Raw genomic sequence first — 288,358 nt, 5'->3', positions numbered from 1 at the left:
TCATACAGTTTTTAGTCAGGTACAATGGAAATGAATGAGAACTTAATGGAGTAATTTTTATTGTGTAATCTTTCATCACTGAAAAGACAAAAATAAAGGTATAAAGAATTGAAAATATGCTTAGGATTTTTCATTCTATATGAAGACTTATGTGAGCAGAGATGCTAAAAAAATAAGCTTTTTATGTGACAGAAACGATTCTCAGATAGGTGAGTTATCTCTGAAATACAAGAAATCTTTTCATATGCAAATAAAGTAAAATTTGGCAGCTGTACCATCTGTGAAAATGTGAGAATTCTGGGGAAATGAGTCATTCAGTAACACAAAGAGATGAAACCACATTTGAATGTAGAGAAGTGAGAGCCATATACAGTCCAGGATGCCAAGAACAGCACATACTCCCAACAGTAGAACATTTCATAGACATAGGGTCATTGAGAAATTAAAAATACTATAGCAGTAAACGAAGGCAGTTGTAACTAGTGAATACTGCTCTTTGACATAGGTTCAATTTCATATGCAGAATTAAAATTCAAGTACTCAATAGAGATCCTTAAATTCTATACCATTTGTAGGCTAAAAAGACCTAGGGTCCAGGGATGGCTAGTGATTTGTCAGTGACATGGAGAGATGAGGCACAGGCAGAGCTGGATGGTTAGTGTGATGACACCCAGTGCTCATGTCTTTCTTCTGGGTGTGACACCACTTTACTCCTGACTTCTGAGAAGAATACTGTACCAAATTTAATGTATTTCTAAAGTGCTTAAGGCTCCAAATAAACCTGTGCAGACTCAGTTGACTACTTCTGAGACACTAAAATTTTAACAATAATATTATAAATGACACTATTTACTAACTTCTAATTGTCCTTGAATTAAAATTTATTCACACTTTATTTGAAAATCCATAACCTTCAGTATCCAAGATCCTTAATGATGCAAATATAGAATCTCCTTAGGATGGCAGCTTGGTAGGAGGTAAAGGGACTGTTGGTATCTATCCATTCTCAGGCCAAAGTCTGGCTATAACCACCCCACAAGCAACTCCACGTCAGGTTCTGAGATTTTCTCCTGTGTGCAAGTGGGCACTAATATCTCCCCCCGCACAAAGACAGACATAATATACACATTGAATTTACAAGATAATTAACTCCCAAGAATTTAGCTTAGTTATTACAAAGATACTGAAGTAATGGCATACTAACGCATTATGCTGGGAGTTTATTTTTTATATATATAAAAACCCAAATATCTATATTATCAGATTACCAACTTCTGTTCAAAAAATTACACTTGAAAGAGAATAATATTAGATTAAAGTGGGGAAAGTAGAATAGTTACCATATCCATTTTTGTTTTTATTGAGTTGCTTTTGCACGTGCGCATGCACACGTGTGTGTGTGTGTGATTTGTGAATCTATGTGTGTGCATGCAGGTGTACATGTATATTGGCATGCATGCAAGTATGTGCATATGCTTGTAGAAGTCAGAGGACAACCTTGGATATTGTTCCTCCAAAATGCTGCTCACCTCTTTTTTGAGACAGGTCTGGAGCATGCCAATTAGGTCTGAATTGCTGGGCATTGAGCCCTGGAGATTCATCTCTCACCATCTTCCCAGTGTTGAGATTACAAATGTGCACAAACATTTCTGACAATCTTATGTGGGTTCTAGGGATTGAATTTAGGTCTTCATTTATTGCCTGAGCTATCCCCCTAGCTCTGGGCTAGGTTCAAAGTAATTTGTAAACTATCATTTCTCTCTGTCTTTTCTTTATGCTGTTTTTAGAATGACTTTTTGAACTAGCAATAGCATCTTCCAATTTCCACATGAACTAATTAATTAAATAAAGTCATTGACATGTTTATTTGAAATGTATATAGGAATAATTATCTTCCCCTTTAATAAATTATGATTTAGGGTTTGGAAGATGGCTCACTGATTAAACAAACTTGCTTGCAAGCCTGACATCTTGACTTCAATTCTTTAGTACCCACTTACATCTGGATGAAAGTGGCACATGTGTCTGTAATCTCAATGAAGCCATAGCAATGCGAAGCAGTGTTAGGGGAATCTGGAAGCTTGACAGGTGCACATTCAATAGCAAAAACACTGGAGACCCTGTGTCAAAAAGAAGGCTTAAGTAAGGGACAAACACCTTGCTTGTTCTGACCTCTGCAATGCTCCATGGCATGCACAGCCACCAACACACACACTCCACAAACCATATATATATATGGCCCATACAAACATTAAAACATAATTTAACAATCACACTTAATATCATGTTTTCTAATTTGATAAAAATAAGAAATAAGAAAAAATATCATGATTGGATTCTGTTCAAGTGTTAAAAAATATGTTTTTCTGTACTCTTGCATCACTCCAAATTAAACGGTGAAGTCATAATTATAAACAGGAAGATGATACAATTTTATTTGTCTTCTGAGTTCAGTGTTCATATATGAGTTATGTTGCATGTAACTTTGTAGATATTCAATACATTTAATATCAACACTACGAATTTCTAACACAAACAGGAGGCCTCGCATGCCACTCAGCACACAGTGTAAGGTGTACTAGTCAGTAGTTCTGTAGTTCAAATGGATTTCTGGCTTTATGTCACACACCATGCTCAAAAGCTGTTGAATCACACTTTCCATGCACTTGTTGTAGCTTCCACTCAGTTCCTTTATCTTTTCTTGTGTCTGTCCTTCTATTTCGTCTGAGAGATTGCTCTGAGAGCCCATTATCTAGAAAGACAAAAGATAGAATTCATTATGCCGTATGTTAGGTTAAAATTGCTAAATTGCATTATTTTAGAGAATTCAGTCTATTATACTGATGGTTTAAATATTATATATGCTTTTGCATAAATTTTTTCAAAGAACAAGTAAGATCTGCAAGATCATCCATGTTAATGATGAATTTCCTAAAAATATAAATTAGACATATCATCCTTTTCTAAACTTCATGCAAGTTTCTAACTATTATACAATGCAGGGAAGTTATTTTCATGTATTTATAACAATTTCCATTCTATTCTCATAGCTTTCATTTTTAGTCTGGAAAATAATTGTAAAACTATTAAAACCACATTTCCTAGTATTTGAAGAGAAAAGGTATTGATTTTCTATTGCATTTTCTAAAATTCTCCAACTTCATTTTCTTTTCAGAAAGCTGTAGCCAAAATAGCCATCTAAGGTGAATAAATAAATATATATATGTATATAACATAAATATAATTATATTTATATTTACATATATAATATATATCATAAAAATATATATGTATATATGTATACAAATAAACATAATCTAGAATAACAGATCTTGAGAGTTGTAGTACAAACTGATTTCTTTTAGATAGAGATGAAGTTGTCTGTCTATTTACACCTTAATGGCTAAGCCATCTCTCTAGCCCTGAGTATTTTTTTAAAATACAAAATGCTTCAATATTTTCAAGAAAATCCCAATCAGTTCTTTTTTTTTTTCAATTTATTTATTTGAGAGCGACAGACACAGAGAGAAAGACAGATAGAGGGAGAGAGAGAGAATGGGCGCACCAGGGCTTCCAGCCTCTGCAAAGGAACTCCAGACGCATGCGCCCCCTTGTGCATCTGGCTAACGTGGGACCTGGGGAACCGAGCCTCGAACCAGGGTCCTTAGGCTTCACAGGCAAGCGCTTAACCGCTAAGCCATCTCTCCAGCCCCAATCAGTTCTTTTGTTTAGATTCATGGTCTAACTTTTATTTGTATTCATAAGATAGCACTTTCTGAGGTCAAGATTCATTTTTGCACTATAAATTCTGCTTCATTTAAAAAAAAGTTGTCTCGGGTAGCAATGATTAGTGAGGGAACAATGGATAAATAAATCTTTGAAGAACTCTTTGAAGAAGTAATATTAGTTGAAATATAATCCACATTGGGATGCTCACTATGTTAAGGGAAAGACACATATATTATCAACAGCTAAAATGCAATGACACAAAGAATCATGAAGGGTCGAAGAGGAAGATGGATCACCAGTTAAGAGCACTTGACATGCAAACATGAGGGCTTGAAAGGGTGTCTGAGACTGAGTTTGATTCCCCTGCCCTCACAAAAACAACAGGGCATGGCTATGCATTTCTGTAACTGAAGCCCTTTGGGAAATGGAGAGCTGAAAATTGCTGAGGTTTGCAAAATAAAACTGCAGCTTCAGGTTCAGCAAGAGACTCTGACTTAAGTGAACATGCAGGTGAGCAATAGAGGGAACATACAACTTCTCTTTTGGCCTCCAAATACGCTCTCAAAGTGTACAGGCACCTGTACATAAGTGCATGTACCGCATTCACACTCTACCACAGACATACACTGCACCACACATATTACATACACATACACATTCAAGAGAAGAAGGAGGAGTAGGAAAGAAGAAGGAACAAATAATGAACAGGCAGAAAACTGCTTTCTTAGGTCTCCTTCCAGACCTCCTAGTTTCCTTGGATTAATGATAATGAGATCCAGGGGCAATAGCCTGACATTGGAGACAATGCTTGGGGAGATGGTCTATATACGTAGCTCTACAGTGTGCTTGCAGTAGCACAGGCTGAAACATGGTGACTTTCCTGTGCATGCATATGGTTAACTATAAAATTGACTTGCAACTTTCATTATGAGAGTATAAAGAGTTTTAATTATTATACAAAGCAGAGAACAAATCCTGAACCAGACTTACATTTGGTAGAATTCTTTATGGTTAATAAAATTTCAAAAGGTTTAACCAAACCACCTTATGATCAGTTTTGTTATGACTTAGCAATTAGGATTAGTTGTCATATCAGAAACATCTTACACAGGACAACAAGAACTGGCTGTTGTTAATAATGGCTTTCTTGGTTCTAATACATCACAGTCTGACAGGGTCCTGTGAGAAGGCTAAGGTCACAGAGAAAGGCTCAGTGATTCGTAATTTCATCAAGTGTTTGCTGAGTGCCTACTATGGATCAGGCACAGCGTTAGATTTTGAATTTTCCTTTTCTAAATATAGATAGGAGGAAGTGATTTTTTTTTCTGACTGAGTCACTTTACCTAAGTACTTGTTATTTGAAGAAAGAGCCCATTTGATTTTTCTCTACAATTAGACCCTAGTTCTATCTGTGTTCTGGGTGTATAGGCACTAAGATAAAAGTTGTGTATGAAGCAATTTTCAAACTCCCATTCTTCATTTAGCAATGCCAGACTTGTAAATAGAGCTTTATTCAATTTTTAATGACACAAAAATATCACCTAAAGTTTGTTATTTACTTTAATCATGGTATATGAAGCCTATTGCTTTCTTTTATCCCTGTTGCAACTCATAAGGGAGAATGTTTTCTCTAAAATTTTTTTTGCAGTATCTTTTGTTGCTAAAAGCTTGATAAAATCTTTAAAAAGTGTTAGTGTAGAGCTGGAGAGATGGTTTAGCAGTTCAAGGCGCTTGCTTTCAAAGCCTGATGGACTGGGTTCAATTCATTGGCACCCATATAAAGCAAGATACACAAAGTAATGCATGCATCTGGAGTTTGTTTGCAGTGACCGGAGGCCCTGACACCCATCCTCACTATCTCTTAAATAAATAAATAAATAAATAAATAAATAAATAAATAAATAAATAAATAATGTTAGTAGTGGGCTGGGGAGATGGCACAGTGATTAAAGCACTCACCTGCAAAGTACTGGTTCCATTCTTCAGTACATAAAGACACATGAACAAGGTGGCACATACATCTGGTATTAGTAGCTAGATTCCCTGGTGTACCCTCCCTTCATTTTAAATAAATAAATAAAAACATTTACAAATGATAGTGTGGAAAAAACTATTTCCTGAAGTTTATTTTCATGGGGCTGTTTGTTCAGTAGGCATGCCTGTATGTACTCATGTGAGTGCATGTTTGTATGTAGGTGTGCGTGCATATGAGTGTGCATGCAGTGTAGTCCAGAGGCCCATGTCAGCTTGCCTTCCTCTATTGCTCTCCACCATATTTATTGAGTCTAGGGCTCTCATTGAACCCAGAGTTTTCCAATTAGGCTAATATAACTAGCCCATGACCCCTAGGGATACCCCTGCCTCTGCCTCCCAGTGTTGGGGCTTCAGGGGCACACCACTATGAACACTCAGCATTTATGTGGGTTCTGGAAATATGAGCACAGGTCTTCAGGCTTGCTGTGTTCTTAACAGAGTAGCCATCTTCCCAGCCCTGTTTCTTCATAGTTGAATGAAAGTTCTGCTGCTGATGGTTCCCAGGAACAAAGGAGATCAGGAGTTACTGGAGGAGTTGACTACTTTGTAGGTTTCTTTGAAGCAGGCTCTTCTATGTAGGCTGGATGGCCTTGAAGTCCTGGTCTCCTTCCTCCATTGCTGCAGCTCTTGCTGGGGTTCCAGGTTTGCACCGCACCAGAGAACTTGAAGCAGTATCATCTTTGGTAATTTGTATATCTTGGGTCCACTGAAGGAGACTTAGCCTAATGAATTTTCCTACATCTTAGCATAAATAGAATTTATTGATTCCACTAACAAATGATAATACATAAAAATATTTTTTCTTATTAAAATGTCTGTTGATAATCCATGCTAAGAATATTTTAACAAATCCTTTCAACTTGTACATCTGAGATTGTGATCGTGAATACTTACTATATATAAGATAGAAACTGTTAATTGGCTTTGTGTATGACAAAAATGCCTTGGAACTGAACACTGTGAGCCACCATATTTCAGACTTAGTTGGACGCCCAGCCTGGGCTACACTGCAGCTGCTGAGCCCCAGCACTACTCTCCTATATTCTCCCTTGTACCTGTGTCTCAGCACTTAACCTGCCTGTGCCTTGGAGCAGACCTCCCCCTCACCTTGGATTGCCTCAGTCGGAACTCCTTCTCCCTCTGCATTCTGTACTGGTCCGTTTCTGCCATGGCTTCTTCCTTTGCTTGCTTCAGTCTCTTCACCTTTCCTGAAATTTCACAACAGCAGCATAGAAGGAATGATAGTTCTTTTTACAACATACAAAATTTGCAAATAGTTTAAAAATCATTGGAGAGTTTTTTTTTTGAGACTATTTAGCATGTCAGACTTCATTAAAACTATATTAAACCTTTTCTTATTTTTTTCTATTGTATTCTTTAGAGTATGGAAATGACAACTTTCTTTCACACTTACGTGTTTAAATAAAATATCTTCCCATTTACTCACAGCAGTAACAGTCAGAGAACAGATTTTAGCTGTCACTTACTTGAAAAAGACATTATTTGGTCAGATTTTCTGTCCTGACTTGTTGCCAGGAATCCCTCAGCCCACACCAACTGTATCTGATTTACCTCTGGCAGGTCTCCAAACGCTGCAAACGTGCTGATCAGACTGTATGCAATGACTTTGAATGCTTTAAAGCATTTTATTGGATTTTTTTTCCTTACCATTTGTTACTCTAGAAAGTCTGATTAAGCTCCACAACACATCAAAGTAGATCTTTTTTCTTTTCTTTTTTGCAGTAGCATTCTCAGAGAGGGACTTGAAAGAGGCTGTAAAAGCAATTGTTTTTAATGGTTGGGAGCTTTAGCTAAATAGCTGCCTTTTCCTTTTATTAAGAGCAAAGGTATAAACCTTCAGCCAGCAGAGACAGGGCAGATGAAAGTTTTAGACAAATACAATTATACTGGGGTCATTAGCTATGCACCAGAAGACATTTCTGACTTCTGGAATAAGTTTTGGGGCCTAAAGACTACTATTAATTTCTGCTGTGTACCCACACTGTCCGTCTTCAGGGGATTAGGTACTGATGCTTTAGAATCAGTAAAATGCCAAGGAAACTCTGAAGTGTATTGATTTGTTTCTCTGAATCTATTGTCTTTGGATTTCAGTAAGCTACCCCATTCTTTTGCTTATTGACAGATATTGAAATTGATAATGTCTTAAATTTTTATTTATTTTATTTTTAAAGATGGGGTCTAACTCTAGTCCAGGTTGACCTGAAAATCACTCTGTAGTCCCAGGCTGGCCTTGAACTCACAGTGATCCTCCTACTCTGCCTTTCTGAGTGCTGGATTAAAGGCTTGTGCCAACACACCTGGCTTAGTTAAGATTTTTATTAACAGTGACATGGCGCAAACATTGAATTAGATAAGTACCATTCATTAAGTAGCAGGAAAGAAAGTAAATAAAAACTTCTGTCACCTGTATTTTGTATTTGTCACCGTGGCATTTCTGTTATATGTAGATTGCTTTTAAATTTCTCTCCCTGCTAAGGATGAATTGCTTTGATAATCACTGAGTGTGTGTTTGCAATAAAGAGATTCACTAAGTAATACCATGATTTCATCTCTCTTCATTCCTATCAACCTTGAATAGAATGAGATAACCCTTCTTAGAACAGATAATTAGTTAGCTCTATCTTCACTCTTTTTTTAACAAAAAAAAAAAATACTTATTTATTTTTTATTTGAGACAGAAAGAAAGGGGGAGAGAGAGAGAGAGAGAGAGTGACAGAGCCTGCCAGGGCCTCTAGCCATTGCAGATGAATTCCAGACATGTGCACCACCTTGTGAATCTGGCTTACATGCGACCTGCAAAATCAGACTTGGGTCCTTAGGCTTTGCAGGTAAACACCTGAAACATTAAGCCATCTCTCCAGCCCTATGTCTTTACTCTTTGAAAATATTTTGGTCAGTATTTATTCATGTGTGCAAGTGCCAAAGCCTGTATGGAAATCAGGGAATTTTATTTTATTTGGGGGAGGTGAATGGGCACACCAGGGCCTCAACCACTGCATTAGAACTTCAGAGGCATCACCACCTAATGGGCATGTGAAACCTTTTACTTGCCTCACCTTTATGCATCTGGCTAATGTGGGATCTGGAAAGTAGAATATGGGGCCTTAGGCTTCCCAGACAAGCACCTTAACTGCTAAGTCATCTCTCCAGCCTCAGGAAATCTTTTGGAGGTCCTCTTCTATCTCATTTGAAGTGGAGTCTCATCCAAGTGAGACCTCATCTCACTTGACCCCTGTGTTCACCAGGCTGGCTGGTTCATGAGCTTTTGCAAATTGTTCTTGCCTCTGCCTCCCATCTTGCCGTCAGTGTTCTAGGATTATAGAAGCCTTTCATGGCTTCCAGCTTTATGTGGGGCCCAGGGATCTGAACTCAGATACTTAAACTTGTGGCAAGTGCTTTATCCAGTGAGCCATCTCCCCAGCCAATCTTGATTCTCTCTCTCTCTCTTTGATCCAAAGTCCAAGACTTGAGGGTTACTAACTAATAACAATGCTTAACTTTTACCCACTGACTTCAAGCTGTCTTATAGACTGTGATTCCTTTAGGACCTTCTACTTCTAAGAATTTTGCATCAATGAATGTACCCTAGTCACAGAGACTTTTCACAGAGAAGACCATTCCTGAATCCTTGGTTTCTTTCTTATCATGCCTTGTAATATCAATAAAATTAGAACAAAAATACCAAATGTTAATATACTAACACTTTTTCTAGTAATAGTCAGTTGTACCTACAATAATCTTACATAATATACCATGCATAATATTATGACTCCCCACCTTCATTGCACAATATGTTAAAGTACTAGACTCAAAGTCATGACTATGGTGTATTAAAAAAATAATAAAAGAAAAAGCTCTGTGAGCCCTCCTTCTGAGCAGAATCCCATGCTCACTAAGAGGCTTCTCACACAGTGACAGGCTCAGAGTGTGTCTGAATCCCCTGTTATGGCACCAGTCACCTGCTGGTTTTCATTCGGTTAAAGAGGAGAGCCACAGGGAAATTGCTGCTGGCACAGCAATTTTCTGGATAGACTCGGCAGCTGCTGCTGTGTGAGAGCCTGCATATGCTACACCTGATTTAATCCAGTGGAAGAAATGGGAGCCTAAAGCCAACTGTTTGCTTAGAGGTGGAGCAAAATGCAAGTGTCAAATCCACTCGTATTAACCTCTCACTTGATTCCTTCTGTGTGTAGGAAGATTGCCAAATTTTGAAATTATACCTACTTTTTGTTAAGGACAAAAAATATAGTTGCTGTAACCCCAGAATGGTTCAAGTTTTTTATTCCCAATATATTCTTTAGCCAACATAGAAGTAATCATATAGAACAGTCCAGATTTTATGTATAATGGTTGAATTTATGGGCCCAAATTATCTGTAAGGAAACAGGATTATCAGACCAAATGTTCTAAAGTTTTGTTTGCATTATGATTTTGTATAAGGCTTGAAAAGGTGCTACAGAGTGGTCCAAAAGAGGATGGCTTTCCTTTATTCCATCTTTATTCATTCAGCATTTACTTAACATCTTTTGTATAAGCAGAGAGCCAGAAAAAGATGGACAAATGCATATTACATGGTTCTTATTATGAAAAAGAAAGCAGAGATTCAGTACATATTTTAGAAATATGCATATGCTGCCCCAGCTCCAAGATGAGTACTGGCTTTAAATAAATAAAATTGCCAAGCATACAAAATCCACTGTGGGAATAATGAAACAGAAATGTTGTCTCTGCTTGTTCTGCAACCATTGAAAATGATATCTGTGGAAATTTCTACTGTTAAGGTTGCAGATCACTTTTGCGTCTCCTCTACTCCATTCTTATTGTCATGTCTTATTTTAGCAGTGTAAACAGATCTAAAAAGGATAGTTCCATTATAGAACTCTCTGGTGGGGAAGGTCAGGAAGAACTGAGGAGGCAGCCCAGAGTACTAGAGAAATGGATAAGACATTCTGAGGACTGGAAAATAGCAAGAAGGTCTGATATAACTAATTTTGGAGGCTTTGCAAATAACTCCACCTGGATAAAGACACAGCCATTTTTTTTTTTAATGACTGCCCTTTGTTTTACAGTTCTGTTCCACTCTCAACCCATCATTATTCAGTGACATCCTATAGAGTATTTTGTGGGGTAGGAAAGGGAGGGAAAGTATAGGGGCTAATGTCCAGAATATTTGTGGAGAAAGGATTTAAAAACTCAATCAGGAACAAGTGAAAACTGAATTCTGAGTAAGATATAGAGGCTGATGTTAAAAGACAAACTCTAGTTTCCTGCCTAGAATAGGCCAGGGAACAGTGTGTCCCTGGAAGCAAATCTGCTTGGGATATAGACAGTCCTCCTTTGCTGTTTCAGTTGTGAAATGTCCCTTAAATCTTTTTGTTTTCTGATGGAGAAGATGGAATTTCTTTTTATCATTATAAAAAAGCATCATAATTGCACATTAGGCATTACTTGGAATAAGAAAGAGCTCTGTAACCTTGGGCAAGTTAGAATTTCTAATTTCTCATCTATAAAACAGAAATAATAATCTATGACATAGGATCCTTGGAAGGATTAGCAAATACTTGACAGATAGACGACAGCTAGCATGCTAGCTAAAGAAGGAGAGAGAAGCAAGGGCTTGACAATGAATACTTCTTTAGGGAGTCTGAACCGTTTTTAGAAAAAAGGTGGAGAAAGAAGGTGGCAAGTAAGCCATGAATTTGAAGAAAAGTGCTCAGGCTGTCACCAGGGAGGCTCCTGAGCACCTTCCCAAGGAAATCTAAGGAAAGGTAGTCAAAGAGCATCTGGAGTGCCAGGTCTGCAATCTGGAAGAGAGGCAGAATTGCATGTCAGTTATCTGGGTCTGCATATGTGCTGACCCAGCACTGAAGTTTAGAAAACAAATATCAAGGTAGAATATAGAAAGAGGAGAAAAGGGGGCTAAGGTCTTAACTTGGGGAAATAGCTAGACATGACATTGAAGAAAATACAGAAGATAGAGAGCTAAGGAAACTGAGCGAGAATTGAAAGGTTCAGCCAATAGGAAAAAAGCTCCAAAGAACTGAAATGAGGCATTTGGTCAATTAACATTATTTTATATCTTACATATGATGAGACCATTCTAGATCTCTGGATATGGCATGTTGTCATGGACTCTACATTTTGAGTATAGCTTAGGAGAAAAATCTAGAAAATATGAAGATGACATAGCAGGAATGTTAAGACCTATGGAGAAATAGTAAATTGAAATTAATATGGACACAGTCTTTTGGATAAATAATAAGCAAGCAGAAACTTGAAGGCATATGGCCATGCTGATACTTAAATGGAAGTCTAATCTGGGCAGAAGGAACAGAAAGAATCCTGAGAGGTGAGGTATAATCAGAAAATAACAAAATCAAGATGGCTAAATTTTTTATGATATCAAAGAGGTATCTTAGATCTTTGAGATGCAAGAGCCATGCAGGATTCTTAGCTAAGTTATGACACAGCAGTGAATATGATTTCTAGGACTGTTTGCTAGGTAGAGTGGAAGTTAACATGAGGATAACCTTTAGCAGATAAGGGGTATAAAGGGTCTATGTACTTTGAAGGGGATGAGAGAAAGAGAAGAATCTATGGTGATCTGAACATTTTTCATTGTGGGTAGAGCCAAGAAGGTGATTTTGTTGAGATACCTATTCAGGAGTGATGCTCAGAAAGCTGGTGTTTATCAAATTTTGAAGTTCAGAGAAACAACTAAGTCTGCAAGAAGTTGAAGATCATTAGCACTAGACTAAGATGTAAACTGGGTCTTAAAGCAGATCACCTAGGAAGTATGTACAGATATAGAGGATAAAAGTGGAGACCTAGTGCTAGTTATTGAGAAGATATGGGTTAACCATGATGTAGGTATCCCAAAGCCAATTTAAGGAAGAGTTTTGAAGACGAAAGAGAATCTGACTGCAAGTTATTGAACTAATACCAGGTTGCATGGCTCTGGTGTTCTAATAAGAAGAGCTTTGGTGGCACTGTGGGAACAAAGGTTCAGGGGAAACTGAAATGAAAAATGTAGACCTAGCAAACTACCTTGGCAAGTTTTCATCAACAAAGTAGAGGGAAAAAAGTAATATAAGGACTTAAGGTGGTCAAGCGAATTTGAAATTTGAGGGCATTACTGGTGTCATTTGTTCTCTCACCCCAGGATATGTCAAAGACCGCATTTTATAAGCCTGTGATATTTTTTTGGGGGGGATGGGGTTATGCAGATATGATCAAGCTAAATTTAAGTTTCAATGGATTATGTTGGGTCTTAAATTTCATGTCTGGTGACCTTGCAAGGAAAGAGATTTGACAAAAAGATACAGAGACAGAACATAGGAAGGGAGATCATGGAGGCAGAAATTAGAATGCTGCAGCTACAAGACAATGCCTGGTAAGGTTGGCTGGTACTACCAGCAACTAGAAGGGAGGCATGGATGGCTTTGCTTCAGAGTATCCAGAAAGCTCATCCCTGGTGGCCCTTTGCTCTTGGACTTCTGGCCTCTGGGACTGTGAAATACTATTTCTGTTTCTTAAAGATACCTATCTTGGGACTGAAGGGATGGCTTAATTGCTAAGGTGTTTGCCTGCAAAGCCAAAGAACTCAGGTTTGATTCCTCAGGACCCATGTTAGCCAGATGCACAAGGGGGCTCACACATCTGGAGTTCATTTACAGTGGCTGGAGTCTCTGGCGTGCCCATTCATTTTCTCTCTCTCTCCCTCTTTCTCTGTCAAATACATAAAGAAACAAAAAGTACCCAGTTTGTTGTGATCTGTTACAGCAGTGCTAGGAAACTAATTCAAAAGTGCAATGGCTGGCATAGGAGCAAAGGCAGCTGGGTACTGGTGGTAAGTGCAGGCACTACAGCTAAGTGGAAGGAGTATGCTCCCAAATGAATGGCGCTGCCTAACACATCCACGCATCAACAGACTGTGGGCACCTGATAGGGTATGGGGAAATTGATACTTTGGGAATATTTGGTGATTTCTGTGACTAATAATAAGTTTGGTTCTGTTCTACTTAGAAAAACTGGTTTCTTAAGGTTGGTAACATTATGCTAAAGCCGACCTAATTTGAAGAAGGCTATTATTGTATCGATTTTTAAAACTAAACCAAACAACACCCTCTTTGTGACTGTGGTTACTATTGAGCCTCCCTTCTGACTCTTTCCCTTCATGTCCCTGTTTTCCTTGATGTCTTAAGCTACTTTTCCTTTCTTTATATTTTCCCTCAAAAATTGTAATAAATGATTTTGTGTAGGCCCTGGAATAAATATAACCAAATGCTATTCATAGTCAAAAATGTCCTGCAGTTCATTTATTATTACCCACTAAAGAGGAAAATGCCCTGTTAGTATATGGACTGTAAAGAAACAGGAAGAATTTACAGGCCTGCAAAACGTATAAGACATGACCATGAAACTCTAATGTAACAAATTTCATTTTATTAGTTTATTAAGAGTCATGTCTTCACCAATGAAAACATCAACTTGGAGAGTGAAGAATTTATTAATTCAAGGTGCTTGTTTAAACAATCCTGATCAACTGCAGATTTGGAAACAAATGGGTGATTTGATGACTTAAAAATTACTGGTAGATGATATCTTACATACAAACAAAACTAGACTAAATGAGTATGTTAACCAGTGTATTAGCTAATTGGAAAGCAGAAATCTTTCTTGTATGTCTGTTTGGCCAGGAAATAATTCAATGAGAGGTTTAGGTCAAAAGAGGCCATGCTTAAGAATCATCAAGATTACCAGTTTGCTATTCTCTAGAGTGGAATTCTGTTTATGATTTGGAGGAATATTAATAGATTGGATTTTCTAGTTACTGTCATGCACAAAGTGGTACCTTTAGTAATTGGTAAGTATTAACTCAGTCACTTATGGCCCCATTGAGGTAAGAAGGTTTATAACTCTCATTTCTACACAAACACCATTTTCTATAGTTTGAGAAGCAGGTGACTTGAATGTTTATCTGTGGTAGAGGTCACAGTACAGATTAGGAAATGGTTCAAACACATAGGTTCCTCATGTTCTTTATATTTTTAAATATATTTATTTATAAGAAAAAGCGTGGGAGAGCGCCAGGACTTCCAGACACTGCATACTCCAGATGGATGCACCACCTTGTGATTCTGGCTTATGTAGGTACTGAGGAATTGAACCTGGATCTTTAGGCTTTGCAGACAATTTTCTTAACCACAAAGCCATCTTTCCTGCCATTTATGAGCTTTAAAAATATTTTTATCTATTTATTTTCAAGGGGAGAGAGAGAGAGAGAGAGAGGGAGAGAGAGAGAGAGAGAGAGAAAGAGAGGGAGAGAGAATGGGTATGTCAGGGCCTCCAGCCACTGCAAACTCCATATACATGTGTCACCTAGTGCTTGTGCATCTGGCTTATGTGGGTACTAGGAAATTGAAGCTGGGTCCTTAGGCTTTGTAGGGAAGTGCCTTAACCACTATGTCATCTCTCCAGCCCCTTTATTTGCTTTTGAACATCATGCATTTGCACATTTCAAATGAGCAGGGTTTGTGTAGAGCTCCAGAGTTACTTGCTCATATTTGCAGTTGTATTAATCTTATAAAATTATCCCACATTTTAGTCAAGAATATCTCTAATCCCCCTGTTGATGACAGAAGTTGAGTTTCTAATCTAATTCTGACTGAAGTTCACTACCCAGATCTGGACCTTGGGGCATGTCTATAATGTTCCCTTGTAAAAATGTAATGTGGCTTGCAGTAAAACACTACTTTTGTGGTTCGATTAATGAATAATTTTGTGGGCAAAAGATATTAACTCCAAAAAAGATAATTTAAAATAGTGTAAGCCGACTTGATGCCATCTACATGCAGAGAGGCTGATTAGCAGGTGTGTAAGAGTTTTAACTAATTAACATGACCATCTATGTTCAGTGAACAGAAGCAAATATCTGAGCTGTCTAGTCATCTTGGCAGAATCTGTCAAAGTCTCCTGGTATAAAAAAATGTACATTCATGGGCTGGAGAGATGGCTTAGTGGCTAAGTGCTTGCCTGTGAAGCCTAAGGACCCTGGTTCGAAGCTCAACTCCCCAAAACCCACGTTAACCAGAGATGCACAAGGGGGCGTATGCTCCTGGAGTTAGTTTGCAGTGGCTGGAGGCTGGAGACCCTGGTGCACCCATTCTCTCTCTCTCTCTCTTTCTCTCTCTATCTATCTGCCTCTTTCTCTCTCTGTCTGTCACTCTCAAATAAATAAGTAAAAATAACAATTTTTTAAGAAGTACATCCAGAACTTGTAGCAGCAGTAAAAAGAATGAACTCAGATGGTTTTCCTCTACTCCATACCATTCTTCTATTAATATGTGTAACATATACATTATAATGCATATTAAAATAACTATAGTTTGCACTGTATACATAGTTTTCTTATCCTTTAGTTATCACCATTGGCAATTGTACCATAAAATTCTACTTCCTAAAAGGCAGACCAAATGGCTGAACCTTCACCAGGCCCTTACAGGAAACACCTGAACCACAAGACACTGGAGAGGGTAGGATCAAGTCTAACCTAAATCCTCTATATCTTCCCTCCCTCCCTGTCCCTCTCCCTCCCTCTCTCTCTCCTCTCTAACTCCTATATATTTTGTTGATATAGCTCTCTTAACAGATTTTCTTTTGAGGTAGGGTCTTACTCTAGCCCAGAGTGACCTGGAATTCACTATCTAGTCTCAGGGTGGCCTTGAACTCACAGTGATCCTCCTACCTCTGCCTCCTGAATGCTGGGATTAGAGACATGTGCCAACATTCTTGGCTTTCTTAACAGATTTCTAAATCTACTTGCAGACACAAAAGTATATATAGGGCAAAAATCGGGAAGATGAATGAAAGTCTTAATTATTATAAATTAAACAATGAATTGATGTGATATAGAATAGTAGAGAAATATAGGGCTTAGATAGCCAGAGTTCAAGATGTAGATCTATAACACACATGCAAATTATGTAAATTCATATTCTTCATTGGTGGGAAGTCAGACCTTATTCAACTTTTGTCTCTACCACTACTCCTATGTGACCTTGAGTAGACTGAATAATGTCTCTGAGCATCAATCCCTTCCTTTTCAATGAAGGTCATTATGAACAGGAAAAAAAAAAAATTAGCATGGTGACTGACACCATATTTGCTATTTTCTAAATATAACCTTGGGCTAAGCTAAAATGTCAGTTTCTGTACACTTGAACAAGAAATAGTGTCAATATCTTATTTATATAGCTGATGTAAGTATCAAGGAGAGTATGAAGTTCAAGTTTATTGATGACATTCACATGTAAATATATAGATATATGTATGAAAGAGAGAATATAATATAAACATTTAAAGTACTGAGATTGGAAAGCTATAAAGAGAGGGATGAAAATGCACTACTAAATTCTAGTACCCCATTTTCATGGAAATAGAAATTGATGCCTACACAGAATTAGTAATCAGCACCAGTTTACTCTCTAGAAGCAAATTCAGTCTAGATGATGTTTGCTTCTTAAACACTTCACACTTTTGTGAAGCTGAGCATGGCAGCATTGGAGGCATTGCTGAGCCACGCTTAAGACCAAATTTCCACTACCTTAATGTCTATGAGCTGCTCATGTAGCACATGGCTCCCAGAAGTATGGAAAGTAGGAACTTCATCCTGCTACAGTGGTGAGGGACATATGGCTGGCTGGCTGTACTGAACAGTCTGTGATTTCACAAGGAAGGTGGAAACCCCAGAGTGTAAACTCTGCTTGCTAGAGAGACCCACATTGTCTCCTCCCCCTCAGCCCACTGCCATGTTTTGTGCTCTGCCCCTCACAGGTGACACTTACTCTTCTTGGCTTCTTCCAGCTTGTCCTTGGCCCGCTTTTCCGCCTGAAGAAGCTGTTGAATGCCCTGAGACTGACTGGTCATGGTGGCTCTCTCTGTCAAGTGTCCTCTGTGGAAACTGGCCCAGTTATCCCCTGAGGATCAGCACACAACTCATTTTGTTGTGTCAACAGTGAACACATAGGTATTTGGTCCAAACTGGTCTGACTGTGCCAGGTAGTTGGGTGTCAAGGAGAGTCCAAGGTGGCATCTAGAAAAACAAGTTATGACAATATTAAAAGTTGATAACTCACTATTTCTGTAACTTTCCTTTCCATATAACAAGGTGATTTGAATCAATTAATAAGAATTGTGTAAACTGTCTTTAGGAATACTAGTTTCCATTATCTTCCTAGAAATACTGACTTGATTACTGACTTTGTCTTTTATGTCACAGCATTTTTCTCACTCATTGTGCATGTAGTCCTTGTCTCAGTCTTTGTGTTCCTAGTTATTGAATTGTCTGCTTTTGGGGAAATTTATCAGGAAAGATTTTCTGTCTTTATGTATAGCAGGTGGCTAAGAGATATATGCTTTCCTTTCTTGGGCCTCAAGAGACAAAAGGCAGGAAAGAAAAGATTGGTTTGTATTTGTGCTGCTGTCTTATAATGCTTTCTTGAAGTTCTAAGGAAATCTTAGTACCAGAGACTAAATATATAATAAAGGAAAGTGTTATTACATATTATGTGGTTAAATTCAAATAATTTAGATGTGCCTTTTATAGTATCCAGTAATTGTGGTGGAGATTGTCCAAAATTGTACAATGAAATCAACATATCATATCTGATTCTACTTAACAAGAATGAATGGAAATATGATAATTCTGGCCATAGTGAAGAATTATATCATAACATTTTATGTATCTAAAACTTTTACTTGAAATGAGGAGTGAAATGTTTGACTTAGAGTGAAGGCTTTTTTTTTTCTGAAATGATGGACAGATTGGAGCTTTATAGAGCATTGCTTTTGACAGCCTCAACTCTGTCACCTCATCTATAAGTATCAGGTTCATGTTATTTCAATAGACCCCTTGGATTTAAAAACAATTTAAAAATAATCTGAGAAATAAATCTTTTAAGGTGATATAGATCTTTTTCTCCTAATCTTTTGAAGTTGTCTCATCCATATTGTGTTAAGAGCATGTCACCCTTAATACATTTTTCCAAAAGTATAAGATTATTTTTCTTACAGAGTATTTTTTTTTCTTTTTTTTGAGCACTCCTATTGAATCAGTTTCTATAGTGCTTAATTTTATGACATAATTACAATCAAAACAGTCTTGTGAGTAATCATTGTCCTTAGTAAAAATGTATTTCTACAGAATTTTTGCTGCTAGGATACTGACACTTTTATTGATTAAAGGGTCAGAAAACATCAGTTATTTTTATTAGTTATTAAGAGGAGATTGTTCTAAAAAGCCCATTTTAGGGCTAGGGAGATTGCTCAGTGGTTAAAGTTGTTTAATTGCAAATCATACTGGCCTGAGTTCAATTCCAAAGCACCCAGTTGTGTCTGGGGTTCGTCCGCAGTGTCGAGAGACATTGGCACACACATGCATACACACACACACACAAATAATAAAATTAAAAAAGAAAGAAATGTGCATTGCTCTTGTGCCAACAGTGTGATTGAGTGCAGTGTGGAATCTTGCACAAAATTACAGTGGAAGAGTACTTCCTGGAGATTAATGATTGTCTAGAGGTAGTTGTTGATAGGACTTTGTAGGAATGATCTTGATGCTGTCTAGAACATGCAGTGTGTCCTAAAGATTTCCCCAGTTCATAGTACACTCCTTAGTGGTCAAGCTCTAACCCTTCCTGTATATTTCATTTTGCTCACAGAGATCAATTTTTCATACATAATTTAACATCAATGCGTATGTATTTTAATATCTGAAGGAAAATTATACTTTCTGATCTATATTGTAAATATAAATATTGTGTGAAATACATTACTTTCTGCTATTGCCACTAAGTCATATGCATTGATGTTTCACTTTAAGACTAGTTATACTGTAAGCAAATTTGAAAAATCAGAACTCAGCAATGCCATTATTAAATTTTGTTTGTTTTGTTTTGTTTTGTTTTTCGAGGTAGGGTCTCACTCTGGTTCAGGCTGACCTGGAATTCACTTTGTAGTCTCAGGGTGGCCTCGAACTCATGGCGATCCTCCTACCTCTGCCTCCCGAGTGCTGGGATTAAAGGCGTGCGCCACCATGCCCAGCCCATTATTAAATTTTGGCCTTGCAAATTTGTCAAACTTCAACCATAATTCCATGCTTATGCTCCAAGACTAGTAATGACAACTTTTGAAAAACATAGATGCTCAACTAGAAGAAAGAAATTTTAAAGAAAGCTGTTGAACTCTTTTGAATTATCTAAAACTTGCAGGTATCACATCAATGGCAATGATCAGCAAGCATGTCTCCTGTAAACTTTCCCATGCAACCCATTTTTTATTTTGTTTCTAATTTTCATACAAGTATATAATGCATTTTGATCCTCCCTCCCCAAGCCCTTTAAACCAAACCGTTGTTCTTCCTAATTAGTCTCTCTTTTCCTTTGAAGCTGCTGTTGCTACTGTTTCGTGTGTGTGTGTGTGTGTGTGTGTGTGTGTGTGTATAGTGGGTATATGTACACATATGTATCCAGAGCTCCATGTACTTGCTTGTGTCTGGTGCCATTGTCCTGGCTGGACTGGGAGGTCCAGTGTCCCAGTCCACAACTCTTCTGGCACACTCATTCTTTGATCTGCAATCTCTCACTGATATTGGGGCTTGCTATTTTCTTTTTAGCCAGCTCTGACAAATCCTACATCTCTGCTTCCCTCAGGACTGGGCTATAGATGCATGAAGCCATGCCTTGCTGTTTACTTGAGTATTGGAGATTCATACTATCATTGTTTTAGACTTCATGCAGGCACAGAAATTATACTTCACCACTGAGCCATTTCTCCAGTCCATTTTTTCATAAATATATATTTGGGAGGGGAGTTGAACAGGGTTTTACATAGTCCAGGCTGGCCTTGAACATGCTCTGTGGCTAAAGATAACCTTTAATTTTTTATCCTCTAGCTTCAGCCTCCTGAATGTTGGGAATTCATGTGCGTGCCACCACACCTGGTTTATAAGGTTATCTTTGGTATGACTTTTCCGTTATAAAGTCAAACATTTTCAGAATAACAATACTTGTGTATTTCTGATCATAACCTAAAGGTTGAGTATGTTTCTTGAATATATGGTACTCATGAGGGATCAGTGGACATAGATTTATTTTTGTATTCAGTAATAAAATACCAACTAAGTGCCAAAACAGTAAAATATTTGCAATGTATAATATATTTCCATACTTAACTTATTTGATTTTCACAAATCACTTCACATATCTCACCCAATGCTCTGGACATGGCTGGTGCTAGCATGGGTCACACTGATGTCAGAAAAGTAACTAAGACTCTATACTAGTCACTTATATTGTAGCTCTGACCATCTAATGGATAAAAATATGTAAGGAAGGGGCTGGAAAGATGGCTTAGTGGTTAAGGTGCTTGTCTGAAAAGCCTAAGGACCCTGGTTTGACTCTCCAGTATCTACGTAAGCCAGATGCACATGGTGGCACATGTGTCTGAAGTTCATTTGTAGTGGCTTGATGCCTGGGTGTGCCCATTCTTTCTCTCTCTACCTCTTTTGCATATCGAGTTTACTTGAAGTGGCTAAAGGCCATGGTGCTCCTATTCTCTCTCTCTCTATCCGCCCCTTCCTCCAGTTTAAATAAATAAATAAATATTTTTAAGTAAGGAAGGAGAGGTTTATTTTGGCTCACACTTTAAGGGACACAATTCATTATGGTACAGAGGGCATGGCTACTGGGCTAGACTTAGTCTATGGTGGGAAAAGCTTGAATCCAGTTGGAAAGCAAAGAGAACTCTGCTGGAAGTTGAGCTCAGCTCCATTCTCAACCTCTCTGCCCTTTCCTCTTCTCACTTTCTCCAGCTAAGCCCCACTTCCTAAGTTCCCAGCATCCCCTTATAGCACCACCAGCTAGGGACCAGGTTTTCAAACACACAGCTTATTGGGTGGGGAACATTTTACATTTAAGCCATAATAGCCTCCACAAAACAGACAAAACTATGTCACAGAAAACTTGGCTGACAGGCCCTTAAATGAAGGACAGACACTTGCAGTCAATGATCACATTGCTTACAGTTTCTCAGGAACAATTTCCCTCTAAGATTTTCTCCTGATGAGAAATATGACAAAAAAACCCCAAAGATTAACAATTGACACATAACTAGAATATTACTAAAAGTGTTTATCAAACTTCATAAAACATTTTAAATAAAATTTTATGTGATGTGCTGTATGAGTCAGTTTCCTATCACTATGAAACAATCTAAGATAATGAACTTTTAGAACTAGTAAGTCAGGGAAATGTGGTGGTGAAAGAGAGCAGAGTTCCACCCCATGCCCTTCAAGGTCACATGATTAAGAACCTATGCCTTCCTACTAGACTCCATCCCTTCAAGATTCCACCACCATCCAACAACACTAAGCACTAAGCTGGAGATCAAGCCTTAACAAATGGCTCAATTCTTGAGTAAGTGTAATACAAATATCAAAATTAAAAACAAAACGAGGCTTGTTTAAGATCAGCCACATGATTATTGACTATTCCTCAATATCAGCACTATAAACATATATGATTTTTAATGCTATTTATTTAATACCATTAGTTCTATTTTTATATTTTTTAAAAATTTATCATTTTTAATGTTTTATTATTATTATTATTATTAACAAGATGTTTTATACAGATACATCATGTGTTGGAACCCTCTATTTCATTGTCCCTGACCCCATTCCATTGGGGATGCTCCTCAGTAGGGTTGAAGGTATTCCCGGTATTCCCCATGGGGTTGTAGTTTATGCATTGTGGGAGTTATGTTGGGGGGAGGGAGTACCTAATGGGCATGATGTCTCAACCTGTGGCCCTTACAATCTTTCTGCCCCCTCTTCCACAAAATTCCCTGAGCCATGGTGGATAAGTTTTAAGTCTACTTCAATGATGAGCTCTTAGGAGCCTCTGGCTCTCTGTTTGGGTATTTGTTGAGTATCCTCAGGGTCTGTCTCCTACACCCTTGCACTGACTATCAGGTTCAGCATGGAAGCAGCACTCTTGCTCTCTCCAATTTCTCTGTGCATTTAGCATTTAGCTGTGGCTTGGTGCTCAGCATATCCAGGAATACAGTTCTTGTTTTACCATGTATTATATTTTATCTTTTTCACATATACACCAAGAAATGAAATTAGTAAAATTTTCTTTAATTGAAATGACACAAGTAATTTTTAGTTTATGTATTCATGGATGGTTAGTGTTGGCAGTTTTTATGTGTTAGAATATTAAAAAACACAAGTTAATGCTATTATTGTATATTATGGATATTTATTATTTATTATCTTAAGTGATGAAGTGAGTACTTAGCAATACATTTTTATAACATTCTCAAGGAGTAAGTTTTTTTCAGATGATATGGAAAATGCTTATGTTAGTCTTGCTAACTTTGTAAGAATGAAGTATAAGTATCAGTACAATATATATTTAGATCCTTGCTTTTTGGTTTGCTTTTTACATCCTTTCACACTTTATTTTGTTAATGCATAACACAAGTGTTTCTAAAAATGATACAATTTCTTAATCAAAATATATGCCCTTTGTGGAATGTTAAAGAATTTATAGCAAACTACCTCCTTTGTGTTTATTGTTCACTTGGGAACTGAGTCTTGAAAGTTTTGAATAGCTATAAATACAAATTTAGCAAATTATCACTATATGTTTTCAGGTTTCTCTCTTCTGAAGTTTCATTTCTACTCAGACTTCCTCTTATCTCTTCCATCATGACCGGAGCATTTTAGCTCATCACATGAACCTTTTTTTTGTTTTGTTTTGTTTTCGTGTGCATTGGTTTGGTCCTTGAGTGTAAATTAAGTGAAAATGGGATTAATTCCTAGGTTTCAGAAGGCCTGAAATTTCTAGGTATCACAAAGCTGTAAACTTCACTCATTTGTTTTGCTTTCCTTCTTTCTATTTTTTTCCCATTTCTTTCTTCCTTCCTTCTTTTCTTTCTTCTTTCTTTCTCTTATTTTTGAGGTAGGAGTCTCACTATAGCCCAGGGTTAATATGTAGTCTCAGGCTGGCCTCAAACTCACAGCAGTCCTCCTACCTCTGCCTCCCACATGCTGGGATTAAAGGCATGCACCACCACTCTTAAAACAACAATAATAACAAAATCCCAGAGACTCGATAAGGGTGCAGAGCACAACATTCGTATTTGCTTCATGTGCTGGTTGCTGCTAAGTAGTTACATATAAAAATATCAGTCAGGCACTGATGTTGTCATATCCTACATGCATATCTCTGACTAAGCACAGAAGTAGCAGTCCTCATTCCAACTCTTCCTCTGATTCCCTTCACCCCTGTCTCTCCTGGGCCTATTCACCAACCTAGTCACAGTTGCTTCAGTCCCAGGAGCATTCTTCTATACTTTTTTTCACTTGGAATCTTCTTTCTGCCTAGAATACCTTCTTCATTCTTTATTTGCCTCAAAAGTAAATCTAATTTTCGATTACTACTTTAAAGAATGATATTTTCCAATTTTTCTCTGTAAAGTTGGTTCCTTCTTCATGTACATGTCATAGCACTTTGTATATCCTTGTCAGAGGGCATTTCTGAAAACACACTGACCTCTCCTTTCACTTACAAACTATGAACTCTTTGAGTATAACTGGGAAAAATTCCAGTTAAAACTTACATAGATTATAGGAAGAGGGGGAGTATTGGACAAAAGAATATGTGTGATATGTAAACATAATGAAACAAAATTCAGGAAGAAGGGAATGGGGAAAAGAGAAGGAGGGACTGGAATCAATAAAAATTTTACATGAAAATGCTATAAATTAAAAAAAAAATCCATTGAGGGGTTGGAAAGATGGTTCAAAAGTTAAGTCACTTGCCTGCAAAGCCTAAAGACCTGAGTTCTATTCTCTAGTACCAAAATAAAGCCAGGTGCACAATGTGGTGCATATTTCTAGAGTTTGTAGTGGCTAGAGACCCTAGAACACTATTTTCTCTCTCCTCTCTTTTTCTTTCTCATCTGCCTATTTCTCTCTTGCACGTGCTCTATAAAATAAAATATATGCAGTAAATATTTCCAAAAACCTGATACTTTCAGGTAATATAACCACAGGGAGCTCATTGGCATGTGGGAAATGCACTTCTAAAAAGAGTAAAGGAATGCACATGCATTCAGCAATTATTGTGGCAAAAAGGCAGAAAGGCAAACATATTTTAGTGAAATCTGGTAGGTTCTTAGAATTGAAAGAAAATATCCTAGGTATGGTCAAGTTTTAAAAATTCTTAAATAGATTTTAACATTTGCTGTTCTCAGGATTACGTTATTTAGACCCTCCGTCTTTCTTTTTAACTTCCTTGAAGAATTTGTTACTTTGTTAAATTTTTTTTTTGTCTCAGTGCCTCAAGAAGTTGATAGTGATTTATGCCTTCCACAAAAAATTAAATGCCTGTTTCTTGCTAGATTACCTGAGGATTACAAAGTTGAAAATTCTGTTCCTGTCTTCAACTTCACATCTTACACAAATAATTTCAGTTGAAGATGCAACATAGGCATTAAAGCATGATTTCAAATTTAGTAGAGTATGTGGACCAGTCAAGTGACAAAGACTCATCTTTGACAATATTTCCTTATTGTTTCCATAAAAGTGACAGAAAGCCATCCCTTTGAGGACAGCTGTGCAGCTGTGCATCTCTTAAGGGTGTCTGTGTCTCTGGTGAGCTGTTTTTTTTTTTTTTTTTTTTGGTTGTTGTTGGTGGTGTTTGTTTATTTGTTTTGGGGACATGGGCTGTATAATCTAGGTAGGTGAATCCTATAGAAGATGGTCAGGGATTTTTACACAATCTCATACAGTGTATTCTAATTCTGTTCTGCCACATAGTGGTACCAGTTTCCAGTTGAAGTATCTGTGTATTTGCAGGAGGAAAGCTAGGATTCTAAATAAACTGTGCTATTTGAAAGTAGGCAACTACACACCTGTAACCTCATATCCATTTCATATGCCCACACCTACCTGAATGACCTGAAATGTTCCTTTCATATGCCTTATAGTGTGTCAAATACATGATTTTTTTCATTTTGCATCTTGGGGTACTTTCTGTCAGCCTACTTTTTTTTGTTCCATATATTTATTTGTTTTACAAATTATGGAGTTACCCAAGAATCAATCTATTGACCATCCTATTTTCTCTCTGTATTTCTTCCTGGGTCATCTTAGCTAGTTCTGTGAGTTAGGCACCATCTTTGTCTTGATGATTCACAAATCAAATCTCTACTTTGAACTTATTCCTGGAATGCTAGATTCATATCCCCTTGGATGTCTTTATGCATCTCTTACTCTACAAAACTTAGTATGAATTAGCATGAATGTTGCAGCATCCCTTCTAACCTCATTTTAAAAGAAAGTTTTGTACTTTCCTTCAAAGCAAAACTCTTGGAGTTATTTTTTTTCTCATTTGCCTTAACCATTCCTCCAGATGATACCATCTAATTGTTGTTATTGTTTATTTCAGAAAAAATTCAAATATGACTTCACGTCCCTCATTACAACTTTTGTCATAGCCACCACAATCTCTTCAATGGAGGATATGCTATGATCTTTGAACCACTGTTCCACTTGTTCTTGCCCTATTCAGATTTGTTTTAATATAGCAGAGAGTAAACCACAGATAATTTCACATTTATGTTCAGAGCTTAGGACAATTGCCCAGCCTATATGTTATATAAATTGTATCCTTACCAAAACACTGAAGGTCTTCACTGGTCATTCCACTCAAGTTATACTGGCTTCCTTGCTCTTATTCACTATAATGGATATTCCAATTTCAATTGTAAGTGCTTTTCCTTGGTGTCCACAAGGCTTACTTTCTCCCTACCCTCATGTCTAGAAGCAGACAGATGTCCCTGTGATTCTACCCAAGATTGTAAGCTCCTCATCTCTGTGTGCCCCATCCAGACACTCATCATCTTGCTTCTCTGTGAATTTTACTCCATAGCTAATATTACCATTTAACATTTTATCTCAGTTATTATTCCTGTCATCTCTCATACAAAAATGAATGTTATAAAGGCATACGATTTTTTCCTATTTAATATATTGATTATCTTCAATATTTTGAGCAAAGTGTTCAAAATGTTAGGGGCCCAATAAGTACTGCTGAATGAACAAGTAAATCAGAGGCCACCTAGAAATACAGGTAGTGATCACACAGCTAATATATCTGGCAAGAAATGTAGACATTAGTGGGCATGAGACCTGTATTGCCCGGTATTTGAATACATTCACCACCACTTTTTTTTTTTTAATGTTTTACTTATTTATTTATGAGAGAGAGAGAGGGAGAGAGAGAAAGAGGGGGGGATGGTCACACAAGAACCTCTAATTTCTATAATTCAACTTCAGATACAAGTGGCAATTTGTGCTTCTGGCTAATGTGGATCCATAGGAATTAAACCTGGGCCCTTTGGCAAGTTCCTTAACGGCTAAGTCATCTCTCCAGCTCCCATGTTAGTTTTTTTTACCTTTCTTATGCATACACTTTGAATAATTCCAAAAGTTTCATGTGGCAGAAAAGAGGGCAGGAAAGAAAGAAAGAAGGTTTAAATGGAGGGCAGATATTTTTAATACTAGTTGCTTTAAGGTTTCTGTTACTAGAGGGAACATAATCTTCTAATGCTTTCCATGTAATTTATTCTTTGGAAGAATTTTTAGTAGCTTGAAACTGTATTCCAAAATTATTGTACCAGTCACTAAGTGGGACTACCTTAATTCTCATGTCTTTCAGTATGATCATTTACTGTCATAAATGAGAACAACACAGGGCTTCATAAGATGCTGGGCTCTGGAGGGGTTGGCATAGGTGTCCCAGCTCAACTGGTTTTCTAGCTGTTTGCTCCACTTTCTGAAGAAAACCAGTGCCAACCTCACTTGAAGGAGAAGAGTAAACTTAACGTTTATAAAGCACTCAGTATCTCAAAGAGACTAGTACTGAATTTTAAAAAGGATATAACTCAATGAGTATCCCAAACCTTTTATACAGCCTGCTACCATGTTACTCTCTCTGCTTGGGTCTTGTGATTTTTTTCCATCTGTTCAAGAGACTCTACAAGGTACTATTGCTTTTAGTCAAATACATTATCTCAAGTAATAGCTTTTATTTTTAAGACAAACCTCTGGATAAGTAGAATTGCCTATGGAATAGTGCTGTGAAGAAAAATGTTTTATTTTGTAATTTATAATGAAACTATAAAGTCACATTTTGGCCTAATTTTGTTGTTAAATCTTCTATAGATTTTTCAATTATGAAAAATTGTGCTTTGTATGGCCTAAGGTAACAACAAAATTATATTATCAGTTGATAAATCTCATAATCCCAAACTCAAGGCCTTTAAACATTAATCAGAAGGGGGTCTGAGAAAAGACAAATGCAATAAACTTTCTAATCCTTAGCTTTTACAAACATCGTAACTAAAGGGGCAGCTAGCTAGAAGTCCTCACAAGAAAATGCTTCATGTCTTTTTACTTCAGAATTTACTTCAAAAAACATATAGCTCCTAATAGCCATTACTTTGACAAGATGCATGAAAGGGTCATTATCAACTTGTGTTTCATCCACTATTGCCCTGTATAGGCTAAGCCTATGACTTCACAGACCTTTCGGGGCCCAAAGACCAAGAGAGTGAGTTCACTCTACTGGTCACTGGTAAGTTGTTTGATTATGTGTCAAATGCTCAGTAAATATCCAATGCTATAATTAGACATTGGAAAAACAGAGATGATAAAAAAATTACATATCTTTATTGACTTTCATATGACATAGTTATTGCAGGAATTTTATTTAGAAAACTGTGAAGCTTTTTTCTTCCAAGTCACTATCACATAATATAATAATATAATTTGATGTAATATAATGTAAAAGCAAATTTTTATTGAGCTGGTAAAGATTTCTCTTTGCCCGGTAGTGCTGAGGAAGGACCAGGTCCACTGGTTCCTCCCAAGGGGTTGAGGAGGAGGATGACTGTCGATGGCCAGGAGCACACCACCAAGCTGGGAGTCTCATCAAAGCAGGAACTCACTTTATTGTTACAGGTGGTTGCCTATATAGTGTTGAGAACAAGGGTGGGGATTCTAGGATGGGGGGAGAGGTAAGGGCCAATAGTATATTGCGACTTTTGAAATGATTGGTTCTAAGTGCACGTGGGAATTCCAACTTCTATGTGGAAGTAACAGGCCAGAGGCCATTAGGCATCATGCTGAGTCATAGCTGGCCAGAGGCAGATTGACAAATTTTAGCTAGGCTCAGGAAGTTCCACTAGGCCTTGCGTCTGGGCCTTTCAAGGCCCAACATCTCCCCGTTTTGTTTTTGTAAGAGCATTAGTCACCATGGCCCCTGTCTTAGGTTGTCCCCCCTATAGGGATCTTACCCATCACTGGGTACCAGTGTTTAGCTCAGTGAGAACCCACTCCATGGCCTATCTTAGGTTGTCTCAGTCAGTCTGAGATCTTACCTGTAATCAGTCACATGGAGGGCAGAGGAGATGGTAGTGGGTCATCTGAGGAACTAAATTCCTGAGTTGCCAGCCTGTGATAATGTATCTCAAACTGATAGATTTTCATTGCCTCTAGCCTCTGGTGAATGAATTGTGTAATTTTGTTAATTACACAAGCCCTGACAGTGAAGAGAAGGAGAAGGAGAAGAAGGAGGGACCCATGTAGGGGGAGGAAGTAAGGTAAGAAGCCATGTAGGCCCGTCCACAGTTGGTTGTCCTGGAGGTCCTGCCATCTCTTGTCCAGGTATTCTTGAAGTCTTTTAATTTTGTCTTGAATGATTCCTGATCTATTGGCATAGAAACAGCATTTTTCCTGTAAAAACAAGCATATGCCTCCCATTTCGGTGGTTAATAGGCCTAGTCCCTTCCTGTTTTGTAGGACTACCTCAGCCAGGGAATCTTGCTGTTCTTGGAGATCAAGGATAGTACTGGACACGGATTTTATGTCACTGATCAGCTTGAGAGAAAGCTTTTTGTAGAGATGGACTGCCATGCCTGTGGTTACTCCCAGCCAAACAAGTAAAGGTATCATTTGTTTAGCTCGCTTATGTCTCCCTCTGATATAATCAAAAGAGGGTATAGGGAGGGTTTCATCTCCAGGAATGATTTCTACCTCTGGGATTAAGGTGGCTGTGACACAAAGGCCCTTCCAATTGGCAGGCAGAAAGTCATAGAACATCCTGCCCCCACAAACAAAGACCATCATGTCAGGAGGTGGGCAAAGCTGGGTATTGGACTTATAATTAGTAACCACTGCTAGTTGCCGGGGTGGTTCAGTTTGGAGGCAGAGCCAGCAGTCCTTTGCAAGAGAAGGGTTTGTTTGATTAAGCAAGGCAAAGACTGATTATAAAAAGGTCTCCATAAGGGAGTCAAGTTTTAGGTCTCTTCGGACCTCAGGGAGGGCTATAGGATGATAGTTAAGCTCTGGGTACTGGGTCAAAATAATTTGTTTGATTTTTTTTTTTTTTTTTTTTGGGTTTTCGAGGTAGGGTCTCACTCTGGCTCAGGCTGACCTGGAATTCACTCTGTAGTCTCAGGTTGGCCTTGAACTCATGGCGATCCTCCTACCTCTGCCTCCCGAGTGCTGGGATTAAAGGCGTGCACCACCATGCCCGGCTTGTTTGATTTTTTTTATTGACCTGTTGTTCTCTAATTTTATCTTGAAATCCCCCTCCATCTGAATAGCTGATAGGGGGTTGAAAGTTCCAGCAAATTGTGTGGCCCGTTTCACTGGAGCTGGGTGCAGAGGCATATCCCATTCACTTATTATCCACATACTAGCACCTCCAGAGTACTCTCTGGTCCTAATACCAGTCCAATAGGGTTTCCCACTGAAGGTGCATTGTTGCATAGCAGTATAGCAAGGGCAGGGTCCTGGCTTGCTATCCACTTGAGGTATAATTTTGGGTTTCTGTATGCATACCCACGTATTAGAATGGGAATGTAGGGGGAGATGTCGGTTCTCAGAGAGATCAATAAGCTGGTATGCTATTTTGTTACCATAGTCTACCCTTTGGATTTTTTTTTCCATTAAAAGGAAGTGTTTTATGTGTTCCTCCCCAACATCCACAAGGTTTTCCCATCTGTTTGGCCAAGATAGCTGTGGCATCATGTGGGTTTCCAAACCCTTCATCACTGGGCAGAGTAAACATCTCCAGCATCAAGAAGAGCGGTAGCATTCACATCTCCAGTCATTTCTGTGGAAAAAACAGAGGAACAATCCTCAGGGGTGAAACACTCCCTAGAGGGGTGATTATCAGTGTCCCCTTGTTGGGTTAAATATTTTAGGTCCCTCACTGTTATCCAAATGGATCTTTTTTCGTCTTGAGGGAAGACACATCCAAACCCTCTCCATGATGTGAGGAGTGGGTCTGGTCCTCTCCAGGCCCCAGTCAATGAGTCTCTCCATCTGACCTTAATCATGCTGTATGTGACAGAAGATGACCAATGTTTTTGGAATGGAGACATTTTTTTCATTTCTAGCAAAATTTAAAATATTTAAGGTGAACAATGCTTTCTTTAGCTGATCATGAGGGGGTAGTGATTCCCCTTTGTTTTGGTAATTTGATTTAAGTGTTTGGTTATATCTTTCCATGATGGTTTGGCCTCGAGGGTTATATTGAATGCCTGTGGCATGTGTAATTTGCCATGTCTGGAGGAAACTTGTAAAGTTTTTACATACAAAGCAGGGGCCATTATCAGTTTTTAATTGGTCAGGCAGCCCAAGAGTGGCAAAACATTGGAGCATATGACTAATGGCATGTTTAGATTTCTCACTGGCATGTGCAGATGCCCAACAAGCATGGGAGAAAGTATCAACTGATAAGAAGATATATTTAAGTTTTCCAAAGGGGGACTAATGAGTAACATCTATTTGCCAAAGATGGTTGGGGTGAAGGCCCCAAGGCCTGCTCCTGGAAGTTTGGGAGGGGGGGGGACCCGGAGGAAGGGTTGTCAAGACTTGCATGACCTAATAATCTTTTTAAGATCTTTAATTGGTATTTGGGGGAATCTTTGTTTAAGGTCTCTCCAGTTGGTGTGGGTTAGGGAATGAAATTGGATAGCCTCTTAGACAGTGTGACAGTGAGCTGCAGAGGCCAATTGATCAGTCAAGCTCTTTCCTTCAGACGGGAAACCTGGTAAATTCTGATGGCCTCGAGGATGTAATATGAAGATAGGGTGGACTCTTTGTTTGAGTAGGGTGTGAGCCTGGATCATTAAGGGGGCTATAGGGTTGAAATCAAATTTAATGTGAGCTTCAGTGAGATTGGGCAATAGATTTACCACATAGAGGCTGTCAGAAAATAAGTTGAATAGTTCTTGAATGGTATCCAGGGCCAGAACAACTGCAAAAAGCTCTTTGTACTGTGCTGATCCCTAGGATCCCTCTATTTCCTGAGAGATAGACTTAATGGGCTGAGGTTTGACCCCCAATTTTATGGGGGAATACACAACCAGGGAAGCCCCCAGATGTCCCCCATCTGTAAAGGCAATGAGGAAGTCAGGGTTGGGTTGAGGTAGGAAAAGCCTGGGGGGGTCTCCACTCCAACCTAGATAAGGAGCTCATCCACTTATGAGGGCCATAATGGCAGTCCATAGTGCCCAGGAACCCCTCAAGTGCCATAGTGACTCTTGTATTATTTCTTTGGAGCCAAGTTAAATCAGTTATCTTATATGGGGTAATAATGGAGTGAGGCTCAATACCCATGAGTCTAATGGCAGTTTTCCTTCCTTTAATGATGCAATCAGCTACTTAGTTACTTAAAGAATAGACCGTAGGGGCCCCACCAATCGAGAGGTGAATCCACTGAAGAGGTTCACCCGTTTGAGCCAACAGGGCAGAGGTCAGGGTCTCCCCAGGGAAAAGGTAGAGGGAAAGAGGGAGATAAAGGTCAAATCATTTGAGATTAGAATTATCTATGGCCTCCTGGACTCTATGGAGGACTTGTCTCTTCCCAGGTACTAGGGTTACTTGGTGCAAAAGATCAAGGCCCCATAGTAGGTCAAACAAGGGGGATAGTTCCTCAGTGGTTATAGGTATTCAGGGCCTCATCCACTTAATTTCTCCCAAGAGCTTCTGGAATTGAGGCAAGGTGTAATAATCCTGAATATAAAGTTGTGGTTTAACAGGTGAAACTGTATCTAGGGTAAGGATTGAGCCCAAGATCCTAAAGGGAGGCACAGTTTGAACTTTCTCAGGAGCTACTTTAAAGCTGTGAATATGAAGGATAGTTAAACATTGGTGGGTAAGTCCTGGATTGTGGAGGAATCTAGGCACCCTAGAATAATATCATCCATGTAAATATAAAACAGAGTTTTGTGGAGATTGATAAGAGAAGAGAAAATGGATGACAGGTAATATTGACAAATGGGTGGGCTATTAGCCATGCCATGAGGTAAGACAGTCCACTCAAATCTCCTATCTGCACCACAAAAGTTAACAGCGGGTACAGAGAATGCAAATTTTTCCATGTCTCATAGATGGAGAGGGATAGAGAAGAAGTAATCTTTAATGTTAATGATAGTAATGTGGTACATATTAGGAATAGCTGGTATCCATGGGAGTCCCCTCTGGGCGGGGGGGGGGGGGGAGTTCCGAAGGGGATTGTGCATTCATTGATCTTCCTTAAATCATGTAAAAATCTCCAGGACCCATTAGGCTTTTTTATGACGAAGACAGGAGAGTTCCAGGGACTAGTGGAGGGACAGATATGTCCAGCCTCCAACTGTTGATCAATAAGTATGTGGAATTGGTGTAACTTAGAAGAAAGGAGAGGCCACTGCTCAACCCATATAGGATCCCCCAGTCTCCACTGGGTTTTAAATGGGAGGGAGGGGTGCTGGGCAGTGGCCCTAGAATTGGGGGTGTTCATTGGAATACTTTTGTCTGAATTGCTCAAAGTGAGGGTTATCTCTATAATTGGGATGGCATTCCCTCCCTTCCTCAAACTGTTGTTGATATTCTTCATCTAACAAATCATTATAAAAAGGCCTTATGGTAAGTAGTGATGAAAGCATTGGCATCTCCAAGGATGTCTTGTCCCAGTAAGTTAGCAATGAGCCCAGTCACCATGAGAGGGCAGACTTCTCCCCTGCCCCCACCTGGGTCAGTCCAAGGGAGCCACGTGGCAGTCTCCCAGGAGGTGGACTGCCTGCCAACTCCCAGTAGTACAGGGCCAGGCACAAGCTGCCAGGAGGGGGCCACTTCCACCTTTCTCATGACCATTCAGTCCGCTCCAGTGTTGATGAGAAGTTTGAATCTTTTATTGCCAATATTTAAAATAATTTTGGGTCTAAGGCCAGGGACCAGAGGGATGGTCCAATGGGCTTTGATGGTCTCTTTCCCCTTATTTAACAGGGCTGGGGGGAGCCCCGGGAGGAGTTTAAAGGCTTTCCTATATTTCAAATTCGACTGACACTCCCTAGCCCAATGAAACCCCTTATTGCATTTAGGGCAGTGGGTGCGAGGGGCATTGGTCATTCTCCCAGAGGATGGGGGAGGCTTTGTCTTGTTGGGGCACTTCTTTTTAAAATGGCCCTCATCCCCACACCTGAAACATGTTGACTTTTTCAGATTTAACTCTAATGTGCAGATTGTAGTGGCCAAATCTCTCTGTTTATTTTCCTGAAGGGCAGCAGCCATGGCCCTAGCCTGATGGGAGATAGTGCCAACGTCCTTGGCGGCTATAATCCATCTACTCATGGAGTTGTCCTTGAGACCCACACAGGCAACGCAATGATCGGCTGTCATCCCTTCCCAGACCAACATTTTAGTAAACTGATTCCCATAATGCCCCTGGGGGAAATTTTCTTTGGAGACTTTTTTCCACCCTATCTATAAATGTAGACAAGTTCTCAGATGGTTTTTGAGTAATACGCACAAGGGGGGGGGGTTCAGAGGGTCCCTCATCAAGCCTTTTCCATGCCGCCAAGCCCAGTGTCCTGACCTGGTCCCTATAAAGGTCAGGTATAATGGCCTGTTGAGTGCCTGTAGCATATTGATCAGAGGTACCAGACAGCATCCAAAAGTTATTGGCACAGGGGGCTGTTGACTTCGGTTTCACTCTACCTGTGTATGGCACTCATGTTTTAAAAAGGCACACCACTTAATGTATAGGGGACCCAACAAGACAGCCCTGACTAGATTTTTCCAATCTTAGGTTGTACAAGGTTGATGGGAAAGTCCCTGTAACAGGGTCTCAGCCCAAGGAGAGTTAGGTCCATCATCCAAGACCGACTTTATAAGTTCCTTAAGATCCTGAACTTCCCATGGATACTAGGCAGTAGGGCAATTAACCCCAGGATTTAGATTGATGGGAAATAAAAATGTAGCTTTATTTTCTGGTGGCTTGATGGCCGAATATAAAGGAGGGATCTAGGGTGTCCAGAAAGGATTAGCTGATAGAGGAGGTGGGGGTGGTCCCCTGGAAGGCCAAGGAGCACTCCCAAAGGGATCGTGTGAGGGAAATAAGGATCCACCCTTTTCTGGAGTTTTTAAAGCTGTATCTTCAGGAGGAGTAGCCAAATCAGGCTGTATACTATCTTTTTCCTCTGTCTTTTGTTTTGTTTTGTTGGCCTTGGAGGGAAGCAGCCCTTAAGGGCCGAGATCATAGGGAAGACTCCTAAGGGGGGGTATCTGACCCTTCTCCACATGTGCCTGATGAACAAGGGCCTCTACCTTATCCCAAGTATCCCAATCAAAGAGATGTCCTTCCAGCAGCCAGCTTAAGAAGGCAATCCCAGGTCTGTTGAGCCTGATTATGAGTCAAATCAAGCCCTCTACTCTTTAGGAGTGCCCTGAGATATTCTAAGGCAGGATTGGATTTAGAGGTAGACTGTGCCATATTATAAAGTCGAGAAAGAAATGTCCATAAAATTAGGGCAATAGCAACCCACAGACACATGAGTACAACACAAACACAAGGACACAAAAGATAGGTAAACATGCTGTAGATTTAAGTTCAGATTTAGATCCATGGTGGCCAGATGCGTCTGTGTCCTTTGGGGATGGCTCTGTGATACCAAACATGGTGTGGATGGGAGCAGGTCTCCCCTATAGATTTGCTTTGTCTTCCAAGAGAGAGCCCTCACCCAAATGAGGGGGCAATACACCTTGAGTATCCTCCAGGTCTGCCCACATGGTGTGTCCACTAGGGACATATGACCCATTCAGAAATACAAAATCTGCAGATGCAGCTTTCTGGAGAACCAACAGTGAAAGAAAAGTGAAAAAGAATGAGGAGATGTTGACAAGCAAGCACAGCTTATAGACGCAAAGTTTAGCACATTAAATATGAAGATTGCGTTATAACTTATGAGGGTACACTCACCCGCACACGCACACCAATTGACCTCCTCAATGAGAATGCCTCACACTGGGCAACAGTCTGTCTGGTTCCTGTAGCCTCACATTGGGCGCCAGACTGCCAGGCTCCCCCCACAGGTAGTGCTGAGGAGGGACCAGGCCCACTGGTTCCTCCCAAAGGGTTGAGTAGGAGGTTAGGTGTCGATGGCCAGGAACACACCACCAAGCCAGGAGTCTTGTCAAAGCAGGAACTCACTTTATTGTTAGAGGTGGTTGCCTATATAGCATTGAGAATGAGGGTGGGGAATTCTAGGATGGGGGGGGGAGAAGTAAGGGCCAACAGTATACTGCGATTTTTGAAATGACTGGTTCTAAGCATGCATGAGAGGGAATTCCAACTCCTATGTGGAAGTAACAGGCCAGAGGCCATTAGGTGTCTTGCTGAGTCATAGTTGGCCAGAGACAGATCACCAAACTTTAGCTAGGCTCAGGAAGTTCCACTAGGCCTCATGTCTGGGCCTTTCAAAGCCCAACAGTTCCTATTAAGCATTGGCTATTGGCATTGTCCTTATAAGTTCCTGACCAATCCTGGGAAGGAGACTGTGAGGAAATACAACTAAATGCTTTTGCCTCTTTTTCCATCATTGTTATATAGTTTTGAACAGCTCTGTAGTGTTCTGGGTCTCAAACAGCAGATCCAGCAGTTGCTCTTCAAACAGCCCCCATCAAGGTTTGCTTAACTTAAACATATGATGGATTTTTTTTTTAATTTTATTTATTTATTTAATTGAGAGCGACAGACAGAGAGAAAGACAGAGAGAAGGAGAGAGAGAGAATGGGCGCGCCAGGGCTTCCAGCCTCTGCAAACGAACTCCAGACGTGTGTGCCCCCTTGTGCATCTGGCTAACGTGGGACCTGGGGAACCGAGCCTCGAACCGGGGTCCTTAGGCTTCACAGGCAAGCGCTTAACCACTAAGCCATCTCTCCAGCCCCATATGATGGATTTTTATTTGAAGATTTTAGTTATTATTTTGTTTTAATATAGACACCCACAGAGAAACACACACACACACACACACACACACACACACACACACACACACAGGATTCACATTGGGCTTAAGTTTTTTTTTTTTTTAATTTTTGTTCATTTTTATTTAGTTATTTGAGAGTGACAGAGAGAGAAAGAGGCAGATAGAGAGAGTGAGATTGAGAATGGGCGCGCCAGGGCTTCCAGCCACTGCAAACGAACTCCAGACATGTGCGCCCCCTTGTGCATCTGGCTAACGTGTGTCCTGGGGAATCGAGCCTCGAACTGGGGTCCTTAGGCTTCATAGGCAAGCACCTAAGCCATTTCTCCAGCCCAGGCTTAAGGTTTTTATTACACTGTACTATAGCATCTTCTGAGATTCTATTTTTCCATCTGTAGCATTTCACATTTTCATCTTTTGCAATTATCACGATAATAGATAACTGATGCCTATTTTAATAGCAGACACACTGAGAATTCACAACAAATGGCATTTATTCATTTCAGTTGTTGGAGTGGCAGATATGAGGGTTATGTAGTGGCAGCAGTCTAGGTGCATACTGGTTCTACTGGGATTGACCTGAAGCTCACAGAGGCACTCTCAGTTCTAAAGCCCATAACTAAAATGCCCTGTCACATAATGGATAGCACATTGGAGTGTCAAGTTCATAGCTTGCTGATGTCAAGACCTAAGTGAAAGCTCTTTGAGGCTTTACAGAATCTGGTAGTCTTGAACTTGTTAATTAAAAGTTGTGACCAAAAATTCCATGAATCCTAAACTATGGATACCACTTGTGTAGAACAAATAAAGGAACAATAGGTAAAGGAATTCTGGATAATCCATCCTTTCTGGTTCTCTAGTTATCAATGTTTACTGGCCAATAGGATGCATTGGAGAGTAGGAACATGTTCCTGGTGGGTTGGACTTTTTACTTCATTATGTTTTGATTTCAAACTATATACTAGAATAATCTACAATAGTAGTTAATGCTACTAAATGTGTTCTTTAAAAAAAAAAAAAAAACAAGATGAGAGAAGTAACAACTCACCCTAGCCTTTAATGTCAACATTATAAATTTATGTTGAGATTTTATCCCTGATCTTTAAGAGCTACATATTATTAAAAGAAATTGTTAGGAAATGCTGGGCGTGGTGATGCACACTTTTAATCCCAGCACTCGGGAGGCAGAGGTAGGAGGATCATCGTGAGTTCAAGGCCACCCTGAGACTACATAGTGAATTCCAGGTCAGCCTGGGCTAGAGTGAGACCCTACCTTGAAAAACCAAAAAAAAAAAAAAAAAAAAAAAAAAAAAAAAAAAAGAAATTGTTAGGAAATGTATTTTTAATTTGACAATTTTAGATCAATCTAGAGGTTATAAGTTCCATAAAAATCAATGTTTACTGTATAGCACTTTTTGTTATACAACGTAGCTGAATTGAATGTCCATGTTACAGTGGCTTTGGCAACAGTGCGAAAATCACTTGTTCACATGATTCTAAAATGAATAAACAGCTTTTGCCACAACAGCAACATATCAGTGCAGCAGCTGACACTTTGGAAGGCAATGACATATGTGCTTTCTAGTTGGAATACCACAAAATGCTATGAGATAGGTAGAATGAGTGCAAAAATGTCCATTTTATAGAAGAATTTCAGAGTCCACATATGGATTTGTCAGAGTAATTTGGCTTTTATAAGTTATTGAGATTAGGACTTGATATTTACTCTGACTATTAAATCTCATGAAATTGCAGAGAAAATACTCAGCTATTCTTCAGTTATGTTGGATTTTGGGAATATACTAAGGATGGTTCGGGGCATCCAAACCTCTCTTGTGGACATGAGTCATCCCTAGCAATAAGAGCCATCTTCTTCCTGCCTTTTCCAGTCAGATCAATGCGAAGGTACCAACCAGAAAATCCTGGTTTGGAGGCTGAGAATACTTAGTTACAGAGGTGTTTCCTTCATGCTAAGTGGTCTTGAGACTTTTCATTGGTGGAATTATTGGTAAGGTATTAATTTGACAGTTTCTAGGGGCACCATGCTCTCAGTTTGGGTAGAAGTTGTTCTTGGGTGACTTATGGCAGCACAAGTGTGGGAGGAATGGGTGTTTCCCAGGGTACCTAAAGAGAACTGAGACTGCTTTACATGCCATTGGCCCATAACCTCCCTCACTAGAAACTCTTTCTGGGGAGGGAAAGAGGGGGTGGTGTTCCCCACCTAGGCTACTCTTTCACGATTCTTTTTATGTTTTAGAACAGCACCAAAGGATACATTTAATGTAGTTCCATTTTATAGGTGTATGGGAGACAGTAAGAGGGAACAGTTGGCCTTTGGTGACCCTAACGATGTTCAAGACACCACATGAACAAGAACACAATGCAGCTCTGGGACAGGTCCTGTCTATGTATACTTTTCCTTTTCCTGAGCATTCACCTCACACTTTGGCCAAAGAACTACCAGAGTGGGTACAAGAATGTCTATTAGAAGGATGTTGCAAAATATTGGGGAACCTAAGAGTCATTTGAAGCTTTAGAAGGTCCTTTGAAGAGTAGGTACAAGAATGTCTATTAGAAGGATGTGGCAAAATATTGGGGAGACCTAAGAGTCATTTGAAGTTTTAGAAGATCCTTTGAAAAATGAATTTAAAATGTGTGTGTGTGTGATAGAGAGAGAATAAGAATAGATGGCACACATGCCAAGGCCCACATGTTAGGTTAGAGGAAACCTTGGGTGTTGGCTCATGCCTCCCACCTTGTTTTGGCAGCAGTAATGTCTCTTGCTTGGTTCATGGCTGTTTTCACCAGGCTAGATGGCCCACAAGTTTCTGGAAATTCTTTTGTTTCTACTTCCCAACTTGCCATAGGTCTGCTAGGATTACAAACCTTCACACTCACGTTTGGCTGTACTTGGGGTTCTGGGTATCTGACCTCAGATATCAGGCTTGGGTGGTATTGTAGTCAGCTTCATGTTGCTGAGATGAGCATATAAACCAGGCACAGATTAGTGGAGGAAGGGTTCTATTTGAAACTTACAGATCCAGCAGAAGTTCCACAATGGCAGAAAAAACGTGCCCTCTTTCATAGATCCAAGCAGAGACACCACTACATCGCCAGCACACACCAAAAACAAGCACACATGGGCAGCAAAACAGCAGGGAACAAGCACCCAGCAGCAAGGACCCAGACAGTGCTCAAACTGCTCTCTTACATTTTTAAGATGGAATTCAGATCTTTCCCCTACCAGAGACCCCTAACCCATAGCAGGAGTCTGCTTGTGAGGGGTTGAAGCTATACACTCAATTTTAATAAATGTCCTTAGTCTTTAGGAGACATACATTCAAACTACCACTTGTGGCAAATGCTTTGACCCATGAAACCCCCTCTCAAGCCCCTTCAGAAAGTCTTTGGTTTAGTAGGTCACATGAAAAGTATATATGGTTTGTAATTTTAGTGATGTGCAAAGGCCTATATAGTAAGCTTGGTCTTCAGTAATGGCACCATTGGGAAGTGGTAGAACCTTTAAGAGGTGGGGCTTATATCCACTGGGGTCTTGTCCTTTGTAGGGGATATTGGATCCCTGCCCTCCCTCCCTCTTCTGTTTCTGCTTCTGAGTTGCCAAGAGGTAAGCATTTTTGCTCTGTCACGCATTATCCACCATAATTCCCTGCTTCACTATAGGCCCAAAGGCAAAAAGTGCCTTTGGCAAAGCAGCCATGGGCTTAACCTTGAATTGCTGAGCCAAAGTAAGCTTTTCTTCTTTGTAAGTTGCTTGCCTCAGGTATTTTGCCACAATGATGACAAGTGGACTAACAGAGATATTTAGTGAAAGGACAGTCTGTAGCAAGGGAAGCTATACCCACAAGCATGTGGATGTGGACCGTAGTAGGGAAGGAGAGGGAAACTGATTATGGGGACAGAACTGGAGATCATGGGAAATGTGAGCAGCTTGTTCAGGGACAGGCTTATCTGCATGAGCTTGCTTTCTAGATTTGTCAAAAGTGGCAATATTTGTCAGCTTGAGTACATAAAACATTTGTTTAATTATTCAAACATGAGGCATAGTCATATGATCTTAATCTTCCAATGTCATTAGCAAGATTCACCATTGTAAAACCTGAGATTGACATGTACCAGGCACTGAAGGAAACACCCCCATTTCAGCAGAGGGAGCCACTTGCCGCACCTGCAAGGGCGCTCCTTGAGATGTGCCTGGCTAGTGTGAAGTGAGATATTCTATAAATGCGAATATACACTCAGAAATTAAAATACTGTAACCTCTCTTTTAAATTAATTATATCATAACACAATCTATTTTAGATGGATGTAATCAAATAAAATGAGTTAGTATTTGACCCATCTCTTTACTTTTTACATTTTTTACTTATTTATTTTTATTAAAGAGAAAGAATTGGTGTGCCAGGGTCTGCAACCACTGCAATCAAACTCCAGACATGTGTGCCACCTTGTGCACATGTGCCACCTTGCATCTGTTTCACCCTGTGCACCTGACTTCAGTAGGATCTGGGTCCTTAGGCTTCACAGGCAAATGCCTTAACAGCTATCAATTTATCCATCCCCCATCTCTTTATTTTATAATGTGACTTCTAAAGACTTGACAATCATGTCTATGGCTTCTATTACATTTCTAGTGGGCAGTGTTCCTTCCTTTACCAAGTACAGTTTGAATCCTTGCTTAAAAATCACTTAGTCACTCATTATTCTTATACTGTAAACCCACTGTTCTGTGCAAATGACATAATGTGATATATGAAAAGCCCAAAGAAAATATCTCAGATGTGGAAAATTTAGTTACCATCTCTGACCTGTCCATCTACCCATTCATCTGTACTGTCAGTGTGACGTGCATATGTATTATTACAGTGCCACCAGAGAGACACAGAAGAGAATTGATTAATAAAAGTACTTTTATGAATATTCCACACTTTTAAGTAAAAATGCTTTGATAATCTACAGTTACAATTAGAAATAAACTCCTATAGCTACTAAAAACCCTTCTAATATATTTTGCTGACAGTTTGCAATAATAATTCAACTATTTTCAAAATAGCTTCACAATGTTTTATAACTGTGGATTACCTTAAAAGCATGTTTATTTTATAAATACCATAACAGGAAATACACAATGCAGGTCCCAGCAGGTAGTCAGGCACTTATATCTAAACAGACAAATGTTGTTGGTTGTTTCCTGTAAATAATAAAAAACACTGGTATGCTTAATTAGGATCTGCAGCTTGTGTATTCCTTTATTATTTTTTCCTGCTAAACTTCCTTTAATTATTGTGTAAGTGAACCTGAAACCTACAACATAGAGATTCATAAAGATTGGAAGAATTAAATCATTCTGGTTTGAACTGAATGACAATAATTTAAAAGAGAAAAGGAAAGCTAAAAGTTGCACTTAAGTGTAATTATATTATTGATTTAAAGGCCTAAGAAATTTAGATGTGATTAAACACTTGCTTGTAGACTCCAGACATTTGTTTTCATTTGATTTTTGAATATTTGCTATCCTTGCTGGGGCATTGTGGAATCTTATAGTTGTTTCAATTTGCATTTACTTAATGGTTAGGGATGTTGAACATTTTCTTAAGTGTGTGATAGCCATTTGTAATTCTTCCTCTACTAACTCCTTATTTAGTTCTCTGCCCCACTTCTGGAGTGTGTTGTTTGATTTTTTATTGTTTAGTTTTATGAGTTGTTTGTAGATTCTAGATATTAGGTGTCTGTCAGTGGTATAACTGGCAAAGATTTTCTCCCATTTAGTGGGTAATCTATTGGCTCTGCTTGTGGTATGCTTGTCTTTATAGCCTTATGCAATCCCAATGGTTGAATGCTTATTTAATTTCCTTGGCTACTGGGGTTTTGTTCAAGAAGTCTTTTCCCAGTCCTACATCATGAAGAGTGCTTTCTATTTTTTCTTCTAGTAGTTGAAGAGTTTTAGGTCTTATATTGAGGTCTCTAATCCATTTGGACTTGATTTTTTGTGTATGACAAAATGAGTGGGTATAAGTTCATTTTTCTACATATGGTCATCTAATTTGTCCAACAAGATTTGTTGAAGATACTATCTTTTCTCTGGTCTATATTATTGGCACCTATGTCAAATATCAAGCAGCTGTAGTAGCTTGCCCTAAAGTCTGGAGTCTGGGGGTCTTAAATTCTGTTCCACTGGTCTATGTTTCTGTTTTTATCCCAGTACCATGCTGTTTTTGTCAGTATGGCATTGTAATATAGCTTTAAATCAGGTATGGTGATACCAGCAGAGGTGTTTCTTTTTTTTTTTATTTATTTTTAAATTTTTATTAACATTTTCCATGATTATAAAATATATCCCATGGTAATTCCCTCCATCCCCACCCCCACACTTTCCCATTTGCAATTCCATTCTCCATCATATTACCTCCCCATTACAATCATTGTAATTACATATATACAATATCAACCTATTAAGTATCCTCCTCCCTTTCTTTCTCTACCCTTTATGTCTCCTTTTTAACTTACTGGCCTCTGCTACTAAGTATTTTCATTCTCACGCAGAAGCCCAGTCATCTGTAGCTAGGATCCACATATGAGAGAGAACATGTGGTGCTTGGCTTTCTGGGCCTGGGTTAGCTGACTTAGTATAATACTTTCCAGGTCCATCCATTTTTCTGCAAATTTCATAACTTCATTTTTCTTTACTGCTGAGTAGAACTCCATTGTATAAATGTGCCACATCTTCATTATCCACTCATCTGTTGAGGGACATCTAGGCTGGTTCCATTTCCCAGCTATTATAAATTGAGCAGCAATAAACATGGTTGAGCATGTACTTCTAAGGTAATGAGATGAGTCCTTTGGACATATGCCTAGGAGTGCTATAGCTGGGTCATATGGTAGATCAATGTTTAACTGTTTTAGGAACCTCCACACTGTTTTCCACAATGGCTGGACCAGATTGCATTCCCACCAGCAGTGTAGAAGGGTTCCTTTTATTCCACATCCCCACCAACATTTATGATCATTTGTTTTCATGATGGTGTCCAATCTGACAGGAGTGAGATGGAATCTCAATGTAGTTTTAATCTGCATTTCCCTGATGACTAGTGACGTAGAACATTTTTTTAGATGCTTATATGCCATTCGTATTTCTTCCTTTGAGAACTCTCTATTTAGCTCCATAACCCATTTTTTTGATTGGCTTATTTGATTCCTTATTATTTAACTTTTTGAGTTCTTTGTATATCCTAGATATTAATCCTCCATCAGATATATAGCTGGCGAAGAGTTTTTCCCATTCTGTAGTTTGCCTCTTTGCTTTTTTCACTGTGTCCTTTGCAGTGCAAAATCTTTGTAATTTCATGAGGTCCCAGTGATTAATCTGTGGTTTTATTGCCTGAGCAATTGGGGTTGTTTTCAGAAAGTCTTTGCCATGACCAATATGTTGAAGGGTTTCCCCTACTTTTTCCTCTAGCAGTTTCAGAGTTTCAGGTCTGATGGTAAGGTCTTTAATCCATTTGGACTTAATTCTTGTGCATGACGAGAGAGAAGAATCTATTTTCATCCTTCTGCAGATATATATCCAGTTTTTCCAACACCATTTGCTGAAGAGACTGTCTCTTCTCCAATGAGTATTTTTGGCATTTTTATCGAATATAAGGTGGCTATAGCTACTTGGGCTTACATCTGGGTCCTCTATTCTGTTCCACTGATCTACATGTCTGTTTTTGTGCCAGTACCATGCTGTTTTTGTTACTATGGCTCTGTAGTATAGGTTAAAATCAGGTATGGTGATACCACCAGCCTCATTTTTGTTGCTCAGTATTATTTTAGATATTCGAGGTTTTTTGTGATTCCAAATGAATTTTTGGATTGTTTTTTCTATTTCCATGAAGAAAGCCTTTGGAATTTTGATAGGGATGGCATTAAATGTGTAGATTGCTTTAGGTAAGCTTGCCATTTTCACAATATTGATTCTTCCAATCCAGGAACAAGGGATGTTTCTCCACTTTCTAGTGTCTTCTGCAATTTCTCGCTTTAGTGTTTTAAAGTTCTCATTGTAGAGATTCTTTACTTCCTTGGTTAGGTTTATTCCAAGGTACTTTATTTTTTTTTGATGCAATTGTGAACGGGAGTGATTTTCTGATTTCATCCTCTGTGTTTTTGTTGTTAGCATATATGAAGGCTACTGATTTCTGTGTATTTATTTGTATCCTGCTACATTGCTGTAGGTTTTGATCAGCTCTAACAGTTTGATAGTAGAATCTTTAGGGTCCTTTATGTATAGAATCATGTCATCTGCAAATAATGATAACTTGATCTCTTCCTTTCCAATTTGTATCCCTTTTATGTGTGTCTCTTGCCTTATTGCTATGGCTAAGACTTCCAAAACTATATTAAATAAAAGTGGGGAGAGTGGACACCCTTGTCTTGTTCCTGATTTTAGTGGAAAAGCTTCCAGTTTTTCCCATTTAGTAATATGTTGACTGTAGGCTTGTCATAAATAGCCTTTATTATATTGAGATATGTTCCTTCTATTCCCAGTCTCTGTAGGACTTTTATCATGAAGGGATGTTGGATTTTGTCAAATGCTTTCTCTGCATCTAATGAGATGATCATGTGATTTTTGTCCTTCAACCCGTTTATGTAATGTATTACATTTATAGATTTGCATATGTTGAACCATCCTTGCGTCTCTGGGATAAAGCCTACTTGGTCAGGGTGAATGATCTTTTTGATATATTCTTGTATTCTGTTTGCTGATATTTTGTTGATAATTTTTGCATCTATGTTCATGAGCTAGATTGGTCTGTAATTTTCTTTTTTTTGTTCTATCTTTGCCTGGTTTTGGTATCAGGGTGATGCTGGCCTCATAGAAGGAGTTTGGTAGAATTCCTTCTTTTTCTATTTCCTGGAAAAGCTTAAGAAGCAATGGTGTTAGCTCTTCCTTAAAAGTCTGGTAAAATTCAGCAGTGAATCCATCTGGGCCTGGGCTTCTTTTAGTTGGGAGATTATTGATAACTGTTCGGATCTCCATGTTTGTTATAGGTCTATTTAAGTGATTAATCCCATTTTGATTTAATTTAGGTAGGTCATATAGATCATGGAAATCATCCATTTCTTTCATATTTTCATACTTTGTGTAGTATATGCTTTTATAGTATGTCCCTATGATTTTTTGAATTTCTCTGGAATCTGTTGTGATGTTACCTTGTTCATCCCTGATTTTATTAATACGTGTCTCTTCTCTCTTTCTTTTGGTCAGATTTGCTAAGGGTTTATCAATCTTGCTTATCCTTTCAAAGAACCAACTCTTTGTTTCATTAATTCTTTGGATTGTTCTTTTTGTTTCTATTTCATTAATTTCTGCCCTAATCTTTATTATTTCTTCCCGTCTACTGATTTTTGGTTTACCTTGTTCTTCTTTTTCTAAGGCTTTAAGGCAAAGCATTAGGTCGTTTACTTGCGACCTTTCTAATTTCTTAATATAGGCACTCAAGGCTATAAATTTACCTCTTAGAACTGCCTTCATTGTGTCCCAGAGATTTTGGTATGTTGTGTTCTCATTATCATTTGACTCTATAAATTTTTTGATTTCCTTTTTGATTTCTTCATTGACCCATTCATCATTTAGTAGTGTATTGTTTAGTTTCCATGATTTTGTGTATGCTCTATAGCCTTTCTTGCTACTGATTTGTAGTTTAATTCCATTGTGGTCAGATAGAATGCAAGGAATTATTTCAATTTTCCTGAATTTGTTAAGATTTGTTTTGTGTCCTAATATATGGTCTATTTTAGAGAATGCTCCATGTGCTGCTGAAAAGAATGTATATTCTGCAGCCTTAGGATGAAATGTCCTGTATATATCTGTTAGGTCCATTCCTTCTATGACCTCATTTAGTCCAGATGCCTCTCTGTTTATTCTTTCCCGGGATGACCTGTCAATTGACGAGAGTGGGGTGTTAAAGTCACCCATCACCACTGTGTTTGGTGTTATCTGTGACCTTAGTTCTAATAGTGTTTTTTTGACGAATTTGGGAGCCCCCTTGTTAGGTGCATATATGTTTAGGATTGTAATGTCCTCCTGTTGGAGTGTGCCCTTAATCAATATAAAGTGACCTTCCTTATCTTTCTTGACTAACGTTGGAGTAAAGTCTCCCCTGTCTGATATTAGGATAGCAACCTCCTAGCAGAGGTGTTTCTTTTGCTGAGGATATGTTTGGATATACAAGGCCTTCTACCATTCTGTATGCTTTGAAATCATTTTTCAGTCTCAGTGAAGAATGATGCTGGTATTTTTATTGGTATTGTGTTAAATATGTATATTGCCTTTGGTAGAATTGCCTATTTTCGCAATATTAATTCTACATATCTAGGAACATGGGAGGTCCTTCCATCTTCCTAAGTCCTCCTCTTTTTCTGAGGGTTTTTCATGTTTCCATTATAAAGTTACTTTCACACCCTTTGTTAGTGTTATTCCAAGGTAATTAATTTTTTTTTTGTTGCTATTGAAAATGGGGCAGTCTCGTTGTTTTTTCTCTGTAAGTTTGTCATTTGCATATAAAGAAGCTACTGCCTTTTGTGCATTGATTTTGGGTTCTGCCACTTTGCTTAAGGAATTTATCACCTTTAGAAGTTTTGGGATGTAGACCTATGGGTCACTTATATATAGGATCATGTCATCTGTAAATAGGGCTAACTTTACTTCTTTCTTTCTTATTTGAATCCCTTTATTTCTTTCTCCTATCTTATTGCTTAGGCTAGTACTTCTAGTACTATGCTGAAGAGCAGTGGTGAGAGTGGGCACCCCTGTCTTGTTCCTGATCTCAGTGAGAACTCCTTAAGTTTTTCCCCATTAAGAATTATTTGTGCATTAGGAGCTTTATATATACCCTTTATTGTGTTGAGATATAAACCCTCCATGCCTATTTTTTCCAGTGTTTTGATTACAAAGTGGTGTTTTATTTTGTCAAAGGCCTTCTCTTCATCAATTGAGATGATAATATGGTTCTTATGGTTCAGTTTATTTATGTCATGTATTATGTTGACTGATTTCCATATGTTAAACCATCCCTGCATCCCAGGGATGAAGTCTACTTGATCACGGTGTATAATACCTTTGATGTGTTGTATCCAACCAAAAGAGCTCCACATGGAAACAAAAAATCAAGATTGGGGCAGAAATTAATGAATTAGAAACTAGGAAAACAATTTAAAGCATCAAGGAAATCAAAGAGTTGGTTCTTTGAAAAAATAAACAAAATTGACAAACCCCTGGCCAAAGTGACGAAGCAAAAAAGAGAGAAGTCTCAAATTAACAAAATCAAAAATGAAAAAGGAAAGATCACTACAGACATCAATGAAATTGGAAGAATCATCAGGGCATATTTCCAAAACCTCTATTCCTCAAAATTAAATAATCTGGAAGAAATGGATGAATTCCTAGACACATACAACCTACCAAAATTAAACTCAGAGCATCTCCTAAACAAACCTATCACATCCATGGAGATTGAAAAGGTAATCAAAAACTTCCCTCCAAAGAAAAGTCCAGGACTGGATGGCTTCTCACATGATGTCTATCAAACCTTAATAGAAGAACCGAAACCAATTTTTCTCAAACTATTCCACATAATTTGATATCAGGGAATCCTCCCTGACTCTTTGTATGAAGCTAGCATCACCCTAGTACCAAAACCAGACAGAGATGCAACAAGGAAAGAAAATTATAGGCCTATATCCCTAATGAATTTAGCTGCAAAGATCCTGAACAAAATCCTTGCAAACCAAATCCAACAACACACCATTCACTTTTAAAACAAGTATTTATAACAGTACAAGGACTTTCTTAAGTGTTAAGAATGGAACTGCAAACAGGCCATTAACATCTGAATATGTTACATCTTAGGAAAAACTGACTATCCCATGAAGTTCTGTGTTCCATTCCCAGGATGCTATTTCCTGGGCTGCTATTATGGATGGGCAGACACTGTAATGCAAAATGTTGGGATGGTAGGTTACTGTCCATCTTCCTATAATTAGAAGAATTTTTGAGAACAGTAGTCTACCATATAACTCCAAAGAGCACCTACATACCTCTGTCTGACTTCTTTATCTTAGATGCACAGAAAAATACTTCATAAAGGTGTATCAGCCTTGTTTAATCCTTTCAAAGAACCAACTCTTTGTTTCATTGATTCTTTGGATTTTTTTTGTTTCTATTTCATTAGTTTATGCTCTAATCTTTATTATTTCTTCCCATCTACTGATTTTCGGTTTGCCTTGTTCTTCTTTTTTTCCAAGGCTTTAAGGTGATGCAATAAGTTGTTTACATGTGACCTTTCTAATTTCTTTCTTTTTTAAAAAAAATACTGAATTTATTTCTTCCAGGACAGAACCACACTTAATTGTATCAGTAAACTGTAAGTTTTTTCAAACAAAAAGAACATCTAGCTAAAGTAGTTTCTGATTGATTGAAACACAAGGCAGATTTCCTCTTTAAAGCACTTGGGAGAAAGGGTGATAAGCAGCCTTCACTCTGCTATGCAAACACTCTACAAGGGTGAGTAAGTCACCAGCTGTAACAAGGGGGTACAGTTAAGTCACTAAACAGAGTGGCTCCATGAAGTTGGCCTTTAAGAACACCTTAACCTCATTGCGTCATTCAGGCAGGTGCAGGAGGCCATTATCTTAGCACAAGCTTCTCTTCCACTGACATCTTTGGCATGTTCTCACTTAATTGCAGTGTTCTGTGCTTCCCCAGTCTTCCTCTCTAGTCAGTGTGCAATTTAGGAGCATCATGGGCATGCAACACCAAGAACAGCTCCCATAGCCCTTCAGGTGCACTGTCAGCAGGAGTGGCTAGAAACAGGTCCTTTCTGTCTCAGCTTCTGCTTCAACAACTCTTTACGTTTTGCACAAAAAACAACAACAACAACAACAAAAAACAAAACAAAACAAAAAAAACACTGGATACAAAACCTCTGGCTCCTGCCTCTCCAGACTACTTCTCAGCTGTTCAAAGATGCAGCGCTAGGTTTATTGTGCACCAACAGGCTTGAAGAGTGGCCCGGCTGCTGGGGGTCAGGGACTCCTGCTTTGGCAGGATGATGTTAGTGAACACAATGCAGTGGCACCAGGGGCCCTCATGGGCATCCAAGGCTTCTGGATCGATGGCTTTTCCTTGGCCCAGCGGTGACACACCATCACAATACTCAGTGATAAAGTCCCTGCTTCATTAGTATGTCAATTTTGAAGCTCTCCTGTGGTAGCAAGGCCTTTCAATCTGAACAGAAAATTATTTTCACTCATCATTAGACCCATTTCCAGCTCCTGCAAGTCTTGGAGTCCATCAACATCTCTGTACTTTCTTAACAGTGTGTTGGGGAACTTTCTGATCGTCTACACTTGATCCTGGTCGACACCCAACTCTCCACCAGTTTCTGCACCTCCCGAATGTCCTCCAAGGCCGCAGCTGGCAGCTTCCCGCAGCCTCTCCTGCTGCTCCTTCTGCTCTAGGAGGGCGCATATCTTCCCCTAGGCTCAGGAACACCCCTGGCCTCCTTGCCCTGCCTGGAGCCCGTCAGCACTGCCCCGACCCCGGGGCCACTGGGGAAGAGGAGCGCAGGGACCTGCACCCAGTTCGTGCCACCACCTGCTCCCTGCTGACGACCTTTCTAGTTTCTTTCTTTTTTTTTTTTTATAGATTTTTATTTATTTATTTGAGAGTGACAGAGAGAGAAAGAGGCAGATAGAGAGTGAGAGAGAGAATGGGCGCGCCAGGGCTTCCAGCCACTGCAAACGAACTCCAGACGCGTGCGCCCCCTTGTGCATCTGGCTAACGTGGGTCCTGGGGAATCGAGCCTCGAACCGGGGTCCTTAGGCTTCACAGGCAAGCGCTTAACCGCTACGCCATCTCTCCAGCCCTCTAGTTTCTTAATATAGGTCCCTAAAGCTATAAATTTCCCTTTTAGGACTGCCTTCATTGTGTCCCAAAGGTTTTGGTATGTTGTGTTCTCATTATCATTTGAATCTATGAATTTTTTTGATTTCCTACTTGATTTCTTCATTGACCCATTCGTCATTTAGCACTGTATTATTTAGTGATTTTGTGTATGCTCTATAGCTTTTATTGCTATTGACTTGTAGTTTTATCCCATTGTGATTAGATAGAGTGCAAGGAATTATTTGTTTCCCTGTATTTGTTAATATTTGTTTTGTGTCCTAATATATGGTCTATTTTAGAGAATGTTCTATGTGCTACTGTAAAGAATGTGTATTCTGCAGTGTTTTGATGAAATGTCCTGTATATATCTGTTAGGTCCATTTGTTCTATGACCTCATTTAATCCAATTTTCTGATATGCCCTGTTAACTTGTGTCTCTTGATGGGTGAATTAAGGCCATTAATATTTAGGGTAGTAATGGTGATGTTTGTTTTAATCCCTGCCATATTGTCCTGCTTTAAGGCGTTTGGTGTCTTCTTGGACTTTGTAGTTTTTGAGCCTTTTCTACGTTTTGTTATGGTGGTCTGCTTCTTGTAGGCTCTTGAGTTTGGTTGACCCTTCTGGGTGGAGAATTTCCTGAAGTACACTCTTTAGGCTTGTCTTTGTGTTCATACAGTTGTAGAGCTGACTTTTACAACGTTTTTCTTTCACCATCTATTATGAAGGATTCTTTTGTTGGGTACAGTGTTTTGAGTTGGAAGCCATAGGTTCTTAGACTTTGCAGTGTTCCATTCCAGGCCTTCTATCTTTCAGGATTTCCATTGAGAAATCACTGATAATTCTGATGGGGTTAGCTTCATATGTAATTGTTTTCTCTCTTGTTGCTTTTAGGAGTTTATCTTTGTTTTTTTTTTATTTTTTATTTTATAGTCATATTGATAACATGTCTTGGAGGGTTTGTCCTTTGGTCCAGTCTGTTTGAAGTTTTTTTAGCTTCTTGTATCTTGATGGGACTGTCTTTGAGAGGGTGGGAAAGTTTTCTTCAATATTCATGTTGAATAAGTTCTTCATGCCTTTGGTCTGAATTTCTTACACTTCTAGTATACCCATGGTCTGTATTTTGGGATGTTTAAGGGTATCCCATAGTTCCCTTATGTTCTGTTCACAAAAAGTTTTGAACTTATTCAAGGTTTTGGACTTGTGAGCTGTTTCTTCTGTCTTGTCTTCCAGTTCTGAGGTTCTCTCCTCCACATGACAAACTTTGTTCTCGAGTGTTTCTAGAGAGGTTTGGACTTAATCAATGTGGTTTATATTTTCTATCACCTTTCTCTGTATAGTATCCATCCCTCTGTTGAGATCCCTTTTCAGGTCATTTTTCTGACTTTCCTAATGCTTCTTGGAATTCATCCTTGCATTTATTTCATGTTTTCATTGAGCTTGGCCAGCTTATTATTGAGGTTTTATTTATTTATTTTTTAATTATTATTATTATTATTATTTTGGCTCTCCTTCAGATCACTTAACTCTCTTTGGAAATCTCTCTCTCTCTCTTTTTTTCCATTAGGTCCAACCTAGCAAGGGCAGCATTCACACAATTGTTGGTCTTTTGTTGGTTTTCTGCATGTTCTGCCAATTGCTTTGTCAGGGTTATAAACTTTGTGTCTTCATTTGGGGTTCTGTTCCTGTTGTCTCTTATGTGTTTTGAATAGAGACTTCTACTGTGGGACTAGGCAACCTTGTTGGGGTTCCTTTCATTTGATGTTTCTTATTGTTCTTTTTGAGCTCTGATCTGCCCGTCACAGTGTGGGAATCTTATTTAATTCAGGAGGAGGCTGTAGTTTATCCTTGAAGTGTCTTCATGATGGTTTCCTTTTATATTTGACTAGATTAAGATTTTAATGGCAAGGGAGTCTGTTTGCTCAGGTGGGAGTGTCTGTGTGGCCCTAGTGTGAATCCCAAGACCTGGTGGCTGGGCAGGGAGAGGAGCCTGGAGACTGCCTGGTCTTGGAGGCAGGTGGTGGGATGTGGGGGATGGGACTGCACAGACATGGTGGTAAATTGGGGTGAGGGGATGGGATGATGCAGATCTGGTGGCGCCATCTGGTGGTGTGGACCCGGTGGCACAATGGAGTGGGGGATGGGATAGCGCAGTGGCATGGCAGGATACTGGGATGGGAAGGTGCAGCCCTGATGGTGTGGAAAAGGGAGGAAATTTGCAGGAGGGAGGGAGGAATGAGAGCCAGTTGGTGCAGGGAAAGGTGAATGGCACCTGGCCTGGATCCACAGAACCTGCAGCCATAAGCAAATATGGTCTGCAGTGTGGTGGTTGGGACATCTGCTTGAGGGGTCTGGGGGACTAGTGGGCTACCTGAGAGCTTGAGAATCAGTGATTCCCTACTGTCTTCCTCTACACCCTCCCAATTGAGGTCTGCTAGGACCCACTGAACCTGGTACAGGTCTTGCCTGTATTATCCTGGGAGGTAAAGCGTGGTTAATCACATGCCATCTTGACAGAAGGTCTTCTCTTGGTTTACAGTTTTGAGAGGAAGTTTCAAAATGGAAGGAAAGCATGTCACCAGCAGAAAGCTAGCTCACATGGTCACATTATCAGCAGGGGAATAGTAGAGTGAGCTGAGATATCTAAACACTGGTAAGCAGGGTGGGCCTATGAAATCCATTTCCACCAGCTAAGGACTAAGTATACCAAACACATTAGAATTATACTTACTGTCCAACATTGCAGCCTGCCATACCCATGAGCATAGTTTGTCATTAACTGTGTACCACTGCCAATCTCTGAACTTTGAAAACTGCTACCTTAAGGCTCATATAGTGAGTGGCTTCAGGGTAATGAGAATAAAAATAACATTCCATTCAAATCACCACAGGGAGATTTGTGTTGATATGTATTAGTGATTTCATTGGATACATAAGATGAGTGACAGAAGTCTTCTCTCTCTGCATATATATATATATAGATATATCTATCTATCTATCTATCTATCTATCTATCTATCTATATATATATAGATAGATAGATACACTATCTATCTATCATCTATCTATTTATCTGCCTATCATCTATGTGTGTATGTATGTATGTATCTATTTTTCTACCTATTCCTTCTCCTGGCTCAGTTATAGGATGACATAGGCCCTGGAATTCTTGGCTGGGCTGGAAATGAAAGGGAGCTGAGCAGGTTCTTCTATATTGGAGAGCATCTGTGTGTAATACTTTGGCTAACCTGCAACAGATGAAAAGATGTGCCAGTGGAATATACAACAGGAGGAAAGAAAATTGCCTGGTAATCTTGCCAGCTACCAGCTACTGTGCTGGAAACTGTGTATACTTCATGCCCTTGTGCTCCTAATCTTTCTAAACAACTGGATTGGAGGCTCAGTTGTTAAGAGCACTTGCTATTTAACCATGAGGAGTCCCTCTAAAGCTAGAGATGGCCAAATTGATCTCTCCAGAGACCCACATTAAAAAGGTAGGTATGGCCACACATATCTGTAACCTCAGTCTATAGAGGTTGAAGCTTGGAGAATCATTAGTTCTCACTTGTAGACAACAACTCTCAGTTGAGGTAAAGACCCTATCTCAAGGAAATATTAGTAGGAGAGAATGACACCAAAAGTTCTCCTTTGTCCTCCACGTGTATTCATTTGGTGCATGCGCATCAGCACACATACACTAAAAAATTAACTATATTGATTGTGATCCCTTGTTAGTGAAAGAAATCATTGTTCAATTTATTCTTAAGGTGACACATTCTTTTGAAGAGTATTACTAGAGGACTCTGGTCACATTCTTGTCTGATCCAGAGTCAAGGCGATTTTCATTTCTCAGGCTGACACTTGAATGACTTCCCTGTGATTCTTTCTTGGTTTCCCTTAAGATCTAAAACATGTTTTGAAATCCTGCAGAATGAATTTCCCAGATGCAGTGGTATAAGGAGTCCCAGAATTTGGGCTAGGTTGTTTAGCATAGCAAACCCAAAGCTGGGTCAGGGAATATTTGTGCAGCAAACCTAGGGAATCCCATGTAGATGAGTATAACATACACCCTCGCTAAGCTCAACCTGCAGTTGGGGATCTACAGCACACACAAACAGTTTTGCCTTTCTAGGGAGCAACATGGAAATGAAGAAGAAATTGCTCTGGTATGTGGTAGAATAAAATTCCCACAACTGAACAAGACTCAAAGAGCTTGAAACTCAGGGTGAAAAAATCAAACACAGTTCATAACAAAAGACTGAGTGATTTACATTGTAATATTCCCTTGAATTTAAAGTAAATATTTCCAAATTAGCCGTTTTTTTCTGTGCTATAATTCATAGATGTGGAGTGGAATTGTGAAAGTACATGAGGAAAGCCTATGGTATTCAAGGTTTTCATGACAGAAAACTCCACTTGTTGGAGTAGTGGCATTAATCAATTACTTGGAGAAACCTTACTGAAATTTAATTAAGTGAGTGCCAGTTGTCCTTTTGCCAAAGGACAACTCCAGGGTAGGACTAGATTTTTATTTTTATTTTTATTTATTTATTTGCTATTGTGAGAAGCTAAGGTTGAAATAGAAGATGGAAATAGAAGGACACTAGAATTACTCAACAGGGGATTTTTTTGCCTTACACTAGCCTTCCCAGTTCATCAGCCTGTCTCAATGGCAACTACTTGGCTACAAAGGGCACAGATAAAAAATACCTACAACCAACCCAAACTGCTCAGAGGCACAGGGGGTGTGGTCACCTCATCTATGCTAGTAGTGCTGGCAGCTTCCTGACCTCTTGAGAAAAAGGAAGTGCAGAAGTGAGTGAGTGAGTGAGTGTGTGGTGTGTGTGTGTGTGTGTGTGTGTGTGTGTGTGTGTGTGTGTGTTATCTGTTTGTGTGAGTTGCCATATGAATTTCTGGGAAAGGAAATAAAGAGGTTTGGAGGCTAAGTATAGTGAGTCAGCCTTCCTAGGAGCTAGTGAAGGCTTCAAGGTGCCAGATACCATTCTCCATTCTCCAGGTCTGGGAATGATTGACTTTAATTACCTATTTGGTTTTACTCCCAGATTTCTGGACTACCACATCTGCTTTTAATTTTCTCTCAGTTAGGAAAGTAATGTATATTTCATGTTGAAAATCTATGAGTGATAGAGGACAGGGAAAATACATAAAACTGGCTTGTAATGATGGCATCCCAGAACTGCATTCATATTTTTCAGTGTGTTCTGAGTAGTTAATTTTACAAAAATGGGATGATGTTCTTTATTGTGCTTTATGACTTATTTATTTCCCTTCACCTTGATGTCTACTTCTGTGTGCCAAACCCTCATACATTTTTCACACTTTAGCAACCATTCAGCAGGGTTCTATCCTCCCACTGCCTGCCCTCCATCCATTGGCCTTTTTCATTCTCTTGTACAATGGCCTCCCCATGTCTTCCTTAGACTTGATGATCAATAAAGCCGCTTCTTTATATTTAAATCCCCTTTTGTGACCTAAATAAAAATCTACTTTATTTTTCACATTAAACATTCCTGGAGGAAAAAAAATACAACTGTGCAGCTCCTCAAAATGCTTTTCAATATAATATCCCACTTTCAAATGAGCTGTGTTCATGCCTCTGGGTCTCTAGTGTTCCTTCAGTCCAGGAATCTGCATTGACTATCTTCTGAGGTGCTCCTTTAGTTCAGACATGTCCTTTTCACGTGTCTTCAGTAAATGTAGCACACACATCTGTCATTGGATTCCAACACTGCACAGAATCAGTAGAGCCATTTCCTTTTTGTTTTGCATGTGTCTATTATGTGTGGTGTGTGTGAACATATAGATGTGTGTGCAATGTATGCGCATGTATATGAAGATAAGCTGAAAGATTCATAGAAATCAGAGGAGCATGCTGGGTTTACTTCCTTTATTGCTTATCCATATATTTCCTTGAGTCAGAGTCTTTCTCTGAAAAAGTCCTAGTGATTCTGCAGTCTTTGATCCTAGCAGGACTGGATTTACAGATATTCATGTCCATGCCCAACTAGTTATGTGATTCCTGGGGAGGGAGCCAAACTCAGGGTAGTCTCAGACCCTTCTGGCCATCCTGCTTGCTGCAAGTGCTTTTTCCATCCCCAATTAAATCATTTCTGTCTTCTTCCTGTTTGTAAAGTGGTATCATACCCAGCAGTCATACTTTGTTACATAGTAACATAGACTCAGTAAATATCTGCTACATGAAAGAATCAATAATGAAAAGACAATGTACTTTTTTCTTCTTTTCTATCCAACAAAGGAGGGCTCTATCTATATTATCATATTTTACATGGTTTTAAAGATACTTCTCAAATTTCACCCAAAAGTGATTCCCCCACAGCAGAAGAAAACATCCACTCTGAGAATGTGGGATGCTGCACTTGAACACATACTGTGATACATGACATTTTCGCCACATATCCAAAATCCCTTTACCTCAAAATTTATTATTGTACAAGTTTAGTGTGCTATTCTGTTGTGCATGCAAACAATTGTGAACTATTTTATTAATTCCTAGTTAATTTAATTAAAATTGTTGTACTATCCCCCTCCTGGAGGAAAGTTGCCACATTACAAAATGCCTTGCCTCATGTTCATCCTCTGGCTTTTTAAGTACTCCCCAAAGTCAATGTCTCCAAGTCCTGTGTAAACTCAATTTTTGAAATTACATGCTGTGACACCAAGCCTTCCCCAGCTGTGGGTCTAAGGCAGGACTTGATAGTGTGATACTTATATATTGGGAAGCTAAATGAGAAGTAACAACTTCCTTAAGAATCCTGCATTTCCCATAAAGATTTGCTGAGTGACATCCTGGCTCCATGGGTGCTCAGAGATGTATGATATCTGCTTGTGCTTTAAAGTCATTGCACAGTGCAGATGGAGAGAGCCCCCCGTCTGCCTCCACAGAGCCACAGTCTTGTTTCCTGTGGACAACTATGAATTTTGTGGAAAATATTTGGAAAACATAATGTTCCCCAGAGATAAAAATATTAATAAATGCTTATATGACTAAAATGAGAAATGGTAACAAGAGAAGACAAAGTCTCATTTACTAGATACACCTGCTCAACTTTGCAGAGACCTGAGTCATAATAAAGGGTTATGAGAAGGCAATATGAGAACTATCAGTGCATATTTTGATTGTACTACTGAGCAATTTCCATTGTAAAATGAGACAGGAAACCCATTACTCATGGAAGATTATTTATAGGGGGTAGAATTCTTAGCAATCTGGCTTCCTGCTTAAAAAATTGTCTTCAAATATAATAATAATATATAAACACTCTTTCCTATGGCTACTCATAATAGCCACTTTGGTAAATATTTTCTGCCATCAATAAAAGGTATCTATATAGGAAATTTGGATTTATTTGTTGAAAAATTATTTTAAAATAACAAGAATATTTTTGTGAGGATATAAAAGCAAGTATGTGGCAAGAAAGTGAGTGTTAAAGGTTCAATTCAGATTCCAAAACTTGAATTTATTTTACTAGTCATCTCAATTTAATTATCTTCTATTTTCCTGGGTTTTGATATATAAAAACTAAATCACCCTTAGCTGAAGTTATTGCACATGCTGCAAAGTCACCTAGGAGTAGTGAATTCACAATTTTAGAGTATAGTAAACATTTAAGTTCAGGAGCCAAATGTTTGAGATCTAATATCACTATAGGGTTGATGACTTGTTCAGGCTTATGATGTACACAGGGAGATTACGGACTTCAGGGAGGGATTTTTTTTACCAAAAGCACCCTCAACAATAAAATGACATTCTAGGAGTCCTGACCCTAAGGGTTCTACATTTACAGCTTTCTTCTAACATTGCATTGGTACAGCAAACCATACAGATGTATAGACTCCAGAGAGGACAAGACATCTGCTCCCTTCCTCTAGCGCCAGTCTTCATTTGGCCCTGTGACATGGCTGCTAGCCAATTCCCATGTAAGGCATTTAAAAACAACTTTGTGGCTCCATATTGATTGGCAACATGCAAGTTGGCTCCATAAAGTCTGCCAAAGGAATCAGCAGCTTATGTGGTTACCTGCCTGACTTCAATATATCTTTGTTTGCTTACTGCCGGAAAAAACAATACAGTAATAGGCGGTTTACAGGCTTGATTATAGTGGTGAAGTTCTTTCCTCCCTGCACTGGTGAAACTCAGCCAACAGATTTGGTGGTTTAATTTATTTATTATTTATTTTACAAACAGGCTTTAATGGCCTATTTGTGATTGAATCCAGAATTTCATAGTTTATACTACCAAAGTCTGGTGTGCCCCCTGAGCTCCAGACAACCAAGAACTGTGGGTCATGTCCACAATGTCCAGAGGATGCCATGACTATGTTGTCTGTATACAGGTTCTGGGAGGCTGGAAATATGGCTCAGCTGTTACGGCACTTGTCTGTGAAGCCTAAGGACGCAGGTTGGATTCCCCAGTACCCACGTAAGCCAAATTCACATAGTGGCACAAGCGTCTGGAATTTGTTTGCAGCTACTGGAGGCCCTGGTGTGCCCATCCTTTCTCTCTATATGTCTCTTCTTCTGTGTCTTTCCCTATCTAAAGTATATATAATTAAAAAAAAAAGTTCTAAGGTTGGTTCTTTCCAAAAATATACCTATCGATTTAGCACAACTATTAATTAATACTGACACAACTATACAATATATAGTATCTGTTTGAAAATTTACCTTGGTGAATTTGTAAGATCTATAGCAGAGAATACTTGAAAGTATTGAATTTTTGTGGAATAAGCAGTTTTATTTTGATATCTTCTTTTCCCCAGGCAACAGAGAAAATTTCTATTTCTTGCTCAATGAAAAGTAAATAATGTAATTTGTACTAGGATTTGGTAACATTTATGGCAACATAATAAAAAAGCTGAACTAGAAGTAAGGCATAAGGCATAGGAATACTTCAGAAACCTACTTCGTCAGTCTCTAAGTGTTTCATTTCCCAAGCTCTCGTCCGCCTTTCTTCCTGCAGGTCTTTAAATCAGCCTGAGTTACTGTGGCTTTCTGTCATGATCTTTGCCTTCCTCTCACACCACCAGCATGTTTATTTTAACACCAGCCTGTCTTGCTACTTTTACTTGCCTAACTTTATAATGCCTTTCCACTTTTAAAAAAATGTAGAAAGAACTGGGGAGATGTGATTATCTTCTTTTCCTCCTTTTTTCCTTACCATCACACTCTCAGGATAACACAGGGGAAGGTAGTTAATTAAGCTCTGCATGAACTGTTGGCCCCAGTGTGAAGCCACACTTTCTGTTCTAGTTTGGAACATGCCATAACATCTTCCTCTCATTTGGGATACAAGAAAGCAAGCTTTGAATGTCTTGCCACGAAACATAATGCTTCACATAGTTTTGTTTCCTAAATTAATAAAATTTCCTCAGCTTTAATGTAGTAAGAGTAGATGTTTATATTTATATCCCTGCAGTTTTGTATGCATTGTAATGATTACATAACTTTATTTTTTTCTTTCTTATATCAATAAGGTGAATTACCTTGGCTTTTGAGTGTGATTTTCCTTTGGACACCAACATCTCTAGCAGAGACATCTTTTTTGTTCCTAATATTAGCTACTTAATAACTCCTTTTAAGAGTTTATTAGATATCACATGTTTATTTCATAAGATTATTTTCTGAGGAAACATTTGAATTTGTTGATTTATCCTATAATACATGTACTTTCATTCTGCTTTCTTTCATTATTTTCATGATGGCTAGTTTATTCTTCAATGTTTTAAAATGGATTATTAGATCAATGAAAAACTTTCACTAATTTTCAGGCTTTCCACTTTGTTTACATATCCACAATGTTACAGATTTTCCTCAAAGTATAACTTTTGATACTTCATGATGTTTTTGTTGTCATAATTTAGCTCTTTTCTCCATTGCCATTTTGAAATTGTATTTGAACCATGTATTATGAGAATTGTTGTCTAACTTCTGACCATTTATGGATTTTCTAGCTATTACTTTGTTATTGATGTCTAGTTTGACAACATAATCAAGGAGTATTCTTTTTTAATTTATTTATTTGAGAATGACAGAGAGAGAGAGAGAGAGAGAGAGAGAGAGAGAGAGAGAGAGAGAGAGAGAGAGGGAGAGAAAGAAAGAGAGGCAGAAAAGGAGAGAAAGAGAGAGAGAGAATGGGCGTGCCAGAGCCTTCAGCCATTGCAAATGAACTCCAGATGCTTGGGCCCTCTTGTGTACCTGGCTAACATGGGTCTTGGGGAATCGAGCCTTGAACGGGGGTCCTTAGGCTTCACAGGCCAGCATTTAACTGCTAAGCCATCTCTCCAGGCCAAGGAGTATTCTTTAATTTAAATCCTTTGCAATTGTCCAGTTTTCTACTTGGTCCCTTTGGTGGGCCTTTTCCTCATTCAGCATATGCTGTCACAGAAACAATTATCATGCTTTTATCTGCACCCTCTTCACTCCCTCTGCAGGTGTTTAATTTTTGAAATGCTTATCATTTTCCAAAAATTTAAGTTTTTATATAATCATATTTAGCATTTTTATTTATGTCACATTTCAGGATATTGCTTCTGATCTTGACATCCTACAGATTTTTTAGACATTTTATGGTTTTGAAGTTTCTGTTATACTGAAAGATCATACTAATTAAATAAGATCCATAGGCAAACTAGAACTGGTTTAGACAAACTGATATACACCATTATTTTACAAGTAGCTCATTTGTTGAATCCCTAGCCTTTCCTTATTTGTCCAAATTGATAGAAGCCTCAGTAACAACAGTAGCATGATTCTGTTGGGCATTGTTCTCTGTGCTCCACAGCTACATTTTATCTAATTCCTAGAAAACCTATAAGATGGGTGGTGTTATCGTTCCTAGCAGAAAAATGAAGAGACCTGGCAAGCTCCAGAAGCAGTATGTGAATTTGAGAAGCCCCATTTCAGACCTTGCTTCTTAATATAGCACACAAAGGACTGTGATCATTACACTCTGCCTTCAGGTTTTCTCTTAGTTCTATATTTTCTCATTCTCATCTGGTTTTCCTTGTTTCATAGGTTAGTTTTGACTTAGATTCTTGCTTTTTACATAGGTCCTTTGGACAGACAAATGTTCTCAGGGTCCCTTCAGTTGTGAGTTACATATTTTTCACTGCTATTTATATGCACTGTGTTTTGCTCCCAATGCATAGCTGTCCCTTGGGTTTTCACTCCACCCATGGCTCAGGGCTGAGTCTATTGCTTGGTGCCTAGGGGATGCAAGGGATTTGTCTTTTCAAGTTCTGTTAAGCTTCTAATAACAACTTACAAGGCACCTACCACACCCTCCAAATGCCACTTATATGCACATGTCCTTTCCATTTTGTTTTCTTTGTTCTTTCTTTCTTTATTCCTCTACATCCTTTCGTCTATTTTTGTCTTCCCTGTTTCAGAATCTGTCAACATATTGTCCTGCGCATATGGTGATGAATAGGGCATTTGCCTTGCCTTGCCTAGCTCAGATCCCAACAGAGAAGAAGGAACCCTAGATGTATTGATGACAACTGAGTGACAACAGTACATGCAGCTCTACAGACCTGTGGTTGTGGCCCTAGCAGAGACTGTGAGGGAGCTGAGCCTCTGAAATTCTTTCTAGGTATCTGGGGACAAGTTTGTAAGGAGTGAAATCATGCATCATAGTGATGGTGCATACATTTTTCCTTTAAAATTTAGTGAATTAGCCTGAGGGAAAGAGAAATGATGATCCTGAAAGAGGTGCTATGGTCTCAGACAAGCATGGAAAACAGTATGTTTATAACATTAGAATCTTTCATTATACTCCACTTTCCTTACTATCTCCCTCCTTTTCTTTTTCATATTTCTCAGGGTGGTTTCATAATTACAAAGCTGGTGATAATATTTCAATTGCTCATTTGTCATGTACAGCATAGGGTAGAAGTTCATAGCCAACTTTGAAGCTCCAGGATGCCACAGACATCCCTTAGGGCCTGTCATAATTACATAGGTCAGCCAATGGGGTGTAACTCACTGAGCCATTATAAATGCTTTTTCCATGCTTCATTTTATCAGGACTTTTATTTCTAAAAGGCTTTAATAAACTCAGTTTAGTTGGGTTGAAAAATCATTTCTGTTGCATCTCTCTTTCATAGAAAAGTAATAGTCAACAGTAAATTTAGATTACTGAAGCATTTTCCTTAATTACACTTAATTGTCTTACAAATGTGGTCTAATTAGAAGAGACTATTTCATTTGTTATGACATTTTTAATCCATGTACTTATTAAGAAGACCTTAATATTTTATTTTTGGGGGGCTGAACTTCCACTAAGAAAAGGCCACATTTATGTACATTGCTAATCTTTATCTAGCTTCATGTAATTTCTAGTTGAACTTATTTCTCTTCAGCTCTAAAAAATTCACAGGAACTTTAAGGGACCTCAAGCTTTCCAGATTTCATTCTTTTTATCATCTACTATTTTCTGAATGTGTAAGTAGACTCTTTATTCCCAACCACAAACTAAAATGATTATTTTTGAAATTTGATTACCATGGTAAGGTAAAAGTAGGAAAAATTGACAAAAATGGTTAACTATTGAATTATAAGTGTTAGATCTACTTTTTCAAGATAGCAACAAATTTCAAGTTCAGAATTATAAATAATTGTTGTGGGTGTTTAAAAGGAAACAGTCTTAATCTATACTAGAAACGACTAACTGAGATACTAAAAGCACTGCTGAACTGTGCATTGTAAGAAAAGATAAAAGGTTTTCCACCAAAGATTGAAGCAAAATAATGGAGTTGGTGAGATGGATGGGAAGTTGTTGATCTGGGTCTGATTCTCCTACAACTACTGATAGTCAAATACAAAAATGTGATGCAAGCCTTTGGTGTTTGTTTGCACCAGCAGGAAACCCTGGCACACCACCCCTAGGAGTAAATATATATGTAAAAGTAGAAATATCAGAGGCTGAAGAGATGGTTTAGTGGTTAAGTGCCTGCCTATGAAACCTGAGGACCTAGGTTCAACGCTCAATTCCCCAGTACCCACGTAAGCCAGATGCACAAGGTGGCATACGCATCTGGAGTTGGTTTGCAGAGGCAGGTGGCCTTGGTACTCCCATTCATTCTCTCTCTGCACATGTGCCTCCTTCTTGCTCTATCTCTCTCTCTCAAACAAATAAATAAAAATATTTAAAAAATAGAAATACCAGAAAAAAGATGAATTATTCTGGTATGGATTTTCCAACTCAAATTCTTCTACAACACTTGGGAATCCCATCTTTCCAAAGAAGTAGTTTTGGGCGAGAGGGATGACTTAGTGGTTAAGGTGCTTGCCTGCAAAGTCTAAGGACCCATGTTCAACTCTCCAGATCCCACATTAGCCACACACACATAGGTGAGGCAAAGTGATAGATTGCACATGCCTACTAGGTGGTAGAAGCATTTGGAGTTCGATTGCAGTGGCTGAGGCTTGGTGTGCCATTTCTCTCTATCCCTCTTTTGTAAAAAAGAGAAATAGTTTCACTTGGAATAATAGAACTGTGGGAAACAAGAATGAGAAAAAAAAATGACAAAGAGCACTTGCTTTGTTTGGACTAAGTCATCATACCACTGAGAAGATAACTGTGCAGATCATTGAACACACACTTTTTCTTTCTCCCTTCCTTCCTTCCTTCCTTACTCCCTTCCTTCCTTCCTTCCTCCCTCCTTTCCTTCCTCCCTCCTTCCCCCTCCTCTCCCTCCCTCCATCCTTTCCTCCTTTCTTTTCTCTCTCTCCCTGTTTCTCACCTTCTGTCTCCTTCTGCATTTATCAGGTTACTTTTCATCTTGTGACCTTCCTCAGGGTCCAGAGCTACTGAGACTGTAAGTGTGCATCACTGTCCCTGGCTTGACTACACAGCTTTGCACATGATTATCAATGGAAACTAATCAGTAACCTCTGATATCTCAATAATTTTTAATTATAAATTGCATTTTAACTATAATCAACTTAATAAAATATTTACAATGTTAAAAGCAAGCAGGTAAACTGGGCTTGGTGGTACATGTCTTTAATAGCAGCACTCGGGAAGCAGAGGTAGGAGGATCACCATGAGCTGGAGGCCACCCAGAGACTACAGAGTGAGTTCCAGGTCAGCCTGAGCTAGAGTGAGACCCTACCTCAAAAACAACAGTAACAACAACAACAACAACAACAATAATAATAATAAATTTAAAAAATAAAAAATAAAATGTTAAACATTGAGCAAATATAAGTTATAAAACTTTTATTTATATTATAGATGTATTTATAACATTTGTTTATGAATAGTTCTAAACATCTACTATTTTTCTAAAATATTGTTGATATGTAAAGCAAAAAGATTAAAGTGTTTTGAAAAAGATATATGGCATACTTTTATGTACAAAAATATTATGTCAATATTCCATTTTCAAAACAATTTTTGCTAGAGTAATTCTGGTAGTGTGATATTGTGGTTGTGGTGACTGAAGAAATATATAATACATTGAACCATACATTAAGAAAAAGAGATGCATTCCTAGCTGTGTTTACTGACATGACACCATGTCTCATTCACAAACTCAGTAAGTATTCTTATGGAAAGCTATTGAATTCTTAGTATGCAAGATATCTTCTTCTTTTGTCTTATAGTTATTTGAAGATTTGATAACTTTATGGCATGAAATTGATTTTAAACCTTGGAAAAATTCCATGGGCAAATTTGTTTAGAAAATAATCCTAACAAGTTGTGAAAGTTGCTCTGATCTTTGTAGAGAACACTTCTTAAAATAGAAAGCATTCTCAACACCCTGTTTTTAAAATTAATTGTAATTTGCTAACTTCATTTTTAATTGATACATGAAAACAAACTTGTACATATCAATAGATTATGATGTGATGTTTCAATAGATGTGTATACTATGCAATGTTTAAATAACATTTAACATATATACTTATTGTCTCTTTGAAAGAAAACCTTCAAAATCTTCATGTAGCTTTCTGAAATATATGTAGCATATTATTGATAACAATAGTCACCATACTGTGTAGCAGCACAACAGAAATTTGGAGTCCTATTTAGCTGTAACTTGACATCCACTGACCAAACTTTCCATATCTTTGTCTTTCTGCCATTGTCATCAGTATTTGTACCATGCTACTTCAAACTCCCAATGGATCAATGCTTTCATATTCTGAGTCAAATCATGTGGTAATTGTCTTCCTCTACCTGGTGTATTGTACTTGAAATAATGGTCACAAATATGATTGTACCTTCTCATAAATAGCAGCATTTTATATTCTTTTTGAATCTGAATAATTCTGTTATATATTCCTATATCATATTTTCTTTTCCAAGTCATCCATTGATGGATATTTTGGTAGTTTTCATTTCATGGTGTTTTTCAATAGTGCTGCTATGAACCTGAAGGTATTTGTTGATATACTGATTCAATATTTTTAGACATATACCCAGTAGTGGGGTTGTTATATCTTATGGCAGATTTTATTTTCAATTTTTTTGATCAACTCTTGTAGCAGTAACTTTCTGGTTGCTGGGACAAAACACTGCAGCTTATGGAAGAAAGGGTTTAGTTTAGTGTTATAGTTTCAAGGAGAAATTGTTTCATTGTGGAGGAAACATGGCAGAGCAAGCAACTGACTCACCTCTTCATATATCAGTAGCAGAATAGGGGGTGCAAGAGTGACTTAGCTAGTGAACACCTCAGGGTGCATCCCCAGTGATACACCTCCTCTGGTAAGGCTCCATTTTTCAAAATGCCCTACCAGCTGAGGATTGACTATGAGGCTTAATCATAAACCCATGAGGCTATGGGGTGACAGTTCACATTTATTCCACCACAATCTTCATACTCTTTTCCATTATAGCAATAATAATTAACATTTATAATTAACAGCATTCATGAATACCTTCTTCTCCATATCTTCATGAGCATTTCTCATCTTGTGCTTTTTGATGGCAGCCTTTCTTACTTGGGTGATGTGATATGCCATTATGGCTCTGATTGCATTTACATGTTAATTAGTGGAATTGAATATTTTTTTTCATGCATCTCTTGACAATATATGTCTCTTTTTGAGAAATTATGTCTGTTTAGATAGAACACAATTTATTTTTTTCACCTTTTGTTATTTATTTGCACATTAGAAAGAGAGAGAGAGGGAGAGAGAGAGAGAGAGAGAAGAGAAGAGAGAACATTTTCACACCAGGGCCTCCTGTGACTGAAAACACACTCCAGATGCATGTGTCACTTTGTGCATTTGGCTTTACATGTGTACTGGATTGTCAAACCCAGGGCACCAGGCTTTACAAGCATGTCCCTTTAACTGCTGAGCCATTTCTCTAGCCCTATTGCCCATTATTATTGTTTTTAACTTTCATAACACAAAACTTTCTGGACTTTTAGCCCCTTGTTAGAAACTTAGTTTGCAAATATTTTCTGCAATTCTTGTTTCCTTTGCTGCACTGGAGCTTTGAAGTTTGATTTAATCCAGAGAAACATGTGAATGAAGGTGATTTCATCAGTTACCTGCTAAATTGTGAGGAAGATGAATATGTGCACACCTCTGCTGACTCCATGTGAAACTGCTACATGCCTTCAACACCCCAGCACCTGGGGCAGACAGAGGGCCAGTCTGATTGCTCTCCATTAGTTAATAGGTAACTATTAGCTCTTTCTGTTGAAATTTTGTGTCATATTGACGGACAGCTATGAGTAGGGGAAATGCTGCACTTTGTATACCACTAACCTAGATGCTGTAAGGTGAGCCCTCTGCTGTGGAGACTGAGTTGATAGTGGGCCTTCTAAGATATAGCTGATGCTTCTGCTTTGTTAGCAAATGTCTCCTAATAAATTACTAGCCTTCTTTCTTCAAAGCTACTGTTTACTCTTAGTGCTGCTTATTAAAAATGATTGTTAAAGAATCATGTCCAGGGCTGGAGAGATGGCTTAGCGGTTAAGCGCTTGCCTGTGAAGCCTAAGGACCCCAGTTCGGGGCTCAATTTCCAAGGACCCACATTAGTCAGATGCACAAGGGGGCGCACATGTCTGGAGTTTGTTGGCAGTGGCTGAAAGCCCTGGCGCGCCCATTCTCTCTCTCTCTGTCTCTCTCCCTTTCTCTCTCTCTGCCTCTTTCTCTCTCTCTATGTCTGTTGCTCTCAAATAAATGAATAAAATAAACAAAAAATTTAAAAAAAGAATCATGTCCAAATTTTGGGACTAGAAGTTACTCTAGAAATTATATTGCTCAGGTACCAAGTTAATGTAGGTGCAAATTTATGAGATTCACAAATAAAAACACAAGATACTCCATTAAATTTGAATTTCAAATGGGTAACCTATTTTAATATAAATATTTCTCAGATATTTGAAAATATAAGACACTCTGTGTTTTACTTGCCAACTCTATGTAGGTAAATTCTGCAGAATTTCTAGTGCAGAGTAGCCGTTTTTTCTGAATAAAAAGGAATATTTCTTCATATCTAGGGAAATTTCTTATAAAAGGGCTATATATTTATGTGAACACTGAAATAGGCCTGCTAGCTTTTAGTTTAATATTATCTACTCTGACATGGTAAGTTCTCAGATGCAATACAAAATATGCAGTTTAGATCTGGAAGACCCAGACCTAAAGCACACAAGTGTAGAAGCTGTATTATACACTCTTCAGGGAACTGACTAAGAGCACAAGACAGTGGTGGAATAGCTGGACAGACAAGGTGTATTTCTAGACATCTGGTCAGAGCTGTCTTCTTCATGGACCACAAAACATTATTCAAGATTCAAAGTAGGATAGGGAATCATCGACTTTGGAATTCAGCTTTGTGTCCTTAGAACTTAGATCATGAAATTTTGTTGCTTTTTGAGAGATGTAGATAAGGTTGGCCTTAAACTTGTTATCTGGCTTAAAATGGCCTTGGACTGTTGATTTTCCTATATCAGCCTCCCAAATGGTAGGATTATAGGCATGTTCCACCACAACTAGCTCCAATATAGAAAAATCCTCAATACCTTGCCTACAGCTATAAGTCTTACTTTTCCATTTCTATGTATTTATAAATTTCTTGAGAGGTTAACTGAATTGCTTTCCTATATGTCTGAACCAGTCACTCCTATCCCCTTATGTCTTATTTCCTTATCTGTATGATGAAATTGTACTCCTAAACACAACAGAGATTCATTATTATCAAATCTAATCTTTCCTGTGTTGAAATTTCTTTTTCATAGCTGAAACACTTGATGGCATTATATTTTCTAGAAAATAGTTCCTCTTTTTCCTTCTGTGACTTTTGCCATTTCCTGGTGTCCTCCCACCTCTGTAATACTTCTCTATTTTTGCATATGGTTCCTCTTCCATCTTTTGCTATTTGAGCTCAAATACTTTTGCAAGGTTCTGTCTTCATTTTGTCCTACTTCTGTATTCTTCAAGTTATCTTACCTCCTTCCTTCTATCACTTCAATTATCTAAGAAGTTGTTGATTTTTTGAATGATAGACTCTTTGAGTAGCTTACCAAAGCTATGAACCACCTCTTCAAATATGTATATAACAATACGTTGTGGTTTGATTGTGAAATGTCTTACATAAGCTTATGTATTTGAAAGTCTGGTGTCCAGTTGGTGCTGTTTGTCAAACCTTTTGGGGGTAGATTCTTATTGGAGGAACTCTGTCATGGGGTGGGCTTTGAAGTCTTATAGCTCAGCCCCACTTGCTTTTATTTGTGTCTTCCTGACTGGATGCAATGTGACCTGCCCACTTCCTATTCTTGCTTTCATGCCTTCCTTGCCGTGATGAACAGTAACCCCCAGTACAGTAAGGAAAAATAAACCCGAAATTCCTTCAAATGCTTCTTCTAATGCATTTGTGTATAGAAAAATGAACTATTAACTCATTTCAATAATTCTGTAAATAAAAACGATTGCCAATGAACTATATCTCCAGTTGTAGTTGAGGTAACAATCCTTCAAGGTTTATTTGTAAAAGCTTGATCCCCAGTGGCAGTACTTGGATGTGCTCTTGGATCTTTAAAAGGTGAGGTATTATGGAAAATCCTCATACTATTGAGGGCATGCTAGTTCTCAAAATATTGTGGGATTGTGAGATTTGCTCTATCTCTCTCTGTCTACTTCTCTCATTAGCACTCTGGCTGAAGATGTAAGCATTCATTCCAAAGCCTGCTTCTGCTACTGCAACTGCCATCCTGTACACTTATCAGAGGATAAACCAATGGACTTCCTCATTTGGGGATCTGAAGCTTCAAATTATAAGCTTCATAGCTTTCTATGAATTCATTGCCTCAGATATTTTTAATAAAATAAAATGAAGCTAACTAATATACTCCCAGCAGTTGAATATAAATAGTTATGGTCCTCACATTCTGCATAAATTATTAGGGGAAAACACAGACCCTGAATCATTTTTTTAGGTGCTACTGAACTTTCAACATTAAGGTGATGACTATAACATTTCTCTCTCTAATGAAAATCTGGATTCCATAAAACCTATCTTCAGAATAGACTTTTATTAAGGTATAATTAGAATAGAAGAAATAGTACATATTAAAGTGAGAATTTAATAAATTTTGACATACATATGTAACTGTGAAAACATTACCATCTTTACAATAATTAATATAGCCATAATCTCTAAAGTTCCTCTAGGAAATTCAAAGAGAATGAAATAAAATTCAATATAGAGTATAAAATAAGAATTAATGAAGATTTAGCAATGCTAAAGAAATAAAATTTAAATTTTATAAACTATCAGCTCAAAAAGACTAATAAAAATAACTAAATAGAAAGCTTCACCAAACAGAATGGATCAAGTATAAGGCAGGGAGCAGAATATCAGGAACAGAAGACAAGATAGATGGCTTAGAACACAGAAACATTAACGAAGACAAAAATACAAAGAAAATATGAACAGAACATCTGAGGTCTACCAGACACCATTAGAACACCAAATTTACAAACCATGGAGAGAGAAGGAGAATTTCAGGTTAAAGCTATGAATAATAAAGTCAATAAAATCATAGCATAAAACTTCTTAAATCTAGAAAAATATATGATCATCCAGATTCAGGAGGTATTTAGAACATCAAGTAGGAAAGACTGGAAAATAAATTTCCCCATGTCACATTATGATTAAAATACTAGAGAACAAGAAGCAGAGGAAAAAGTACTGAAAGCTGTAAAAGTAAAATACTAACTCATCTATAAGACAAACCCATCAGAATTAAAGAGGTTTTCCCATAGCAACCCTAAAAGCCAGGAGAGTATGGAAAGATGTACTTTAAGCATGGAAAGATAATGAATGCCAACTCAAAACTTGAAAATAAAGAACTTTCCATGATAAAAACAAACTGAAGACTTCCAGTCAAGATAGCATCCACCAAACCAGCCTCACCTCCTGGGGAGCAACAGGCAAGCTCTTTAGGGGGCATTAGGGTATCTTGGGGCTTATAGATCCTAATATACCGCCAATGGGAGGGCATGGAGGAGTAAAGTAAGGAATCCACTGATTCCCATGCCCTCAGGGTAGCCCACCAATCCCCCTATCCCCTCAAACAAACATCATACCTGCAGTCCCAGCCACAGGTTACTCCTGCACTAACTGCAGGCAAAGTGGACCCAGACAAGCAGGATAGAGATCCCCCTCGCTAGGCATTTCTGCCATCTGGGAGCTCCAGGCATGACTGCCATCCCACTTGCTGCTGCCTCTTCCTCCCTCCTCCCCCCCCATGGACCCAGGCCAGCAGGCTCGTGTCCCCTAGACTTTCCATCCACCATGGGGTCCCCACACATGAACTCCATCCCACTTGCCACCCCCAGCCCTGTGCCCCGTCCCAGGCCAGCAGACTAGTGTTCCTCAGACCTAGGCATTCCCTCCACCAGGGACCTCCATATGCTGCCACCCCTCCATCCCACTTGCCACCCCATGCACTGAACAAGACTAGCAGGCTAGCGTCCCCCCACCCTAGTCTTTCCCACCTCAGGGGACCTTCACCCATTACAGCCCTGCATGGACCAGGACCTGCTGTATATCCTGCAGGCTACAGGAAGAGGAAATCACGATCATCAATCTTTATGCGTCAAACACAGGTGCACCACAATTCATACAACAAACCTACTTGACAACAAAACAGAAATAACTATCGACACTATCATAATTGGGGAATTCAAGCCTGGTATGGTGGCGCATGCCTTTAATCCCAGCACTTGGGAGGCAGAGGTAGGAGGATCGCCATGAGTTTGAGGCCAGCCTGAGATTACATAGTGAATTCCAGGTTAGCCTGAGCTAGAGTGAGACCCTACCTCGAAAAACAAACAAACAAAAAATTGGGGAATTCAATACTCCCGTATCACCAATAGACTATTCAAACAGGAAATTAACAGGTTAACAGGGAAGTAAGAGAGCGCAACAAAACCATAGAACCATTACGCCTAATGGACATCTATGGAACATTCTGTCCCAAACCCACAGATTATACATTCTTCTCAGCAGCCCATGGTACCTTCTCTAAAATAGATCATATGCTGGGTCATAAAGCCTGCCCCCACATATTTAGGACAATCGACATAATTTCCTGCATGATACCAGATGATGCTGCATTGCTAGAAATTAACAACAAAAGACGCATCAAGAATTGTTGGGCCCTAAAAGGCCCAGGCGTGAGGCCTAGTGGAACTTCCTGAGCCTAGCTAAAGTTTGGCGACCTGTCTCTGGCCAGCTATGACTCAGCAAGATGTCTAATGGCTTCTGGACTGCTACCTGTGCATGGCAATTGTAATTACCATTTCAATAGTTAAAGTTTACTATTGGCCCTTACCTCTTCCCCCATCCTAAAATCCCCGCCTTCATCCCCAACATGATATAGGCAACTGCTCAGAGTAATAAAGCGAGTTGTTTCTGTAAGTTTCTGCATTGAAAAGACTCCCGACTCAGTGTGGTTTTTCTCCGGTGGCCAGGAGAGGTTTCTGAGTTGTTCGAAGCTCATCATCCTCCTCAACCCCTAGGGAGGAACCAGCAGGCCTGGTCCTTCCCTCGGCACTACCTGAGCAGGAAGGAGCCTGGCAAAGAATCTCTCCAGCTCCTAGAAATTGAATAGCACACTTTTAAACAGTAAATAGGTAATGGATGTATTAAAAATTGAAATTTCAAAATTTCTAGAAATGTATGACAATGAGAACACTATGTACCAAGTCTTATGGGACACAATGAAGTCAGTCCTTGGGGGGAAATTCATAGTACTAAATGCCTTCCTAACAAAGACAGAGAGATCCTAAATCAATAACCTAACCATCCACCTAAAGGCATTGGAAAAACAAGAAGAATCCAAGGCAAAAGCTCCAGATGGAAAGAAATAATTAAGATCAGAGCAGAAATTAATGAATTGGAAACTAAGAAAATAATTAAGAAAATTGATGAAAGAAAGAATTGGTTCTTTGAAAAAATAAACAAGATTGATAAACCCCTGGCCAATTAGATCAAGTGAAAAATAGACACACATCAAATTAACAAAATTAGTAATTAAAAAGGAGAGGTCATAACAGACATAAGTGAAATAGGAAGAATAATCAAGACTTATTTCAAAAACCTCTACTTCACAAAACTGCTTTCTTGGTGAATCTGGTATCAGCACAAGGGTGAAGGAGATAGACACAGAGAACACTCAACTTCTACCAAACCAGATATCCAGAGATAGGATCCCTAGACCTAATCACTGAAGTAGACCTCAAATGAACCCAACATGACACAGGGAAATTCACAGAAGAAGGGGTGAAAAGATTGTTAGAGCCACAACTTGGGACATTGTACACAGAAACATTGCCTCTTACCCATAACTGATGGCTACCCTCACGATGTACCACCCACATTCTCTAATGAGGAGTGTCTCTTTGGAGGGGGGAAGATAGGGAGGAGGCTAACAATGGTACCAACATGACTGTATACACACTGTGTACATAACTAATAAAAACAAAACAAAACAAAAACAAACTGAAGGAATCCATGGCAACTAAACCAGGTATACCTGAAATACTTAAAGAAATTCTGAGTGAAGAGGATAAACACATACATGATACCCCAGGATAGAATAAACCTTGATAGAAGTGTAAATGAGACTAAGGATAGGAAGACACCAGTGCCCCTGATCAACACACCTCTAATAATCAATACACATCTTCCAGTACTAACTTCAAATGCACTGGAGTAAAATTTTTAAATATTTTTTAAATTTTTATTTATTTATTTGAGAGTGACATACACAGAGAGAAAAACACCGAGAGAGAGAGAAGAGAGTGGGCACTCCAGGGCTTCTAGCCACTGCAAACAAACTCCAGATGCGTGCGCTCCCTTGTGCATCTGGCTAACGTGGGTCCTGGGGAATTGAGCCTTGAACCAGGGTCCTTAGGCCTCACAGGCAAGCGCTTAACTGCTAAGCCATCTCGCTAGCCCCAATGGATTAAATTTTATAATCAAAACACATAGGCTAGTAAAGATTAGATGGATAAACAGGATCCATCTGTTTTTAACCTGCAAGAAACACAATTTACCATCAAAGACTAATGCAAACATTGTGTGAAATGATGGATAAAAGGTACTCCAAACAAATGGAACTAGAAAACAAGCAGGGGTCACTGTTCTAAAATCAAGGTAGAATTGAAACCAAAATAATTGGCCCACTTTATAGTAACTAAAGGAAGAATTTATCTACAGCATAATTACAATTCTAAACATATGTATTCTAAATGCTGAAACATATATTTTCATTAATAAAAACTACCTGAAAGAAAAAAACATAAACACTACTTGATGTAAAGACACAGTTTTTTTCCAAGTAAAATTATAATTGGTGATTTAAATCTCCCACTTTCACACATGGGCAAGACACTCCAAAAAAAAAAAAAAAAAAAAAAAAAAAACAGAGAAACATAACATCTGAGTTAAACACCGCTGTATATCAAATGGACCTAATAGACCTCTATAGACTTTTCCATCCAATCACTATAGAATACACATTCTTCTTAGTGGCCCATGGAATCCTCTTGAAAATGGGTCATATGATAAGACCCAAAGCAAATCATATGAGATTCAGGACACAGGAATGATGTTTTGTATTTTATTTATTTATTTTTTTTTTTGGTTTTTCGAGGTAGGGTCTCACTCTGGCTCAGGCTGACCTGGAATTCACTATGTAGTCTCAGGGTGGCCTTGAACTCTCAGCGATCCTCCTACCTCTGCCTCCCTAGTGCTGGGATTAAAGGCGTGCACCACCATGCCCGGCCTTTGTTTTGTATTTTAATGGACCACAATGAAATAAGCATCAGGAGAATGTGCAGAATATTTAGAAAATCATGGGAACTGAACAGACATTATTAAAATGGAATAGTCACCAAAGAAATCAAGGAAATAAACATCACAAAATCAAGTGGAAATGAAAACTAACTATACCAAAACCTGTGGTACACGATAATAACTTTCTAAAAAGGACTCTAGTTGCTCAAGTAATATTTCCAACAATCAACAAAAGGTACCATATGAAATTAACAAAACCCTCTGTACAAGAAAGGAAAAGCTAATTAAGTGAAAATACAAGTTATCAAATGTTAGAAAAAATTGACAAAGGATTATTATCGAATATACAAAGAACTCAAAATACTAAATGTCTAGAAATCAAACAACTCAATCTGTCAATAGGGCAATGAAATGAACAGATAGCATATAGTAAAATATTCAACCTCACTAATCATAAGAGAAATGCAAATTGAAGCTCCAGTGCCATTCCATCTCACCCCAGTCATAATGGCAGCCATCAAACACAAATCACAAGTGCGGGTGAGGACATAGACAAGAGGAAACTCATATGCTGCTGGGGGGAATATGACTTCACCCAGTCACTGTGGAAGAAAGCCTAAAGGTTCCCAAAAAATAAAAGTAAAAATAGATCTACCAGATGACACAACTATACTAAATTCTACAATGTCTCAGTGTTTGCCAAATCACAGTAATACTGGCACATCCTATGTTGCCTGCAGCTCTAGTCACAAAGCTACATATGGATCCAAGCAAATAGCAGTGGAACAGATAAAGAAATTGTGGTTCACACACACAATGAAAATAGTTTACTGGCATAAAGAAGAATGAATTCGTATTACTTGCAGAAAAAGGCACGCATTTGGTGCTAATCATATGAATGAGTTCAGTCAGTTTTAGAAAGAAGTATGCTCTTAGTTGGGATTCCTAGGTTGCATATAGTTATAGAAACTTATGAATGTATATATGACATAAAAGTACAAGTCAAACTATTTAGTGGAACAAAGAGGACTAGTTGGAGGAGGAGGAGTGTTAAAGGGAGGGTAGAGGAATATGAGAGAATCTTGCTCAGTTCATAATATATACTTGTATGAAAGCTAGAATAAAAAAAAGTATATTGTTTAGTTTCAACATATATGCCAATTCTCAAGTTTTCCTTCTGTGATTACCAAATTTATCTTATTAAAATTGGGATAGATGCTTTTAATGGTATCTATTTTTATTATAATTATTAACACACAATAGTTGTATAAATGGATAGAATTCAGTGTGACTTCTCCATACCTCCATACATCATGTACTCATATATCCATCCATACTTCTCTGCTGCATCCCTTTTCCCTTCTCTCCTCTCCCCTTCCTCCTGATACTCTTGACAATCCTTCTGTTTCAGGTCATCTTTGACCATCTTTGAAAATTCACTGAAACCCAATCTGTGACACAAAATATGCTATATTGTGAAAAATCTTCCACATGCATTTGAAAGAATGCACATTCTAATGTTAAGATGAATGCTCACATACACATTTTCTCTTATGTGTTGGTTGTGCCAGTCATGGCCTTCATTCCCATACTGAACTTCTGCTAGGTGGTCCTGTCCTTGAATGAGAGCAGTATGTTACGTTCTTCAATTATTATTGTAGAACCATATTTCTTCCTTCAATAGCATCATTTTGTTTTATTTCATATAATGTGTCATAAACTTCCTTGTCTCTTGTGAGAATTTTGGATTTAGACTCCATTTTATCTCATATTAGCAAAACACCCTCACATTCTATTTTGGGAACTATTTGCATGAAATAACTTTTTTGCCCTTTAACTTTCAAGCTATTTATAGATTATAAACTGGATCACATTTAGACAGAATACAGTGGGTCATGTTTCTTTTTCACTTCATTCTTTTAATGAATGTCTTTCATGAGGGAGATTAACTCATCTGTATTTAAAGTAATTATGGTAAAATGAACTTATTTCTTTTATTTTTCTCTTCTTTAATGTATGTCTCAAAACCATTGCCTCTGCTTTCTTGCATTACAAAATCCCTTTATGCATATTTTATGAAATGCTTGAATTTGATTTTCTGTTATCTTGTATGTATTCTTTTGTTTTGTGTGTGTTTGTGTATGATTGCTGGTAATATTGTATTGAACCAATATGCCCCTTTCACAACACACCTAGATCTACCCTATTAGCTATTGATATTACAGAATTACATTTCTATAAATTTTTTGTCTAAAACTTAATGTTTTAATTCATTAGTCTCATAATTTATATAACAGAATGTGGAGTTATAATCCAAAGTTATAGGAGTGCTGTTTTAGGCTAATAATTATCTCTTAGGTAAGAGCTTCTATTAAATCACATGGAGAGCAAAAAGTAAATTTACAGATCATTTACTATAATACAATATACTGAAATTTCCCATTTTCATCTTTACTAGGATCTATTTCTCTTTTTGTTTGTAAGTTATTATCTGATGTACTTTCATTTCAAGCTAAAAGTTTCCCTTTAGCACTTACTGCAGGTCATGTCTTGGATCTTGTTTATTTGGACATATTCCTCTTTTCATTCACTTATTACTTCAGTTCTGATGGGTATAAGTAAACTCTGAGTTGACAGCTTTTAAAAATCATCTTCTTGTCTTCAAAGTTTAAGGAATCTGTTGATAATATTAAGAACTCCTTTTAGTAATGTCTGGGTTTTAGGGAATTTGACAATAATATGTCTCTTGAGGTTAATCCATTTGAGTTCATTGGATTTGGTGTGTTTCTTTTTATGTTTTTCATTAAATATGTGAGTTTTATTTCTTCAGATAAGTTTTCTTATACTTTCTTATCATGTGAGGATACTCATACTGTTCATGCACAGCTGGTCAATGATGCCTCACAAGTCCCTCAAGAAAATTTACCACTTCAGTCATGTTTCTTTTGTTTCTTAGACTTGATAATTTCCATTTTCCTCTCTTTGTCTCTTTCTTCTTCCCAATAGACAGATTCTGACCAAGTCCCTGTAATGTTTTGGTTTTCTAGGCTCACAGTAAAACTTTTGTCTATGGGAATGTTTGAATAGTTATGGGATTGGTAAAAACTATGGGGAGTTTTAAAGTTGGACAGAATATAAGTTTGTTTTCAATGTGGTCATGAGTCTTTGGGGGCCCAGGATGGAATTTGGTGGTTTGAATCAGATAACACCTATAATCTCATGTGTTCTGAAAACTTGGTCCCAACTGGTAGCAGTTTGGGAGGTAGATCCTTGGTGAAGGAGATGTGTTTCTGGAGACAGTGTTAGGGGTGTTATAGCCAGCTCCCATAGGTTGCTTTTGTTTGGGGATTTTTTCTCAGAAATGTGAAGGCAACTACATCACTTGATAAATATTATGCTGAATCCATAAAATGATCTATTTCATGTCTACAGATTCTTTTTCTTTTTGTTCGTCTTGTCTGTTCTCTCCTTCTCATCCATACCATCCTCCTTCTTCATGCAGCTCTATACGTTCCTGTGTTCTGTCCAGAATATACTAGCTATGCAAGTGTCACAGACTCTTGGCTCAATTTTTTCAACTATGGAAATTTTTGGTTCTACTGGGTGCCTTTCTCTAAAAGTCCATTTCTGTCAGTTAACAGAATGAATTTAAGACTCATATGGCTTGACTAATCTTTCAGGAATTGTTGTTCTTGTTGCCTTCCTTGGATGTTAGTGTTTCATTATTTTATCCTGTTTTGAACATTGGTGAAGAAATATATATCAGGGAAAGAGTAAAAAAGAACATTTTAGAGTAGACATAAGTAGGGTTGTCTGAAAATTTAAAATTAATAGTGACACTAACAAAAAGTGAGTCATGAAGTTATCTTAGGGTGAAATTTGAATTCAGAGAAATTGGTAAATTGAAGAAAAGCAATGTGAATGTTTTGGGGACACTGTGGTGGTCAGTTTGGCTTGAGACTGTGAACAGTGATGAGGAGGTGGGAATACAGAGAGAGAATGCTATGCTCAAATACATGAGCCTTGGGCTGGAGAGATGGCTTAGCTGTTAAGTGCTTGCCTGTGAAGCCTAAGGACCCTGGTTTGAGGCTCGATTCCCCAGGATCCATGTTAGCCAGATGCACAAGGGGGCGCATACATCTGGAGTTCAGTTTGTTTGCAGTGGCTAGAGGCCCTGGCATCATGCCCTTTCTTTCTTTCCTTTCCTTTCTTTCTTTCTTTCTTTCTTTCTTTCTTTCTTTCTTTCTTTCTTTCTTTCTTTCTTTCTTTCTTTCTTTCTCAATCTCTCTCTCTCTTTCTGCCTCCTTCTCTCTCTGTCTGTTGCTCTTAAATAAATAACTACCTAACTAAATAAATAAATAAATAAAAATTAAACAAAAAATGTGAGCCTCATAGGAAGGACTTGGCTTTATTTCATGTGTGAAGAGAAGCTATAAGGATTTCTAACAATGCTGTTTATTTAAGAAGGCAAGGCCCAACATTTCAGATGTTAGGATTAGATGCAATGTAAAAAACAGATTGAGAAAGGTTAATAGTGAGACCAGACATGAACAAGGTTAGCTTTTATGTGAAATGAATGTCCAGTTTCTTTAAATAGAGAGAAGGAGGTCAGGTCCTCTTTTAATAAGGTTTTGTGTAACACATGTAGGAACAAAAGTTAATTTCTTGATAGTATCAACATGAATTGGCAGGAAGACTTTTTCTTTTGACCCATTTTATTTCTTCAAAGTTTGGCTATTGAGCTGTATCCTTCATCAGATAGCAGGAAAATGTGAATTGATGACTTGTTCCAACCCTGGTTCTTAATGATGCCACCTAGAAAGAACCACATATCACTTTGCTTCGCTATTGCATTGGGTCAAGCTGCTATGATGACAGTACTATTCAAGCACAGAACAAACACATGTCCTTAAGCCACGAGATGACTCTCATAGTTCATGGAGCAGTTACTGCGCCAGGATCAGAAACACAGATGCCAATATCCATTAGTATAAAAACTATGGATATAAATCCAAAGCCAGGGATACAGGGTAAAAAAGCATCCCAACATGACCTTAGCTGCACCGTAACAGAAAGGAGTAGATGGGAGATGGCAGCCCCTTTCTGCAGTGTGTAGAATACGAATCTAGAAGCTGTAAATGTTCACTTCAACTTCCATTCAATATTGATTCAAATGTGTATTTAAATACACAAAAAGTACAATTATTTATTATCTTTGTTAATGTTGAGGTTAAGCTTAAATAGAATAGAATAGATTCTAATATTTTTCAAATTACTTCAGGAATTGTAATAGTGAACATTTAAATATCTTTATTTATTAGATACAGAGGGAGAGAAAGAGAGAGAAAGAGAGAGAATGTGTGTGCCAGGGCCTCTAGCCACTGCAGATGAACTCCAGATGCATGTGCCACAATGTGCAGCTGGCTAATGTGGGACCTGGAGAATCGAACCTGGGTCGTTATACTCCATAGGCAAATGCCTTAACCACGAAGCCATCTCTCCAGCTTCCCACAACACGGGCTGCAGACATCTGTGTCCGTGTTCATCTGTTTATGTATGTCCTAGCATTTAAACTCAAGTGGTCTCTCTTACCTTCTCAGGCCTTCATGCTTGTGCAGTAAGTGCTCTTATCAGCTGAGCCATTTCTCTAGCCCGATTTTTCTTTAATTCTTAACAAGAAGTCTACAATAAGTGATTTCAGCTCAGAGTCAGCAAAATCTTAAATTGGTATTTAGTGTTTATTTTGAACTTCTTGATTTTGTCATTCAGAAATTATGCATTTGCTACACCCCCATTTTATCATTTTCTGTAACATGAATGTTTCCGTTTTGAAAATTTGATCATCAATGGAGCAATACTGGTTGGTGTAGACTTTTGGGAGGAGTTTCAGATGTAAGGTATCTGCCTTCATGAGTGGGTCAATGCTCCTATATATTGGGTTTGTTGGGGTGCATTCAATTTCTCATTCTACTGCCCATTTCTCTATGTAAGGACATATAAAAAACTGTCACTATATGTACCTTGATCTTGGTCTTCCTGGTCTCCAAAAAATGTGAAGAAAAAAATCTCTGTTCTTTATAAAATTACCCAGTGCTGAGTATTCTGTTATGGTGGCACAAAACAGGGAAATTAATTAATTAATTAATTAATCCAAGTACATATAATATCATGATTATTCAAGCTTGAGTAGAAACTCCCAAGCCACATTATCAAGTCAGATGGCCCAAATCATGTACAAGATGGCATGGACAGGAAGTCAAGGCATATCCATGGTAGGATAAGGGAAGGAATAGGGAGGTAGAGTGAAGGGTATGAGGGAAGATAAAAGGGAGAGAGGAGAAGGGAGAGAACGAGTAAGAGGGAAAAGGTATCTCATCTCTTCTTGTCAGCCAGGAAGCTTCATTTCTTAAAGCCCACACAGCAGCAACCTGTCATCATTCACCAATCAGTGTTATAGCCAGTCTGCCTGTAAGGCTCAAGCTATGAGAGGGTCTATAAAAGAAAGTTTCTGGGTTTACATAATTTGTTGTGGGTGGCCAGAGAGACAGCAGTTAGGAAACTCTCACTAGATAGCTAAACCACCTGTGACTTCACATGCTCCCAACTGAACGTTCAACAGCTCAAAAGTCGTTTGTTAGTTCTGCCCTGGAATTCACCCATTTTAAATCACACCTAGCCTTCAATGAACAATTCAAACATTATGTTGCCCATTTACCAAGAACTCCTTGAAACTTTTATATTTTCTCCCTTTCTCTCTCCTTCTCTCTCTGTGTCTGCCTTACTCCATTTCTCTGTTTTTCTCTCTGTACTGGGGATTGTATGTATGGCAATATCCAGAGTAGCTAAGTGCTCTCCCACTGAGCTATATTACAGGCTCTTGATAGCTTTCTTTGGTTCTAATGTTAATGTACTATGAAATTATTTTTTTATTATAGCACAAAGAATTTTCCAGTTTTGTTCCTGTGTACCTTTAAATTTTATCCTTGTCTTATTGCCTGCCTTATGTCCTTTTAAATACAAAATTTTATTTGAAGCCTGTGTATTATCTTTAACCTTTTGCTTTTCAGTTTTCATGCTGCACTAGCATCCTATCTGATCTCCTCACTCTTATTCTAAGTTCTCTATACCACTTGCATAATACAATGAAAAGTAGTAAAAGGATTTTATTATAACACAGAGCAGGGAGCTATGGACTTGGTTTAGTGGCAGTGCACCAGCCTAGCTTGTATAAGGGCTTGGTTCTAACCTCAACATCAGCAAAAATAAAAGAATTTTAAAATTATAACAAAAAGAAAAGAAAAGAGAAAAAGGGAATCTCAAAAAGTAGGATTCAGATTTTACTTGTTCATATCTTTTCTTAAAACTCCTCTTACCTTCCCACTGGGCAACTCCCAAGCACCTTCCCATGCACCATCCTCCAGGAGATGAGGGGTTGTAGCTGTTTTGTTAACATTGCAAGGTAGTCAATAGAAAAATGTTTATTAACTATGTGCATGTGTCTAGTTAATGAAGGAAAGAGTGGTAGCATTGTTGGTTATGATGAAGTATTTATGAAGGAATTCTGAATAAGTCCTTTCTTTACATGGGAAACACATCCCAAAGGCTTCATTGATTGTTTGGATAATGTGATGATCTTGTCAAGGTGACAGAATGGAACTCACTGAAGTCACATGGTCACTGAAAATAATACATATGGAAGTGTGAAGTATCTACTGGAATATTTTCAATTTTGTGATTGTATAAACTCTTTTTATTTTAAAGGTTAAAATTTTGATTAAAAATTCTAGTTGGAGCTATGACTTTATAATTTTAAAGTGATAATGGGAGGGTTATCTTTTAACATTTGACCATATAAAACTAATTATGTCAGGACAATTATAGTCAGAAAAAAGCTCTTATATGAAATAATATATCTGGATTACTGAGCCAAATATATGAACATAAAAAGGTCTACTTTCTAGAAATCACATGCAATTTTAACAAATATGCTTTCTGTTTCAATTTTCACTAGAGTATTAACGAAAACTTTAGTCTAAAGAAATCAATTGGGTTTTATTATTTTGGGGTTTATATGATAATTTTCCTTTGACATCTTTCTGTTCACCTTTCTATGTTACTCTGGTCTTCTGGAACCCATGGTAAGCTAGTGTAATCCATGGAAACAATAATTTTCCTTAAAATTTATGGACTAATTGGAAACAATCCATTGTTACTACACTTACTCCAAGGACAGTTGTGTAAAGTACAATGTCTTAATTAACCTTGAATTCTGCTGTGAGAATTTTGCTCTCTTTATCCGTGAATAGCATTCTCAGACTCAAGCAATATCATCCCTAATTGCAATTGTCAGATACAAAATGTCTACAAACAAGCTTGCCTTTCTTTTATAATCTGCAAAGCAGGAGAGATTTTTACAGAAATTTCCAGATATCCCAGTGGCATCTAGAAGAATGTTTCCAGAAGTACTTAGAACCGTCTCATCCTATCTGGGCTACTGAATAACATAGGTTGCAGTACATAGCTATCCTTGCTCCAAGTACCAGGAATGCTTGCTAAAAGCTATTTGTTTTTTAAAATTTTCAATGGGATCTTGTTTTTACACTCTACACTGTAATAGCACAGATGTTCTCTAGATTGCAAGATTACTAAGTGAAAAATGCACTGCATTTTAAGACCCACTATTTCTCTTTAGTTTTCAATTTTTATAATTATTCATTTGTTACATATCAACTTCTATGGTCTCCACTAGAGCTTTACCTAAAGATTATAAGAGGTGACCCTTATTTTCACTTTATGTATCAAGGATAATACTTGCAAGATGAACTAGATAGGCTGTATTATAACTTTTCATTTCAGTTAAATCAGAAATTACTCATTTGCATTTATATCAGGACCATTTCTAAAATCAAAATGGATTTAGTTAAAAATATTAACAAGAAGTGCTGAGAAGATTTCTCAGTGGTTAAGAGCACTTCTGTTTAAGCATGAGATCTTCTTCCCTGGCTGGGTATCACTAAAATCAACTCTCCAGAACTCACCTAATGATCTGCTTATGATGATATATGTATGCATGACATTTATGGGGGTAGGGACTGAACACAGAGAATCACTAGGGCTCTCTGACTGACAGTAACTTTGAGTTTAAGTAAAGAGCACATCTCAAGTCTCGAGCAATATGGGTATTGAGTGATAAGGGAATAACTGACATCCTCCTCTGGTCTCTGCATTCATGGGTATGGGGTGCACACACATGTGTGTACACCACACATCACATACACCACATACATAACACCACACATATGCTCTACATACAAACTCATATGCAAAAAATAATAACAAATGTATGTTGTATGTAAAGAACTTATCAACTTAATTTTGAACACTTCTATGTGATATCATTTACCAGTTGTATTTTTAATATTTCCTTACTGAAAAATCTTGTCAGTCAGTTTTCTGTTTTTCATCAAAAATGAGTGATCAACCCCAGGTTTACCTTATCTCACTGCCCTGCCCTCTTCCCCCAACACTCTAAAGCAGAGGGGTTCTGATCCCATTGGAGGCATGTACATGAGTCATATGAAACCATCAAAGAAAATTGTCCTATTTGTCTTAACTATGAAATATTCACTTACTGTTTAAACACTCACAGTGAAATCTATGTCTTCCTACTAAAATGACTTATTTTAATTTCATAGATGTCAATATATTTGGAAAAACAAGTTATTCAGTACTTGAGAATTTTGTTTGTGGGATGAAGAGAAGCCTTCTGACTTTTTAGCTATAGTTCTTTCTAGATGTAAATATCCACTGCTCTCAAAGTGTCTAGCACCCTATCCAATGACGAATGTTTACTCTGTGATGTTTAGTTAGATTGGTGTTTCTCAATCAGGGACAGACAGTTTTACATGCAAGGGACATGTTAGTTGTCATACCTGGTGTAGGAGGGGCCTGCCACCAGGAGTTGGCAGGTAAATTTTGGAGTCACTGGTAACCATTTTGCCATGTTAAGTACAGATATCATAACAAAGAATTCCCCAACCCAAAGTGTCAATAATGAGAGGATAAATAATAGATGGAACAAAATATACCATGATAAGCCCTTAGCATGTGAAATTTATGTGTGAATACTTAAATTTAAGAATATTTTTCCTTTTCAGGTCTATCTAAAATTTCACTTGTCAATATCCATGTTAAAAGCTATTCTGAATGACCAAGCCTAATAAATAGAAAATAAGTTTGGCATAGGTGGCCGTAGGGGGTATACACACATAAAGCCCCCTGTGAGCTGCCTTTTGAAGAAGCAGAGACTGCATCAAGCTGAGTGTATGCAGCTCATTAGTTCCCTAAGTGGTCTCTGTTCTTTACAGGAGACACTTCCTCTGGGGTTGGCATGCGGGTAGGAGACCCTCAAGGGGTGGGAGCTGGTGGGCAGTTTGCATGTCTGAGAAATACAAATCGTTGAGGTGACTAAATTAAAAACATGCTATGAAGCTATAAACTCACTGCTGAACCTGTGGCCCTAGGTCAGAATCCCTGCCAAAGAGCTGTTTCCTCAATGCCTGTGCTTGTTAACATTTTCTGTAAGGAGCAGCCTGGAGCTAAGTCAGCTCTGAGCAGGACTCTGCTAAGCCACATCAAAAATGACAACAGGCGGGCCAGTGTGATAAGGCAGCGGTGGGAGGTTCACCCTGGGTGAGGATTCTGCCGTGGCACACCCCAGGAAAATAGCAAGGACAAATGTTAATGTTCTGTTTCAGTACAAATCACTCCGGATTACACAAAGCCTATTCTTTTTTACTTGAAAAGCTACCAATTTCTGTGTTCATATGTGTATGAGGTGAAGATTCTCGGTGGCCCACAGAACTCAGGGATGATGGCTGTGTGTGTTTTCTCCATATGGCTTATGGTGCACGGTAGTCACACTCCCTCCCCCATTCTGAGAACACAAAACAATCCTTCTTCATTGATCTGTAGCAAACTGTTTTACCTAGGTATGGGAAAAGAGCAGAAATGATGTCAGCGTTATCCTATGAAAACTGAAAGTGTTTTTAAGCCATTGCTAGCTATAATATTATAGCACTCTTCTTTAAAAAATCTAATTATTTTGGTTTTGGGAAATAAAGATTTAGTATACCGTCTCCTACTGAGTGATACCCACAGCTATGTATTTTTCTTAAAAAAATTCCTAATATGCATCTCAGTGGTTTCACCAGGAGGCATTGTTTTTTCTTCCCAGGAGGGTATTGGCAATATTTGGAGACAGTTTAGGTTGTCAGAACTGAAAGAGTTGGTACCATCTACTTGGTAGGGATTGTGGGTACTGCTGAATATAACTCCCAAGACAAGCCCACACAACTAAGAATTATGTGACTAAATTCAAACAGTGCTGAGACAACAACCCTGTGGTCTAATGTCATGTCAGGAGATTTGGTGCTTCTAGCTGCTTAGTGCTGTTAAATCACTGAAATGTCAATATTCCAACAACTTAAGGAAACTAAGACATACAATGAGAATCAAAGGATTTTCTTTAAATTTTCTAGACCTTTTGGATAATTATGCTATAGATTCTGAATATTAAATTTATAAAGAATCATTTCCATGTACACAAACTTGAATACACACCTTAATCCATACCCTAGAATGTCAACTTTACTATACAAATGAAATAAATTACAGGCTCTCATTAAAATAATGTTCATTTCTTTTGAACCAGATGTGATAGTTTTAACTATAATGCCAACAATTTCACCTTTATTACACAATTATCATGTTAAAAGTAAAACTACAATTGTACTTTAAGTTGTTTATGAAAATAAACAAACCTTATGAAAGTGTTATCTTAAAGATATGTGAATATCACAGCAGTTTATTTTGTTGTCATCTTTTTTTTACTAAAGTTATTGGCTCATTTCCTTATTATAAGATATCATATAGATGATCACACATTTTGAGCTCTTAATCTAGTATTATTCAAACTCACATTCTATCTCATTTTCACAAAAGACTCCTGTATTATTTTCCTGGGTCAAATCAAGGGTTTTGGTCCTATGAAATACAAAAATTAGTTCCATTGCCAGGGTCATTATACTTACATCAGTTTTGTTATTCCCAATATTGTCAATAACCTCAAAATATCCATTTTATCAAGCTTCTACCATGTTTAAACCTTTAAGCATTTATATTTTCTTTTATATTTGGTAGTGCCAAAATAAACAATCCATACATTTTTGTAGTATTTAGCCAGCTCCCAAATAACAGCTTCTGTTACACTATACAAATAAAGTGTTTGTGCCAGTGTGAGATATATATGCAGCAACTTTCAGATTCTTGCAGGAAGAGGAACATTATTCAACACAATTCTTGAAATTCTCATCTGATACTTGAAATTCTCATCTGCCAAATAAATGCATGCCATGCCCTTTAAAATACATGAAGCACTTGCTTTGAAAATTCAGGAGCAATTTCAACAGTACATGTTTCCTACAGACTTTGTTTTTAACATTCTTTTATATGTGTTGTTTTATTAGATGATTGTATGAGCAGTCAGTGAGCTGTGCTCCTTGGCTACGTCTACTCATCACTGACTCAAAGCTGGGACGCTCTACAAAGCAAGTGTCTTCATGCTCTCAGAGAGATATGGGCTGTTCCAGTGAAGTCATATTGATTAAAAAAGAAACACACACACACACACACATAATTTTATTTAGATGCAACACCAATGGGAATGTGACTTGACTTCTAGAGATGATTGCTAGGCACTACACATTTGCCACTACCCATGCTCCAGTACCCATGCATCTCCACCCATGTGCCTCCACCCATGTGCCACTACCCACATACCTTGGAGTAAACAAGCCAAGCACTTGGCCTCAGCTGCTTTCTGTGGAAAATGAAAAGGGCTTGGTAAATCTGTCACCTAATCTATCTTTTTGAAATGAAGTAGTTGAAAGAACTATTTACATTTGGTTGGGTTATTTGTGTTTTTGCTGGTATTACCTAGCAGAGCACAGTGGTTGTCTAATAAATATCATACTTTTGAATGACTAAATTACTGTTTAAATTTCACTATTCAAACTTTTAGGATTTCTATCATGCACTTAGAGATTAAGAAAATATTTCATATGTCCATGCAAATACCTGTGATCAAATATTTTATAAGAAGAAAAATTGCACTGAATAAAAATGTATGCAACCGGGCTGGAGAAATGGCATAGCAGTTAAGTGCTTGCCTGTGAAGCCTAAGGACCCCGGTTTGAGGCTCGATTCCCCAGGACCCACATTAGCCAGATGCACAAGGGGTGCATGCGTCTTGAGTTCGTTTGCAGTGGTTGGAGGCCCTGGTGCACTGATTCTCTCTCTGTCTCTCTCTCTGCCTCTTTCTTCCTCTGTCTGTCGCTCTCAAATAAATAAATAAATAATAACCAAAAAAAATGTATGCAACCCATTCACTTTAGCATTAAACTTATGCTAATAAAAGAACCTAATTTTGAATAGTGAGATAACCTTTACCTTTTATGTTTTTGAGTAAGAATTTTATGCTTGTTTTATGTTATTAGTTAATAAGAAATCCTGCAGTATTACTAAACATAAAACTGATTCATGAGAATTATTGGTTGTTCTGACATTAAGAAAGAATTAAAGGATGCAAACAAATGGCAGGAATATCAAAGGAAGGGGAGAAGGAAGGCCCTCCAGAGCTCCCACTTGGCTAGAAGGCTTCCATCACATCACAGATTCCAGCTGGAATCATTCAGATGTTTCTTTTTTCTTTCTTTCTTTCTTTCTTTCTTTCTTTCTTTCTTTCTTTCTTTCTTTCTTTCTTTTTCTTTTTCTTTTTCCTTATTTATTTATTTATTTATTTGAGAGCAACAGACACAGAGAGAAAGACAGATAGAGGGAGAGAGAGAGAATGGGCACGCCAGGGCTTCCAGCCTCTGCAAACGAACTCCAGATGCCTGCGCCCCCTTGTGCATCCGGCTAACGTGGGACCTGGGGAACCGAGCCTCGAACCTGGGTCCTTAGGCTTCACAGGCAAGCGCTTAACTGCTAAGCCATCTCTCCAGCCCCCCCCCCTCCTTTTTTTTTGTTTGTTTGAGAGTAACAGACAGGGAGAGAAAGGAGAGAGAGAGAGAGAGAGGGAGAGAGAGGGCACACCAGGGCCTCCAGCCACTGCAAACCAACTCCAGATGCATGTGACACCTTGTGTGTCTGGCTTACGCAGGTACTGGGGAATAGAGCCTGGAACCAGGGTCCTTAGGGTTCACAGGCAAGTGCTTAACTACTAAGCCATTTCTCCAGCCCCAGATGTTTCTTATTTACAGCAGCTTGGTGAAAATAGTTGGCATGGTTTGCTGAGGTCTCATCCCTGAATCCACCACCATTGGGTCCTCAGGTTTCTGAACATCTTTCACACTATGCGCAGGGATAAGGAGTATGGTCAGCTAACTTGAATTGGCTTCACCCTCCCTGTGACACATCTCATGTTCTGATGCCAAGTGGGTCAAACCTCTGTCTCAATTGACATCTGAAAATAATAGGATGGAAGAAACCTCCTCTTTTTATTTATTTATTTATTTTCATTTTTTGAAGTAGGGTCTCACTCTGGTCCAGCCTGACCTTGAATTAACTATGTAGTCTCATGGTGGCCTCAAACACATAGCAATCCTCCTACCTCTGCCTCCCGAATACTGGGATTAAAGGCATGCACCACCACGCCCAGCTCCTCTCTTTCCACATGTTCTTTTCAGCTTTCATGCCATATTTATTTTGTGAAAGGGCAAGGGGAACATCGGAGAAAAATACAATGAAGGGAAGAGAGAGGATGACATTTTCTTCAACTGTGATAACCTCACAGACCTCAGCGTAAAGCTCTTAACAGATAAAATGAATGGGACTGTACAAAGCCAGCCCAGGCCTCATGCCCTCCCATTCAAGTCTAAGCATGCCATCCTCTGCCAACCTGAGTCTAAATTCCACTTCTACCTTGTGCTAATGTTAAAGCATTCAGGAAAACCCCATACCATTATGGAGGAAAAGTGCTCATCCCAGGAACCTTTGAAAATGTCAGCTAGCTTAAGGATTTCCTTTATCTTGTTTTGCATATTGGTGGTTGAAGTTTGCATACATCACAAAGATCAAGGTGAGTTTCAACTGGCTGTTTTTGCTATCCAGGACCCTGAAGAGGGTGGGATGAAGCCTAAACTTAAAAAAAAAAAAATGCCTCTGGCCTGTAACTCCCATTACCAGAAATTGGTTACTATCCACAAAAAGCTGTTGATCAGAGAGACCCATGAGGTCCCCAAATCAAGACAGGATTCTGTCAAAGCACTTGATCATCTGCCTGAGGCAAAACATAGACCTATTTCTGAAGACACCATATGCTGCAACACAGAGCATGGAGAGACCTGGCTGGAATCTGGAAGAGAGCCAGTCCCCACATAGTCAGCCTGGCTAGTGTTGGAAAGTGCTACATAAGCTATTGGGGGAAAGTAGCTAACAATGGTCTGAGTAACCAGAGGTCTAAGCTACTCAGAAGCAAACACCCTGACAGGATATATGTGCCAGTGCAATACTGGCACACAGCGTCAGTGGGTAACCAATTACTTTCTGACTGCCTAAGAGATCCATCCACTCAGTGTAAGAAACCCCTATCTGGAATTGGGATCCAGATCAGAATCCTATGGAGACAATGATTATTTTCTCCAGGGTCAAGCTCTTACTAGTCTTTGGCTAAAAGAGGGGTTACATAGATCAAATCCTCCCTAAATTAATGATGCTTACTCCATTTAAAGTATGCTGACTTCACTCTCCATTGGAGAATCTATTCTTTTTCAGAAGGTAGCAAGGCCCAAGGAAATAAACTACTTCTTGCACTTCAGCCAAGCCAAAGCCGAAACCACAGAGGAATAGGGAGATGAGCATGAGTTATGCTTCCACACTGAACCTGACAATCAATGCCAGGGTGAAGGAGAGACCCCAAGGATCCTCAACACCTACCAAAGCAGAGATCCAGAGGCTCCTATGAGCTCACCACTGAAGTAGACTTAAAACTCACCCACCATGGCTCAGGGTGCTTTGCAGAAGAGGAGGTGGAAAGATTGTAAAAGCCCAGGTTGAGACATCATGTCCAGAGACATTGCCTACCCACCAGCCCCCAAATTACTGCTACTCTCACAATGCATAACCCACAACCCCACAGGGACTACCTGCAACCCCACTTTGGAAGGTTTCCACTGCAATGGAGGTAGTGACAAGGGAAAAGAGGATACCAACATAGGTTCTATCCATAAAAAATATGTTTAATAATAATAATAATAAATAAATAAAATAAATGATAAAAAATTAAAGGAAGTTGGAAAATGTGTTTTTATTTCCTTCTGCCATACAATATGATGATGTGTAATAGGAAAATAATTATAAATAGTGACTTATGATACCAAAAGAATACTCTATGCACATAGTTTAAGTTCTTAAATTCATAAATGTAGTGAGTTTTAAAAGCATTCAATTTTTTAAAAAAAGATTGCACTATTGTAATGTTTATTATTTCAGCTATCACTAGTTGTGTAAAACAAGTTATATAGATTAAAAATAGATTTATTAATGAAACATTTCTGACAGTTTATTTTAGTTAGATGTATAGAACCCAGGTCATTTGGGTAGCACTTGGCAATAATTTTGAAAAATATACATTTTCCCCTAAAGAATCATTGTAGCTATTATTGGAATGTGCCTACTTTCTTTATGGAATCTACCTTTAGGACATACCTGCTTTCAAAGCTACTCTTCAACTTTTTCTTGCTCCCTTGCTATCTCTTTTCATTTCACAGCAGGAGATTAAAACTTTCACGATTTGGCAATCCTCCTTATCAAAAGAAATATAGAAGGATCTTACTTTTGCAAATTTCATAAAGATAAGACCATATTAACACCTTCCTAGGACTTTGAAGAGGTCTTTGTGAGCCAAGGGCCCTGGAATACTTTAGTAGTGCACACAGAACTTTACCGTTGATATAGTATTGAACTTACAAACAGTGCAATCTAATGCCTGTCCTTATTCATTCATTGAGAAAGGAGGCTCATGTGGAGAATTACCCAGCTCCATAGAGTGATCTAGAAAGTGGATTCTGTTGATAAGTGTTGAGACCGAGGCTGGGTTCTGGCTTCTCCTTTTTCCTCTCCTGCACAGAACAACACATCTCTAGCTAAGTGACCTACTTAGGGTGTTGAGACACTAAGACAGACATCAATGGAGGCTCAGTGGGAAGGTTCTTTATTTCAGAATATATTATGAAGTCTCAGGTGGTTCTATCATAAATTCAATCTTGATCAGTATTGGAGGCACATAATCCATAACAAAATTCTATTCCAGTCTGAAGATAACCTTCCAAAAAGTAACAAAGAAAGAAAACACCATGATTACTTAAGTATGAAACAGACTGTGATATCATGATCAATTTTCTCAGTCTTAAGATCAAACAGAACAAAATTATATATCCAACTATATCCAGCCATTAAATACATGCTCTTCAAGTAAACTTAATAGGAATGACTCAAGATGATCTTTAAAATATAAAAACTTCAAATTATAAATTGATTCTTTTATTAAATGTCTTTGCTCTCTTCTTCCCTTAAAAATCCATTAGGCCCTGATGGCCTCAGGTGTCTGGGCTCAGATTACAATACATCAAAGGATGATGCCAGCCATGCTTCATATTTAAGCTAAAGGAGACAATAGGGCAGGAGAAGCAATACATCTCTGACCTTTACCTCTCTGTTTCTTGTCTCTCTTCCCTCTTTCTCCCACCAAACAAACCATAAAACGTACAAAGATCTTGTTGACCTACTTCTCCTGAAAGTAGGTCATAAGACCTTCATATGCCAGGTGTCCGTTCTATACCCAGAGGTAGGACTGTTACAGAGAAGCCATGGAGGACCCACACAGACATTTGCTGTGCCCAGCTCAACTTTATCACCTCTAGATCAGATTCCTTTTTGTCCTATCACATTGTTTCCTAGGTATACTCTTTGTCCACCACAGGCAGCCTAAAACTAGCTTTCCCTTGTCTGAAGCCTTTCATGCCACATAAAACAGCAATTTTTTTTAATGTATTTTTCTTCTGTTATTCTATCTTGTGTTATACAGGTGTCACGTCATCTTCTTTGCAAGGCATGAGGAAAAATAGTGATTCCTTATCTTCATTCTGGTAAGAAGTAACACTAATCTTACAGAAAGAAACTTATGGAGAAAACAGAAAAAAGGAAACACTTTCAATTTTATTATTCACTTATTATTATTTTTTCTATTGGTGCTGGGGTTTCAACCCAGTGAGTGGGTAAGCCCTCTACCACTTACCAATGTCCTTAGCCCTTCCCATTTTGCTTTAAGAGGGTAGTGAAAGTTTATCCTCAAAAATTTGTCAAAAAATGAACCCAAGATGGCTCAGGGAAATTTTGCGGAAGAGGGAGCGGAAAGAATGTCAGAGCCACATGTTGGGTCATGATATGCAGAGGCATTTATCTTACCCATAACTGTGGGCTAACTCCACAATGAATGACCCATATACCTCAACAAGGAGGGGCCAAGGGGAGGGGTTAGGTCATGAATGAGCCTAATAATGGTACCAAACTGACTGTGTTTGCTGAATACAAAACTAATTAATAAAAAATTATTTAAAAAATTGTACTCACATGTAAGAAAGGAAAAGTATAAAACAATGAGAACTACTGAACAAATTTTTCCACAAACATAATATATTTAAAAAATCATGCTTAAAATGGCATATACCATGAAAACTAGACTTTTAGACTTTCTTCCAAAGATGAAAGAACAGTTTAACACCCAAAAATATCCAATGCATTTTACCATATAGTGTGGGAGGTAAGGAGGAGGGATGGAGAGAGAGAGAGAGAGAGAGAGAGAGAGAGAGAGAGAGAGAGAGAGGTATTCATCTTCCTAGATATAGCGAAATAAACATAATAAAAATATGTGGTGAATTGTGAAAGTATTTCAACCTGATGAAAAGCTTGCATTAAAATAACCCTATAGCAGATGCCATAGTAAAGGGAATATTTTAGCAAAAACTTTCAAGATTTTGGGGCCCATCCAAATATTGTAAAGCAAGTCAAAGACATAAGAGCAGAAAGCCTTGAATGGAAGAAATGTGCCCATGTATGAGAAAACCCAAACAAATCTACAGTTAACTAAAATTCACAAATGATTCAGTAACATTGAAACAATACCTTCTGTACATATGGTCATGAAAATATCTATTACTTTATATCAGGAACAAAAAATACAAAATGAAAATACAAACATAATTCAATTGAAAATAGTATCAAAAATATCAACTGTAGTTGGACGTGGTGGCACATGCCTTTAATCCCAGCACTTGGGAGGCAGAGGTAGGAGGATCACTGTGAATTCAAGGCTACCCTGAGACTCCATAGTGAATTCCAGGTCAGCCTGGCTAGAGTGAAAACTTACCTTGAAAAACAAAAACACAGATATAATCAACTATATACGAATATATCTAATAAAAATTTCTAGGATGTTTATATTTAAATGTCCAGAATGATTACATATAAAATATTCCTAAGAATAATTAAAGGAATCCTAAGTCAATGGAGGTATGTAACAATAGTTGTGATTTGACTAGATGTAAGTATTCCCAAAATTGACCTACTGAATGATCATAATCAAAATCTTAAAATATATTTTAGAAAATTGCTAAGGTATTTCTGAAATGTATATAAATTGCATGGCACTGGAATTACCAGGGCAATCTTGAACAGTGAGAACCACATTTTTCTACATCAATTATTTTTATAGAGGTATAGTGATGAAGACAATATAGTATTATTATATCTATAGCTGACCAAAGTACCAAATACAGTTCATAACAGACCCAGGCATATGCTGTTAAATCCATTATAATGACATTGCCTGTGTTATTTTTCTTGTTGCTGTAGCAATAAGTAACTTATGGGGGTATCTATTTAAGAACACAGGAGTATGCCTATCATGAATGGGACACCGTTATGGAGCAGAGTAAGTCACATTATGGTGGCCTAGAAGAGAGAGAATTTTGGCATCTGAGATCCCTTTTTGCTTCTTATTTCATCTGGGCCTGCTTATGTGATAGTGTCATTCACATCAAAAGTAAAGCTCCCCTTGTTATTTAATCCTCTCTGGAAACACATAGACATACCCAGCAGGGTGCTTTACCAATTTCATGGCTTTTTTCCATCCAATCAAGTTGACGATGGTGATTAACCATCCAAGTACTACAGTTTACTGGAGTAAGAATGACTACTCAGTAAATGATGCTGACTGCTTGGTAGTCATGTGGAAGAAATATCTGAGTTCAACACTTAAATCAGTTGTAGGTGGGAATGTGAAAGGTTAAAACAGGAAATAGAAAGAAAACATTGCAGAATATATTCAGAAATGTCACATTGATGGCAAGTTTGTTAACAGGACACAAAAATGGCAATTTCTAGTCGTAAAATTAAATCACAATCAGAGTACACTAAGTAGAGAACTTGTGTTCACCAAAACATACTGTGAGAGGGTAAAAAATTGAGCCCACACAGCAGAAGAAATTGATTTATAATATATCTGTGAGAAAGCATTATGGGAAAGATACATGAAGAACTTTTACAAATCTGGATAAAAGATGCTTTGACTCTAGCTGGTGGCCTGTTTCAGAAGTTGTGGAATCTTTATGATGTGCACCCTAGCATTTACGAGCTGCTCACACCATCACACTTCCTCTGTCATGACGGAAGCTATCTTCTATAGCTGCAGTGAGAACTGTAGCTAACAACTGCCCCAGTCCCAAAGCTTCCCCATCCTGCCAAAACAGTGCCAGCAGCTGGTGACCACATTTCCAAAAACATGAACCTAAGGAGGTACATTTTATATCCAAACCATTAATACAGCACAAAAACAATGTGAACAAGGAAAAACAACATCTATAAGTTGGTGGTGCCTGCATTGAAATTCTACAGAGAGGATAGACAGTTCCACAGTGGCCGGCCCTGATCTCACTGCCCCAGTGGAGTACTAACTGTGAGCTGGTTTATGGAACAGTAGCGTACAGAAAGCAGCTGTTGACACAATGCTTTTGTTTTCATCCCTACCACTGAAGTTTTAGGTCTTAAAATTACTCTTTGTCCTTAATGTTAAATATTTGTATGTTTTTACTGATTAATTAATATAATAATACCACAATACACTAACATAGGGTAGATATTTGATACAAGCATCAATTAACAGTATCTGACATATACTTCAGTTTCATTATATTTGACATCTTATTTCAATGTTACATACCATGTGATGTTGCATTGGTATTGTAGAAATAAAGAAAATAGAAGTTTTAGAGCCTAATTATGGATGACTTAAACCATGTCTATATGATTATCAGACAAAAGAAAATAAAAGCATGTTGTTGGAATGTACATAAAATAGATATTCTATTCCATACTACAAGGAGGGTTATAGTTTTACGTTGGTCATTAGTAGTCTTTGGCAGGATTCTCAGAATCCTCGATGAAGTGCGGAGTGATGGCACACGTGGTACAGGCTTTATCTTGGTATGCAACCACTTTCTGCCCTTGGTGTTCCTGCTATTCTGTTCTGATGTACCAACCCTGCTTACCACTCCCACTGCCACGGCAAGGGTCAGATGACCACATAGGGACAGCTGATGGACACTTGTAGGGTGCTGCAGTCTGCATCAAAGACTTTGCATCTTATTATGCCAGAAACTGCTACGTCCTCCTCTGAGAATCTGGCGGCGTGGGTGCTATGACACATCATACCACAGCACATTTATATTTCACTTTCTTGTTTAATTATAATCCTCTTACAATGTATGGAAATCAAAGGGAGATGAATTGGAGCTATATCTGAGGCATTATGAGGTTTCAAGGGAGAAGTAGAATTAAGCAAATGAACAACAAAAACAACAAAAAAGCCATATAGGAGTTCCAGAAATAACAAGGGATAAGAAACCTCATAAGTTGCTGAGAATAAAAGTATTTTCAAGTAGAAAACTGTTGTCAAACCGGGTATGTGCATATCACCTAGGCCTGAAGTGACGGTTGTTATCACAGGGGCAGGGTCCTTGATATGATTTTCGTGCTAGTATAGAGGAAGATACCTGGTAGTGTCAGAGGAATGTGACAGATCCAGGGCTGGAGAGGAGCTTCAGAACTCCATTGTGCTGCGGTGGCCTCTCTGTGGCATGTCCCTTCGTTCTAGAGTAAACGGCCCTTCCCCGAAGCCATGTTCTTTAAAAATTTTTATTTTTTTTTTGGTTTTTCGAGGTAGGGTCTCACTCTGGTCCAGGCTGACCTGGAATTAACTCTGTCATCTCAGGGTGGCCTTGAACTCATGGCAATCCTCCTACCTCTGCCTCCCGAGTGCTGGGATTAAAGGTGTGTGCCACCACACCCGGTTCTAAAAAATTTTTTTTTGTTTATTTTATTTTATTTATTTATTTGAGAGATAGTGACAGAGAGAGAAAGAACAAGAGAGAGAGAGAGAATGGGCAGCCAGGGCTTCCAGCCACTGCAAACGAATTCCAGACAAGTGCGCCCCCTTGTGCATCTGGCTAACATGGGTCCTTGGGAATCGAGCCTTGAACCAGGGTTCTTAGGCTTCATAGGCAAGTGCTTAACTGCTAAGCCATCTCTTCAGCCCTGAAACCATGTTTTTATATTTGAGTATTAATATATAAGAACGTTAAAGACCCTCCCAAGTCAAATCATTTGTTTTGCCAATTGTGAAACTGAGACTTACCTAGCAAATTTGAATAATTTGTAAGACACCCTAAAGCAGAAAGAAAATTAGAACTGAAATGTTTGATTTTTAATTGAGGGCTCCATCCATTATTTAATTTTTAGTGAACACTTCTGACCTTTTTCTGAGAATGGATTTGCTCAGAAGTATTAATTTTAAAAAAGCCAGTGACAAAGAATTAATATTTGTGCCATTTCAACAGTTTTTCTTTTTAATTAATCTCAGCACATCTGCATGAACATCATGAGCATGCTCTAAGCCAGTATTGGAGAAGATAAAATAAATCTTATCACTCTTCAAGCAACAGCTTTTGGTCTTCACATTGTTTTTACAACTATTTAAATGGACTACTATTTTTGATTTTTACCTGAATACCCATAAGCAACTATTAATAAATATAGTGTCATAGGTTAAAATCACAAATATTTCTCATTTTCTTTTCTTTTCTTTTTTTTTTTTTTTTTTTAGTTTTTCGAGGTAGGGTCTCACTCTGTCCCAGGTTGACCTGGAATTAACTATGTAGTCTCAGGGTGGCCTCAAACTCACAGCGATCCTCCTACCTCTACCTCCCAAGTGCTGGGATTAAAGGCGTGTGCCACCACGTCTGGCTTATTTCTCATTTTTAATACACTATGATGATTAGGAAATGAATCATAATGTAATTTTGATTTTGTTCCATTTTATAATTCTGCATAAGTATATTATAATGATAGAAAATACACACGCAGTTCTTTATAAGATGTACCATGAGGTGGAGGTAAAGGCCACAGTGAGCTCTTTGGTGATGTATAAGCTTGACTTTCCAATGATATGCCAAATGAGTAAATATAAGTTTTCACTATAAATGTAATGCTAGTTTGACTTATGGTATGCATTGCCTACAACATATGAATAATTCTTTCCTTAGACACAAAGGAAAATAAAGCGTTAAAGGAAGCTATTCATTTATAATTTCATGTTCTTTGAAATAAAACCACATAATCAAATTCCATCCTAAGTGGAAAAGAAAAAGAAATATGAGTGCAGTCTAAAAATAGCATATTGTCATTGCATTTCTCATGAGAAAGTCAATACCTGTCATGTTTACTGCATTTCTGGTTAATATCAAGTTCTTGTATTTCTCAAACCAGGCAGAATTGCACTTAATATGTAATTTATTTCCTAAAACATACCTTTGAATGGTAAAATGATGGCATACTTTATTTTTTTTTTCAAAAGACTGGAACTATAAAAAAGAAAATAATATGGTGGTGATGGGTAATCATGACTGTCTAGTAGACTGGATTTACAATCACCTAGGAAATTACTGAGCCCTACCTCTGGGTGTCTATGAGGACATTTCCCAGAGGATTAACTGAGGGGGCAAAACCTCAGTCTGAATGTGGTGACATTACTGAACAGGCTAGGGGCCCACATGCAATGCAAGGGGAAGGGAAAAGCAAGGAGAGTGACACCCTTTTTTTTTCTTTTTTGTACTTCTTGGCCTGCCAGGATGTGAGCTGCGCTGACTCTCTCCTTGCCCTCTCCACCATGGATGATCTGCGTCTTCTATAGTCATGGAAACTTGTGTCCCCTTAACTTGTTTCTACTAAGTGCTTTGTTCACAGTGAAGACAGAGCTATAATCCCTTTTTGGTTCAGGAAATTATCAGTGGCTATCTCTCAATGTAAACATTTATGTTTATTCTCTGTCTCCCAAATACAAATATACTTTTATGTAAGTCTGATCTTAGAGTTATAGAATCTCATTTCTCCTTCTGTCAATATTCTCTCCCACTTTATAGGAAGATAGATACATCCAACCATGAATGGAGATTTGAGAGTGTCCTTTCCATTTACAGAGTTTTACTTGTACATTTATTTTAATATAGTAACAAATGAATCACACAGAATAATAGTATTTCAGAGAATGAAAGCCAAGGAGTTATGTTAATGTGTCATTAGCTGAAAACCCACTGGTTAAGTAAATTCTCACAAGATTCTTGATACTATTTTTTATGTAGGAATTGACTTACTCAGAAAGCCATTATGCTAAAAGAAAAATAATCCTTTTAATTACAATTATACAGCTCATTTCCTTTTACTACAAGCAGTTTTACAAAACAGTATTTAATTTATAGTTTCATCTGTGTTTTCTTGTATATACACTCTCACCATTATGCCAGCAGTTGCAACTTGAAGCTAAAACACAAGTTGAAGTCCAGGTGGCTGATCGAGCTATACATTTGCATGCTATACATTTACAGCGTCCATTAGACTACCGCAGAAGATCACTGCCTTCCAACTGAGCAAATATAGACCTTGCTTCTGTTCTTCCGGGAAACGCTCCATACCAACAAAGTAAAAGTTAAAAGCGGTCTTGCTTGCTCCTTTAGACCATCAGGAATGCAGGGTGCAGCTACCAGAGGAGGTTATTTATTCAGCATGCTTTAGTCAGGTGACCACGATGAAAATGCAGCCTTTCTTGATGTGGTCCCACTAACTCCTTTTTTCTTTTAGATCATTTACTAACATTATAGAAACCATCAACCTCCCATGACAAGGTTAAAGCTTTCTTCTCTCATATACCTCCAGGCACAGCTACATTTTCAACCCATTCCAGGTGCTCTCATTATTTTTTACTTTTTAATGAATATGAACCTGTCTGGAGTTGGGACATATATATTCCTCAGAGGCAAGATGTATGCCTGTGCAGTGGTATATGTGGTGTATGCATTTATCAGGCTACGTGAGCGTCGGCCCTCTTCTGCTTAGGAGGAGCTGCTGCCTAATGTGCAAGTAATATGCATGTGAACTTTGAGGTATTGTCATGCGGAAGGAATTACACTTCTGTAACTTGCTCCCACCACAACCCCCAGGGGGACTCTAACCTGGGCCACACAGCTGCAAACTTGGAGCTGGGCCTTGGTGTGCTGTGCAATCCAGTGTGCTGCATGCTGCTCCAGTACCCTTCCCTCCTCCAGGTCCTGGGCAGAAGTCCTAGAGGAGATCAGGGACTGCGGAGTACAGCCCAGCCTTCCTGTTCAAATTGAACTCTGAAGAGTGAGACGGGCACTTATGAAGCCTGAAGTGAGAGCAGGTATTGTTAAAAAGGGAACCGCTGACTTCCTGCCAGCCCAGGTTCCTCTCACCCACAGTTTAGTGGAGGCTGTTGACCTCCTCTTAAAGGAAGTTCATAAGCCCTGCACACATGCTGTTCCAAGGGGCTTTGTTTTGGGGTCTCAGGATGATTCGGTGTAGTAACACAAAAGACCATGGTCCTGTTGTAAGGCCACCATGACCGCGTCTTTGAGCCCTTGGGTTTACACGTCCTGGGGTTGCTGCCACAGGGAGGATGTACAGCTCTGAGAGTGTGCCTTCACAGGGTTCGCAGCACATGCTTTGCAGCTGCGCCACCCAGTTACAGACATGGCTAGCTGAGCTCATTTCCGCCCACATCAGAAGTCAGGGAGAAGTCAGAATGAAGCCTCCATTGGCTGCTTTACATTTTCTGGGCCAACTTCTTACACCATGTGTTAGTGGGAGACCACATTTTAGAAAGTCAGAGAGCTGACCTTAAAAGTGGTTAGACTTAAGTCTGAGAATTCTTTCCTTAGTCACTCTTGCTTCCCAGCGGCGCTGTTCCACTGATCTCAGCTCCACTTCCCATGCCCTTTTGAGTGCTCATGTCGGTGCATGTATTTTGAGTGCATGGACCAGAGAAAGAGAAAAAGAAAGTTGTGGTTGGGAGGGGGGAGGAAAAGAAATTGGGGAAGTGGAGAGGAGAGGGTAGGAGAGAGGGGGAATCCATCAACCCAAAGCTTATTAAATAACTTGCAACATAAAGAATATAAAAAAATGTTGTTTCTTAATGGAATGTTGCCTGGCAATACAATGATTTGTTTTTTTGTTGTTGTTGTTGTTTTTATTTTTATTTATTTATTTTTTTGAGAGCGACAGAGAGAGAAAGAGGCAGATAGTAGAGAGAGAATGGGTGCTCCAGGGCCTTCAGCCACTACAAACTAACACCAAATGCATTTGCCTCCTTGTGCATCTGGCTTATGTGGGTCCTGGGGAACCAAGCCTCAAACCAGGGTCCTTAGGCTTCACAGGCAAGTGTTCAACTGCTAAGCCGTCTCACCAGCCCAATATAGTCAGTTTTAAGGGAAAATAGAATTGATAGCAGAGAGGCAAAACATGAATCAGTTATAAACAAGAACATCAACAAACCACCAGAACATGAGACACTGGAATTAAGTGAGAATGGGGAGATATTTACTTTTTCCATAATTAGTCCAGCTTATAGACATGACTGGTATAAATTCTGGGCAAGAGCTGAGAGATGTTTCACTCTTTTCAATTCTTCTTACTGTCAAACTTAAAAAAAAAAAAAAGAGAGAGAGAGAGAGAGAGAGAGAGAGAGAGAGACATCTTTAGTTTCTTTGGCTTCGGTTTCCCACACAGCTTTAAAGCCTTTTCCTTGGTCTGCCCCTGCACATGGTCTCTAATTGCTGTCCCAGGCACCTTCTCCTGTCCACTCAGGCATTGCTAATCACTTCCTCCTTCAGGCCACAAGGCCAATGTGCCTTATCCACAGCGCATTTCAACTATTTACTTGACTATTTTCACTACTAAAGAGTGAACTTCTCATGGGGGACATTCTTCTGACTTATTTTTGTGTTCTGAGGTCCTATCACCAATGCCTTGAACATACTGGCACAATCCAAAAACATTTCTCAAAGAGTAAATGAATGGACATCTGGTGTAGTGAGAGAAAGGCTTTTTTGTTTTGTTTTGTTTTGTTTTTCTCAGTGGGGACTTGGAGCTTTCTGTTGGAACTGTTACAGTCTGTGTTGACTTAACTTTAGAAGACAGGTACTTTATTACATAAAGAAAGATAAAACATTTGGGGCTATTACTAGCTTAGCTATAACTACAAAAATGCCACATTTCTTCATATTTCATTTAAATTTAACTAATTTTAGTTTTAGAGTTAGCATTTGTATGGTAGTATGAGTAGGTTCAAATCTGGTCTTTCTATCTTTTCAATTTCCTGTGCACGCATGTGTGTGTGTGCGCGCGCACACACACACACACACACACACACACACACACACACACACACACAATAGATAGGTCTCTTGGATACCCCAGCTAAAGGCGGGGGGATGGCTCAGTAATTTCAGCACTTGCCATGCACATGTGAGCACCTGAGTTTGGATAACTAGACCCCCCCATAAGAACCAGGAGATTGGGAAGGTTTCTGTAATTTGAGTACAACTACTGCAAAATTAGACATAGAGGTGGAAGAATACCCAAATGTTTGAGGCTCATCTAGCATAGAAAAAAAGGGCTTTGAACATCAAGAAATTCTGCCTCTTATGAGGTGGAGGTCAAGGATGGACACCTGATTATATCCTCTGACCATCACATGCACACCATGGTATGAGTGTGCCTGTATTCACATATACAAATACCAGCATGAACCAATCCTAGTTAAGTGACCTGGATCACCATTTGTGATTGGGGTGTATGTCCATGGAAGAACTACTGCCTTCTGGTCAGCTCTCCTCTGATAGATTAAGTGATTCACTTTACCTCCACAATGTCCTTCTCCAGAAATACAGGGCCCAAGAGTGGCAGCAGGATATGGCTCAAAGGTAGGCAAAGTTGGCAGCTAGAAAAAAGGATCAAGTATAGATGAAGCCATCTGTATTCCTTCCCTGGAAACCTAAACTTAAAATAATTCACTAATTGAGAGTTAAAGCTCAATTTTATAGGTGGGAATAGTTGAAGGATTTCTCAAAATTGTATATTCTTTATTTGTTATCTAACTTTATCTTTTGTTACCTAATTTTAGTGGAAGAAAATCAGAAAAGTTATGTATTTGATTTTAGTACAATGCATACTCATTTTGATAATGTTATTGTATCAATGTACTGATAAAATAAATTATTAGTGAAAATAAAATCAGAATTTTTGGTTCATATGGGCCAATAGGAAAGGACTATTATTTTTTAAATAAAGGATATGGTCATCAAAAACTCAAAGTAACTGAAGGTTTTATTGCTGTGTGTGCTATAAGTTGTTCTATAGAGAGCCTTTCATATTCAAACTGTAACACCAACTACATTTTTCACAAAACCTAAAATATTGACTATCTGATTCTTTACAGAGAACCTTTCCACCTCTATGTCCCATGCCCTCTCCCTTGGGCAAGCTTAGGCTTCTCTCAGCATGGAGCCCTGCAGGGTAGCAGAACCTTTTACATGAAAGTTCAAGGCTTTAAGAGTCAGTGGTCAAGAGGCAATGCATAGAAGCTGCCAGTTTTTTAAAGCCTTTTATATTGTCCAGTTTTTGTATAAGAACATAGACCCATCTTTAATCTCCTAGAGATGACCTATGGTCTCAATTCCAGAGGGAATGTGGATCATGGGAGTGGGCAGAGGGCATTTGTTGAACTATTTCTCCCCAGGTCAGCACACAGTTTCATGATTTCCATTCAGTTATGAAAAGCATAGAATCTATTTGCCTTCATTTAAAATTAGGAAAAATGTTAACTTCATCAAACCTTGAGTTTGGAAATGAGGATTAGATATAGAACTGAAGATTTTTTTCTAAGAGGCCTGTTTTTGTTCTGACACCACTCTCATCAACTTAATAGTTTGTGTCTAATCTTATCACAAGGCAGATTCATTATTCCTCCACATTTCCAAAATATAATTGATGCAGTTTTGGTGAAGTTATGATTACTAAATATCACCTTGACTTCTTTGTTCTTCCCCTTGTACAATATAACATAATGGAAGATCTTCATTGGGTAACCCCTTCAAAGGTTCCTGGATGGGGCATTGTGTGCTGATCAATAAGTATCCTGATTAGACAGTAAGGAAGTCACCTTCTTTTTACTTTGTCCCCAAACCCTGTGGTCCCTTCAAAAGAAAAAAATGTCTAATACCACTTGTAGTCCATCTGAGCCAAATGAATACATATAAAGGTCAAGTTTACTGACCCAGAATCAGGAGGCATCAACAGTCATGTTAGCCAACACCTTTAGGTTGGTGGACCTCAAGGTCTGGTTATTACATTGTAAAGTAAGGGACCAGAGAAGATGGGCCTTGAACTGTTTTTGTTTAACTGTGAAGAGATTTTGGAAGTTTGATAATGAGCTAGAATATTACTTGAAAAAATTTGCATTTAACTTTTGATCCTCTTTTAACTATGAAGTTAAGGAGATCAATTATCTAATCACTAATTGAGAATTAAAGCTGATGTGTGAGAGTTAATTTTATAGGCAGGAATGGTTGAAAGATCTCCGTTAACAGGAAAAAAAATTAAAATTATAAAGCAGTCAGAGGGAAAATAAATTGCAAAGCCATAGGAGAAATTAGATCTCCTGGCTGCTGCATTGTTGTCTAGGCTACAGGCTAAAGTTCTCTGAGAATCCAGTATTTCCTGAGCCTTTTCCACATCTGACACTGCTCCAGACACTGGACATGTCATTTATTTAAATATTATCCCAATAATATAAAGTGACACCTATTACACTATATTTAAGAAAATTGTGATAAGAAAAGGTAAACCAATTTTTATAAGGCCTTACAACTCATCAGAAAAAGTTTCATAATTAGGATGGCAAGCTGACTTAATCACAGGAGTTCTATATGTCATCTAGTAACAAATTTCACTACTAGATAAAGCCCTATTTACAGTCAATATTCCTCATGTGGAAAAATAAAAGTATACACTTCATTATTCAGTTGCTCACTCATTGACATATTCCATTCTGTCTATTGCGAACAGGTTGTTAGGCATCTTCTATAAGATAAGCACAGTTCCTGGCATTAGATATTCAAAGGTGGGCTAGAGAAGCAGAATGTATATCCTTGTAGAACACAAATTCCAGAGGAGAATCTGGTAAAAAGTTAGTAAGTATATGGATGAATAAAATATAAAAAGCTGGGCTAGAAGTGTAGCTCAAAGTCCTATGTTCAATCCCAAGAACCCCACAAAAAATAAATAGGGCATGGTGGCACAAGCCTATAATCCTAGCACTCAGGAGATGAAATTAGGAGAATCTGACACTCAAGGTTATTCTCAGCTACATAGCAAGCTGGAAACTAGAGCAAGCAACATGAAATCCTGTCTCAAAAAATAAAAGTTCCAAAAAGCCCTCTCATAATTCCTGAGAAATCTTGAGATAAACAATGTATTTGAAATAAAGTAGTAAACGAGAATTGAGTATCCGTTTCAGAAAGTAGGGTCTGAGTAGTACGTGGTGACCAGAAGTTGGAGGAAAAGAGCTGTGTTTGAGTTTGACTCATGGAATGGGATGTGGGTGAGCTCAAGATAAACACAGCAGTGGTGTAGAGGCAAAAGCCATGGAGAACCAGATGTGGGAACTGGGTTGGGTCTGGAATATAAAGGACCCTTAGACCCTGAGGAAGAGTTTGGGTTTTATTTGACTTGCAAATAGAAACTTTAAACAAATTTTATGCCATGGCATAGCAGACTTATTTACATTTTAAGAAACTTTCTCTTCTTGATGTCACAAATGAAACATGAAATGAAGAGAAAGCATGGGAAGAGAGAGAGGTACAGAGGTTGCCCACTCAGTGAGACAGAAGTGATGCTGGTTAGACCTGGAGGGAGTGGAAAGGAGAGAAGCAAATGAAATTGGCAGACAACATAGAGGTAGAATTGAGAGGACTGGCTTCGGAGGTGAACAGTACTCTCTGAAATGAGGCCTGATTCTGGTCGGGGAGGGCTCCAAGATCACTTTAAGGTATCTGGTTTAAATGACTGTACAGTTGGGGATATCTTTATCAGGGTAGGGACAGAGGCCTGAACTGAGACTTGTTTGGGACTGAAGAAACTGGTAATTCTGGATTTTTGTGGTTGCCTTGAGACTTATAACAAGAATCTGGGAATAGGGGCACATAGGTAATGTTTGGGTAAAGTAGAGAAAATATAGATGGAGTTGAAAAGAGAAAATAAGGCTAATTTGGAAATATGAGTCATTTAAATTCATGAAAGTAAACAAGATTATCATAAGAAAATGTTTGAGAAATAATCAGGCTCCCAAACTATAATCCTTGTTAGAAAACTTTAGATGAAACTGTTGCCTTTTACATTCAACCATTTGGACCCTTCCCCTATAAGAACATTTGGTATGCTTCTCCCATAAGACACTAACTTTTTAAAAGAAATATTCCTTTGACACCAATAAAACATAATACTTGGCAATTCTCCAAAGGGAAGGTGAAGTAATTCAAACCAGCAAGAACAATCTGATGGTTTGACCAGTCTCATATTCATGAAAAAGTTGATCAAACTCATCCAAACTCACTCATCATTTGTTCATGCAGTGTCCCATGTTATGCTTAGTTTTGCATTGGTCATTTTCTCTTAGGATTAAACTTCATGATAGTATACTATTTTACTCATTCTCATGGTGTTTTACATATACAGCAGAAGGTTGTATTAGCACTGTTTTGTTTCTACATCCAAGATGTTCTGAAAATTTCCCTTCTTTAAATCCAGCATATTTGAGGCAGAAATATGTAGGTTCTGCTTAAATTCAGATGTTTATTGCTTTTCCTACAATATGGAGTTGTTGGCTGGTAGATGCCAGCAAGAGACTGTATTTTTCTCACACCCTCCTCCCATTCTGAGTCTGATCCTATGACTAATTAGTAGTAGACTAGATGACAACGTGATGTGCGTCCCTCAGGGCAGAGGAATTTTATTCCTGTGGTAGCTTATTGATGCAATTTCTCCAGCCAAGGGCTTCAGAGGACAGAAGGAGAAGAGAGTTTAGGATGGACAGATCCTGGTCTTTGAATCTGTGGACATCGCCTGCCAACTCACAACCCACAGACTCATGAGGAAGAGATGAACTACATTTTTGATGGTCCTGTTTTCCCAGTAGGTAGTCGTAACTTTGCTTACCTGTGTGCAGAGTGAAAGGCCTCCCTCTGGAAGAGAACTTCTGTCAAAGGTAATTTAGGTTTCACACATTTTCTTCTTTCCTTCCTGAGTACATTTCAGATAATGAATTTGTTTTTGTAAACAGGATGAAGAATGGTGCCAAATTACATAAGTGTAGATTATCTCATCAAGCTAGATGTACAAAATTATCAAATTCCATTATTTCTATAAACTCGGATTAATTGTAACTTTGTTCCTAGGAAACATTTTCTATATCATGAGAGTAATGAGAGTTTTAGATAGTTCACAAGGCATAAGGATGTGTCTTCATTCATTTCATCAACTAATTGCAGTCCATTTTGTCCTAAGGGCTAGAGAAGCACTCTTTATGGAATGAATGGCTCTGTTGGGAATAAAGAATCGATCATGTATTTACATAGGCAATGTAACAGGTGCCATGGAGAAATGGAAAAAGCTATCATGGGTAGAACACTCTCAGGGTATCTGCTTTCATCAGAGCAGTCAGAGACAACTGGACAATACCTGGAGAGGTAGAAGGACATGAGTAGATGATAAAGGGTAGAAAATGAGTTTAAGCAAATGAGAATATCATAAATCTATTTCATTATATGGAGTAAATAATGATAAAGAGGAGGTTGAGACAATACTAATGAGTCTGGGAAGAAGGGCTTTATGGGACTTTATGGGACTGTGAAAGTGAGAGGGCCTGTAAGGGTCTGTAAGATTTACACAAGGCCTTTTCTTTTCATTCTAAATTCAGTGGGAATATATGTACAGGGTGAGGATTAGATGCAAAAGATATGATTCCATTTAGAAAATCTTGGAGGGGTTGGAGAGATTGCTTAGTGGTTAAGGCACATGCCTGCAAAGCCTAAGAACCCAGATTCGATTCTCCATGTCCCATGTAAGCCAGATGCACATGGTGGTGCATGCATATAGAGTTTGTTTGCAGTGGTTAGAGGCCCTGGCATGCCCATTCTCTCTCTCTCTCTCCCTCTGTCTAGTTTAATAAATAAATTAAAATAAACCTTTTTTAAAAAACAAAGAAAATTGTGGAGAATATATTGCCAAGCAAGGATAAGTAATATTAGCTAAATCAAATACAGGCAATCCTGGTAGGACCTCATTTTTGCTGTTTATGTAAGAGATGATGATAACTGAGTGGAAACTAATATAGATGGAGAGAAACTGTTTTCTGAGCTTTGAATGGGGTGATAGTGAATCATTCATTTAGGGCTCAGATTTTGATCCACAGTTATTCTTAGCACTTTGACTATACAAATCTCTGTCGTTAACTGCTATTCACTGCAAAAAGACACCTCTCTGAACAAAGCTCAGCACACAAACAGAAATGATGGAAGGTCAGTTTGTGAGGGGGATAGTGGGGATAGTGAGGGAATTATGGTTTATTGTCTATAATTATGGACAATATCAAGAAAAGTTAAAAATAAAATAAAAGAACAAAAACTATCTAGAAGGCATTTGAAAGCTACATCACGTGGCGTTAGCAAGACAACAGCAGTAGTTTCCCCATTAGAACCTGTGATTTTCCAAGCCACAGGTTTCTAAGTTTACAGCATAAATCATGTGTTCCCTCCTGGTGAGAGGCCTTACATCCTATTGGAAAGCAGTTGATTACCCCATGAGAGATTTGCACATCTTTCCTGGCTATTAAGTAGTGTAGCACACATTGTTCAGAGATGTGAAAGACTGTTGGTGACAGTTCTCCTTCGGCAGCCTGTGTAACACTTTCCAGCCCTATGAGGGCTAACTAGTATGGAAGAAGATTCCAGCTTAGTTACAACTTAACTTTTTTATGTACTGTAACCAAAGTGTGTGGTGTCTTCAGCAACAGAGACTTAATATTGGCAATGCAAACAAACAAACAAAAAAGAGCTCTCACATCAAAGAGGATAAGAGAGAGTTTATTCTGGAGCCAAATATGAGTGGCCATGGTCCAGAAACACAGCTTTAGGTTACTCTGGTTCAAATTCCATGTTTCAACGTGTTAACAATTTCATAAAGTTTTTATAGTTACAGAACAAAAAAGCCATGAATTAAAACACATTTCAAATACATTGGCTGACTATCAGGTAGGTGGATTATAGGAAAGTGGAGAAATCTTCGCTATAGTTTTTAGATGCTATCTGATGACATTCTTAGCCCTAGGGTTGTTGGAAGCTGGTGGTCTGTAAGTATATTCCAAAAGAGGTTGCACCTGATCAGTTGATAGTCACATGGACATTAGGACAGACACATAGGTATACAATAATAACTATTGAGGGGCTAAAGGTGATTTAGCTCTGATCTTGAAACATTTCATCTCTCTTTGGCCACAGGAATTCTTTCAATCCATTTAGCTTTGCTGGAAGTAGGTGTAGCACTTTTCTGGGCACTTTTTTAGTTCACAACATCTTCGTCTAGCTGGAGACCAGCAGCAGTAGTAATAACCTGTAGTATTTTGGCAATCTCCAGAGCTCTCACCTGGCCCTGAGATTTTTGTCTAATAACCTATAGCTTCTGGAAGCAGGATTATCCACCAATGTATGGCACGTCTGTTCAAACTGATGGCATATGGCATTTTTCATAAGCCTTGGTTTTGATTGAGCCTTCTCCCATACAGCAGGTTTTAAGAATAATATAGATAGATAGGAAAGACTGGTTATAGCTGCAAAATTCTATCTATCTCTACTTGGATGTTTCTTTTAAGAATACTGAGAGAATCTTCATATAACAGCTATTTTATCAGCCCAAAGACATATTCAATATTGCAGCAAAAACTAGTGCAACCAGAGCTTATATACTAAATATTAGATACTTTGGAAGAGAAATTTTATTTTTTAAATGTGCTGGCTTTTATATGGCAAGGACCTGCACTACATTTAAATGAGATCAATTTTACCTATTATCATAGGTGTTTAACTCTTATCATATTTAATTTAGTTATGGCTTCTTTACTTTAGTGGCTTCCAAACCAAAACTCATCTAAGTGCTGACTTTTTGACTCAAAGTTACCAACTGAGAGCATGAGTGTGTATTCTGTGTAACTTTGAAATTTGTCTTAGCATTGTGAAAGGAGTGCTTGCTCCAAACTGATATGATTTTACTGCTTTCCTGACATGGCTCTGATGCACTGCTATGCTTCGTTGATTCTAAAAGATACATTAAACAAAACATACTTTATGAGACATTGCTACAGTCAGATACATCTTGTAATCAGCAGAGTCTTTAAGTTGGCAAAACACTGGCTTACCTTTCCTATCTCTTAACAATGCAAAGGCTAGTTCTCACAGCTTTGTTGTCTTGTTTGGGTAACAGAAAAGTCTATTTCATACCAATGCTACACTTTCACCTCATGTCCAGTTTCACTCTATCACTTCTTATCTCCATCTTTGCCCTCAAAAAGCATTTGTACAATTTTCTGAAGTTCAAAATGAGCAGCACGGACAGAACTTCTCCCTGCCTCCATTGGAGCCTTTATTCCTCTTTGACCTTGGGAATATAAGGAAGTATGAAAAGCAAGGTTTGTGATATTACCATATTTAGCCTATACTGCACTTTGAAGGCTTGCCACTTCATCCTTTAAACAAACTAAAATGGCACTTCTAGCTCCCAATTATAGAGATTTAATAATTTCTAGGGTGAGTATTGACTCTCTTTAACTATAGCTCAAAAATCTTCCTTTCAACACTAGAGAACTCCTATCAGTGGTCATTGATGTACAGGGTTGCAGGGACTGGGTATAGCTACAAGGACTAGGCTCAGAACTAGAAGAACAATTAGAACATCTCCCCTCTTACTCAAGTTGAAACTAAATAGACTTATTTAATCTATATTTTCATTGAGCACAATGACAGAAGGATGGACTTATCAAGCAAGGTAGATTTCTTTGCTATAAGTTTTCAAATGACAAAATGACAAATTTAAGAATGAATTTTTTAAATTTACAGGTAGTCCAGCCTTAATTTTTCTATCATGCATGCTCATTGATGAGAATGTTAGTTAACTTTGTCATTGCTATATGTATTCAGCCATTAATTTATCTGATGGCTATCACTTCATCAATATCCTTTTCCTATAGGATAAGTACAAGCTTCTCTGAAGTTCTTCCAACTTTACTCTGGCCAACCCTTGATATTTTGGACATAATGGCCTCATAAGTAGGGCTTATCATCTATTCATTCATTCATTCATTCATTCATTCATTCATTCAAGCATACACCACATATTACCATTGCTGTTCTAACCACTACTTAGACATCACTGTTTACTACCTAGAAGATAGGTTTATGGTCCAGAGGAAGTGACATGTAAGCCGTTAACAAAGTTATGTTCTAGGCCGATGGGGGTGGGATGAGTATAACATCCTTTGCAGAATGAAAGTAAGAAATGTTGATAGGTTAAACTAAGGGTTTATCATGACTTGATTTGTATCAATAGAAAGACAATCTGCTCCCTGGAGTAAATATTAAAGGGTTGAGATGGGAGCTTGGAGATTAGGAAAAAAAGGCTCTTGTAACAGTGCACATGGTTTGGTCCTGTGTGGTACAATTGGGAATGGAGCTCAGATAGCATGGGTGGCTGAGAGAGAAGGAAGGGACTTGTTAATGGGTTTATTATATTGTGAAAGAGGAGAAATACAAGCTGAAATGTTTTTGGAAAATGTTACTGGGTATATGCTAGCATGTTTACAGATATAGATATGATTGGAATTAGAGGTAGCTTTAAAGTAACCATGAAAATATCAACTTCCATCATCTGTTGAGTTGACTTCCACATAATCAGTGGGTTGTCAAGTATGGAATAGCACAGATAAATCTAAAGACATGTGGTATTGATCCATCTATAAATTAGTGAATCATCATGAAGAAATCACTCAGAAAAGAAGAACTGAGCCCCAAATTGACCTGTTAATATATTCACTGGCACTTAGAAGTCATGGGGAGGAAGAGGACAATGTGGCAACTGCTGAGGGAAAATCCATGAGGATCAAGAACAATATTATTGATGCTTTGGAAGCTAGCAAAATATAATGGTTCAATAAGGAAAGGCTAACTCTAATGCTGCTGGTTCACAGAATGAGGTGATGCTATGATATCGGACAATATTGATATCACTGGAAAGTTCCAGCTCATTTCTTACTAATTCCTTACTCAGGGTATTCATTCATGCAGTAGTATTTTCCTCCAAGGTATAATAGGTAGGGCATGCAATATGCCTGATTTTGATCATCATTTTTTTTTTCTACCAGCCAAGTGATCATCATGTATTAGGAGCATATTTACTGAATGAATAATGTTAATGTCTGCTCTGTAGTTAATTTTATGTAATCTGTCTTTACGTAGGCTTCATGTAACTAAAACATCTAGAAAATTACTTGGCTAGTGTAAGTAATATATTATTCAAATATTTTATATGTCAGTCATTTGTAAGTATTTAAAATTTTTATTGATTAAGCTTTTCACTAAATTCCCTACACTTAAAAATCTAGTAATAATACTTCCTGACCTAGCTTCATTTGTGCTGTGTAAAATACCCATTACATCAACCTGCCTTCACTTCTTGGAAACACTGAGAACAGATCATATCAAGATGTTATAGTATCTTCCACTCAGCCTACATAGGACCATGATTCAAAACATGACATGGTAGGAGAGATTTCCTAAGATATAGCATAGGAAAGTTAGGTGCTCCCATTCAGATTTCTAGTTAGTTGTTCACTTCTAAGGGAAACTGAGCTCTGTTTCCTGACAAGCTCCTGAGAACTTCCATCTACTCGTTGTCTCCTGACATATACCTAGCTATTTTTTGGCTTTCTGAGGTAGGGTCTCACTCAAGCTCAGGCTGACCTAGAATTAGCTAGGTAGTTTCAGAGGGGCCTTGAACTCACAGTGATCCACCTACCTCTGCCTCCTAAGTTCTGGGATTAAAGGCGTGTGCCACATCACCTGGCTTTCTCCTAACAATTAGAATGTTAGAGAAATTGAACCTCAGGCTGGGATGGCTCTCTTCGGATACACTAGACCTGTGAATGTGTGCTTCCATTATTGTCTCAGAACAATGTAGCAGGCTCTATTCCTTTATTCCTTTGTAGTGTGGAATATATGCAATGTAGGTTTTGCTACCTAAATCTAGTATTTCCTGTACATGTTAAACTCATTTTCAACAGATTAAAACATAATGCCTGGGTATGTGGCACAAATTTATAGCAATGCCAGTGTTCAAAAAGTGGAGGCAGGAGGATGACAAGTCCCAAACCAGTTCAGACCACACAATAGATTCTGTTTCAAGTGAATGAATAAGAGTAAAACATAAATTAAACTCATTTGTTAATAATTAATTGTGGGTTCCTTGGGTAGAATATCTCTACTTGATATGGTGTTGAATCTCCTACCTTCTAGTCATTTTTTTAAATCTTTAATTTTCAATGTAATTTTTGATGGTTTTTGAAGGCTGCTACTAAGCCCACAATTTATATTTTATACATATTTCAACTTTTATTATTATTTATAGCTTTTCATATGGATGCATCATGTGTTGGTATCCTCTTTCCCTCATCCCTGCCCCATTCCGTTAGGAACCCTCCTCAGTGGAGTTGCAGGTATTTCCTATGGGATTGTGGATTATGTGCTGTGGGATTAGCAGTCTGTTATTTTGCGGGGGGGGGGGGAGGGAATGCCTCTAGGTATTATGTTTTAACCTGTGGCTCTTACAATCTTTCTACCTCCTCTTCCACAAAATTCCCTGAGACACAGTGGTGGGTGAGTTTTAAGTCTATTTCAGTGATGAGTTCTTAGAGCCTCTGGATCTCTGCCTTGGTAGGTGTTGGGTGTCCTCAGGATCTGTCTCCCACACTCTGGCACTGATTATCAGGTTCAACAATGTAGCACTCAAGCTTATCTTTCAAATTCTTCTGTAGTTTCAGCTGTGGCTTGGCTGAAGTGCAGGGAGTAGGTTATATCCTCTGCTCTTGCTTCCTTCTGAAAAAAGAAGAACAGATTCTCCAATGGAGAGTGAATTCAACTTAGTTTAAATGGGATAAGCATTATTAATTTAGGAAGAATGGTGTCTTCAGCAATAGGGTCTTACCTTTTGCCTCAAGCAGGTAATTAAGTGCTTTGACAGAAACCTGTCTTCAAGACCTCATAGTTCTCACCAATCAACTGTGGGTAGCAACTGATTTTTGGTACTGGGATTTATAGGCCAGAGGGGGGGGGGGGAATGGTTAGCCTTCATGCCACCCTCCCCACTTACTCCTTTGTGGGTTATATCTCTTTTGGTCTATCTCCAAGGATAAAGGTTTCTACGATTCTAATTCATTTTGAATTTTGTTTTGCATTTGTTTTCTCCTATACTCTTCTTTCCCTCCTACCAAGTCCTTCCAAGGTTTGGGCCTTGAGTTGCCTATCAGGTATATTAATAACTCAAGCTGGTCCAGATTAGGAACCAGAGATAAGTGAGACCATGTAGCATTTGTCTTTTTGTGATTGTGTGAGTTCACTGAGTATGATATATTCCAAGTCTGTCCATTTTTTCTCCAAATTTCATTGTATTGCTTTTTCTTAATACTGAGTAGGATTACATTGTATAAATATACCATAACTTCATTATCCATTATTCCAATGATGGGAACCTGGATTGATTCCAGTTGTTAGCCATAATATATTGAGTATCTATGAACATGGTTGAGCAAATATCTCTGTAGTGATGCATGGGACATTTAGTAGAAATTCCTAGTAAGTGAATAACTGGGTCTGTTGGTAGCTTTATTTTTATTCTTTTCAGAACTTTCCATAGTGGTTGTACAAGTTTATATTCCCACCAACAGTGGATGAGCTTTCTTATTTCCCCATGTCCTCACCAACATTTGTTGTTGTTAGATTTTATTTCATTTTTTTAATTTTTAATTTTTTTATTAATTACTTTTGTATTCAGCAAATACAGCCAGTTTGGTACCATTATTAGGCTCATCCATGACCTACCCCTCCTCTTGGCCATTCCTTGTTAAGGTATATGGGTCATGCACTGTGGAGTTAGCCCACTGTTATTGGTAGGAGAAATGTCTTTCCATATCGTGACCCAACATGTGGTTCTGACATTCTTTCCACCCGCTCTTCTGCAAAATTTCCCTGAGCCATGTTGGGTTCCTTTTTGGTCGGCTTCAGTGATGAGGTGTTGGGAGTCTCTGGGTCTCTGGTTCTCTGATTTGGAAGGAGTTGATTTTTCTCTGGGTTGATCTCCTTCACCCTTGTGTTGGTACCTGGCTCACCAGGAAAACAGCATCCTTGCTTGTTTCACCAATTTTCTTAGTTTCAGCTGGGGCCTTTTTGAGGTATGCTGGGGTGGCTTTCTCCTTAGGATCTACATCAATCTGAAAAAGAGAAGAAGATTCTCCAATGGAGAGTAATTTAGCACCAGGACAAATGAGATAACCCTTACTTTTTTAATAGACAATTTAATAGGTATAGGTCCTCTTGTAGCCCATAATTGATGGTAGCTCAATAATGGAGAGTGGGCTTATGTTTGGATATAGTTCTGACTTGTTTCCCAGCTCCAGCTATGGGTGATGTACCACTGAGGGGATCAGTTAGCTGAATCAAGAGCAGTTAGTTCCCCACCATGGCTGTGTGCCACTATTGCACTTGTGTGGACATCACAACAGGTTATTTGCTGCTAAGTAGGTTAGACCATGAGTTGCTTGGACAGATATTGGTCATTTCCCCCAGTCGCCCATGTAGCACCTTCTGGCACTAGATGTGCTGACTGTCTGGGGACTAACTCTCTTCTAGCTTCCAGCCATGTCATTCCATTTTATGTGTGGACCACATAAGGTGTCTTCAGCAGTAGGGTCTTACCACTAATCTTTGGTGGGTCATCAAGTACTCTGACAGAAATATGTCATTCTTTTAGGAAACCTTGTAGGACTCTCTGATCAAAAGCTCATTGTGGATGATAGCCACATGCTGGTACTGGAAGTTACAGATCAGTGCCCACTAAGAAAAGGAAGAAAAAGATAACGAATATACAAGAGTTATAGAGAAGAGGAGAGAGAGAGAGAGATAGAGAGAGAGAGAGAGAGAGAGAGAGAGAGAGAGAGAAAGAGAGAGAGAGAGGGAGAGAAAAGCTGTAGAAGATTAAGGTCAGTTCATCATACCCTCTCCAGGTAGGTGTTCCCTCTAAGGCCCTGGTGAAGGTTCAACCATTTGGTCTGCTTTTTAGGATATAGAATTTTATGGTACCATTGCTGTTTGGGTATTGTGTCCTGTAATCCTCCCCTTGCCCTCCCCTCCCTCCCCACCCACCCTGTTGTCTAGTCCTAGAGATGCTTGCTGGGTATGTCGGCATCTTCGGTAGATTCAGGTGAGGTTTTGTAGATGAGTGAGACCATGTAGCGATTTTTTTTCTGTGATTGGGTAAGTTCACTGAGAATGATCTGTTCTAGGTTCAACCATTTTTCTTGAAATTTCATTGTGTCATTTTTTTCTTACTGTTGTGTACAATTCTACTGTATAGATATACCACATCTTAATTATTCATTCTTCTAGTGATGGACATCTGGGTTGATTCCAGCTCTTAGCTATTACGAATTGAGCCACTATAAACATGATTGAGCAAACCTCTCTGGACTGAGGTTTAAAGGTTTTAGGGGATACGCCCATAAAGGAATAACTGGGTCTTTTGTAACTCTATAGTCAGCATTTTTAGGAGTCTCCAAATTGCTTTCCAAAGTGGTTGTACCAACTTACATTCCCACCAACAGTGGATGAGGGTTCCTATTTCTCCACATTTCTCACCAGCATTTATTTTCATTTGATTTTTTCATGTTTTCTATCCTTACTGGGGCAAGGTAGAATCTCATAGTTGTTTTATTTTGCATTTCCCCGATGATTAGAGATGATGAACATTTTCATAAGTGTTTTTGCCGTTTGTATTTCTTCCTCTGTGAAATGCCTGTCCAGCTCTTTGTCCCATTTTGTGAGTGGGTTGTTTGACTTTTTATTGTTTAGGTTTTTGAGTTCTTTATAGATTCTGGAGATTAGGCCTCTGCCAGTTGAATAGTTAACAAATATTTTCTCCCATTCTGTGGGTAATCTACCAGCTTTGCTTATTGTGTGCTTGTCTGTAAAGAAAATCTTCAACCCATTTTTTTTTAATCCACCTTTTTAACTTGTATCTTTTTTTTATTTTAAATTTTTTTAACTTTTTTTTTATTTGAGAGTGAGAGCAACAGACACAGAGAGAAAGACAGATAGAGGGAGAGAGAATGGGCACACCAGGGCTTCCAGCCTCTGCAAACGAACTCCAGACGTGTGCGCCCCCTTGTGCATCTGGCTAACATGGGACCTGGGGAACCAAGCCTCGAACCGGGGTCCTTAGGCTTCACAGGCAAGCGCTTAACCGCTAAGCCATCTCTCCAGCCCAACTTGTATCTTTTGATAGATGAGTTAAGGCCATTAATGTTTAAGGTTATAACTGTGAGGTTCAATTTAATCCATGCCATGATGGAGTTATGTATGGGGTTTGGCGTTTCCTTGTGTTTTGTACTTTTTTGAACCTGATCTAGTCTTGGTTTTTGTGACATTTTTCTTTCAGGCTCTTTAGATTGGTTGTTTGACTCTTCTGTGTGGAGTATTCCCTAAGGTATTCTCTGTAGGTTTGGCTTTGTGTTCACATAATCACAGAGTTGACTTTTCTCTTGTAAAATTTTTCTTTCATCATCTATTATGAGGGATACTTTTGCTGGGTACAGTAGCTTGTGTTGGAAATGATATATGTATATTTGCTTTGAAGTATTTTATTCCAGGATTCCCTGTCTTTCAGGGTTTCCATTGAGAAATCTGAGGTAATTCTGATGGGATTGCCTTTGAATATAGTGATTTTTTCTTTCTTGCTGATTTTGCACTCTCTGTTTTCATTTTTGAGAGTTTTAACTATGATGTGCCTCAGAGAGTTTTTCTTTCATCCCATCTGTTTGGTGTTCTTTGGGGTTATTGTATCTGGATGGGCCTCTCTTTTGGGAGATTGGGAAAATTTTCTTCAATAATTTTGTTGAATTGTTCTTTATGCCTCTGCCTTGGATTTCTTCTCTGTCTTGTATACCCATGATCCAGATGTTTGGCTGTTTTAGGGTATCCCACAGTAACCTCATATTCTGTTGGCATGATTTTTTGAATTTAGAAAAGTGTTTGGCCTCACAGTCAATTTCTTCTATTTTGTCTTCCACCTCAGAGGTTCTCTCTTCCACATGAGTAACTCTGTTAGTGAGTGGTTCTAGAGAGGTTTTTCAAAGCTCTATTTGATTTTCTTTTCTGTTGTAGTATTTTGCATTGCGTCCATATCTTTTTTTGAGATATGATTTCAGTTAGAATTCTGATTTTCTTGATGCTTCCTGGAATTCATCATTACATTTGATGGTATTCATTAAGATAGATCAACTGGTTATTTTTTTTTTCAACTTGTTATTTAGATCTTCCATTTGTTGACTCACCTTTAATTCACTTATATGTTTTGCAGCTTCTAAAGCTTTCTTCAATTAAGTTAAGCATAGTGTCAAAAGTTGAGTGCTCTAAGAGTTGATTCTGTTCCATTTTACTTATTCAATTTTTTTGGTTTTTTGATGGCTTGCTTCCAGGTCAGCAATTCTTTTTATCAGGGTCACATTTGTTGTTGCCTTCTCATTTTGGGATTCAATTTCTGTTGATTTATCTAAGATTTAAATCTTTTTTGTTTATTTTTTTTTATTTATTTAAGAGCAACAGACAGAGAGAGAAAGAGGCAGAGAGAAAGAGAGAATGGGTATGCCTGGGCCTCCAGCCAGTGCAAATGAACTCCAGACACATGTGTTCCTTTGTGTATCTGACTAATGTGGGTCCTGGGGAATTTAGCCTTAAACCAGGGTCTGTAGGTTTCACAGGCAAGCACTTAAGTGCTAAGCCATCTCTCCAGCTCTGATTTCTCTAAGAGCTTTTTTTTTTTTATAATTTTAATTTTAATTTTTTAGTTCATCGAGGTAGTTTCTCATTCTGGTCCAGGCTGACCTGGAATTAACTATGTAGTCTCAGGATGGCCTTGAACTCATGGCAATCCTAGGCCTCCCAAGTGCTGGGATTAAAGATGTGAGCCACCACTACTGGCTCATTCTCTAAGATTTTATTGGAGGCTTCCTGTGTGACTAGGTATCCTTGGTGTAATTCTCTCATTTTTCTGACTTTTTTTTTTTTTTTTTTTGCATTGTGGTCTGCTCTCTTGGAGAAAAGTTTTATTCTATTGAGTGGGAAGCAAGTAATTGTCCATGTAGGATCTTCAGTGGGTGTTCTGTTTTAAATGTGAACCAGATTGGTGTATGATGTTATAATTGCAGATGTGCAGATTGTGGAGATTGCAGGTACATCAAAGGTACCTGGGGAGCTGGGGGGTAGGGAACTGGGAGCCTGGCTTACTCACTCCACTTGTATGTACTCACAGTCTTTAGCATGTGGGGATCAGAGGTTGAGGAATGAGAATCTGGATAGCCCAGGTGCCAGGGGTAAGAGGCCAGCTTCTACAGTGGACCGTGGACCCTATGGCACAGGGGAACAGGGCTTTGGGTACCCAGGGGTCAGCCAATCAGGAAACCAGAGCAAAAGGCCTGCTTATGTAGCCTACATGCAGGGACCAACTGCCCCACAGCAGCAGCAGGGTTACCAGCAGGAGAGAACTGGGAGGTGGGGAACCAACCTGTCTTATTTATAGAGTGGCAAAATGCTATAACAAAGTGAAAAACGTCAACTTCTGTAAAAGACAGCATTTGAAGGGACTAGAGAGATGTCTATGAAGTTAAGGCCCTTGCCTGCAAAGCCTATCATCTGGGGTTTGATTCCTCAGTACCAATGTAAAGCCAGATGCAAAAAGTGACTCCTGCATCAGGAGTTCATTGTAGTGCCTAGAGGCCCTGGCACACCTGTTCTCCTCTCTCTCTGTATCTCCTTGTAAATCAATAAAATAAAATACTTTTTATTTATATTTATTTATTAGAGAGTGACAGACAGAGAAAGAGGCAGAGAGAGGGAGAGAGAGAGAAAGAGAAAGAGGCAGAGAGGGAGAGAGAATCGGTGCCCCAGGGCTTCTAGCCACTGCAAATGAACTGCAGACGCATGCACTCCCTTGTGCATCTGGCTAATGTGGGCCCTGGGGAATCCAGCCTTGAACCATAGTTCTTACGCTTCACAGGCAAGCGCTCAACCACTAAGCCATCTCTCCAGACCAATAAAATAAAATATTTTTAAAAAGAAGATAGAACTTGATTTTCATTGCTCTTCTTTCCCTCAGGAGTGGCACAGAAGACATACTAAGTTGTAGATGAAAGGATTTTTAAACAGATTTTTTCATAGTATAAATGAGACTTTGATTTTGCTTCTCACAAAGATCTCTCTGAAGCCCTCTGAGGGTATTTTTGCATAGGAAATAGGTGTTATGGTAGAACTCTCATTTCATTTGACTTTGAATGTTCTTGGAGTAAATGATGCCAGTTGTCATAAGGAACCAGAAAAACAGTTTATTTGTTCACTTGGTCATCTTAATATATCAAATTCAGTACTTTCTACTAATTTACTTACTGCATCATCTTGCCAACTTCTATTTTGTTACTTTTATGCTGAATCTGTTTATTATTGATGATTTGAATTTATAACTTTTTTTAAAGTAATAAAGCATATTTTTAAGGTATAATATTTAAATATTTAAGAACATTTTACTTGAGAGGAACATCTTTTAAACGGTTTATTAAACAGTGTGTAATTTCTTGAATTAAGGAAGGAAGACGCCATTGTACTAACTTTGAACAAGGTTTGTTTTTTTTTTTTTCTTTTTGACTTCCTGCAAAGAGGACCCTTTACAGTAGTTTTGGAGAAGTAAGTAAAACCGAATCTGACATCATCACTTAGCAGTGTATGTGGCTGCAAGTAGTTTCTTCTTAGGGTGGCAGAGGAGGAAATTGCTCCCCGATTGATAAGACAACAGGACAGAGTAGGCATTTATTTCTTTTATTTTCGACTTGATTTTACAAGAGAAACTTTTAGAGAGATAACCATTATTTTTCCTTCCAGGAGAACGTGTGCTATTTCTTAGGGACCCAGCTGATCTCCAGATAGGACCATGTATCTGTGGCTTAAACTGCTGGCATTTGGTTTTGTTATTCTGGACACAGAAGTGTTTGTTACAGGTAAGCGCATTATCATCATTTTTCTCCTTACTGTGTTTTACTTATTTTGAGGAATATTGGTTTGAAATAGATATTAAAAATAAGTTCAATTTTACAGACTAAAAATGATAGGCCCATTGTAATATGGTTAAGGTTATTGTGGCCCAAAGAGATTTGGCCTATTGTATGACAGAATTTGTTGTTTCTGTTTAAAAATATCTAAATATTTTTGAGTAAGATAGTCATCTATTAGGAATTCTTTGTCTATATGTATCTTCATTTACAAACTGTTAAAGGATATTGTTAAAGCAATATTGTTACTTAAAGTGATCTGAGCATGTATTTAAGACAGCTAGAGGAATTGTTTACTGGTCGAAATTAGTCCTTTTCTGTACATTTCAACAAAAACATGAACAGTTAAAAAATTATAAGATAGATTTGGTTGCATATGCCACTGTATTTTTCAGACCAGTTATTTCCTTTCTTAAAATTGGAAAATTAATAAAATATTATATTGAATGTTTGAGTATATAATAACACAAAGACACAGTATTCATTTAATAAATTGTTAAGTTTCTTCATTATCATAGAATGCATTATAAATTAAATTTTACTTCCTTGACAATACTTTTATAATTTTTTACTTTGGAAATTTTGGTAGCCACTGCCCTTCCAACCGAGATGATGGGTAACTGTCATGTCTTGTGGATGTAGTGATATTTAAATTCTTAAGAATCATGCAAATGTTATTCTTCAGGAAAATTTAAGTACGTTGATTTGTATACCTCCTAAGTGTAGATCAGTGCACACTTCTAGTCCGCTCGATTGATATTTCTCGAATAATTTTAGTTGGGAACATAAGTTTTGATTGCTCACTAAATAATAATTTCCTCATGTTATATCCTCGAAGATATTTATTATTATTAAACTGACAACAAGTAGAATAGTTGTAGAATTACAATAATATGTATATACTTTTTAAAATAGGAAACCTTGTTTAAAAATCCTATTAGAACTCGCATAGATTTTTTTTTCTCATCTCGTTTTCCACTTAAAACTGAAGCCATAGTTAACCTCTGAACATGCCATATGTTACATTGGCAATGTACATTTTGGATAATCTATAAGAATGGAAAAGGAAAACAACCTTAGATCAGTTTTTTGTTCTGAAAGTAGACTGAAAAATCCATATAGGTATATTCTTGGTTTTGATAAGTTTTTATGGCAAAGATGGATAAAAATATATAGAGGCAAAAAATTTTATCATCATATACAAAATAATTTTGAAAGATATCAACCTTGTATAGTTTATTCTCATTGATCAAAAACAAATTATGAGGAATAGTAATTTTAGTGAATGTATATGTTATAAGTCAGAACATATTTTCACTAAAATTTCCCCTGAGGAAATGTATATCACTTCTAAATGAATATAAAGGAATACTAAAATATCTCTCAGGTCACAGAGCAAATAGCCTCTAAAATTTCAAATCCAAAGTTATTGCCAGTTTAAGTGTCTTTGAATTCATTATCAAAATAAATATGGTTTGATCTAGAAATCTTTAAATAAACTCTGTTTAATTATACATGTATAAATATGAAAAACAAATAGATATAGAGAGATGATAGGTTTTGAAAGATCAAGTCTATCATAACTTGCTCCCATAATGCTGACAGCAAACATTTCTTTACCATATATAAATGATCTCCCTGATATGTATTGATTTTTAGACAAAAATGTGCATAAGTAATCATTTTTGTATTAAAATAGTGTTTGCCATTTCAAGATAAATTTTGTGAGCCAGTTTATCATTTAGGAAGTTATTAATTCTTTAAATTCTGTAGTTTTATTTATTAAGCAGCACATGAGTTGGACATAATGTTTTATTTTCATAAGTTAAAATTAATTCAGTAACTATAAGAGATAAACTTTCAAACAGTATTCATATTCTATAGGTATAAAGAAATGGAATTAAATATAGAAGATACATTGATGGATAAATATACATACCTCTTTAATATCTTACTTCACTTCTACTGTGCACTTGGAGCCAAGGCCAAAGTCAAGCTCCGCTAGGGCAACAATAATACTGCATTCTGTTTTGCCAAAAGCTTCTGATCTTTCAGTTTGACTCTTTGCCATGACATTTGGCAATTGAATGGTGATTTAAACTTTCGAAATAATTCCAAAGCACAATGGTGGGTTAGAGGGTGCAGGTAGGGATGAGCCATCTCTGGTTCTAATAATGGCCTAATCATAGGCAAATCTGACACTCCATGGCCTGATGGCTAAAGAGTATTTTGAGTTTTACCATGTGAAGTGTTCTATGATTTGTGTTATGAGTCATAACTGTTAAGACTCATTTCCTGAACATAATTCTACATTTTCCATTCACAATAAAAGTATCTTTTATTACAAAAATAATTCCTTGCATTCCATGGATATTCAATGCCAATTATTGACTGAATTTGATAACCAATTTTATTAAATGCTAAATATAACTTAAAAACTTCTGAGATAGGAGAATGCCTAATTAATTAAAATCTTTACTGTGACACTGGTCATTACTAGAATTGAACAGCATTTTGTTAGAGGAAAGGACATGGGAATTTAGAGGTGTGGATTCCTTCTCTCTTGCTTGACACCGCTAAGCACAGGAACAGTGAGTCTCTCAATGTAGGGTGCCCTCTCTATTGTGCTATCATTCCATCAGTGACAATAAATGGCAGTCAGAATGCAGATATTCCTATATCATTCATATGCATGTCTCCATGCAGATAAACAATGTATTACCTACATGCATAGTATTACATTGGCTATATATGCTTGGTGTTATCTACATGTCATCTATCTACTGCTATCTACTGGTTTTCCACATTTATCTACCTTTTAAATATTTGAAGTTCTGTTAACTCTAGGATTTGGGCAGTCTTGTTCATTTAGTATAGTCCACATTATCTTTTTTGTTTATTTATTTGAGAGAGACAGAGACAGAAAGTAAGAGAGATTGAGAAAGAGAGAGAGAATGAGCATGCCAGAGCCCCTGGCCACTGCAAATGAACTCCAAACACATGCACTACTTTGTGCACTTGGCTTACGAAGGTACTGGGGAATTGAACCTGGGTCCTTAGGCTTCGCAGGCAAGTGCCTTAACACAAAGCCATCTCTCCAGTCTCTAGATTATCTTTTATGTGTTGATAACCTTAATTCTCCACCTCCATACTAGTCTGTCAGAATGTAAACCTTTGGCTGTAGCTCAATTAGAGTGCTGTCTAGCATGCATGAAGCCCTCAAATTGATTTCCCAAACCACATAATACCCAGCCTGGTGGCACACACTGGTAATCCCAGAACTTGTGTACTAGAGGTAAGAGGAAAGAAGTTCAAAGTCATTCTCCTGACTAAATGGCAAGTTGGAAGCCAGCCTGAGCTCTATATGGCCAAAAGAAATATGAAACCTCTTTTCCTAAATACAACCATTTGCAACTTTTGAAACTTCTTCTCATAAATCTCTAAAATATTTTCCTCCTCTTTTATCTCTTCTTTTTCTTCATTACTTCACTATTTTTTACCTATAATATTGTACTCATTTTCTCATCAGTCAGAAATCTTACAGATTATAGAGCTTAAAAATGAAAATGGGAATAATTCTTATATTTTCTCACATATTTCTTCTATAAAAATTTTATTCCCATCTATTTGTTGTACAGAATAGTGGGTTTCATTAGGACATTTTCATGTCTGTATATCATGTATATTGATTTTATTCCCCTCCCACTACCCTCTCCTATTCCTCTTTCCTTTCACACTGGTCCTCTTCCTCTTCCTGAACATTTCTCATTGTTGTGATGCAAAAAATCTAATCTGACTAGAGATCTGAATTCACCAAGCTGAGAGCTGGCATGGAGTTATGCAGACATCTGTTTTCCCTCTACCCTCTTTTTCTTTTTCCTTTTCCTTTTCCTTTTTTTTAAATTAGTTATGTACAGAGTGTATATACAAGTCATGTTGTTACCATCGTTAGCCTCCTCTATGTCTTCCCCCCTCCTCAGGGACCCCTTGTTGGGGACATGCATTGTGGGGTTAGCCATCAGCTATAGATAAGAGGCAATGTCTCTGTGCATAGTGACCCAACTTGTGGCTCTAACAATCTTTCCACCCCCTCTTCCGCAAATTTCCCTGGGCCATGTTGGGTTCATTTAGGTCTACTTCAGTGATGAGGTTTTGGGAGCTTCCGTGTCTCTGGATATCTGGTATGGTAGGAGTTGAGTGTGCTCTGCATTTATCTCCTTCACCCTTGTGCTGGGACCAGGTTCACCAGAAAAGCAGCACTCTTGCTCATTTCCCCAATTACTCTTGGTTTCAGCTGGGGCTGATTCTATTGTCAGGATCTGAGTCCACCTGAAAAAGAGAAGCAATTCTCCAATGGAGAGTGAAGTCAACATCAGATAAATGGAATGACCATTATTATTTTAGAGAGAATTTAATAGGTGTAGGCCCTCTTGTATCCCACAATTGGTGGGAGCTTGATAGTGGAGAGCAAACTCATTTTTGGACATGGTTCTGACTTGTTTCCCAGCTCCAGTTATGGGTTCTGTTTCACTGAGCAGATTAATTAGCCAAGTCAAGCGCAGTTGTTTACCAAACATGGCTCTGTGCTACTATTAATGTGCTTCTGTGAACATCACATCAGGTTGTTTGCTGCTGAGTAGCTTAGAGTACGAGTTGCTTGAACAGATGCTGGTCATTTTCTCCCAGTCGCTTGACTTTCCTCTCATTTTTATTTTATTATTTTCATCTTCTTACTTTTCTTCTTGCCTGGGAAGACACTCCTGACTTTTTCAAAATTAATAGCTTAAAAACATAGTTCCTAAGTGTATTTTTTTCTTGCCCTTTGTACATTCTTGCCAATATTGATGGGTCAGACTCATCCTTCAGATGCAGATGGCCATGGGAAGAAAAGTAAGAGATGGAGATGAAAACCCTCATGGGCAGAGGATAATGGAATGCATTACAGCCATCTTCTCAAACACTGCCTTACATACTGCTGTTAGTGCCATGGGATCATTTTCAAAGGTAGAGGGAAGAGAGTGTACACACAAGGCTTACAGAATCTGGATGTCATTTCTTCCCAGATCCTGGAATAATGACCTCAAGTCTAAGTAAACAGTGAGCAGAGAAATATAATTGAGTCACAGTCAATCTCATTTGTTTTATTGAATACAGTATTAATGACAACATGGCTTCATGTTCAGAACATGTGCATGTAAGTCAGTGTGATGACAGAGAAGGATAGTTGCCACCAGCCTAGACATTACATTTTCTAGTCATCAGAGATGATAAAATTATGCAGGAAGGAATTGTAATGAAAAAAAAATAGCTTATTTCAAATTTAAATTCAGTTTAGTAAGAATCTTTGTCTACTGGACACCCAATCCTCTGCATTGCTTCTCTTCAAAAGATCATTGATATGACTTCTGTATGCATAAAATTGTTGCTCTGTAGGAAATGGTACAGGGAAATTTTAAATATCTCTGTCTATTTAATTAGCAATATTGTATGACATCTAGTTTTACATATTATCAACACATACAGAAATAATATTATAGTAACTAATAGATTTGTGTACATGTCCATGGCCAGTATATAAATTTGAAAATATCTAATTATTGCTAGATAACAATAATCTTTTGCATTCATATTTATACAATCATACATTAGTTCAAGTTCACATGTCAAAAAAGTCTCAGAAATGGCTACTGTAAGAAGTCTATGTGCTTGTGAATCAAAAAAAAAGTCAAGAAAGACCAAAATTTTCTTCTTACTCAGAACAAATGCACAGACACACTCATATATTTGTATATAATGCTGATGTTAGTAAGATAAATAAGCATCTTCAATGTCCATTCATAGCTCCTTAAATTGTTCCACTTCTAAAAAGATAATCTGAAATATTTTGATGTTTTCAATCATTTCTTTACTATACACTCAAGCTGAAACAAATTTTTGTGCATATATATATGCATATATATGTGGATATATATACACACCATTTTAAAGTTAGATAGGTAATTCAGTAATTGAATTTATCCTATGTTTATTGCATTTATGATAGAGTATAAATAAAATCATAAATTTGAATAGAATATTATTCAAGTGAAAACGACCATGATTTGCATATTTAAAAAATTATTTTCCACTAAAATGTACTCAATCCATCAAAATAGTGATTGGAGCCGGGCATGATGGCACACGCCTTTAATCCCAGTGCTCAGGAGGCAGAGGTAGGAGGATCACCGAGAGTTTGAGGCCACCCTGAGACTACAGAGTGAATTCCAGGTCAGCCAGAACTAGAGTGAGACCCTACCATGAAAAACCAAAAAAAAAAAAAAAAAAAAAAAATAGCGATTGGCTCACACTTAAAAGGCAAGAGCTGAGAGTATCACAATTTTACCTATAACACATTAAGATATGATCAGTCCACAAGGAGAAATTATGAATATCACTAAAGGCAAAAGGAAAATCTCTGCATTCTCTGCATTTAAAATAAACAATTTGTCCTAGGTTTGGGGAAGTGGTTCAAGTGTTGAAAATACTGGCTTACAAATGTTGCAGGTCAGGGTTTGATTTCCCAGGACCCAAGAAATGACAAATGTGCAATGTGGTGAATGTATCTGGAATTTGTCTGCAGTAGTGGGAGGCCATGGTGAGTCCATGCTCCCTCTCTGTGTGTTTGTATTTCTCTCTCTCTCAAATCAGTCAATCAATTAATCAATCAATCAACCAACCAATCAATCAATATTTTAAAGAAGAATTTGTCTTGATATTCAAGCCAATAGTTCAGAGGAACCAATAACAAAAGATAACTTCAAAGTGATAATACAGCAACAAAGAATGCCCACTGTACTATAAATATTCCCACTTAAAAGAACATGCCCATTACCTTTTAATTTTTTTTAGACTTTATTTATTTATTTGAGAGCAACAGACAGAGAGAGAAAGAAGGAGAGAGAGAGAGAGAGAAAGAGAGAGAGAATGGGCATACCAGGGCCTCCAGCCACTGCAAATGAACTCCAGATGTGTGCTCCCCCCTTGTGCATCTGGCTAATGTGGGTCCTGGGAAATCGAGCCTTGAACTAGGGTCCTTAGGCTCCACAGGCAACTGCTTAACCTCTAAGGCATCTTTCCAGCCCTTAAACTTTATTTTTTATTTATTAGAGAGAGAGAAGCAGAGAGGGAGAGAGAGAATGGGTATGCCAGGGCTTCCAGCCACTGCAAAGGTACTCCAGATACATTTGCCCCCTTGTTCATCTGGCTTCCGTGGGTCCTGGAGAGGCGAACTGGGATCCTTTGGCTTTGTAGGCAAATGCCTTAATTGCTAAGCCATCTCTCCAGTCCCCATTACCTTTTTGTTCTGATAAGAAAGTAATATTAGAAATAGAAGTATATGAAGCAGGAAGTTTTTGGCATTTGGAATCAGAAATACTTTGAAATTTAAGTATAAATTGTATTATATTGATGTTTCATCTGTGAGACTTGTTCCTCAGCTGTAAGTATTGTATTAAGACTGATATTTATGAAAATTCTTTGAAAACTATAAGATACTCTGTAATATTGTAAATTATATCCATGTGACCCAAAGAAATCACTGTATACAGCTCCTCAGTGTGACACTGTGAAGAAGCGGCAAGTGAATCCCAGTACTTGGGAGGCAGAGGTAGGAGGATCGCTGTGAGTTTGAGGCCACCCTGAGATGACATAGGGAATTCCAGGTCATCCTGGTCTAGAGTGAGATCCTACCTCAAAAAAACAAAAAAGTAACAGGTAGGGAGGCAGTTGGGCTATTGGACAGTGGAATACACACTGAAAGATCTTTCATTTCTTGTAAGTTTGCCATCTCTGTCCCAGATATCTTTCATGTGTTCTGGCTTCTACTTTGTAGAGATTTGGCAAATCTATCACTTTCTGGAACTCTTTGCTAGGAGATTTTTTTTTTTTTTTTTTTTTTTACCATTTGTTTTAAAAAAATTTTTCCTATTATTTGTTTGTGAGTATTTAAATGTGTGTGTGTGTGTGTGTGTGTGTGTATGGGTGTATGCTTGGCATGGTGAATGTGTGGTCATAAGACAACCTTGGAACGTTTCTTCTCTCCTTCCATCTTCTTTTGAGGCAGGGGTCTCTCTTGCTGCTGCCAGATTCCCCTGACTCTGCTTCCCATGCCTGCAGGTGTGTTGGGATATGATAGACATACAAGCCACTTTGTCTGCCTTCATGTGAGTGCTGAGGAAGATTGAACTCCAGTCAGCAGGCTTCAGAGCAAACACTTTTCACCAGAGGCATCTCCTCAGCGTTGGGATTCTTAACACTTCTTATTGTAACAATAGCCTGAAATCTTGTTCTTAGATCCTTCCTGTGCCTACAGTAACAGGAATCATCTCCATGAAAGGCTAGTCTTTGTACAACCCTGCTTTCATGGTTGCCAGTGTACTTGAGAATATTCAATCCTTCTGATTTTAATGAAAATAAACCTTCATTTTACTGAAAATAAACGTTTAATATTACTACACCAACATTTACAAGTGTTCTTTAAGCCTTTAGCCAAATTTTATTGTGATATAGGCTATCTACATAATTATCAATTCTTCTGATTTTATTTTTCTGAATTTATACTCACTACAATCACTTTTATGTACTTTTCACAATTGCCAGAATCAATTTTACTCTCATCAAATATATAGTTTGGCTTGTACCTCTGGAATTACTTTCTTTCTTTTTTTCTTTTTTTTTTTTTTTTTAAGTAGGGTCTCACTTTAACTCAAGGTGACCTGGAATTCACTGTGTAGTCTCAGGCTGACCTTGAACTCAGAGAAATCCTCCTACCTCATCCTTCTGATGCTGGGGTTATAGGCATGCTTTTCCATGCCTGGCTGCCTCTTGGACTTTTAATTGTGACCATTACTTTCTAAAGTATAAACTATAAACATGTAAATATTCTGTGCATGCATACATGGTGTGCATGCATGTTTATATGTTCAGGTATGCAGGGGTGTTTGGAAGCTCGAGGTCAGTGTCAGGGGTCTTCCTCAGTCACTCTCTACTTTATTCTTTGAGAAAGGGTCTCTAGCTGAAGTAGATCTCTGAACTGGATCTAGCTTAACAAGCGTATTTAGCTAGACTAGCTAGCTAGTGAATTCCAGGGACACCCTGTTTGTGTTTCCCCTACTTCCTCAGTGCTGAGATTACAGGGAGGTGTCCTCACATCTGTCATTTTATGTGAGTACAAGGGATCCAAACTTGGGTCATCTCCCGAGCCTCAAAGTCTAAAGTTTTTAAAGTGTCTTAATTCTCATTAGACAGAAGTATTTCCTATGTGTCTTAGCTATTCTTAATTTTATTATTTTTTGCATTTCAGTGTTATATGAACAATAACATAATTTTATTTCTTTTCCTCAAGCTTGCCTTGGTGAACCACTAATATTTTGGAACTTTCTGTAGCATTGGTCCTAATGTCAGCACATTTATTTTGTGATGGAGAGCTCTTTCTGCTGGATTCATTCTGAGGCTTTTAGGATAGAGTTTTGATAAATTTTCAGGTAGATCATGAGAACTAAGAATTAAGACTGTTCTAAAGTCACTTCATAGAATCATTAAGCTTAATTCTCATGCATTTATGTGGTATTCTTATGAGATTATACACCTTGAACTAACTTCTCACCAGTAGAACAAACAGCAAAAAGTAGGCTCACAGCTCAAAGTATAAAATGGTGGGTAGAAGGTGTCAAATCACCCTGCTGTGGCTTCTGGGTATGAATAAAAATGAAAGTGGTTAGCATTGCAATTCTAACTGGGACCATCTACAGTTCACTAGCTTTAGCTATAATTACTATGTGACATTTACTCTGTGCTCTTCTTGTAACTTGTATTTTTTCTATAAAAAAAGAAGAAGAAAAGAAAGAAAATAGAACAAAAAGCTCTCCCATCTCACAAATATTGGCCATACTACCTTTTTGTTTGACTGCATTTTTTTTCCTATTGAGAAAATTTAGGACAAAAGTCATATCACCAGGGCTCGTCCCCCAACATCTCTCTATGCCCATAGCTCTGCCTTTCTGGCACCGCAGCAGGTGTCTTGCTGCTGGGATGCTCCTATCTTGTGAACAGCCTTCTTGGAATGATCTATTTGCAGTCTGCTTGCAGTAGCTAGTGAATTTCTAATCTGTAGTTTATCACTGAGACTTTTCCCAGTGCCCACAGAGTGTGCTTGCTGGCAGGTCTAAGGGTATTACCAGGGCCTCCATGTATAAAGCACTTAATGATCCATCTATAACCTTTTGATCCAGCCCTTTTGCTGTTACTGTTATTTAAGTGGGTTATCCAAGGACAAATTTTCTACATAATCAAAATATTTGAAAACTTTCAAGAAAAAGAAGCAAGATGAAACAGTATAGACTGCTAACATTTTGTTTCTGTCTCTCTTGATCACATTCTATGTGTAAAATTGCACTCTGGAATCTTCCCCTTATAAACCATTATTATTTATAGAGAATTTGAGAAATACAAAAGTAATTAATAGGCTGGAATTAAGGTAAAATTTCCAAGTAAATCAACATTTCAGATCCCAATACACAAGTCTCAACATGTACCTTAGCATTCCCTTAATAAGGCCAAATAAATCTACTCTTTTATCTGTTACTTAATTAATTAATCTGATGAGTGAGTATTTTATGAGTGTTTTCATGGGACAACATGTGGAGAATAGCCACATGCCAGTCTTGATTAGAGCCTGTAATTTCTTTGTGCCAGTGGCTGGCTGGAAATGAGGTACTAAGTCTTCTCAAACTGCCACAGGAATGCCTCAGGTTCTTCCTGGATGTGTTAATAAGCTTCATTGCAGATAAACATTTGTAGTGGTAATGGAAAAAAAAAATCACTATTTTAAAACCAATCTATAATTTTCTAAGAAAAAACTCTTTTGTTAAAGATTACCTTTCTGCTCTCATTAAAACTAGATTTTTTTTTCTCCCTACATTTTCATGGTGGATAAAGCTCTGTAGTAGCCTCAGAGTTGTGTAGATCATTATTAGATATTTAAAAGATAACAGTGGTAGGCATGAAAAAGGACTAAAAAATTAATTTGTATAGTTTGTTTTGTGATTTGTTCTGAAAATTATGTGTGCGTATCACCACAAGCATTTCCTGAGACTTTCTGGTGGACTTCCAGAGTAGTTTTCATTTTGGTAGTTATCACCTTCATAACTAGGTACTTATAGACACCACAACACTAGTAGCAAACCATAGCAGAACCCAATAATTGTCAGTCTCAAAAGCCTTTTAGGTAAAACATGCATTTAATCCCTTCCATATTATTTAGCTACTTCACTATGTTTCTCCAAAACAGATCTATTTTAAGTTATATTTATGTCTGTTATAAAAAGTGAAATAGAAAAATAAAGAAAAAAGACATCTTTCATGTGTGCCAGCCATGAATGCTGAGGACACTCAACAATGCAAAAGCAGTTACTATCAACCTGCAAAGAAGGCTGATGAAATACAAGACCAAGTCTGTCTGATATAGGAAGAATATATTTTCTCCCATTTAGTTGCTTCTGATATTACACACCATGAAAATCATTGGGCCATTCACCAAAGTGTCTTAAGGGAACAAGGGAAGTAACATGACCTTTGCTAAACACTTTGATCATGGCAAGCAGAGGAGGTTCTCATCTCACTCCAGGAAGTGTACATACCAGATCATTTCTTTAGTCATCCAAAAGACATATCAAATGCATTTGTCAGAGCCACCTCATGCTATGCTATTCCAGAACCAACTTGATAGTGCTGCAGGGAAAGTAAGCAATGCATTTATTGTTTGCTTACTATAATATATATAAACTGTCAATCAGATAATTTAGGCCAAATATTTCAGTTGGACTCTTTAAACATGTCTTTCCAAATACTTTTTAGTTCCTAAAAATTAGATTTAAAAAAAATATTTTATTTATTTTCAAGGAAAGGGAGACAGGGAGGAGTGACAGAAAGTTGGGGGTGGAGGAGAGAATTAGAATGGGTGAACCAGGGCTTCTAGCCACTACAAACAAACTCCAGATGCATGTGCCACTTTGTACATCTGACTTTATGTTGGTACTGGGGATTCAAACCTGGGTCATTAGGCTTTGCAGGCAAGTGCCCTAACTACTGAGCCATCTCTCCAGCCCCAAATTGGAATTTTACTTATGCATAACAAACCTAACATATTTCTGTTTTTTAATGGCACATGTTGCTGTGCTCTGAGTTTTCTTAGCTGCACTTTAGGTATATTTAAAATTTATAAGGAGTAGAAAAATTTACACAAAGCACAGGCAATCATTTCAGAGTTTTGGCAACAAGAGGGAGTAACACCAGAGAAGGAGTCAACAAGGAGAAGGGGCCAGTGGCTTAACTGATGTCAGCAATGTTAGATTCAACCAAGCTCTGTGGTTAGCAGGGCTGAATAAGTCAGTCTTTGAAATTTCACCAAGGTTCCATTCTGATCCTGTTACCATGAAACTTTGTGGAAGGTGACCAGCAAAATATGTTTCCTCAGATGTAAAAATGGAAATAATTATGAGGATTATTATAATGTTCATGGATGGGATGATTTAGTCACTGAATCACCAGTTATTTATAGAGTTGTCACCAAATGTGAGAAGCTGTTCTAAAATAGTTATACTTTTCATAAAACTGACATCCTAGTAAGGAGAGATAGTGCACAAAAAGAAAACCAATTAAGATATAGTCAGCTGTTACTATGTACTATAATGAAAGTCAAACAGTGAGGTGGTGAATGTTTCTTTGAATAGAATAATAAGGAAGATTTCTTTGAAGACATGTCATTGGGCCATTTGTTGGCTGACTTGAACAAGAATCTGATGTGATGAGACACTCTACAGTACAAAGTCCCTGTGGACAAAGTAAATAAATTGGTAGTTTCAAGGTACAGAATGGTTTGGTGTCTATAGCATGGTGAGTAAGCAATAAATGAATGTTTTGTGGAGAGGGTAGAAAGATAAGCATGACAGGTTTGAAAGCCTGTTGGAACTGGAATAGATCTACATTTCATCATCAATGTAATGAGAAGGTACCATTTGGTGTTTGTAAGGTGAGGATAACCTCATCTTAGTTCTGTGTTAAAGAGATTACTCTAGCTGCTGTGAAGAGAATACATTGAGTATAAGTTTTGCCTACAGCAAGTTGAATTGGTAGGAGGGAGAAAGGGGATGGTATTCTACACTCAGCATTGCCAGTAAAGATGGAAAAGAAGGAGAGATTTATACCTAGAATCAAAAGAAGTTTCTGCATAAAAGGGACAAATGTATTAGAGAAAATAATTGCCTTTTATTTCCCCTATGAGTTACTGGAATAAGAAATAACTGGTTAAAGGTAATAAATGGAGGGTTCTGTATTGCCAATTATTAAAGCCTACATTCTCAGTAGGTATTCAAGATAACAAGGCCGGGTATGGTGGCACATGCCTTTAATCCCAGCACTCGGGAGGTAGAGGTAGGAGGATCTCCATGAGTTCGAGGCAACCCTGAAACTACATAGTGAATTCCAGGTCAGCCTGGGCCAGAGTGAGATCCTACCTCAAAAGCCAAAAATAAATAAATAAATAAATAAATAAATAAATAAAATAAAACAGATACCAAGGAGTTGACTGAAGTAAAGAGAGGGGACACATCACAAGTTTAATAGGAGACACAAATAAAGAGTCATTTTGCTTAGACAAAATTTATGTCGTAGGACTGAATGTAATTGTGTAAGAAATGTTTAGATAGAGAAGAAGCAGCAAATGAGGAACCAATAAGAAGAAATAAAAAGTATATTGTCTTGGATGTTGAAAGAGAGTAGATGGAATCGGCTTAGCATATTAGGTGTGTACAGTGAACATTTAGTAACATGCCCACAGAAAACCAAATTCATCTCTCTTGAATGGTTGAACAAGAATGATTGGGAATATCCTTAAGATCTGTAAATATCCCTATTTAAGCTTTTTGGTTTGCTCTATTGAAGTAATTTTCTCTTGAGTCAGTGATCTATATTCTTTATTCATGCATATAATTTAATCCACTGTCTGGATAGGTTGAGGGTTTGTTGTTATTGGTTATATAAAAGAAATTTCTAAATCAAAACCTTAATCTTATATTTTATTAAAGAATCTGAAAATAAATTTTCAACTATGACATAGAAGCTAATATGCTTGATAATTATGAACAGTTAAATAGTAATAAATCCTTAATACATGTAACATATGTAGATATATATTATTTTGATGTAAGGAATGGTAAGTTTTCTTAAAAGGATTTTTATTTTTGAATAACTTACTTTTGTCCTGAAGACACACTAATAGTTTTCTAATGGAAAAAACAGTTTTTACAATGAGACTAGCATTATTATTAACATTTTACCATGTTATGTCATTGCCTTTAATGTAAGTAAATTTGTCAACTTCCAGATGCTTAAAAAATGAATCTTTATCATATCCTAAAGGGAAGTATCTATATGTAATTTTGCCTGTTCTAATATTACATGCTAAAATTGAGTAGGGATAAAGCAGGAAGGGGCAGCTGCATCCACTGTGTCTTGTGTGTTGGTCTTCTACAAATTACATTATGCTCACTGTGCTACTTAGCCTTATTGCTTCTAATTTTTCCCTTAATTCTTAGGATAATTAAATGAATATTTTACTCATAATAATTATACATAAAATTGGTTTCACTGTGACATTTTCACACATGTATATGAAACATTTTTATCACCTTCCTCTTCCTAAATAGTCCTACTTTAATGTACTTTTGTGACTGTGTGTGTGGCTGATAAGTTTAAGGTTGCTTAGAGAAACATAAGTGAAGGGATATCTACAGGAGCATGGATAACTTAGCACTGAATAAAATGTCTTTCCATTCCCCAGAAACCAGCAACAGCTGATGGATTCTCAGAGAGGAGAGGTACCTCCCCACTAGCAGCCTTTAACTGCCCATAGATCTTCTGGGAAATGTGGGGCCTCATGAGCTCATCCTACACCACAAACAGAAGGTTTATGGGCCTAATCTTGTTCCAGTCTAGTGCAGGTAGTCAGACATACTGCGAGCTCATGAATAGAGTGGCTATGTTGTATCTAGAAGACAGAGTTACACAGACCTCATTTTCCAGCCTTTATATTCTTTCTGCTCTCTCTTCTGCTATAGTCTCGGAGCCTTGAGGGTGTGATAGAGATATTATAATTAGAGCTGAGCATTCACTAGTCACCTATTCCTGTATTTACTGTTGCCTACTTTAAAGTAGAAACTTCTTTGAGGACACTTGTTTTTTTCCTTTGCACTTCTGGAGATCAAATCTAGTGGTCTCCTGAATGCCAGGAAAGCAACCTGACTATATCCATGTCCCTTGACCATTAGTTTTAGTAATAAGAATATGATTTGTTTGAACTGAAAAAAATGTTTTTGTATTTATATTACTGTCCTTTTCTTAAGTTGAAAACAAACACATTGTTGATTTGGTATTTTTCTATGATGTCTGGGATAATCATATGAGAAAAACAGAGGAGAAAATTATATAATTTTCTGGTTATTGATTAATTTTCAAATGGATGAAAATAAGCTGAGCAAATTGGCTAAGTCCTCAATTAAAACATCACAGGAAGTTGGGCACAGGAAGTGATCAAGGAAATGAATTTCATATAAAGTAGTAAAATGTGAGAAATAGACAATAATGTATAGTATCAATGTTGAATCAGAAAGTATGGTTGCTAAGCTGCAGAAAAGTCCAGTGTCTATGATCAACACGGGACAATTCAGTCTATGGTAGACAATATATTGTCTGATGTGTTAGCTCAACTGTATGAGGAAGTATATTTTTTTTGCCCATTGTTTCAAGGATAAAAGCTGTAGAGGAGGTCATAACAGTTCACTGAAATGAAAGAGGAAGGAAGAGGAAGGGGCATCTTAAAAAGGCGCACAGCTATGAAGAGTCCTTTCAGATGACAATCTTAGCACAGATGGAACCCACCAGTCTATCCAGAGGTTCAAGAGGTGGGAGGTTCTCACACTCGGGTAGAGGAAAGATACTTTCAGGTTGACCTTCAAGAGAAAAATCACCAAAGCCCTTTGAACTAGCAGACTTTCCCTGTTCTGAGAATAGTCAGTGGTGTGTTGAGGGCAGCTGGAAGGCGTGGTTGACATCAGTGTTGAGAATGGCTACTGGGAGATCAAGCAATTACAACTTCCAAGCTCTGCAAGTGGAACAAGTCGGATACAACATAAAGACTGCTCCAAGGACCTGTGGAAATAAGAAGAGTAACAGTACTTCACCTTGTCAAATTTAAAGATTTGTGCCAATTTTGCTTAATTACATTTTTCAGGGGCTGGATAAAACTAATTCATTTGTATTAATGTCAGCTTAATTATACATGCATTACCATATAGGTTAGCCAGTTTCCTAGAAGAGAATAATCTCTTCACTTAAATTTTCATAGGTATCCTTTTATATTTGGGTATTTATAGAAAATAAGTGTGAAAGCACTCCACAAGAGTAATGCAAACAGTAACAATGTACAGGACTGCTGCCTTATTGAGGCAGGGCAGCAATTCTCACCACTACATGTAACTGTCTTTGGGCTCTACACTCTAGGAACTGCAATATAAGTTGAAATCTTGATTTAAAACACAAGTAGTGATTTACACATCATTCTTTAAATGAAAACATAGAAACATGCCAGCTCAGCCACTGACAATGTGGATTCCTGTTTTATAATTCATGCATTTTGCTTAGTACCAAAGTAAGAGACAAGGAAAAATTAATACAATTCATAAAACCATGACTTCTGTGCTACCATGGTTCCAGTTTATGTTTTGTCAGTGTTTGTATGCAACAAAGCTATCATAGATCTATCCTTTAGTAAGTCACTTTTTGGAGAAAATATGTACATAAAAGTTCTTGTGCCCACATCCCACTCCATATTTTATACTGAAAAATAATAAATTTAAAACAAAAGCAAAACATAATCTGTGTCCATCTGAAAAAGAGAAGCAAATTTTCCAACAGAGTGAGGACAGTGCAAGATACCTGAATATCCATTATTATTTTAGAAAGAATTTAATAGGTGTAGGCCCTCTTGTAGTCCACTATTGGTGGGAGCTTGTTATTAGAGGGCGAGATCATTTTTGGATATGGTTCTGACTTGTTTCCCCGTATCAGGTATTGATTTTGTTCCATTGAGCAGATCTGTTAGCCAAACCAGGAGTAGTTGGTAATCTACCATGGCTGTGCAACACTATTACACTTGTGTGAGCATCATGTCAGGTTGATTGCTGTTGAGTAGCTTAGACCACGAGTTGCTTAGACAGATGTTGGTCATTTTACCCCAGTTTCTCATGTAACACACTCTGGCACTAGACAAGCTAACTGTCTGGGGATTGACTCTCTTCCAGTTTTCAGCCAGATCACTCCATGTTTCATCCCAAGAGCATATGGTTTCTCTGGCAGTTGATGTTACCATTAACCTTTGCTGGGTCATTAAGTACTCTGACAGAATTTTGTCTTCTTTTGGGAAACCTCTGATCACCAGCTCATTGTAGATGTTACCCACATGCTGGTACTGGGAGTTACATGTCAGTGCCAAGGGAGAAGAAGGAAGAAAAATATAGGTAATATAACACAAAAAGAGAGAAAAGATAGAGAAAAACAGGAGAAGATTGACAATAGTCTTTATCATACCCTCTGCAGGTCTCTGTGAATCAAATATTCTCTCTAAGCACCTGATGAAGGTTTGACTTTTTTGTCTTTCAGGATGTAGGATTTTGTGGTACCATTTCCATTTGGGTCCAGTTTTTTTGCCCCCCCTCCCTTGACCTCCCCAATTGCCCCACCATACCTATTATTTAAAAATCTTCTTTTTTCCTGAATATTCTCAGACAATTACATTTCCTGGGGATATCATGCACCATGATTTGCCTTTTACTTCATGTTTCTTGTCTCTTTTTTTTATGGAGTGAACATCTGGATTTGATAAGAAAGAACACATTTCCTTCCTCTGGCTTTCCTAATAATCCTCTCTTACAGATATGCATACTTCATGCTTCTTAATAAAACTGACCCAATTTTAATATCTACTATTTTAGCACACAATGAATTATGGTATTTCAATGACTTTTTAAATTAAATACATTTCAAATTTCTTATAAAAACAGAGAACTACTCTCCAAAGTATGAGGTCCACAGATGTTTTATTTTATAGTATTAATTGATTTAAAGTCCATCAAAATGAGTTAAAATATTCAACAGTTAACAAGCATGATGGCACATGAGTCAAATAAAAATTCTTTTTGTGTAAACATACACATTCACACACACACACACACACACACAAGCAGATAAAAAGTTTATTTTCTTATTTTGCAATGAAAAATTGGGGCAAAATTGGAAAATCCAGAGATTATCATCCACTGGTTATAATATTGGACTTGAGCTGCAGGTGTTTGATGTTTCCTTGATGATTAAGTTTGCATCCATCTAGTCTCTCCTTGTTATGCCTTATAGCAGTAAGAAATGTTTACTATGTGCCATGACTATGTTAGAAATATGTAACTTGTTTGATTTTACAGGACTCATTTAAGACATTCTAAAATATCAGTTGAAACTTGGGACTTTGGAACTATCTTAACTTGGTAAACACTATGGGGATATTTGAAGTTGTGTTGAATATAATTTTCAATGTGATATAGTTACAAGTCTGTTGGGGTAATGGGTGGAATATGATAGTCTAAATTGATGTCGTACGATAGATTTAGGAGTTTATTAAAGCTTGCAACATAGATCTCTAGCCACCTGGCTGGAGGAGGTATCACTGTGGGTGGATCCTTGGGTCTAACCCTAAAGTGTGTTTGGGGGCAGATCTAGAATTCCTGCCTAAGGTATGCAGAGAGCAGTCTGAGTTCTGAATGGGTTCCCTGCTGTTTGGCTCTCGGTTTTGCTCTTGCTTTTAGGTGGTGGGTTTTCTCTTTTTTCACCATTATGGAATTTCCTCTGGACTTGTAAACCAGAAATAAATCCAGTTCCTCCCATAACTGATTTTATTTTTAGTGGATATAGTATGACTATACATTTCCTGTTTTCCTCCGTTATACAATTTACAATTATAACTTTTATTATTTATTTATTTTCTTAATTTTTATTAACATTTTCCATGATTATAAAAAGAATCCCATGGTAATAACCTCCTTCTACCCCTGCCTTCCCCTTTTGATATTCCATTCTCCAGCATATCCCCTCCCCATCTTAATCAATCTCTCTTTTATTTTGATGTCAATTATAACTTTTTTTTTTTTAATTTAATTTATTAGTTTTCTTTTCAGCAACTACAGGCAGTTTGGTACCATTGTTTAGGCTCATTCATGATCTACCCCATCCCACTGGACCCTCATTGTTGATGTAAATGGGTCATGCATTGTGGAGTTAGCCCACAGTTATTGGTACGATAAATGTCTCTGCATATCATGACCCAACATGTGACTCTGACATTCTTTCCGCCCCCTCTTCCACAAAATTTCCCTGAGCCATGTTGGGTTCATTTTTGGTCTGCTTCAGTGCTGAGGTGTTGGGGGCCTCTGAGGCTCTGGCTCTCTGATTTGGTAGGAGTTGATTTTTCTCTGTGTTGGTCTCCTTCCCCTTTGTGCTGGTATCTGGTTCATCAGGAAAACATCACCCTTGCTTGTTTTGCCAATTGTCCTTAGTTTCAGTCAAGCCCCTTTTGAGGTATGTTGGGGCAGCTATCTTCTTAGGATCTGCATCTATCTGAAAAAGAGAAGCAGACTCTCCAATGGAGAGTAAGTTAGCACCCGGAAAACTGAGATAACAATTACTTTTTTGATAGAGAGTTTGATAGGTGAAGGCCCTCTTGTACCCCATGATTGATGGTAGCTTAATATTGGAGAGTGGGCTTATGTTTGGGTATGGTTCTGACTTGTTTCCCAGCTCCAGCTATGGGTCTTGTACCACTGAGGGGATCCTTTAGCCAAATCAAGAGCAGTTGGTTCCCCACCATGACTGTGTGCCACTATTGCAGTTGTGTGGGCTTCACATCAGGTTATTTGTTGCTAAATAGGTTAGATGATGAGTTGCTTGGACAGATATTGGTCATTTCCCCCAGTTGCCCATGTAGCGCCTTCTGGCACTAGACACGCTGACTGTCTGGGGACTGACTCTCTCCTGGCTTCCAGCCATGCCATTCCATTTTATGTGTCAGCTGCCTATGGAGTCTTAAGCAATAGGGTCTTACCACTGGCCTTTGGTGGGTCATCAAGTACTCTGACAGAAGTCTGTCATTGTTTTGGGAAACCTTGTAGGTTTCTCTGATCAAAAGCTCATTGTGGATGGTAGCCCCAAGCTGTAAGTGGAGGTTACAGGTCAGTGCCCTCTAAGAAAATGAGGAGAAACATAACTAATATACAAGAGTTAGAGAGGAGAGAGAGAGAGGGGAGAGGGAGAGAGGGAAGGAGGGAAGATGTAGAAGATTTAGGTTAGTCTTGATCCTACCCTCTCCAGTGTCTTGTGGTTCAGATGTTTCCTGTAAGGGTCTAGTGAAGGTTCAGCCATTTGGTCTGTCTTTTAGGAAGTAGAATTTTATGGTTCCATTGCTGTTTGGGTCCAGTAAGCAAAGCCAATAGAATACCCACATAATGTGAGAAAGTATTTGCAGGTTATACAACTGATAGAGGCCTAATCTCTAGAATCTACAAAGAACTCAAAAGTCTAAACAATAAGAAGACAAATACTCCACTCACAAAATGGGGCACAGAGTTGAACAGGCAATTCACAGAGGAAGATATACAAATGGGAAACACACACTTAAGAAAATGTTCATCATCCCTAATCATCAGAGAAATGCAAATTAAAACAACTTTGAGATTCCACCTTACCCCAATAAGGATAGCCAACATCAAAAAATCAAATGAAAATAAATGCTGGTGAGGATGTGGAGAAGCAGGAACACTCATTCACTGTTGGTGGGAATGTAGGATGGTACAACCACTTTGGAAAGTAATATGGAGACTCCTGAAAAAGCTGACTATAGAAATACCAACAGACCCAGTTATACCCTTACTGGGCATCTACCCTAAAACCTTCAAACCACAGGCCAGAGAGATTTGCTCAACCATGTTTGTAGCAGCTCAATTCGTAATAGCTAAAGGCTGGAATCAACCCAGATGTCCATCATTAGAAGAATGGATAACAAAGATGTGGTGTATCTACACAATGGAATTTTATACAGCAGTAAGAAAAAATGACATAAAGAAATTTGAGGAAAAATGGTTGAATCTGGAACAGATCATTCTCAGTGAACTTACCCAATCACAGAAAAAAAATCGACACATAGTCTCACTCATCTACAACACCTAACCTGAATCTACCCAAGATACATTACATACCCAGCAAGCACCTCATGGACTAGACAATAGGATGGATGGGGAGGGCAGGGAGGGCATCGAAGGGTGGAAAACAGTAATTATAATTTTTAATTGGCTGAGTTTTTAATTGAAAACGTAGAGCTTTTGAAAAGTAGCTTTGGGTGATTGGTGCATCTTCCGAATATACTGTCATTGTTTTTGCCCCACTTTAACTTTATTGTATTGTCAAGCTATCTTGAATAATGCACTGTGTAATGTGAGAAAATAACTTAATAGAAGGGTTTTCAAACTTCACATTAACATATGTATAGAAATAATAATTTTACAAAGAATATAATTATTATTTTTTCATAAGAAATGAGTATTGCAATGAAAATCCAAAATATCTACAAATTATTTCCATGCTAACATTACTTTGAATCACAGATCAATGATTTTTTTAGGAAATGTTTGTCTATTGAACTTTCAATGGACTGAATCTTTCCATATGATTTGATTAATTTGGTACTAATACTTTGCTATTTACATGGTTGGTTTTTCTTTTAATTTTATATTTTATAAATGTATTCAAAATAATTTAAGCAAAATAAGATATAACAGATCAGAAGAATCAGAAGAACTTGTCTCCCCATTAAATAATAAAAGTATGAACATGTCTTTTATTGGTGTTGCAGTCAGCTTCTTGTTTCTGGCAGAAAGCACTTTACCAAAAGCAGTTTATGGGAGGAAAGGGTTTACTTTGGCTTATAGACTTGAGGAGAAGCTCCATAGTGACAGGGAAAAATATGGCATGAGAAGAGGGTGGATATCATCTCCTGGCCAACATCAGGTGGACAACAACATCAGGAGAGTGGGCCAAGCACTGGGAAATTGATGCTGGCTATAACACCCATAACAACACATTGCCTCCAGGAGACTCCAATTCCCAATTTGGCACCAGCATTCAGAACATGTAAGTATAGGGGAACACCTGAATCAAACCACCACAACTGATGTCTCTATTTTTAAATAATATATTTGAACTGTATATTCTTTATAATTTAGTGACTCAAGTATTGTTCATAACATTTAAAAATGACCACAATACTTGTTGTTATTTGAATTGGAAGTTGTACACAAATGTTTAAGAAAGAAAACAAATTTGGAGGCTACTAAAACACAAGATATTTTTAGTTATACAGTAAAACAATTTCAAAGGAAAAAGAGACCCAGGAAATCATGTATTTTTAACTCGATTTCACAATTGAGAAAACTGAAACTCAAAGGTATTTAACGACATCTTCTAGTGTGTGGAAAATTAGTGAACTTAATCCAAAATTACTCCTGCATACTAGGAAGCCTTTGGTATCTATCTAATTAGCTACTTAGGGACAGTATGAACTCTGACTCTTTCACTCCTCACCCCCGCCCCCCCCCCCCGTTTCACTTATATTCTGTTTTGTGGCATTGAGCAAGTCACTTCACTTCCCTTTTTAATGAGATGTAGTGTTAAATCCTGTTTCTCAGCTTTGACTCTGTGGACAGTTCAGAGAAGACTGGCGTGTCCCATGCAAGGGTAGATGCATAGCATCATTGTGGAGATTTTGAAGTAACACCCACTCCCACTTGTTACAAAGGAAAGGTTCCTCAGAGTTTACTAAGTGGCCTTAGAGCAAAGTTGCCAGCCCTCCCCACCTTGCCTAAGGGCTGCTGGCTTAGTTGGAACAACTTATTTGTCTTGTTTCAGTGGAAACAATCTAGATTATTTACTATGGTTAGCTAGTAGTTGCTTCAGTGGAAAATGCCTGCTTAGCATTATTCACCACTATGTTTACTGGATACTGTGTTAATGATGGGACAGGACATTATATAATTTATAAGTTAGCCTGAGTTAGAGCATGACCCTACTTCAGAAAACCAACAAAGGCAAAGAAAGAGAGAGAGAGAAAGAGAGAGAGAGAGAGAGAGGGAGGGAGGGGTAGGGAGAGAGAATCACTGTAATTGTGTAGCAGGGACAGTGTTTCAATTTGTTTGGTAAGACACACATTAACAGCTTGTGAATAAGTAGGGTTACAGGTATATTTCCATCCTTTGAAAATGGATGAACTGGGGATATGATATCTTCAATCTTTAAATTAAAAGTTATTTCTGCTACTCTCCTTTCCCTCCTCTGCTCTTGCTCCAAACCCTACTGCTACTGGTCCAGACCCCTGCCAGTAGAAAATGAGGGCCTGGTACAGAGGTAGTATACCTGATTGGAAGTTGATGTTAGAACAAAGAGCCAGTTTGCTGATCACATAGCACAGGGTATGTACTCATGCAGTGGTAAACTTCTCTAGGGAAGTTGACTGGCTTGTGTGCACTTGCAAGAAATGCACATCATGGAGGAGGCGCTGAGAAGCTGTTGCCCAAGTTAAGTCTAGTTGCTGCTATAAGGTGGGAGCTGAAAGCTCAGACTTGGTCATGTTCTTCCAGATGGAGAGAAAAACAGGCACAACATCCTGTGACTAGAAGTGGCTAAAGTAAGCAGATTTATATCTAAGTGTAATAAGCAAGAACATAAATCAAAGAGATGAAATTAAAGGAAAAAAATTAATTTTGCTGAAAATAGAAGTCCTGTTTTGTTTGTTTTTGTTTTTCTAGGTAGGGTCTCACTCTGGCTCAGGCTGACCTGGAATTCACTATGTAGTCTCAGGGTGGCCTCAAACTCTCGGTGATCCTCCTATCTCTGCCTCCCGAGTGCTGGGATTAAAGGCGTGCTCTACCACGCCTGGCCCTGTTGTTTGTTTTTATTGCACATGTAAAACTCTATCATAGGAACACTTTTACACATATTGCATACATGTATGTTTATGGCTACATTAAATATTTGTTTTATCTTTATCCAGAAAAGCAATCTTTATGTTCTATAAATTTTATACTCTAAAGCTTGTACATACTAGAGGACAGAACATTACCTGGGGATGATTTATTTTCCATAAAACTTAATTTTCTAAGTTGAGTATGGTAAAGTGGGGAGAGAGAGAAAGAGAGAAACTATTACTGAAACACCAGATACCAGTTTTTTTATTTTTTCTATTAAATTCAACATTATAAATGGTACTATTTTCTGTTTGTAGTGTATTGAAAGAATGTACATTTTATTTTTCTCCACATTAAACCCAAAGAGTATCAAGAATAAACTGCTTTAACTAAATATAAATTGATTGTAGATATTCTTTTAACCACACCAAGAATATCTGAATTAAATTAAATATTGTATTTGTGGGGCAAATTAGCTATAATTTAAACAAATAAACAATGTTTTCATTCGTAACTCTCTTGTTACTTCTGGGTTCTGGCTTATTTTGGAAGCAGAAGTTACAACACATTATGAGCAATCTTTTGCTTACCAGTTTTTTTTTTTCTCAATTTCCACCCAAACAGAAATACAAGAAGTCTATAAAGTTCATCCTTGCTGAATTCCCATCTTTGTCCTTCATTTGAAAGACAGGTCCCCAGACACCCTGGAGAACAAGCTTCTGTCTATTCAGAATTGCCACACACCTCATCCCTCTGTCCTGAAGGAACACACTCTCCTAGTTTTCCCTGTCCATTGGCTTCCTATACACTCAGAAGAGATGCATTGGTTACATATTTTACATAACCAGACAGAAGTACTGTAATTATGGATAGAAAGAGTATAATTTATGGTTCATAATCAATGAATATGTTAAACAAAATTTAAGTTCTATAGTATTTTTCTTTCAGTTTTCCAGTGGAAAGTGTGAGGTACATGGATACTCCAACCCTCCCACCTTCCAAGAAGGTTACCATTCTGATCTTTGACATTGCCACATCCCTTTATTTTTGTTTCTCTTTACCATACACTCATTATGGGGGTGGATTTCCCCATGTGACTTTCAATACCTAGTGCTTGACTTTACAGAGTAGTTAGCCTTTAAGTATATTTTAATGAATTAGTAGCAAAATAGATGAATTAGCACCAATAACTTTATAAAATGCCTAAATATAGTAGGAACTTTTGCCCTGTCTTTCATAGCTAGGCTAATTTTGATGACTCATATTCTGAGAGTAGAAATAGCTAACTATGGAGCCGGATATCATTTCATTACTTTGTTCTCTATAAGAGAAGGGGATATAGTAAAGCAATGTGTATTGTGATTAACTGTATTAAGGAAAGAAACATAATACTAAGATGATTTAACTCCTTGAGTAGGAATGATATTAATAGCCTAGAATGCTTTCCATAACTTATCCATCTCTACTAATGAGGAAAATATTTTTGTGTGCAAGGTGGTAAATTATGCAACACCCTTGTTTAGTATTTTGCAGAATAAACAAACTCTCTGCATTTCCTACACTTTTATTTCTGTACTCTCAAAGAGTGCCAATTATTTGCTATTTGTGGCCTGGAATATGAAATATATGACAAGATTTGATAGAGTTGTACTTACCTCTATTCTTATTATGTTACATTATAGGAAATTATGGTAATTCAGATCCTTTAAAATATTTTAAGAGCTAACATAGCAGTCTGGTGGTTTTTTTTGTTTTGTTTTGTTTTTTTAATTCACTATGTAGTCTCAGGGCGGCCTTGGACTCATGTGATCCTCTTGCCTCTGAGTGCTAGGATTAAAGGCATGTGCCTCCACGCCTGGCTTTATTTTCTGTTGATTCTTGATAAAAATTAGGAAAAAATAACTCTCCCTTTCATAGTGAAAATTCTTTAGATTTTTTCCACCAAACTATTTGAGAATATAATGTTAATTGTGTGATATGGTACCACCTTAAAGATTTATATGTAAAGTCTACATTGGATGGCAATATGGTACTGCCTTTGTCATCTCAAATACTTTTGTCAAGACAATAAAACTTAAAAAATAATACTTTAAGAATATATTAATGATGAATTAAAAGGAACAACTTGTTTTTATCAAGGTAATAACTTCTGGATATGTAAGCTACATTCTTGTGAAGTTAGATACTCAGAGGCTGACTGACTAATGGGCCAGTACTGACTCTCCATCCTAGGTGTACAGGAAGGCGACACCTGCCTCCCCCTGCTTTGAGCTTTGCCCTGTACTACTTTTATCATTAAAGACCTACTCCTTTTTCTAGTAGTAATGTGCTTATGTCCGAGGAAAGACATTCTTTTTTTTCCCCCTCAAATATAAATGTCAGTATCACTCAATGGTCAGAAGCAAAAGACAGATTAAGTAAGAAACATATGGCCCTGCTTCATACATACTTGTACAGGTCTGAGCAGTGCAGGAGGAGAACCAACATTCATTCTCATGATGCCAGCTGAGGCTGTCTAGACAATGTGTCTGTAGTGAACCCAGAGGATATTTTTTCTAGCGGTTGTGGTATGTTTAAGTGCATTAGTATATGTGTTAACACATGTATGTATGTGGATGTGTATGCACATGTGTGTATATGCCTGTGAAGACCAGAGATTGACATTGGGTATCTTCCTCACTCATTTTTCACCTTATCCTTTGAGTTTAGATCTTTAGATCTCACCAATTTGGCTAGACTAGCTAGCCAGCACTCCCTAGGGACCCCATCGGCAGCCTCTACAGTGCTGGAGTTGCAGGTGCATATCATTGCACCCACCAGTCATTTTCCATCATTATGGGGATCTGAACTCAGGACATTATGCTTGACTTGTAAACAATTTACCCACTGAACTATATTCTCAATTTAGATACTTTTTTTTCTGTAGAATGTATATATGTGTGTGTGTGTCATATATATATATATATGATTTTTTAGGAGCTTTATATTTAGAAGTTTTGTGCCAAAAATTAGGAACATTTTAGGTTTCTTCATATATAATGACAAATCACTCTCATAAAAAATTGTTTCCTGGGGTGGAGAAATGGCTTAGCAGTTAAGCACTTGCCTTTGAAGCCTAAGGACCCTGGTTCAAGGCTCGATTCCCCAGGACCCATGTTAGCCAGATGCACAAGGGGGCGCATGCATCTAGAATTCGTTTGCAGTGTCTGGAAGCCCTGGAGTGCAAATTCTCTCTCTCTGTCACTCTCAAATAAACAAATAAAAATGAACAAAAAATATTTTAAAAAATTGTTTCCCCAGTTCTACTCCTACCAATGAATGAAAGTTTTCTTTTACATATTTTTGCCAGAACTTAATTATGTCATTTTCAAACCTGTCACTTTGGTTTAGAAAATTGCTTTGTTATATTATTATTTTCTTGTAATTTAGTTTGTATTATAGTTAATTACTTTGGGGTTTATCTGATGCTTTTTTTTTTTTTAAGGAAAACACCACCATGCTTGGCTCAAGTGTTTGTTTTTTTTTTTAATTTTTTATTTATTTATTTGAGAGCGATAGACACAGAGAGAAAGACAGATAGAGGGGGAGAGAGAGAATGGGCGCGCCAGGGCTTCCAGCCTCTGCAAATGAACTCCAGACGCGTGCGCCCCCTTGTGCATCTGGCTAACGTGGGACCTGGGGAACCGAGTCTCGAACCGGGGTCCTTAGGCTTCACAGGCAAGCGCTTAACCGCTAAGCCATGTCTCCAGCCCCTATCTGATGCTTTTTGAGGGGTGCTTGTGTTTGAACATAAGACCTGGCACATATCAAGCACTCACTTCACTGAGCTTATCTCCAGCTCAAGTTTTTTTAAATTGTTCATTATCATTTATCTCCTGTGAACATGCTTCATGCTGTGTTAAAACTTATATATGTTTTATGGAAGGTGAATATATGCAGTCTGAGTAACAGAAATGATAGATTCATGACAATGAGTACAGTTTGCAGGTTTTTCAGATGAGGTATAACCTGAAGGAGAGAATATGTTTATGAGTTTTTCTTTCTGGAAGAATCTTCATGGTAGTTACCAGTCTGTGCTGGCAGAGTTTTAATGTCACCATGGATCCCACTCACATTTCTCCTAGGAAAATAATCCCTTCATGAGATCTAGGTCACTTTGTCTTACTTCCCTTGACCCTCAGAAACTTCTCCATCAAGAATTGGCCTCCACTGAGGGGATCAGTTAGCCTAATCAAGACCAGTTGGTTCCGCACCATGGCTGTGTGCTGCTATTGCACTTGAACCCAACATCACTCAGGGAAATTTTGCGGAAAAGGGGGCAGAAAGAATGTCAGAGCCACATGGTGGGATATGATATGGAGGGACATTTATTGTACCAATAACTGTGGGCTAACTCCGCAATGCACGACCCACATACATCAACAAGGAGGGGCCATTGGGGATGGGGTAGGTCAAGGATGAGCCTAATAATGGTACCAAACTGTCTGTATTTGCTGAATAGAAAACCAAAAAAAAAAAAAAAAAAAAGAATTGGCCTCCAGCACAGTAATACAAATGCACCATGACATTGTCGATGAATACTTGATCTTCCTCTTTATCCCAAAACTTCCACCCCTAACCACATGCCTATCTGCTAACTTACACACAAGACCTTTGAGAACAGTACTTTGGTAAGCTCCCCTTGTTTTTCGATTCCTTTCACAGTGGGGTTGCACAACCTTTGAGTTAAAGGAAACTTAGAGACCAGCCAGGATAGTTTATGCATGTAACCATTTCTCCCTCATGCTTACTGTTTTCTAGATACAAGTGTTTGAATGTTAAAAGCCTAGTTCAATCTTGAACTACTCAAGTTATTCAAAATTTGTGTTCACAAAATCTGTTACACAGTGAGTGTACCTATTTGGTCTCAGGTCTCTTTAAACATTCTTAAATATAACTTCACAATTGTGAAATAAGATAGTTTTCATGTGGGTTATATCTATACTTGCCATAAAAGAAAAGAAAAAATAAATATGCATAGTTAATTTCAAAATATTATTAATAAGAAACCAAACAGGTGCTAAAACAAAAAACATACATTGTATTAAAAACAAACAGATATTGTAAAACAAATATTCCATAGAATAGTTTTATAGTTCTTAAAATCTTTTTAAGCTACCTTCATAGAAAAGTTCAAGCCTCAAATAAACTTTTAGCATTTATTTGCTACAGTTATAGTTTCTGGAAAGATTACCTACTAATAAAATAAGTGAGACAAAAGAAAATAAATTTAAAGTATTTTATGAAAATAATAGTATTTATAATACTTAATCCTTATTTTCATTTTGAAGACTCTATGAAAGATTTCTGGGAATAAGCAATCATGGAGATTATATGTATATATGTATACATTTTTTTCTCATCACATACACCGTGTGAGCATAGCAGGTGTGGTGACTTGTGTGTATTATGTGTGTGTATGGTGTTTGCATGTGTATAGGCTGACCTGGCATCCTGTGCACTGTGGTAGCCAGAGGAGATTGTCCAAAATTCCCCTCCATTATCCTTCTGCCTGATTTTCCTTGAGACAGAGTCTCTTACTGATTCTGAAACTTGCTGTTTGGAAGCCCCAGCAATTCTCTGCTTTCGACAGGACTGAGGCTATCGACCTGGGTGACCATGAGCAACTGTTTGTATGAGTTCTGGAGATTGAACTCAGGTAGCGTCAGGCTCACTCCCACCCTCATGCCTGGGTAGAAAGTGTACCTTACGCAGCTCAGGCATCTGTCCAGGCTCCAGTACATATTTTGAAACCAGTGACTTAAGCCAACAGGATATTTGTCCGTTGAGTAGTATAGAATATGACATTCCTTCTACCTTAGATATATTTATAATATTAGCATCTTAGCTATTCTTCCCTGGAACAAATTATATCATGTGAATTTGAGGTCACCCTGTGACTACATAGTAAATTCCAGGACAGCCTTGACTAGAGTAAAACCCGACCTCGAAAAGCAAAAAAAAAAAAAAAAAAAATCACACTTTCTTGTTCTCCATATATGTTTTACTACCTTGTCCCTTCTCCAACACCACCTCAACACTGGACTCTGCTTTTAGACTCTTCTGAATACTGAATTTCAGTTTTGTCCTAATCAATGATCAATGACATCTTACACTGGACACAACACTTCAGGGGCCTGGTACTTTGAGTCAACCAACATAGGCCTTTCAAAAACTGCCATCTGAGAAGCTACCATGATCCACAGCTTGACAGTTCATTTTACTGATGCTTTAATTATATATATTTATCAAATACAATATGATAATTTGATGCACATGTAATTTATATACTTAGCAAATCAGAGTGAATAGCATATCCATTACATCATACATGTATCTTGCTTTTTGGCAAGAGTTTTTAAAACCTAGCTATTTTAAATTACACATTAAGTTAGTTAAAATTACTCATTGTGTAGAAAAACATTAGTACTTAGTCTCTTCCTATGTATCAGGTAATTTTTTACTTGCCTTCTCTTCTTGGTCTCTATTAACCACCTTGTGCATATGGCTTACATGGGTCCTGGGGAATCAAGTCTTGAACTGGGGTTCTTAGGCTTCACAGGCAAGCACTTAACCACTAAGCCATCTCTCTAGCCTCTCTAAGTTCATCTTGACAGGAGTTTATCACTTTAGAATTTTTGTTGTTGTTGTTGTTGTTTTGTTTTTCGAAGTAGGGTCTCACTCTAGCTCAGGCTGACCTGGAATTCACTATGTAGCCTCAGGGTGCCCTTGAACTCACAGCAATTCTCCTACCTCTGCCTCCCAAGTGCTGGGATTAAGAGCATGCGCCATCACGCCCGGCCACTTTAGACTTTTTATATTGCACATCAACAGTCTCAGTGTCCACCTATTCAGATTGAAACAATGTTTCATCTATAGTATATTGGCTATGATGATGATGGCATAAAAAGTAATTAATTATTGCCAGGCATGATGGCACATGCCTTTAATCCCAGCACTTGGGAGGCAGAGGTAGTAGGATCGCCGTGAGTTCAAGGCCACCCTAAGATGACAGAGTGAATTCCAGGTCAGCCTGGACTAGTGTGAGACCCTACCTCAAAAACTGAAAAATAAATAAATAAATAAATAATTATCAAAATAACTGACATTGGTAATCATTTTATCTGGTAAATGTTATGTTTAAGTGTATTAATTCACTCATTTAATTCTTACAATAACTCTATAATAAATACATTTGTTATTCTCATTTTACCTCAAGAATGTTGGACAGTTTGTGGCTGCATAAGTAACAGAAGATAAAGCCAAGATTTGATTCTAAACAATTTTATTCAAGAGTTACTGTGAGTAGGAATTTTCTGAAATGTGTGGCTACATATGAATAAATAAATATAAAATATGTACTTTATACTTAAATGTTACAATAGGAGTATATGTTTGGGAGAAATGAGAAGAATGGAAGAGAATGGGAAGAGAGATAGAAAAGAAAGGAGAAATACATTATGAATACAGAAAACCATAAAATATAGTTCTGTCCTCATCGTAGCCTGTCTTTATTCATCCTTAAATCACCCAGTGACTTGTCATACTCTGCCCCATTTTCTTTGATTTCCCACACAGAAAAGAAATGCTGATATGTATAGCTATAAATTGCTTTGTCCCTGTTTTTCTAACATCGGTCTCTGTGACCACTGCATCCAAATGTTTTCGTAAGGAATTAGGAAAATTAAGGTTTCTCCTGTGACTTGAAGCACCTTGTATCCAGTGCTCATTCTGGGTTACCAGTATCTTTTATGCAGTGCCATGTGCACATTGTCACACATGTGAGGGATGTCCTGAATCCACACTACAGCAAGAACTATGTGCTAAGGAGAGAGGGATCACTTTTGTGTGGGTCACAACACTTAGAAATGTGACAGACTCCTATGCCCAGGATCATCTTACCCAGGGATGAAGACACTCTGCCAGCATAATTGCGCTGTAGGCAGGACTGAACTTAGACTTCTCCTGTATAATTCCTAAATACCCATGTCCTGCTGAGTACACCTGCTCCCTTCTGTACCTTGCTGAATTCCATTCTTTTCAGACCATTAAACTGGTAGTAGCAACAATTTGAATAACAATGGTTTTTGCTTTTTATCTTTTTTTTTTTTTCAAGTAGAATTCTCAGGAGCACTATTAGCTGTATGATGCCTTTATCTAATTAAGTAAGTGCTGGACTCTGAATTATAAAAGAACACAGTTGGGGTTTTCAGACTATTAGGGCTCAAATCCTTAACCTGTATAATCTGAGGTGCTGGCAAGCTTTGCAAAGAGCCAGAGTGAAAGCTTGATCTAATGAACCAATCTGTCATGGACTTGGAGACATGTTGACTCTTTTAATCTGAATCTAATCTTCTGAATTTAATATATAGTTTTGCTAAGCAGAGTAGTTGTATGGTGATTAAGAATACAGACTTTAATAGCTAGATTTATGGGATTGAACTCTCAGCCTTGTTACTTATTATATTTATTTGGGAAAGATGGTTAACCTCTTTGTGCCTCAGTTTCACAATTTGTAAATGATGATTATGTGAATGTCTACCTTATTGGTAGTAAAGAATAAAATTACTGGTCAATGAAACTCTTAAACACACATTTGAAGTTATTATTGTTGTTACCCTAGCTTTCGTTTTACTGTTACTTCTATAAATACGGCATCAACAACCAAAATAAGAATAAATTTTCTCCTTAATAAACACAGTATATAATTTCAGGGTTTACAAAATATATATTTTTAATATTCCACATGTCTTTAGGTCATCTGAAGAGAAGACTATAAGGGAGTACCTAAAATGATGTCACTTAAGGCATTTTGTTTGCTATAGATTTTATATAATCACATGACAGTAAGTCCATATAAAACATATAGATATGTTGAAAAAAATTGATCTGTGGATAATAGAGGGGAATATTGGCTACATTTATTTCTGTGGACAGCTATGAGAAATAATAAACAGAACATCTTCACACACTTGACAAGGAACTGTACATAGATGAATATTTGTATGAAACAGCTATTTGATATCAATTCTGCCATAATTGTAAAGTGAATTACAGCAGTAGAAATTATTTTGATAGCAAGAAGAGACTTAAAGATACCATGTATAAGAAAAGTCCAGCTCCTTCATACCCTATCCTTCTGAGGATAGGTCTGAGTCAGCATGCCAGGAGTGCGAAAGGCAAACTGTTAATACTGCTACTCCCTTCCCAGGACAAAATAGAGCTGTTCATTTCTTTTTTCCAGTGTCAAATAGCAGTTTTAATAGTAGTTAAAAACAGACATTTTGAAAATAGTTATGTGACTTGATGACACAATCAGGTAATGATCTTAATACCATCTCATGAATGCACTTTGAAAATCTGAGATGCCTATGATATAAGCACCTCTCATCATCTGTCTGCTTTGGGACTGTATGTGTGAATCCTTGAACAGGCTGTTAGGAAGATAACAAGATGGCTTCTGCAAGAGTGATGCAGCTCTGAAGATTAAGATTAAAAGTCAACATGGCCATTCCTCCTGCCTTGGCCCTCTTCCATTCAGTCCTCACAGGCTAAGCTCTTTCTTTATGACCTTGTGCTCCACATGTATCAACAGTAGTTTATGACACAAAGAGAAAGAAAAATGCTATTTTTTCCTCTGCAGGCTGATGTTCTGGGGAGCTATTATAAATATCTTCATCTCCCATTTGTAAAGTATCTTTTAGATTGGAGACTTATGTACTATGGAGGTGTTCTTGGAACATTGCTATAGCTTTTAATAGTAATTTAATAAATCATTTGAGCATTATTCTTTCTAGAGGAATACATTTTGTTATTGATTACAACTTTCGTGAATGTCTTTGGACATTTTTGCACAGGTAGGGGTTAGGCATGAAAAGATGCCTGGCAGCACTCATGAGAAAAACGATTGGATTCAAAGAAAGGAAAAACAAGGAGGCAAAGTAGCAATATTTTTTTTCTCATAAATTCTGGAAAGATTCAGGGATAGAAAACTTCCCTAGAGGCCTATTGGTCATAAATGAAGCTTTTGGTCACACATTGGTATAAGACATGGGAGAGAAGTACTAAGAAATAAATTATTTTAGTTTTCCAGACACTCTCAGTGGATAGGTGACTTATGTTATATGCATTCTAGACAGTTAACAGTATGAGAAAATTGAGAAAAATATTATTATAAAATGCACATTAGGAAGAGTCAAGCTATTGATACTATATTGGTTTTCACAGTAATGGAAGGGATATTAGAAGATCACAAAGGGTTTAACTTACTCTGAATGCAGAAGTGAGAGTTAAGATATGTCATGCTAATGTTAGAATATTGAATATTAAAGTGGTCAGGAATGACTTTACATAAAGAAACAAAGAACAGACATGAGGAGAGCCAGTCATATGGAGATAAAAGGAAAGAACATCTCATGTACAAAAATTTTAAGACAATTTCACAGTGGAACACCTGTATCAATATATGAGCAATGTGCCATGTTAATTAAAATATTGTCATCTTAGAGATTTAAAGACTGTTTACATGTGACCTAGATGAAAAGGAGAGGAAGAGCTTCATATACAAAAAAAAAAAAAAATAGGAGTTATGTTAACATCTGGAGTATATTCATACTATCTGAGAGCATTAATTTGCCAAGCACCTTTCATAGCACTCCTAAGAATTAACCTTATTAGATAGAGGAATTAAGCAGGGACAAAGGATTATAGAAACATTAGGAGATGGCTCTGTGAGTAAAGTGTTTGCCTTGCAAACATGACAACCTGACTTTGGATCCCCAACACCCAAGTAAAAGCCAAGCATGGTGGCTTAGTGTTGGGGAAGTGGAGACAGGAAGATCTCCAGGCAATGCTGGCTAGCAAACTAGTCTAGTCTAACTAGACATGGCTAACAAGTCTAGCCAAACTGTAATTATCAAGTTTAATGAAAGGCTAGGTTTCAAGAAACAAGGTGGAGAGTGATTGCAGAAGATATCCATATCAACCTTTGGTTTCTAAATTCATGTGTACACACCTGCACACACATGTGCACATATTCATGCAGGTGCACATACACACATTCATACAGATCACATACACATGCAAAATAAATCAGATTACATTGTTTAAAAGAAAGACATATGATCAAGTTTATAATGAGAATGGATCATAAGCAATCAGAAAGATTTGCATTAGGAAGAAGGTTCTTAAAAAGAAAATAAATATGGCAACCCTTAAAGGACTTCAGGGTGGGAGGGAAAACAGACTTTTCAAGTTAGGTGATAGGGCTGCATTCTGACAGTAAAAGTAGAGGGGCAAAAAGACTAACATGCTACAAATGCTGTGAGAGGAAACAAAGGTGAAGTCACAGGTACTTTGAACACCCCCACCATGGTGCATTTAGTTGGAAGCTATTTGCATAGGTATACCAGTAGGCATGTAACATATAAGCTGAAAAGGAGAATAATCATTATCAACCTACAAAAGAAACCCTTTTCTGATTCAATTTAAGGGCAAAGTTTCAAAGGAGTGACTTCTGTACAAATAATGTAGCTGAAACACCATCCCAATCTACTATGCTGGGCAGAATTACAAAGGAAAACCTAAATAGTTGCATGGTTAATGCAAAAATGAAGATGCTTATTTCCAGAGTACACATTTTGGTAGAATTTAGGGTATGCTTGGTGATGACTAATTCCTAGGGTTTTCCCCCACCTCTTAGTTTGCACAGGATGCGTGTTCTCAGTCTTTGTATATACGCACATTAGTCTTGCCTTCCCTGGAGCTCATACTCACCCTCTTACACCCAGTGCACTCCTTTCATGCTATCTGTCATCCCGACTTACAATGCGTGTTTCTCCATCGCGCCAAATCTGCAATGTATTCACAAAAACTTACTTCCTTTAACGCAAGTAGATTTTTTAAAAAAATATTTTATTTACTTATTTACTGGAGAGAGAGAAAGAGAAAGAGACAGATAGAATGAGCATGCCAGGGCAGCCAGTCAGCCTAAATGAACTCCACACACAGGTGCCACCTTGTACACCTGGCTTATGAGGGTCCAGGGGAATCAAACCTATGTCTTTAGGGTTCCCAGGCAAATGACTTAACTGCTAAATCATCTCTCCAGCCCACAAGTAGATTTTTTAAAATACATTTTTTTTTTATTTATTTAAGAGAAAGAGAAAGGTGGAGAGAGAGTGTGGACAAGCCAGGGTCTTCTACTACCATAAACAAACTACAGATGCATGCAGCATTTTGTGCATCTGGCTTTAAGTGGGAATTGGAGAATCAAACCCTAGCTATCAATATTTGCAAGCAAGTTACTTTATCCACTGAGCAATCTCCCCAGGCCTAAAGCAAGTAGTTTTAAATGTTAGGTTTTCTCTTAAAATATTTGTTCTAAGCCGGGCCTGGTTACTCATGCCTTAATCCTAGCAGTTGGGAGGCAGAGGTAAGAGGATTGCCTTGAGTTTAAGGCCACCCTGAGCTACACCAGATAAAATGTAGCCTGGAAAACATTTGCCACATCCTGCAATCCTACTACAACTAATACGGTTTCAAATAAATTCCGGGTCAGCCGGAGCAACAGTGAAATCCTACTTTGCTAAAAAAAAAAAAAAAAAAAAAAAAGTTCTACAGCTTCAAAGTTTTCAGGATATTTTCACAGTATATTTTAATTTTTAACCTTACACAAACATTTCGTTGATGAAATCTGGAGAGGCCCATGGGCCTAATATACTGCAGATATAGCCATTCTACTTGATGCAGACACAGTTCTCATGCAGGGCTCCTGCCAGACACTCAAGACTCCTTGGCCCCAGAGAGAGAGCAGCATGTTTTAGACAGAGCTGAAAATGTGAAAGTCAGGATTTATTTTAACTGAACTAATCGCTGACCTTGTCTTTGAACTCCAAAATCCACTGAATGATGAAATCACATTGTCCAGAGTAGAACCTCTTCCTTTCCACTTCTCACTCTCATCATCCTAAGAGTGCTATTGGCACAAAGCCTGCCTTGAAGTAAGGAATCTAGTTTAGAATTTTACTTAGAATAATATTAATAAAAACAGATACTAATTTCATTTTTCTACTATGTAGTTTTTAACTCAGAATTCTACAAACAATAGCTTTTCTTTTTCTTGATAAATGAAGCTCTGCAATATTTCAGCTTTCATTCTGACTGCATCCGGAGCTTGCATAGAGATGGAGATACTAGGTGAGCATGTCATGAGTGACATACAGTTTTGGCCTACTGTGGCTAGGGCACACATAACAGATGTGGTCTCAATTATCAAATAAAGGGTTCCAGTTGATTCTATTTAGGGTTTTTTGTTTGTTGCTGCTGCTGTGGTTATTGTTAAAGAATAGTGTTGCTTCTCCCTTGTCACCATACTGTAAAGCTCTGGCCCAGTGTTTTCAGGTCTTAAGTATAAATGGTGTACAAAAGATTTAGTCATCCTCTTTAGTCTATTTCCTTTTGAGTAAGACATTCTCATAAATAACTTGGAAAAACCAGAAAGAAAGAAAGAAAGAAAGAAAGAAAGAAAGAAAGAAAGAAAGAAAGAAAGAAAGAAAGAAGAACAAGAACAAGAAGGAAGAAGGAAGAAGGAAGAAGGAAGAAGAAGAAGGAAAGAAGGAGGGGGGAAGAAAGAAGGGAGAAAGAAAAAGTGTGTGTTCAATGGTCTGTACAGTTACCTTCTCAGTGGTATGATGACTTAATCTAAACAAAGCATGTGCTCCTTGTCATATTTTTTCTCACTCTTCTTTTCCACAGTTCTATGATTCCAAGTGAAACTATTTCTCTTTTTTATGAAAGAGAGAGAGAGAAATGGCACACCAAGCCTCAGCCACTGCAACTGAACTCCAGATGCTTCTACCACCTACTAGGCATGTGCGATCTAGAACTTTGCCTCACCTATGTGTGTGTGGCTAACATGAAATCTGGAGAGTGGAACATGGGTCCTTAGACTCTTTGGACTATATTTCAGACAGGATCTCACTATCTGTCTTAGGCCAGCCTTGAACGCATTGTGTAGTCCAGGCAAGCCTTAAAACTGTGATCCTCCTTGTCTTTCCAATTAGATGTGATTACAGGCCTGCACCTCCAGAGCCAGCTTCAAAAACTTTAAAACTGTTTTCTTTTTTTTTTTTTTTTCTTTCCGTTGTGAGTGGTGGCCTAGTAATATAAATCCTAGCACTCAGGAAGCTAAGGCAAGGGGATCTCCTGCATACCCCTAAAACTACTTACATACAACAGTGCCATCTTCCCTGACCCTTGTTTTAATACATTACATCTGGTGTGCTGAGATTAAACATTTACTTTATTCTCCCTTAAAAGGGATTTGACAGTATTAATAATTTCCTCTTTTAAGAAAGCCTTCACCCTTCCAGTTTATGTGGAACCTTCTGTTACTCTTCTTCACTTCTGTCCTCTAGCTGCTCATTCTCAGCTATCTCCTCACCATTTGTGTTGATTTCTATTTGATTTAAGGGCCTCACCTCTCTCCTTCCTCACTATCTTCCTAAATGACATCACATATTCCTATTGTTTCTTATCTTCCATAAGGTGATTTCTATATCTACCTCTGATTCTTCTTTCTTCCTGATTAAAGACTTGCTTTTCTAGCTATGTATTTGACACTTCCAACTTGTGTTCCACTAATACCACTAACTCAACATCGTCAAAACAGAACTTGGTTAACCCAGTTTTGGGCCCACTCCTTCTTACAGGAGCTTTAGTTTACTTTTCAGTAAGACTTTCCTTGCTTGCCCTTACAGAAAAAGGAAAACTCCAAATTTCCAGTATCTTTATTCCTCTGATATCCTTATACTGGCTTGAAAACATTTGGCAAATCTATAAATCTGGGTCATATTTTGAATCTCTCCTTTTCTCTTGATGAAATTTTTAGTTATAAAGTATGAAAAGTATGAATTCATTGTTTTTTGTTCTCTGAACATGATCACTTCTACCTACTTCCACTGCAAAAATTTTGACTTTGGTCATTTCCTTTTTGACTAAGTTCTGACACGGGAAAATAAACAAGGTTTAATGAAGGACTTAGAAATATTTTCAGCCCGAAGCAGAATTTTTCCAGAAATACCACAAAAAGACTTGATTTGTTATAAAAACAAACAAACAAACAAACTTTGTTAGTAATTTTAAAGGAAAATACTCAAATATGGAATTGTGAGGTCTTAGCAATATACATCTACCCTCTAAAATAGTTTTAATTAAATGATTTTGCTATGTGCATGAATTATGTATACTATTGGAGGTTAAAATCCTCAAAATTAAATATCCTTATACTTTAAATAAGAATTTGTTTGTATATCATAAAGTAATAATCAAAAAAGTGTTGACACAAATTATGCTTATATATTATGAATTCATCCAGATTATCTTCTTTAATCAAAGATCATTTTGGACCTGCATTTCTTTCATGTGTAATCACTGGAAATGATACTGCTTCTTTGGCAGAGAGGCCACAACACTTCTTAAGACCCCATTATAGTACTTCAAGCCCATTCCCTTAGTTTGGTAATCAATGCTGATCAGCCACTAAGAGGAATGAGAGTGTTTCTATTGAGAACAGTTAAGGTTAAATTCTTACCTAGTTTGAAAAAGCAGCTTCAAATATTAGGCTGATAGAAGTGTTGGCTTTATTCTCTCTAAATCATAAAATGCTTTGATTCCTTAAACATGTCAGAATCTAAAACATCACCGTTTTATCAGTGCTCACCCTTAGTATTGGCATGGAAACTTGGACAATTGTGACTGTACTTACTTATAAGCATATTCCAGATGTGCTATAAGAGTGGCCAATTTCAATATATTCAACTCAAAAATGAAGAAAATTGATCTAGCATTCTTTGAACAAGTACAAACTTTTAAAAATAACCTTTTACTGTGGAAATCATTTTAAGTGATATAAAACTTGCAAAAGTAGTGCAGTGTCCCCATAAACAGGTTTTCCTTAATTAATATATTTTTTAAATTTAACACATTTGTTAAGACTAACAAATATCATTGATACAATGCTTAATGAAACTGAGACTTGATTTGAATTTTGCCCATTTTTTTAAACTAATGATCTTTTACTATTATAGCATCCAATTTAGGAAACTGTGTTGCATGTGACCATCATGTCTCTTTAGTTGCCTCCGATTTGTGATATAGTATCAGTCTTTCAGTTGTTTTCCATAACCTTGAATATTTATAGAATGTCCCTGTACCTTGAATCTAGAGATATGGCTCAGTGGTTAAGGTATTTGCCTGCAAAGCCTAACAACCTGGGTTTGTTTTCCCAGTACCCACGTAAATCCAGATGCACAAAGTGGCACATGCTTCTGGAGTTTGCTTGCAGGGGCTAGAGGCCCTGGTGTTCTCTCTCTCTCTCTCTCTCTGTCTTTCCTTCTCTCGCTCTCTTTCTGCTTGAAAATAAAATAAATAAAATTGAAAAATAGTAAAAGAAAGGCTTGATATGAAAACTGGATTGGTAGTAAGCAGGCTACTAGATGCCCACCCTCTACATGCTGCCAGGGCATTGGCAACCGCTGTAGCTGTTTGGGTGACTCAGTGCAGTTAAGCTCAGATTCAGCACATAGTTATTGATCTGCTACATGATCTGGAAAACCATGAGGCCTATAGAAGCTATGCTTCTGAGTTTTTAGCATGTCTATTTTATCATTGCTTCAAAATGACCATAAAGTACTCTTTTGACATTTGGGAAGACCTCAGCCAATCAGAAGGGGCAATATTAAACCAAATATGACTAAAAAAAGAGAAGACTTTAACTTTGCTTACGAACCTGAGGCAACCTTGCCAAACTGATGACTGATCATTATCAGCAAGTAATTGCCTGAGATGCCTGCCTGACCTATCCTGCTCTATAGAAGGCCTGGGATTCTTCACCTCAGGACAGCAGTTCCCGTCATACTGAGATAGAACCACTTGTGACCTGTCACTGGAAAATCAGGTGGTTTTGAGGGCTGATATCATCACTCACTCATAAGCTTTGTTTCTTGATAAAATGTCTTTAAAGCCCTCAGTGGAATGAGGGGAAGTCTGACAGACATATGATAACATACAGCATTGAATGAGATAAGTGCATCCAAGTGATGGGACACAGTAGGTAGTATAATCTACTATAATCTGGTAATGAGTCTTGGATTGTTTTCATTTTTGCTCAGCAAAGTATATTGCATAAAATAGAAAAAATTGTGCAGAAACCAAATTTAAGACAGTAGGCATATTACATACTTAATATGAACTCAATAATACTGTAGGGTTTTATGTGCCAACTAAAGGGATGAACTGTAGTGAACATCCATTCAGCATTACCTGCAACCTGGCATCCAGTTTGCAAAGTCTGCTGCTGGCTTTGCTTTATATGCTCCTCATCGTGACCCACACTTGTGCTACTTGTAACTCATTCTGGATCTGTAGATAGGGAAACTAAAGCTAACACTATTAGTTTATTTATATCTTAATTTACACAATATGTTTACACGATTGTGGAATATATGAAATATGTGACTATGATGATCTGATATATGTGTTCATTGCACAGTGATCAAATTGGGGTACTTAACATATGCATTATAGCAAACACTTAAAACATTCAAAATACCTTCTAGTCATTTTGAAATATGTATTAATGTAAACTGTAATGACCCTAGCATGCCTTAGCACATCAGAACTCATTTGTACTATTTAACTATACCATTTTCCCCTTTCCTCACCCCTCCCTGAACTCTGATGACCACTGTTTTACAGTTTGCTTTTTATATCTCAAGATTTTTAGATTCTATACAAGAGTGATATCATGCAGTTTTTGCCTGTCTTTTTCTAGTTTATCTCACTTAACATAATGCCCTCTAGGCTCATCTGTGTTTTCATAAGTAATGGGATTCCACTAGTTTTAGAGTCACAGAGTAATCTACCACATGCATCTGTTGATGGACACTTAGTCCTCCATTTCCTGACACTAGTGAACAATCCTACAATGAACATGGGAGTGCAGATGTCTGTTTGGCCCAGTGATTTAATTTACTTTGTGTGTGTATCCTGGCCTGGGTTTTCTGGATATTACATGTGAGCAAGATCCTAATTGGCTCAATTAAAATTCAAAATCTCAGAAGGTACATCTTGCACACAGCCCTGTTCTTCAACACAGATATTGATATTTGGGGTATCATTTTGCATTTTACTCTTCATTGCCTGAGCATAAATATAGATACGCATGGAAATTCAATGGCACATGATACTGTCAGGAGGAAGTACAATAACGTCTTATGAAATAAAAATGACACATGCCCTTTCTTACATTAAGTTTCAAAATTATATTGCTCAAAGTTTTAGTCCTATAGGACTGTAAATACATATATAAGATTCAAACCAAAATATTTATATTTTCTTTTCATAATCTAGCCACTCTCTTAGGTGCAAGGGAAGCTGATTTTTACCAGCTTTCAGATGCATAGATTGAATTAATAACTCAAAAGGCTGCATAGTGGTACTGGGGACAGTAACAACTACTAGCCTTTATTGAATTCCTACTTGAGGAGGGCTCACAAACATTGTCTCATTAAATAATGAAAACATCCTTACAAGGAGATACTATAATCTTCATTCAACTGAAGAGGTCCCGATGTAAAGATGACAATCAAGTTCTTCCCATTAAAATATTTTTTTAAATTTTTTTTGTTCATTTTTATTTATTTGAGAGTGACAGGGAGAGAGAGAGAGAGAGAGGGAGAGGGAGAGGGAGAGAATGAGCACTCCAGGGCTTCCAGCCACTACAAACGAACTCCAGATGCGTGCGCCCCCTTGTGCATCTGGCTAACGTGGGTCCTGGGGAATCGAGCCTTGAACTGGGGTTCTTAGGCTTCACAGACAAGTGCTTAACCTCTAAGCCATCTATCCAGCCTAGCCATTAAAATATTTTAACAGAAAAGAATTTACCGGAACGTTATAGAAGTACACTGATGTGGCAGTATGCTCTGGGAGAGAATGGAGGAAGATGTCAGTTGAGAAACTGCATATAAAGATGATTTGATAGGACCTGGACTAGGATAAAGGCAGTGGCAAGAAAAAGAAGCAACAGTTCTCAGATTTTAGGTACTCAGGAGCTACACTGAGGAGTTGGGTGGGAAATGAGTGCTCAGAGTCCTTCAATCCCAGAACAAGTCATTATGGATGTGAGAGGAAATTGGGAGATTTGGCATCTACCTAGCCTGGTATGGAGCAGTTGTGCCCTTACTTAGGCCATGTGAGGCATTTTACTTAGGCTGTCTCTGTTCCCCTCCTTTGTTTACAAAACAAGGGGAACACTAGATTTCACTCAGGGGTCTTATGAAGTCTGTGTAAGATAATGTAATAGACAGCATGTATTCAGCACATGTTCCTCCTTTTGCTTTCTAAACAGAAACATTTTTTTTGACATAGGAAGGCATGAAGAACTGGTTCCAAGGGAGTTTTCTTAAGCAATTATATAGAATGGTTCTTACAAATCTAAGGTTTATTATATATGAACACTGATATACTATTTTAAAATTTTCTATATTAAGAAACAGTGATTTAATCAACATATAAGACAACGGGCTGGGTAGATGGCCTGGATAAAATTTTGTAACCATCACTGTGAAAGCCAGATGGGCGTTAGCTTGCAGCTGCATGAGATCCCCAGTGTGCACACACAAATGTATAAATAAATAAAAATGTAAGACAGTTGGCAAAATTCTTGCCAGTTAGTGTGTCGTGGCAGAGCAAGGTTCCTACACAAATTTGTTTGTCAAGCATTGCATTCATAATACTGTCAAATGAGATGAAAGAAGTCACTCAACTTATGTGACTAAGTTCACTTGCTTTCAAAGGTATGATGTGATAGAGAAATATTTTATATGTAATAATAAAGAACTCTGAAAAAAATGAAAAATCTTTCTTTCACAATATTTGATCATTTTATAATCTTAAGGTAAAAGAAACATGAATGACATTTATATTTAAACACATCTATCTAACTTTTAATTGTAAATAATTTATTCTGAATTTCATTATACAATTACTTAGTACACCAAGGAGGGTTAACTTATTATGTTAGAAATGGTCTAAATTTTTTTGAATCAAAATATCATTTGTGCTTTTCAAAATGAACAGCTTCTGAAAGAATATCACCATAAAAATCATCGTTATCTGTGAAACATGTTTTCATTAAAGCAATACCGATTCAGGCCGAAATTCAGTGTTTGGTAGCAGTTAAATGTACAACCAGGAGCTTCTACATGAACTAGAGAAGTTGCGGTTTTACCCAGAGATAGGGCTGATTGTGCGGGTGCTATGGCAACCGGTTGCACCATTTGAAAGCGCCTGTGAGCTTAACCGCAGAGCTGCACCTCTTCCTTTCCTATAAAGAGTCAGAATAAGAAAAACAGAAGTGCGCGAGGAGAAACCACAAGGGCTAAAGACACTGCTGTGAGCTTTTAGCTGTGCAAACAGCAGTAACAGCAGCCTTGTGAGAACAGAACATTGAAAACCTCTTCTGGTTGAAAGCTACCTCTTCTGGAGTTTTCCCCGTTATGCCCGTTTCCTTTAATGATTCTGAAAGTGAGCCAAGTGTTTCTGGTCCATGCCTGGGAAACGAGAAGAAATTAGTAGTGCATTTGCGGGCTTTGGTTTTGATTATCTGCAGCGTTGGGGTCTTTGGGGGACGTGTGCAACCTCAGCAGGAGTTTGATCCTGTCAGTGAGTGGGAGGCAGGTTCGTCAGGTGGATTTCCTGCATCTTTGCACTTATTTTGTTTCATGTTTTCTTGTATTGGCTCACATGCAGAGAGTATAATTTCAATTTCCTCCCTGGAGTTTGGGAATGTGTGCATTGTGCCATGTGCCACCTTGGGCTGAACTAGGGTACACACATCTCACCTCCTTAGGCCTCAGCCCCCCATCTAGCACCTCACCCATTCTTCTGAGCTGTAGGTGCCCGTGGCAGAAGTTCTTTAGCATGTCGGTTTGGTTTTGCTTCAAAACTTGGACCTAATGACAGAGAAACATTTCAAACCTGTTTTTCTAGTTTTCCTTCCTCGAAGATTTGAGGAAAAATACTGAAGGACAACCAAGTTCATATCATTGTTTTAGTTTCTAAACTCTATTGTCTTTACTTTTCCCCCTCTGATGATAATAATTTCCTTCTTTTACTACCATCTACTAGCAATTTACATTTATTATCATTATTTCAGTTAGTACAGGAACTAATTGGTGTCACTGTGACATTTTGTGTACATACATCGTTACGCGTTGCTCTCAATCCCCTCTCCTGTCTGCCCTCCTTCTTCTTACTGGCCTCTTAGTCCCCCGCATGGTCCATATGGCTTCCCTGTCACATCTCCGTTACCTTCTCCTATCCTTCTCTCTTTTAGACCTTTTTCTCTCACCTCATTTCCCCCTTTTACTTTCATGTTATAGGTACACATGCACCTGACTGTGCATATACATATTTAAATCTAGATTCCACATATAAGATTTCAACATTTATCTTGATCTCTAGCCTTTATTAATTTCTCTATTATTTTTTGTCAATTAACATTTCCCCAAATTGATAGTATAATATTTTAAGCCAAATATTGAAGCCTGATCTGCCTCAAAGTTTAAAGTGAATCCATACTTCTTTATATGCTTGTACTCACAAATGATAAATAATAGTAATGATCTTGTTCTTATGCCTTTGGGGGAGTGGCTTATTGAAAACTAATGAATTATTTTATTTTTAAAATGTATTATATGTAGGTATGTATGTGTGCGGGTATCCATGTATGTACAGGTGTATCAAGGTCTGTTTGCCATGATCTTGCAAATGATCACCAGACACATACACCACGTTTTGCTTCTGGCTTATATGGTTGGGTAAGAAATTGGTTCTGGGCTGGAAAGCTTTGTAAGCAAGCATCTTTAACTGCTGAACCATCTTCCCATCCATGAATTTTAAAACACCCCAATCCTTTAAACATTATCTCTTTTTTAAAAAATTTAATTTATTAGTTTTCTTTTCAGCAAATACAGGCAGTTTGGCACCATTGTTTAGGCTCATCCATGACCCCCATGATCCCAATGGCCCCTCCTTGTTAATGTAAATGGGTCATGCACTATGGAGTTAGCCCACAGTTATTGGTACAATAAATGTCTCTGCATATCATGACCCAACATGTGACTCTGACATTCTTTCCGCCCCCTCTTCCACAAAATTTCCCTGAGCCATGTTGGGTTCATTTATGGTCTGCTTCAGTGCTAAGGTGTTGGGGGCTTCTGAGGCTCTGGCTCTCTGATTTGGTAGGAGTTGATTTTTCTCTCTGTTGAGTCTCCTTCCCCTTTGTGCTGGTATCTGGTTCATCAGGAAAACAGCACCCTTGCTTGTTTTGCAAATTTTCCTTAGTTTCAGTCGGGCCCTTTTGAGGTATGTTGGGGCAGCTTTCTCCTTAGGATCTGCATTTATCTGAAAAAAAGAAGTAGATTCTCCAATGGAGAGTAAGTTAGCACCTGGAAAATAGAGATAGCACTTACTTTTTTGATAGAGAGTTTAATAGGTGTAGGCCCTCTTGTATCCCATGATTGATGGTAGCTTGATAATGGAGAGTGGGCTTCTGTCTGGATATGGTTCTGACTTGTTTCCCAGCTCCAGCTAGGGGTCCCATACTATTGAGAGGATCACTTAGCCAAATCAAGAGCAGTTGGTTCCTCACTATGGTTGTGTGCCACTATTGCACTTGTGTGGGCATCACACCAGGTTATTTGTTGCTAAATGGGTTAGACCATGAGTTGCTTGTATTTTTTTTCCTCATTTTCTTAGTGGGCACTGACCTATAACGCCCACTACCGGCATGGGGCTATCATCTGCAATGAGCTTTTGATCAGAGAAACCTACAAGGTTTCCTAAAAGAATGACAGACTTCTGTGTGAGTACTTGATGACCCACCAAAGGTCAGTGGTAAGACCCTATTGCTGAAGACTCCATTCGCAGCTGACAAGTAAACTGGAATGGCATGGCTAGAAGCCAGGAGAGAGTCAGTCCCCAGACATTATCTCTTTTTATCCTTCATTGTATTTTACCTACCAACACCAATCTTATTTGTGATTTTTGGAAGCATGGCTATTATAGTTTCAGCATTTAATTATGCTATAAGACCTACAATAAGTAAAAGTATGTCTTTGTCCTCACCCTATTTCTTAGCCTTCATTTCTGTACTGTGAACATGAACTCATATGATCTTAGCCCAAAGGCTGAGAAGCTAACATGAACTCAAACATGTTTTATTGCTATTTGTAAATAGTCTGCTTACTGTACTGTATGTTGTTGTGCTAAAGATTTTTCTTGATGTCTTGTCAACTCCTTTCTCGGTTTTGAGATGCTGCTCTTTGTAAGTGTTAGGTCTTTGTTCATGAATGGAGTGTCACTCTATATCTGAGATCATAAATTATAGCTGTTTTATAATTTATTCTAAACTTTTCATTGCTTTTATTTTTCTACTTGTTCTTCTGCTTATTGTGGTCTCTGTCTTCATAGTTCTGGGCTTTGGTTTGGTATTTCTAGGCTATTCATTTGTGGTTACAAGGGAAACCTAAAAACATGAATCTGAAATTCTCAGGACGCTCACAGAGCTTGTAAATTCACAGCCCTTCACTGGACTTAGTGACATCTGACCAGGCATCAGCTCTGTGGGTCTTGGTTTTCTTACCTATAGATTGAAGTACATGTTAATAGACACCTTGAAAGTCATGTACTTTTGTGTGAGTGGACATCTCTGGAATTATTTTCTGATAGGCAGCAACTGTTTTAGTCAACTTATTCAAGACAATAATACAATGTTCTAGCATAAGGTTGACATACACTAAGAAAATTGTTATTGAGCAGAAACTATTTTAAATCCAATACTTCCTCTGTGTATGACTATGAGTAACTTATACTAAATTTCCTTCTCAATTCCAATATAATATATAAATCATTGCTGTGTGGAATTAATTACTTTCAAAATCAGTATGAAAAGAGATGCACCATGTCTGATGCACAATAATATTTAAGTAGACTGTTACTGGCACTAATATATTTACTGGCAAACTAATGAAGGGAAGAAAGTCTATTTCCTATCTGAAATCTATTTAATTTTAGTTCTGGGGTAGTTCCTAGGGCCTCACACATGCTAGGAAGAGATCTACTCCTGGGTTTTATCCCTGCCCCTTTCTTATGTGTTTAGTTTGAAGACAAGGTCTCATTAAGTTGCCCAAGCTGTCCATTAACTCAGGTAGTACTCCATGTAGGCTGTAACTTCTGAACCTCCTGCCTCATCCTCAGTAGTAGTTGTGATTACAGGCCTGTGACACCAGGACTGGCTTATAAAATCTTGCTCATACCTTGGTTGTTATTCATACTGTATTTATAAGACCAATACTTGTTGTTTGAAGTAGGGTCAATATAGCCCAATGTGACCTAGAACTCACTCTGTAGTTCCGGGCTGGTCTTGAACTCTCCTCCTGCCTCTGCCTCCTGAGTGCTGGGTTTAAAGGTGTGCAGTACCACATCAGGCTTAAATGCTTATTAAATGATATAATTTATTGGAGAAATTTTCTGTGAATCATGTACCAGATGTACAGAGTAAAAATGAATCCTGACATCAGGCACGTGCATTCTAGATGAACCATGTGATTTTTTTTCTTCATTATTTCACAAGTAGTTCATTTTTGCATTGCCTTTGTAAGGAGGAAGGTCATTTGTGCCTACGTTTAAATTATTCCCCACTCCTTTTAGACCAATACCAAGAGATAAGTTGTTATTCCATCTAGTCTGTTTCACCCTATGTCCTTGTACTTTTCTTCAACTTGCAAACTAGACAGGCTGGAATCTCTTTGGAAATGGCATTCCATGTTCTGTTTCATTTTCCTTTCTTTTTTTCTTCTCTCTCTCTCTCTCTCTTTTTTGAGGGAGTCACGTGTAGAATGCTTAGTTTTAAAGCCCAACTATATTTTTTTGAAATGCCATTTTCACTCCAATTGATTCCTACAGTTTCTTAAATGTAATGGGAGACTTATGGGTATAACTTCAAGGGAACTTTGATTCACAATCATTTAAACATTTGGAGCTGTAAAAGAAACATATTTGGAAAGGTAAATTCAGCATCAGTACACGTGTTAGCATAACATAGCTTTGAAGATCAAGTGCTCTGTTATCCACATTTTCATTTTTTTAATGTATCTAGTCACTTCCCGCTGGTGATTCTTCTGCAGGGGATTGTAGTGGAGAAAGGGCTCAGCCCGATGATTTACAGATTGCTAGTGCTCTGGTGCCACCTACTGAAATGTATGGAATACTTTTAAAATGTAGAAAATTGTGTTCAGAACATTGTCACCTAAATGTTTCTATTATATATATATATATATATATATATATATATATATATATATATATATATATATATATATAATGTTTACTTACTATAATACCATGTTCTTTTGTTATATTTATTTGATGCCTTTGCAGTATTTATGAGGTAATAGTCTTCGCATGCTTGTGCATCCACTGTCTTAATTCCCACTGCTATTTTACATTTAGCTTTTTGTTTTGTTTTTTGAGGTACGGTCTCACTCTACCCCAGGCTGACCTGGAATTCACTGTGTATTCTCAGGGTTGCCTCGAACTCACACTGATTCTACCTCTGCCTCCCAAGTGCTGGGATTAAAGGTGTGACTTACCACTCTGGGCTCATTTAGCTTTTTTGTATGTTTATATTTCTTCTCCTTTTGATAATATTGTTTGCACACATCATAACGGTAGTTTTATAATATCCTAACATTCAGTATTTACTGTGTATTAGTTGTGAGAGGCTTTATTTGCCAGGTCTATTTGGCAACAGATGATTGCTTCCAAATACAGCAGGAACCAGTGTGTGTAGGTGACAGTGCTGTTTACATACAATGAATAGCAGAGACACACATGCACAGAGATTAACCTGAGAACACATAATGAGGCCAAGTGAGAAAGTGATGAAATACTAAATGCCTTCTAAAGCCAGTCTTTTAAGGTCTTCTTGTTTAACAATGAGAATGCAGGAGAGTTGTTTTGCCTTGTGATTTCAGTAGTAATAATTGGATGTTTGCCTTTGATTGCATTAGGCAACTGAAATCATTGCTCAGATAATTTTGTAATAATTACAAAATGTAGACAATTGGTAGTGTAGCTCCTACACACATTTAGCAAAGACAGCTTGAATGATCTGCAAGCCATCTTCACAGAAGGACTATGTTGGGTTTTGGATTGCCTTTATGCAAAAGCCATGAGAGGGCTGGAGGGATGGCTTAGTGGTTGAAGCATTTGCCTGCAAAGCAAAGGACCCAGGTTCAATTTCCCAGGACCCATGTTAGCCAGATGCACAAAGGGGCACACACGTCTGGATGTCGTTTGCAGTGGCTGGAGGCCCTGGAGCGCCCATTCTCTGCCTTTCCCCCTCTTTCTCTCTCAAATAAATAAATAAAATATTTTTTTAAATGTTATTAGATACTTTGAAGGAGGCATGACATTCAGATAGCTATAGTTTTGTTTTTAACTGGGTTACTTAAGTATGGCATTGTTAGTGTGTTGGACTTTGGGTTTCTCATGATTTTTGATATTTTTAAATATTATTGAAAAAATTTACACATAATTACTTAAGTGGATATGCTCTATAACCTTGTGTATTTTTCTTTACTACTTCTCCCTCTTTTTAAGTATTGTTAACATATCATTTACATATAACCTAATGCTATTTTTAAAATATCCCATGATTATTTTGAAGTTCATGCATAGATTTTTTAAGTATTTTTTTGTTTATTTTGTTTATTTGAGAGCAACAGACAGAGAGAGAAAGAAGCAGATAGAGAGAGAGAGGGAGAATGGGCCCACCTGGGCCTCCAGCCACTGCAAACGGACTCCAGATGCGTGTGCCCCTTGTGCATCTGGCTAACGTGGGTCCTGGGGAACTGAGCCTCAAACCAGGGTCCTTAGGCTTCACAAGCCAGTGCTTAACCACTAAGCAATCTCTCCAGCCCGCATAGTTTTTCAAGGGCTTTAATTTTGGGGTGGTGTTTAGTTTTTAAAATTTTAATTAGAACCATTCAATTGAGAGATTGATTTTTTCACTCATATGTTATATTGAAAATAAGTTTATAGGGCTGGAGAGATGGCTTAGCGGTTAAGCACTTGCCTGTGAAGCCTAAGGACCCCAGTTCAAGGCTCGTTTCCCCAGGTCCCACGTTAGCCAGATGCACAAGGGGGCGCACGCGTCTGGAGTTCGTTTGCAGAGGCTGGAAGCCCTGGCGCGCCCATTCTCTCTCTCCCTCTATCTGTCTTTCTCTCTGTGTCTGTCGCTCTCAAATAAATAAATAAATAATTTAAAAAAAAAAAAGAAAATAAGTTTATAAGAATTGTTTTGACCACCATAACAAGTAATTATGGTCTAACACCCTAAATAGTAATGCTAAAGTATTCAATTTTTATTTCAACAATAAAAGTTTATGTATGTGTGTGTTTCGCTGTAATAACATGTAAACAAATTAAAACAAAACGTAAGCTGGAGTAATTTACTATAGCTATGACGTGGAGAAATTTAAAATTCTATTCAGAGACTAATGAGTGTAAAATGAAATGTATATTCCTCTTGAGACAACTTTATGGAGAGTAAGTATACACAATGACAAAGAGGAAATGTGGTACATCTTTAAGATGTGTTGTTTTCAGGGATGTAAAATGTCATTGCATCAACAGTAGAGGTTCAACTTTTGCTCCTGCTTGCTTTTACCATACATCTATTATTTACTCAGCAAACTATGATTTAATCTGAATATCAGCTTTTACAGTAAGTTTATTTTAGCATTTTTTAAATTTAATTTATGAGTTTTCTTTTCAGTAAATACAGGCAGTTTGGTACCATTATTTAGGCTCATCTGTGATCTACCCCTTCCCATTAGACCCTCCTTGTTAATGAAAATGCGTCGTGCATTGTGGAGTTAGCCTCCAGTTATTGGTATGACAAATGTCTCTGCAAATCATGACCCAACATGTGACTCTGACATTCTTTCCGCCCCCTCTTCCGCAAAATATCCCTGAGCCATGTTGGGTTCATTTTTGGTCTGCTTCAGTGCTGAGGTGTTGGGGGCCTCTGAGACTCTGGCTCTCTGATTTGGTAGGAGTTGATTTTTCTCTGTGTTGATCTCCTTCCCCTTTGTGCTGGTATCCGGTTCACAGGAAAACATCATCCTTGCTTATTTTGCCAGTTGTCCTTAGTTTCAGTTGGGCCCCTTTTGAGGTATGTTGGGGCAGCTCTCTTCTTAGGATCTGCATCTATCTGGAAAAGAGAAGCAGATTCTCCAACGGAGAGTAAGTTAGCACCCGGAAAATTGAGATAAGACTTACTTTTTTGATAGACAGTATAGTAGGTTTAGGCCCTCTTATACCCTGTGATTGATGGTAGCTTGATATTGTAGAGTGGGCTTGTGTTTGGGTATGGTTCTGACTTGTTTCCCAGCTCCAGCTATGGGTCTAGTACCACTAAGTGGATCAGTTAGCCAAATCAAGAGCAATTGATTCCTCCCCATGGCTGTGTACCACTATTGCATTTGTGTGGGCATCACATCCTGTTATTTGTTGCTAATTAGGTTAAACAATGTGTTGCTTGGACAGCTCTTGGTCATTACCCCCAGTCGCCTATGTAGCGCCTTCTGGCACTAGACATGCTGACTGTCTGGGGACTGACTCTCTCCTGGCTTCCAGCCATGTCATTCCATTTTATGCGTCAGCTGTCTATGGAGTCTTCAGCAATAGGGTCTTACCACTGGCCTTTGGTGGGTCATCAAGTACTCTGACAGAAGTCTGTCATTGTTTTGGGAAACCTTGTAGGTTTCTCTGATCAAAAGCTCATTGTGGATGGTAGGCCCAAGCTGGAAGTGGGGGTTACAGGTCAGTGTCCACTAAGAAATTGAGGAAAAAGATAACTAATATACAAGAGTTAGAGAGGAGAGAGATAGAGGGGAGAGGGGGAGAGGGAGGGAGGGAAGATGTAGGAGAATTGTGTGTGGTGGGGGACTGTCCGCATGGAGGTCAGAGGACAACCTCAGAGTGTTCATCCTTTCCTTCCATTTTTGCCAGAGGTTTTTGTTTTCCACTGAGTTTACCAGAATAGCTGCCCTGCTATAGGTGTGTTGGGATCATAAACATGTGCTCTACTTTATGTCTGGTTTTAGGTGGATTATGGGGATTATGAAATTAGGGTCAACAGGTATACAAGTAAGTGTCTATAGCAAGTGACCCCTCTCCCTAGCCCCTGTACCAGCATTTTAAATATCACTAATAATATTCTGAAGTCAAATCCTGATTGAGAAGATCTTTCATTCAGCTCATGAACATTTACCAACTATGTTCTCTATGGACTGTAAAACACTGGCAAGAACTTTTCCGTGCTGTCAGTTGAAGAGGAAAGTTGTGGGGACAGGTAGATGGAGTATGCATGATACCTAAGAGTTGGGATATGACCTGCAGAGCCAGACTCAGGCTCAAGCTGGGCTGCCATCCACCCACCATGGGAAAACAGCGATTTAGTGTTCTAAGGTTTCTGGAGTGCTATAGAGGGAACGTACAACTAAGGACCAGACACACAGTAAGCAGTGAACACCAGAAATTTGTAATAATAACCTAATTTATTTCTGAAATATTCTTTTAGAAAGATAAACATCTAGAAGTCATTTTCTTTTATTTGTTCATTTACTTTCTTTTCAGAACTTTGCTTAAAAGACTATAGATCACATACTTTCTTTAAAAATTTAATGGATTTGAACCACTTGGAATTAAGTTAACTTTATGGGACATTTATAGGACCCATGACATGTATGTTGCCTAATGAATGGTATATTAACAGGAAACATTTCTAGCATGTGTACTCTGATATTTGAAGGTTTTTTGTTAAAATGAAAGATGTCTTCATTTTGTCCTAGCACATTTACTTTGGTGGGTTTTCTTTATTTTTTTAAATTAATTTATTATTTATTTATTTTTGGTTTCCAAGGTAGGGTTTTGCTCTAGCCCAGGCTGATGTGGAATTCACTATGTAATCTCAGGGTGTCCTTGAACTCATGAGAATCCTCTTGCTTCTGCCTCCCAACTGCTAGTAGGACTAAAGGCAGGAACCAGCAAGATTGGCTACTTTTGCATTGTTAATATAACATATGATAGATTATCATTTCTTTTTATCTAATTGTCCAAAGTTGTGCTACATGCTTTCATGGCAACAACCTAATATGAACTGAGTAGTGGGTCTAGTACAGGTAGCAGTAGAATTCCTCTGTCTTCGTGTTTACATTTTGGTTTCCCCACTGCCTTCATTGAGCCAATGGCTTTGATCATCATCGGGGGGGGGGGGGAAAGCAACCCATGCTCAGGACCCATAATTCTTTTTTTTACTTATTTTTATTTTATTTTATTTATTTATATTAGTTTTCTGTTCTGCAAGTACAGGCAGTTTGGTACCATTATTAGGCTCATCTGTGACCTACCCCATCCCCATTGGCCCCTCCTTGTTGAGGTATATGAGGACCCATAATTCTTGCTCTGTGTCTCCTGTCTGAAAACTGCTATCACCAGATAGGTTTGATTCCCTTTTATGTTTTTTCATGTTCACAATCACCCAACAGTTAACTGTGTATCACTAATTACATAGTAGGTAACACATATTTCACTAGCAGCTGCTCCTCATTCTCTTCTTCTTAATGCCATGCTATTCTTGCTAATTTATCAGGCAGATGGATGCTGCTATTTTTCTAGATTCTTTACTTTCCCAGCCTAGTAGCCATTCCTTTATCTTGTTTGTGTCTCACATCTAACAGAAGGCAATAACTACTTCTAAGGCTCCCCTGGATGAAATTATTTCAAACTCCAAGGAACTGTGTGCTGATATTGAGAAGGAACATATCAAAATATTTAGACATTTAAAAGCTTACATCCACCTCAGTTCATAAAGCATGCACTGCATAGCATGTATTTATACTTTCAAAGCAATTTGAATATATTAAATGCTCTATTATTTACAAAGATCATCAGCACGGTTGTTTTTCATTTAATTTAAAATTTGAGATATCAATTAATTACTGATTACTGATGTTTTTGTTTCTTATTTTATAAATCAGAAAGAACTTAATTTAGCAGAAAGAATGAGGAAAAGAAAGCTATTAAGCAACCAAGAACAATATTTTAGGCAAAGCTATAACTCAGTGTTACAGGTCCTTCCTGCCTTTTAGAATACCGTGGGTTTAATCACTACTACTGCAAAATTAAGGAAATAAAAAAGAGAGAAAGGAAAGAAATCCAATATTTTAAATTAACAGAAAGTGTATGGCTATAAGAACTGAAAAAGTTAATTTGTTAATAATGCCTATTAAAACATATACACAAAGGTCCTTCAAGGCATTGCATTTAGTTATATTGCAGCCATCTTAATTTGAGAAAACATACTTATGGTATTTACATCACTAAGTCATGTAATGATCCATATCTCAGAACAAGATCAAAGCAAAATATTTAGGAAAATACATTTAGTATCATTCATCAGTGGTCATATAAACACATAAACATTTTATTCCAGGGACAAAGTCAGAGAATGTTGATGGAGAATAATGTGTCATAACACTTTGATGGCACAAAAGGATTTTGGTTAGTCCATCCTCAAAAAAGACAGTCTCAAGGTAGAGAGCTACCTTAAACACCAGCCAATCCCTTCTTCCCTGTGATGCTCAGCTGCTTTTCACAGTAGCAGTTTACCATTTGAAAATAACTTTATACCATGTTTAATAGTAGGGTGAGTGAAGAACTACATCTCATGTCACTGTAGACTGAATCCAGGGCTCACCACACTAGCAAAGTTTCCCTTTAATTTGTATAAATGCAAATGATAGATCCAATTCATACATGTTAATTACCTAAATAAATACTTGAGTTTGACCATTTCTGTTTCCAAACACTTTCTATTGGAACCTTACTGATATCATCTCCGTTCTTCTGAGTGGTACTTGGTCACACGTTTTGGTCTTCTCCTTAACACTCATTTAACCTCAGAATGCTATTTTCGAGACACCTCTTTTATATTGCCGGGCTCTCCATTTCATTTCTAGAGCTGCCATATCTATTTGTATGGCACCATTCAGGCATACAGCCAGATCCCCAACCTCTCTCTGAAATTGTTTCTAAACAATTTCACATGGAAGTGCCAGCAGGTCAAACTCTCCTCTTTTACCTGATTTTACTTTCTTTTAATTTTTTTAATGAAAATTTCTGCACTTTGTCTATAGCAGCTAACTAGTCTGTTAAATCATCAACAGAACACTTCCTGTATCTGTACCAGTGTTATTTCCTGACTGCTAAAGACATGCACAGGACTGGTGACTGAGCATTTCTTGGCCCATTTTCCTCTCTTTCTTCCTTTTGGAAAGTATCTTCTCATTTAGAGTATCAACTAGCTCATTTGCTTTCCTGGACTTCAAGGATTTTCCTGCTTCTATTTGTCTTCTTCTTCTTCTTTTTATTTATACCAAAAATTGATTCAAAATTCAAGTGCTTCTCATTAGACCTTGCCTAAAAGGCAGGAATCCAACTGTCTAAAAAACTGAGATGACCCCTAACTTCTAACTTACTTGTAGCTACTCATTATCTGTTAGGTCGGAGCTAAAATGTGCTCAAGAACACTAAATAACAAGATCCTTCTATTCATGTGTCTCTATGTCATGCTATTATGTGGAGCTTTTTGGACTGTATCTTGGATATTGAGGACAAGTACTTTCTATACATTGCTGGTATTATTTCCCTAGCATGCCACATAAGGTTTAGCACATAGCAAAAACATATTAAATAATCATTATCTAAGGAAGTGAATGCATCCCAGAGAACATTTTTATAAAGACTTTGTTTCATAATTTTGAAATTAATGCAAACATTTCTATTTTATTGTATCATTTTCATTTTTTCCTATTTTTCCTAGGAATTATAAAACAGTTTTGTTTAACTTATGCAGGTTTTTATGATATGGTTTTGAGAGAGAAAGAAATGCGTCTGTAAGTTACTTGGAGGCTTTGAGGTCAACCTGGGTCATATAGTGAAAAGAGGAAATACTGTTTTATTTAGTTAAAAGTTGCTGAAAATTATCATTATAAACGTTGTAGTTTCAAGAAGATACATGTGTATATACAAATTTGGCATGTTTGAAATTTGAAACTTAAAAAATTTTCTTCTTTTTACAGGACAGAGTCCAACTTTTTTCACTACTGGTAAGAATTAATATTTGCCCTTTACCTTACACAGGTATTATGTTTAAACTATAACTTTTCTTAAAATTGACAGTAAATTATAACAGAAATTTCCAATAATCTTTAAAATAAAGCTTTCAAATAAAGCTATATCATAAAACTTTATAGTTTAACAAAGAATTTAGAAGGAAATATAAAAAATAATCTTATCAATTTAAGAAGTAATATATTCAACACATTATTTATGTTTAAAATGTTTGTATTTAGAATTTAATATCTTCTTATATATTTAACAATTATTTATATAGTAATTCCTTAACAGTAACTTGGCCTTTTAAAAATATGCAAAAAGATTATCAAGAAGTTTTTCAACAATCATCTTCAAAATTATTGCATGTGAATTAACGTTCTTTAAACATAGTCATGTTGTGAGATGAACAAATTTAAACAATGAAGGTGCTCCAATTAAATTGAAATGTATAAGTGCCAAATAATAGATAAATTATTGGTGTTTAATGATAAAACATATCCTTTAAATGTTACTGTAGCTGAAATGTATTATTTTTGATTAATCACATGTTTAACAGTATGGCTGTTGAGAGTAAGACCATCAGATATTTCTGGTATAATAATGATAATGCATAATTCTGATGGAAGCACATTTGACATATCATGAAAGTTGGATTATCACAGGATTTATTTTCCATTAAGTGAAAAATTCCTCTAAATGCTTAAATGCAAATATACACAAAACTCCTGAGCCTATGTAAGAAGCCCCCCCCCCCAACTTTTTAGAGTAGTCATATAATTTTAGAGTTTCATTATATGGCAAGGAGGTTTTATAAGTAAAACAAAGTCCTTGTTGCACAGTGTCTTGTGATGGTACTTCTCAAATAAAATTTAACATCCTCTTTTACAGAAAACTAAGGTAATCTCACCCATGTACATAAGGGATTTTTTTTTTTTAGGAGTGGCATCATGGTTATGATGAGAATTGGGATGTATGTTTAAGAAGGTAGCTGACTTATGATTTTATTGAGTTTCTATAGACTCAGAGATTCCCATGGGATTTTTTTTAACCAAAAGTTTTTTTTTTTTTTTTTGGTGTTTGTTTCTTTTGTTTTGTTTTCTGCCATAGGTTCTCACACTAGCTCAGGATGACCTGGAATTCACTATGTAGTCTCAGGGTGGCATATGCATTTGGAATTCATTTGCAGTGGCTAAAGGCCCTGGCTCTCTCTCTCTCTTTGCCTATCTGCCTCTTCCTCTCTCTCTCTCTCTCAAATAAATAAAATATTTTTAAAAATCTGAGTCATTGATATAACTTTATGTGAATTTGTTTTCTGACATTTATTCTCAATTGCTCTTCTTTGTTTGCATTTGCCTTATTCTTAAAATATCCTCTGCATATGTAGGTCTTCCTATGTAGCTAGAGAATTGAGGATCATCTTGCCTCAGCCTCTCAAGTGCTGAGGTGGCAGGCGTGATGCCATACATCTGGCTTATCTAGAAATATCATCTTTCTTTATTCCCTGAAATGCTAACTCTCAAAATATTCCTTCCTGATTTTATCTTTTTATCCATTATTTTTGCTACCAATAAAGCTTTTCAATTTCTTTTTTTTTTTTAAATGAGGATGGGCATGGTGACACATACCTTTATTTCTTTTAACTTTTATTTTATTTTATTTTATTTTATTTTTTTATCTGTCAGAGAGAAAGTGGCAAAGAGAGAGAATGGGAGCATTAGGGCCTCTGGCTGCTGCAAATAAACCCCAGATGCATGCACCACCTTCTGCTTCTGGCTAGCATGGGTCCTGGGGAATAGAACCTGAGTCCTTTGGCTTTGTAAGCCAGCACCCTAACCACTAAGCTATTTGTCCAGTCCTTAAATTTCTTTTAATCACGTTCATGCACTGAGTTTCATTCTTCTAAAACCCATCTTTTTAGATAGAAAACCCAATAGTTCAATGGGAAAAAAAGCAAATAATAGTTCCAGTCTGTTTCCCCATTTGTATCTTTATCTACTATTGTGCAGTTTGATTTACTATCTGTATCTTGTGTTTTTGTTTCTATGTGAATCTCTATTTGTTTATATGCATATAATTAAAAGATATATATCCATACTCTATGCACGGTGTGTATGTGTGTGGGGGATGTGTGTACACATGAGCATACATTGTGATGGGCTGGGGCATTAGCAAACTCAAATGATTATGTTTCAGGATGTGATTCACTTAAAAATTTGGCCTCTTCTTTCTTTTGTTAACATCACAGGACTGACTACAACAGAGAAGGTCACTGCTCTGCCTCCAAGGGACCCCTTACCTGCTCACACCACTGCAATCTTACTCCCAGACATCTCTGAAAGAGGAAATGACTTCTTAGAGCCCACACCTCTTCCTGGTCTAGGTGATCTCCCTGGGCTCTTTGGATAATGCTAGTGCAATTGCTATGACATGTTGGCCCAGAAATATTCCTAATCAAAATAGCATTGGAACAAACTCTCCCTTAAAAAAAATATGAATTGGGCTGGAGAGATGGCTTAGCGGTTAAGCGCTTGCCTGTGAAGCCTAAGGATCCTGGTTCGAGGCTCGGTTCCCCAGGTCCCACGTTAGCCAGATGCACAAGGGGGCGCACGCGTCTGGAGTTCGTTTGCAGAGGCTGGAAGCCCTGGCGCGCCCATTCTCTCTCTCTCCCTGTATCTGTCTTTCTCTCTGTGTCTGTCACTCTCAAATAAAAAAAAAAAAAATTAAAAAAAATATGAATTGAACCAAAGATCTTTTCCTCAAATTATGTGTGAGATTTCTAATAAATTTATTTTATTCACATAAATAAAGAATAGGGTAGAGTAAGCATTTGTAATATTAGTTGGTTGAAACAATGCAATTATGTTATTTGAAAGAAGGAAAGGGAGGGAAGTGAGATCCCCTTAGTAAAATCAGGTGGGAAATTTTTCTAATGTCCTTGAATCTCCATATTTTGCATGTTCAGGTTATGCTTTCTTGGGTGTCCTGTTGTCTTGACTAAGTCAGAGTTTCTTTTCAGGGTTACTCCAGTCCTGCTCTTCTGGCATGTGCCTAGTGGAATTTTTTCCTTTCTTTACTCCTTTCAAGGTTCACATTATTTAAAAAAAGCACCAAATAAAAACCATTATTTTTAACAACCCATATGAAGATTGAGAACTCAGTTTGCTATTTAGATTAGTTACAGAGAAATTCACATTATTTCAATTAAAACTTGGAATTAAGAAATCTAATAGCAGAATTTAAAGTTATGTAGCCATATTCACAGTAAATATCAGGAAGGTGTGTAATATTTTTGCTAAGGTAAGAACAGTAGCATTCCCTGGACCTTCAACATCAATGACTTCTGTTCATTTTCATTCCGTGTTAAGACTACCAATGTATTCAGTGCATGCATCTGTCAGCATGTTGATGGTGTGCATATTTCTGAAATTATGTTCTGCGATGTTTGTTTTTTAGGCAAAGAGATTTTTAAACGTATAGACAATAAGCTATTCAACAATTCAGCAAGGGCATTTATTTCATTTAAAAACTAGCAAGCTTGTGCAACACCAATAGAGCAGTTTCGCTTAGAGTACATTGTAGTGTTTCCAGTAGAGTGCTTATGAAGTTTGTTGATTGTGTAAGCAGTTCAGTAAGTGAATAGTGTCTTCTTTTAGCAACCCCAGGTCTGCTTAGCTTATTTGTTCCTTCCTACTGCCAGCAGAGTAATGGCTTAAGACTGAAAGCAAGAATCTGAACTCTTTATCTGGAGGTTTTACTAAAGATAGAAGGTACTAATGTTGGATAGAACATTTCATACTTACCTTGCTATTGCCTACCTGGTAGCACACAACTTTCCATTTTAAATTTCCACATTTCACTTCACATACACCGCACATGCACATACACACACATGCACGCACGCACGCACTCATGCATGCACACACACACACATATACACACCATCCCACTTCATTCATATATATATATATATATATATATATATATATTTTTTTAGCACATTGAGGTTGTAGCCTCATGGGTAGAACATGTAAAGAAAAGGCTTAAGATGAAATAGACTGGAAGTATGGATAAGTAATATGAAAACATTCATTATGCCACCATAATTTGATGTGGAAATTTTCTCAGAAAGTTTTTTTGAGTTTTAAAAGAACATATTTTACTTTCTAAAAGATAGTCTTGCTATCAGATGATATTCCAATAGACTTGTGGAACAAATTTTATACATTATTATGTATATGATTTATTTATATTAGGAATCTAATCGAATTTGGTCAATATATATATAGCTAGGGGTTAATCCTTTAGTTCACTTTGTAAATGATGTTCACTTTCAAAATTTTGTTTTGAAGAGGGTTAAAGAAACTACCTGCATTAAGTTTAAGTATGGAACATTGGTTTTTACAAAGCATTGTATAACATATGTAAAATTCTATTAATATAAAGTTAGCTATGTACATGTACACATGTGTATAGTTTAGCTGTATTTATATAATGAAAATATCATTCTTCCAAGTCCTTCCCATAAATATAGTATTTTAACACCTATTATTCATCTCCAGGATTTCTGACACATGGTTTTTGTGTAACCACACTCATGTGCAAGTATTCTCATGGTTTTTTAATGCAGTATACTATCCATCTGTTGAAACTGCTGATATGATAGCTTAAAGTACTTCATGCTGATTTTATACTTGTTTGAGTTTTTCATAATTATGAGGATCTTTTCACGTACTTTCTCCCCAGCATTGTATACTTTAGGTGGGTGTCTGATACATGGCTTGCCATTCTTTTGTTTCTTCTTTGTAAACTTGCAAGATATAATCAGGATTTCCTCATATCCTGTCAACAAAAGAATATCCAGGATTTCAGTCAGTAAAAAGGTTCATAGTGACTTGGAACTCACAGATGCAACCTGGGCGTGCAGATCTTTAGGGCTGCGTGACAGTGAGTAAGGGGTGAGGTGGCAGGGGAATCTCCAAACTTGGGCCACCTTCCCGTCCAGGCAACTTCAAAGTATTAACAGATCGGGTCACATCACTGTTTGGCAAACTGTAGCAGCAATTTGCTTCTTACATGTCTTGCTGTTTAAATATTCAGCAGTGAGGGAAAGTAGATGTAACGATCTCATTTTCTAACCGTAGGTGTTACATCCACACAGACGCCTCACCTTCCCACGCACGCCGGCTCTCAGGCGCCCTCTGGCGGAAGAGCTGACACTCAGACACTCAACAGCAAGGCTGTCATTGCACCCACGCCTGCTCCAGGCGGGCTCCATCCATCAGGTTTGCCCGACCTTCAAACTTGTGCAAATACGAGCCGTGTACGACAATTGCCTGTGTTTAGGAACAGATAGAGGAAACAAAGCCACTTATTCAGAGTGTATCATTTGCCAGTTTGACAAGTTTGGATTCTATATTTAGCCTTAGGATATAAAACCACTTGAAAGTCATTCTGATAGAGATGAAGTAATGATTAGGATTTGAGAATATAGCAAAAAGGTGTTTGAACAAACAGCTATCCTGAATACACAATTCTTTATCTTTCTGGTCATTATTATTGTGCAGTGAAAGCTCCCTTTTGCTAATGATAGAGAACATAATATATGAATCTGTAAGACTGTGAACCTGCAGACAGCCGCCCAAGAATAGGAGATGCCTTATTATCAATAAAGGGCACAGGAATTTCATAACCACGATAAAACAATCACTTAAGGAATGAGGAAAAGGAGAAAAGAAAAAAAGATATTGATATTTCTCATTCAAACATAAAGATTCCTTTGCCCTATTTCTTATCTAATCACAACAGTATATTCTCACCCCTTTCATAGTAAAATATTTTCATTCTTCCCTGTCCAAAATTAGTGTCTAAGTCACTTCATGATGCCCTTTATGGAAGAAAGTAAGTATGTCCTTTCTTTTTTCTAAAGTCCACATGATCAAAAGCAACACGTATAAATCCAATGGCCTGAGTGCTTGGCCATTGGAGATATAAATGGAATCCCTACATGGCTGGCAAGAAAGTTATCTTGCTTCAGGAATCAATCTACCTGGAACTAAAGCCCAGAAAATGGGATAGTTATTATTTTGTGGTACCAATACTGAGCTGTTTGCATAAAAACCACTATAAGCAAGTCACACACTTTAAACAAGAGAAGAACTGCCCATACCTCTGGTCTCATCCCACTTACTCTGGCTTCTTTGGGATGCATAGCAAAAATATTTGGTGCTTTTAACAAATTCATAGAGTTAGACATTGTGGAAGGGGAAAAAACTGTAAAATTACCACAGGACAGACTTCTGAGGACCTGATGTCACCGAAACCAGTCTGCTCTACTCTGATCAAAGAAATTTTCTTGGGCAATTGCTAATTTCAGTAATTATAAATCTATTAAGTTTAATCAATCTAATTAAAATTGTGAATGCAACCCTTACGTGGTGATGGAGATTTGCTGCCTAATAATAAGGAAAAAGTAGTTTTCATGTCAGGGGGGAGGTGTAGCTGGGAATTCTGGAGAGGGTGAGAGCTGGGCCTCAGTAGAGCAGGGTCAAAAAGGATGGCTGGGAGGCAGGAGTCATTAAGAATAAAGGAGCAAAATATAAGATAGAAAAAGACTAAAAACCAAAGGTAACTGCTTTGTAAATATTACAGGTGCTCAGTTTGGGGACTAAGGATAGATGTACAACTTTTGTACTCTTCTAATATTTTGAATCCCTCCTTGGGATCCAGAACTGATGAAAGATGCTGCTTATGGCATTCATTCTGTTCTTTGTTTTGGTTAAATTTGTGAGTTGAATGGAATTTGAAGACTAAACTGATAACAAACTTAATTGTAAGGGAGAGGAAGATGCATTTCCAATTCCCAGAGCAAAATTGTGCTAAATAATTTCTTCATTGGGACTCAATCAATTTTTCATTTGGAGATGTCTGCATACTTACACCAAGGCTCTTCTCAGAAAATGGGCATATTGATACAACGCAGAGCACTATCCGCTGAAATGCAGTGCATACTGACACACATGGGAGACCAGCTTCATATCTTTGAGTCATGTCCCAAGAGATCCTGACCCTGAAATAACCAAGTGACTCTCAAGCAGGGACTGGCTTCTGTTTCTTTTGCTTCTCGGTGGCAAGTGTGCTAGTCAGGTGGTAGGCACCAAGCGAGTACACAGTGGGGGCTTCTGCTAGAGTTCTGGCTGTTATGGATGGGGGAGATGCTCCTGGGTTAAGGGCTTTGAAAATTGGCAATATCTCAAGTATGATATGTAGCTTTTTTGAGTACAGTGCTTTATTCTGTGCTAGTGAGCTCATGTGTATTGTAAAATAAGGGAATTGTGCCAGTGTTACAATTGGAATCACACTGGTTCAAATCCAATTTTAATTATTATTTTTACTGGGATAGGAGTCCAGCTAGTGAAAGTACAAAGGTAATGTTAAGAAAACCTCGTCCCTCATCTGCTGTGGTCAGGAGCCCATCTGGCTCAACTTTAACAAAATTAAAACTAAGCACCTGCACACAGGGATCCCTCTCCAGAGAAGTGAGCCCATGTAGGGCTCTTGGAAGGTTCGAGGTCCCACTTCCTCTTGGGTAACCCTTTATACCCTAGTCATTCTATATTGCCTCAGCACTCCCAAGTCAGTATTTCTCTTGATGACTTGATATATCTTTAATGCCACTCAGAGCAGCCTTCTGCAGGGAGGTTTGGCCACCATGGGCTGTCCAAGACTAAGGCTCAAAATATTTTATTTTGGAAATTTGTATTTGTGTACTGATACTAGAGCCACACAGGTTGTGAGTTGCCTGCCTCTAATTTTGTACTTTCTGTAAGTTTTCCCATTTAGAGTAGAGTGTAAGAGATGCATATATTGTAGCGTAGCAGATATGTTTCTTGGTTCATTCCTCGGGCTAAGACTCAGGAGTCACGTCAGTGTTGTTCTTCTGGCCACTGTCTTGTGTGGCAATATGGAGTGATAGTGTTGGTCATCCTTCCTATTGCAGGTGTCCCAGGAGAGGAGAGTACACCTGGCATATTTCCTGAAGGCTCAGCCCTCACCGCAACCACCCTCAGACCTGCACGCAGCAGCTCTGCTGACTCACCTGCACACACCTCCAACATCAGCACTGCAGATAGCGCCTCAGGTGTGACCAGCATGTGCCGGCGGTTTTAGGTTCAAAACAAGAATGTAGTTCTTTTATTTTACTACAAATATTTTTCATATATTTTTGGTTTGAAAAGTTTTATGGTTTTACATCTTGATATGGAATTAAGACAAAGGAGCTTATCATGAAGCATTTCTCACACACCTGTGATTATAACATTATAAAATTCATGGACAAGAAAAGCAAAACTGACATTCATGTCCTGTTGCCATAGGATCAAGTTCAGTGTCTTGAATTTTCTAGATTGTTTAGGACAAGTTATTAATACAAACTTCCCCTCAATTAAGGTGGTGTTATTACATACATTTTATAAAATGGCGCAGAGGATGGAACATGCCCAAAGTCTGATGTGGTGTCCAGAACAAGGGCAATTGTAAAAGAGAGAGAGAGAGAGAGAGAGAGAGAGAGAGAGGGAGAGGGAGAGGGAGAGGGAGAGGGAGAGGGAGAGGGAGAGGGAGAGGGAGAGGGAGAGGGAGAGGGAGAGGGAGAGGGAGAGGGAGAGGGAGAGGGAGAGGGAGAGAAACACTAGCTGAGGGAGATTGCATATCAGGTAAGAAATATACTAAGGAGTGAATGATTGTCCATTCAACTTCTATGCTAAGCTTGGGTTCCCTGGAATACTGCTTATCTGAAAGGACTATTTGTAGGGGAGTCTTTGTTTCACTTTTTTTTTTAAAAAATATTTATTTATTTGATAGAAAGATGCAGAGAAAGAGAGAAAGAGAGAGAGGGAGAGAGAGGGAGAGAATGGGATGCCAGGACAACCAGTCACTGCAAACAAACAAACTCCAGATGCATGTATCCCTTTGTGCATCTGGCTTATGTGGGTCCTAGAGAATGGAACCAGGATCCTTTGGCTTTGCAGGCAAACACCTTAACCGCTAAGCCATCTCTCGAGCCCTACTTTTTTTTTTTAATCTTAATGCCATACACACACTCTCTCTCTCTCTCTCTCTCTCTCTCTCTCTCTCTCTCTCTCTCACACACACACACACACACACACACATACATACACTGATTAAGAAGCTATCGTTGCTAAAGAGAATTTCCTTAACCTTTAAGATGCCAAACTCATTAATCTCTGTTTTTCTCCTCATTTTCTTTCAGATTCTACTATACCGCCCACTATAAGACTTGCATCAAGCACTGTGACTCCTCCAACCACAACAATAGGTGACAATCTAACCTTCAGTTATGCCATCACATTGCCACCAATGCTGGGGTTGTGTTCAGAGCAGGGTTTTTTTTTCTTTTTCCACCTTTGTTAAGGTGGGCTGATTCCTGTGTGAAGTCTATTTAGAGTTCTAAACCATAAGGCAAGGAAGTAGAAGTGAGACACCTACCTAAGCAGCAACGTCACAGCTGTGGCCTCTAGACTATAATGTGACTGCAACACCCGCCACTGTGGCAGTTACATCTCTCACATATTGTGCGGTTTATCACAACATATAAAGGAAATAGTCATATCTGTGAGAGCTTCTTTGTCGGAGAGCAATTTCAGTGTGGAAAATAATAATTCTATCCCTGAGTCTTCCTCTTTCAAAGACGAGGAGCCAGGAGTGATCAATCAGGCAGAAAGGGGTTTGCAGATGAAGGTCAGGGGCCTCCAGGGAAGCTGCAGCAGGTACTGTCTGTGAACCACTGAAGGCAAACCTACAAGCTCACTATTTCTTTCCTCCCATTGACCACTACCCTCCTTACTTGTCATTGGAAATATATTGCTCAATTGTTGTAAGAGCAATTAATTAACCAGGACCTACTCTATCTTTAAGCAGTTTACAGAAGTTAGACTAAAGAACAAAACATTTCTTCTACATCACCTGATTAAAAAATGTTTAAATTTCATTCTACAAGATACAAATTATGGATGTCTAGCTTGATGCTAATGAATAGGATAAAGACCTCCAACATACTTTTGGTAGTACAGATATTTGCTTATGTCAGGATGCCACTATTAAATTTGTGTAAAATATCCTAGAGCTGGCACTGCCACAGTCCTGTTTGCTGAATACATCTGTGAAGACAGTTTTCAAAACTAGGTCATTGGTGTATAATATTTGCAGTTTTGAGAGCAAAACATGATACTAGACAAACTGCTTTATGTTGTAAACTTAATTTAAAGAGACTTTGCAGTTAATGAAGTTGAACCACTACAAATTTCCTTTCCCCCAAAACATGTAAGTAGATATATTCTAAAACAAAAGTTTAATGATTTGTCTATTTTTCTCTGTTACAGCTACAACTCAGCCTAAGCCATCATGTGGTAAGATTTTCCTTAGAGGCAGTGTCTATTACTTGGAAATAGCATTTTAATCACTTCTGTCTTCCTTCCAAGAATTTAGCTAAACTCAATGTCTACAGTTTCTCACCAATGACTAAATCTAACTCTTAGGGATCAGTCAGTGGCAAGATGTTTGGGTTTCATATTGAGTCCCTGGTATTTGAGTACTAGGTTTACAAGATTACTCACTAGGCAACTTGATGAAGTCATTTAATTATACTTAAAGTATTGGGTAATGGAATAACAAGTTTGTTTGAGGTGGGGACAAGGATTCTGTATAATAATAAATATCAAATGTGGGTAGTACTTTAAAAGTCAAGGAGAAGGCAAATTCTCTCATTTTCTCTCTTCCCCTCCTCTGTCTTCTTCCCTCTCACTCCTTCCATCTTTCCTACAGCTTTTTCAATACAGATACAGTTTAAAATAGTTTGTGTCTATCTTTTCTCCCTTCTTGTTCTTACACCAGAAGCAAGTCCTTCTTCATGGTCAGTCTTATCCTTCCTGTCCAATCTCAGCACTGACTCCGTTGCCTTCAGCAAGACTCTGTTCATATACTGTTAAGTTCAACTGCATTAGTCAGCCTTTTGCTGCTGTGACAAAATACCTGACAAAACTCAGTTAAAGGGAGTGAGGGTTTATTTCATCTTACAGTTCCAGATCACAGTCCCACATGGTGGTGCAGGCATGGCATCAGGAACTTCAGACTGAAGGTCACATTCGGCACAGTGAGGAAGCAGAGAGCAACGAATGCTGCTGCTCACGCCGCCTTCTTCCTTTTATTCAGTCCAGGGCTGCAGCCCATGGAATGGTGACACCACAGTTAAAGCTGGTCTTTCCAACTCAATTAACCCAGTCTACACAATCTCACAGGCATGTCCAGAGCCTGACCTTAGCTAGGAAATACCTCACAGGTGATTCGAAGTTCTGCCAAGTTAACAATCAAACCATCCGTGGTTTTGCTAACTCAGTATTTCAAGTTCAGACTTTCACCCACCTCTTGCATCTGCTCCTAACTCACAGGTCTGACTCGCCTGATGCGCCACTTCTCACAGTCCCCCTTCCAGGCCCCACCCTCCAGCGAGCTCTTCTTCCTTCGCTCGCAGAATTGTGCCTCTGCTCTATTCTGTGGCCCAGATACTTGTATTTTGACATCTCGCTCATGTTTTAAAGCATAATTTGTGTCACCTGGACATCCCTTTCTGTACCTCCTAACTAAATGGACATCACCCCCTTTGCCCCACGTTAGTTTCTGCATGATTTTGGTTTAGATCTCTGCTTAGCTCCTGCAATTCAGTCTGAGCTCAAACTATATATTTGTAAAAGCTGATTTATTTTTTCTGGCCTGTTTTTGTATTCCTAATGTTCGAGAGAGTATATTAAAGACAACAAGGGACTTTCAAGATTGTTGTAAAATAAAAATAAGTGAGTAAGTCAACAATTGTTATAAAGAAGTAAGTTCTTTTTCAGTCAGTAGAAATTCTTGATAAAAAACGTTTATTTTTGGTTTATTATTACCCATAAAATCATAGTTAAGTAAGGCCTGTGAAGCCTAAGGACCCTGGTTCGAGGCTCGACTCCCCAGGACCCACGTTAGCCAGATGCACAAGAGGTTGCTCACGTCTGGAGTTCGTTTGCAGTGGCTGGAAGCCCTGGTGCACCCATTCTCTCTCTCTCTCTCTCTCTCTCTCTCTTTCTCTCCTGTCTTTCTCTCTGTGTCTGTCACTCTCAAATAAATAAACAAAAAAATTTTTCAAAAAAAGATATATGTTATCTATGCTAAAGTAGTTTCACTCATTCTGAAAAAATAATCTTTGTTTTCATTTTCTTTCAGATGACAAATATAGAAATGTCACTGTGGATTACTTATTTGACAATAATACTAAATTATTTGAGGCAAAGCTAAATGATTACCTAGACTCTGCTTGTAAACCAGAGGAATGCAAAAAACTAAAAGAATGTTCAATGTCCAACATTACTCTAGTTGATTCTTCATGCACTTCAAATAAAACCTTAGCATTAGATGTACCACCAGGTAAATACCAATTTCTTTCTCTTTGTGTATCTCTAAACAGAGTATAATTTCATGAGTGTGTTCTAGTGTTCACTGGTGAGAAGACTGGGTTGAGGGAGAGGAAGTCATTAGTGGGTGGGTTTCCTGTTGCTAACTGATTAAAAGTTATGAAATAATATCAATTTTCTTTTTATATCCTGATTCACTTCCCACTTCTTTTACAAAGAAGTTTCACAGGATTTCTAGATGTAATTTATCCTACAAAGTGATTGTACATAAGATGTCTATTTTTAAAAAAACAATAGAATGTTCCTTTCTACTTTTCTATACAAGTTTCTTATGAATGTTAGGGACAACACACAGGAAAACATTTGATGTTTATATAAAGAATCAAAACATGGCAAAGAGAGTTGTATTAAATTTTTATTTTTTTAATTTTTATATATTTATTTGAGAGTGACAGACAGAGAGAGAGAGAGAGAGAGAGAGAGAGAGAGAGAGAGAGAGAGAGAGAATAGGCACGCCAGGACCTCCAGCCACTGCAAACGAACTCCAGATGCACACGCCCCCTTGTGCAGCTGGCTAATGTGGGTCCTGGGGAATCGAGCCTTGAACCGGGGTCCTCAGGCTTCTCAGGCAAGTGCTTAACCTCTAAGCCATCTCTCTAGCCCCCATTTTTTATATTAATTAGTTTTGTACTTGGCGAATACAGTCAATTTGGTAGCATTATTAGGCTCATCCATTATCTACCCCCTCCCCTTGTCCCCTCATTTTAAAATCAAGCTGGAAGTGCCAATTCAGCCTGCACTGGGGAAGGATAGGGGCTGAAGGGATTACAGAGTCTTTATACAATTCTTTCTTAAAAATTGTGTTTTACGGGCTGGAGAGATGGCTTAGCGGTTAAGCTCTTGCCTGAGAAGCCTGAGGACCCCGGTTCGAGGCTCAATTCCCCAGGACCCACGTTGGCCAGATGCACAAGGGGGCACATAAGTCTGGAGTTCGTTTGTGGTGGCTGGAGACCCTGGCGCGCCCATTCTCTGTCTTCTCTCCCTGTCTGCCTCTTTCTCTCTCTGTTACTATCAAATAAATAAATAAAAATAAACAAAAAAAATATTTTTTTAAAAAAATTGTGTTTTAGGGCTGGAGAGATGGCTTAGCAGTTAAGCGCTTGCCTGTGAAGCCTAAGGACCCCGGTTCGAGGCTCGGTTCCCCAGGTCCCACATTAGCCAGATGCACAAGGGGGCGCACACGTCTGGAGTTCGTTTGCAGAGGCTGGAAGCCCTGGCACGCCCATTCTCTCTCTCTCCCTCTATCTGTCTTTCTCTCTGTGTCTATCGCTCTCAAATAAATAAATAAATAAATAAATAAATAAAATCTTTTAAAAAATTGTGTTTTATAAAAAGAATTCAGAGGCTGCACAATTGTTTAAAATAACTCTCATCATTTCATAATTCAAAACTATTGTACAACTTAGTAACATTTAATTAGGTTAAAATCTTGTAAATTTGAAAAAAAAATCTATTCATGTCTCATTTAAGAGACATGAACATAAAATATAAAACATAAAGTAACAGTATTTAAAAATGCCTTTGCCCCAAACAAAACTTTTGATATTTTGTTTAATATTTATTTCACAAAAAAGTCTGAAATAATAGAAACATGAACGATAATATACATAAAACAAAAGGAAATATGTTGATCAGAATGGTGAGACCCAGGCCTGCATATCACCTGAGGTACATGGGGAGCTGTCTTCAAAGTCAGCCTGGCTCACAGTATGAAAACTTGCCTCAAGATAATCAAGAACAACAAAATACTCAAGATGAAACACTTTAAAAAAAAAATGTGAGAAGTGCTATTTTTTGTAGGTGTTTTCTTGAGTGCCACTGCAAGGAAGACCACAAATTCTATTAAAAAGTAGTACACTTTTTCATTGAATACATGTTGTTAAAATAATCAATGCTACCTTTCTATACTGACTATTAAGTGACGTGATGGTATGCTAACTACCCTGACTTTTATATACAATGTACAGATGTTTCTGTAGAAAAACCACAACAAATAAACAAAGAAGAATTTAAAATGACAATAATGAGATGGCGCATGCATCTGGAGTTCCTTTGCAGTGGCTGGAGGCCCTGGTGTGCCCATTCTCTCTCTGTCTGCCTCTTTCTCTCTCTGTCTGTCGCTCTCAAATAAATAAATAAATAAATAATTTTTTAAGAATAAAAAAATTAAAATGAGGGCTGGAGAGATGGCTTAGCGGTTAAGCGCTTGCCTGTGAAGCCTAAGGACCCCGGTTCGAGGCTCGGTTCCCCAGGTCCCACGTTAGCCAGATGCACAAGGGGGCGCACGCGTCTGGAGTTCGTTTGCAGAGGCTGGAAGCCCTGGCGCGCCCATTCTCTCTCTCTCCCTCTCTCTGTCCTTCTCTCTGTGTCTGTCGCTCTCAAATAAATAAATAAAAATTAAAAAAAAAAATTAAAATGACAATAATGAACGAAATGATCAAAGGAAACCATGCCCTGAAAGTCATTACATCTTTTCAAAAGCTATCTCATGCATGCAACATTCTGAAATGAATATAATTTCAGTGACCACCTAGGATTATGTCATGAAATATTAATTCTCTATTTCAATTCTTTTTTACAGATCCTGAAAGATTTAATTTACTTGATTGTACATTGAAAGAAATAGCAAATATTTCTATTTGTTTAGAGTGGACAGTAAAAAGGGACTATACTTGTGATGAGAAAAAAATTTCATTCACATTTCAATGTGACACTAATAAATCTTGTAGTGGTAAGTTATTCTAAACATTGTTTAATTCCTCTGTCCTTAGCACTTGGCTCCTTCCTTCCACCACCAGATGTCTGGTTATTTTGAGTAAAAGATTTGTATCCTACACTACAAACAATTACACACACTCATTCTATTAGACTGGAGCCATAAGATTAGATTACACGGCTTCAAAAGTCATTTTGTCAGATTTCCATCAACATAATTCATGTCACACATAAACTTTTTATTGGGAACTTTAATCTTCATTCATAAGTTTAAGAACCCATAGCAGTAAAACAGCGAATGTTTCTGTAAATGATCTTGGGTTTGAACTACCAGATCAATAATTGGGGTAGCAATTCTTTTAAAGTAGATTTAACCTCAATTAGAGGAACCTACTCTATCTCTGGTACAGTGTCACCTGCTAGGCCATACCTAGAGAGACAGAGTTGTGTGCATGCACACACAGAAGATGGAGTGGAGTCCTTGTTGTAATTAAAATATCCAATGGAATGTGCATGGCTATAACCATCAGCAGTATAAGGAAAGACCAAGCAAATGTATAAAAATCTACTTGGATAAAGGCTAAGGTAAAAACTCCATTTCTGAACAATGCTGCATGTAGAAATTTTTTTTTACAATCTTTGTATTATTATTTGCATAATTTGCATTAGTTAGAACTTATGGACATCATTATCAATATAGACTCTGAAAACAAAGTTATTTGTTATGTTTCATGTTTATATACTCATGTGCAATATCTATTTCTTTCAGGAAAACAAACAACAGATAAAAGAAAAATTGAATTTAAAGACTGTCCTCCCAAACATACTTTTAGATGTTTCTCAGAAGTTCTCTATAATCAGAAGAAATATTTACATCAAAATAAGAGTTTGGAAACAGATTTGGGAAGTGAGTATATTAGTTTTATTTGGAAAATAAATGAAATTTGATTTTATTTTTATGTTATTATAGTTCTTTGAGAATCACAGAAAATGACAGTATAGATTTAGAGAAAGCACTCCAGCGCATTAAAACAATTATCAATTGCTGAAATGAATTAAAAAAGAAATTAAACAGATGCCAAAAATCTGTCTTTTTTGTTTAGATTCTGTTATAAGGCTGTGTTAGATCACTTAAATATTTTATTTTTAACATTTGTCATTTTGATTTCCTTTCTTTTTATCATTCTCTGGTATGCCTGCTTGTTTGTTACCTCAATTGCATTCTTTCTGATAAAAATGGAAAAAAGTAGAAGGAATATGTTTATAACAGTTCCTATTTTACAACCACTACTTCAATCTCAGGGCAAGTTTTATATCAGAGTTTCTTATAACTTCTCAATTTGATTTTTTTAAAAAATACATATATTTTATTTATTTATTTATTTAAGAGAGAGAGAGAGAGAGAGAGAGAGAATGGGTGCACCAGGGTCTTCAGCCACTGCAAACAAACTCCAGATGCATGTGACGCCTTGTGCATTTGGCTTACATGGATATGGGTACTGGGTAATTGAACCTGGGTTCTTTGGCTCTATATGCAAACACTTAACTGCTAAGCCATCTCTTCAGCCCCCTCAATTTGATTTTTGTTGATCATATTTGTCTGAGCCTTTATCCATCTTTGCTATATTTTTTCAGTTTTGAAATATAAGTTTCCAAAGCATTTTCTATTAATCTTGTGTAAATCATTGAAATCTCTTATACCATCTACTTTTTCATTTCTAATTTTATTAATTTGGATTTTCTCTTTTTCTTGTTCTGTAGGGCTAATAGTTGATCAGTTGTTTGCAATTCATTCCTTATATTGTTCTTTTACTTTCCAATTTTAAATTTCTGGTCTTTATTATTTTTTGTTTCCTACTACTTTTGAATTTGGCCTGTTCTTATTTCTAGACCTTAAGGTACATCATTAAATCATTATTAGAGGTCTGACTCATTTTATACTGTAAGTACTCATAACTATAAGCATTCTTTATTGAATTGTCTTTTGTAGATCTGAAATATTCTTTTAAATTGTATTTATATGATCACTTGGCTCTAGAAATCTCTTCTTATATCCTCAGTTTCTTCTATGATCTTCAGTGATTATGCAAGAGTTACTGTTCAGTCTCCAAGTATATGTTTAGTTTATGTAACTTCTCTCATTGTTGTTCTTGAGTGTCATTCCATTATGATATGATAGAATGCAATGACTTGTCTCCAAGGATATGTTTGTTTAATTTCTCTCATTATTGCTTTTTTTATTTGTTTGTTTTTGTTTTTTTGAGGTAGGGTCTCACTCTGGCCAAGGCTGACCTAGAATTCACTATGTAATCTCAGGATGTCCTTGAACTCATAGTGATCCTCCTATTTCTGCCTCCCGAGTGCTGGGATTCAAAGCATGCACCACCATGCAAGGCCTCATTATTGTTTTTGAATTTCATTACATTATGATCTGATATGATGCAATGAGTTATTTTGAAATTTTATTATTACTTAAGACTTGATTTGTGTCCTATTATTTGATCAATTTTAGAGAATGTTTCATAGGTTGTTAAGAAGTATGTGCATCTGTATCCATTGGATAGCCTATTTTGTATAAATCTGTTACATCCATTTAATCTATTGTGTAGGTCAGTTCTGCAGTTTGTTTCATTTTTGTTTGGACAATCTATCTAAAGATAAGAGCACATTCCCTGTTATGGTATCAGCATCTATTTGACCTTTTATTCTATTAGTGTTTTATAAAATGTTTAGTCTGAACATTATAACATTAGAATTGTTATGCTTTCTTAATGAATTGTTCAGATTATTAGTATTTCATGGGTTGTTATTATCTCTTCTGACTATATTGTGTCCTAGGTCTCTTTATCAGATAGCAGAATAGGCACACTAGTTTATTTTTGCTTCCATATACTTGGTAGACTGAATTCCATACTTTGACTCTTACTCTGTGTGTGGTTTTGCAGTGATATGAGTTTATTGGTGACAATGGATAGTCAGATTTGTTTGGCTATTTTTTTTTTTAGTCCAATCAGCCTGTCTACCTCTCTTTATTAATTCGTTGAGACCATTCACATGTAAAGCTATTAGTGAGAGATGCTTTCTAATTCCTATAATGTTGTTAAGCTGCTTTTCAGTTGGTTGAATTGTTGTTTGTTCTTTTCTTTCTCTTTTTCTTTGCTGGCTTACTGTGTCCCATACAGTGGGTGGATTCATTCCACACCCTACTCTTCTGTCCTATATCTAGTAGTTGAGATCATCTTTCTTCATGCTTTGTTTATCCACTTGTGCTCATGAACTGCCTCAGTCTGAGTCTGTCTTGAAATACCTTTATTTATCCATCAATTTTAATAGATAATTTTATACATACATACAGAAATTTTGGATTACAGTTATTTACTTTCAGGGCCTGAAATATATCAGTCTATTTTTTTTCTGGCTTTGATAGTTGCTGATAAGAAATATGATGATGTTTTGATGGCTGTGTTGCTGAGTAGTATTTTCCCTTACAGATTTTAAGATTATTTCTATATTTTGTGTTGTTTAATCTTAAGTATGATATTTAATGGAGAGATTATTCTGTGGTCATGTCTTTTTGGGATTCTTAAGTTTCTCATTTTTAGATATCCATTATGTTTCTAGATTTTTGGACATTTTCTACAACAATTTCATTAAAGAGATTATGCTCTTAGTTATTATCTCAGCTGCTTCTTCTATCCTGTGGATTATAGGTTTTATTTACTAACCATAATCTAGGATTCTGTATGTGTTTGTCAAGTTCTTTCACCACATTCATTCATACATACATACATATACGTAGATACCTGTACATATATACCTACGCACACACACACAAACACACACATATATTTGAGAGAGAGAGAGAATGGGAGCACAAGGGCACTAGCCACTGCAAATGAACTTCAGATGCATGTGCTACCTTGTGCATCTGGCTTACATGGGTACTGAGGAATAGAACCTGGGTCATTAGGCTTCACAGGCAACTGCCTTAGCTGCTAAACCATCTCTCCTCTAGCCCTCTTTACTTTCTAAATTGATGGTTAAATGTAGTAGTGCCCGGAATTTTTTCTCTATCCCTAATGTTTTATTTATCTTTTAAAATTTTTAATCTGCTTGTTTGAGTCTACTGTAATGTTTTTCATTTAAAAAAGTAATTCATAATGATGGATCAGTGGGTAAGAGTACCTGCTGTGTAATTAAGACAACCCCAGTGGCTATAGATATTGATTTGTTACTTCATTAGAGTGACATTTAGATTGTTTCCACTTTTTTCCTTGACTTTTATCTATTTATTTGAGAGCAAAAGACAGACAGAGAAAGAGGCAGATAGAGAGAGAATGGGAGCGCCAGGGCCTCCAGCCACTGCAAAAGAAACTCCAGACGTGTGCACTCCCTTGTGCATCTGGCTAACATGGGTCCTGGGGAATTGAGCCTTGAACTGGGGTCCTTAGGCTTCACAGGCAAGCATTTAACTGCTAAGCCATTTCTCCAGCCCCCCACTTTTGAATAATGTGAATAATGCTGCTATGAACATTTATACAACAGATTTTGTCTAGAGATAGTCTCCTCTCTCAGGGGCATGTATCTGGGACTGGAAATTTTGGTTATGTGACAACTCTATGCTTTATATTTTGATAAAAAGAACTGCCAATCAGTCTGTTTTCCAAGTTGGACACACCACTTTAAATTCTCTCCGGGAATGAATGAGGCTTCCAATCTCTCCACATCTTTATCAATACTTGATTTTATCTGTCTTTATTTTGTTTTGAAATTTTAGCCATGTTAGTATATGTGAAGTTGTACATTATTCAGATTTGCATTTTTTCAGAACCATCAGTGTCTTCATTGACTAGGTATTTGTTGCCCAGCTATTCAAATCTTTTAACAATTTTAAAGTCATTGTTTAATTTTAGCTGTAAAAATACTAGACATAAATCCTTTTTCACATATGTGCTTTAAAAATGTATTCTTGGGCTGGAGAGATGGCTTAGCGGTTAAGCGCTTGCCTGTGAAGCCTAAGGACCCCGGTTCGAGGCTCGGTTCCCCAGGTCCCACGTTAGCCAGATGCACAAGGGGGCGCACGCGTCTGGAGTTCGTTTGCAGTGGCTGGAAGCCCTGGCGTGCCCATTCTCTCTCTCTCCCTCTACCTGTCTTTCTCTCTGTGTCTGTCGTTCTCAAATAAAAAAAAAAAAAAAAAAAATGTATTCTTAAATTCTATCTTGTCATTAATATTTCTGCTTTCTAGACAATCTTTGTGAATAAAAAGTTTTTTTAAACTTTGATGAAGTCCAATTTACTTATTATAACTTTTATTTAGTTTCATATAAAAGGCTCTTGTCAAACCCAAGGTCAGAAAAATTTCATCCCTATGTTTTTCTTTTCTTCTATGGATTTATTTCCATTCAGTGGTCTTGCCAATCTCAACAATACCTAGCTGACCATGTTGAAAAATGTTTTCTAGTCTTTCTATTTTAGGATCCACTTTTCAGTTTCTATAAAGAACCGAGCTGGAAGATTGTGTGGTGGTACACGCCTTTAATTCCAGCACTCGGGAGGCAGAGGTAGGAGGATTACCGTGAGTTCAAGGCCACCCTGAGACTACATTAGTGAATTCTAGGTCAGTCTGGGCTACAGCGAGAACCTACCTTAAAAAAAAAAAAAAAAAAAAAAAAAAAAAAAGAACCCAGCTAGGATTCTGTTTGTACTGTCTATGTTGATCACTGTGTGATGGACGGCTACTTAACAGTGTAAGTCTTCCAGTTCATGAAAATGGAGCAGCTTTTTATTAATTTGTTCATTTTAAGACTTGAATACAAATTGTTGAAATGGCATGATGGCATTTGCCTATAATAGCACTAGGGAGGCAAAGGTAGGAAGATTGCTATAGAGACCAACTTGGACTATTGGACTGTGTACGGAGTTCCAGACCAATCAAGGATACATAATAAGATCCTACTTCAAAAATCAAAACCAGGGGCTGGAGAGATGACTTAGCGGTTAAGCGCTCCCCTGTGAAGCCTAAGGACCATGGTTCCAGGCTCAATTCCCCAGGACCCACGTTAGCCAGATTCACAAGGGGGCGCACACATCTGGAGTTCGTTTGCAGTGGCTGGAGGCCCTGGCGTGCCCATTCCTTCTCTATCTGTCTCTTTCTCTCCCTCTCTCTCTGTCACTCTCAAATAAACAAATAAAAATTAGCAAAAGATATTTAAAAAAATCAATAACAGGGGCTGTGGAGACCGCTCAGTGGTTAAAGTCATGTACTTGTAAAGCCTGCTGGCCCTGGTTCAATTCTCAACCATCCCATATATGCCAGAAACCAGATGAAAAATAATCCAGGCATCTGGTGTTCATTTGCAGTGGTAAGAGAGCCTGGCTCACACATACACATATGAACACCTCCCCCCCCCCCACACACACTAATAAGTGCATAAATAAGTAAATTCATATTAAAAAACAAAAATGAGCTGGCTATGGTGGCATATGTGTATAATTCCAGCTATTTGAAAGTTTGAGGCAAACACATCACAATTTCAAGGCTGGCATGGGCTCTAGAGTGAGTTCAAGCCCAGACTGGGTAAAATAGTAAGATCCTGTCTAAAAATGTTAAAAGTAAACAAATAGAAGAGGTGGATGAAGCTCAGTGGTAGAGTGTATGAGGCCCAGGGTTCAATCACCAGCATTTAAAAAAATAATACAAAATTTTATCCTTGCCTCTATAGTAAATTCATGGTTAGCCAGGGCTACAAGACTCTGTCATAATACAACTAATATCCACACCACAAAACCCCACAAAATATTTCTTAGTTTTCAGATGTGTTTCTTTTTTGTGCTTTATGCCTTCAATCAATTCTATTGCTTCTTCTAGTAGCATTGCTTTCTTAATATCATTTTCAATATGTTCATTGCTTTTATATAAAAATACAATTGATTTTTAAAATAATATTTTATTTATTTATTTATTTATTTATTTATTTATTTATTTGAGAGAGAGAGACAGAGAGAGAGATTGAGAATGGGCATATCAGGACCTCCATCCACGAAAACAAACTCAAGACCCATGCACCCCCTGTGTATCTGCTAACGTGGGTCCTGGGGAATTGAACCTGGGTCCTTTAGCTTAGCAGGCAAATGTTTTAACCACTAAGCCATCCCTCCAGCCCACAATTGATTTTTTTGTATTGATCTTGCAATCTTCCATTTTGTGGAACTTGCTTATTATTGCATCATTGTAGTGTTGTGAAAACAACATACTAAATAGACTGGAATTTATTTAATTTATTTATTTTGAGAGAGAGAGAGAGAGAAGCAGACAGAGAGAGAGAGAGAGAGAGAGAGAGAGAGAGAGAGAGAGAGAGAGGGAGGGAGAGAATATGGGCATATCAGGGCCTTCAGCCACTGCCAACAAACTCTAGATACATGCACCACATGGCTTACATAGGTACTGTGTAATCAAACTTGGGTCCTTATGTTTTGCAAACTAAGCCATCTCTCCAGCCCAACTCTAAATATTTTATGGAAAGAATGGATGGGGAATAAGGGGCTGCCTAAATCTGGATCTTCTCTTAATCTTCCTAAGTAATACAAAGCATCAAGAAAGAAACACATAAAAGTACTTCCTTAGCATGATGAGGAACATTTAATCTTTCCTGACAATTAACATTGAAGGTTATTACAGCCTTTATAAGTCAGTAACAAAACAAAAATCTTAGGAAACCAATATTTAAATAATGGCTTTTATTATAATGAATTTTACAGTATCAACATATTACATATTAGTCCTTTTCCCATTGAATTTTATTCTTATATCCCCTCTTTTCTGTCCCCATTACATTGAGGATCATCCTATGTGGGCTTATTGATATTCACTGTGGGGTCCTGATGTACAAGCCAATCCCAGTGAAATGAGAAAATGTCTGAGGATATACTTTTCCATCCTGTGTCTTATAATGTTTTCACCTCCTCTTCTGCAATGTTCTTTGAACCTTGACCCACATGTTATAAGTATCCTTTAGTATTGAGATCCCTGAATCCTCTGAATTTCTGCTTTAATGGGTTTTAGTCCCCTCAGTTTCTACCACCATCTCCCTGGAGGAAGTTTTCAGGATAACAGTGAGAGCAACACTAGTGTAAAAATTTCCACTTCCTCTTTAGTGTCTCCTGGGCCCTGGTAGATATAACAGATATGGCCATCTTATAGTAATGGATCTTGATAGTTCCTGGTATTCTCTGCTATCTGTAAAAATAAATTCAGATTTAACAACCAAGAGTAAGAGTAGCATGTATCAAAGGGAATTAGCAGCGTCCTTTTAGACTTTTTGATGCAATACCCTCTCTTCTAAGCCAAAGATCAGTGAGTGTCTGTTAAATCTATTTCCTTCCTATCCACAGAAATCTGACTCGGTTCTCAGTGGCAAGTATGAGTTCTCTCCCAATGAGTGGGACTCATATCCAATTAGAGAGAAATTGTTTACCCCCATAGTCCGTGTGCCACTAGTGCACTGGTATTTATCTTATTTGGCTGGTTGATTTTGTAGGGTGCTGAATCCTCTGTTCATACTGTTGGTGCCCCTTATCCCACAGTAGCTTTCATAGCATGTTCTAGCACTAAGAGGGCCAGCCATCAGGAAGTTGGATTCTTTCTTAGTTCTACCATAATCTCTCACTATGCTGTGTTTACAGCTAGTGGTGTGTCTAGTAATAGGGTCTTGCCATTTGACTCTGTTGTGTAGCCAAGTGATTTGGAAATAATCTGCACTTCATGGGAACCTCATGGACCTCCCTGATCAATAGCTCTCTCTCTATGGGGAGAGAAATGCAGTTTTGGAACTTGGATTTAACAGTCATTGTCTATGAAAAACCAATATTTGTATCCTGTAAAAGCATAAAAGATTTTCAGTGACAGAGTAGTTCTTTCAATGACTTTTCACTGGCATACTTATAACAGACGTATGTCTAAGCACAAACAAAAACTCATTCAAATTCTTTTGTAGATATAAAGACTAATACTATAGAAATTTAATAAAAGACATATGGGACTATCTTTGTGTTTTATGTAAAGCTTCCTCAGGAAAAAAGAAGGAATAATTTCAAAAAAACTAATAAATTTGACTTTCCCACAGCTCTTCATCTTTGAAATGATTAGATGCATAAAATATGTAAGCTATGTGCTGTAAAAAGATCCAAAACTTATTTTTTTTAAATATTTTATTGATTTATTTGAGAAAGGGACAGAGGCAGAGAGAAAGACAAAATGGGTGTGTCAGGTCCTCCATCCTCTGAGAATGAACTCCAGACACATGTGTTCCCTTCTGCATTTGGTTTTCTTGGGGCCTGGGGAATCAAACTGTGGTGATTAGGCTTTGCAGGCAAATGCCTTAGTGGTTAAGCCATTTCCCGAGCCCCACAACTTTTTTTGACAGTAAGTTTTTTCAAAATATATAAAAATCTATTTTAGCTACAAATAGCTATAAAATATTCCAATGAAAAATTGGGCAAATATTTAGACACATTCTTTTCAAAAGGTACAGAAGTGGTTTATAAGCATGTAAAAGAGTATTGATCATCATTTTCCAATGGGGAAATGCAAATTAAAGCACAATGAAGATCATATGCACATTCATTAAAATGGATAAAATTTAAAATAACTGACAATTTTGTTGGTGAAATTGTTAAGTATTCACCTAGCAATCTCACTCCAGATAAGGGGAAAGGATATATTTCAAGGCAAGAAGACTCATTCACATTAGTTTTACACTGAAAAAAGCTCAGTTATCCATAATTGGAATAATGGAGAAAATGTGGCAAGATTTTTTAAGGGAATATTACTTATATTAATTTTAGTCACTATAATAAGGCAGTTAACTTATAAAGAAAAAGATTCATTTTCGTCATGATTTTAGGAGTTCCAGTACAATACTGGGTGATCTCATGGCTTTGATTCACTGGTGGGGACACAAGATGGGTAATGATGGTGAATATTTCAAGAAGCCAAACTTCCACATTATGTGTAATGGAGCAAAAAAAGAAAGGTTTTCCTTAATTTTAGTCAAGACTGTACCTGCAGTGAACTAAGGACTTCAACTAGGCCTCTCCCCAATCTACTGTAAGAACCTAGTCTTTTAAGACATGAACCTTCCATTCATCATCCAAATCATTTTATTTTATTTTGTTTTCTGCTACAGTCCAGGCTGACCTAGAATTCACAATGTAGTCTCTGGGTGGCTTCGAACTCACTGTGACCCTCGGCTTCCCAAATGCTGAAATTAAAGGCATGCAACACCACTCCTGGCTCAAACCCCTTTCTTTTTAAAACTGATAGCTGACATATAACTAAAATAAATACTTAATGTTCTATTAAATGCAATTTGGTTAAGTTAAATATGACTGTTTAATACTATTTATTTAGTTCTATTTATATAAATTGAAGGAAAGACACGTTTAATCTACAGTAACAGAAAGCAGATCAGAGAAAGTGTGGCATGAGTTCAGGGGCCTACACTGACTGGGGATTGGCATGGAGGACTGTTACAAAGTTGCAGTCATCATAACTCCTCACACTATACCTCAAATAGTTCATTTAAATGTAAATTTGTCTCATAAATTATATTTAAGCATTTGTCATATTTTCTAATGGTTAGTTAACTGGTAGTCATAGCATTACTTAAATAATGACTTAATTTTTTAATTTATGATACAAAGAGAAAGAGAGAGAAAGAGAGAGAGAATGAATGAGAATGAGCATGCCAAGCCCTCTAGCCACGACCTAATTTTTTTAACTGATAGAATAAGTGAGATTTTCTGAACAGCATCAAGAATTATCAAAATACCTAGACAACAATGTGCATATGACAAGTATAGATGTCTTGAAGTCAGCAGAAGGTTTAGGTTTCTCAGTGCTACATTATAGAGACATATGCTTTGTGAAAAGAATTATCCTAGGGGGCTGGAGAGATGGCTTAGCAGTTTAGTTGCTTGCCTGAAAAGCCTAAATAACCATATTCAATTCCCCAGTACCCATGTAATCCATATGCACAAGGTGGCACATGTGTCTGGGGTTCATTCTCAATGGCTGGAGTCCCTGGCATCCCCATTGTCTCTCTCTATCTGCCTCTTTCTCTCTCTCTTTTTTTCTCTCTCTTCCTCTCTCAAATGAGTGAATGAACAATTAAATATTTAGAAAAATTATTTGTTCTAAGGCTACCTTCTTGAGTCCAAATGCTTTTCTTTAAATTTCATTATATTAATTCATAATTACTCAAAGTATGGCTATTATTAATGCAATATTACTAGACTTACTTCACTTTACAATAATCTTTTTTCCCCCTTTAAACAGTTCCAGAAAAACCTGAAAAATTTGTGTGTAACAATGTAACTTCAAATACAGGAATACTAACTTGGAGTCCCCCTCCAACTTTATTCCATGGATTTATACTATGCTTTGAGAAAATTCAAGGTAATTTTATGAAATTTAATTCTTTATTGGGGAATAGAAATCAAGAATTTGAAAATGCTAGAATATTGGTATAAGTCAGGGAGACAGAGCATTTGTCATACATAACTGTGTCGGCAACCTATTTTCCTCAATTTTAGAAACCATAGAATATTTCCACTTTGGGATATGTTGATTACATATAAAGACCATGGGTTTGTAATTTTTATCCTTGCTGTGACAAAATACCTGATAAAAGTGACTTGAGACGAGTTTAGTTTGGTTTACATTGTGGCAACAAAGGCATAGCAGCCAAAGTCTATACTGAGGAAACAATAATGAAGGCGATTTCCAGCTTGCTTTCTCTTTGTTATTCAGACCAAGGCCCAAGCCCATGTCTTTCGCATCTAAGGTGGGTCTTCCCACCTCAATTAACCTAGTCTAGAAAATCTCTCTCAGACATGCCCACACATTTTTGTTCATTGTTCTTCTAATCCTGTCAAGTTGACAGATTCCTTGAAGACGTTTTCTCTGAGAGCAATCAAAATGAGCAGTCCTCCAAGAAGTGTTTTCTGCTCCTGCTTTCTCACTCATATCAAATGTGTACTACAATGAGATCCTCATCCACTTTTATCTATCAAGACAGTGGGAGGGATCATTGCATTGTTAAAGTGATTCCTTATACCAACCTGTTGAAATAAAATCACTATTAAGAATCCTCAGATATATAGTCTTTGAAATTTGTAGATCATAATGCTCTCAAATCAGGTATGATATCTCATCCATCATTTTATAATTTAATTATTTCAGTATATATGAAAGATGGGGACTTAAAAGTGAGGCAAGAATGATGTTGTAAAGTATTAGGGCTGGTTCTCCAGATTATCAGACCAATAGAATGCACATATAACTATTGGACTGACTAGTAGTCAGAGGCTCTTCATACTTATGAAGTATCTCAGCATGCTGCAGAACCAGGGAGAGCAATAGCTTAGCCCAAGAACTTGGAAACTTTAGATCAAGAGGGACCCAATCCAAAGCCAATGGCCTGGAAGCCTCCTGGAGCGTCACTAGTGCAAACTTGTGTTCAAGGTAGAAGAAGTTAGAGTCGGATGTCTGGGCATGATGGCAACAGGAAATGTCATGCCCTCCATTCATTAAGGGGTTCCCACTTATTCTACGTCTTCCCATGTGGGTCCTCAACCTGCTGGATGGTGTTATCCACATGCAGGCCAAGTCTTTCGCAACTCATTTCATGGAACCATATGCCATCCATCTTTGGAAATACCTCACAGAAACACCAAAAAACATGACTTACAAAATTTTCAAGGCATCTCTTGATCCACAAAGTTTACAATTAAAATTCATCATCACATGCCCTTTCAACTAAAGCTTGAAACCCCTAGTAATTAGAAGAAAACATTCAAAATCATCTCTCTAGGCAATGAAAATCAGATTTATTCCTTTTTGTAAAATCCTTAGTTGCATTGTTTAAATATAAAAATTCACAATTTGGTTGCTGTTACATTGGGAAAAATAAGTTTAATTGAATGTCTTGATAAAAAAAAAAATGCCTGTTGGTTTACATATTCAATACAAATTCAGGTTACTTAACATAAGCAAGGTTGATCTTGACAACAGCACTTTGACCTTGGATTTCTTCCCAGGAAAAGAGGGCAATCCTTAGAAACCAGGCTGCATATACAGATGTGGCAGAAGCCATGAGTCAGAGGATACTACTTGTCTTCAATGAGAATTCTTATGAGATATAAAACAGATCTAAGCTTAAAGATGGAAGTCTAAATCCTCATTGACTTTGTAAATTTCTGAGAAACACTTTTTTAAAAAATATTTTTTATTTATTTGAGAGAGAGTGAGATAGAGAGGAGAGAGAGTGTGAGTGAGAGAATGAGTGAATGAGAATATGAGTGAGTGAGTGTGGGTATACTAGGGCCTCTTACCATTGCAAATGAACTCTAGATTCATGCACCACTTTGTATATCTGGCTTCATGTGGGTATTGGGGAATTTAACCCAGGCTACCAGGTTTGCAAGCAGGTATTTAACTTCTGAGCCATCACTACAGCCCCTGAGAAATGTTTTCAATCAGATTGAAGCAGCTACTTTCCCTTACTACTTAGACCTTCACAGCAATATAAATATATCACCATGATCTCCGCTTTACATAGAAGTACCTGCAATAAGAAATGCCAGTTGGATGTTTTCTAACACTGATTCTTGGTGCCCAAAGACAGATCCAATTTTACCAGAGAAAGATGGAATAAAGACAAAATATAAGGTTTTATCCCTGTGCAGGCACTTTCTTCTCCAGAGACCAGATGAATGGTGAAGAAGGATCATAAACCTCAATGCCTAACTTCCATCCTGGCTTCATCTTCCTTGCCTGTGGTCATAGAGTTGACTTGATCTTTCTGTGGCTCTGTTTTCTCATCTGGAAAATCAGATGAAATGAGTGCCATCTTATGTGACTATAGTGATTTTTAAATAAATCAGCTGCTGTCTAGTAGCAAATTACCTTTCTAATATTTAAAAAATATTTTATTTATTTATGAGAGAGAGGGATAGGGAGAAGGAAAGCGAGGAAAGGGAGAGAGGAAGAGAGAGAGAACTAAGGCTTCTGGTCACTGCAAATGAACTCCAGACATAATGCACCACTTTGTGTATCTGGCTTGTATGGGTGCTGGGGAATCAAACCTGAGCCCTTAGGCTTTGTAGGCAAGCACCTTAACTGCTAAACCTTCTCTTCAGCCCTCTACTATTTTTTTTACTTACATCATTTATCTACTCAAAAATACAAGTCATTGCATAGTGATTTTCTACTTAACTGATGCTTACTCTTTTGCCAATATCTTAAGGTACATCTAAATAAATCTTCACCTCTCATCCTATCATATACAGCCAGAATTTCCTATGCTAGTCATGTTTGTCCTTAAACTCAGAACATTCCTCCTTTCATTTCTAGGTTTTGTGGGGATGTGGCTCAGTAACAGAGTGCTTGCCTAGCCTAAGAAGCCCATGGGCTGGCTTCCCAGACCACAAAAATAAATCAACTCCAAAGTTTTCTTTTCTCTCTCTATCCACTCAGGAAACTCATCTTACCATGAATAACTCAGACTTGAGTATCACAGGAAACACTCTCTCATTCTCATGGCCCTGTGAACAACTATATAGTGCTTAAAGTAGTTTGGGAGAATGGGAGAGTAGACCTAAATACTGGTGTGTATAGTGAATTCTTCCCTGACAGTCTGTAACTGGAGCTCACACTAATACTCAAAGGTCGGGTGTTAAATACAAATCAGAAAAAGCTTGATACCATCAGTCACCATATAATCTTCACTGGGGTCTATGTTATCTCAGGAAGAAACAAGAGCATCTTCACAAATGTTTTTGCATTTATTAGATATTTTAGGTACCAAGTTAATGATATGAACTTATATACCTTTTGATAATTTGAAGTTTTATAGCATATAGAATTTGATTAATTCAATACATGTGCTGAAAATTGTGAGAAATTCTGAATCAAGGTCAAACTGCTTCACAATCACTCACAATATGGGGTCTGCTTAGTATAAGTATAAACCAAGTTACAAACATGGAGATTCTGACTTTCAATAATAAACTAAGTTTTATTATTTTTTTATATTTGAGAAGGAAACTGCGTCAACCTGCCTCAGAATATGACCAAATATGAAATGACATCCCTGAAACCTTTTACAAAACATCATGCACAGTTATATGCCTATACCATTGGAAGAGTGCAACGTAATGGAAATGCTGTGGAATGCACATTTCTGACAGATGCAGACAGTAAGTTCTCCACATTGTGCTTCTCTCCAGCAATAGCAATGGGCAATGAAAGAATGCTTTAGATGATAGTACATTTATCTTATGTTTCATTTGAAAGATACATTGACCTGGCGTGTTGGAAACATCAAGTGGTTTTTAATAATTGTAAACATAATAACTTAAAAACTAACCAAAATTCAATATGTTCTTTATATAGAGTAATAGAGTTGTAAAAATGAAGCCAGAGGGCAGTGTGACTGATGAAATTGATCAGATTTCAGAAAATTAAGTACTTAGTTAATTTAGATTAAGAAATGAACTCTGTGTAGCTATTGCTGCTATCTAGACATATTGATTGCACCGAGACAGTAATATCTCACAGTGCAACAGCATAACCTCTGTTCACCTCATCAAACACTTAGTTTAGCACAGTGATTTGGTAGCATTTAGTTTTGATACTGTCTTATTTTATCTCATAAAATATATTTATATTTTCATTATATTTTGTTTTAAATTTTAGTATCTTTTTGAGTGTGCATGTGTATTGTGTGCATGTGTATATATGCATGCTCATATGCATGTGGCTCCATGTTATGTTTGGCTGTGCATGCATTTGGAAGCCAAAGGGTGTTAGGTGTCTTCAATTAACCTAGACCTTATATTTTGAGACAAAGTCTTTCACTGAATTCAGTGTTCACTGATAAGGCTAAATTAGCTAGCCAGCAAACCCCAGTAATCCATCTTCCCAAGTGGTTCCCAAGTGGTGGTATCTTAGACCTTTCACAGTCATGCTTGCCTTTGGTGTGGATGTGGGGCATCTGAATTTATGTCTCTCTCTCTCTCTCTCTCTCTCTCTCTCTCTCTCTCTCTCTCTATATATATATATATATATATATATATATATATATATATATATAATTTTTATTTCTTTACTTATTTGAGAGAGAGAGAGTTAAAGAGGGGGAGGGAGGGAGGGAGAGAGAGAGAAAAGGGGGGGGACATGATGCCAGGGTCTGTAGCCACTGCACATATACTCTGGACACATGCAGCACCTTGTGCATCTGGCTTACATGGGTAGTGAAGAATAGAATTTGGGTACTTAGGCTTTGCAGGTAAGTACCTTAATTGTAAACCATCTCTCTAGCCCAAGAAGCTATATATCTTTGTTTCTGTGTTGTCACAGCAAATGAAGGTGAGCTGTTTTTCTAAAAAATCCACCCAGATGGTTAAAAACATTAACATAAGCCATTAGGGGAGAATCTAGACTGTATGACAGGCCTTAGCATTTTCTCAAGCATCCTTCCCTGTCTCCCACCCCTCCCACTATTCAGTAGTCTTTAATTTTACATAGTCTCCTCCGGGGACTGCTTCAACTCACATGGCTTCAAGTACAGCTTACATGTTATTTCTTAATAATTTATTATTTAGTATTTTCTTAGTTTTTTAAGTTTATGGACTCTCATAGGTGAACACTAATGTTTAAAATGTCTTGTACACATGTCTAATAATTTAAGTATGCATTTAATATGACTAAAATAATGAAGCTTTCTTCATGTTCATATAGCTCCAAGTGAGGTACAGGATGTGGATATCATAAAGGAGTCAGATAACAGTGTAAGAGTGACATGTAAATCTCCAGCAAATACTAACGGCCCAAATACAAGTTACCATTTGGAGGTCAAAAGTGGAAATACTATATTTGTACAAGCAAATCATGTGTGCTTGTTTCTAGTAGAAAATCTCTACTACTCAACTGAGTATGAGTTGCAAGTAAGTGCTATGCTTTCTATAGTCAATTACACTACACAATGTGGTGCTTAATATTTACTATTTGAATAAGCTTAACACCAATGCTTATATAAATTTAGGAAACTCTGGTATGTAATGTCCTCACACATTAGAATTTTCAAAACATTGATCCCAAACATTTTATCCTTGAAATTAAGAAGAGTGGTTTAATGTAAAGTTTTGTTAGAATATTTACAACTTCAAACTTACTGAACTGTAGGGAAATTATTGCCCTAAGGTGAAGTGGGAAACATTCTGAGCAATAGTTTTATTTTACTACCCACAGCTTTTCATTTTAATCAATGAGAAGATTTCAACTGGAAAAATTTAAATATATTTTGAAATTAGAAAATGATAGAAATAAATTTCAGATAGCTTTGAACATAAAGGAAACAAAAATAATTTTAAGATATTCATAATATCATTCTTTGTGCATAATATTATTTATGATATATGTTTAATAATATATAATACATATTTCTATTTTTTGATAATTACCACATTCTTATATGCAGTATGAAAAAATGCATTTCTCATACATTACTTTATCTTGCAAATCTTTCCATATTACACATTTTATTGCAATATACTTTCCAATATTTTCATCAGTTTCCATCAAATGGCTTAATTACACTCAACTGAGTAAAGCTGTGCTGATGTCTAATATGAATGACATGCAGTAAACAAGCTTACGAGTAAATAAAAATTTAGAGTTAGAGTAGTAGATATGGTTTTATTGGTGTTCTTATGATAATATATTCACCTTACATCTAGTTATATTTGGTTAAGGTTGTTGTACAAGAATGATATTAAACTATATGGCTTGAAATTTGTTAATTGTGTTTTCAGTTTATGAAAACTTTTTCTTTATGTATTATTTATTTACCTTTTTATTTTCTTTGTAGTACTTAAAGTTATATGTAATCCCCCTCCCCCCCCACTGTTTTTTTGGTTTTTCGAGATAGGGTCTCATTCTAGCCCAGGCTGACCTGGAATTCACTATGGAATCTCAGGCAATCCTCCTACCTCTGCCTCCCGAGGGCTGGGATTAAAAGTGTGAGCCACCAAGCCCAGCTTATTTTCCCTTTTATATTTATACAGATATATCTATCAAATATATTCCTGCTTAGTAGAGAGCCACATAATTAGCTATTGAATATGATATTAATAAGTAACTTACTATCCTTTGTTTATTGAACAAATAATTTTTTGTATCTGGATTTACATGAGTACTGGTAAATTGAACCCAGGTTGGCAGACTTTTCACTTAAACGCCTTTAACCACTGAGCAATGCCCCAGCCACCACAGATATTTTTGTATATTAAACTTTCAATGTGTTTTTAACTGCAAAAATAGGTTGGAATTTATTTAAATATCATGTCACTATAATTATATAAAATATTATAGTGACAGAGATATTATATTAGTGGCAAGCAGTGATATTTGTTTCTGTAGTGAATTATAGTGATATGTTGTCTGTCAAATAATTATTATATTCCAAAGGACAAAATATCTTTGCTAGTCATTGTGTGTCATTCCTTCAGTGCCTTATTGAATAAACACCTTAATATTTCCTTAACTCTTATCAATTGATATTCACAAAAACCATCATTTAATAACCACACTCACTATTACTTCCTTTCATATATACTTACTGTACCACCATAGTTACACTGTGAGAAGTGAGTTAGCAGTTTATTAACTATTATATTCTTTACTTATGAAATTCATAGCTGTTCTTATTATTACTTATTGATTTCTTTGAATGTTTATTTTGAAGTCCCCCCCATATATACATTTTCATATTTTTTTATATTAACCAAAAAATAATTAAGGTTTGTTTCTTGGTAAGATTTAGAATGTATCCTATGTCTCGAGTGCTTATCAGTGATATCTGACTGTACCTAGGATTAATGAATGAATTTTTAATGTCATTAAAGATAATTTCTATGTTGATGACTTCTAAAGAGTCTATGATTGCAACTTGAAAAAAATTTAATTGAGCATTTCTATATTTATGATGCTTAGGATTTTTAATGCTACTAATTGTTAGTTTATAATGGGTATGTCAAATTGTTTTTCTTCTTTTATAGTAAATATTATGGGGTATAGGCATTTATGGTAGTTATTCTGCATTAAACTTTTACCATGTGTATTTACTCTTAGCATTTAGGTGCACTTTACATGCAAGTCTTATCAATAGAATATCCTGTTTTCAAAGAAGAGGTTCACATGCTAATAAGGAAATTTCTTTATTTAGTCATTCGTTCATTTACTTATTTACATCTTAAATTAGGAATTATCTGATTCCCTGAATCTTATTCCTCCAATATTTTCATGTATTTCTTGCTATTTTCAACTGTTTATCATTGCTAAAACTGATGAAGTTTTTTCCTAAAAATCCTTTTTGACTGCCTTTTAAAAGTAGTTTGACAACAGTGGCATAACATTGATGTTTCTGTTTAGAACAAGTCATCATGCTTTCATGAAAATAAACATCATATAAGAAATAATGTATATTTTACATTATGTTTTGTACATTGACAGTGAAAAGCTGAACTATGTTCTTTTTTAATCACTGAAATTTAGGTCTATTTTAACAATGGGATATATAAGGGATATCCAGTTAAAAAATACTTTTCGACATCATGTAAGTCATCATTGATCTATTTATTATATATATAAATGTATATCAAGTTTAAAGCTTATTATTTTGCACCAAAGATTTAATTGTTAAATGTGAGCATAAATCCTGTAAATACCTACAATATTTAAAAATTCTAAATAAACATATATAGATGAACATCATATTTAAAAAAGCATTATCTTAACATTGGGTTAATAGAATTGATTATTAAATGATTATTTCCTTAATAAGGCATGAGATTGTTTGCACAGACTATCAAATTATAATTATGTTTATGATCCTTTTCAATGCTAGAAACTTTTCTTATGTATTATTTCCAAGATATCTATATTTTTGTCTTATTTAGTATTTATTCTGTCCTTGAAACCTGTACTGTCAGAAGTGGTCCTGATATATACACATATTTCAATTTATCTAATTGAAGATATGTATGCCCTTATTATCATGATAGATGTTAAAATACTTATAATTGGTATTAGAAAATATTATAAGTTAAAAAATGTGCATGTGGAAAAGCCCCTAAAAGTACATTTAATTATCATGATGAAAATAAAAACATCTGTTCAGCACTTTCTCTATTTACTGCTTATATCATAGGAATAATTACTTTCAACTATTAGTGTCCAATTTTCCATATTGTTCCTCCATATATAATATAATATAATATTTTACACTGCTCTTTCCAGAGTTAATAACACCTTTGGCCTTTGGCTGCCTCGGTTTTTGTTCTGTGATTTGCTTCATGTACCAGTGCCTATTATTCCAAACCTGAGGTTTGGGCATTCAGAGAAGGGCTTGTGTCCACTTCCACGTGCTGTTTAGGTTGCATCTTTCTCTGCTTTGTGTTCTATTCAAAACCTTGTTGAAATTGCTTTGGCTCTAATTCTTCTTGCCACTACACATCTACGTCATTTTCATTTCTTTAATATTAGAGCACTTCTTACCAGGAAGGGAGAAATGTATTGTATGAAATATATTAAAAAGTTTGAACATTTTATTATTATAAAGTTTATCTAAGCATATTTGATATCCCTTAAATTTTTGTTATTAATTAACATGGATTTGTCAATTGGTCCAGTTCCTTGAAGACTTTTCATTTTTGTTCTGTCTGTAACAACATTTTCTGCTTTTTAAATATTTTATTTATTTATTTATTTGAGAGAGGGAAAGAAGCACAGAGAGAGAGAGAGAGAGAGAGAGAGAGAGAGAGAGAGAGAGAAAGAGAGAGAGAGAGAGAGAGGCTGGGTGCACCAGGGCTTCTAGCCACTGCAAACAAATTCCAGGTGCATGTGCCACCTTGTGCATCTGGCTTACATGGGTACTATGGAATCGAACCGAGGTCCTTTGGCTTGTCAGGCAAGTGCCTTAACTGCTAAACCATCTCTCCAGGCCTCTGTTTTTAATGTTATAAATTTTAGTTAGCATAAAGAGTTTTTGTAGCATTCATTATAGAATTTTCAAATACAATTTATTCACTTATAAATATAGATAAAATATTAAACTACTACCTTAGAAAATATTATTCAAATAATCTATCAGAATATATGAAATAATGTCTCCTGGTTATATTGTTTTTCATTTCCAGATAATTCCAGAGCACTGATTATATTTTTGACATTCTTGATTATTGTGACATCAGTAGCCTTGCTTGTGGTTCTCTATAAAATCTATGATCTGCATAAGAAACGATCCAGGTAAGAGATAATTGATGAATTAGAAAGCACTATGTAGTAATAATGACACAAACCCAGGTCCATAAAGCAGTGACAATGCCAGTTATATAAATTCATAAACTAGTGGGAACAGCATGAACTCTAGTTCATGACTGAATTCTGGAACAAAGACTTGCTATGGAGCTGGGGAGATGTCTCAGCAGTTAAAGGTACTTTCTCACAATGCCTGTTGGCCAGGGTCTAATTGTCCAGTGCCCATGTAAAGCCAGATGCATGAAGCAGTGCATGTATCTGGGGTTTACCTGCAGTGCAGGTTGTGCTGGTGCTCCTATATACATTCTCTCTCTCTCTCTCTGACTCTCTCAAAAATAAATTTAAAGGGCTGGAGAGATGGCTTAGTGGTTAAGCACTTGCCTGTGAAGCCTAAGGATCCCAGTTCGAGGCTCAGTTCCCCAGGTCCCACGTTAGCCAGATGCACAAGGGGGTGTATGTGTCTGGAGTTCGTTTGCAGAGGCTGGAAGCCCTGGCGCACCCATTCTCTCTCTCTCCCTCTATCTGTCTTTCTCTCTGTGTCTGTCGCTCTCAAATAAATAAATTAATTAATTTAAAAAAATAAATTTAAAAATTAAAAGACTCAGTATAGAGCTGGAGAGATGGCTTAACAGTTAAGTGCTTGCTTGTTTGTGAAGCCTAAGGACCCTGGTTTGAGGCTTGATAACCCAGGATCCACGTTAGCCAGATGCACAAGGGGGCACACACGTCTGGAGTTCATTTGAGTGGCTGGAAGCCCTGGCATGCCGATACTCTCTCTCTCTCTCTCTATCTGCCTCTTTCTCTCTCTCTCTCTCTCAAATAAATAAATAAAAATGAACAAAAAATTTTTAAAAAGACACAATATAGTATTACTATTTAACATAAAGCATTCATATCTTCTATATTCTCAAATGATATGGATTTTTTTTTATTTACAATCAGTTTTAAGGATGTGTACCTATTTGTTTAAAACACAGTAGGTTGAAACGACCTGGGAATAACAAAAGCAAAAAGAGCAAAATACCTACAGAAGAATATTTATTTCCTTGACTAGGAAGAGAGCTGTTTTACAAAATGCAGGAGTATCAATAGAAAACCATTTCCTCACTTATCTGAATCTAACAGGCTCTTTTTAAATATTTTTATTTATTTATTTGAGAAAGGGAAAGTAGCAGAGAGAGACAGAGAGAGAGAGAGAGGATGACTGCACCAGGGCTTCCAGCTGTTTTCTTTTCCTTTCCTTCCCTCATTTTGTTTACTCCTCTTCCAAATCTCTTCTGTGCTTCAGTCCACTCCTCTTCTGCTCTCCATGTCTCTCCTTACTCCTTGCTTCAGCACATTCATTAATCAAACTTAACCCAGTAATTCTGCATTCCATCTGAATCTAGTGTTTTGTATTTCCACAGCAATTTAGATGAACAACAGGAACTTGTTGAAAGGGGTAAGTATGAATGTTTCACTTTACTGAGGAATATTGCCGTGCCTGCAATTGGAACCATTTGTTTTTAAGTAAAGAGCAGACATTTGTGGTTTAACTTGTTCTTCCTCCATGGATACAATAATGAAATAAATTCATTATTTAAAACCTTTTATTTCCAGGCCTGTACCAAATATTGACCAAAGCACTTGGTCTGCCACAGTGACAGACCTTAAACTGTGCTTAAAGTGTTTAGAATTTAATAGAATAATATACTGGCATATAAGGTGGCTATTTAGTAAATGTTATAGTATGTTGTATAGTATATTATAGTATATTAGTAAAGTAAGTATAGTATGTTAGTAAATGTTATAGTAGTTGAATGCTATAATTCTATACAAAGCTAAAAGATAGAAAACTGACAGTAGAGAGGGCAGGGAATTGTTTTGCTAAAATTGTTGGGAGACAGTAGACCAACCAGAGGAGTGACATGAGAGGACACATGACACAAGGATATGAAGATTTCTGAGTTTCCCCAGCTCCTTTCTGGGGTGTAATGGTGCCCATGCTCACGAAGGGCATAATTATGAACAAGTTTGACTTGTGAGAGGAAAGCATTTTTCTTCTTTATTCCTATTTTGAAATTATTTCTTTAATTTTTTAAAGCCTTGACCCAATAAAAAGAGCTAAAGAAGTTTAAACTATGTTTAATAGGATAATAGTGGCTTTTTTTTTTTTTCTTACTGAACACAGAATTTCAAAACTCCCCTGTCCTTCCATGTTTGAAGGTTTTCCTTATGACAAGAGCTAGTGCCAAAACCCCTGTGTAGAAGCTTCATGACTGTGTTTTGTTTTTTCTTGGAGGTCCTTTTGTGTTTTTATTTTCATTTGCAGAATAAATCAGTGTCTGACCCTATTGTATCTCTGTTGGTTTGGTTAAAACTCCCTCCTATTTCCAACTGGAATGCAAAGGTCTGAAGGTAGAAGGGTTTCCTTTTCTTTTACTGATTGATTTTCTCCAGTGGCTTGGTGAGTGTTAGATATTCAATACATATCAATGAATCAGTAAATTAACAAGATAAAGTATTCAAAATATTGGTTCTGATAACTCCAGGGGAGATCTAAAAGCATCTTAGCTGTTAAGTCTTACTGTGGAAGACAGATTCAGGTTCGCTGAGATGAACTTCCAGACCAGGCACAGTTATGGAGGAAGGGATTTATTAAAGCTTACAGATCCAGGGGAAGTTCCATAATGGCAGAAGAAGCTGGCCTGCCTTCACAGGCCCAAGCAGACCGAGAGAAACACAAGCCTAAAGGTCAAAAGCCACACAGTACACTTCAGGAACTCCAGCTAGGCACACTTTGCATATCTTTAGATTGAAATCCGAAACCCACCACACCTTAAGGTCACCCAGTGACATTGCCTCCAACCAGGTAGCCAGCAGATACAAACTACAAACAAACAACTGAATATATTGGGGGTCACCTATTCTATTCAAACCAACACACTTACTAAATGCATATAAATAAACAAAACAATGGCAAGATGCAATCTGAGATCTTTTCTCCAGGCATAGACAATAGGGAAGAATAGTCTCATTGAGAGAAAATGATAAAGCCCAGCAGACGACAAGTACAAGAGGTAGAAGGCATTGGTTTTATAGGTGAATATTTCATGTGAAATTTCTCAGGCACATTGTCTTTGAGAAAGAAGTAAGAATTATGTCCAAGGCATATATTTCATTAACATGTGTTTGCATATTTGACAGACACAGCACTAATCTTGAATCTTTAATGTGTTTTCAGATGATGAAAAGCAACTGATGAATGTGGAGCCAATCCATGCAGACACTTTGTTGGAAACTTACAAAAGAAAGATTGCTGATGAGGGACGGCTTTTTCTGGCTGAATTTCAGGTATGTGCCATTCTTAATGTAAGATAAAAAATTCTACTCAGTCATCAAGAGAAATCCATATTTAAAATATTTGTATAACCATTTGTCTTAAGAGTTTATCCCACAAGGTACTGTAATACAATCAAGGCAAATATTAGTAATATTTATAGGTGAGAGGCTCATAAATGCTGGCAAGGTCATTGTATGATGCTTGAAAGCAACTGGGTAGAATGCTTTATAGTGTTATGAGCAATATGAAGCCCTGTAACAAACCATATTTAATTCACTTTGTATTGTATTGTAGGTAATTTTCAAATAACCTATCACTAAATGAAGTTTCAAATTTTATAAAATGAAGCTTCAATAACATAGCAATTGATTCTAAATTTTCTATTTGTATAGTGTTTGTTCTGAAACACTATAATTCATCCATCATTATTTTTTAAGGAACTTGTATGGTTTTTGCACGATTCCTAATAGTGTGCATTTCAGCTATGATATGCTGGTAGCTCCCTATGATTTGCTCCCCATGATAGCTGATAAAGAAAAGCATTTTGGGGCTGGAGAGATGGCTTAGTGGTTAAGTGCTTGCCTGTGAAGCCTAAAGGACCCTGGTTCGAGGCCCGATTACCCGGGACCCACGTTAGCCAGATGCACAAGGGGGCTCACATGTCTGGAGTTCATTTGCAGTGGCTGGAAGCCCTGGCACACCCATTCCCTCTCTATCTGTCTCTTTCTCTCCCTCTCTCTCTGTCACTCTCAAATAAAGAAATAAAAATGACAAAAAATATTAAAAAAAAAGAAAAGCATTTTTTTTTTCAGAATCTTTCATAACCTGAAGAATTTATGTGTCTTCCAGAGTATTCCACGGGTGTTCAGCAAGTTTTCTATCAAAGATGCTCGAAAGACTTCTAACCAGAATAAGAACCGCTATGTTGACATCCTTCCCTGTGAGTACTCATTGAGAACTAATTAAGTTTCTATCTAGTTAGATAGTGCATCATTCATTATTTCATTATTGTTCTTTAAATAGATGATTATAACCGTGTTGAACTCTCTGAAGTAAATGGAGATGCAGGGTCCACCTACATAAACGCCAGCTATATTGATGTAAGTAACAATTCTAAATTATATATATCCTCTTCATTAGATTTTTTTTGCAATTTGTGTTCTCCTTGCATTTATGTATTACATTCAGTTTCTTCCTTTTCTTTATACAAATTTATATAAGTTACTAAAACTACTTTGAAGTAAGCCTATAATGATACTGATATAAACAATGGAATCATTACATTTTACAAAATATTTCTTTATTAAAAGTATGTTGGCACTAGGTCTAACATAGGACTTTCTTTGAGGAAATCAAAATTATACAACTGTGATGTAAACTGAAGGATCTATACTTACATACACTGCCACTGTAGTAGTAACATTCTGCCATAACCACGATCATCTTTCCACTACAACTATCCACAATTGAAAGTAACTATACAAGGTGGTTAATTTATCAAAAATCTTTTACAAGTCAACATACTATGTAATTTTTAAATAAGTAATGCTTCACACAAGTTAAGTAATGTTACATAAGAGAAAAACATATGTAGCTTGAATATATCTTTTCACCCAATTTACCATTTACTCATTATCTTCTTCACCACCAAAAGAAACTTACTTAGCATGTAGAGTTTCTTTGTACATAAAATAATGGCATTTGTTAATCCCTCCTTTTTGAAAAAGTATTGGCATATTATTTATAGTGTTATGTGTCTTGATTTATTCCCATAGTATATATAAACACACATATTTGTACACATAATCATACCATACATATGCATAACTACTTGCAAATATATCTATATATAATTGTGCATAGTAAATGCAAATTATATATATTATGTATGATATACCTATATATATACATACATATATATACTGTACCTATATAATATATACACAATTACCTAAAATATCTATAGATACAGAGAATGTATATACATAGAAATATATCTGAAATAATTATGGTGTAAATAAAAGAACAGAGATTTCCTGTCAAGGGCCGAAAAGCACATATTTTGACTTTTCTGAGCCTACCTATTTTTTATTACAAACACTAGGTTCTTCACTGACCGACCAAGATTCTCTTGGCAATAAATAATGTTGCTGTTACAAAATTACTATAGTTATGAAATAAGGCCATGGTGAATTTGGTCTACAACTCTGAACTATATACATTCTATGAAAAAAAAATATGGAAGAAAAAGTTCTTTTGGCTCATAGTTTGAAGTACAGTCCGGCATGCTGGGAAAAGTCATGGTGGCAAGATTAGGGGACAGCAAGTGAAACTGCATCTGTAGTCAGGAAGCAGAGAGATGAAGGCTGGTATACACTTACCCTCTTGTTTTTATTCAGTCTGGAACCTCCCCCCAGGGATTGGTGGCACCCACATTTAACCTCACTTCAAACTGTCTGTAAATGCCTATGCAAACATGGCCAGAGGTTTGTCTCTCAGATGATTCTAAATTTTGTTAAATTGGCAATCAGATTAGCAATCAAAAATTCTCAGTTTGCTAGTCCCAGAATTGATCAGTTTTACATATTTTCCTTTTATAGTAATTCATTGTACAATTGCTTTGATGTTTATTTAATCAGTTTGTAGCTGATGGACACTAAATGTAGGTTGTAAAGGTGTAATAAGACATCCTAATCCATATTATTCTAGTATATATATGTATATTGTTAAGAAGAATTTCAGGGCTAAAGAGCATACATATTTATACATAATTATTTTGTACAAATGGTCCTCTACTGTGGTTGCAATGATTTATAATCCACCCACAAAGTACAAAAGCTCTTTGTTGTTCTAAAAAGTATGCTTTCAAGACACTTAAAAAATCAAATACTTGATCAAATATGCCATACTGATATGTATATTGATTTCTAAGGTAATTCCAAATATTTTCTTAAAGTAAGAAGATTTGGAATTGAGATAGTTTTGTCATCATTGTGATTGATTGGCATAAAACTTTAGTAGAGATTCAAACTTCAGTTTAAGTGTTTAAAAGTATTAAAACAGTTTAAGTATTTATTTCTACACATATTAGTTTCCTAGGTATCATCTCCCATCAAATGCTTTTGATGCCAAACACTCTTGTATCCTTGTTTAATACCCCATATTAAGAGACTTAATAGAAAACCAATCACTTTCTTGAGCCTACAAGTTATAAACCAAGGTATGAGCAGGGCCATACTTCCTCTTTGGACTGGAGGGATCATTTTCTGCCTTTCTCTGGTCTCTGGAGGCACCTGGCATCTTGGTGTTCTCTGATTTATGACTGTTTCTCCCCAGTCACTGCCTCCATCACATAGCCTTCTTCCCTATGCATCTATGTTACTGTGTCTGCAAGTCCCTCTTCCTTCACCTACATGGAAAGAAGTCATTGGAACTAGGACCCTCCCTCACATATCATAACTTTGTTTAAAATCTTACATACTGATACTATTCTCAAATAAAGGTACATTGTGAGGTTCTAGGAAGACATGGGTTGTAGGAGCATACAATTCAATCCACTGCATAGTGATTATGGAAATGCATAAAATAATGTAGAAATATTTTCTAATTTCCTCAGTCATAAAATATACATCTTCAATCTGTACCTAATTATTAACAATGTTTCATTTGAGATATGATATTTCCAGGGACAAATTATTGACATAAATGATTATGAATATTTGATAATAATAATACTATAATTTCTTACATAAATCTGCTCTTTATTAGTCATCACCTTTAGTGCTTTGCTTGTGTTCATTCAAGTAAACCATGCCAGGTCTATGGGACATCACAATTTTTCCCACTCTCAAGTATTCTTTTTCTGAAGACATCACTCTAAACCTTGTGTTTCATCAAATTCTTTTGATGGCTAACATTCTTTATATTCATGCTTGATCCTTTCTCCTGAAACCCATTTCATTCAACAAATACCCCTTCCATAAGATGTGCTCATCATCTTCATAATATAGCCTCCTATTCCACTCTGTTATATATTTCCTACAAGGTATGTTTCTACTGACAAGAACACTAACAATTGTGAAGTTATAGCTTACAAAATTAATGTTTATATTTTGGTTGCCTGTATTTTAACTACTTCTGTCAGGTGATTTCTACACACCATTGCAATTAATGGTGATCCAGCTTATTTTAATGTATGATGTCTTTTCCAAATGTATTCTTCAAAGTAAAGTAATTGAGAGCAAACATGGCAATGTTAGAGATTTTATAAAGATTTAGATATTCTTTAAAAAATAACATATATTTGGTTCAAAAACATGGGGCAATTATGCGATCAGGTTATAATTATGTTACGTCAACAGAGCTCTGAACTTCTTGAAAACAGGTATGTTCAGCTTATGGGTAGATATAATAGATATAAATATTTAACATACTGTAGCCCCTTAATAGTTGCATGTTGAAAAATGATTACAACTAATATTGTGTCATGAGAAGTTACTAAACTTAACAGAGAATTATTGCAAATAGTGGATACGTTTTATTAGGTGGCAAAGCTCATCTTTTTCTAAGGAGATTTTCCTGTTGCTAAGGTAAATGTGAGGTGTGTGAGAGAATTTAGAAGAAATTAGCATATTTTTTCTGCAGCTGGACTCCTTTGTTGTAGTCACTGAAGCATAAAAAAGCAGACTTTGCAGGTGATGAAATGAATGCTTTTGTATTACTTATCTAGAATGACATAAAGGGACTCTAGGGAATCCACAGTATATTACAATAGTTAATAGGTGGAAATGTAAGTGTAATCCTAGAGGGATTTATTGAAAGAAATTGAGTAAAAATATGTAAAGTAACTAACTGGCTGGTTAGTAGGTATAAATAGCATGGGGTGGTACTGTAAGGCTTCACAGGATATAAGCAAAGAAAAATCTAAATTATTCTTAGAAAATAATTGCATCATACCAAATGGGAATGAAATTTAATTTTAAAAATTGTTTGGAGTATATAGCATAAATGCCTAAAAGTCATGAATGCTAACCTGTGAATACTGTCATGTTACATTTTTCCAATATATTCTTAGTGATTTAAAAATGGTCATCAAAATCTACACCCACAAAAAGATGAATTTAAAGCAATCTTTTTAGCTCACAATTTTGTATTGTATAGAATGAACATTCTATAAAACATTCTCTATGTTTTTATTAGGGCTTCAAAGAACCCAGGAAATATATTGCTGCACAAGGTAATTAAATTGATATCTCAGTATTAATTTTTTCAAGTTTGAGAGCATTTAAAAATATTTTTTTTATTTGAGAATGGGGGGGGGGTAGGGAGAGGGAGAGTATGTCCATCATGGGGAATCAAACCTGAGTCCTTTGGCTTTGCAGGCAAGAATCCTAACTACCAAGCTGTCTCTCCAGCCCTTGATAGCAGTTTTAATAAAATATTTCCTAACTTGTTATTGTTTAACTCCTTAGGTCCCAGGGATGAAACTATTGATGATTTCTGGAGGATGATCTGGGAACAAAAAGCCACAGTAATTGTCATGGTCACTCGATGTGAAGAAGGCAACAGAGTAAGATCCCAGAGGAATCACATAGTGGAGGGTGGGCTCAGGAAGAAATTGTACTCAATTACAAAAAGCCATACATATGTGTTTAATGAGGAATATGAATAGTGATGTGTTTAATCACTATACTTTTATGAATGTAGACAAATGAAATTTGTACCACAATGTAAATAGATGTATCTATATGTAACATTAGGGTGAGTTAGGTTCATTGTTAGGTTTTTATTTGGTTTCATAGTTTTTTCAGCAATGCTCCGTACAATAAAACATTCTCTTTCCACAAGTACTTGTGAATAGACCCAGAAAAACTGACTTATACTGATAGATGGTAGCTCATATAATTTAACTTTAGAAACATGTACCCCAGCCTGAAATTGACCACAAGTAATCAGGCCATTCTTGCTGAACAATAAAACCATATCCTCTTTTTTCTAAATATTTTTAACTTTTAAAAATATTTTACTCATTTATAAGAGAAGGAGAGTGATAGAGAGAAGGAGAGAGAGAGAGAGAGAAAGAATTGGTGCACCAGGGCCTCTAGCTACTGCACATGAACTCCAGATGCATATGCCACCTTATACATCTGGCTTATGTGAGTCCTGAGGAATCAAACCTGGGTCCTTAAGTTTCACAGGCAAGCACCTTAATTGCTAAGTCATCTTTTTAGCACTTTGTCCTCTTTTTCAAAGTCTGGGGAGTGTATCTTCTGCTAAGTACATGAGCAGATATCTTTCATGCTCATTAATGAGATAAATATATATTTCAGCTTTAGATGTATATGTGATTAAGGAAAATGCAAATGTTTGAGGAGTTTCAGTTGAGCAGATTTTTATTGTCTTTTTTAAAAGACTTTTTAAAAATTGTTTAAATGAAACACAGAAATTACTAATAAATTTTTCAAAATATAGAACAAATGTGCAGAGTACTGGCCGTCCATGGAAGAAGGCACTAGGACTTTTAGAGATGTCATTGTTGAAATCAAGGAGCACAAACGATGTCCAGATTACATCATTCAGAAACTGACCATTACCAATGTGAGTCTGTGTTTTACATTATTTGGGGCTTGATAAAGTTTCTTTTTTCTGTAAAGATTGAAACACATCTGGGAAACTTAATTTTAATGATAAGGGTCAAATTAGTCATTGGCTAAAAATGCTTGTTCACATCAAATCCTGCACTCTTGAAGTATTTAAACAGATGCACTATATTGTTGAATCAATGTTCAATTATTAAGTGAATAAAGTCTTTATTTTCAGTACTCTTACATTCATGGGAAAAATAATTATACAGATGGCATAGTGTATGAGCAATGTAAAAAGGATAAAGTTAGTTCAGAAAATAAAGAGGACAGTGTGACTTTGGTAAGTCAAAATGAAGGTGATTTTGTATTATATGATTCCTTTTGTAGGAAAATTACAGATAGGCACATTTATTAAAGCTAAAAAGTAAATTACTGGTTGCCTTTGGCTGAAGAGTGAGAATGGGAGTGGTGTTACAGAAATTTTCCATAATTAGATACGTACAATGTTCTACTTCATGAATATAATCAAAACACCTTAAGGAGTCAAACTTCTTATCTTAATTGTGTTGTTTAAGACTAGAAGTTTTAACTTTGACTTAAACTTTTCTATGTGTTCTGTTTGTTGGAGGGCTTTTAGTAAATCTAAACATTATTTGTACAAAGTACTGAGATATTTTCTGCAGACTTGTGTACATCCTCCAAGACTCTTCTTGCAGTCCAGTTTGCACTGCTGGTAGAAATCACCCAACCAAGAGCAGCTTCTGGGAAAAAGAGATTTATTTTGGCTTACAGGCTTGAGGGGAAGCTCCACGATGGCAGGGGAAAACGATGGCATGAGCAGAGGGTGGACATCACCCCCTGGCCAACATAAGGTAGACAATAGCAACAGGAGAGTGTGCCAAACACTGGCATGGGGAAACTGGCTATAGCACCCATAAGCCCGCCCCCAGCAATACACTCCCTCCAGGAGTCATTAATTCACAAATATTCATCAGCTGGGAACCTAGCATTCAGAACACCTAAGTTTATGGGGGACGCCTGACTCAAACCACCACACCTCTCTTCAGCTCTAGTGAAGGTTGCTCATGAGGGTCCTGAACAATTGTGTCAGTGGCACATGTATAAATGCCTGTTTCACTATGTCACAAGGGGCCCCAGCAGAGAAATATAGGAGGCTACTCAGAATCTGATGCCCATCTTATCACTGTGATCAGTTGGGCTTCTGTTATTAATGAACTCATGCTAGCTTTTATTGAAAAGCTTGTAAGAAAAATATTGCTCTTACTATCTATCTTATTGAAGTGGATGATTATATTGTATGCACACTGGAGGAATAGACTAACCACATAGTGAAAGACACTTCTACACATGAGAAATAGTCCTTCTTTCAGATGTACTAAATTTTTAAAAGCTGTGAGGATGACCTGTACTTGGCATTTTTATACATATTAACTAAAAATCCACCTACCACTCCAAGTACCCCCTTTTTATGTGTGTTCATTTATTTTTATAAGTTGACTTTACAGCATGAAAGGTCCTAGAGATTTCACCTAAATTTATCTTACCTTGCTCTGCTCATTTATTGTTGCTTGCTGGGTAGGGCATGGGAATCCTGTGCCATCTCTTATGAATGAGTTAATAATTCCTAAGGAGAATATAATCATGGATGAGAAAAAAAGACCAATATTGCCTGAGGTAAAGACCCTTTGGAGCATGTTACATTTACATGAGAATTGTTTCTTGTACTGCTCCTCTTTTCGACATATTTATGTCATGTTGCTTTGAAAAAAAATGTTTCAAAGAAAACATTATCTCTTGACTAGAAGAAAGAAAAAGCAACTAGAAGAGAAGTTACTCATATTCAGTTTACGAGCTGGCCAGACCATGGGGTTCCTGAAGATCCTCACCTGCTCCTCAAGCTGCGAAGGAGAGTGAATGCCTTCAGCAATTTCTTCAGTGGTCCCATTGTGGTACACTGCAGGTATGGACTCCAAAAGATCCAGCAGGCCCACGGGTCTACTTAAACCATTCTCTTTGTGCAGTTAGCATCATCCTCCTATTCGACAAACCAACCTCTGAAACCATCTGCTAGAAGAAACATATTCATTTCGCAAATAAGTTTTGTTTAAATTTTAGTAATTCGTGCTTATAGACATTGATGTGGTACAAATTGATATAATGAATTATAAATGAAGTATCAAGAGATCTAAAGGTGGACATTCCTATTCTTGTCTCTGCTTCACTTTTAACTCCTGTTTCCCTCTTCCTTATCACAATCACACCTCTTCTTTTCTGACCCCTCCTCCAGTGCTGGTGTTGGACGCACAGGCACCTACATTGGAATTGATGCCATGCTGGAAGGCCTGGAAGCAGAAGGCAAGGTGGATGTCTATGGTTATGTGGTCAAGTTGAGGAGACAGAGATGCCTCATGGTTCAAGTGGAGGTACAGTCTAATGTATAATGATTATGCTCAATTATGTTTGGGACTGGTAGGGATAGTAGTCAAATCATTATAAAAAATACACCTTCTTCACAACTACAAAGAGTGGATGAACGTAGTTTTCTTGAAATTCTTGAAAACAAACCATGATAGTCTCTAGTTAGAAGCACTTAGGGGCACTGGGGAGATGACTTGGTAGGTAAAGAGCTGACTGTGTGAGCATGAGGACCTGAGTTTGAAACCACAACACCCACATAAATACTGGGCAGTGGTGTCATGTAACTGTAACTCTAGTGCTGGGACAGTGATGACAAGGGATCCCCAGTTTACTGGCAAGGTAGTCTGTCCATATCCCTGCGCTCTGGGCAACTGGGGGAAGGTACTAATTGACTTCTGGCCTGCATACCTATACACATACACCTGAAGAAAGAGGAGGAGGACGTGTGAGGAGTAGGAGAAAGGAAGTCTTTGACTCCCCAGAACCCACATAAAAAGTTGGTTGTGGCCAGGCACATCTATAACGTCAGTCTGCAGGGAGCCGGTACCTGAAAACCCCTGGGGCTCATTGAAAGCAGGCCTGGGATTGAGGAGCAGACTCCTCAAGGAAAGAAATGCAGGCATGAGCAATCATAGGGCATGAGGTGTTTTGTGTGGGACTCTGCAGGCATACTCATGGGTCCCACACATCTGCACACAGTCATACATACATACAAAAATGCATGCCACACCACACAATACTCTATGTACATGTGCACACATACACTGAAAATACAATGTCAGTTACACACACGAGCCTGAGAAAAGAATAAAGAAGTAGCAACAGATGTGGCAATTTCTCATAAAATAGAGAAGGCAGAATAGTATATAGGTCAAGAGACATTTTTGTTTGTTTGCTTTTGATTCATCCAGACAGTGTCTCATTGTGTATCCTAGGCTAGCCTAGAACTTGCAGCAATACTCTTGCCTCAGCCTCTCAAGAGTTGGGATTCCAAGTGTGAACTCTCATACCCAGTAAAAGTGTAGTTCATTGAACTAGAGTTTAAATGTTCTAATACTGCCTTGAATTCTTAACCCTGTACATTTTTTGATAAGTTTTTAATCTTTCTATATCTCAGTTTAAATTATTCACAAAGTGGAGACAGTGTCACAAAAGTAGCACTTACCTCAAAGATTTATAACCAAACAACAAAGTAGAAGTGTAGCAATGACATAGGTCTAGGCACAAACCAAAGTTCAGTCATTGCAAATGATAGTTACTTAAAATGTCTGTATTAAGCAACTGTGTGTGTGTGAGTATATGTGTGTGTGTGTGTGTGTGTGTGTGTGCGTGTGTGTATGTGTGTGTATGTGTGTGTGTGTAATTAGAAATAGGTGCAAGAATGTTCCTTGTATTGAACATTAAGAATAGCAAAATATTGGAAACACTGTAATAGTAAAAGAATGGAGAAGCACAGTGCAGACATGTGACTTCTTACAGCAAATGCCCCGTTGAAATGCAGAGAACAATATAGTCTGCTTCTCTCGTTTGACGAAGCTCAGAGGAAAATCATTTGTGGATAAATACTGATAATGAATACATGATGCTACTTTTACAGTCTTGAGGAAAACACAAAGGCACAATGCTTTTACATATGTAGATAGATAATAGTGTAGAAGTAAAAAAGTAGATTGATAACCAGAAAAAAAAAAAATGAAGAGTTTTACTTTGTGCAAAATTTAGAGTGGATGGATATAACAACCTTTTTTTTTTTTGGTTTTTCGAGGTAGGGTCTCATTCTAACCCAGGCTGACCTGGAATTCACTATGTAGCTTCAGAGGGCCTCGAACTCATGGCAATCCTACTACCTCTGCCTCCTGAGTGCTGGGATTAAAGGCGTGTGTCACCATGCCCACCTAGGATATAACAACCTTTGGGAACTGGAGTTGGTAGTTAAAAACACTTATCAAAAATTCATTATTTCCTTAAAATCTGGTAAAAAGTTAGAAGCTGCTAGTTTGCAATTAGTACACTAGATATTTTTAAATTTCCTCTAAAAATATTTCTTAAAAACTTCCCTTATATATAATATCAACCTAATTTTCTGATACAATATAAATTTATTAATAATAACAGTTTCAGGGCTGGAGAGATGGCTTAGTGGTTAAGCACTTGCCTGTGAAGCCTAAGGACCCCCGTTCAAGGCTCGGTTCCCCAGGTCCCACGTTAGCCAGATGCACAAGGGGGCGTATGCATCTGGAGTTCGTTTGCAGTGACTGGAAGCCCTGGCGCGCCCATTCTCTCTCTCTCCCTCTATCTGTCTTTCTCCCTGTGTCTGTCGCTCTCAAATAAATAAATAAAAAATGAACAAAAAATATTTAAAAAAAAATAACAGTTTCAATAATAATCTCAGTAGAAAATATCAGACCCTGTTCATATAGTTTTTTGTATGTAATATAAAAGCCATGTGCTATATAATGAAATATCATTGCAAACTATTATATTTTTCTGGACAATAGTCCAAAATAAAATTTTCTCATATTCAAAACTGATTTCCAGGAATATTTACATGTTTACCACACATCTTCTCAATAGAAGAAAATTTATTTATGTGCACATTTATTTATTTGTGTCATATATAGGGCTCTCTATTCAGGTTAATTATATGTTTTTTCCCCTTGATATTGAAGGCACAGTACATCTTGATCCATCAAGCCTTAGTAGAATACAACCAGTTTGGAGAAACAGAAGTGAACTTGTCTGAGTTACATTCATGTCTACAGAACATGAAGAAACGAGATCCGCTCAGTGACCCAACCCCTTTAGAGGCTGAGTTCCAGGTAATGTACAATGGTGGTAATGAGGTAGGAAGGTGAGGCTCAGTGGTAATGCTTATAAGTAACCTAATTGAGTATGGTCTGTTTCTACATGCTGTCTGGGGACTTGGCTAGTCGCCAGTGGTGCACAGATGAGGAAACTACACACAGAGAGTTTAAAAGAAATGTCTGAATTTTCATAGTTATATGAGATTTGTGTGTACTTGGAACTTTCTATCTCTAATGCTTTTACTTCATTAATCTGGGCTAAAAGAAAGTGGCAAACTAAAGTGAACAGCCACAAATGGGTTCACATAGGCAATATAGCATCCCACCTTTGAAAACTGCATCTGGTTTTAGTTTCTAAAGGAAATAATTAGAGGGATTTATGACTCATTAGGAAGCTGAACTGGCTGGGGCTGCTAGACAGAACTTAAAGGGTATGTGTATCCCAACCTGTTTATTAGCCATTATTTTAACTACTAACTGAAGATGGCATTCAGTATGACTTCACAGAGTTCACATACTATCCTCAAATTGCTTAGTTGCCAAAAAGTATTTCGTAACTTTTCTCTCTCCCCTGTAATTTCTAGTTTACTGTTTCTCTGTAAACTACCTTGGTCAACTTAGAGTTTCATAAGAGCAGGAAAATGCTTTCAATTGCATGCAGACTGCTTTGTGCTTAGGACCCACCTGGGAATGAGGTAGAAGGTGGAGTAATAGCATGCCATTTGCCAAGGGAAGGGTAGTAGGTCCAAAGCAGTACTAAACTGAGGACTTCATTGTTGTTTTCTTGCTCTTTTAGCTAGTAACTTTGTCTTACTCTCCATGTTAACCTTAATAATCTACATATCTATGCAGTTGGGTGATGCCATTACATTTTCAAGTGAACAGGACAAGAAGGTATGAGAGAGTATTTGCCAACACACAGGATAGCTGTAAAAGGTAGCTCATAAGATCAGTGACATTAAGTATCTAAGCAGACAGGAAGACTGAAAATAACAATAGAGATATAGATTGGCTGGAGAATTTGGTGACAAGAAGTTCTGTGTGATTGTTTATCCTTTTAAAGACAATGTATTTTAATGTTTAAGTGATACATAATTATATATATTTGAGAGCAGAGTGGGTATCTCAACACATCTATATTCTGTGTGATGATCTGGTTAGAATAATTAGCACTACATTACTTCAAGCCTGCTTGCTTTTAATTTCTGAAGAAAATGAGACTAGTCATCAGGGAAGTATGAGGAAAACCAGAGTGAGGTGAGTGAGGCAAACAGAACTGGAGGGTTGAGGAAGATAAAGAGTAAAACTAGTGCTTCAAAGGAGAAAAACCGTTCTCTAAGCAAAGATTATAAATTGGTAAGAAACTGATGTCCTCTCATTTGCAACTGATAGTCATGAACTTAAAATAGATCAGTCAGTGGCCTGCACTGAACTCTGTGGGCGTGGAAGCTATGAGAACCCATCTAGAGTACAAAACTGATTAAGGAAGAAAAGCGGAGAAAGTTGACAGAGGATCTTTATAAGTGAATCACTACAGCAATGGTTGATAATGAATAAATTGGCTGTGTAAAGGCATGACAGAAAGTTGTATTTGACCAAGTCACTGGAGATTTTGCTAGGTTGGAAGTGCTAGAACAAATGATTGGGAAGAATAGGTGACACTTTCAAAAAGATATGTCTGGAATCATGATTTTAGACATGAAGTAATGTTTGGAATGAAGCAGACAAGCATAGAATGGTGAAAGTAGATGGACGAAGAAAAAAGGAAAGATAAGACAAGAATGTGAAAGGTAAGATGAAGAAACTGGAATGCTAGATCTTTCTCATCGATGATGAAATAATCAAGAGGGCTGAAGGATCTTGAGGAAAAGAACACTACACTGGCCATGTCTTAAACATATTGGGGTGAAGCAAGTTGCGAATCACTAGCTGACACCTCTGAGTAATGATATGAGGGAAGGAGAAGCAAATCCATTGTTCTTTTGAGCATGAAATAAGTGGTCTGCAAGTGAACACATGTAGCAAAGAAATTATAAGTGTTACTCAGACTCTGAGGCAAATGAAATGTGAAAGTATTACAGTCAAGTTCACATTGCTGCCAGAAATCACCCAACCAAGATCAGTTTGTGCGGGGGAAAAAAAAAAACAAGCAGGTTCATTTGGTTTATAGACTCAAGTGGAAGCTCCATGATGGCAGGAGAAATGGTGGCATGAGCAGATGGTGGACATCACCCATTGACCAACATCAGATGGACTACAGGAACAGGAGAGTGTGCCAAACACTGGCATGGGGAAACTGGCTATAATACCCCATAAGCCTTTTCCCAACAATACACTGCCTCCAGAAGGTTTAATTTCCAATTGCCATCAGCTGGGGAGACTATCATTAAGAATACCTAAGTTTGTGGAAGACGCCTGAATCAAACCACCACAGAACAGAATTCAGTTTCTTGTTAGTATCCTCATGTGTCATCCACTTGATATGAATTAAATTATACTAAAAGAGGGAAATAGGGAAAATTGTAAAGGAATTGTTAGTCCAAGAGGTTAGGATCAACTTTTGCTAATTTAAAAAAGAAAAGAAAAGAAGAGAAAAAAAACACTGCAAGGCAGAAAGGAAGGCATTGATTACTGATATACAACTGGGTTTTGTTTGAGAATATTGGTAACCACTCAGGAATAAAATTATGTGTAATACAGATGGTTTGAGAGGCTTAGACCTGTGCTGGTGCCTTACAGAAGCAGAGCCTGAGGAATGAAAAATCTTGATCCATTAGTTTCTCCTTTAGCCCTTGATATTTGCTACTAGAGGGCAGTGTCTACTGGGTGACCTCTCACAAGAATAAAGGGTTAGCCTTCCCGTAGCAGCTGGATTCTGTATTAGTCATATTGCTTATTGTGATGATGAACAAGAAGCAACTTAAGGGAGGAGAGCTTATTTCAGCTCATGGTTTGATAGTTTAGTCTATAATGAGAGAGGTCATAGTATAATAGTGGCTCTTTGATTTGGTGGCAGGAGCATGAGGCTGATGCATATTTCCTTGATAAACATGCCATATTTCTGACTCTCTAATATTCTGAGGTCTCTGCTACAAGTTAGGCTGTACTTTCACAACACCGTGCACAGCCTACTCAGGAGCTTCATGCAGGGAATCACAATGTTACATAATGTCTGGTCTCAGTGTCTTTCTGGACTCTTGACAAATGATTCCATAACACCCTCAGTCTTGCATCATCCATTTCTTCCTTAACCAGTGTTATTACTGATACCAAGATCTGCTGCCAGGTTGAGATATAACCTGTTCCCTTTGGACCACATGTATGTCTTTGTGGCTGAGATTGGGCATACATTTCCTTAGGTAGCCTTGCTGGGACAGAAGAGGCTTTCTTTATCTGAATTACTTTCATTTTAAATAACAGTTTTTCAACTGAGTTTATATAGTTACATTCTGGAGCTCAGTGTAGTCTTACCCTAAAGGCATCTTTCCCATTACTTCAGTTCTTATTATTTAAGATAATTTGCCATTGTTATTGTTGTGTGGATAATGTAGAACATTGGCATAGCACAATCATCTTGCATAAGAACAAACCATGGTATCTTGTTATAAAGCAGCTCTTAAAATATTTTACTAGGTCAAAAATGTATATTTGTAGTCCTAACTCACGTGTCTTCCCAGTCTCAGCCACAAAAACATACACAGGCCTTTGCAGATGTGGTCCAAGGGGGCCACGGTACATCACAATGTGGCAACAGATCATGGTATTACCTATATAATGTCTAGTTTTTGTGCCATGTAAGGGTACTAAAATCCTAAACAGGTAAAAAGAAAAAAAATCAGATTCAAACTTAAAAACTGTGACCAACAGGGCATGTAGGCAAATTTTACAAGATCGGATGGGATGGTTTTCTTTAGGGAGTATCTCAAGCCATACTAGTGAGTAAGGAAGTATTTAGAATTTAACGTAAGTTTCTTATATATTTTTTTCATAGAGACTTCCTACATATAGGAGCTGGAGGACACAACACATTGGAAATCAAGAGGAAAATAAAAAGAAAAACAGGAATTCTAATGTCATTCCATGTAGGTATTTATTTATTTTTTTTTTTTTGACTTTTTGTCTCAGATAGAGTTAAGCTATCTTTTGGGTTTATACAATATGAGATATGCACAATGACCTTGAAGTGTGTTTTCAACATTTGGTTGACAATGTAGAAATCAATAAATTATTTTAACTTTAATTTTTGAAAGTTATTTTAACCCTAAACATTTTCAATAAACTTTGGAGATTCTATTATAGTGTTCCCCTAAGCAATTTTTCTTCCAGAAATAATTCATAAGAAAGAGGAAACCTCCGAGGGTGGGAGAAGAAAGGCTGGGTCTCTCTGCTTGTTTTCTCTTGTTTGTTTATTTTATTTATTTATTTATTTATTTAAGAGCTACAGAGAGAGAAAGAGAGAGAGAGAGAGGGAATGGGCGCACCAGGGCCTCCAGCCACTGCAAACAAACTGAACTCCAGATGCATGCACCCCCTTGTGCATCTGGCTGATGTGGGTCCTGGGGAATCCAGTCTCAAACCAGGGTCTTTAGGCTTCACAAGCAATTGCTTAACCGCTAAGCCACCTCTCCAGCCCTGCTTGTTTTAGAGCATTTCAGGACAATAGGTAGTGCAGACATTGCCTAAATTTTCCCCTTTATCTCTTATAAGTGGAAGATTGGAAGTAGGTGGAAAATACACAATAAGATATCAATCATTAAATTTAACACAAGAAATATGCACAGGTGTTAGAATGTAAATTCTGTTTAAGTATATTGATCAGATAACACCTGGTATTGCTTTAATTACATTCAGCTGCTTTTCCAAAATTAGCATAGATAAAATATAAGCCAAGGTAATAAATTAGACAGCCAGATAAATCACATCAGTGCATGACTGACCTAGTTAATTTCTATAGAAGTCCTTATGAGTATAGTTAAAGTATACAGTGATAATGATAGAGTTGAACAAATCCTGACCAGATTATTACACATTTAAATATTGAGAAAAAGGAAAGTAATTTCTAGACTGAATAACAACTAATCTGAGAAACTAACTTAGTAGTACTGTTAATTTAATATCAATGGATTAGAATTGAGAAGAAAACAAATCTAAGCTATGAGCTTTTTAATGTGTCACCTAAAGTGACAATATTCCATGGAAAACTTAGGTATCTAGTTCAAGACTGAACAGTCATACCATAGTGATCCATATTTATTATGATTCATGTTATTTTTTTTCCTGTCTCTTTTTGGTGGGCTAGTGCTTTTTGACTTCAGAAACATTTTTTTGTTGTTGTTCATCTTTATTTATTTATTTGAGAGTGACAGACAGAGAGAGAAAGAGGCAGATAGAAAGAGAGCCAATGGGAGCTCCAGGGCTTCCAGCCACTGCAAACGAACTCCAGTCGCGTGGGCCCCCTTGTGCATCTGGCTAACGTGGTTCCTGGGGAATCTAGGCTTCACAGGCAAGCGCTTAACCGCTAAGCCATCTCTCCAGAAACAATTTTTTTAAAAGTATTTTTAAAAATTTATTTATTTGAGAGAGAGAGGCAGATAGATTGATAGATAGGTAGATGGATAGATAGAGAATGGGCATGCCAGGGCCTCCAGCCACTGCAAACAAATTCCAGACCTTGTGGATCTGGCTTAGGTGGGTCCTAGGGAATCAAACCTGGTCCTTTGGCTTTACAGGCAAGTGCCTTAACCACTAAACCATCTCTCCAGCCCTAAAATGACTTTTTTTTTTTAAATCAATGAGAATTATAGTTTATAAATAATCTCATTGCATGTAGATCGGCACATTTCATTTACTTTTTAGTATCTGCATGCCAGTCTGGCAGATGTGTGATTACATTACTTTTAGTGCTCTGTGCTGGCAATTGAGCCCAGGGGAATGTTCATGTTCAGTGTACTCTGCACAACGAAATGAAACCCAGGGCCCTGATTATTGTCAAAGGAAGACCTTCTACTGTTTATTTATTTTTATGTTTTTACATAGATGATTTTAACAGAGTGCCACTGAAACATGAGCTGGAGATGAGCAAGGAGAGTGATCAGGACTCCGACGAATCTTCTGATGATGACAGTGACTCAGAGGAAACAAGCAGATACATCAATGCATCCTTTGTAATGGTGGGTTTTAATGGCCTGTGACCCAGGATCTAACCATTTTGCAATTATATCCATGTCCTTTTCTCCATTTTTTTTACAATTTTATAAATGAATGATAAACATGATAATACATGCTCATGGCATAAAAGTTTAATTTTTAATACTAAATTTAAAGTTATGCAATTTTAAAATGTCAAACTTAATGAATTAGAGTGCTACTGATTATATTTTATGACAAATGTAACAATAATTATTAATTTTCAAAATAAAATTTTAGCAAGCACAACTATTAGAAAATGTTTATTCCAATGCAGATTCTTATGTAAGCTAAAATAATAAATTTGTAGAGTGAAGTAATTTTAATACTTTTACTCAGATTCACTCCGCTTAATTAGGCTTAGTAGGGTCATCCTAGTGTTTCCTCTACCGTTTTGTCTAGTTTCTGAAAGCCTCTTAGAGTAGGTGAGTCTGTGTTACATATCTTCTTAAAAAATAAGCTGAAGATACAGATGAGTAAATTGTAGTCATACAATAAATACTTATACATGAATTTGGACATATTTATTTTTTACTTTTCCTAAAATACACATTCAGTGACTGTTTGTTTAGTTGTGCTATGTCATAAGAATGTATAGATGCCAGTTAAAGTGAATGATGAATTTTTTATTACTGACAACTTCCATAATTATAGACAAGAAACCATGATAATTCTACCTCCCAACACTTTCCCCTTCATAACTTCACTCTGTATCATCTTTTCCTCCTATTATACTGGTCTTTTGTAGGTAGTACCAGGCACTGTGAGGCCATGGATATCTAGGCCATTTTGTGTCTGGAAGAGTTCCTTGTAAGGAGTCCTATCCTTCCTTTGGCTCTTACATTCTTCCCACCACCTCACCCACAATGGACCTTGGAAGATGTGATAGTGTCGTTTCAGGGCTGAGCATTCCTCTGTCACTTCTTCTCAGCACTATGATTTAAAATTTTTATTTAGTAATTTACAAACACAGAGAAACAGAAGGAGGGAGAGAGATAGAGAAAGACAGAGAAAGAATGAGTGTAACAGGACCACTATCTGCTGCCAATGAACTCCAGATGCATGTGCAACTTTGTGCATCTGGCTTTACATGGGTACTGGGCAACTGAACCTGGATCCTTAGGCTTAATTGCTTAGTCATCTCTCCAGCCTAAGAAACTCATTTTTACAGTAATGAAAACTTTTATAGAAAATTATTATTACAATTAATTATCAGCTTTTTTGGTTTTGTTTACTTTTATTTATTTATTGGAGAGCAACAGACAGAGACAGAAAGAGGCAGAAAGAAAGTGAGAGAGAATGGGTGCGCCAGGGCCTCCAGCCACTGCAAACAAACTGAACTCCAGACGCGTGGGCCCCCTTGTGCATCTGGCTAAGTGGGTCCCGGGGAATCTAGGCTTCATGGGAAAGTGCTTAACTGCTAAGCCATCTCTCCAGCAGCCCCCCTCCTTTTTTTTTTTTAAGTAGGAGCTTCCTAGCCCAGGCTGAACTGGAACTCATGTAGCCAGCCACAGGCTGGGCTTGAACTCAAAGCAACCATCGTACCTCAGCTTCCCTTGTGCCTGAATGAGAAAAACAAACAAAACAAACAAACAAACAAACAAAAAACCCCTCATTTGTTAAGAAGAAAATATGGTATTAATTTCACATCATTAGCTAAGAATTATATGAATAATCTTTTTTATAAATATAACACTTAGAACTAGGAATCTTTTTAAAAATATTTTTGTGTATTTTCATTTATTTATTTGAGAGTGACAGACAGAAAGAAAGAAGCAGAGAGAGAGAGAGAGAGAGAGAATGGGCACGCCAGGGCCTCTAGCCGCTGCAAACGAACTCCAGACGCATGCGCCCCCTTGTGCATCTGGTTAACGTGGATCCTGGGGAATCGAGCCTCGAACCGGGGTCCTTAGGCTTCATGGGCAAGCACACAACCGCTAAGCCATCTCTCCAGCCCAGAACTAGGAATCTTAATGCTTGTATATAATATCACTGATATCAAATTATTTTTCCAATGTTTAAGAGCTCTTTGCTCTCTTTTCAGTATTGATATTAACAAAGCTTTACCTTTGTATTTTTAGAGTTACTGGAAACCAGAAATGATGATTGCAGCCCAAGGACCACTGAAAGAGACCGTCAGTGACTTTTGGCAGATGATACTCCAAAGAAAAGTCAGAGTGATTGTTATGCTGACAGAGCTTACAAGTGGAGACCAGGTGATTTTTAGAAATATTTTTATTAATTTATTTATTTATAAGGAGAGGGAGAGGAGAGAATGTGTGTGCTAGGACCTGTAGCCACTGCAAAGGAACTTCAGACACATGTGCCACCTTGTGCATCAGACTTTACATGAGTGCTTGGGAATCAATCCCATTTCCTTAGGCTTTGAAGGCCTGAGCCATTTCTCCAGCCCCAGGTTTTTTATTGAGAATTAAAAAATATGTATATTATACAATGTCATTTGCCATTCTTTGATTATTCAATTGCAGTGCTACAATATTTGGCTCTATCTATCACACAAGTGTATTTGTTTTGTTTGGCTTAGGTCACCTGTCATCAGTCAGTGTCTGATTCTCAGTTTCTCCAAGATTGGTCCTCTCCTAGATTCCTCAGTGCTCACTGATGTACTACAGCACTGATGTGTCAGTGTTTACAACAGGCAGCTATAAGTTATCTCTATTTTTCCTCAAGATAAAGCCTTAATTCCTTGCCTGACATTTAAGACTTTCAAAAGACAGACTTCCTTATGCCTTTGCACTTTCCTCCCAATTTTTGATGTTTTGAAATGAGTTTTTACTTTTGGCTAGTAGGTTTATGGACCCAATCTGAGCATAGACTAAGCCTTAATCTGGAAACGTTCCACATTCCTGAATGGACCTTCTGTTCCTCTCTTGACTCTATTCCTCTGGCAAGACAAAACTGTATCTTTCTTCTTGGTTCCCATGCAATGGGTCTTGTAGTAAAATTATATAATTTAAGGTGAGCCTAAGATGAACTTTCATTTTTTTTTTTTTTTACTTTATTCAAGTCAACTTTGTGATATTTTCTTTTTATAACCGTCGGTATCTATAAAATTTTCCAGTGAGAAATCCTTTTTTCTTTTTGTTAGTTTATACCATAGTCTCTAAGTGTATAAAGGCTTATTTAATAAAAACTCCCAAGAGCATACATAAAGATCTATGATTCTTTCTCGCCTTTCTTCTCTGTGCTCCAGTCTCTCCTCTCTTCTTCTCAACAACTTGTTATTATTTATTCATTCTTTAAACATGAATATACACTGAAATTTGCAACAGTGAGTTGCAGCATTCTTTTCTCTCATCTAAACTGAAAGCCAAGGACCTCAATGATAACACAGATGGAAAGGATCATTGCCAGCAGCTGTGGGGTGGCAGTAGGGGCAGAAAACACTCCTGTGATTCCCTTTCTTTCCAATCTGACCTTAAACTTAAGTATTTACTTGGCTCAGCTGCTCTTTAAGTTGGTCATCAAGATGCTGAGCCTAGTCTGCAAACAACACAGATTCTTTCCCAGTCCAATGGAGGTACCGCGTGACCTGAGTTAATGGAATGGTCGTGTCTGATATGACCCAGTCAATAGATTTTGAAGAGGTGGTGGTGTGCATATAGAAAGAGGAACAAATCCCAAAGACTTACACCAGGGAAGACAGAGGACCTATTCCTGGCCACTTTGGCTGTTCCCAAGGAAACATCATGTATTTACTTGATGGATCTTCACCATACCTGAAATATTTTTCATATTTTTATATTTTACTGAAGAAGTTTCATTTTTGGAACACAACAATTTTAATTTAATAGAAATAGGAAAGAGAGAGAGCATTTTGAGATTTTTTTTCTTGATACTTTAAATAACAAACAACTTATGTAGAACCTGTTAAAACATGTTTTTTTTTCTCAACTAGGAATTCTGTGCTCAGTATTGGGGAGAAGGAACGCAAACACACGGAGACATGGAAGTGGAACTCAAAGACACAAAAAAGTCTCCATCTTATACTCTGCGTGTATTTGAATTGAGACATTCAAAGGTAGATAAACTTCTGAAAGTATTTTTGCTGTAATAACTCTGATAGCAAAACCAAAATTGCTCTATGTAATCAAGCCCATCATCTGCTTAATGTTTCAGAAAAAAACCCTTCTGTATTATTTAAATGTAAAACATTATGAAGAAAATGTAACTATCAAACTATAAACTGGACCAAAAAAAGTGGAGCTAGTGTTCTCTTCCCTTCTGATTTTAGAGGAAAGACCCTCGGACTGTATACCAGTACCAGTACAAAGCTTGGAATGCAGAGCGGCTTCCTGCTGAACCCAGAGAATTAGTTTCCATGATTCAGGCACTCAAACAGAAGCTCCCTCAAAGGAATCCTGCTGAAGGGAATAAGTGTCACAAGAATGTGTCCATCCTAATTCACTGCAGGTGGGTGGGATATGCTTTGACAGTCACACTTCTTTTTTAATTTTTTTATTAATTTTTTGTTAAATAGTTTTGTACTCAGTGAACACAGTCAAGTTGGTACCATTATTAGGCTCATCCATGTACTACCCCCTCCCCCTGGCCCCTCCTTGTTGAGGTATATGGGTCATGCACTGTGGAGTTAGCTCACAGTATGGGTAGGAGAAATGTCTCTGCGTATCATGACCCAACATGTGGCTCTGACATTCTTTCTGGCCCCCCTTCCGCAAAATTTCCCTGATCCATGTTGGGTTCATTTTTGGTCTGCTTCAGTGATGAGATCTGGATCTCTGGATATCTGATATGGTAGGAGTTGATTGTTCTCTGTGTTGATCTCCTTCACCCTTGTTCTGGTACCCCTTTCACCAAGAGAACACCAACCTTTCTTGTTTTGCCTATTGTTCTCAGTTTCATCTGGGGCCCTTTTGAGGTATGATGGGATGGTTCTCTCCTTAGGATTTGCATCTATCTGTAAAAGAGAAGCAGATTCTCCAACGGAGAGTAATGTTAGCACCAGACAAATGGGATAATCCTTATTTATTTTTATAGATAATTTAATAGGTATAGGCCCACTTGTAGCCCATGGTTGGTGGTTGCTTGATAATGGAGAGTGGGCTCATGTTTGAATATGGTTCCCAGCTCCAGCTATCGGTCTCCTACCACTGACGGGATCAGTTAGCCAAATCAAGAGCAGTTGGTTTCCCACCATTGCTGTGTGCCACTATTGCAATTGTGTGAGCATCACAACAGGTTATTTGCTGCTAAGTAGGTTAGACCATGAGTTGCTTGGATAGATATTGGTCATTTTCCCCCACTTGCCCATGTAGCAGCTCCTGGGGACTGACTCACTTCCAGCTTCCAGACATGGCATTCCACTTTTCTTGTCAACCACATATGGTGTCTTCAGCAGTATGGTCTTAGACTTCTTTTTTGACACTTTCTCTTAAATTCTTTTTGTCCTGATATGTAAAATGCAGTGAAAATCTTTTATGAAGTCATTAATTATTTTATCTTCCTACCATCATGATAAAATTGAAAAGAAATGATGATTACAGCTCAATAATTTAGGCAGTTATTTTAAAAATATTATTTCATGTCATCTTTGATTCCTTGTTGCCCAGCATTGAGCCTGGAATGCCATCTGTGGTGAATGAATACAAGGATACAGCAGGATGAAGGGGCAGATCACATGTATATTCAACCTATTCTACTAGAAGACATAAAATACATGGCTTCTATTAATATTTTTTGTTAATTATGAAATCGAATCCCAGTGTTTGCAAACTTGATTTTGAGCCCATTGTTTGCTTTTCTAAGCAGATCCACAAAGGACTTTAGTAAAGATAATAACACCTGATTTTATCAATTTTTGTTATGCAAACTTTTAAATTTTACCTGGAGAAGAGGCCAGCAATCCACCTTAAGATATTGAAAAAATCCATAATATGAAAAGCATACATCAATATTAAAATAAATGAGTAATGAAAATCACAGATGTAAATCTAGTGAAGTGTTTTTAGAATTCATTAACACATTTCATTATTATTGGCACTACACATATAAAATCAAGCTCTCAGAGATATACTTCTTTCAGTATTCATCTACATTTTAAATTGATATATTTCTTGAAGTGAAAATTGAAGAACTTTAAGCTTTCATGCTTCTCAGGATGCGATTGAATATCCTGCATGTTCTATCAAAATGTGTATTACATAGCAACTGATGATACCACGTTTAAATTGAGTCTTCATTGTAACTTATACCCTTAAGTTTCATGCCCACTAGTTTGACAACTTATTTGGTTATCCTTGTTCCAATGAATAATTATGTCGAACATCACATTTCTACTGATGAATAGGTGGCAACATTTGTTAAAAAGTGGTAGATAGCACATTAAGGGAAGGACTTATTATTAACTATTAATATTTATTATTATTATTACATGCCTATGTAAAACTTGTCAATAAAAGTTAAAAAAGTGAAAGAGTGGTAGGAAACCACATAATTTAGTAATTCAGAAAAGATAAATGTAGAAATTATGGCTTAATCAGTTTCTGACTATGCTTTTATGATTCCTGATTCTTGGTTTAATTATCTGTGAACTTGACATTATAATATTGGTCCTAATAACTTCAGATATAAAGAAACTTAGAAAGGATTAAATACTAAATAGAAAAAGTAGATTTGCAAAGATGAATGAAAGTATTTTTGAACTATATTATTAGAGGCATATATTGAAAAATCTCACTGAAAAATGCATTCAGAGAAAATAATTTGGCTCTTAAGAAATTAGAGGGGGCTCAGTTAATCCTTGCCTAGCAAGTCTAAGGACCTGAGTTTAATCCTGAGTATCCTATGAAAAATGATTGGAATAGTGGAGAGCAGGATAATTTCAGGTTTTTCTGGCCAGCTAGTGTAGTCTAATCGATGAGCTAAAAGCCAATGAGCAACACTGTATCAAAGATGGATTATGTTCCTGGGAATAACATTCAAAGTTGTCCTCTGACCCCCATATGCATGTGCACAAACACACACACACCCATACACACACACACACACACACACACACACACACACATTCATACATACCACACACACACATACATACCACACACACACACACACATACATACATACAACATACACACACAGAGAAATTAGAATAAGATGATTTCAAAAGACCTAAAATATAATTTGTTCTCTCTTTTATACTAACATAATTTTGTCCTTAAAAAGCAGAATTACTTTTTTTCTCTTTTTTAAAAAATCTTTTATAGAGATGGATCTCAGCAAACAGGATTGTTTTGTGCTTTATTCAATCTCTTGGAAAGTGCAGAAACAGAAGAGGTGATAGATGTTTTTCAGGTGGTGAAATCTCTACGCAAAGCCAGGCCAGAAATGGTTTGCACATTTGTAAGTATACCACACTTCACCATACCATACCTCCCCTCACCGGTTCTGTCACACGCTGTGTGTTTTCATCCTTGTGCTTTCCTTTATCCTCTCATCCTTCACCTGCTTTCTCATCCCCCTCCACCTCTTTCTTTTCTCTCATTAGTATAGTATAGTTGACATTGACCTATTATCAACATAAGAAAGAGAACTAATTAGAGCTTTTCATCAATTTTGTTGTTGTAGGTCATAAATTACATTTCATTAAAAGCTCATGAATTGCTTAATTTTCCTTCCTTTAGTCTTTTATTATTTAGTGTTGTATAAATCACCCCAAAATTTAGTGATGCAAATAACAATGTTTCAATACCAGTCTGCTGATTAGCTTGATTTCTGCTAATCTCCCCACTGGGTCCTGGGTTCACTCATATGTATGCCCTCACTGCCTGACTAGTCTTAAGTGACCTGTGCAGCCAGTAGCCTGGAAATCGGCTGACATTTAGCTGTGCTAACAGGAATGAGTGGCTACGTGTCTGTTTACCTAGAAGGCTAGCCTTGGCTCCTTCATATGACCTGTCAGTGCCAAGAGGGTGAACAGAAATGCATGAAACCCTTTGAAACCTAGGTGGGGAACTGACACACCATGTCTTCCTGTGTGTTTTGTCAACTACAGGAGTCACAAAGCTAGCCCAGATTCAAGGAGTAGAAAAATAGATTCTACCTTTTGTTAAAAGGACCTTCAGTCACATTGCAGAAATATGTGTATACAGGGAGACCAATATGTGTTACATTTGTGTAGTCAATTGTGTAACCTTTCCATGTGACAGGAGCCATAGATGAACATCTTAGCATTAGCAATTATTCACAATATAAACTTAATTTTTCACTAAAATATACTTTCATGTATGAGTTGAGTTTACACATACAGTTTTAAAAATGTGTCATATATATAATTTGTCATTAAGATAATCATTGTAAACTGTAGGAAGAAGGCAGATCTGTATAAAATAATGTAGTAATTAAAATGGCAGAGGAAATATGAGAAGAAAGTGGATGGAAGCACTTTAATTAACCAGGTGACTGCTTACTGGATATTTAAGGATGTGTACTCATTGCAGGATCATAAGCACAACATAGAATCAGGCAGAGGCATAGGCTCAGACATCACATAGGCTGAATATTCAAGTTATACTGTACCCAAACCTTTAGAACCATGTCATTCAGGACATTCATCTTGAGAATACATCAGAGAACTTTTCTGTCATCTGGACTTCCTCAGATAGATAGTTACTTTCTGTTAATTTTTGACCTTACATAAATATAATCATATGCATTTTTTTCATACAATTTCCCACTGCTTTTCTTCTCTAGGACCAGTACCAGTTCCTGTATGACATCATTGCCAGCACCTACCCTGCCCAGAATGGACAAATAAAGAAAAACAGCACTCAAGAAGATACAATTGAATTTCATAATGAAGTGGGCAAAGCCAAACAGGAGACTAACTGTGTCAGTCCACCTGGGGCCTCTGAGCAGACCCAGGAGGGGAACAAAGAGCTGGGAGTTTCTGAACCCACTAGGAGCACAGAGGGTACAGAACATTCCGCCAATGGTCCCATGAGCCCAGCATTAACTCAAAGCTCATAGGAAAAGTCATCAATGGGACAATTCAAAACTTCCACCTACTAGTTGTTTCTGTTTTGCTAGAAGTAGGAGGAAATAGCTGTGGCAGAGCTTCATGAAATCTGTTGAGATCCACATTTTGTGTGAAAATGTTATTACCATTGTGGAACAAATATTTAAGTTCATTTTGCTAAAATTTTTTGTATAGTCTTGCACTCATATAAAATGTTATCTATTGTTCAGCAAGAACACCTTTGTAGTGGTGTGTGTGTGTGTGTGTGTGTGTGTGTGTGTGTGTGTGTGTGAGAGAGAGACATCAGATTGGGGAAGGGGAGAGGGAGAACAAATGTTTGCAAGTGATTTAAATGCCCTTGAGAAACATTTTCCTTTTATTTACCTAAAGAAACTACACACATTTAATTTGATCTGTTACCTTAGTTTGAAGAATCCATTTTTTTTTGAATAGTGAATGATTTGTAGACTCTGTAAGAATAACATGTACATTTCTAGAATGACCTCAAGATGTCCTCCTTGTTCTATTCATATATCTTATAGTTTACTGCTACTTCTAGAGATCCATGGAATTACATAGCAGTAGTCTGGATGTGTCTAGCTACAACAAGAAAGTTTACTAAATTAGCACTTGGAAATTGATATTCCATGGACTACCATGAGTCATGTTTTAAAGCATGATTTTTATCTAATTTAACAATCTCAGATGAGCCAATCATATCTACATGGGAATTTCAGATTTGAAACAGGGATCATTCTCTGCAAAATTTATGAAAATTGATAATTAGTGCTTTCTTGATCAAACTTGGGTTTGCTGTAATTGAACTTAGGTAACTGCTTTTTTAATAAACAAATTAATATATCTTAAAACTTGTGAGATAAAAAGAGGAATGTGCAATGTTTTGTGCCAGTGTCCACATATGACACTTATTTACACATTTTCAGCATGGGCATAAAAAAATTCACAAGCATGTTTCTTAGAATACCTTTGCATGATTAATATTAATTAAAATTTAACTTTTTGGGTTCATAACATGTTAAATGTTTTACACATTAATATGGGAAATATGTTTTAATTATTAAAATATAAGTATAATGCAACCAGTAATATTTTCAGAACACTTTGACAAATCAAATTATTTTAAAAATAATGGGACTCATCAGGCAATAGTTGTATAGGACTCATGATGTAAAAAGTTTTCAACAATAATTTTCCAAGATACAATGAAATTAACTTTGGTGAATTCCTAAGCAGTTTATCTCATTAGGTGTTGGTTTTGACTGCCAAGTTGTTCCATGTCTGACTTATTTTAAATGGCGTAACTATACACCATCAGTTGTTGTCAATGCAACTTATTTTATTTTGGGCTCTTCTGTTTCCATGACAAAGCATAAAATTACACATGAATCTATAGATTATAGCACAATCCTTTGACCTCATATATTAAGAAGCCAAATATTGGGGCTGGAGAGATGGCATAGTGGTTAAGCGCTTGCCTGTGAAGCCTAAGGACCCCGGTTCGAGGCTCGGTTCCCCAGGTCCCACGTTAGCCAGATGCACAAGGGGGCGCACGCGTCTGGAGTTCGTTTGCAGAGGCTGGAAGCCCTGGCGCACCCATTCTCTCTCTCTCCCTCTATCTGTCTTTCTCTCTGTGTCTATCGCTCTCAAATAAATAAATAAAAATTTAGGAAAAAAAAAGAAGCCAAATATACAATGAATCAACAATTTGTAATTTGTACTACAATTAGTTACCCCCCCCCTTACTTATTGGTGCGAAAAAGTAGATTAAGAATGACCAATTATGGGCAAAGAAAATAAAGCTTGCTTTTACTTCTCTCAAGTAGTCAAACTTTTTTTTTTTTGGTTTTGGTTTTTCGAGGTAGAGTCTCACTCTTCTAGCCCAGGCTGACCTGGAATTCACTATACTAGTCAAAGTGTTGCATCTCAGTTTCTCATAATAATATTTGCTTAGTTACCACTTACTAGACAGTGTGGTTAAAAATTGTACTTTTAATATTCAGTGATATGATGAGTGAGGTATCTGTATCTGTGAGTTGCTTCAGCATACAGATAGCAAAACTTATACTTTTAAAGTTATCCATAAGTAAAGATTTACTTCAGAAGTTTCAGCTGCAAGTAATATATTCCAACTGTGGATGTTTTGTGTTTAAAATAAGACTCTGTTCTTTCCAATATAGTAAGAAAATATTTAGAAAAGAGAAACATGGTAATTTGTATTCATTTAAGAAGCAAGCTGTAAACAGTTGTCTTTTGTGTATTGAGATCATGTGATAAAACAGGTAGAAGTTCAGAGTAACATGATTCTGTATGAATAAGTATCACCTAAAAGGTGAGATGCATGCATTAATGTGTCGAATTAAGTCTATAAATGCACCTGAGCAAAGAAAGTTACCTGAACCACAGAGGAATATCTTTGGCCATGCATTGAATTCATAGTTTATATGTTACAAAATGCAATTGCTTTACTAAAGTTTTATCTCAGCATTATTAAAGACCTCTTAAAAAATAATTAAGCAGAAGTACCAACTTAAAATTAAAAGCCTCATCCATTTTAGGGATAAGATTTTAATTCTTTTCTTTTTCTTTTTTTCCTTTTTAACAGAGAAAGACTGTTTTCCAATGTTTGTTTTGAGCCTAATATCCAGTAATTTACTGGAATAAAAGGTTAACATTTAGTAATCTTAATATTCAGTTCTCCAATTTTGTACATAAGAAACAAATTTATATTTGTAGAAAAGAGAAGTATATTTTAACATTTCTTTGAAACTACAGAAACTTGTTAACAAAAAAATATCTATGCAATGATACTTTCACAAAAGCAAGCTTCTGGTCAGAATTATAACAGTTGCTCAGTGAAATTTTCCAATTTATTTTTACCCTTCAGTGTTTAGTAGGAATTTGTTGTTTCTTACAACTAACAGGCAAATATCTTAATTTTTTTTTACTTATAGAGGTTTATACAAAATGTTCTCATAATGCAATAGGAGATCTAAGTAAGGAGATGGAAATTGCCCCCAGCTGACTGATCATGAGATTAAGACTTTCAAATGCATGACTTCAAAGGAAATGCCTATTTCTTAGACTAGTAGGAAAGTTCCTGATTTTCATTCTCTTGTACAAATTTTACATCTGGAATGATCTGAAGGTTCTTCAAAGAGACACATTTACAACTGAGCTATTTAGTTTCCTGTTTTGAATGAAGAGATACATTCTACTAAATGTCTGCTTTTTCTTTGGTTATTCATTCTTTTGTAAAGCTCCTTAAAATTCTCTTTCCTTTTTTTATTGTCCTTGCAACAAAAATTACTGTTAAGTTTTGATTAATATTTTTAAGACAATTAAGAATATCTAATTATTTACATAAAATAAGTGATTGTTTTTGCTAATATTTACTGACAAATTATTTACTCAAATGATCCATAGTTCCTTTCTTCATCATGACATGGAATTTGTTGTCAGATAATAAAAGGAACCTATTTAAATGTCAATACCAAATAAACAAAAGTACCATTCAATATTTGGTAAATTTTCATATTAAAATATTCCTTGTTTAAAGAGGATTCAAGTTTAATTGTTGTGTGTGTGTGTGTGTGTGTGTGTGTGTGTGTGTGTGTGTATGTGCGTGGGCATAGTATGTGTGTAGGGTAGTAAATATGTATGAAATATCTTTCTGTTATAGAAGAATACACCATACCTTTCTTACATACGAGAATATTGTGGTCATAACTGATGTACAACTGTAGACAAAAATTATCATGTTTAAAACTCATCATTCTTGCTGTGAAATTTCCTGAAGCTAAAATGTTGCAACTTTTTAGAATAGTATGAAATTTTTAAAAAGTAATAAAATAAAATAAAATTTGGCTCAAAGGGTATATTCCTGTATCTTTACTAAAAAATTTAAAAAATGCTTATAATTGACATTAATTGATGCATAAGACACTAACATTTCTATTGAGAACTGATATATATGAGCATATTGAAAATTGGTTATATTGCCATTGGGTTATACTATTTTGGGCCCTATTTCCTGGTCCCATTCTTCTGAGGGCCCTCCTCAGTGGGGTTATCATGGATCATGAATGCATCAGTCAGTCTTCATGGGGATGACAATGCCTTAGAATACATCTTCCCATCCTGTAACTCTTACATTATTTCTGCCCCCTCTTACACAATGTTCCATGAGCCTTGGACAATGTGTTGGAAGTCTCTTTTAGTGTGAGCTCTCAGCAGCCTCTGACTATCTGATTTGACAAATTTTGAATCTTCTCAAAAAAAAACCTAATTCTTTTACATGAATTTTTTTCTCAAGTATTCTTGGTATCTATATTTCCAATATGGGGTTTGGACAAGCTCAGTAAGTGGTACAATACATCTAGTAAGTGATCAAGCTGGGGTTTGCACCAACTCTGCTGGTACTGTAAGCTGCACACATAGCCTGGTCTTCTTTCTTCTGAGTAACAATACTTTGATAATTAATGGAAACTATAATCTCAATTTATCTTCTGATTTTCTTTATTTAATAACAAAATAGCTGTGTATAATATGTGCCCTCCATATATCCACATCTGCATGGCATAGCTTAGCTGAGCTCACTTACAACATTGGCATAATACAAAAAATTAATATGTTCAGACATTCATGAGAAAGGATTGTCCTCATATTGCATATAGCTCACCTCCTCATTAGAGTGACTGCCAGGGGAAAGCTTCACAATGCATCACAAATGTCATTGTTTTATTGTTCTATAAATTAGACATCAGAAGAAATTATTTTTCTTTGGATCATGATTTTGGATATTGGTTAGGAAATCATCAATCAGCATTTGGAACAAGTGAGCAGGGCAATGCCAAATGCAAAGCACATTTAAGAACATGTCTCGTTCCCATTATCTAGAATGCAATGTGTAGCTGTTCTGACTTGGCTGTGCCCAGGCTTAGAAAACCAGAGAACTGTTGTGGATTTTCTTTTCTTTTTTAAATTTATTTTTTTAGGTATGGGTATATTTAGTATATAAACAACATATGCTGATACCATCCCTTCCCTCTGCCCTGCCCCCTTTCTGAAGAGGTCTTTCTCATTGGTGATGCAGGTCAACCCCATGGGGATTGTGGGTCATGCACTGTGGGGGGCAGCAGTCAGTTATGGGGTAGAGGCAATGTTCCTGTGCAAAATGACCCAATTTGTGGCTCTAACAATCTTTCCATCTCTTCTTCTGCAAAATTCCCTCAGCCATGTTGGGTGTATTTTAAGTCTACTTCAGTGACTTAAAGTCTTTAAGTCTACTTCAGGCACTTGGGAAACTCTGGATCTCTGGTTTGGTAGGTGTTGAGTGTACTCAGTGTCTGTCTCCTTCACCCATGTGCTAATATCAGGTTCACCAAGAAATCAGCACTCTTCCTCATTTCCTCAATTCTTCTGTAGTTTCAGCTGTGACTGGGGTGGAGTGCACTGGGTCAATTATCTCCTCAGGTCCAGCTCCCATCTAAAAAAGAGAAACAGATTCTCCAGTGGAGAGTGAAGTCAGCACTACTTAAGTGGGATAACCATTATTAATTTAGAGAGAATTTAAAGGGAGTAGACCCTCTTATAGCCCAAGATTAGTGGGGGCTTGACAATGGAAAGCAGAATCATTATCTGGATATGATACTGACTTGTCTCCCAGTTCCAGATATCTCCTTTCCAATGAGCAGATCTATTAGCCAGTCCAAGAGCAGTTGGTTACTCACCATGGCTGTGTGCAACTATTGCACTTCTGTGAGCATCATGTCAGGTTGTCTGTTTCTGACTCACTTAGACTTTGAATTGCTTGGACAGATATCAGCCACTTTTCCCTTATAGCTCATGTAGTGCCTTCCAACAATAGATGGGGTAATTATCTGGTTAATGTGTCTCTTTTGTATTCAAACCAGGTCTCTCCATGGTCCGTGCCAATAGCAGATGGTGTATTCAGCAGTAGGGCCTTACCTTTAAACTCTGGAGGGTAATTAAGTGCTCTGACAGAGGTCAGTCTTGTTTGTTTTGGGAGATATAGCAAGTCTCTCTGATCAACAGCTCATTGTGGATGTTAACCACATCCTGGTACAGGGAGTTACAGGCCAGCAACCAAGGGGAAATAAAAACATAGAAAAAGATAAACAGGAAAAATTTAAGGTTAGGCTTCATCTCACCTTCTTCAGGACCCTTCAATTTAGATTCTCACCCTAAGGTCCTCATGAGGGTTCCAGCTTTTAGTGCAATTTCCAGGAGTTTAGGATTCTATGGTACCAGCTCAATTTGGGTTCGGTTTTGTATCCCCCCACCCTTACCCTTTTCCCAAGCCCTATGTCTCTATTGTTGAGGTCTTGAGATGCCATTCAGGGATGCCAGCACTCAGGCTGATCCAGATTAGGAACAGCAGATGAGTTAGACCATGTGACGATTGTTGTTTTGTGATTGTGTGAGTTTGCTTAGAATGATCTGTTCCAAGTTAGACCATTTCTCTATGAATTTCACTGTGATATTTTTTCTTGCTACTGAGTACAATTACATCATGGAAATATCTATACAACATCTTGGTTTTCCATTCATCCAATGATGAGCTCCTGGGTTGGTTCCATTTCTTAGCTATTATGAATTGGTTTTGCAAATATCTCTGAATTGAGATGTTGAGCTTTTAGAGTAAATGCTCAGAAAGAGAATAACAGGGTCTGTTGATAACTTGATGTTCATCCTTTTCAGGAGTCTTCATATTGATTTCCATAGTGGTTGTACCAGCTTACATTTCCCACCAAAAGTGAATGATTATTCCTATTTCTTCACATACTCAGCAACATTTGTTTGCATCTGATTTTTTTAATGTTTGCTATCCTTGCTGGGGTAAGGTGGAATCACGTATTTGCTTTAATTTGTACTTCTCTAATGGTCAGGAATGTTGAACATTTTCTCAAGCATGTGTTAGCCATTTATAATTCTTCCTCTGAAAACTCCCTATTCAATTCTCTGCCCCAATTTTGGAGTGGATTGTTTTACTTTTCATTGTTTAGTTTTTTGAGTTATGTGCAGATTCTAGATATTAGGCTTCTGTCAGTGTATATCTGGTGAAGATTTTCTCCCACTCAGTGAGTAATCTATTGGCTCTGCTTATGTATGCTTGTCTGTGCAAAAGCTTTTTTAGTTTCATGATATCCCATTGGTTAAGTACTTATATAATTCTCTGGGCTACGGGGGTTTTGTTCAGGAAGTCTTTTCTCAGTTCTATACCATGGAGAGTGCTTTCTATTTTTTCTTCCAGTAGTTGAAGACTTTCAGGTCTTATACTGAGGTCTTTAATCCATTTGGATTTGATTTTTGTGTATGGTAAAATGAGTGGGTCTAATTTCAGTTTTCTATATATGGTCATCCATGTTGCCCAACACCATTTGTTGAAGATGCTGATTTTACTTCAGTCTACATTATGGGTACCTTTGTCAAAGATCAAGTAGCTGTAGTTACTTGACCTAAGGTCTGGGTCTTCACTTCTGTTCCATTGGTCTATGTTTCTGTTTTTATTCCAGTATCAAACTTTTTATCACTATAGCTTTGTAATATATTGTTAGATCAGGTATGGTGACACAATCAGAGGACCAAAGGTGTTTTTTTTTTTTTCCTTTGCTGAGAATATGTTTAGAAATCAGAACACTTCTTCCAACCCATATGAATTTTGAGATTAGTTTTTCAATCTCTGTGAAGAATGATGATGTTATTTTTATTATTATTGCATTAAATCTGTATATTGCTTTTGGTAGAATTGTCATTTTCACAATATTTATTCTCCCTATCCAGGAGCATGGGAGGTCTTTCCAGTTTTTCAAGCCCTCCTTTATTTCTTTCTTGAGCTTTTTAATGTTTTCATTATATATATCTTTCTCATCCTTGGCTAGTTTTAGTTCAAGGTATTTAATTTTTGTTGCTATTGAAAATAGTACAGTCTGTATATTTGTCCTTTGAAAAAAAATGCTACTGATTTTTTGTGCAATGATTTTGTATAATGCCACTTTTCTGAAGGAATTTATCACTTTTAGAAGTTTTGAGATGGAAATTTTTGAGTCATTCATATATAGGATCATGTCATCTGCAAATAGGGCTAACTTTACTTCTTCCTTTCCAATTTGAATCCTTTTTATTTCTTTTTCCTGTATTATTGCTTGGGCCAATTTTGGTATTAGGGTGATGCTTGCTTCATAAAAGGAGTTGAGGAAGATTCCCTGGTCTCTAATTATGTGAAACAGTTTGAGAAAAATTGGAATCTGTTCTTCCATGAAGATTTGATAGAATTCAGCTGATAAGCCATCTAGTCTTGGAATTTTATTTTGGGAAGTTTTTGATTACCTTTTCAATCTCTATGGATGTGATAGTTTGGTTTAGAAGATTTATCTTCTCTGAGTTTAGTTTTGGCAGGCAGTCTGTATATAGGAATTCATCCATTTCTTCCACATTATTCAATTTTGTGGAGTAGAGATTTTGGAAGTATGCCCTGACTATTCTTCCAATTTCATTAATGTCTCTTGTGATCTCTCCTTTTTCATTGCTGATCTTGTTAACTTGAGATTTTTTTTTTTTTTTTTTTTTTGCTTGATCACATTGGCCAAAGTTTTATCAACCTTGTTTATTTTTTCAAAGAACGAGTTCTTTGTTTCATTGATGTTTCAATATTGTTTTCTTCATTTCCAGCTCATTAATTTTTTCTCTTATCTGGATTATTTCTTTTCATCTGGAGCTCTTTGGATTAGATTCTTCTTCTTTCTTCAGTGCCTTTAGCTGGGCAGTTAGGTTATTAATTTGGGATCCCACTGTCTTTGTAATGAAGGCATTTAGTGCTATGAATTTTCCCCTTAGGACTGCCTTTATTGTGCCCCATAAGTTTTGGTAATTTGTGTTTTCATTATCATTCAATTCTAGGAATTTTACAATTTCCTCTTTGATTTCTTCCATTACTCATTCATTGTTTAAAAGTGTGTTGCTTAGTCTCAAAGGAGCTGGTGGACTTGTTGATGTGTCTCTTGCTGTTAATTTCTAGTTTTAAAGCATTGTGATCTGACACGATACAGGGAGTTACTTCAATTTTCCTAACTTAATGGTGGCACGCTTTATGGCCCAATGTATGGTCAATTTTGGAGAAGGTTCCATGGGCTGCTGAGGAGAATGTGTATTCTGTTGAGGTGGGGTGGGAAGTTCTGTTGATATCTGCTTAGGTCTAGTTGATCTCATGTAAGCCAGACTCACAAAGGTGAGGTAATAACAAGGTCACACATGCACAGGAGGTGCAAATGTCTATACTTAGATTGCAGTGGCTGAGATCATGGTACATTGACTCTCTTTCTCTGTCTAACATCTACTTGAAACTATTTTTAAAGTATTTTTATTAATTATTTATTTATTTGCAAGGAGAGAGAGAGAGAGAGAGAGAGAGAGATTGAGAATGAATGCATATGGACCTCTAGCCACTGCAAATAAACTTCAGATGTATAAGCCACTTTATCCATCTGGCTTTACAACAGCCTTGGGGAATCAAATTTGGGCAGTTAGGTTTTACAGGCAAGTGCCTTAACTGCTGAGTCATCTCTCCAGGCTCTTGTAGCTATTTTGAGTTGACTTTAGCAACAAATGTCTGAGCATTTCTCATACAACGTAATAACACTTGTCAGAAATGGGAAAGGGTACTTAACTGTGTTAGGTGACATGATGTTGACAACACCTTTAGTCACATTTTTTTTAAAACCACTATACAATTCTCTTTCCCTGTGCGTCTTCTGATTGAGAAGTCCATGGAATCTTTTTCTACATCTTGATTAGGAATTTTGATAACACCCTCTCTGTTAGTGGCTTGTAATTATAAATGATAACTGGCCCATTTTGACACAAGCATACTATAAGAATCACCCTCACTTCCACATACAAGGAGCATTTGTTTGTTAATAGCTGGAATTCTGTGAATTCTATGTGAACCCCATCTGTGACATAAGGGCTGTAAGCCATGGCTTGGACGCCTGTGTAAGTGCATGGATTTCCTCTAACATAGTCTAATTTGCTCAACTGAGCATGCAGTAAGTTTTATAAATTAGGAGTTTTCTCATTCTTTAAAGTGGCTTTAAATCATCGATGTCAAAGTTCTCTTTGTTCAAACTCTGGGAATTATACTCTATTTGTCCTTTCAAGAGGTAGCAATATATTTGTTCACAACTTAAAATTCATGAAAATTTTTAAAAAGGTCAAAATCAACTGAATCAATTATAACTTAGATAAACTATAAAACTTATTGAGTTTCCCTCCACATATTTTTCTTGTATGTTTAATTCAATATCACATAGTCATTAAGATAACATGAAATTCAGGAAAAAAATCTATCCTTATACAATGTTAAAAAAGATAAAACTTATTTAATATTGTAAAATGACAGTTTACAGGCTAATCATTATTTAATATAATATTATGGATATTTAATATATGAGCTTTTTCCATGTGTATGTGATATGTGTAGTTTAAAAATTTTAATATATTTTTATTTATTTATTTGAGAGAGAGAAAGAGGGAGAGAGATAGAGAGAAAGAAAATAAGAATGCTAGGGTCTCTAACTGCTGCAAATGGACGCCAGATGCATGTGCCACCTTGTGCATTTGGCTTCTGTGGGTCCTGGGGAATGGAACCTCGATTTTTTGGCTTTATAGGCAAGTGCCTTAACCACTAAGCAATCTCTCCAGCCCTGTAGTTTTAAATTTTATGTAGCTACTAAAATTGTTAATTTTTATTTAAGAGGAAGAGAGGAAGAGGCAGATGGAGAGAGAATATGCATGCCAGCTTCTCCAACCACTGCAAGCTAACTCCAGACCAATGCACCACTTGTGCATCTGGCTTATAAGGGTCCTGGAGAATTGAACCTGGGTCCTTATACTTTGCAGGCAAGCACTTTAACCACTAACCAATCTCTCCAGCCTCCTACTAAATGTTTTCATATTGGTTTCCACACAAGACATAAGAACTAGGCACAGTCAAAAATTTTAATTACTCCTTAGAGAGCTCTAGTATATCTACTACCCACCACTTTCAACCAATAAGTCTGACACCATTTGAATTCTTGTACTTGGATTCTGACAGCTCATTTTCAGAGGATATTCATATTCCATATTTGATGATCAATACTTTTAAATTCCACAATAATGTAAGATGGCATGAATTTTTAATTTCTGTTTTAATTATTTGGTAGATACATTCAATATGGTGATGAATGTTATTTTTCTGAATTTATCTTTGATAATTTCTTCTCTTCTTCCTTTTTATCATCTTTCATTTTTTTTATGCACACATATACACAATTTCCCTTGTGTTTGTGAAGCAAAGGTGTAGACTTCATTACCTATTTTACTGACTCTGTCATTTCTCTAATTTTCTTATACTTATTTTTCTATCTCCCTGTTTTTTTGCTCTTCTCTCCAAATTTTTTCAAAGTTATTTCCCACCTTGTATTGTCTTTTTCTCTCTAAAATATGTTATAAATAACTAAGAATTCTTACCTATTTACTATTTTCTGGAATTTAATTTTAGTCCTGTCTATAGATCCATTATTATAAGAGTAACTCTCTAAACATAAAATATCTTTACTTACTCAAGACATTATCGCTGTGTTTATGTTTCCTTTGCCCAACTCCAAACTTTTCTTCTGAGACACCTTTATATCTTTTCACTAACAGCTAATCATCTGCAATTGTAATGTGCATTCCACATATAAGTAAATTTGTGTTCATCTGCTTATGGTCTAAGCTGAGCTTCTTGCCCTTTTCCTTATTCCATGACATGTCAGTTACACCTTCACTGTAGTCCACATTACTGTTATATTCCATGACATCCTCTAAATTGTGTTTTTCTCAGGATATGAAGCATCTTAAAGTCAGGTCTTGTATGTAAACCTGTCTACATGTCCTCTCTGCCACCATCAATAGTAGAAAGGACACTGATGTAGAGAGCAAGAGTTCCTTAAGTGTTATTTCTGTTCATGAATATAACTTTCACACAATTTTCATTTTAAGGATCTAAGGAGAGAAATAGCCCATCGCACTTCACCAGGGCCCCTGGCTGAAACCATAGAGGAATTGGGTGAATGAGCAAAAGTGCTTCTTTCTCAGAGAACCTGATATCAACACAAGGGTGAAGGAGATAGACTCTGAGGACAGTCAACTCCTACCAAACCAGAGATCCAGAGATCCAGATGCTCCTAAGAGCCCATCACTGAAGTAGACATAAAACAAACCCAACATGGCTCAGGGAAATTCACGGAAGAGGGGGAAGAAATATTGTTAGAGCCACAAGTTGGAACATTATGCACAGAGATATTGCCTCTTCACTATAACTGATGGCTACCCCTACAATGCAATACTCACAATCCCCATGGGGATAACTGGCTTCCACAACAAGGATGGTCTCTTTGGAGGGGATGGCATGGTAAGGATGGTACCAACATAAGCTGCTTACATACTGAATGTAACCATAACTAATAAAAAAAACACTGTATTTTAAAGCAACCTTAACAGGAAAAGTTCAAGGAAGCTTCAAACATCACATATGCACCCCTGCCCCAAATATGCAATTGTTACCATTAAAATACTCTAAAGAAAAATTTTATGCATTTCAATTAAAATATTTACTAGACAATACTCAACTTCATTACCATGTTTAATCAAGTTACCCACAGTTGATTTCTCTGCTTCAGGACAAATGCAGAGTTCTCCTTGCTTCTGGAATCCTTTATTGCTTTCCTTCTGCCCCATCATTGGTGATTTGCATGATCTTGGCCAAGGCACATTTTAAACCCATGTGTTTTTCCATCTTTGCAGCATAGGTTAAAATTTATACAAACATTCAATAAATACAGGCCCATGTAATCGAAAAAATATCATGGAACAATTCATTGTGAATGGCTTAATTTCCTGCCTTCAGTCAAGAAGGAGAGGACTAAGTGATGGGCATTCAGAGAGAAACTTGAAACAGAATGAATGACTACAACCCTACTGTATTAGAAAAGATAAGAGAGAGAGGAAATGGGTATGCCCAGGGCCTCTAGCCACTGCAATATAACTCCAGATGCATGCAACACTTTATGTATCTGGCTTTATGTGGGCACTGGAGTGTTGAACCCAGCTGTCAGGCTTGGCTAGCAAGTGCCTTTACCCACTGTGCCATCTCTCCAGCCCCTCACCTTGGAGTTTTTACCTTACCCAGAAATAATTTCACACTCTAACTGCCAAGGGTCACAATAGGAAGTGGTATTGCTTTAAAACAGTTAATAAAGTGTGACCCTTACAATCTTCCACTAGAGTTTTTACTTATCAGACAGGTGTATAAGTAAAGACATGGGTAACTTCCATGTGGACATACTCTGAGCAATCCCACCTTACCTAAGTTAAGAGGTAGTACCATCATAGCATAGCACATATCACAGATGATGCAATGCTTCCTAAGTTTGATGGGGTCCACTAAGATGACTTGATTATTGAATGGGCACTGAATGCATTAGTACCTTTTTTTAAAAAAAAAATTATTTGAGAGCGACAGACAGACAGACAGAGAGAAAGAGAGAGAGAAAGAGAGAGAGAGAGAGAGAGAGAGAGAGAGAGAGAGAGAGAGAGAGACAGAGAGAGAGAACGAGAGAGAGAATGGGCATGCCAGGGCCTCTAGCCACTGCACATGAACTCCAGACATGTGCACCCCTTGTGCATCTGGCTAACGTGGGTCCTGGGAACCAAGCCTTGAACTGGGGTCCTTTGGCTTCACAGGCAAGCACTTAACCACTAAGCCATCTGTCCATCCCACATTATTACCTTTTTATGAGTATCTGTATTGCTAAATAAATGAAGCATTTATAAATGAGATAGAATTCACTGTTGTGTGGCTTCTCCTGGGGATACATAAAGAAATGTCTATTCATCCAAGTTACAGAGGGTAATGATGTAGTAAAGAAAGGATTCCCTTCATGTCCAGCTTGCTGTTTCAGTGTGTTGCTGGTGAATGTTTGCGAGAGCATGGGTGACTTGTGAGCAGCTGCACCGTTGGTAAGTCTCACCTCAGTCAATTGCTTACCTCTTACACAGCAGTGATTAGAATCAAGGGGTCTTATAAGGGACCCTGGAGGCACTGTGAATCTTCTGAATCAACTGACCCTCCCTGTTCTGTCAAGGGAAAGTTAATAGTCTCAACCTCCCGAGGGTCTCTTGAGGCTCATCGCAGCTTCTCTGCTTAAAGACAGATGTTCATGTCCAACTAAGAGGACACAGACAATAATCATTTACATAAAGATAAACTGGAAAATAAGTGAAATTTAGCAAGTAACAAGTCAAAGCACTTTCTTTCATTTTAAGCTATTTCATTGTGTAGGCATGGGAGAGAAACTAATGTCAATAAAAAAGGATATTTCAAGTCAATGTCTTTTTAATGATATATATTTGAGAATTATGGACATAAAAAGTAATGCTAATTCATCAATTTTGACATAAAACTGACATTTTGCCCTTTAAAATCATACTTTCTTAATAAAATATAAAGATTACCAAGATTATGGCTTAGAGTCCATAATAAATGTAATGTGAAAACATAGAGTATTGTTTATATACTTGCTTGATAAATTTCTTCAAAGACTACAAAGGAAATCTTGAAAAAATATTCTAAATTCTTCCACAATTCTGATTCTAATTATTCATAATCTAAAATGTCAGAAGGAATAAACTTCTAAATGCTGCCTGGGAAGTCAGTCTTCACTGAGCTGGCAGACTGATTCCTATTTCAATGGGAGTAGGGATCAAATATACTGTTGGAATAATAACTGAATTAGATATTCTAACGCTCAATTTATAAAATATAGGTAACCTGGGCTAAAGAAATGGCTTAGCTGTTAAGGTACTAGTCTACAAAGCCAAAGAACCCAGGTTCGATTCCCCAGGACCCATATAAGTCAGATGTACAAGGTGGCACATGAGACTATAGTTAGTTCATTTGCAATGGCTAAAAACCCTGATGCACCCATTCTCTCTCTATATGCCCCCCTCAAATAAATAAACAAGCAAGTTTTAAAAGTAAAGATTTAAAATAGTTAACTTATTTTTCAAAGAAGAGATGGCTCAGTTGTTAAGATCGCATCTTGAGCAAGCATGAAGACCTGAGAGGACGTGAAGCTGACAGAGTTAGATTCTCTAGTACCCACATAAAAAGCTGGGCATGGCCATTCATTCCTGTAAACTCAGTTATGTGGAAAGGAGAGAGTGGAGAATTTCTGGGGCTCAACAGTAATGGGAAGCTCTGGAGCTAGTGAGAATCTACATCTCAAGGAGAGAAAAAGGTAGATGAGCAATGGAGATGAGACACGTAACATTCTCATCTGGCCTTCACAGGTTGGCATACAGGATGCTGCATTGGCACATGCACATGCATGCACCACACACCCAGTAATCTGCCCCACACATGCCATATACATGCCTTTCACACAAGCATAATCTTACAAGTTTTACATGCAATAAACTCAGTCATGTTTCTATGCCAACTTTTTGCTATCCTAAGTGGAAAATTTGCGTATTAGTGAAACAAAGAATAATTACTAAATTTAATAATGAATTTCTAAGTGTTTCCTTTTATAAGAACAAATTATTTTAGTGAGTTTTAAATTTCAGGGTTTTTTTTTGCTCTCCAAAATGAACTTATTAATTTTTCAAAAAAGAAATGGATACATTGAAATAACTTTTAAAATAAGGAAAAAGAAGTGTATAAAGTCTGGGATTTTAGTCCAGAACTTTAAAAAATCTGAAATACACACACACACACACACACACACACACACACACACACACACGCACATATATTGTTAAATGAGTGCTGAATCAATATAATAATTTGTTTTGTTTATTGATGTAGGGTGTCACTAGAGCCCAGGATGACATAGAGTTCAATATGTAGTTCCACACTGGCCAGGATGACATAGAGTTCAATATGTAGTTCCACACTGGCCTCAAAATCCCAGTCATGCTCTTTCCTTGATCTCTGAGGGATGGGAGTGCTTGCCCACCACACCAGGACAAGAAGTTTTATTCTGCTTGTTTATGCTTCTACATTACTGCTAAGTGAACATGGTATAGTAAATTTCAAAGGAGTTTTTATTTATAAAGGCTAATAAGTACTTTATTTGTGTATTTGAATTTGTAATTAAATATTTTTATGTAGTTGTTATTGATCACCTTGTTGTAGAATGCAGAATGACCACCAGGTTGCGCTAAAACATTTGCAATTGTTTTGTTCTGATGGAAGGGGTCTTAAATGGTAAGTGATGTAACTATGTGTTAATACACTGTGTAGTGATAGGTTTTCATTTACGTGTTTATGTTTAGTATCACTGAGATTACTAACAAAAACGACATCTCTCAGTTCATTTTATGCTCTTCCTGCGGAAATAATTTTAAAGCATATTGTATAAAAATCTTCCTGAAAAGGACTCATCAGGTCTTTCGCTTAAAACCAACACCTATCTCACTGCTGTGATACTAGTAGTTCTGGGAGTGAGTCCCTTTTATGTTAGAGCTTCCAACGTATGCCTCCCCTTACATGAATAGCAGACCTGTTTCTCCATCTTGTATAATATTTTCTTGTTTCTAGGCCAAAGTAATGCATGTATATATGCTATATACTACATAGTACCTGCATGACTACATTATGTCATATTTTTCTTTGCTTCTGCTCTAAATACAAACAATGTCATACAATTCATATATCTAGCAGATTTAGAATTTTATCAATTGAAGTCTATATATGCAATGTATTTCTAGTTACTTGGAAGACCTGATCAAGTTTTCTTTGCCCAAACGGAATCCATTTGAGGTTAGGTACTCCAGTATTATCTTTGAATTTTTTGAAACAGAATTAGTTGGTGAAAATAGTGAATTATATTTAAAAAATAATTTAAGGCATACAGGGTTTAGAGAACTGTGTATTCATAATTCATGTAATTATAAATGTGATGGAACTTCAGGACAGCTCTAGTAGAAATATCCTTTATTTCTTTACTAAAATTCATTTTTGTCTTCATGTTATACAGTGTTGGTTTTTATAGTGCTTCCTTTGGGTTCCTAGCTTAGCTCTATTGGACCAAAGTAGGTTATACATCAGCAAACTGGCTTTAAATTTTCCCCAAATCACTTCAAAACTCTACCATGAAAGTTCAAATATCTTCAGGGTGTAGGATGGAAAATGTCAGTAAAATATCAAGTTGTGGAGTCCATATACATAGAGAAAATGAACATACCTACTGGACAGCCCTCACAGTCAATTACATGAGAACCATGACTGACATGACAGGACACTTTGGCAGCCTGAACATTGCAGCCTCTGAGCTGCCCTGACTGGGTCCTGCATAATCCTGCTGTGGGTCTGCTGGGTTACTCTTCTCTGTGCTGTGTTTTTGCCCTTGTAAAAAGAACTATGTCTTCATGCAGGAGAATGAGAGTCTCCTTCTCCACTCTAAAGGTAATTACCAGGAGGTCTCAAAATCCCCCTAAAGCAATGCTTTCCAGTAGGTGAACATGATCATCTTTGAACACTTTGACAATGATTTCCATAAACATCACAGCATCTTGAAGCCACAGAACTCTTCAGGCTGGCTATGTGCAGGCATAGGAAGCCCATATAAAACCCAAATATCCAGTTTGCCCTTGATTTTTTAAACTATTTTCTTTATCTCATGCTCATAATGTCTATAGGGTTGAAAAGCACTGCTTTCTGAAAGCATGTGACTTTAGCCACACAGTCTGTTATCACTTTGGTCCAGTGTCTGCAGCAAGGCATCTTTGCAGGATCGATCAGTCTCTCTTCATGACTTGTATTGACTTCAGACACACTCTTGCATAAAGATGGTCTTTGATTTATAGATCCCAGTGAGACCCATGCTTCTCACAGTGCCCATAGTTTCTCCACTTTGTACTGAGAACTTTCTGCACTGCCCTCCAGCAAAGGGGAGAGGAGCTTGCAACCAGGAGGGATAAGACCCAGCAAAGAAGTTCATTGTCTCTGACGTGGGATTTTTTTTCAATAGTATTTTCTGTTAAGAATGCACATCTAGGGGCTGGAGAGATGGTTTAGTGGTTAAGCACTTGCCTGTGAAGCCGAAGGACCCCAGTTTGAGGCTTGATTCCCCAGGATCCACTTTAGCCAGATGCACAAGGGAGCGCTCACATCTGGAGTTCATTTGCCTATCTCTATCTGCCTCTTCCTCTGTCACTCTCAAATAAATAAATAAAAATATTTTTTTTAAAAAGAATGCACATCTAGGACAGAAGAAAAACATGTCCTATGTTTTTGTCCAAACCCCTTTTCTATTTTCAGACTCTTGCTGCCCCAGAATAGGGAAATACTTTGAATGGGCCACTAGTACTTTATAGATTTTCCTTGGTACACTATTTGTCACTGATATTATTTGAACCAACTGATGTCACAGCCTGAGTTTTGGATGTTTTATTACTCCTCAATTTATAAATTTATTCCCCCTTAATTTCAGATTTGTTTACTTTGCTATTCTACTTACTCAGGTAATTCTCTTCTGCTTTCCTTTTGGCTACATGCACAAACATTTCACTATTGCACATCCAACTTTTCCTTGTTTGCTAGAACCTTGTGCTCAGGTATCGTTATCATTGTGGCATCTCCTGGAGTGCTTCCTTTTGCTTTGCTTTGATCCTTTCTTGCAGAGTGGCTGGTCTCTTACTACTTTCCATAGCCTCAGCATCTACCTTGGACTCTAACCATAAAGTTCCTTACAAAAACTAGTCCAGGGGCATTTTAATGAGTACAAAGGACTTGCTGTTCCTCTTTCCCTCCATATCCTTCTCTTGGTTTTACATTGGAACACAAAAACTTGGCAAAAGATAAAATATTACATTCTGTTTTCCACTGCTTTCTGCCCAACATGCTTTCCGTTTTAAGTATAAGCAAGCAGAACTCATCTGCCTCTGGATGGTGCTCTTCTTATGCGTGGGGACTCTTGAGGACAGAGGAGTATTGGCCTCTAGCTCTTCTTCCATAGTGAGAGTCATTTGTAGTAAAGCCTCTTATGATGAGAAGACCAGTCCTGAGGCTGTATACTCCATAAGGTGATCATGATCCTACCTCTTAGACTTTGACAAGTAGTAGACTAACTGTTAAATTTCCTTCACAAAGTACTATATGGAAAAAATAACTTTTAAAAGGATAGAGGCAAGGCACTTTAAATGTTTAACCATAGTTGTAAAAAGTATATTGATTTTTTTTCCTCTTATGTGTGCAATCCTTTTCTATGTTACTGTGATACATAGCCATTGATTCTTAGAGAAACTGCCTGACTTTACCTCTCACCTTTGGCTGCAAATATAAATAAGTAAAGAGTTACTCCACTCTACATAGATTTTTCTTTTATCCTAAGTAGTATATTGACTAGCTTACTACCCAAAAGAAACCTACAAAGAAAACCAGAAGGAGAAAACAAAAGAAAGAAGCCTGCTGTTTTGTCTACTTGTCTAACTCAAAGTAATTAATGAGAAGGAAGGAATCTCTGTGTATTAATTTAACAAACTAAATACAATGGTGTGCATGATCTCCAACATCTTCCCTGCAATGTAGTTTACTTAGGGTCCTTTGGTAGGAGCCCATGCTGAAGCAGGCAACTCCTGGGATGCTTTCTACTTACAGCTGGACACCTAATGGTTTTCCCCTTGGCTGAGAAACTTTACAAATAGAAATGAGGGAATGATCAGATGACTCAAGCAGCTGGCACTCATACCTTAGTTCTGTGGAAGGGAGGTGTTTGAGACTTCTGATGGCCACTGTGTTTAATGCATTCAGCAGCAAAACCATCCTCTCCAGAGGAGAAGGCTATATACCCTGAGTTCAGGCACCACCTCTGAAAGTGCCTGGAGCAGATGAGCCATCCTGTCTAAGGCTGCTGCCCACATTGTGAACCCTCTTTTTGTTACAAGACAGACTCTAGCAGGAGGTGCATCAATACAGTGGTGTGAAACCATTGAGACACTCTCCTGATATCCTGACATAGGCACATGGTTTAGGCAAAGTCTTTTAGCTGTTCTTAGCTCCTTTCTCTTTTCTCATCCCTAAGTTTGGGATAATAGTACTTTTTAATCCATGCACCCTGCTAACCACTTGATATTCTTGTTTCATTCTAAATGCAAATGCATTTTGGCAGTACAATTTGAGGAGATATTACCTGACCTTCTAAATCATAGTTTTCTTTCTCCTGAAAAAGAAAATGAGAGTTTGTATCTGTCAATGCTATAGTAAAAATTATCTGAGATAGTGCATTAAATTGTCTACAAGAATGAATGACCAAAATGAGAACCGAGTGGATGGTGGCTATTCCTAGCTCACTACACAGTGAGGTTATTAAGCCAGTGTTAAAGGTGTGGAAATTGATACCAATGCAAGTTGATCACTAAGCAGAATAGTAGTAGGCTATGAGCTGAGTTCAAACCACCAGTGCAATAAAAATTCCTGTAGTGAGAACTCTGTCATTCCCGCTGCCTCTTTTTCTACCCACCTGGCCACTGGTCTGTGTATCACACAGCCCTCCATTCTGTTTGCTTCCCAGGCCAAACTGGACTTAAGAGGGAAAGTTCTAAACCAGACTAAGCTTCTCGATCCTTTGAGGCAGGATATTGAGTCACTCTTCCTGTTACTGTTAACTCAGGACAAAGAGTTCCAGCACTAACCACAGGGTGCTGTCTTGTTCACTAAGGAATCCCACTCTGGCTTCAGGGAGATGAAGGTCTGCTGATACTGGCCATGGCACCCCCATACCACCCCTTTACCTCTACCTCTACTCTCTGGTCATTTGTACTTAGCACTTTGTAAAACCAGGACCTGCTTGCTGGTACCAGTGATCATCACTTTTTATAGAACACCTCAAATATTTACTATATTCCTCATGCCAACTATTAGAACCACCTATTGAAACTGTGGAAAGAAACTTTGATTGCTCACATAATGTATCCAAGGTCATGGAGACACTTACGTTGTTAAAAATCAAACTTTTTCACATTCATTGCTCATAGAAGTATCTAAATCAACTACAACAAGGTTTTTACACCCCATTACTGTTCCAGCCAATGGAATTGATGGAGGATTGTGCATTCTTCTTTGCGTGACATAACATGTGAGCTATACACACTAACAAATTACATCTTATGTTCATTCACATGCCATTAGCTAGTACTTAAATATGGTCACACCTATAAAGGAAGGCCAGGACAAATGTATGTTGGGCCCTGAAAGGCCTAGGCATGAGGCCTAGTGGAACTTCCTGAGCCTAGCTAAAGTTTGGCGACCTGTCTCTGGCCAGCTATGACTCAGCAGGATGCCTAAGGGCTTCTGGCCTGCTACCTCCGCACGGTAATTGTAATTACCATTTCAATAGTTAAAGTTTACTATTGGCCCTTACCTCTTCTCCCACCCTAAAATCCCTGCCTTCGTCCCCAACATGATATAAGCAACTGCTCAGGGTAATAAAGCAAGTTGTTCCTGCATTGCAAAGACTCCCGACCCAGTGTGGTTTGTCTCCGGTGGCCAGGAGAGGTTTCTGGGTCGTCCGACGCTCATCATCCCCTCAACCCCTAGGGAGGAACCAGGAGGCCTGGTCCTTCCCTCGGCACTACCTGAGCGGGAAGGAGCCCCGCAAATGTAGTCATATAATAAAAATCAAGGATTCTATCACTACCTATGAAGAAAATAGAAATTAGAGACAATTTGTAACTTTTCCCTCAGTACTTCTGAGTGTTGTCATGAATACTAAGTATAGTAAAATGTAAGAGTTCTTTGTGAACACCAAGAGTGAGTTTTGCCACTCCAGTGGCATACTTCGAAAGAAACTCTTGTCCCTTAGATATTTTACTAACTCACGAAAGCACCAAATCTGTAGCAATAACCACAATGAACATGTTGTTTCCAAAGATATACTGAGCTTCATCCCAGAGAGGCCTGGATGTGCGCTGTTGAGTGAACTATAAAATGATCACAGAAATTATGAACTGAGAATATTTTACTAAGAGCTGTGCTGTGAATAATTTAATATTATTTGCATATATGCCATCTTTTCTAGATGGAAGACCCAACTCCCATCCTAAATTGTTTATTTTTCTTCCTTTCTTTTTCCTTTTTTAAATGTTTTTTAAAGTTTTTATTTATTTGAGAATGTGGGTTCACCAGATCCTGTAGCCACTACAAATGAACACAAACATGTGTGCCACTTTGTGCATCTGGATTTACATGATATGATAGTTAAGGTGTTGTCAACCTGATCTGTTTAGTAATCCACAGGTTGCTTCTAGGAAGGCTCAACTAAAGGAAGAAGTCTTTCCCCCAGGGTGAGCCCTTCCCCCAGAGTGGGCAGCCCCGCTTAGAGGGGGACTTGATATAAGGAAGCTCTGGGTAAAAAGAGTTCTTTCCTTCCTTCCTTCCTTCCTTCCTTCCTTCCTTCCTTCCTTCCTTCCTTCCTTCCTTCCTTCCTTCCTTCCTTCCTTCCTTCCTTCCACTTGGCTGCCGGGGCTGCTCGCTACCTTCCAGCGTGGATTGAAGACCAGTGCGGACTGAAGAGTAGCATCAACTGAAGACCCGTGTGGATCGAAACCCAACGGCTCCTCAGGAAGCCGCCAGGCTTCCCCGCACCATCTGCAGTGCCGGGTTGGGACTGCTGAGGCTTTTGGACACAAGGACTGAGCAGCTACCAGGTTCGGTGATTCTCGGGCCTGCAACTGCTATTGGACTACTGTAAGGTTATCCAATAAATCCCCCTTTTAAATAATTCATTCTAGCAGTTCTCTTCCTCTAGAGAACCCTAACTAATACACATGGATACTGTGAAATCTAACCAGGGTCAAGAGGCTTTATAAGCAAGTGCCTTTAACCATTGAGCAATCTCTATCTCATCTAGTCACCTAAGTTTTACTAATGTTTTTACTTATTTGAGAGGAAAAGTATGGGTTCACTAGTGCCTCCAGCCATTGCAAATAAACTTAGACATTTTGCATCTGGCTTTGTGTGATTACTGGGTAATCTAGCCAGGGAAGTGTGTAGTATAGGCTGCCCTTGAATTCCTAATCCTCCTGCCTCCACCTTGTCAACAATATCAGACCATAGTGCACCACCACAACAGACGCTTACTTTCTTATAGTTCTTTTCTTATGACCACTGTACACAATAGGTTACAGATTATAAAGTCTTATCAAAGGGGCTTTGACTCCAGGATCGAGTTTTTCAGGTATAGTAGTACTAAGATATTTTGACTAAGCCAAATTTTGTGTCTGATCTTCACTCTTTTCATGTTCAGAACTTGCAGAGAGGATAAGATTCTCCAGACTACATAGACAATGCATACAAGTCAGGAATGAAAGGTAGGAGCAGAGCCCCAGGTTCCCTTTTGGTGGTCTGAATAATCTTGTGTGGGTCACCCAGCAGCCATTGCCTGCCTGGCACTCTCAGGTTAGCTGAGGTCCAGACAAAACAGGCCAGCCCTACTGCCTGAGACCGAGTGCATTGAAGAGGACGCATGTGGGTGTTTACTCAGGGCCTGTGAGCCGGGGGACCTGGCTCACACTGTGCTTTGCTTCTAATTTCTCTGAGAACTGGAATTCCCCAAAATTTTCCTAAATTAAAAGAACCAACAAACTGTATTACAAAAACAAACAGAATTTGTTTTTCTTTTAACAAATAAAAATGAAGTTATGCTAAAGCTTTGTTGCCTTGAATCAAGCCAACACCATGATGTAGTGCCAAAGCTTCTCGGTGTTAACTTCTCAAGTTCATCAAGTTTAGTTCTTGCAGGGAAAAGTATATTTCTTGTAAGCCACTAATTGGCCTAAATGCTCCTCCAGTTTATATAAATACACATGATAGCACAAAAAAATAGAGTTGCATTCATTAGCCTCAAAATGCTGCTTTCCCTGTGAGAGTGTTCTTTACAACCCCTAAGACTTAGATCTACCTTCAGAGATACAGAAAACGTTGTTTAAACATTTACACTGTAAATGTAGCTCAGGTTATTTTTACTTATTAACATTTTCTATGTAGTAAGGCTGAAAAATTCAAATATTCATTATGACATTGCAAGTAAAGTCAACTGGACATTAAGCAAGACCACAGAGATAGCCACAATAATGATAAAGAGAGTGAAGGTGTCTCTATGGTGTCTGACACTCCTCCATGGTTGCATCTTCATCACATTTTTCAAAGCTATTTGTTTGCCATCCTCTGTGATTCTCAGGCTTGAGTCTACTTGACTGCCTTGTCACTAAGCTGGGGCTCACTGAGACCAACATGATCCATGGTGTCTCTGTCCCTGGCAGGCCTTTCCATCACTCGAACTCTCTCCACATCTTAAGACCTTGGACCCTCTTCTCTCTCAGTGTGTAGCCGTGTTCATCCATCCTCTACTCCATATGCCCACTCTAACTGGCATTTCTGGTTCTAGCCAGAAACACGTCACAAATCTGGTAGCCTGTACTTCTTCCAGTTTGCTCCTTCTCTTGATTATTATTATTTTTTTTCTAAATGGCAAAGAAGCTATTATCTTTGCACAGCCAATGCTCCATTGTCCTATTTCCTCTCTTTTCTCACCCTTTCACAGACACGTCCTAGACAACTCTGCATGTAAGCAAGTTTACTGAAGGTCAGCTCTCTACATTTCCTCATGTGTTAGCAGCTTCTCACATCTTTGAAATCCACAGTCTGTCTCTAAACTCCTTGCTGAAATTAGCCTTTCAAATTTCTTCCTTACTTCCTCCCTCCCTCCATTCCTTCCTTCCTTTCTTTCCTTTTCTTTTTTGATTTTCAAGGTAGGTTCTCACTCCAGCCCAGGTTTGACCTGGAATTCATGATGCAGTCTCAGGGTGGCCTCAATCTCACTACGATCCTCCTACCTCTGCCTGTGAGGTGTTGGGATTAAAGGAGTGCACCACCACACTTAATTTCCATGATAACCTCTGCCTTTCCACATCTAGTGATTCCTCAGAGAACTTGTGTTGCCACTTCACTTCAGTATCCGATGATGCTGTAAACATGGATTTCCTCATCTTCATCTGCCCCTTGCCTGCATTTAGAGACATCTGTAGCTCACTGCCCCTCCCTCAATGCCAGCTGAGCCTTGTAAGTTCTTTGGTCCTAAAGAAGGTCATTGCTTTCTTCAGGACAGTGTTTTATGGCTGACTATTCCTAATTTTGGAATGGGGACTCAAATGGTGATGACCTCTAGTATCTTTCACCTTCCTACTTCATTGCCATGGACACCAGAACTACTCGCTTCTCCCCTCACAAAAGAACTAGTTGTTTACTTCAAAAAAAAAAAAAAAATTCTATGGCCACAGTCCCAGTACAAGTTCTCACCTTACTTTACTCTGACTAGACTGAATCAGTATCATTTCTTGGTCTCTTGTACTCAGCTGCTGGCATCTTTGACTTATGTAACATTGTTACTGACTAAATTTCCCAAACTATGTCTGTTTGTTAGCCAAAATGCCAAGGAAAGGACACTAAGGCCACTTGCTCTTGCTAACTTTAGAGTTTTCACTATGCACAACAGCTAAATTGGTCTACTCTCTATATGTCAAGCAGTATTTGGACTTTTATGATTTTATTATCACTACGGTGTTCTTCTCCTTACCAAGAAAGCCTTGACCGGGAGTAGGCAATAAATTCTTGCTATCCTTTTAAGTTATAATTCACATGCTATTTGCTCTAAGAGTCAGGACTTTATTTCTGTTCACCTGGCCATTTGATCTTTCCCTCTTGGGGAAGTAACTTCTTCCCCAACTCAAATCTCACACTTTTGTCTCTAATACTCGCCTACACTTTATATGAGAGTCAAGCGATTCTCAATCACTTCAAAAGTAGATTTATGTGTTGAGGTTATGGAAACAAGGTGGTGAGAAGGAGAAAAAAAGATGAAAAAATACAGAGGAAGAAGAGAAGAAAATGGTGATGAAATAAAAAAGAGGAAACAAGAGCAGAGAGATGACGAAAAGAGAAGGGGTGATGGTAATTAGAAAGCATAATGGATATATGCCACCAGCTATAAAGACTAATTTAAAGGTCCTCAACTTGATATGGTATATCAATAATCCAGGAATAGGGCAATAGATAGAACTGAAATAAAGAAAATATGGAGAAGGCAACTGAGGCAACCTATCAACTTCATAGAAAAGGCATGCTTATTTAGGGATATAAATGCAAAATAAAAAGTAATCATTTAGATAAACAGATAGAATAAATTATGTTTTAAGATGGAGAACAACTATGAAAAATATAAATTGACCATCTATAAAGAAAATATCTTTTTATTTTTAAAATTATTATTTATTTATTTTGGTTTTTGAAGTACAGTTTCACACTAGCCTAGGTTGACCTGGAGCTATGTAATCTCTATTTTCACTCAAATCCAAAGTTTAGAGCAAGAAATTTTATTTATTGAAGGAAATAGTATAGTGAAAATATAAGCCACATTTGTGGAATATATACTTGTAAAATATATGACCAATATAGAATCAGTACCCAAATACATACATATATTTTTATGACTGCAGTCAACTGACCAGACCATGTTCCATGAAGGCAGATTACGAGTGCTAACCAATGAGGCCACTCTGTACTTTACTACTGTGTCTATGCTCGCTCTTAGTACTCATTGCCTGTGCTGCCCAGTGCCGCCCTCTAACCCTCTGCTGGTTCTGAGTGCAACCTAGTCCGTGAGTTGTTCTCTGTTCAAATAAGTTCTATACAGTGTAATTTATTGATTTTTTTCTTTTAATACAACTTAAGATCTACTTATAAATATTATTCACAAAATAATACTAATAACAAAATAAAATGGTTCGGCAACATATATAGAAATATCACCTGGACATAAATGGAGATCATAACACAAGGTATGTCCCAAGAATTCCTAGGGATTTAAGAAAATGTTAGTCAGAGATGCTAATTAAAGCAGAGATATAAGTGCTTGAAAGAGCAAAACAATTTTAAAAGTTTGAATTATCAGATATTATAAATTAAATGAAATACAAAAACAAGTACATCAAAAAAGCAAAATGGAAAAGAAGTGAAAATCCAGTCATAAACATAATGAGGAATTTTATAGAGTAAAGCTTTAAAAATCTATACTTTAGAATAATGAAATTAGATAATAAACTAGTTATAGAAAGTAGAGGAAATGGAGAGATAGTTCAGGGGTTTAAGACGCTTGCTTGTAAAGCCTGATGGCCCTGAGTTTAGTACCTCAGGACCTAAGAAAAAACAGGTGTAAAACATGGAACTTGCTTTTGGAGTTCTTTGTAGTGTCAGGAGGTCATAGTGTGCCCATACGCTTCTCTCTCCTATCTTTCTTTCTTTCTTTCTTTCTTTCTTTCTTTCTTTCTTTCTTTCTTTCTTTCTTTCTTTCTCTCTGTCTCTCTCTCTCAAATTAATTAATAAATAATTATTTTTTACAAAAAGAAACTAGATAAGGCCATGCAATATACAAAAAAAAAAAAAATGTAGTTAGTAAAGAGGGAAGTGTCAGGCTAAATAGATACATTTTTCTAAAGTGCTACATGCGAGTTTCTAGAATGTGCTGTGGGTGGCATCCACAGCAAAGGTGAGCACTGCCCACCACTGCCTCCCTGTGCCATTCAGAGGATACAATCTAACCTGAGGAAAAATTGCATTGGGTTCTCAGTATACTCTTTCTGTTACCACTAAGTAGATTTGGATAAGTATAGCAGGGTGTTAAAGTACTTAGAAGGAAGTAGTAGAGGGTATTTAAAAGATGAATTACATCTAAATAAGAAAGGAGAGGAAATTGAATATAGGAAACTGCCTTTGTTTGGTGGCAAATGATAATGCCTAGTTCCAACCCTCAGTTAGAGACTAAGACAAAAAACTGCTGCCAACTTGGGACATAAACATGGGTTTTTGCCAAGGTAAACCAAGACTCTCAAGTAAGAGAAAGGAAACAAATGAGTTACAGAAAAAAGACACAAGATTTTTATAGACTAAGTTTACCCTAATTTGAATTTTCACTAGTATCAATACATCACAGTCATGTTTTCCATGGAATGAATATATATGGTGTGTGTGTTTATACACATGCATATGGCATGTGTGTGTATGGTTTGATTACAATAAAGCCCAATAATTATTTCGTTATTTGGATTATTACCTTGGTACCAACTGCTGCCCAGCCTGAATCATCATATTACTCTTTCAGACATTACATAGTTCAATAATTATTGTCAACTTCATGAATGCTAGATATGACAACATGCCCACCATGATGCTAATCAGAGTAGTAGATAAAAGGGGCCACAAAGTATAGCAAAATAGGCAGGAAAATAGTTCTCTTGTGGATGAACTCAACTCATGATTGGGCCATGCTAGACTTTTACTGCTTGGTAGTCTGCTATATTTTTATACTATTATAGCTAGAATAAAAGCAGAAGAAACCAGTGTGTGATTACATATAAGGAAAATGAATATATATTGTGAATACATATTCATTTATTTGATCATAAAGTTATCATGAAACAATATCTAGGTATATGACAGAGTCAGGCATCATAGTATTTAGTTGGGTGATTGTGTTCAGTTAACATTTGTGAAAGCAAAAGAATAGAAATGTAATAGCAGGAGAAAAGTGGGATCCGCTACTCTTACATCCTACAATGTCCACGATGAACACTATAAGCTACACATAATGGACTATATCTTTAAGAAAATTTGTGGGGGTAGGCTGGATTATGAAAGTACATAGGTAAGATTCATATATTCTGCACCAAGGATGTTCAGTACCTAACCAGATGAAAGTTGAGGCAAAACATTGCTTTGCTGAGAAGGAAGTCTGAGAAGTCAAGATATGAAGGTAAATATAATCACTTGTAGAAAGTTTCACCAAGTCCTTGAGGATATCCATTGCCTTGAAGTCTCCAGTGCAAAAAAGTCACTCAATACATGTACAGTAAATGAAAGTATCAGTGTTCCATTGAGTTCAAATACCAACACCTCTACAGTATATTGGTATAAATTGCTAATAAAGAAGTTGTGCATTTAATCCATCAATCAGTTATTCCATCAGCTAGCATCTATTAAGTACCTACTATTAAGGCTCAATCCGTTATTCCATCAAATGGCATTTATTCAATACCTAATATTAAAATCTTGAAAAAGAACTTAGGAAGAGATAAAAACTAGTCAAGTTATTACAAAATATATAATTAATACTGTAACCAGAAAAGGTAAATGGTCTGTGAGAATTTGATACAGTTTTGGACCAACAAAGGCAGCAGACTTTGCTGAGACAATTAAATGATAGGCTAAAGCACTGGAAGGGAATGCCTTCTGCAAAAGGGTGGGAAAAATCTTGGAAAGAGCTTGTCTCTAGAGTAGGGTTAATGTCCTATATCAAGTGAAAACCAGATCATTGTGGTGAGATTGCAGCTGGAGAAATAAAACACAAACTAACTGCAAAATTCTAACCATGAGTTTGTTAGACTCTCGGATCCTGTCAAATGCCCATGCACTCTCCCCACTGGCAGGAGAATCTGCCCTTGCGGCTCATTCTCAGCAAGGGACTGAGTGCAGCAGTTCTCAAGGTTGCGTCAGCTCACTTGGGTGTTGCTTTCCCACCGTCAGCTTCCAACACTGTACCTGGAAACCAAGGACTCCGACCATGCAACAGCACAGAGCTGACTTGTATGTATCTCTATACCCCCTGCCTGGAAAAAGGCCCTGTCTATGCATCTGCTCTCTGCTCTACTGAGTCTGCTTTGGTTGGCTTGGAAGATTCTTGTGTATCTTGTTCACCACGTGTCCTCTTGCTCCCATCCACTGCTCTCCTTCTGGGGACTTTGGCCTTTCCGTGGTGCGACTGCTCTGTGGCATCCCCACCCTGCCTTTTCTTCCTGGATTCTCTTTCTCATAGGACACCACTGTGGCTGACGGCAAGCAGTACTGCGGGCGGTCACATAAAACTCCTACGAGAGTATAAAGGTGACACACATCCAGACGCATGACTTGAATTTCAACTCTCTTCACTGACCCAACTTTGTCTCATTAATTTTGTGATTTAACCATTGTAACCATCTAAGCCCCACCCCCTTTTTGTTTGTTTTTCGTGGTAGAGTCTTGCTTGAGTCCAGGCTGACCTGGAATTTTTTTTTTTTTTTCCGAGGTAGGGTCTCACTCTGGCTCAGGCTGACCTGGAAGTCACTGTGTAGTCTCAGGGTGGCTTCGAACTCATGGCGATCCTCCTACCTCTGCCTCCCGAGTGCTGGGATTAAGGGCATGTGCCACCATACATAGCTGACCTGGAATTTATATGTAGTATTAGGGAGGCTTCAAATTCATGGCTATCCTCCTACCTCTGCCTCCCAAGTGCTGAGTTAAATATGTGCACCACCATGCCCCGTTTAAGTCCCTCTTTCAATAATATCAATAATAAAAGACACAAAGTGTTACAGTTGATGTGAGAAGTAAATTAATATATTCAAATTCCTTAGCATAGCAACTAGCATACTATGAACTCTCAATAAATGTTGCCGATTCATGTCATTTTCCCTTTGAGACATTGGGGAAGAAATAAAGCATTAACAAGGCCACAAAAATAAACCTTCAACTCACATGCTTAAAGTTCCATTAATGATTCAGATGTTTCCCCTTCTGACATATAAGATATTCATATTTCCTAAATTAGTATTATCCTGAACTATATCAATAGTTTCTTTTTAAAAATGCCTGCATATATATATATATATATATATATATATATATGAAACAGAGACAGAGAGAGAGAGAGAATGGGCACACCAGGGCCTTCAGCGAGCATAAACAAACTCCATATGCCCCACCTTGTGCATCTGGCTTACTTGGGTCTATTGTATTCCAGGCCCTCAATAGCTTCTTATTTCAACTTTCTTTTTTTTTTTTTCTCAATTTTTATTAACATTTCCCATGATTATAAAAAATATCCCATGGTAATACCCCCCCCCACTTTCCCCTTTGAAATTCCATTCTCCATCATATCCCCTCCCCATCTCAATCATTCTACTTACATGTATACAATACCGACCTATTAAGTTTATTTCAACTTTCTTAATGGATATTTGCAAAAAAATTCTCCATTTTGTTGTGTTCAATATTCATTCATGTTAAGTTTATTTTCTCTGTGCATATGACTGGGTTATTTTTATCCAGTAAATCTGCTTCAGGTTGCCAGTGGTTGGTTATGTATGACACTGATGGTCCACTTGACTTTTTACACCTCTCTTTTCAGTATCTTTTGCTTCTGTGAATCCCTATAGCGTGCACTTCATTTGCAAAGGGTTTTGTCTTGGCCTAACTTTTTTATGAGGCACTGATGCCTGCCTGACTTTGAGAGGTGAAGATGTGAGAACATTGAATTTGCTAAACTGTTAAGCAACTCCTGCCACCAGTGAAGCTGAAAGTAGTTGTTGCATGTTTGCAATTTGGAGAGAAGCTTTGCAGGACCCTAGAATGGAAAGTGAAGCATCAAATAGTTGGTGCAGGGGAAGGAATAGGAAGGGCTTTAGGAGAGAAGCAACATTTGGGGTATGATTAGAATTTTCTCAGAGAGAGCTACAAAGGGTCACTAGGATGCCCTGAGCCCTCTTGGTAGCTGTGGCTTCCCTCTCGTTGCCAGGGTGATGTATTGAAGGCAAACACTGGGCTGGCTGCACAATCTTCAGAAACTTTATTGACCTCATGATATACACTGGCAACACACAAGGAAGCTGTGTAACATCCCCAGCTCATCACAAAGGAAACCATTTTCACAAAAGTTGACAGGGGTTAAGGGCCCCTTCACATGGCACAGCTGTCACAATCCCACCCTGCTCAGCAGCCCCTAATATAACCATAGCAACCTGCATCCCACAGTTGGCCACTGTCAGGTCTCAAGAGAAAGGCAGAGCCAGTTCCCCAGTTGACCTCAGTTTTCTATTCTGGGGAATTTCATCTAGTGCTATGGCAAGCCTTCACAATAAAACAAACATCATTTGGGGCTGTTATTTAACACTTGTGCCTCCTGTAGTTCTTCTCTGTTTTATACCCAGGATCACATGATGGTCATGTGTAACATTATTCATATGTAATATTATTTTCACACATGTAGAAGAAGCCTTACAATAGTGAATATTTAGATATAATGGTGAGAGAATGATTTCTTCTTTGGACATCTAGCTTACTGGGAAAAAATTATGCAGAAAATATTTTAAACATATTTCCAAAGTCTAGCCTGCATATTTTCCTGCCTTTTCTCTCCTCCTCAGCTGTTTTCCAATATGCTCTGGAAAGCTTTCTGTTCCTTGAAGTCTTCACGAGGCCTGCTGAGGGTGTGTGAGGGAGCTGAGAGCATGCCAATAAGAAACCAGAAATCCAGCAGATATGAAAGTGAGTCCATCTACAAAAACAGATGAAAATTCAATGAAGAAAATGCTCTGCATGCCACATAAAGGAATTATTTTAAATTTCTTATTTCTCATCACAAATATGAATGTTTTTTGAATTAAAAAATGCATAATGTTGTAAGAATTATGGCTCTTAGCACTCAAGTTAGACCCACACTACAAATCTCAGTTCATTCTCTATGACTGATGTGAACTTACACCTTCAGATTTTTCCAGTTAAGCCCTGTTCCTATGCTCTTCCAGACCATCCATCATCAGGACAAAAGAAATATGTGATAATGTGGGAGAAACTTTGAGTGCTTCCTTTGAGACTCAAAATATAAATAGTATAAATAAAAGAAAGCTCAAAAACATAGTTTTTCAAGAAAGTAGAATTTGTTGCAATAATCACAGTTTAGTGTAAGAATATCTTAAAGACTAGATGAACAGATCTCTACCTAATAAATCCATCTGTCTAAAAAGCAAAAAACCAAATCTATTGGCCTCAATAACATTGCCCTTATGTTTATTTTCCAAACTTTCTCTTATTTACTTCTGAACATGCTGCAAGCTGCTTCTCTGGTTGCTTAACATGTCTCATCAGCTGAATAGCACATCAATGTATCTCGTCATGTTACTTTTGCTACCTATTGGCAAGCAACATATCATATAGGTAATCTTGTCATCTTGCATGGGTTCAAGACAGGATTTCCTGCTCTTTAGATGCCCATATTTTATTATTCATGAGTAACTAATATTGGTTAATTTCTCTTTGAACCTCTTTCCCCTTCTGTGTGGACTCACAAGCTGAATGATATTTCCCTCCCATCCCACTTCCACTGCAATTACGTATGATCAGATGATCCAAATATACCATCTGAACTGGAGTGCAGAGGGCATGTACATCATTAGACAGTGTATACATACACCCTCTACCTTTGAGGCTGATGAGATAATGAATGTGGTGATCATTATGCCTCAGTCAGAGGAGCCTTCAATAAAGTATTGATCAGGAATATCTGTCATGAATTTGGGAGTTTATCTCTTAAAGCAAAAATACATTCTGTTAGCCAAAAACCAATGCCCACTCTGTCTTGCAATCTAGGTTCATATTTCTAAATATTTGCCAGGGCACTAGGCAATTATATAAGCTTGAAACAAGTGTGTTGAGTTCTGTTTCAGTCAGGGTTCTCTAGAAGAACACAACCAATAGAGCAAATATGTATTTTAGAAGACATTTATTAGGTGGATTTAAGTGACAGGGGCTAGGCAGTCAAACAATTGCTGTCTGCAGGGTGGAGAGTGTGAGAACCTGCTAGCTACTTAGTCTATGAGGTTGCATGGCTCAGCACTCCTAAACTGGTACTGAATGCCTGGAGGATTCTTGAGGAGGCCTTGGTCTTTATTCCACATTGGCAGGCTGAAGAAGCTGAGTTCCTATGGCAACAAAGGATAGGAGTGACAGAATAGACACACTCCCCAGCAAATAGCCAGGGAAGTCATGCAAAAGACATGTTCTTCCTTTGTTTAGAACCTCCTTATACATGGGTTCCCAGCAGAAGTGCTACCTATTCTGAGGAAGATCTTCCTCCTTTACTTAATCATTTTGGGGAATGCCCTCATAGATATGCCCAGCACACATGTCTCTTATTCCATTACTGTTCTGATCAGTCTGAAAATAGAAATTAAACATCACAAATCCTTACATTGTCAGCTTGACATTAAACTGCATGTTCTTGTGTTCTGATGAATTTTCAAATGAAAACAATAAAAAGGCTAAGATACCACCTAACATGGTATTAACTATCCCACATACAACCAGAAACCATTATTCTTTCCCTCAACATACATGGTGAAATCCTATGAGTCTCTTGCATTATATAATTTAAGTATGATAATATAGGTTTGACAAGACTTAACTATGGATATTATCTCAGTTGATATAATATTTCATAATAAAGAAGTATTTATTAATAAATATGTATACAAACTAACACAATAAAATAGGACAGAAGCACTCATAGTTGGGCTGAGGAGATTGCTCAAGGGTTAAAGGCACTTGCTTACAGAAAAACTTACACAATTTGTTGCAGTCTGGTTCGCATTGCTGGTAGAAATCACCCAACCAAGAGCAGCTTCTGGGAAAAAGAGATTTATTTTGGCTTACAGGCTTGAGGGGAAGCTCCATGATGGCACAGGGGAAAACGATGGCATGAGCAGAGAGTGGACATCACTCCCTGGCCAACATAAGGTGGACTACAGCAACAGGAGGGTGTGCCAAACACTGGCATGGGGAAACTGGCTATAAAGCCCATAAGCCCACCCCCAACAATACACTCACTCCAGGAGGCATTAATTCCCAAATATCCATCAGCTGGGGAGCTAGCATTCAGAACACCTAAGTTTATGGGGGACACCTGCATCAAACCACCACACAATTATAATCCTTGTTTTGGTAACTGGTCACCTGGCATAGGCTGGTAATTTTAGCTACCTTCTCATACTACCCAGACTGTATTTCTTCCACAATCAGCAAGCACCTCAGCAAGTCTTGATTCTTTACCAGAGAGGTGACCCTCACCTTCATTCCTGCAGGGTTTGGGCCATTTATCACCCTGTTTTGATTGGATTGTTGCAATTGTTCATTGACTATTATCACAGGGTACAGTAGCACTGAGAGGCCCTAATGGGTTTTCTATACTACAGGTATATTCTTCCTTACCTCCACTGTGGAGAAGCAGTCAAATTTCTCAGTGGTAGTCTGGATCAATCACCCCTGCTAGCACTGTAACTCCATTCTTAACCTGTCAACTCCAAGGCATCAGGAGCCCAAAGTTGTAAAGGGGAAGTCCTTTTCTTTTTCAAGGTAGGGTCTCACTCTAGCCCAGGCTGACCTGGAATTCACTATATAGTTTCAGGGTGGTGTCAAACTCACAGTGACCCTCCTACCTCTGCCTCCCGTGTTCTGGAATTAAAGGCATGCATCACCATGCCTGGCTAAGGGGAAGTCTTAGCTTCCAGTTATATGGAATGTTGGTTACACCTCTTGAAAGAAGCACTCTCCCCTTAGAACCAAGACTTTCAGGTCAGCAGAGCATAAAGTTGTGGGATTGGGAAACAAAATTTTTGTGAGTAGGTTGCTTAAGATGAGGGTGAGTGGTGCAATTTTTATTTTTACTCCTTGATTCCTGTAACCCTGAGTTCTAGTTAGTTCTAGTTATAGGAAAAACAGTACTATATACTGGCAGCTGAATCAGAGCTTAAAAAGCCTTCTGAGAATGCTGGATCAGCCTTCCAAGTTACTGCTACCTAGTTAGAATTATATCTATGTCTTTAAAGGTCACACTATCAATTTATCAAGCTAGGAATGGGCCCACTGCTGTACTTCTTTAGCTTGTGGATTGAGTTCTTTGACCAGAAGTAGTGGTGTGGGAATATCAAAATGATGAATAAGGCATTCTGTAAATGCAAGGATAATAGTTTTGGTGGAAGTGTTACGTGCATAACTTTCATCCCTGCCACCATGGCCACTTTGTTAATGCACATATTGCTCAATGACAGGGATGGCCAGGGAAATAGGTTTATTACTATTCACAGAATGGGCCAGCTTATTCATATCTGTTGATATGATTTAAAATAACCTTTCTTTAGTTGCCCTGGTACTTCCCTTCTTATAACAATCAAACCAGAACTTAGTAGGCTTTTTTTTTTTTCCCAAGTATTTCACTTCTGGGAACACCATAATTAATCACCCAATACTAAAGGTATACATGAGTTAGACCATTATGAACATTGTTTTGCCTGTGCTGTCTATAATAACATGTATATTCACCTCACTTTTGGCTATTCAGTGCTGCCACTTAGCCCTTGTTACTCTAACACCAATTGTAACTCATTGTAACTAAGTCATCTAATCCAACTTTTGAAGCTCCCATTGTAAGGTTGCATTAGAGACAAGAGCAATGATGGAGCTTTTCAAGCTGGCTGGTATTACTCCTGCAAATGTTTCTTAAGGTGCAGAATGAACTCCCTCAAAGATCAGTGGAGAGTGTAATGTTTCAGGGGTGGGGAATGAGGATATATCTTCTGCTATGTGGGGGAGGATATTACTTCCTCAAACAATATAAACATGTCAAAATCTGAGAATTCAATGCTCTGAGCTATGTCAGAGTCCTCCCATACATCTCCATCCCAAGTAATAGAATCCCATTATTTTCCAATCAGTTCCCTTACTTTCACTGCAAACACCCTTTGAGGCTGGAACTTGAATTTTTAGTGTAAATTAGCCACTTGGGCGATAAGGACTTGCAAGTGCTTGGTTTTCTAGGACTTTAGTCCTATGGCTGCATGGCTGCTGTGGAGAAAATGCTCTTCCAGGGTACACTTACAGACATTTTGATTTTCTGTGCATAACTGGACACTGGAGATTTCATCTCTGAACTTGTTCTTTCCCTTTTTTTTTTCTTTTTTTACTTTATCTACAGATGCTGGAAGCAAGCAGCAGGTACTGTAAAATTTCTTTCTTTCTCACAAATATTCAAAGAGTATATACAGAGTCATTAAGTTCCTTTTTCCTCACAGGAGGTGAATAGGTACAATCAGCTACATTTATCTTACATAGGTTTTAAACTATTCACATCATGAATTATCAGTGTCATCTTTGCTACCAGGAGAGTCTTTAGAACCTGTAGACTTAGGCAAATAGGAGACCCAGCTCCAAAAACCAAGTTTACTGGAGAAACTAATGCTTAGGACTCTTTTTCTCCAGAACAACTCTTAGTCACATAATCTGTACAAGATTTATCTGGGGGAACAGAACCAGTAGAATGACTAGTATATGTCTGTATACACACATATATACACACATTCATATTTACATAACTAATTAGATTTGCTTACAGGATTAGGATGGGAAATTCAACAATGGCTATCTGAAGAGTCAGAGAACCTGGTAGCTGCTCACTTCTAGTTGCTTCACCAGTCCCAATCTATACTAAAGGTATGATGCATTTCTGGAGAATAGTTGGTCATCATTGTGCATTAGCAGGCTGAGGAAGGTGGGTTCCTATATCCACAAAGGACAGAAGTGACAGAGTAGATTCACTCACTAACAAGTATCCATGGACGCCTGGCAAAAGGCACTGTCTTTTCCTAGTACCTGCTCATAATAGGCTACTGATAAAAGAGCTGCCCACCCTGGGAAGGTCTTCTTCCACCAGTTAATTATGACTGAAAACATCGTCCCTGACCCACCCAGGAGACATGTTCCTACATCATTACTGATCTCATCAAATTGATGACGGAAATGAACTGTCACAATCTCCAAACACTTATTCCTTATTGTCAGCCATCATCCTCCCTGCTCACCAAGCTGGAGACTCTGAGCCTTCCTTCCCATGAATGCTTCTACAATTCTGACAGACATCAAAGCAGTCTGCTGGATTTTTCATAACATAGATGTTTGGCTAGCCCTCCCATCACTTCTCCCATTTACTGTGCTTGGTAAAGTCTGAGGAAGGAAGAACTTGATATTCACAGGTGATGCTGATGCAAAATCCCTTGATAACAGGTTGAGTCAGCTGTATTTTATAACATTACCTCAAAAGAATGTTTCATTTTAATTTGCTGCCATGCTAAGTAGTGTACCATTGATTCATCTCTAAAATATGTTCTCTTCTTTCCATTTTCACTTGACATATTTTTGGCTTCTATTGCCTCTGAAAATAACTATTGGCATTGTAAGTGGTCTTCTTCAAACCCATCCTTCATCCAGCTGTCAAGATGGACTGAAAACCAAACAACTAAGGAGTTAATCAAGACACATATCATTCTCCTGTGTCTTTCATGATACAGACTGTTTAATGCTGTGATTTGGGGTACATTTTTTATTGAAAACTGCAATATGTAAATATACTGTAGTTTGACCATATTCCCACTCCATTACCCTCTTTTTAAAAATATTTTATCTATTTATTTATTTATTTGAGAAAGAGAGAGAGAGAGAGGGAGAGAGGAAGAGGCAAAGAGAAAGACAGAATAGGCATGCAGGGCCTCTAGCCACTGCAAACATATTCCAAATGCATGTGCCCCTTTGTACATCTGGCTTAAGTGGATCCTGGGCAATCAAATCAGGGTCCTTAGGATTCACAGGCAACTGCCTTAACTACTAAGCCATTTCCCTAGCCCTCCCATTATCCTCTTTTTATGCCCTTTCCTAAACTCTATTTCACTGAGGACTCTCCTTTTTCCAAGTAGTCCTTCCCCTGTTTTGATGGCTCACGTCATTTTTCCTGCATGTCAAAATGTCAATGGGCTCAGAACAGTGCAGGTCTTCAGGTTGTGGCAATGATTGTGAGTTCATGATTGTGATTTTAAAATTCACTCTTTATCCTTTCCTTGAACAGAATAGATCTCTCTTCAATAGTATCTTGTGAATGGATTGACCTGGCATCTGGCTGAAACATAGGTGAAGACTTGGGTCCTGAACTCATTCCATTCTCATCTCCCCAAATTGGCAATTCCTGATGAAGCTCCAGGAAAATCCAATGATTTCTCTGAGCAGAGTTTGAAAATGATACACACACATGGAATTTCAATGTCTATTTTAAAACAAGCAGCCACAGATATGTTGTCAATGAAGAATGTTTACAGCCCAGCTCCAGTTTAGGGGTCAGTTTCAACTCTGAATTTTGTTTTTGGGATCTCACACCACCTCCTTGGGATTACTGAATTGCCCCCAGTGATGCACTTTTCTCCACTGAGGATACACATCACACACCACTGAGCCCAGCACAAACATCCTATCTCTGGTAAGCATTTACTAGAGAATGTTTTGAACTATTCCAATACAGAAGTAAATATAGCTGTATGCCCCATAACAATGTTCTAAGAAATGATGAGCCTTATATAAAACCATGAAAGTTTACTGAAAAAGTGTGCTATTATGCTAGCAGCATTCTCAAACATTGTGTGCTTCTTCTTTTTGTGTGTCTTGGCTGTATCCAGAGACCATACCTGTGATTAACCTGCAGCATTTAGCTTTATGTGAGTATACTCAGTAACAAATCAGCCTAACAGTGCATTCTTTAGAATATATTGACATCCTTAAGAAACACACAACCATATTTTCTTCTCCTGACTCCCATTTTCATCTCAGTAGCAAATGTTCTATTTGTTCTGTGATTTCACACTAAGAATTCAAAGTCTATTCCTTTGTATATTTTGGTATATCATTATTTTTAATATAGTATATTTAAACATACACTAGAATTATTCAATAAGTATTTGTGATCCTCTAGAGCAGGATATGACAAACATAATTACTCCCATAAATCTCGTATAATATAATTTACAATTATCAGGAAAAACAATGTTCTATTATAAAAAAGAAACCAGCTCCCATGAAAAATTCATGTCTGTAATTCTTCTATGCCTTTAATTTATGTTCAATAATAAATATCTGAAAAGATGTTTCTTTTGTCATTTAAATGGGGACTGGAAATCTCCATCTTCAAAGAAGATTCCATTATAATTCACTTTAGCCATCTTAGAATGAAACATTTCTATTACAATCTCTGTGATTGAACAATGGAAGAACAGGTGTAGCAGGCAACTTCAGGTTCTCTGAGATGAACTTCTGGACCAGGCACAGTTGTGGAGGAATGGATATTTATTGAAGCTTACAGATTCAGGAGAAGTTGCATAATGGCAGAAGAAGCTGGCCTGCCTTCAGGGGTCCAAGCAGAGTGAGAGAGAACCCACAAGCCACAAGCCAAAAGCCAAAAGCACCCCTCAGGAACTCCATGGGGAACTAGGCACTTTGAATATCTTTAGATTGGAATTTCAAACCCACCCCATATCCTAGAACCCTAAATTACACTCTAGTGACACCTCCTCCAGCCACGTAGATACAAATTCGAGCTACAAAGTAATAAAAAACTAAATACATTGAGGGACATCTATTCAAACTACCACAGCAAGTATTATGCCTAAAAGAGTCACCTGTAAGTCTAATACTCTTTCACTTTTGTTAAATACCAGTGATGTCTCTGTGACCAGGTTGAATATGAAGTGGTTGATGAATGAAAAATGCTTTGGGCTTGAAATACGAGTACTTATTTTCTTGAGTTTGGAACAACATCCCTTTCTTCAATACAAGAATTTTTCACATGTGCCCATTATATATCAACGTAAAAAGGTAAATGGCATGGACCAGGCAAGTTTTCTCCAAGATATCTTGACGCTAATTCAAACCAGGAGTGGCCTTTTGCCCAATATATGTAAGATTGCCACAATCCCCGAGGTTCTCACTACCACATGAATTATTTATTTCAAGTTGAATCAGGGGATTTATATATGGTTAGTATTGGATAGGTCTTCAAACTTGGTGGATTCCTTCTAATCATTTGTTTTGACTGAAATGTCTGATGCCTTTGTATTTTCCTGCTTTATATAAGAATAGCACTTAAAAAATATCACAATCCATATCACATTAAATATATTAGTTTGAGTGCATGCTACAACGTGTCTTGCTTCTTTCAGGCTTCCAAACATGTGGGACCATTTATGTTTTCATAGCACAGCACTTTATACATGAATAGTGTTTATTCAGTAATTGGTAAAGTTTTGTCTCTTTAAATTTTGCATTGGTTGCCGGTACCAAGCTGGTGCATTCTAAGCAATAACTTTCCATCAACTGATCCAAGAGCATTCTTTCTCCCTTTTGAAAATCATGGCTGATTAAAAGCCTAATGCAACAGCTGTTAGTGATCATGTGATTGATATGTTTTTAAAGACAGATGTTGACTATTAAAAGCAAAGCGGTTCAGATTTGTCTGTGGATGTTTTTGATTGGCTGCTGCATTTTTTTTCTTTTGCTTTTTCAATTTTCTTTTTGCTAATCTTTTTTCCCCTTCTTTATGCTGTTGATCAGAATATAGTTTTAAGGAAAACATGTTATTTAGAAATGTATACAACAGCCAATACCTTTCAGGTTCAAAACAAATATGGAAAGA

General features: G+C 37.5%; 2 protein-coding genes across 2 annotated transcripts; one reads left to right on the top strand and one right to left on the bottom strand.

Moving 5' to 3' along the window:
* Positions 1-863: 863 nt before the first annotated feature.
* Positions 864-17,776, bottom strand: Atp6v1g3 (ATPase H+ transporting V1 subunit G3). Its single transcript, XM_004659533.2, has 3 exons — positions 17,631-17,776; positions 6,871-6,971; positions 864-2,752 (listed from the first exon to the last, which is right to left on the bottom strand). Exons 1-3 carry the CDS (start codon positions 17,710-17,712, stop codon positions 2,579-2,581), a joined length of 357 nt encoding a protein of 118 aa, XP_004659590.1. The 5' UTR covers positions 17,713-17,776; the 3' UTR covers positions 864-2,578.
* A 104,343-nt stretch (positions 17,777-122,119) lies between these two features.
* Positions 122,120-247,180, top strand: Ptprc (protein tyrosine phosphatase receptor type C). The gene is made up of 33 exons (XM_045143475.1): positions 122,120-122,180; positions 122,261-122,376; positions 179,891-179,917; positions 182,173-182,307; positions 185,069-185,209; positions 187,924-188,064; positions 189,193-189,258; positions 190,322-190,348; positions 192,198-192,398; positions 195,027-195,176; positions 195,930-196,067; positions 206,496-206,615; positions 210,260-210,418; positions 211,962-212,167; positions 214,776-214,836; positions 216,419-216,527; positions 217,946-217,980; positions 219,763-219,872; positions 220,711-220,801; positions 220,885-220,961; positions 225,061-225,097; positions 225,333-225,430; positions 226,333-226,458; positions 228,269-228,426; positions 228,754-228,889; positions 231,554-231,703; positions 235,680-235,770; positions 237,725-237,858; positions 239,956-240,090; positions 241,794-241,916; positions 242,130-242,308; positions 245,122-245,257; positions 246,608-247,180. The coding sequence occupies exons 2-33, from the start codon at positions 122,310-122,312 to the stop codon at positions 246,881-246,883; spliced, it is 3,840 nt and encodes a 1,279-aa protein (XP_044999410.1). The 5' UTR covers positions 122,120-122,180; positions 122,261-122,309; the 3' UTR covers positions 246,884-247,180.
* The last annotated feature ends 41,178 nt before the right edge of the window (positions 247,181-288,358 follow it).

Source organism: Jaculus jaculus, chromosome 1, assembly GCF_020740685.1.
Source record: "Jaculus jaculus isolate mJacJac1 chromosome 1, mJacJac1.mat.Y.cur, whole genome shotgun sequence".
In the NCBI taxonomy this organism is placed as follows: domain Eukaryota; kingdom Metazoa; phylum Chordata; class Mammalia; order Rodentia; family Dipodidae; genus Jaculus; species Jaculus jaculus.
This window is presented reverse-complemented; position numbering and strand designations above follow the sequence as displayed.

What these genes read in the sequence shown, in the direction of transcription:
- Ptprc (XM_045143475.1), top strand. Translation starts at nt 122,310, where the DNA reads ATGTATCTGTGGCTTAAACTGCTGGCATTTGGTTTTGTTATTCTGGAC. An exon ending in TTTTTCTGGCTGAATTTCAG is followed by an intron (nt 219,873 to 220,710) that starts GTATGTGCCATT and finishes TGTGTCTTCCAG; the next exon opens with AGTATTCCACGGGTGTTCAG. An exon ending in TCAATGCATCCTTTGTAATG is followed by an intron (nt 237,859 to 239,955) that starts GTGGGTTTTAAT and finishes TTGTATTTTTAG; the next exon opens with AGTTACTGGAAACCAGAAAT.
- Atp6v1g3 (XM_004659533.2), bottom strand. Translation starts at nt 17,712, where the DNA reads ATGACCAGTCAGTCTCAGGGCATTCAACAGCTTCTTCAGGCGGAAAAG. An exon ending in GCTGGAAGAAGCCAAGAAGA is followed by an intron (nt 6,972 to 17,630) that starts GTAAGTGTCACC and finishes GTGAAATTTCAG; the next exon opens with GAAAGGTGAAGAGACTGAAG. An exon ending in TCCGACTGAGGCAATCCAAG is followed by an intron (nt 2,753 to 6,870) that starts GTGAGGGGGAGG and finishes TTGTCTTTCTAG; the next exon opens with ATAATGGGCTCTCAGAGCAA.